Below are 288,358 nucleotides of genomic sequence, written 5' to 3'. Positions count from 1 at the left end.
TGATGCTTTTGAACTTTGGTGTTGGAGAAGACTCTTTAGAGTCCCTGGGATAGCAAGGAGATCCAACCAGTCCATCCTAAAGGAAATCAGTCCTGAATATTCGTTGGAAGGACTGATGCTGAAGCTGAAACTCCAATACTTTGGCGACCTGATGCAAAGAACTGACTCATTTGAAAAGACCCTGATGCTGGGAATGACTGAAGGCAGGAGGAGAAGGGGACAACAGAGGATGATATGGTTGGAAGGCATCACCGACTCAATGGCCATGAGTTTGAGTAGCTCCGGGCGTTGGTGATGGACAGGGAGGCCTGGCGTGCTGCTGTCCATAGGGTTGCAAAGAGTCAGACACAGCTGAGCGACTGAACTGAACTGAACTGACATACAAGATTGATTTAAAAGCATGTGTCTGTGTGTATATGTTTTGAGATAATACCATTTCCCATAATTTCCTAGAGTGAAACATTTCCAGTGCTTTTGTGCACTTATATCATATTGTGACTGTTTGAGCTAAAATATCACCTCTTGTACGTCTACACAGTAGTTATAACAGCATCAAGTAATAGTTTGTATTAAGTCCTGGGTGTTCATCGGAAGGACTGATGTTGAAGCTGGAACTCTAATACTCTGGCCATCTGATGCGAAAAGCGGACTCATTTGAAAAGACCCTGATGCTGGGAACAATTGAGGGCAGGAGGAGAAGGGGACGACAGAGGATAAGATGGTTGGATGGCATCACCAGCTCAATGGACGTGGGTTTGGGTGGACTCTGGGAGTTGGTGATGGACAGGGAGGCCTGGCGTGCTGTGGTTCGTGGCGTCGCAAAGAGTCAGACACAACTGAGCAACTGAACTGAACTGAGCTAAAACATCACCTCTTATACATCTGCACAGTAGTTAGAACAGCATCAAGTAATAGTTTGCATTTAGTAGTACATACTGTCTGAAGGAAACTAATAAATGATTTTGTTTTGTGTCTTTGGTATAGAAATAAACTATCATTATAGTACAATATTTCTATTTTATTATACTTCTATGCCTTAAAATCCATTCTCTTAAAATTTCTTAAATACTCAGGAATGATTCTTGAGAAACAGAGACAGAGAGAACCCCAGACATCTTCAAAGGGCCCTTTGAGGATTTAGCTGTATATTCATCATTGCATGAGTGTGAAGGATCTTCTGAAGCTGGTAAAAGAATGACTAGAAAAGATGTGAGAGACCAATTTCTGGATATCTCACAGGGCTAAGAAGAGTTCCTGTTCCCACCAGCCATAGTGGAAAATATCATGATTTGGGGGTGTTGGGGAGAATACTCAGTAGGGTTTTGCTTCAATAGTGGGAAACATTGAGGCTAATATGAAATATCATTCTCACCCTGCCTATCAAAGTTTAAAAATCAACACCTGAAATTAATAATTAAACACTTCTTGCTAGCTGAATCCCAGAAAAATGCTTACAACTTATTTGTAGGAAATTCCTTTACAGTAAGATAAAATTGATAAGATCACAATGTCTGATCTCTAGTAAAAAATTACCAGACATGCAAAGAAGCCAGAAAATGTGGTGCATGTGAGGAGAAAAATCATACCATCAAAATCAACCCGGAAATGTTGCAGATAGCAGAATTAATGGAAAGGACCAATAAATCAGCTATTGATATCTAATTTTGCTTTATTGGATACACTAAATCCTTTGACTGTGTGGATCACAACAAACTGTGGAAAATTCTGAAAGAGATGGAAATACCAGACCACCTGACCTGCCTCCTGGGAAATCTGTATGCAGATGAAGAAGCAACAGTTAGAACCTGACATGGAACAACAGACTGGTTCCAAACTGGGAAAGGAGTGCATCAAGCCTGTATATTGTCACCCTGCTTATTTAACTTATATGCAGAGTATAACATGCAAAATGCCAGACTGGATGAAGCAAAAGCAGGAATCAAGATTGCCAGGAGAAATACCAATAACCTCAGATATGCAGATGACACCACTCTTTTGGCAGAAAGCAAAAAGGAACTAAAGAGCCTCTTGATGAAGGTGAAAGAGGAGAGTGAAAAAGCTGACTTAAAACTCAACAGTCAGAAAACAAAGATCATGGCATCTGGTCCCATCACTTCATTGCAAATAGATGGGGAAACAATGGAAACAGTGACAGACTATTTTCTTGGGCTCCAAAATCACTTCAGATTGTGACTGCAGCCATGAAATTAAAAGACACTTGCTCCTTGGAAGAAAAGATATGACCAACCTAGACAGCATATTAAAAAGCAGAGACATTATTTTGCCAACAAAGGTCCATCTAGTCAATGCTATGGTTTTTCCAATAGTCATGTATGGATGTGAGAGTAGGACCTTAAAGAAAGCTGGGCACCAAAGAATTGATGCTTTTCAACTGTGGTGTTGGAGAAGACTCTTGGGAGTCCCTTGGACTGCAAGGAGATCCAACCAGTCCATCCTAAAGGAAATCAGTCCTGAATATTCATTGAAAGGCCTGATGCTGAAGCTGAAGCTCGAATACTTTGGCCACTTGATGCGAAGAACTGACTCCTTAGAAAAGAGCCCGAAGCTGGGAAAGATTGAAAGCAGGAGGAGAAGGGGACAACAGAGGATGAGATGGTTGGATGGCATCATCGACTTGATGGACATGAATTTGAGCAAGCTCTGTGGTTGGTGATGGACAGGGAAGCCTGGCATGCTGCAGTCCAGGGGTTGCAAAGAGTCGGACATGACTGAGCGACAGAACTGAACTGATAGTTGGAATACATATATGAACATTTTAAGTGAACAGATTCCAACTGCATCACCAGAAGACCTGTAGTACAAAAATATGAAGTAGAAAATCCCTCAGGCAGAAGGAAAATGGCAACAGCTGCAAACCTCTATCTATACAAATGATGAGCACCAGAAGTGGTAACTACATGGGTAAATGTAAAAAATTTCTTATCATTAGTTACCTCTATTTTAAACATGTAATGTAGGACAAAATAGTATATGTAAATTGAAATTTATAACTTATCAACACAAAATATAGAATGCAAAAAAGTGAGAGTATAATTTTAAGGTTGTTATACTAAAAGGGAGGGGCTTCCCAGTGACGCTAGTGGTAAAGAATCCGCCGGCCAATGCAGAAGACATAAGAATGTGGGTTTGGTCCCTAGGTCGAAAAGATCCCCTAGAGTAGGAAACGGCACCGCCTTCCAGTATTTGTGCCTGGAAAATTCCATGGACAGAGAAGCCTGGAGGGTTATAGTCCCTGGGGCCACAAAGAGTCAGACGTGACTGAGTAACTGAGCACATCCTAAAGGGAAAAAATACAACTTGAGTGTAGGCTGTAATAAGGCAAAGATGTGAACAGTACCACTGAAGCAACCACTGAGAGAGCTAACAATCCAACCAAGGAGATTGAGTTAATGTACAAACTATACTCAATCCAAAATAAGACAAGAAAAAAAAGAAAATGGGAATTAAGAAAATTAAAAATAAATAGAAAGCAAACAGCAATGTATTATAATTAAACTCAATCTTATCACTAATCACATTAAATGTAAATATAAATCTAAACACACCAATTCATAGACTGTCAGAATGGATAAAAAAAATTGAAGACTCTACTCCACACAGCCTTCAAGAGATCTGCTTTAAATATAAAGACACAACTAGGTTGAAAGTAGAGGAATGGGAAAACATGTTAACCCTAATCAATAGAAATCTGGAATACGTATATTAATATTAGATGAAATGTATTTGAATATGATGTGTGAGTCAATTCATTCAGAGGACATGGTTATTCTAAATAATGATGTACCTAATAAAACATATGAAAAACTTATAAAACTATAATGAAAAATAAACATATCTATAAATTCAGTATAAAGTTTCATACTCTACCCACAATAATGAATAGCAAAAGTAGTCACAGAAATTGGTAAAGATATAGGATATTTGAACAACATTTCAACCATTTTAACTCATTTGATATTTACTGAATGTTCCACCTAGGAAAAAGTGGAACAAACATTTGTAAAAAGTGTACCAACTAAGATAATATTCTGTGCCATAAAAGGACTAAGTAAATATAAAAGCCTTCATGTAAAGTTCAAACATGTATCTACCATATGACCCAGCCATTACACTCTACGTATTTACCCAAGAGAAATGGAATGTATTTCTGTACAAAGAATTGTACACAAATGCCCATAGCTATTTGGTTGTTACTAGCCCCAGATGGAAGCAACCTACATGTCAACAACAGGTAAATAGATAAATAAATGGCACTATATCCATATAGTGAAAATTTTTCAGCAATAAAAAGTAATGAATTATTGACACACACAAAAACATAGGTAAATCTCAAAATAATTATGCTGGGGGAAAACAAAGCAGAAGTACACATTGTGTGATTCCTATTATATAAAATTTTAGAAAATATAAGCTAATAGTAACAGAAAACAGACCAGCGATAGCTTAGAGAAAAGAAATAAAATCAGGAGGAAGAAGTTACAAACAGTCCCAAGAAAGCTCTTGGGTGTAATTAATATTTCATTGTCTTGATTGTGGAGTTAGTCTTATGATTATAAACATTAAAAATATTTAAAAAATGATTAAAAATATAAAACTTCAAAATGCCAAACTATATACTCTAATTATGTGTATGTTTGGCATATCAGTTATAACCTCAACTAGCTTTTAATAAATAGTTACCTAAATGAATTCCTGAAAAACATCACTGAAGTATTTGAAATTTACACACAAAATTCTAAAGAATACTATGGTCAAAAGAAATGGCCAACAAAATACAGGATTACTTATTTCCTAAAGTTGTTCCTTCATTAACTTATAAAGAAGAGACAAAAATAATGGCAGGATTTTAATCATAATACTTAAGAAATATTCCCTGAGAATATTTCAGGCTTATAGGAACATGCTTTTATGATTTAAACCTCTAGTCCAGTAAGTGCGCAGCAGAAGTAATTCATTTAATGGTTCCTCAGTGACCTAAAAGAATGAACACATCTGTGAAGGTTGCTAACCAAGTCTTACCCCAGAGGAAGAAACTGGTTGACAAAAAAAGGAAAGCTTTTCCTTTAAAATTTTCATTAACCTGCACAAAATTGCAAAGGCATATCAATCTAGTATAATTCCAGATTTGCATGGGTTACATGCAGATTAACAGTGTTTATTTTTTTTTCCAATGAATTCCAACATCAAATTACTTTTGTTTGGCAGTTGGATATAAATTTTGCATTTCTTGTAATTAAAACATAGGTTTTCTTTTCTTAGATTACTAATGTACTTTGGATCTTTCATTGTTAATAAGCCACTGGTGACTTTTCCTTATTTAGCTCTTCTATGCCAAATGCTGAATTCTCTAATGGAAAGATAATTAAAAGGGAAAAAAATTCTGATAGCATCAAGATTTCAAACAGCTTTAATGATGTCATTCTACCGATATTCAGCATATCTTTTGCTAACAGAAGTAGCCCCTCCAACTCTTACACTTAAGGGCTTAACCCTACAGTTTCTGAGTGATAAACTGGTCTCAGAGTTGTGTATACTTTAGAAAGTATACAGTAAATAGGTCTGCAGTTTAACCCAAATCCTTAGTAAAACAAAATTTACATTTATTTTTATAAAAAGCTATTATTTACTTTTGTCTGGAGAGTGTATTTAAGAGCCAAGTAGATTTAAGGTTCTTAGCACCTAAATGTATAAGACCCGATGTGATGACTACAGTGATACCTCAAGAAAAAGCCAATTGCTCCTAATCTGTAGATAGTTATGGACAATCTGAAAATTGATTAGGCACAGTAATCAAAGCCCAGAGAAGTTTCTCAGGAGAAGCCACATATCTAGATAATTCCCAAGAAACTTGAGTTTCATAAAAAATTACGATGAAGAGTTTTGGAAACTAATGGTATTTATTACATTAAGAGAAAGCATATAAGCTCTATTTGTAGGCCTGAAATTAAGATGGGAAACAGTGAAATCTGCTTCTACTACAGAATCTTACAGTGTACTAATCAAACTATAGAAAATCTCAAGTCTGAGATTTAAATTTCTTATTTGTGTTCTAAAAAATACAAAGTTGTATGCTGCTGGGAGAAAGTGGACAAAATGTGAAGCTTTGAAAAAGAGTATTGCACATATGTGGAGAATAAATTTTATATTGTAAATTATAAATAATGCGGTATAAATTAATTTGATATGATAGTTTTAAGTACATTTATCTTTATTATGGATCATATAAAATGATATACATCATTTTAATATAGGAAAATACTTTTTAATTTAAAGTTTGGTCATCCATCAAGGATTAAAGGCTTTTTAAAAATCTGTTTTTTGGGTACACAGTTATTTCTTTAATATCTATAGGTCAAAAACTATCAGGTATCTATAATTTTATATGCTTTGGCCCCCAAATATTAATCTAATGAATATGATTTCAAACACTATAGACATAATTTAAGAATATATAAAAAGAAATTACCCTCCAAGGAGGACAGACAAAACGAAAGTGTTGAGGCAGCTAAATTGAATAATTACAGAAAGCCAAAGGCCAAAATATGTTACACATGGCATTAAATTTATAACATACTTTTGATGATTGAAATCTTATAGTTAACAATATTCATAAAAACTGAATTGTATAGCTGAACCTATGGGTGGCATTTTTACAAAGGAAGAACCTGTTAAAAATCAAATTTTCTGTATTTCCTCTGCTTAGGGATTTAGTCACAAAACTGTCAATATCATCATTAAATTAGCATCAACATGAAACATTTATATTTTACATATTATGTCTTGAAGGGATTCATAGCAAATTTCTCAGTGATAATGGATTCCAAAGTGTCAGATATATTAAATATGTCAGATATGTTTTTCCTCATATATCATAGAACTTATTTGTAAGACTAAGTAAGAAAATTGTTCCGTGAACTGTATAAAAAATATGGCTAACCCATTTTTTATTGATCAAGTCATTCATAATATGAGAAAAAAGAAACTGAATTACAAATAACAAATATGATATTTGGGGACTTTTCCTTATATACAGTTTAAGAACATCTTTTAACCTTAAATGCACAGTTTGTCTTTATCTTACATGTTTTAATTTAAGCTAGCAGCAAAGGACCTCATCTAAAATGTCCTAGGAAAGATACTCTGTTTTATTTTCACTGTATTAAAGTTTTCCACGGGTTTCATTTTTTTTTACCATGTCTATAAGAAGGAATCTCATTTCGTAGCTACAAGAAGAAAGACGGGATGTGAGAGAGAGAGCAGAGTAGGAAGGAGACCTCCTGAAGTCAGGTCACTTTCATTGTTTCAAGTCAGGTCACTTTTCAAAATGTTCTTTACGTGCAGAGAGTTAGACGGATAGTACTTATCAAGTATCAAATACCAACGCAGCAAGCGACAGACAAGGCGTTGGACTGAGATACAAAACAAACTCATAGGTAGATAAGTAGTTAGGTAAGTGATAGATAAAAGAGATTTCTTCGAGAGCCAGTACTGGGACATAAATTTGGCTTTGCCTATTTCCATGAATTAATTAATTCTGCATGTTTCTATGTACTACATGACTATTTGCAGTCACACAGTTAACTTTTTATATCGTGTTTTAACACTTTTGTGGTGGTTCGTCACTCAGTCGTGTCCAACTCTTTGCGACCCCATGGACTGTAGCCCGTCAGGCTCCACTGTCCCTGGGATTCTCCAGGCAAGAATACTGGAGTGGGGAGCCATTCCCTTCTCACACTTTACACTTACATAAAACTTATCTTCTGCCCCCCAAACTAGATTGCTCTTGGCTTTAATAATTAACTAAAGCTATCTAACACAAACACATAGCATAACCTAGTCTTCATAATTAAACATTGAATACAAAAAGGCTATTTAGAATGGTTTACAAAAGACTTTAAAGTTTTCCATTCATGAAATTTATCACAAATATCTTAGAATATTAAAAAATTGTACGTTAAGAGATAAACTTTAAAAATGAAATTACAACTTTTACCGTAATAGGTTAGAACAAGTAAAATATTATTTCACTCAGGAACATAGTACTGGTTTCCCAAGCTTAAAAAATAATGTAAGACTATTATTTCAATAATTTCCACATTTCATATATTTAATTTTTATTATAATATTTTGGGAGAATTTGATGTTACAAATCTTATTTGAGAACTTGAAAATATACACTAATTTGAAAATTCAAGTTCTCAATATATTTTACCATGATGCCCCACTGATCTTTAGAAAAGATATGTTATTTTCTTTCTAACATCTTATCTGATCTCAAAAAGAACATGAGCAAAAGACAAAAAAGCCTTTGCACTCTGAATCTCAAGGTGACATTTAAGACTGACATCCAGCTACCCGAAGAAGATCTCAAAATTTTTTCTTGCCCCATGGGGATAAGCAAATCGTTAATATAAGGAGGTATCAGGCCATTAAGTGCTTTAAATGTCAACAATAAAACTTTAAAATCAATTCAAACCCTGACAGGAAGCCAATATGAAAACTGGAGGACAAAAGTGATGTACTTTGAACAGGTAAGTAGTGTCACGCTGTGAATGAACTGAACCTCAGAGATTGATTTATCAAGAAATCGAAACCTCAAGGTGTTGAGCTAGTCCAGGCATGGTGATTATCACATTGCAGTAGTTTTAGCACCATTCACTCATCTTTACTCAAATGATGTGCTGTAGAAGATAACTAGTTGTTAATAGAGCATCATTTTATCCTGAAACCAAAAAACAACTTAATACTAACACTAACCGTTATACAAGAGACTATATATAGTCCACAGCATTCTCTATCAAATAGAATTTTACATGATCAAGGAACAAGGAGATTCGCAATTGAAAGAATATATTTACATGCTTACTTTTGTGCTGTTATTGTGATAATGGACTTGAAATTGTTGAATACAAATGTTAAAACATATGAGAGTTATATGGCTCTGAAACTTACTCCTGGAGTGCAAAATCTCTAATTTATGGAGAATAGTTCCAATTCCTTTTCAATATATTTCTGTCCATTTTATACTTTAGGTACACATAATAGAATCAATAGTATTAAGAACACTAATAATAATGGCTAACACTAACTGATCACTTATTGTAAGACATGCATGGACTAACTTAATCACTAACTTAATAATAGACTGTTAACTGTCCACATTTAAAAGATGAGGAAACTGAGGCAGATAGACAACATGAGGTGACTAAGATGTCACAACCTATAAGTGTTAGGATTCTTACCCAGAACTACTATATCACATTGGCCATATACATATATAGGTGCATATATATATGCTATCTTAATATATATGCTGTTATGCATATCTGTTTGTGTTTAATTTGAAAAACCATGCTTTAATATAATTGTCATATTGCAAATAGTAAAAAAGTAAAGTGAGAGGTAAATATAGAAAAAAATCACCCTTTTCTTAGTGAACAAATCTTTTGATGACAGTGTTCATACACAAGTGACTAACACATCATCCTACTTGGCTTCGCTTTATTGCTCTCTCAGATACTGGTTTTGTTTTGTTTTTCGTGTTCTTTTTGTTTTCACAAATTTAAAGTTTGTGGCAATCCTGCTCCGAGTACGTCTATAGGCAGCATTTTTTCCAATAGCATTTTTTCTGACTTTGTGTCTCAATGAGAGAGTCCATTCCTAGGCAGGTTGATAAGAAGTCCGGGGATCCCCAAGGAGAGAGGAGTCTGGAATTCTCAAGGAGGAGGAAAGGACAAACTTTTTTTCCTTCTAAATTCCTTAGGATTATATAACAATAATGTATCCTGCTTGAGGACAGTTTCTGGGAAAAAACCTTCTGACTAATTCTGTAATATTAAAATGTAAATATGGAAGTGGGTCTAATAAGATCTTTACAACATCCAGACATTCTTCTGATTCACTGTAATAACTGATTAAAACGTACATAACTCCATTGCTAACACTAGCGAGGGGCACTCTTTCTGCCCCCTTCTGATGTCTCTGTCAGAAGCTTTCTCTATCTCTTTTATACTTTAATAAAACTCTATTACACAAAAGCTCTGAGCAATCAAGCCTTGTCTCTGGCTCTGGATTGAATTCTTCTCCTCCAGAGGCCAAGAATCCTGGCGTCTTTTGTGGTTCAGTAACAACCTTTCACCTTGGGGGCTCATCTGGGATCTGAATCTGGGACCTCTCATGTCAGAGGGGAGAACTGTAACCTGTAGACCAACCAGAAAATGAAACACCTGATCACGATTGTTTCCAATTTCTAACTTTATACTATACAGCTTGCGAAGATCTAATAGATGCCCCATTAGACAATCCTGACGTGGAAATATTTACAGATGGCAGTTCTTTTGTTCGAGATGGGAGGTGTAAAGCAGGTTACGCCATGGTGACGGCTGAACAGGTTTTAGGAGCAAAATCTCTCCCCCATGGAACCAGTGCCCCGTTAGCGGAGCTTGTGGCTCTGGCCCGAGCTCTAGAGTTAAGCAAAGGGCTGCGAGGAAATATCTACACTGATTCTAAGTATGCTTATTTGACTTTACATGCTCATGCTGCAATATGGAAAGAAAGACAGTTTAAAACGGTAACAGGAAAACCTATTAAGCATTTCAGAGAGATCTAGAGACTTTTAACTGCTATGTATTGTCCTGAAGAAGTAGCTGTTATGCATTGCAAGGGGCATAGCAGGGATGGGAGTAAAGCCAGAAAAGCGGCATTTTACGAAACCCCTTCACTGCAGATGCCCCTGATCTGGACAGGGCCTGTGGAACAGGAAAAACCACAATATACTGAGGAAGAATTAGAAAGATATGAGAAAAGATGAGCAAAGATTTCCAATAAAGGATGGTTACAGTCCGAGGATGGATGATTACTAATTCCTGAAAATGCTCAATGGAAAAGTTTTCCTGAAGCCTTAGAATTAAATAATTATGTAACTCAGCTCTCAGCTTTTCAGCAGTCATTGATGGAACTCTGGGAGGTGACTCCTGACCTAGCTTCTGAATCAAGCATGCCTTTATTTGAGCCAGGAACGGAGGTCCTGATAAAAACATTCGGATCTGGGGGCCAATCCCTCGAGCCCCTCTGGGAAGGCCCTTACCAGACGGGCCTGATAATCTGTGTGAGCCTACTTCTGCTGACTCCAAAAGTTCTGAGTCTGCCATTTGACCCTCAAGACAACGCCTTCCTGTCCTGGCTCATTCCTATGCCGCATTCCACAATCGGTCTAACTGCTCGGCCTGTGGAGCGTTCCCCTCTTCATCAGTGGAAGGCTTCCCATGGTGGACATCTCCACTTCAAGGAAAACACTTTTGCCAAGTCTGAGAATACCTTTGACAATAATCATATGTGATGTCTCTTCTTAAACTGATGACAACTAACAACCCTAAGATGGACGGATGTAACTATGAACATAATGTAACTTTTCATTTTGACTAGGTTTTAACTGGGTTTAATGACTATTTTACCTTACATCTGTAAGTGTGGAACAGCGTTTGTTTCTAACCATCTGAAAGCTTTTAAGTTGCAAATGGTTGTCCAGGCTCCTACAAGGGCCACAGCCTCCTCCAGCTATTACTTGGGGCCCCTGGATCAGAGACCCTCAGTATGAGTGTAAGGAGAATATGTTGCCTCAACAATTTAGGGAACACACCCCTAAACAGCAGGAAGTAGTTATGGAATGAAAACTATGCCCCTTTCCCTTGGCAACATTGTCCTAAAAGAAAAGAGGGAAATGAGAGAGTCAATTCCCAGGCAGGTTGATAAGAAGTCCGGGGATCCCCAAGGAGAGAGGGGTCTGGAATTCTCAAGGAGGAGGAAAGAACAAAATGTTTTTTTCCCTCTACATTCCTTAGGATTATATAACAATAATTTATCCTACCTGAGGACAGTTTCTGGGAAAAACCTTCTGGCTAATTCTGTAATCTTAAAATGTAAATTATGGGAGTGGGTCTAGTAAGGTCTTTACAACCTCCAGACATTCTTTCGATTCATTGTAATAACTAATTTAAAAGTACATAACTCCATTGCTAACACTAGCGAGGGGGCAGTCTTTCTGCCCCCTTCTGATGTCTATGTCAGAAGGTTTCTCTGTCTCCTTTATACTTTAATAAAACTTTACTACACAAAAGCTCTGAGCAATCAAGCTTCGTCTCTGGCTCCAGATTGAATTCTTCTCCTCCAGAGGCCAAGAATCCCGGCGTCTTTTGTGGTTCAGCAACAACCTTTTATCTATCATATTTTGATAATTCTTGCAATATTTCAAACTTTTTCATTACTATTACATTTGCTATGATGATCTGTGATCAATGATCTTCCATGTTTCAATTGGAAAAAGATTAGGACTTGCTGAAGGCCGAGATGATGCTTAGCATTTTTTACTAATAAAGTAGTTTTAAATTAAGGTATGTAGTTTTTTTTTTTTTAAACATAATACTCCTTAGTAGACTACAACATAATGTAAACATAAATTTACACATACTGGGAAACCAAAGAGTTTGCGTGAATTGCTTTGTTGCAGCGGTCTGAAACCAAACCTGCAATACTTCAAGCAGGACTGTATTCAACTGTCAGTGATTGGAAAAGAAGTTCTGTGGACTTTTCTTGAAAGAATCCTACAGAATGTGCTTGCATTGATTACACAGAATCAGATAACTGCAAAACACACAGAGCACTTTCAGGTGTACTTATACAAGCCTCTGTTAAAGTGAAGGATGTGGTACAACAGAAGAAAGTGCAGGCAATCATCCAGGGCTTCTAGCCCCCAGGGTCTTTCTCAGTGACATAGAATGTACTTTGTTTTCAGATTATAAACCGCCAAGTTATGTACCAAGTACCCTGATTTAAGGTAAAAGTTTACTCAGGCTAGGAAGCAGGGTCTTTCATAATTTGCCACTCAGGTAAAATTAGAGCCAGTCTGCATAACTAATTAATGCAGGTACAAAGCGTCAATAGAGATGTTTCTATACAATATAGACAAGCTTGCACCAGGCATCTCCAGGGAAGTTTGAACTTTAAACATCTCATTATGAATCACTAATTAATACATCTTATCCTTATCATGGCCAAGGATCAGTTTCAGATTTCCAGGCATCAACAGATATACGTGTAGACCTTTCTTAGCCCAGTTGTAATATCTCCAGATCTAATACAGTGCTCAGGGAGACAATTTATTGATCAAGTGTTCAGTAAGTACCGGTAGGCATTCTGGACTCTTAACTAAAACAATACTTCTTTCTCCGTCAGTCCATATCCTGTTATTAATACATCAGCCTCCTTTGAAGGAGTGGTGGCAGAATCAAGAAGTTGGCATTTTCTATGCAGCTAAGGGTGGGGGTAACCCCCACAGTTGAAAAAAAAATGAAGGACAAACAGAAATCCTCTTTCTAAGAGCGGGAAAGAGAGAGAGAGGGAGAGAACATTCCTACTCCGGTTGGGAGATGCAACCTCAGTGACACCTTCTTTGCTTCTTTGTTGTGTTGATGTTCCGGCACCCAATCATGTCCAACTAGAAACACAGTGATAGTCCTGTGAGACATTGCTGTTGATCAGCAGAAGTTAATCTTATTTGCTAGCAACTGATAGTATGAACATACTAGGTTCTCATTACAGAAAATCAAGGTTCTGGGTGATGGCCAAGCTAATTACAGCACAATTTCATAGCCATGAGTAAAGACCATTTCCCATATTTAGGAAAAGCACTCTTCACCCAAAGAAAATATTTAGTAGTATGACATGTAAACAACAGCAAAGGCAAAGACAAAAATTGCTTACAGTATATACTAGAAAGAAGGAGATCTCTGGCCTCCCTGGGGTGTAGTTGTGTTGGCTCCAAATCTTGGGATCTTCCTGTGTGAAATGTGAAACTGGCCCCACACACAGAAGGTGAAGTGTGAAAGTGAAAGTGTTAATCACTCAGTCGTGTCCAACTCTGCAACCCCATGGACTGTAGCCCATCAGGCTCCTCTGTCCATGGGATTTCCCAGGCTGGAATACTGGAGTAGGTAGCCATTCTCTTCTCCAGGGGACCTTCCCAACACAGGGATTGAACCTGGGTCTCCTTCATTAGAAGTGAATTCTTTATCATCTGAGCCACCAGGGAAGAGCCACATGGAAGGTAAGGAGACACCAAAATGGGGCAGACTGCTCCAGATTGGTAGGCGGCAGACTTGGTACACGGGGGAATTTACATACAGGGTTTGTCTTGGGCAACCACAGGAGTGTGGTTCTCTGCACCCATTGTCAGAATCTTAAAGGCTGTATGGAGACCTTAAGCGGATTCAATCATGTATACTGTCCAGATGGTCTCATGAGAGACCACATGTCTCTCAAGGCTGTTATTCAGTCACTCGGCTATATCCCACTCTTTGCGCCCCTGTGGACTGCAGCACACCAGGCTTCCCTGTCCTTCATCATCTCCCAGAGTTTGCTCAAACTCATGTCCATGGAGTTGCCCTTGAAAATGATCCCCACCATGGAACACAAGGCAGAATACACTCCAAGGACAGGAGAGGGACAAGGAGCCTCTGAGGGCATGGGTCCAGCTAGAGGGTCAACAAGCAGTCCTCACAACTTCCCAGTGACCTCCTCCAACAAAGTGTCTCAATCAATGGGTTATTTACATTTGCTCCTCACGTGGGGTGGAAGGGCTCTCATAACTTTTATTTGCCACATTTGATTAGAACCAGCTTGAATAACACACTCCTTTCAGGGGTAGAGGCCAGTAACCAGATGCTGGGTTAGCAGCCAGTCTTTGACCATCCAAGTAACACAAAGACCTAGGTAATACAAACTGGATGCTCAAAGGGCTTCCATTCTCAGGTAGAGAAAAGCGAGCCCATATCTGCTAAGCCTGCCTTAGCTCATTTCTGCCTCAGCCCTGCTGTAATATGTTGGTCCTCTGCCATCTCTCCAACGATACTGTTTCCATTGTGGTAAAGTCATACTTTCCTCAGTTTCATTGTAAGGGGTTCTTCTCTGGAGGATACTTCAAAAAATGAACCCTCTCATTTTCCACTCTGTTCAACCCAGACTGACTGCTACACTGGCCCTTAATACTTTATCCTTTCCAGATGCTTTTCAGAAGTATCAGTATAAACAAAACTAGTGGAGGTGATGGAATTCGATTTGAGCTATTTCAAATCCTAAAAGATGATGCTGTGAAAGTGCTGCACTTAATATGCCAGCAAATCTGGAAAATTCAGCAGTGGCCACAGAATTGAAAAAGGTCAGTTTTCATTCCAATCCCAAAGAAAGGCAATGCAAAGAATATTCAAACTATCGCACAATTGCACTCATCTCACACACTAGCAAAGTAATGCTCAAAATTCTCCAGAAATTCCAGATGTTCAAGCTGGATTTAGAAAAGTCAGGGGAACCAGAGGTCAAATTGCCAACATCTGTTGGATCATAGAAAAAGCAAGAGAATTCCAGAAGACCATCTACTTCTGCTTCATTGACTAAACTAAATGCTTTGACTGTGTGGATCACAACAAACTGTGGAAACTTCTTCAAGAGATGGGAATACAAGACCATCTTACCTGCCTTCTGGGGAATCTATATGCAGGTCAAGAAGCAACAGTTAGAACTGGAAATGGAACGAAAGACTGGTTCCAAATTGGGAAAGGAGTACATCAAGGCTGAATATTATCACCCTGCTTATTTAACTTATATGCAGAGTACATCATGCAAAATTCTGGCCTGGATGAAGCACAAGCTGGAATCAAGATTTCTGGGAGAAATATCAATTATACCAGATATGCAGATGACAGTACCCTTATGGCAGAATATGAAGAGGAATGAAAGAGCCTCTTGATGAAAGTGAAAGAGGAGAGTGCAAAAGCTAGCTTAAAACTCAACATTAAAAAAACTAAGACCATGGCATTTGATCCCATCACTTCATGGAAAATAAATGGGGAAACAATGGAAACAGTGACAGACTTCATTTTCTTGGGCTCCAAAATCACTGTAGATGGTAACTGCAGCCATGAAATGAAAAGAAATGGAAGAAAATCTATGACAAACTTAGACGTCACATTAAAAAACAGAGACATTGCTTTGCCAACAAAGGTCCATATAGTCAAAGCTATGGCTTTTCTAGTAGCAATGTATAGGTGTAAGAGTTGGACCATAAAGAAAGCTGAGCACAGAAGAATTGATGCTTTTGAACTATGGTGTTGGAGAAGACTCTTCAGAGTCCCTTGGACTTCAAGGAGATCAAACCAGTTAATCATAAAGGAAATCGGTCCTGAATATTCATTGGAAGGACTGATGCTGAAGCTGAAACTCCAAAACTTGGCCACCTGATGTAAAGAATTGACTCCTTAGAAAAGACCTGGATGCTGGGAAAGATTGAAGGCAGGAGGAGAAAGGGACGACAGAGGATGAGATGGTTGGATGGCATCACCAACTCGATAGACACGAGTTTGAGCAAGTTCTGGGAGTTGGGGAAGGACAGGGAATCCTGGAAAGCTGCAATCCATAGGGTTGGAACAAGTTGGACATGACTGAGTGAGTGAAATGAACTAAACGTCAATACTCACTCTCAATAGTCATTTTTCACTGAAGTTTCACTGCTCAAGAGATTCTCTACCTAGGGGAAGCTGGTTCTCATAAAAACTTCAACCACTTTTCCTCTTACTTTGGGATACCCACCAAGATCTGCTTTCTTTTCAATTTCTAAAACAGAATCCATTTTGCCCCTCTTTCTCCCACTCAGTAAATTATTCATAGGTGATGTTAACCCTTCTAGATAGTAAGGAAGATCTAGGCCTTAAAATATGGACAGTCCAATATTCCTTGGAAGCAAGTGTCCTTCTGAGGAGTGGTCTTTCCTTTCTTCAAATGCCCACCACTTTCCTCAAATACTCAGATAATAAATTAACACAAAATATAACTCTTATACTCTGGTAATGAAAGTATTACAGTCAGTGCTAATACTAAAGACCTGACGTTGGAATAAGGCTGGTGAATTTTTTAACAATGAGAAAGTCAGTGGAGTTGGAGCAACGTGAGCAGAAGGGAAGTTAATAGGAGACAATGTTGGAGAAAAATGCATGAGCAGAGAAAAATCATGGGGTGTCTACCTACTTGCAAACAATTGACTTGATTCTTATCATGGTGCTCTAGACATAAGGGTTAAGGGAAAGAAGAATGAAAACATTTAGCATTTCCTGTAGGATATTTAAGAAGAAATCTATCTTTAATCTAGAATCTGGAATGTGCACATTCAATGTAAAATTAATAAGTATTAAAAACAATAAAAAATGCCAATACTAATAACTTCTTCATGTCTAAATCAAAATACTTAAAAGACAAAACAGAAATTGTAGGACATCTATCCTATTTAACCCACTGTTTCCCACAAATGCTTTCTTAGTAGTGTTCAGTTGAAGACTAAGATGTTAAAGATTTTGTCATGTTCTCCTAGTTTTCACTGGGTAACTGATGGAATAGATGAAACTCTTTATAGCTAGGGTTAAGAGCCCTACAAATGCAAACATCAGTGGAGGTCCAAATGGTAGAAAGTAGAAGAATGGGTAGAAAGTCATCCAGGAAGTGGACATAAGGGTTATATATACTAGTAGGTAGTGGGCCTCCACCCACAAAAACTGGAGTAGGAGGCAGAAGTCATGATCTCTTAAAAAAATTCAAATACTTTGGAGAAAATACTGACCTCCCTTCCCAGGTGAGCAGGAATCAATTCCGTTTTTGTTATCAGGAACAAATTCTGAGCAAGAGAGTAGATGAGGCAGGCTTTTTGTTTTTGCTTTTAAATAGATTGAAGGAAAGATGCAATGAAGACATCATCTTTCCTGAGTCAGAGGGTCAACAGCAGAGATGGACTGATATTGTGTAGGATGAGAACAAAACCTAGATCTCAACTGAGGACTCTACAGTAGAACCAGATAAGTTAGACTAAGGCTTTAGGAAGAAGAGTGGGGGTTTAACGAGGAAAATATAAGTTGGAATCTGGAGAAAGAGGACTTTATTGAGTACCTTGAACTGTAAAGTAGCTGTAAATAGAGCTGAGAGTAGGGAAGACAGATGTGCCAAAGAAAGTGGAAAATTAATGGGGAGTTAATTATGGGAGAGGAGGCAGAGATCTAGTTACTGGAAGTACAAAATAAACTGAGACTTTTTATATTATGCTAAAGATCCATTTTTAAAATATTATGTACAGTAATATTAAGAATATGTAAAGCTAGCCACTTATATTCTATTTAATGACTCTATGAAAAATTATTCCTGCTTTTAAGTAGCTATTTCAAAACAAAAGGAATTCCTTCTAAGACAGAAATTTTACTCATTTCCAAAACTATACAGTCACACATTTTTAATGTAGAAAGAATTTTTTAAAGATGAGATAAATGTCTCAGATATATCAGTCTGTCACTCGGTCACGTCCAACTCTTTGCGACCCCATGGACTGCAACATGCCAGGCCTCACTGTCCATCACCAACTCCCGGGTTTACCCAAACTCATGTCCATTGAGTCGGTGATGCCATCCAACCATCTCATCCTCTGTTGCCCCCTTCTCCTCCCACCTTCTGTCATTCCCAGCATCAAAGTCTTTTCAAATGAGTCAGCTCTTCACATCAAGTGGCCAAAGTATTGGAGTTTCAGCTTCAGCATCAATCCTTCCAAAGAACACCCAGGACTGATTTCCTTTAGGATGGACTGGTTGGATCTCCTAGCAGTCCAAGGGACTTTCAAGAGTCTTCTCCAACACCACAGTTCAAAAGCATCAAATTTTCAGTGCTCAACTTTCTTTATAGTCCAACTCTCCACATCTATACATGAACACTGAAAAAACCATAGCCTTGACTAGATGGACCTTTGTTGACAAAGTAGTCTCTGCTTTTTAATATGCTGTCTAGGTTGGTCATAACTTTCCTGCCAAGGAGCAAGTGTATTTTAAATTCATGGCTGCAGTCACCATCTGCAGTGATTTTGGAGCCCCAAAACATAAAGTCTGCCACTGTTTCCACTGTTTCCCCATCTATTTCCCATGAAGTGATGGGACCAGATACCATGATCTTAGTTTTTTAAATGTTGAGTTTTAAGCCAACTTTTTCACTCTCCTCTTTCACTTTCATGAAGAGGCTCTTCAGTTCTTCACTTTCTGCCATAAGGGTGGTGTCATCTGCATATCTGAGGTTATTGATGTTTCTCCCAGCAATCTTGATTCTAGTTTGTCCTTCATCTAGCTCAGCATTTCTCGTGATGTACTCTGCGAATAAGTTAAATAAGCAGGGTGACAATATACAGCCTTCACGTGCTCCTTTCCCACTTTGGAACCAGTCTGATATTCCATGTCCAGTTCTAACTGTTGCTTCCTGACCTGCATACAGATTTCTCAGGAGGCAGGTCGGGTGGTCTGATATTCCCACCTCTTTCAGAATTTTCCACAGTTTATTGTGATCCACACAGTCAAGGCTTTGGCATAATCAATAAAGCAGAAATATATGTTTTTCTGGAACTCTCTTGCTTTTTCGATGATCCAGCAGATGTTGGCAATTTGATCTCTGGTTCCTCTGACTTTTCTAAAACCAGCTTGAACATCTGGAAGTTCGTGGCTCACGTATTACTGAAGCCTGGCTTGGAGAATTTTGAGCATTACGTTACCAGCATGTGAGATGAGTGCAATTGTGTGGTAGTTTGAACATACTTTGGCACTGCCTTTCTTTGGGAATGGAATGAAAACTGACCTTTTTCAATCCTGTGGCCACTGCTGATTTTTCCAAATTTGCTGGCATATTGAGTGCGCACTTTCACAGCATCATCTTTTAGGATTTGAGATAGCCTAACTGGAATTCCATCACCTCCACTAGCTTTGTTTGTGCTTCCTAAGGCCCACTTGACTTCACATTCCAGCCAGGATGTCTGGCTCTAGGTGAGTGATCACACCATCGTGATTATCTGGGTTGTGAAGATGGTTTTTTGTACAGTTCTTCTGTGTATTCTTGCCACCTCTTCTTGATATCTTCTTCTTCTGTTAGGTCCAAACCATTTATTGTCCTTTATTGAGCCTATTTTTGCATGAAATGTTCCCTTGGTATATCTAATTTCTTGAAGAGATCTCTAGTCTTTCCCATCTATTGTTTTCCTCTATTTCTTTGCATTGATCACTGAGGAAGGCTTTCTTATCTCTCCTTGCTATTCTTTGGAACTCTGCATTCAAATGGGAATATCTTTTCTTTTCTCCTTTGCTTTTTGCTTCTCTTCTTTTCACAGCTATTTGTAAGGCCTTCTCAGACAGCCACTTTGCTTTTTTGCATTTCTTTTTCTTGGGAATGGTCTTGATCCCTGTCTCCTGTACAATGTCATGAACCTCTGTGCATAGTTCATCAGCCACTCTGTCTATCAGATCTAGTCCCTTAAATTTATTTCTCACTTCCACTGTGTAATCATAAGAGATTTGATTTAGGTCATACCTGAATGGTCTAGTGGTTTTCCGTACTTTCTTCAATTTAAGTCTGAATTTGGCAATAAGGAATTCATGATCTCAGATATATATACTTGTGTACTTTCTAAGTAGCACAATCATATTTAGGAAATATGTTTGCCACAAGATTGAACATGAGAATGTCTATAATTATCTACATTAGTATGGAAAAAAAAAATAAGAGATGTACCCAGACTTGAAGAAGAGTTTGTATCCGTTTACGTTGTCTTTTTTACCATGGAGTAAAATTGAATTGGGCTTCCCAGGTAGCTCTAATGATAAAGAATCCACCTGCCAATGCAGGAGATGTAAGAGACTTGGGTTCGATTCCTGGGTTGGGAAGATCCCTGGCAGAGGGCATGGCAACCCACTCCCATATTATCGCCTGGAAAATCCCATGGATAGAGGAGACTGGCATGCCACAGTCCATGGGGTTGCAAAGAGTCAGACACGACTGAGAGACAGTGCATGCAACACTTACAGTGTTGACATGGTAGACGAAGTTTACCACTTTCAAAATTTTTCCTCAACTTAATGCCATTTTAACATAACTCCTTTTCCTTGTAAATATGTGCCAAGCTTTAAATTTCAAAGCCAAACTATCAAAAAGACAAAAAGAAAGAAAGCCATAGGAGCCAAAGTAACAAAAGAGCCATCTTTGCCAACTTGTACTTTTATTATTGAGAATGAGAAGATAGTGTGTAAAGATCTTCTGAGATGGAGCCATTAAAAAGGGATAATTAAGTGAAAGCATCTGAAATACATCTGGCAGTTCACTAAATTTAGTATTCTGTTTTAAATAATGACATATACATGATGCTCCAGAGTGGTGCTTGAGATTTGGCTACTGGAACTGAGGAAATGAATTTTTATTTAATTTGAATTTAAATAGCTATCAGATAGTGTAAGTCTAGAGAAAGTAAAAGTTTATATCTAAAGAAAGGAAACGTGTTGTTTTCCTCATGCAGTACTTCATTTGAGAGCTGAGAGAAAAAAAATTGAAAAACATCTTTAAGCATGCTCAAATCTCTCAAACTGAAATTAGTGGAAACAGTGGTTTGAGTCAAACATGCATGTCAAAAAGTGGGCATTCTGCCATATACTCACATATAGGGGATTATAGGAACATTTTATAAGAGAATTGTCAGTCTAATATCAAAAGAGAGTATGAAAATTTAGAAAACATGAGACATTGATATCAACACAATTGCATTTAGTTTGTAAATAGTTTTTGTGAACCACACATGCTAATCCTAGCTTTGTTATGAACTATTGGTGGCTTAGTTGGTAAAGAATCCACCTGCAATGTGGGAGACCTGAGTTGAGACCTGCAATGTTTAATGAACTCCTGAAAAATGGCATCAATAATGAGAACGTGATATGCAAAGTACTTGGGAGGTTTTGCAAGCTGTAACAGTGGGAGACATAACTGAGTGCTTAAAAAAAGATAAATGGGGGTATAACAACAACAACAAAAAAACCTGAGCCTTTCAAAGCCTCAAATGCACAGACACATATGCTTCAGCATGAGCATAAACATCTATGAAAACAGTCCATCCTCAATCATTTGTCTTTCTTTAATATACCTTTGACATAAACCCAAAATGGTGAAATCTGATTGGAGTTGACAGACATTGAAGTGAAAAATAGGGTGGGTTGTTATTGTTGCTTTATGTCTGTTCTCTGTTTTGTTTTTCTACTTTAAGCACAAGTAGCTGTGGTTATTTGTGACTGAAATGCCTTTCAAGGAGTTCTCTGCCTAACAGTCCCTTTCGCTGAAACTTTGTCTCAGATCCAAATAAAAAAACCCTGGTGACTCAGATAGTAAAGAATCCAACTGCAATGTGGGAGACCTGGGTGGGGTCCTTGGGTTGGGAAGATCCTCTGGAGGAGGGCACGGCAACCCACTCCAGTATTCTTGCCTGGAGAATCCCCATGGACAGAGGAGCCTGGTGGGCTACAGTTCATAGGGTCGCAGAGTTGGACACGACTGAGCAACTAAGAACATCCAACACATGTTATTAGGTTGAACCACTCAAAATTGCCATTACTCAATCATTTATCTACAAAAATGATAGTTTCAAATATTCAAGCTTATAGTACCAGGAAGTACAATTCAAAGAATATTGATTTTAATAATAATCATAAAATCAAAATTAACATATACAGTGTTTCAAACAGAATATTGAAATAAAATCAGTTATTTTATTTTTGTTAAACAATGTAAATCGTTACCATTTGCAAATTTTATTATTAAAAACAGAAAATATTCTAACATGTTCTCAATTTCTTGGCTAAATCTGCTTTAATTTGTTCATCTTATAGTTTAATACTCCCTCCTTCACAAAAGAAAGACTTCAGTTTCCTAAAAAACAAAACTAACCAGCTTTTTTTTTTAATATTTATTTATTTGGCTACGTCAGGTTTTAGTTGTAGCGCTTGGGATCTGCGGGCTTTAGAGCATGTGGACTTAGTTGCTCAGTGGCATAGAGGATATTAATTCCCTGACCAGGGATTAAGCCCAGGTCCTCTGTGTTGCAAGGCAGATCCCTAACCACTGGACCACAGGGAAGTCCCATCCAGTTTCTTTGGAACTTCAACTTTCTTAACTTCAACTTTCTGCAACTTCAACTTTCTTAACTGGATCATCTATTCCTTAATAGTCTTTTTATTATTGCTATAGTATATATGGTGAAATATTATCAAATATCAGCAATTTAATTTGATAACACAGAGAAAACCCTTTAGACTGAAACCAGAGTTAGGAATATCTAAAGAGTGGTAATGCATATGTTGGCTTTCTCCAGTGGCTCAGGTGGTAAAGAAAGCTTCCTGCAACGCGAGAGACCCGGGTTCAGTCCCTGAATTGGGAAGATCCCTTGGAGAAAGGAATAACAACCCGCTCCAGCATTCTTGCCTGGAGAATTCCAAGGACAGAGGATCCTAGCTGGCTACAGTCAATGGGACCTCAAAGAGTTGGAAACTGAGCAACTAACACACACATATAATACATACATCACAAACATGAAAAGATCTTCAGGAAATATTAAATGATAAAATTAAAGCACAGAACAGTGTATAGTTAGCTATATTTTGTGAAATAAAAAAGAGAAAATAAAGCTATACCTATAAAAATGCTAGTAGCATACACAATAAACTAGTAAAAGTGATAAAAAGGATGAAAGCAGGAATGGGAGGATGAACAATAACTGTATATCTTTTTATATTACTTTGATTTTTTTGAACCATGAAATGTACTATCTACTCAAAAAATTAAATTACATGTTAAAATATATAAAATAGGCACTGATTTGCCATTTTATTCATCAAAATAAGAGTGCAACAGTTATGATGCCTGGGTTTAACTACAGCAGTAATTTAGGAAAGAAATTCTCAAAAATGTTAGGTAAAACATAACTAGTATACAGTACTGCAGTTCTTAAATTTTACTGTGCGTGAAATATCCCATATGCTTTGCTAAAAAGTCCATAATCTTGGGGCTTAACCCAGATTATAAATTATTAAGTTTCAACTGGAGTTTAAGAATGTATATTTTAACAAACCCTAGGTAAGCATCATGCAGAGATTGATTGACCCTACTCTGAGTAATCTTGTTTTAATGTTACAGTATCTAATATCTTAAAATGTTATGCTATTTCAACATTAACAAATTCTCAAATATAGTAAAATAGTATGTCTGAAAATAGCAATTTCCTAACATGCATTATTTTCCTTTTTAAATTTTATATAATTTTATTGTGTTCACCAGTTAATTTAAAAAGCTAATATTTACAGATCCAAATTTTTCTTTATATTTAATATTAACTGGTAACTTTATACAATAAACCATAAGAAGATAATAAAGAATGTTGTATCAATATGTTTATCATTTTTACAAAAGCCTCCATATTTCAAACTTTTAGACCACATTTCAAACTTTTTAAAAGTGGAGTAGTGGATATTTTTAACCTTTGTATTTGTTCATCTTCTAAGCTTCATTGCCATTCGGGAAATTCTCCACTTTGTGAGTTTTGTTGACAAGCAGAAACTACCTTTCAATACAGAAGCTCAATGTTCTTTTCAAAACAGTACCTAGCACTGCAACCAAACTTCATGAAAACAAGAAACTGCATTGACTCCATGGCCTATAAGTCTAGTTCTCTGGCCCTACCAGAGACATTGTGAGCTACCCCAAATCCTTTTAATAGATTCTTTTTCTGCTTACAAAATCACAAATGTATTGGTTCTGGTTTTTTTTGTTGTTGTTGTTGTTTTTTTCTAATGTCTAAGAACCTTGACTGATACATGTAAGCTTAGGTCTGAAAAAGCAACTGAAATATCACATAGAAGAAACAAGACTTAATAGCAGTTCAAGCAGGACTTCCCTGGTGGTCCAGTGGTTAAGTCTTTGCACTTCCACTACAGGGGATATAGACTCAATTTCTGGTTGGGGAACTAAGATCCTGCATGCCGTGTGGTACAGCCAAAAAAAAAAAAAAAGAAAAGTAGAATTTCATGGAAAGGAAAATTAAATATAATTGATTTCAACTTAATTCAAGTCTACAATGGGACAACCAAAATACCCATAAAAACTTGGGGAGGGAGGCAGCATTGAAAGGATAGAGACCAGGACAAGAGAAAAAATGGTACTCCGATGTTATAGGTCTGCCTGGGCAAATTACATTTGGTGCAGAGTGAGGCTCTGAGCCTACATCTTAGAGAAACCTGTATAAATGTGTGTTTCCAGTGAAAGTCTTGAAAATGATATCATAACTGTCCATGCAAACAGATATTTAACACTTTAAAGACAAAATTTGATGATGAATATAAAAACATCATCTTTCAACAATTCGAAGATTTTCCAAAGAAATTAGAAATTTAAACTGTTACCAATGGCAGGTATATTCACAGGATATTATCTCATTGAGAGTAGTAACTGACAGTTAAAGTTGCAGAAAGAAAGAGATAATAGCATTCAATTAAAGAACTTAATAGCAATAATAGAGGTCTAATGATAACGTCTCAGCATGTTCAAAAGACATATGTTTTCACGTAATGAAATTTACTTAATAAACCCCAAATCTAATTGTTTATTTACTTTGTCTACTTTACATTGTCTGTTTCATCAGAAGATATAATTTCATACTTTTTACTCAAAGGCTCTTGCCACAACATTGAAAATGAAGAGTAAGTTTATAAGTCTTTTCCATCATACCAGTGCTGAGGCCACAATCAACCATGTCATCACAAAGTGAAAAGTTCGGTTCACATAGACCATCCATCAGTTTTTAGGAAGAGGTAAAGGTATTCTGTTATAGTCATGTTCAATACAGTTCTGGAGCATCAATAAATGGTTGGTACACGAGACTTCACTGGGGGAGGCAGGGTCATTGCATATAAGGTGATGGGCAGGGCTTCAGGCAATAGAGACGGCACTTGAAAGGTCATGGCTGGGTGATTCACAAAACAGAAAACTAAAAGTGGAAAATGTGAAATACAAAGAGAGCTGCAATTCAGCTGCTAACATTGGAAGCCAGAAGCCAGCACTGGGTCATCTACAAAATGGCGGGATCCACTTGTGAATAAAGGAATTCCAAAAATCAGTGTTGAGATCCATGACCTAGGACCTGGGTTCTGTTACCTGGACCCGTGAAAAATCTGAACTCGTGGGAGGATGAGAGATTCAAAACCAGGTTTTTTGTATTTTTAGATTTTTTTTCTTTTTTTAATGTGGATCATCTTTAAAATTTGTGTTAAATTTGTTAAAATGTTGCTTCTGTTTGATGTTTTGGTTTTTGGATTGCAAAGTGTGTGGGATCTTATCTCGCTGACCAGGGATCGAACCAGCACCCTGCACTAGAAGGTGAAGTCTTACCACTGGACCACCAGGGAAGTCCCCCAGATCACATTTAATTCTTATATGCTTAAGCCAAAGAGAGCTGATGAGCTAAGATCTCCAGTCAGGAACACTAATGGATTCAGGAATGAGCCCAAAATTCTTATCATCACTAATACACTCCCTTGATGATCTCATCTAGCTCCACTATTTAAAAACATTCACTGTGTTTATAAATTTATTTGGAGGCCTTACATGTCTTTTTAGTTCCAGGATACTTAACATGTATCTCAAATGCAGCATGTCTAGAACTCCCAATTTTCATCCCTATAGTTCTATATATTAATTCAAATAGGAGCAACTTTTCTTATACAGAGTTGTACGACTTTCCATCAATCACAGTTGCAGAATTTCCATACTGGCTTCCCCTTGTAATAATAATCTAATTGAAAAGGGGAGGTTGGCTAGGGAATTTGGAAAGATATGTTAGAAACATTGGCATTTCAAGATATTGCAAGACATCTTTTACTCAATGTGCCTATTTATATGCATGAAGAGAGATTGGGGTATGATGGTGAGCTGGCCCCCACCTGCAGACACCAGTTGGCATACTTGAATGAATTCCCATTGAACTTAATATGAATGACGTATTACATCTTATAGTTTCCCTGGGCACTACATCTCTGATGTTATCTTGATCCACCATTCATCCCTACCCTCTGCTTCGCCTTTGCCAGCTACATTCTAGCCATAGTACATGTCTTGCTCACATTAAACCTGGAATTTTTCACCTTTTATTTTTTTTTTTGATGTGGACCATTTCTTGAATTTGTTACAACATTGCTTCTATTTTATGTTTTGGATTTTGGCCTCAAGGCATGTGGAATCTAAGCTCCCCAACTAGGGATAGAAACTGCATCCCTTGAATTGGAAGGCAAAATCATAACCACTGGATCATCAGGGAAGTCCCTCAGCTTTTTTAATATTCTAAGCACATTCCTGATTCAGGACCTTTCCACAAGCTATTTTTTTCCTTTCACTTTTTGGATTACTTTTCCTTCCACTTTTTGAATAGTGGAACTATTCAAATAACTCTGCCTTGTTATTTAAGTCCATTTCATAGTCACCCCTTCCTCAGAAAATGTGCCTGTTAAATAAGCAGAGTGATAGTATACAGCCTTAACGTACTCCTTTCCCAATTTTGAACCAGTCCGTTGTTCCATGTCCAGTTCTAACTGTTGCTTCTTGTCCTGTACACAGATATATGCAGAGTACATAGGGCTTCCCTGGTAGCCCAGATGGTAAAGAATCTGCCTGCAATGCAAGAGACCTGGGTTCGATCCCTGGGTCGAATGCAGAGAGCCACAAAATTAAAAGACGCTTGCTCCTTGGAAGAATAGCTATGGCAAACCTAGACAGTGTATTAAAAAGTGGAGATGTTTCTTTGCTGACAAAGGTCCATATAGTCAAAGTTGTGCTTCCCTGACAGGCTCAGATGGTAAGGAGTTTGTCTGCAATGCAGGAGGCCTGGGGTCGATCCCTGGGTCAGGAAGATCCTCTGGAGAAGGGAATGGCAACCCACTCCAGAATTCTTGCCCAGAAAATCCCATGGAGAGAGTAGCCTAGAGAGCTACAGTCCATGGGGTCACAAAGAGTTGGACATGACTAAGCACCTATACTACACTTGATTTTTCCAGTAGTCATGTATGGATGTAAAAGTTGGACCATTTAAAAGGCTGAGCACCAAAGAATTGATGCTTCTGAACTGTGGTGCTGGAGAAGACTCTAAAGAGTCCCTTGGACAGTAAGGAGATCCAACCAGTCAATCCTAAAGGAAATCAACCCTAAATATTCATTGGAAGACTGGTATTGAACTTGAAGCTCTAATACTCTGGCCACTTGAAGTGAAGAGCCAACTCATCGTAAAGGACCCTGCTGGGAAAGACTTAAGGCAAGAGGAGAAGGGGGCAACAGAGGCATCACCAACTCAGTGGACATGAGTTTGAACAAATTCAGGGAGATAGTGAAGGACAGTGAAGCCTGGCGTGCTGTAGTTCGTGGGGTCGCAAAGAGTCAGACACAACTTAGCAAATGAGCAACTGGGAAGTATTTCCTGCAAATGGTTGCAGTTAAATGTTTGTATATTGAGTTATTTTCTCATTCTTATATACTTAAATTGACTTTGAATTTATAATTAATATTCCTTTGACAGTAATTTTTAGTTACTGATATAAAGTTTTATCTCCACACCTTGTCAGGAAATTTCATGAAACTGTTTAAATATGCAATTGGTACTTCTATTTTAGCATACTTTGCTTTAATATTTTTGTTAAGTGAAATAGTAATTTCTCTGTGAAGAGAACTATGCTAGAATATTTCACAAATGCTGTCATAAAAGTGTGTTTTATGTACTAAGCTTTCTCAAAGAACCATTGTTGTTCAGTTGCAAAGTTATGTCTGAGTCTGTGACCCCATGAACTGCAGCATGCCAGGCTTCCCTGTCCTTTACTATCTCCCTGAGTTTGCTCAAACTCATGTCCATTGAGTTGGTGATGTCATCCAACACTGTCCTCCTCTATTGTCCCCTTCTCCTCTTGCCCTAGATCTTTCTTAGCATCAGGGTCTTTTCCAATGAGTTGGCTCTTTGCATTAGGTATCGGAGCTTCAGCTTCAGCATCTGTGCTTCAATGAATATTCAGGGTTGATCTCCTTTAGGATCAACTAGTTTGATATCCTTGCTGAAGGAGTAATCATTACTTTATATTGCATTTTGAAAAACAAATATATCCAGGTGATCCCTGACAGCATGGACTGTAATATAATTACATAAAATATTACTGACTTAAAATTGTCCCAGGATTAGAGAAATAGGAATATTATTCCAGAAGGAATGCAATTCAATTGATTTCCAATGCAGGGCTTTCTTATTGTCTTCACTTGAGCTATTGGAGAATTCTCACTGGGAAATAAATAGACATTAACAGAGCCCAAGTAATGGAAAAATCCATTTAGAACACTTTAAAATGTCATGGTAGATGTGATTAGACATTTATAAAGTGAAACATGTCACTCACTCAGGAGTTCAGATTTATTTATTCTGAATAACAAAAATACAACTTTCCATGAAAATTTGATGTAATATAAGAAATTACTCTGAAAATTCAGTTTTCATAATTTAAAAAATTCCAATTGAACTATACCTTCCAGCAGAAATATTCATAAAGTTGTCAGTTTGTGTCAGTAAGTTGCATGAGAAAGATGATAAAATTTCCAGAGAAGGCAAATTTAACATACCATTTATTACAACTTTTCTTAAAGCCATAGTCTAAATATCCTATTTCTCATATTCACATTTCTTAAAATCTAATCCTGATGAGATATGGGTTCATAAGAGTTATAACTATATATGTTTAATAAGTATCAAATTATTTTGATGAAATCTAGTATATCAAAGCAACTATAGTTATTTTGCTATTGTTATGGCAGTAAATGGTGCCTGACTCTTTGCGAACCTGTGGACTGTAGCCCACCAGGCTGCTCTGTGCATGGGATTTCCCAGGCAAGAAGACTGGAGTGGGTTGCCATTTCCTTCTCCAGGGGATCTTCCCAATCCAGGGATTGAACCTGCGTGGCCTGCATTGTCAGGCAGATTCCTTACTGCTGACGCATCAGGGAAGCACTAGAGCTATTTTTACAAAATTCAAATTCCTTTCAAACTCCCTATCAAATGATAAAAAACAATCACTATACACGGACCATGTCTTAGATCAAAATTGTTTGTGGAAGTATTGAGAAATAATAATCTCCCTATTCTCTGCTGTTATTTAGAGGAAGATGTCAAAATTATCTAGAGAATAAAAGATTTACAAATGTTTTTCTACTGTCTACTCTCTTTAAAGGATCACGACATTCCTGGACTAGAATTAGAAAACCTGAATTCTAGTCCCAAATCCTCTTTTACTAGATCACTCAGAATAAATAACTTTACCTTTCTAACTTTCCTCCTTTTACATATAACATGGTGACAGCCACACGGCCCTTAATGCATAAACTCCTTTAGTGGCAAAATTATTTTTAGGGTCAAATCACAGTGTCTATGACCTATTAAAGGAGACGTGGGCATAACCCATGAAAAATTTGCTGTCTCTTTCAATGATAAAGAGGAGAAAACATTATTTTGGATACTGATTCAATTTTTACCTACTTCTGTTAAAAGAGATGAGAATAAAGGCATATGTGTATTTTCTTGAGTGTGTATATATTTAATGGCATAAAAGTAGATAGGTTTTAGTTCTATGTAATGCAGACTATGTAGTTTGGACCACAACTTCCACATAAGACAATTTTAAAGCTATATAAAATATTGACATATTTCCTTAGAACATCAGAGAGCAAACAACAATGACTCTTATTGTTGACCAGTAGCAACAGACAGCTCTCTCTTCAAGAGCAAAAAGGAAGTGAAAAGACTGGAACCATTTACCACAATGGCAACATCAAACATTTTCTATCTAAAAAAAATTTTTTTTAGAATGTGATCTGAAATACAGGTATTCTCACAAAAAACAAAAAACAAAGAATTCATTCCAGCAGATTAATGCTAAAAGAAATTCTATCAGATGATGTTAGTAACGTAGAAAAAAACAAAGAGCATAGAAACTAGCAAACATGTGAGAAAACATTGGTTTATAAGCTAATTACAGGTACAATAAAAATAATGCTTCAAAGCGTCTAAAAGGGATACAGAAGAGATCAATATGAGAGGATCTAGTAACAGATTCATCAATGTGTAGGCAATTTTTGTATGACAAAGATAGCTTTGCATAGCAGTGCATCAATGAATAGTCCCCAAATAATTGAGTATTCACATGGAAAAATAATATTGGACCCTATTTCATATGGCTGATGTTTATGGAATTAAATGCAGAAGAGGAAATAATAGATAATAAACAGTAGAAAAGACAACAATAGACATAATAAAGGAGAGTATCAACATGATATTAGGTCAGGGAAATATTTCTGAAACAGAACACAAAAATAATTGTAAAGAAAAGATCTACAAATTGGATTACATTAAAGTTAAGAATGTCCATTTGTCAACAGTACCATTAGGGATATAAAAATACAAATCACTAAAGAGAATACAGTTAAAAACATGTAATTGACAAAAGGCTTATATCCAGAACATAAAGAATATCTACAAATTCGTAAGAAAAGGACTACCCAATGGAAAAATGGGGAAACTGAGTGACTGAAATATCACAAGAGAATGTGTAATTGGCCATTATATACATGAAATGGTACAACTTCATTACAAATCAGAGTAACTCAAATCTATAATGAAGTGAAACTGAAAGTAAAGTCACTCAGTCATGTCCGACTCTTTGCAACCCCATGGACTATACAGTCCATGGAATTCTCCAGGCCAGAATACTGGAGTGGGTAGCCTTTCCCTTCTCCAGGGGATCTTCCCAACCCAGGGATCAAACCCAGGTCTCCTGCACTGTGGGCGGATTCTTTACCAGCTGAGCCACAAGGAAAGCTCCTATAATGAAGTATCATCATGCAAACACCATAATGAACACAATGTAAAATGCCTGATGATACAAAGAGCTGGAAAGAATGTGGAGCAACAGGATTTCATGCAACGTTTCTAGGAATGTAAACAACTACTTTGGGAAAAAACCTTAAATTCCTGAAAATTATCTACTAAAGTTGAAAATATGCAAAGCCTAAGGCAAGCAAATCTGTTCCTACGTATTTAGCCTTGGAAATTGTGGGCATATGGTACATTAGGGAATCAGCATACAAAAAAGTCAATGGCAGCATTATAGGCATAAGCTAAAAGTTCATAAACAGCAAAATAAATAAATATATTTAGATTTATTCTTTCAATGGAATCAAGTAAAGTGAAAAAAGTGAACAGGACTATAACATTATTGGTAAATTTATACCAATGCTGAGCAAGAGATGTCAAATATAGAAGAAATACAGACTGTATGATTTAATTTATGCAAAATTTAAAAATAGCAAAAACTAAGTTATAGTGCTTAGGAATGCATTTTGGGGGTGTAGAAATTGTACAGGAAAACAAGGAAGTGTTTACATAAAAGTCAAGAAGGGGAGGTGAAGAGTTGAAAGTAGCAAGTGGGGAACTTCTGGGAACTCATAATGTTTTCCTGACCTGGGTAGTTTAATTGCTGGTCACTTTTTAATAATTTGAAACTGTGTACATTTATGTTTTTTTGTGTGTGTGTAACTACCACATTTTAGAAAGATGAACATTGTAATAGGAACAGCTGCACTCTGGAAATGAAACACAGACAAAAAGCTGAAATTATGTAAAGAATAAGAAAATAAGGGAAATCAAGAAATTATATGACATATATTTCAAAGGAGATGGATAGATCTAAAAAGGTAAATTAATACTTTGTTTGAATAAACATTTAAAACACCCTTAAGATGTCACAGGAAAATTATAAGACATATTTTCAAATCTCAACTTTCTAATTTATGCTTCTTAACTTCCCAGTAATAAATATACACAAAGAAGACCCTGCAGTCTCTGTATGCATCCAAGAAAATTAATTGCCTTCCACAATGAAAAAGGATTACTGGGAAGTAGAATGAGAGAGGGAAATATAAGAAGCTACAACTGGAGATAAAGGGTTTATGACATTAATATTATTTTTAATGGTAAATGCAAATTAGGATAATAAAGAATCATGATTTTGTGATGAAGTAGTGTCTGGAGGAAAAATCTTAGACCATTAATGTGCTATCTAAAGCTGACCAGAGAAGGTAAAATACATTTAATAAAATAGGCAGAGATAATGATGAAAGAGGACAAAGAAAATTTGCATATTATATTTTTAAGAGCTAGTTATATGGAATTAGCACAAAGTACATGTGGAAATTCTATCCATTTCTTCAGGAAGAAAATAATTATAAATATATATAATATTAAATTTCCTTTTACAATAAAAAGTGTAAACATTAATTGAAATTGAAAGAGGAAATAATATAATAAAGTGAGCAGTGAAGTGAACATTGTTCAGTCATGTCTGACTCTTTGCAACCCCATGGACTATACAGTCCATGGAATTCTCCAGGCCAGAATACTGGAGTGGGTAGCCTTTCCTGTCTCCAGGGGATAACCGAGGGATCGAACCCAGGTCTCCAGCATTGCGGGTGGATTCTTTACCAGCTGAGCCACCAGGGAAGACCAGAGTGAGTAGTAAGGGCTCTTAATAAGAAAATGGACTCAAGATGGAGTCAAGTACGCTAAGCTTCACCTCACCAAACTGAGGCTTACTTACAGTTTCTACACTCCCCCAAATAGACTGTTAAACTATCCGGAGCCACCAAATCAGCACAAGTGAGTTAATCTGCCTCACAGTCTCCTAGCCGTGCTTCAAAGGAAGGTAACTTAGCAATAAGCAACCCACTTTTTTTGCATAGTGTAACTTCCTTGTTCCTGCTCCCTTCTGCTTATAAAAGTCTTTCACTTTGCATAGCTCCTCAGAGCTCCTTTCTATTTGCAAGACTGGAATGTGCCCCAATTCATGAATCATCGAATAAAGCCAATAGCATCTCTAAAATTTACTCAGTTGAATTTCTTTAGAAGGGCCAAAGAAGAAAATTTTATCTTCCAAGGAATCAACCTCTATCTTTTCCTACCTTCATTATTTCTAATTAAGGAAAGAATTCCTTATTTAAGGGGTTTCTGCTCCTCCCCTACTCTTTAAATGTACATATTTCCCACACTTCCATCCTCAAGCCTCTTCTGTCTCTGTTTTCTGTGGTAACCTCATCCTTTCTAGTGATTAAAATTAGTTACATATCATTGATTTCCCAAACACGGTCCTTATTTCTGTTGTTCTACTTTTCTACTGGACATTCCCACCCAATGCCTCAATTTTCCATTTCCAAAAAGGAACACAAAACTTTTTTTTTAAGTCAGAATTAATGCCTTCTTTTGGCAAATATCAAGGTTATCCATGCAGTAATCCAATTAGAAATTTTGAAAATTTCCTTAACTCTTTATTTTCCTTTGGCAACATTTTCAGCCTCCTCATGTGCATGCCCAAAGATCATCCTCATCATCACCATCACCGACACCATCGTCATCCATCTCCAAGCTCTTCTGGTCTCTAGAATGCTGCCAAATTTCGCTTATTAAAAGCAGCCCTGAATATATAATGTAGTTGCCCACTTAACAGTCTCTACTACTCCATAATTCTTCCACTTGACTCTAAGGAAATTTTTAATGCAACATATATAAATCTAGCTTTATATCTAATTTTATTCTTTGTTTATATGTCTATCTCCATCAAACTGCAAATTCTTCAAGAGTCAATCATAGGCTTCAATCCTTAGAGCAATCAATATTGAATGCAATAAATATTTATGGAATAAATGCTACTCACTATAAATTCAGCATGCTTAAAAGCAGGAATTATTAACCAAAGGTCCTTGGATCCCCATGGGATACAGGAATATAATTTATGAGTCATCAAACTTGGATCAAAAAATATATACTAATTTTTAAAAAAACATATACTTAATTTTCACTAACCTCTGATGAAAGTGAGCATTGTCTTCAAACCAAGCTACAGTAATATCTACAACTTTAACAGAGATTTACTCATATCAGATATTTATTGTAGATATATTAAAATATCTTTAAGACCATATTGACTTTGGAATTTGGAAATTATTAGATCCAAGTTTTACCATCCTTTGTAATATGTTAACAAACACACGTACATATATTAATGTATACTGATTTTAAATATTTTGGTAAATGTTTTCTATAACATTTTCCTTGATAACCCCATGCATTTAATTTCATTTATTTAAACCTGAGACAGAAGGGCTCCATGGGCTTCAACAGATACCCAAATGGTTAACGACACCAAAAATCTTAGGAAACCTTGTTTTAAAATGAAGTGAATATAACACACCACTAAAGCATTTATTTTAATTCTTCTATTAGATAAGCAGTTCATATACTAGAAATCACTAAAGATGAACCAGCAAACAGTTGAGAAAAAACAAACAATACAGAAAAACAACCGAAAGACTATGCGAAGGCCAACAGCACAAGCAGGAAGGAGCGGAGTCAATGTCAAAGACTGGACAAGGAGACAAATAGGCATGGATAAAAAGTGTGCTAAAATATAGAACTTAAAACATAAGAATGTAAGTAAGGACCGAAAACTCCTGTGTAATGAAAACAATTAGAGATTGAGCTATTTGCTTAGAATAGCAAAGTCTGCTGGAAAATGCAAAAGACAAAGGTATTACCACAGATAATGACTTAGCAAGATGAAAATACAAACAGTTTTGAATCACTTATGAAGAATACAGGTGAAGACCAAGAAAAAAAAGTGAAAAGCAAAATAAGACAAAACAAGTAAACATAGATATCATTGACACTGGTTGCCAAAAACCTAGTTATAATTATATATACAGGAATATCATATTTTACTGTGCTTTGCAAATATTGAGGTTTTGACTATTTTAAGCTTTATGGAAACCTTGAATTAAGCAAGTGTATCAGCACCATTTTTCTAACAGTATTTGCTATTATCTGTGTTGTTACAATTGTTTTGGGAGGTCACAAACTGCCCACACAAGATGGCAAAAATCAGTAAATGTGAGTGCTCTCACTGATCCTTAAACTAGCTGTTCCCTTATCTCTCTTGCTCTCTTCAGGCCTCCCTGTTCCCTGAGACACAGTAACACTGAAATTAGGCCAATTAATAGCCTTACAAAGGCCTCTAAGTGTTCATGTAAAATGAAGACCCTCATGTCTCTCGCATTAAATCTAATGCTAGAAATCATTAAGCTTATTGAGGAAGGCATGTTGAAAGCAGAGACAGGCTGAAAGTTGGACCTCTTGTGCCAAATAGCCAAGTTGTGAATACAAAGGAAAAGTTCTTAAAGGAAATTAAAAATGCCCCCACTGAACATACAAATGATAAGAAAGCAAAATAAACTTATTGCTATATGGAGAAAGTTTAAGTGGTCTGGATAGAAAATTAAACACTTCAAACCATATTCTTAAACCAAAACCTTACTCAGAGCAAGGCCTTAACTCTCTTCAAATCTATGAAGGTTGAGAAAAGTAAAGAAGCTGCAAAAGTATAAAGCTAGCAGAACTTGGTTCATGAGTTTTGAGGAAAGACACCACTTTCATAACATAAAAGTGCAAGGTGAAACAGCAGATAACCATGTAGAAGCTGCAGTAAGTTAGTCAGGATATCTAGCTCAGGTAATTAATGAAAATAGCCACACTAACCAACATAGTTTCAATGCACACAAAACAGACTTACATTGGAAGACAGATGCCATGTAGGATTTTCATAGCAAGAGAGGAGAAGTAAGTGCCTGGCTTTGAAGCTTCAAAGGAGAGATTGACACTTTTGTTAGGGGCTAAAGCGTTTGGCTTCCCTGGTGGCTCAGAGGTTAAAGTGTCTGCCCGCAATGCGGGAGAGCCGGGTTCGATCCCTGGGTCGGGAAGATCCCCTGGAGAAGGAAATGGCAACCCACTCCAGTATTCTTGCCTGGAGAATCCCATGGACAGAGGAGCCTGGTGGGCCACGGGGTCGCAAAGAGTCGGACACGACTAAGTAACTTCACTTTAATGCAGTTGGTGACTTGAAGTTGAAACCAATGCTCACTTAATGTTCTGGAAGTCCTAGGGTCCTTGAGAATTATGTAAACCTACTCTGTACTCTATAAATGGAACAACAAAGCCTGAATAACAGCCCATCTGTTTATGACAGGTTTTGCTGAATATTTTAAGCCCACTGTTGAGACATACTGTTCAGAAAAAAAGGTTTCTAAATATTTCTGCTCACTGACAAGACACCTGGTCATCCAAGAACTCTTATGGAGATGTACAATGAGATAAGCATTGTTTTCATGGCTGTTAGCACAACATCCATTCTGCAGTCCATAGGTCAAGGGATAATTTCAAATTTCAAGTAGTATTATTTAAGAAATACATTTTGTAAGGCTATAACAAACATAGATAGCAATTCTTTTGATATATCTGGGCAAAACTAATTGAAAACCTTTGGGAAAGGATGCAGCATTCTAGACACTATTAAAGACCTTAATGATTCATGAGAAGAGGTCAAAATAAAAACATTAACAGGAATTTGGAAGAAGTTGATTTCAACTCTCATGGATGACTTTGAGCAGCTCAAGGCTTCAGCAGAGGAAGTAACTGCATATGTAATGGAAACAGCTAAAGAACTAGGATTAGAAGTGGAACCTGAAGATGGACTAAATTGTTGCAATTTCGTGATAAAATGAACAGACGAGGAATTGCTTATTATGGATGAACAAGGAAAGTGGTTTCTTAAGATGGAAACGACTCCTGTATGGATGTGAGAGTTGGACTGTGAAGAAAGCTGAGCCACTTGATTTGGCTTGAGTTGACATGATGTAGGAAAAATATGAACCAGAGCAAATTCCACTGAGGACAGAGAAAATGTGTGGATTAAAGAGTAAATATGGAGGTTCACCAAGGGGCAGATGTCAGAGAAGACTTAATTATTTGTGGTTTATAGGACTGAACAAATAGTATTACCATTTGAAGAACTACAGAACCTTGGAAGAGACACAGATTAGAGGCTAACAAGTATAGGAGTAGTTCTGGACATGTGAAGTTGGAAGTGCATTTGTGATATTTACGTGGACATATCAGGTCAATTGTTGAATATATAGGCTTAAAATAAATTGAGAAATCACTGGCATACAGATGATAAATAAAGTTTCAGATGTTAGTAAGTTTACTGAAGAAGAGTACATACTACATAACATGAAAAGATGGGGTAGGGCCAAGCTATGAGCAACTCCAACATCTAATTGTAGAAGAAGATGATCCTACAAGACTGAAAATATCTGGCAACAAAGCTGGAGAAAAAAAACAGGAGAGGGCAATATAATGGAAGCCGGTAGAAGAGAGTTTCAAGGAGAGAGTTTACAGGTGTCACATTCTAGTGAGTTCTCAAATAAAACAACTGAAGGATATCCACTGGAGTTAGAAAATAAAGGTCATCAACATTTGCTTCAGGAAAGGGGAAGTGATAAACAGTACACACACTATCAAGGAATAATTAGAGGGAGTCAACAGGAGTGGGACAAAGAACTTCTGCAAAGATTTGCATTGCAAAAAAGCTTAAGCACTGTGTAGAGAAAAGTAGGATCTAATGAGTATTTTCCTTTGGTTCTTTCAAAAGGTAGAGTTCAAGGCAAGTTTAGATGCTGCTGGGAAAGTTTCTATTAACAAGTGGTTTATTGAATGAGCAACATGTCATGGGAAAAAATACACATTCTTTCATATTTCTCTTTTAAAATACAACATGTCAGATTTAACTCTCCCTGTTAAGGACATCTCAGGAAGATCTCACAACTTAACCACCACTCCCAAGAAGTAAGAAGTCAGATTCTATCTTACATTAAACATCCAACTCAGTCAAGTTATAGTTTGTTCTCTTCCTTCAAGTTAGGCCTGTCTTTTTTCCCTGGGGACCTGGTCTGACAAAGATGTAATTTATCCGGTTTTCCTTCACTTGCTTTTCTGCTGTTTGCACTTCCAGGATCAGAGCAGTGGTGGAAGGAAAGTAGGCAAAAGTTTTACTTGATTAGTGCTGTTTAATCCGGCCCTGTGTGAACTGTTTTCTCATGTGGGCAAATGCAAAGTGGACTTCTTGCTACATTTCTTCAGCTTCCATCTCCTGGAGGCATGTCAAAGAGTTTCTTAAGTGTGATCCCTTTGAGACAACTCAAGCCCAAGTGCATTCCTTGGCATCTGATTGACTTGTGATGACTTGTGAGGAATCTTATGTATCTCTGGTTTACCCAATGGTGGATGGACAGCTTCAGAAATTAGCACTCTTTCTTTCTCTTCCAGAGAGAAAGTTGTCTCAGGTACTTCACCAGCTCCAGTTCCAGAGATTTACAGGCAGGAAGTAAGTATGTGTTTCTTTGTTTCTATGTTTACATTTAATTCCAAATACTTGATAATCCATGGGGCCCAGCCCTCCCAAAAATACTCCCCCAAACTATTACAGTGTACAATCAAAAGGTCAGAAAAGGGAAAACAAGTGTCCTCTACATTTACAAATTTTTCTATTAGCAAACCTCTATTTAAGTTTGTAGTGTTTCCTTTAATCTATGTCACTGTGTCCATTTTGTGATTTTGCAGTGAGTTCTTCAAAGATGTATCCAGTCATTTTTTTCCAGAATTCTTTTACTACTAGAATAATGGATCACATCATGTTAATAAAGCCAGTCAAGAGGAGAGGTTGACTAGATAGCAGAAAGAGAGCACAACAGATATATCGGACTGACAAGAAAGTTCTAAGTCCATGGAATGATTCAGCTCAGAAAGCCAGGATCATTCACCAGGGATTAGACACAAATATTCATTTGTTTTTTTTTAATTGTGGATTGCATTCTACTGGTATCACAAGGCTTTTGAATATAAGACCTCTAAATTGAAAGATTCAAATCTGTTCTTTAAAACAAAAATAAAACAGGGGAGGGGGGTTATGTGGGGGGAGTGAGAGTGAATTAAGGGAATAATTTAAAGGAAGCAGAAAATGGTTATCCTTAATAAGGCACAGACAGTTGGAAAAGAGAAGAGAAGGTAGATTCTGGAGAGATCGTGGAGTTACAAATGCCAGGTCCTAATGACCAGAGGAATAAGAGTAAAGAAATAGCCTTAGCTAAAGGCAGTGGTCGGAATAGGGAAGTTCAGAGTGAGTTCTGTGAATCATCCGAATGTTACACATTATTTAATTGATACTGGAATAGAGTAAGCTTTACAATGTGGTATAAGTTTCTGCTGAATAGCAAAGTGAATCAAGTTATATGCAGACATGCATTGGCTTTTTCTAAGATCCCTTTTCCATCTAGGTCACCGCATAGCACAACAGTTTCCCGTGCTATACACTCGGTTCTCATTAGTTATCTATTTTATGTATACTAGTAGTGTATATATGTCAGTTCTAATCTCCCAGTTCATCCCACCTTGCCTTCCCCCTTTGGTAACCACAAATTTGTTCTCTATATCTGTGACTCTGTTGCTGCTTTGCAAGTAACTTCATCTATACCATTTTTCTAGATTCCACCTATAACAAATATTATCGAATATTTATCTTTCTGACTTACCTCACTCTGCATGACAATGTCTAGGTCCATCTGTGTCACCACAAATGGCATCCTTTCATTCTTGTAAAATTATTTTTTCTTTTATTTTTAGTTGGAGGATAATTACTTTACAGTATTGTGTTAGTTTATGCCACAAAGAGAGCGCTAAGTCTTGTTGGACTATTGCGATTCCATGAACCATAGCCCAGCAGGATCCTCTGTCCATGGGATTCTCCAGGCAAGAATACTGGAGTGGGTTGCCATTTCCTTCTCCAGGGGAACCTCCTGACCCAGGAATTGAACCGAGGTCTCCTGCATTGCAGGCAGATGCTTTACCAACTGAGCTACATGGGAAGCCCATTTATGCCATACATCAACACAAATCAGCCCCAAGTATACATATGTCTTCTCCTTGAACTTTCCTCCTACCTCCCATCTCAACCCTCCAGGTTGTAACAGGGTACCAGGTTTGAACTCCCCACATCATGCAGCAAATTCCCACTGGCTGTTTGTTTTACCTGTGATAATGTATACGTTTCAGTGTTACTCTTTCAGTTCGTCCGTCCCCCTCCTTTCCCCACTGTGAACACAGTCTGTTCGCTATGTCTGCATCTCTACTGCTGCCCTGCAAATAGGTCACTTGTACCATCTTTCTAGATTCCATATATGTGTGTTAGTACATTTCATTCATTTTTATGGCTACCATATGATCCAGAAATCCCACTCCCGGGCATATATCAAGAGAAAACCATAATTCGAAAGGATGCACGTACCCCGATGTTTATTGTAGCACTATTTATCATGGAAAGCGTATGGAAGCAACTGAAATGTCTATGGGCAGAGGAACGGATAAAGAAGATGTGGTATATATAGACAATGGAATATTCCTTAGTCATAAAAAAGAACCAAATGTTATGAATTTAAACTGGTTTTGTCATATGTGAGCTATGAATTTAGCTGCAAATATTACCTTTCTGAGTCACAGAATCTTTAAAATTTAAATCACTTTCATAGTGACTTGAAGGCTCTAAGTTCACACACACACACACACACAAATATATCTAATTCCTACCTCATTTCACTTTTCTCCACGTCAAAAGGCAATTTTCTTCCTGCTTTTAAAGGTCCTATTCAAAAGTTTTTTTTTTTAAAGCAAATAGACAAATGGTATTTGCCTGGCATGATTCTACCTTGCTTTACAAATATTGGCTCTTCCAATTTTCACAATGACCCTATAAAGCAATTGTTATCACCTATATATTGCAGATGAAGAAATCAAGCCCCTGAGATGCTGAAGATCATGCAGCTGATAAGTAAGAGTTTAGATTTGAATCCAGTGTGTCTGTGCTTATAATTAGGACACTGTACTCTGCTACTTTTCTCTCCTATAAGAAGCCATTCTTGATTCTTTCACCCACAAAAAATTGTTCCCCCCACTCTAGTCTGAATTGCTTTCCTGCTTAATCTGGACTCCTGTGCTGGCAGTTTCTTTCTACCTTGAGTTATAGCTATTAATATAAATGTTCTAACTAGATTATCTACTAAATTCTCTGAGATAAGGACCACTTTTCATTCATCTTTGTACCTATGACCTAAAAGAGCACAGTATTATATAGTGTGTGGGGTAACATTACAAACCCTAGAATCAGACAGACTTGAGTAGCGTGGATATTACTGAGTCACTGTGTGACTTCAGCACGGTCCTAAGACTCACACCTTTCAGTTTCCTTACTTGCAAAAGTGAGAAAAAGTCTTTTGTTTATGAGGACTGGATAGATAATGCGTAGAAACATTTTAACATAGTTCTTGATACACAGTGAGCACCCATGAAATATCTATTGTTTCCAATTTTGTTGCACATAAAACCTCAGCAGATTTTTATTGAATTCTGTTTTTGAGATTACATATGGAGCTGGCTGGTAAAAAAAAAAAAAGCACAGAGGATGCCTCCCCTATTTAAAGTCACAGGAGAAGGGTCTTAAAATATAATTGCAATCAAATATTTCTACTTTCAGGTGTGTTGATTAGTCAACATTCAAACTTTAACTTGTCAAGAACAGCTGTCAAGTATTACCCAGTAGTTTATTCTTATGAGAATAAAAATTATGTTCATAAGATTATCAGATAGGAAACACACAGGGCAAGTTTTGCTTGAAAATTTACCCAGAATACTGAAGCCTTTCCCTCTGTAAAAGAAATAATATATCAAAACTCAAGATTAAGGCTAATTATTTTGTAATTTAGAAAATGAAAACAAATATTACGCCTAATTGTTCAAATTAAATCAACCGGGACTGAGAATGAATGGGCTTATGAGCTGTTTGTTGTTCTAAATGGCACCAAGAAAACCAGATGTTTTCTATGAAATAGTAGCTGATAATTATTTTCATCCAGCCCTAAATTACAGACTTTGTACATTGCCCTCTATGGATTCTTATGTGGAAACACTTAATGAAGGATGTTATGACTCAATAAGGCAAATAGTAACTGCGTACTTAAATTTCTTTTCTCGACTATGGAAAGGTAGAGGAACATATGATTTCCCTAATCTCCAAATAACACTCTCCTATTATATTTATTTCTGACTGACTGGGAAAATATTACATGCACTACAAATTGTTGCTATAATGGAATTGCAGACATTCAATGTCTGTATTTTTTTCTTGAAAGGGCTTCCCAAAAGAAAAGCTTTTGTATTACATTTGGTGGGGAAGAAGGGCATTGCTTTAAGTGAACCTGAATACTATTGAAAATGACACACAGGTGGTTTCTCCCTAATGATTTCTAATCCTTCACTTTCATTGGAAGATTTTAACAGCAATAAAAATGATACTGATGCCTTTGCAAAGGATAAAATGCTGAGGGGGGAGTAACACTAGAGATAGGGCATTCATGTCAAAGAGTATGCAGGTATAATCACGCAGGTATAGCTTGATGAAGTCTTGAATTAGGATCAGTTTCTATTATATAAAAATAAACTTTTATCCTTTTAAATTTTTAGTTCAAGTCCAGTAGTAAAGGTTTTTCCTGTTAAATGGACCCACTGTTTAATGAAGCAGTAAGCCATTTAAATCCGAAACTTATAGGAAGAAAGTAGGTGATATACTCAGAGCCACTAGAGTTGAAACATAAACTCATTTGATTTCATGAGTCCTGAAGCCTCCAGGTGATTACTCAGTTCAAATGGGAATCTCTGAGAACCTTAAAGCAATGAACTCTGAGAAAGAAGGAGCTAGCTTGACTGATTGGAAAAGGCAGAAGATAAAGCCCCAGAGCTAGGTAATATGGAAGTGGGATTAACACATCATGTCATGCAGCAGCAGAAATGCCCCTCAGGTGAGGATCAGATGTTCCAGAAAATGCAAGGGAGCCATTTCCTGAGGGTTTACCCTGTTGAATTGGAATCAGCCTAAAATTTCAGGCATGAGGGTGAAAGAGGATAAAGTGTCAAGAGAAAGAATGAAGGTTGCAGATTTTATCAACAAGGCAGTCGGGTAAAAGGAACTTGAGCGCACCTGCTCTCCTGAACCCACCAAAATCACAACCAAATTCTGAAAAACCATCAATAACAAAAGACTGGAGCCTACCAAAAAGATATTCCATACCCGAAGGTATAGGGAGCAAACCCAAGGAGACAGGAGGGGGTGCACTCGTGATATACTCCAATCCCACACCACGCAGGCGGCTGACCCACACATTGGAGAACAATTTTATCGCAGAAGTTCTCCCACAGGAGTGACAGTTCTGAGCCCCAGGTCAGGCTCCCCAGCATGGGGGTCTGACAGTGGGAGCAGGAGCCCCCCACCCCCAGAGCATTTGCTCTGAAGGCCAGCGGGTCCTAAGAGCAGACGCTCCACAGGGCTGAGGGAAGCAGAGATGCCACTCTTGGAGCCTGTACACAGGTCTCAGGGCAAAGGCGGTGACTTCCCAGGAGCCTGGGCCAGACCCACCTGCTGGTCGTGGAGGACCTCCTGGGGAGCAGCAGGCTGCTGTGGCCCACTGTGGGGATGAGGACACGGTGGTGGACATACTCGGGGAACACTCATCAGCTTGAGCTCTCCTGGAGGTCCCTATTTTGGCAACAAGGCCTCATCTCGCCCTGGAGAGGATACGGTTCTGGGATGCCTGAAGGCAAACAACCAGTTAGGAGAGAACTCAGGACCCATCAGCAGACTGGCTGCCTGAAGACTAAAGAGCCCACAGCTGCCTCTGGACATGCCCCTAGACACGACCCTGCCCATCAGAGTATAATGAGACCCAGCTTTAGCCACCAGCCTCTCCCACTAGGAAGCCAGCCCAAGACTCTTAGACCAGCCTCACCCACCAGGGGGCAGACACCAGAAGTGTGAATCCCACCCTCCCTCCTGAAGCCTGTGGAACCAGTCAGCAGACCAGTGAGAACCGACCCTGGGGCCAGGCTTCCCCCGTGGCTCAGATGGTGAAGCATTTGCCTGCAATGCAGGAGACCCAGGTTCTATCCTTGGGTCAGGAATATCCCCGGAGAAAGAAATGGCAACCCACTCCAGTATTCTTGCCTGGCAAATCCCATGGACAGAGGAGCCTGGAGGGCTACATGGGGTCGCAAGACTTGGACACAACTTAGTGATCAATCCACCACCACCACACTGGGTCCAGCTGGTCCCTGCCCCTTCATGACGAGTGGGGAGTGTAGGGTCCCAACATTTGGAGTCCCAAATATCCTGGGACGCGCAGGATAGTTCCCTACAGAGGGCCACTTCTCCAAGGTCAAGAAACATAACTAACCCTCCCCATACATAAAAAATACAAACAGAAATCTAGACTAAAGGAGTATGTTTCAGATGAAGAAATAAGATAAAACCCCAGAACAGCTAAGGAATGTGAAGATAAGCAATCTGCCAAGAAAGAGTTCAGAGTAATGATCGATCATAAAATGACCCAACAACTGGGGAGAAGAATGGGTGCACAAAGCGAATAAGTTATAAGAATTAGAAAATATAAAGAATAACCAAACATACTTGAAAAGTTGCAGAGTAAAAAATACAACAAAAAACAATTTTAAAAAATATAAAACAAACCCAAATCAGTAGTTACCAGGGGCCGGGAATGGAAGAAATGGATGGATGACTTGATTCTGGTGGGAGTTACAGGATTATAAGCATTTTTCAAAACTTGTAAGACTATTTACGTAAAAAGGGTGCATTTTCCTGGAAGTAAATTATACTTCATTAAACTTGAAGAAAAAATGTTAAACAAACAGGATTCACTTAGAAAGATGAGCATGCTTAAAGAAGTTTAAAAAAAAGTGAGTAATTTAATTCAGAACAATTTTAAATTATAGCCTGTGGATTAAGAGAGGAGCAGAGTTTAAAAAGAAGAAAGGGATGAGAAATTACATATTAACTTGACTTTTCAATTGATGGCTTGTTGAGACTGTGTATTGTATATATGAGACTGTGTATTGCTTATATGCAGGAACTTCACACAGTTTTGTGTCTTGAATGTGGATCCTAAAGGCAGAGATAGAAGGAGATTGTGCCCAGTTTGCTCAGCACCATTGGTTAGGTGCTCCAGAAGCAAATACCACCACTGCTTTTAGTGAGTAAGGTGTTTATTAGAGAAGGCGAGAGGGGATAAGCAAAATAAAGTGGCAAGAAATCCAACTGTGATGGACCCAATGAAACCTTGACCAATTTAGCGTGGAGCTTCAGAAAGAACTCTGATGATCCCCAGGGACATTTTTGATTCTTCCTTAACCAATTGTGACAGTAAATAGGTAGGTCCGTCAACCCCTGGTTGCCAAACACATCCAGCGGTGGGCCCAGTTGGCCAGGTCTTTCCACCCCTGCCTTCTCAGTGCCTAGGGGCAGGGGAGGCAGTTCGGTGCAACTGATGCAGACTTTGATTTGAAGGGGCTGACACTGGAAGGCCGTCTGCTGATGGCATCCCATAGCAAGTCCGTCTTTGAAGGGCGTGCGGGTGGCAAACCTTCACAGTTTACCCTTTGTGCCACGGCACCTACTTCTCTGCATGTTCAAGTAGCAGCTCCTAGTAGAGCGGGATTCTGGTGGGTCTCTCCCCCGAGGCGTCTCTTAGAAGTGGGAGGTCAGTGAGACAGATGACAGCCCCTTTCCTGGCAGCTGTGCTTGCAGCCACAGCTGATACTCAGCCACAGTCTTCTCCTCACCTCAAAGACCAAGGATCCCATGTGGGAGATGCTCCACTGTCCACTGTCAAAATCCTGGATCAGAAATGATGACTGAACGGGTCCATGACCTCAGTGAACTCACTGTAAGTTGGATCCTGGCAAAACTCCATTTATTATCTGGAGACCATGTGTCCAAACTCGAGGAAGGGGCATGATGATACTCTGCGTCTCTAAGTCAACGTCCACTCATTCACTCTGTCCTTCAGCCGGCATAGTATCTAGGTTTCCCCCTTCCCCATGAAATAGCTGAAGATTCCTTTGGGGAGAGACCTGGGGAATCAATCAGATATAAGTGTCATATTGTTGCAGAGTTATTTCTCCCAGGAACCAGCCACCTCTGAGTCAGACGGTTGCAGTTGTAAAAACTGGCTCAGTCTGGAAATAGGGTGAAGACTCGTGATATTTTAATGGGGTGTCTTCCCTCTACCTGCCCACCAAGTGATCCAGCTTTGATTTTTCCTGCTGGTTCAGATGAGTAGTGCCTTTGTCAGCGGTCCATCTGTTATGCCTTTTTGTATTTCCTGTCCTGTGAGTCATCTTAATAGCTTTCCGTGGATGAGCCCCCCACTAGGATGCCAGACCCGGCTTAGTAGTCATTCCAGTAGTCTCTGTATCCTGATTTTTGGTAGTTAAGCACTGCTATCTTGAATTACATTGTTTTGAAGTCCTAGCAGCCCCACTGTTACCAGTGAGCCAAGTTGTATAACAGCCTTGCCCGAGCTACAGAAGAGAACTCTCAGAGCAGAGCCACCTCTGAACTGTCTGGTGATGCGGGCGTCCCTTGCGCCAGGCCATTCCTTATAGCCTTGTTAAATACTGTGCTGAATGGGCCTCCCTACAGAATATAATAACTGGTGAGTCTTTTTATTGTGCATAATACCTTCATTCCTGCATAGTCACTTCCCTGAGCTTTTAGTGATTTCCTCCACCATCTGCCACGGAAATTCTTGCATTTCATGGTTGCTCATCGTGATGGTTAATTCTATGTGTCAACCTGGCTGGGCTATGATAGCCGATTGCTTGATCAAACACCAGTCTAGATGTTGCTATGAAACTGTTTTCTAAAGGCCAAACATTTAAATCAATAGATTTCTTAAAATCATATCTATGTCTATAAATCACATACTCCTTCTCTGGAGAACCTAATGCATTCATTTGTGGGTGATTGCTTTTTCCATGTTTTTCTAGGAGCTCTTCTTGTAGAGAACTCCCACCATCTCCTGCGCTTAGTTGCCAGTGTGTTAAATCCTATATCAGAAGTAAAGCACCACCAAGTTAATCAACTCTTTCCTATATAATTTTTAGTTTTGACCCCCTTGATTAAGAATCCTTAGGATCCAATCACACAGAACTCTCCCAGTTCCATGGCCAAGCCTTGTAGCTGCTTTGGGGTGTAGGCCTATAATCCTTAAGATACTATTTATTTCATACATCTAAATAGGCTGAGAACAAAATGGCAACCCACTCCAGTACTCTTGCCTGGAAAATCCCATGGACGGAGGAGCCTGGTAAGCTACAGTCCATGGGGTCGCAAAGAGTCGGACACGACTGAGTGACTTCACTTTCGCTTTTCACTTTCATGCATTGGAGAAGGAAATGCAACTCACTACAGTGTTCTTGCCTGGAGAATCCCAGGGACGGTGGAGTCTGGTGGGCTGTCGTCTATGGGGTCGCACAGAGTCGGACATGACTGAAGCGACTTAGCAGCAGCAGCAAATAGGCTGATACTTTGCTTTCACTAGTACATACCTTCTGTTGGTATTCCTCTCAACACCACTGAAAAGTTTTAATAAATAGACCACCACACTGTTCCAGAAGCTGTCAGTGTTGGGGGTCCTCACTGCCAGCCAGGTGATGAATAATGCAGCTCTAAAAGTTTATAGTTATACCTGTTTTGTTAGACGCTCCTCGGTACCCACTTTCAAAGGCTGGATTACCTACAAGCAGATTCTGAGAAGTTTAGGGTGTAACATATTTACTAGGAACCAACACATAAGAAGGGACAGGGCAATTAGCATGACTGGGCAGAAGAGGAATCAAAATCACTGGGTTTTAATACAGCTGCTACACTCCATCACCAGATGCAGGCCACCCCAAACAGGAGGAGACGTTGGACCATGTGGTTTCCTGCAGCTAAGGCAGAACTTGAAGCTGCTGACATTTGGATGCTTCCTGCTAACCACACTCTCTGCATCTGAGCTGCATCTAAGCCAGGATCTAAGAAACACACCTGTGTCTACCACATGGAATTTAGTTTTCAAAGGCAGGAGGCAGAACAACAACAACAACAAAACCAAGAAACAAACAACAGACTACCTAGTTCTTTCTTTCTATATCAGACTTGATTCTCCTAAGGAAAACTGTAAGTCCATCAATTTTCTGCTTTGTAATTTCCTACTGGATTCTTCCACTTGGAGAAAGTGATAAAGAAAAAGAGCTAAGGAGGAAAGTGTAGGAACTTGCATTTTCCAAAAATGGCTGCAACATCTTCCACCCTACATGCTTTCTAAAAATGTATCTTTGTTATTCCGCCCCTGAAGGTGGAATCTAATTCCTCTTCTCTTTTGTGGTAGGCAAAATGCCTTCCCAGAGATATTTACACTCTACTCTAGAGCCTGTTAATATATGTTGTTCACAGGGCAGAAGGATTTACAGAAGTAAATAAGATGATGGGCCCGAAAATATGGAGATTATCCAGGTTGGCTCAACCTAATCACACACATCCTTAAAAGCAGAACTTTTTCCAGCTGGTGCAGGAGAAGAAATGCAGTAAAGAGGAAGTCAGAGAGATTAAAAAACACAAGAAAGACTCCAGACATGGTTGCCTTTTGAAGATGAAGGAGCAATGTGATGAGGAATAGAGGTGACCTTCAGAAGCTGACAGCCGCCATAGAAATGGGGACCTCAGTCCTGCAACTGCAAGGATCTGAATTTTGCAATCAGCCTGAGTGAGCTTGGAAACAAAGTTTTCCCCCAGATTGTGAGACCCTGAGCAGAGGAACCAGTCAAAGTGACTCAGTCTTCTGAACTTATACAATTGTGAGTTCATAAAGTTGTGTTGTTTTAGGCCACTAAATTTGTGATGATTTGTTACAGCAGCAATAGAAAGCTAATATTGACTTGTGACTTGCTAGTTACCAGCAGGACAGAAGGGAAGAGACACTAAGGAACTTTTGAGTTCAGCTGAAACCCTACCTGGGCCTTGGAAGGCTAGTTCTCACTAGATTGCCTTTAAGAGCACAACCATCATACTGTAAGAATTCCAAACCATAAGGAGAAACCATGTCTTAGTGTTTCAATAAGGAGACCTTGGAGAACACAGTCTTTGAGTCATTCCAACCCAGAAACACACACATGTGATTGAAGATGCCTGTTAATAGATTAGGAGCCTGTGTTCTAGTCTTTCCAGTTGAAGCTACAAACATGGAGTACAGGCAAGCCCTCCCTCTTCTGAAAACAGAATACATGAGCATAATAAAACTGTTGCTTGTTTATAACACAATTTAAAAATTTTGCACAAAAGTAGCAACTGGAGCAGAAAGGAAGGGGGGAAATGCTCTCAAATAAAAAGAGGGATAGTTTTTTTAAATCCCATACCTGAGTGAAAAAAATGTACAAATCTCTCTAAAGTAGTTATGAGATAGAATTTTATTCTCAAGTTATAATCTGGCTCAAAGACAGAGGAAGAGAGTATCTTTTCATGCTCTACTCTACAAGGGGATCTGTATTGATAGCTCCCACCTGATAAATGGCACTTCTTGTGGTCAATCTTGACTAAACAGAAATTTATTTAAAGTAAGATGTCAGTGAAGTGATTAATTTTCTACAGAAAACTATTTCTTGGTTTTGCAACTGCCCAATTTGTTCTTTAAAAATTAAGGAGACAAACTTAAATATCAAATATTTAATTTTTATTGAATGATTCTTTAAATTCTATAGTGCTTTATAATGTTCAAATGTTTAACACACATGATTTCGTGCAATCTCATAATAACATTTCTTCCTCTCTATCCATATATTGACCCTTCCTTCTTCCCTCTCCCCACTGGCAATCACTAGTTTGTTCTCTATATCTGTGATCTACTTATTTTTTATTTATTTTTATTTTTTAGTTTTTTCGTGACTTCAGTGTGACTTTACTGAGCATGAAACAAACACCATTTTATTTTTTATTTTATCCACTAGTTTTTTGTATTTTTTAGATTCTAAATGTAAGTGATATCATACAGTATTTGCCTTTCTTTGACTTATTTCACTTAGCATAATGAAAATATCAACTCTTAAGTAATATTACATTTTCCTTTCCTATTCAAAATTATGTCAAACAGTTTGCTTTACTTAATTATGCAACTTTATTTCTGAAATAATATTTCCTAAATATGTACATATTTTACATATAAAACCACCTTTCATTTCTGTTAAGCTTTAAAATTGAGAAATCATTTTCATTTATTACATCTCCTGTTTGACTCTTCTTAATAATAATCAAATCAAGTTTTTATTACTCATGAAGAATGTAAAATTTAAAGTCTTTGGCAAATGTAGTGTCTTTGCCAAAGTAGTGCATTAGTAATGTGCCTGACTTGACCTATATCGTTATTCAGATGCCTAGTATCTGAACTGTATTCCTTTTTTAACACATTTTTAATTTGGTGACTCAGATGGTAAAGAATCTGCTTGCAATGCAGGAGACCTGGGTTCCATCCCTGGGTTGGGAAAATCCGTGGAGAAGGCAATGGCTACCCACTCCAGTATTCTTGCCTGGAGAATTCCAGACAGAGGAGCCGGGTGGGCTACATACAGTCCATGGGGTTTCAAAGAGACAGACACAACTGAGCAACTAACACTAATTGTTTTTTTAACACATTTTAAATTTTATGTATTAAAAGTCAAACTTTATATAACACGTGTCCACAAAAATATTTGTATTTAAATATTCACAAAAGTAAATAATAATCCAAAAATTAATCCAAATATCTTTAAAGATATGAACCAATAAAAATAATTGTGATATTTCCACTCAATGGAATACTATTCAATAAGGAAAGGAAAAACTACTGATGCTTACACACAACTACATGGATGAATTAAAGAAAAATATGAAGAATAAAAGAAGACAAATAAGAAAGACTATATATAATGTCATTCTGTTTATATGCCATTTTAGAGTATGGAAAAGCAACTGGTCTATGATGATAAAAACCAGATTAGCAATTGCCTGGGCTTCAGAAAGGATTACATAAAAATAGCATGAGGAAAGTTTTTGGGATGATGGAAATGCTTTATCTCTTGATTAGAGTAGGGATTAAATGGGTATATAAATTTGTCAAAATTCACCAAACTGTCCACTTGAAATGCATGTATTTTAATGTAAGTTATAGGTCAATAAATTTTATTTAAAATAAAATAAAGCTGGTATATTGACAAAGATATCCACAATTGTTGCTTGACATCTTTGGCATCATGAAATAAAACTCATTCTCCTTCATAAAGGCTTCTGAGGAAAAAACTCTACATGTCTTTTTTGAAACATGTTTCTGAAGCTCTGGATAACCCTTCAACTCAATAACTAGGATAGTCTGCTCCAGTTCAGACTGAAAAACTTATAAAGACTACCATTCAAAAAAACTAATACCCCAGTATTTACACTCTGATACATGCATACACAATTACGGGGTGGGTGTAATCACAGCATTACGATCATAAGAAGTCTGTCTGCCTGAGAGAACCACTACTTACATCCAAACAGCTTATTACAGTGCCTATCAAGTAATAGTTGTTTAATAAATATGTCCAATGAATAAAACTCATGAAGACTGAATTCCATGACAGAAGATCTGCATTCAGAAATGAAATTCTGATAAACCAAGGAAAAAAAAATACAAAATCAATAAACTCCAGGTGACCACCTATATTGTTAGACTCCAGCACAAACCACAGGCTGAATTTAAACCTACATCATATTTCATATAACAAACCTCACACAGATTATTTCCTGAGAAGAATTTATAAATGATAATTCAAGATCACCATCAATAACTCCCAGGAAAAAAATAAGCCAACACTAAGAAATCACTAGAATTATGTAACAAAACAGCATAAAACAAATAATTTAGTTTGAGTTAATGCCAGGAAGATGGAAATCAGAAAAAGAGCCCCTGAGTGGCAAACATGTATGTGCGTCAAGAAGCAACAGTTAGACTGAACATGGAACAACAGATTGGTTCAAAACTGGGAAAGGAGTGAGTCAACGCTGTATAATGTCACACTGCTTATTTAACTTATATGCAGAGTACATCATGCAAAATGCCGAGCTGGATCAAGATTGCTGGGAAAAATATCAATAACCTCAGATATGCAGATGACACATCTTTATGGCAGAAAGCAAAGAGGAACTAAAGAGCCTCTTGATGAAGTTGAAAGAGGAGAACGAAAAAGCTGGCTTAAAACTCAGCATCAAAGATCATGACATCCAGTCCCATCACTTCATGGCATATAGATGGGGAAACAATGGAAACAGTGACAGATTTGATTTTCTTGGGCTCTAAAATCACTGCAGATGGTGAGTGCACCCATGAAATTAAAAGACACTTGCTCCTTGGAAGAAAAGCTATGACAAACGTAGACAGCATATAAAAAAGCAGAAACATTACTTTGCCAACAAAGGTCCATAGAACCAAAGCTGTAGCTTTTCCAGTGGTCATGTAAGGATGTGAGAGCTGGACCACAAAGAAGGCTGAGCGCTGAAGAGTTTATACTTTTGAACTGTGGTGTTGGAGAAGACTCTTGAGAGTCCCTTGAACTGCAAGGAGATCAAACCAATCAATCCTAAAGGAAATCAGTCCTGAATATTCATTGGAAGGACTGATGCTGAAGCTGAAGCTCTAATACATTGGCCACCTGATGTGAAGAACTGACTCATTTGAAAAGATCCTGATGCTGGGAAAGATAGAAGGCAAGAGGAGAAGGCGAAGACAGAGGATGAGATGGTTGGATGGCATCATTGACTCAATGGACATGAATTTGAGCAAGCTGTGGGAGATGGTGAAGGACAGGAAAGCATTCATGGGGTTGCAAAGAACTGGACTTGACTGTGTGACTGAACATTAGCAAAATGGCAAAAAAAAAAAAAAGAAGAAAACCACACACACACACAAGAAGGCAAAATGGCTCTAACTTTAGGCAAATAAAACAAAGTAAGGGCAGTTGAAAATCTAGTTTTCTGAGAAGCAGGTAGCTGAGAGTATTTTAGCCTGAAGCTCTCTTGTGACCCATGAGGCATTATGTAAATGCAAACAATGACTAACCCTTCAAGGACAGTCCAGGCACAAGGCAAGTTACACAAGTTTCAGCAGGCAACTTTAAGCTTGCATTTTCACGCATCTTGACCAAAACTACTCTCCAAAATATTTAAAGTAAACGGTTAGTTATGTTTAGTTAGGAAAAAAAAAATTCCTCACCATACACAAATATGTTCTTCGTCTTCTAAGAGTATGTATAATCTCTGTGGATCTTTGCACCCTCAAAGTGCTTGAAAGTACCACAGAGTTCTAAAAAGTGCAGCTCAGGTTAAGTCCCCCCCCCACCCCCCGCCAAGACCCCAAGTACAGAAAAAGGCAGAGAAACCTAGCTTCCTTGGTTCCATATTCAGTCAGTCATATTCATTCATTTAATAAAGTTCATTAAATATGAATTGCTTATAAAGCATTATTGACAAAATTTTTGCCAGGAAAGTTTATATTGTAAAAAATTTTAATCCAAGTTTTTAAATTTTATATGCTTTCAGAATAATTAACATATTCATATGAAGACATCTATAATTAGGCTTACAAATAGAATCCACTAAAATTACTTTATGCGTAATATTAAATGAATTGTAAAATTAGAGAAAAAAGGCCAGTGCACAGGACTTTAGATGCAGGATCCATTGAGAGACTTTTGGAACCTCAAGAGTCATTTCTTTTGACAAAAGACCTCTCTGGGCTCCTGTACAGTTATTGAAAGGCACCCCATAGAACCATGTCCAATATTATTGCTTTTCCTTTTTTATTCTTTGTAAACTGAGACTAGGTTTGCATTCTCCACAATTCTACGAAGCTTCCATAGAAGAGATTTCCAAAGTAGCCTATATAGAGGCACTCAAGATATAAATCTACAAGCAGTGGAGTGAGGCCTTTCATATTTTGTACATCGTATGAAACCAGGTCAGAGCAATCCTATTCACAGCTGCTAGCCAGCTACAATCTCAGTCACAGTAGGCCACTGGATGGCGGGTGCACGCTCACTTTCACTTAGGCTGCGGGGAATACTGGGGGGTTCAGTCTTCTGTCTGTAGTTAAAACCACTCTATCGGGTGTAGTTAACACACATACACACACACCTGCTTTGGCGTCACAGAGTCTTGTCAAGAAAAGGCTGTTGTCTATCTAGCTGGGAATCAAGATGAGATTGTGATTATATATATAAATATTATATATATAGAGCGAGCACATCTTGACTTAAGAACACATTAGAGCCTTCTTGTGAGCTCAATGTTTCATTGGGTCATTATGCCTTACAATTTACAATCTTATTAAATAACATCTTCCATTGGTCAGAATAGGCTAGACTCTGTTCTCATGACACATAAGTCCTGAAATCTCAATGGCTGAACACAATAACGGTTTCTTGTTCACACAGAGTCCAGTGCAAGTCAAGCAGCCTTTCTTTATCATTAGTGACTCCATGTTGTAGGGAAACATGTCTGTCTGAAACATGAGGTTGTTTGAGCAGAGAAAGGCAGGGATGAAGGAGAATTACTGGTTCTTAATACTCTTTAGCCAGAAATGATGTAAGTTGTTTTCATTCATACTCTGTTAGAACTAATCACATGACCCCAATATAACTGTAAAAAACCAGGAAATGTAGTAACATGCAGATCATGGATGCTATTAGTGCCAAGAGACTTCAGCACGTGTCTGTTCCAGAAACAGTCACACTATCATCCTTTTCCTCCATTGGGCAAACATTATTGATTAACTTCTATCTGCAGGAATTTTGGGCTGGATGTTAAAAGATTATAGAGAGGAATAAAACATCATCGCTACACTCCAACAGCCTAAAAGACAGGTAGACAGAAAAAACTTACAACATGGCCGAACTGTGAAGCAGGAAAAAAGTGTCCCAAATAGAGGCATATACCATGTTCCATGGGGAAGAGCACAGAGGAAGATGGAAGTTCATTTTTATCAAAAGAATCCTTGAAATGCTACAGAGGTGATGAGTTACATTCTAGGCCTTGAAGGGGAAAAAAAAAAAAAGGACATAGACAATTTGATATAGAAAAGAGGGTGGGGAGTGAGAAAAGACAGAAAAACTGGAGAAGACAACAGCATGACGGAGGAATGCAGGGGCACAGAACCTGGAATATGAGGTTGTGGGTGTGTAATAGAAGTTTGGGCTTTAGGAGTTTGCATGTTGTGTATATGTTTGCTTGTTCTAGATTATTTAGTCTATCGCTATCCCTTGTTTCTCCTATTGTTATTTCACCTACAAATAGAAATCAAGGCAGAAATTTTACCAAAAATATTTCAAGTTCTGTTCATATGATTTGATTTTCCCCTAAATTGTATTTTTTTCTTAATTTCTGAAGAATATTAAGATTGCAAGTCATAGGAGAAATTGACTGGATTTCCACCTAATACTCTTCACAGATTCCTTTCTAAGCCAACCAAATATTTACATAGCAGGCCTAGCCATAGCAACAAGGCAATTTAGAAATGAACACCCACATACTAACACTGGGGCATTAGATAAATTGGATCCAGGGTTTTAATTGTTGGAAAAACAAGACTTAAAAAGAAAATTTGCTACAGTTTTGATACAGTGCTATGAGTAATGATGGTTAAGAGTTTGTAAATGGGTTAAATAGGCCAAGAATATCAGACCGTGAAAAGTACAGGGTGAAAAAGAAATATAGGACAATAAAAGAAAAATCAGAGAGAAGGAAAAGGGTGAATAGGATCTTTCTTTTTCCTTCTTTTCCTTGAAGTAAAATAAAAACGATGAATAAACTAGAAAAATGTCAGTAGTGAACACTCAAGAAAATGACCTTGAAATCTGTATCTTAATGTTTCCTTTTAAAATTTAGCATTCTTTTTCGTGAAAATGAAGTGTACGTTCCATCATTATCAAATGTCTACCATATCTTATCTAAGTGTCAGTGTGCAGATTTTTGTTTGTTTGAAATTAAAGTTCTTTCTGGAATTTCTGCCATAGTTCTTTAGTTTCTAAACTACCCTTCTGTGTGCAATACTCTCTTCCAAACTTTTTGACGCTACTGATAACATTATTAATTCATCTTATATTATCTTCCATCATCTTCACATATATCTCACCCAAATCTTTCAAGAGCAATAAGAAGTTGATTTTGTTACTATCTTGTAATAGTAATAAACTATTAGCAGAAACTAAACTTCCAGCCTACAGACTAGCTATGGTAGAAGTAAGGCAATGTGTTTAGCCAACTACTTAGTTTCCACTTGTAAAATGTGAATAATCTGCCAGCTACAAATTGGCACTTGCCATCTATTGCTACAGGATTAAATCACGAGCTGCTGCAGCTGCTGACCTTCAACACCCCCTGAGAGGAGTTCCGAGTGGAGATCAGGAATGAGGCGCTCTGTGCTCTGGAAAAAACTGGCAGAAAAGGCTTTCAGATAGATATTTTTCAGGAGAAAGTTTTACAAGTCTGACTCTTACATCTTCTCATATCTAGAAAAGCATTAAAACCCTTCATGGTGACCTCTACTCCCCGTGACTAGCAGCAACCTTCTGCAAAAACATGTGCTTGTTTGCATGTAACCCCACCTCCACCAAAGTCACATAAACACCGACCTTCACCCTGGCTCTTTAGGGCTGTTTCCCAGAGCTATCCAAAATGCTGGCTTCCAGGCTATAGACCTCATTTTTCCTCAAATTAAACAACTCACAACTCCTATGTGGTGTACTTTTTTCAGCCAAGAAATCTAATAGTGTTATTGTATTAATTGGGATAATTCATGTAAGTACCTACAACAGTGTCTGACAGTGATAAACATTTAATAAATAAGTAATTATTATAATTATTACCATAAAACCATTTTGAGTCTTTGTCCCTTGGGCTTCAAAATTGCAATTATTTCAATTAAATTATCTTGGTGTTTTAGAAATGATTTAACTTCTAGAACAAACAAAAGCTTCTAATAAGTTACATTTTTACTTAAGATGAATGCAACATTTGTATCTCACTTTTTTTTTTTTTTGGAGCAGGAAAAGGGGAGGGTCAGTTAAATTAACTGAAAAACTGGAAAATTTGGATTGGATTTCTCAAATCTTGGATTTCTCAAATCCAAGACCCTGATTATTCTTCCAGAGTCTTTCTTTTTCTCTAAGTAATACTTCAACTTTAAAAATATTACAGGAAGCCAATGTAAATGTTCATTTCCAGCACTTCCTTTTTCCAACTTCCCCCAAAACATGTCTAGACAGGAGGAGAGAATAAACGTAGAAGAAATCAAACCAAGACTGATTTTACCATTATCCCTAGCAGTGAGAGCGTGAGCGTGACCGTGTGTCTAGCAAATAGCTAAGTCCTATTTTGAAGAATTAAATACTTTGAAGGACTTCCCCATCCGTCCAGTGATTAAGACTTCTGCTTCCACTGCACCGGGGGCGTGGTTCCGCCGGTGAGGGAACTAAGACCCCCACAGGCCATGTGGCCACTAAATAAATATATATAACTTGAGAAACTAAACCGAAATCATTTACAAATGACTTTCTCTCACTTCTTTCCCATTTCCAAGTCCTTTTGTGCTACTCCTCCACCCTCGGGGTAAAATTTATTTTTCCCTTACAGTGAGTGATGCGGGGGATGAACCGAATCTCCCAACACCGCAGTGGGCCCTCTTCTTGCGCCCCCCAAAAGACTTCAGTTGAAGAATGGCCCAACACTTGAACTGCGAGGAGGTTCTTCTGTCTCCGCGCCTTGGGCCAGGTTCCCCTCCTTTTGTTCGGCTTTCCCCGCCTATAGGCTGCCCTACTGCCCAGGGTACCCACACAAAGGTACCGCACACCGGCTCCCAGGTTGTGCGCCAAGTACTTCGAGTAAAGCACGTCCCAACCGATGTGGAACAACAGCTCGACCAATCTGGTGGCTTTCTCTCTGGGTCAAAGCTGAAATCTGCAGTGCAGCGCCCCGAGCACCGCAGTGTCTCTGACAGTCGCCCGGAGCATGCTCAGTCGGCCTGCGGTCAGCGGGCTGTGGCCGGCGCCCCCCGCGGCCCCGGGTTCGCGCCACGCCCCGGGGGATCGCCGCCGCCCTCCCCGGCCCCCTCCCCCCGGGCCCTCCCCCTCCCCGGCCCTCCCCGTCCCTCCCCCGGTGGCGCGGCGCGCGCTCCTCGGCATCCACTAGGGCGCTCAGCCGCCGCGCCTCCCCTCCCCGCCGCCGCCTCCTCCTCCACCTCCGGCGGCGGGCGAGGACTCGTCCAGGGACAGAAATAAATAAATAATTCCAGTCACCCTTTGCTAGCGAGGCGAACTGGCGGCGGACGGACCGCTGCAGCGCCCACCCCAGGGCCGGAGACCGGGTCAAGTAAGTCACACCCCGGGAGGAAACGAGGAGCCGGAGGAGGCGGAGGGGACGCTGGCGGAGAGGCAGGCGAGCGCGCGCCTGTCACCCGAGCTGCCCGGCGAACGGCACGCGCGTGTGAAAATAATGGCCAGTCTGTGACACGCGCGCCAAAGCCAAGTTTGCCGGCGAGCCCTTATATAGACAAAAATCCCCAGAGCGGCCGCCGGAGAGCTGGCGTCACCGAAGCGCGCGGACGGCAACGCGGGACCTGCGGGGGCGCAGGCGGGCGCGGGCTCCGGGCGCGCGCGCGTCGGGGAGGGGCGTCCCGAGGGGTCCCGCGCGGAGAGCGCTCCGCGCCGCGCGCGCCGCCGGCCGCCGGGTGCCCGCACCTGGAGCTCGGGCGCCGAGGCGCCCCCGGCGCCGTGCCCCCCACCCCTTTCTTGGACCTAAGAGTCTCCCTGGCAGGTTCCCACCTGGCGCTTCTCCTCAGCATCTCGGCCCGTGCCCGCCAGCACAGCGGGGTGACCCAGGCCGGAGAAGCTGGGTGTTGGGCGGCGGTGGGCATGGGGGTGAGAGTGTGTAGGGAGCCTCTTCTTTTAGCAGATGGTCGCACTCCGAGAGGCTGGCAAGAGGGGCGAAATACCGGGGTGGGGGGCGGGTAAGAGTCTTTTCTGTTTCGGGTCCCAGGTAGCGTGGCGGGGGCGAGGCAGAAGGAAAGAAAGGTGTGTAAGGGAGAGACACACCCGGGGACAGAAAAGAATCGTGAGTTAACGCGGGCGGAGGAGGGCCTGCGCCTCCGGGCTGTTTTTCCTGGCAGAGCTGCGGCGCCACGCTGGGGGTGCCAGGCCCAGCCAGGTAGCGAGGAGGCTAGGGAGGTGGCTCACGTGTGAACTGCCTCCTCGCTCGGGCGGATGCTGCTTGGGCGGCTGCTGTCTGTCTCCACCCCGTTTTTCTCCCGAACTTCCGCGAAGTTGCAGACTGGTCTTGGCAGGGCGGGGTGGGGGTGCGGGGGATTGTGACCGAGGCCACGTTCCCGGTAGGGCTGAGGAGGGAAATTTGTGATCTGCGTCAGGGATGTTAAAATTACACACGCAACACGCGCGGGAGAGGAAAGCTAGGCTGTCGTATCTTCTTTCTCGGGTCTGTTCGGGGGCACAGCGGGGGAGTAAAACCACGAGCTGTGATGAGGGTGGTGCGGAAAAGCGTGGGCTGGAGGAAGCAGTGAGCACTAGCTGCCCTTTCCTGGCGCCCAGTGCGTCAAATTCAAACTGGGAACTCAGGAGGGTGCAGACTTTCAGCGGACCCTTGGCTTGACTGTGCTGTGTCATTGGAATCCCAAGTACGAAGTGTGCATTTTGGGGGAACTTGGCTGAAAACTTAGAGCTGGGTTCTGGGAGCAGAGACTGATGGGGGTTGAATGAGGTGACCCTTTCATGGCCCTGGTGAGGCAATCTTAGCCCCAGTTTCTGCTTCTGGGCACATTGCGTTTAAAGCAATCTAAGTCAGCCGGCAACGGGATGATCTCAGTAAAAGGGAAAGATTACTTAGGCAACTCAGTGTGTTGTGTAACAGCTCATAAAGTCAGAAATTAGGTGTGTTTTTTTTTTTGCAAAATTCACATCAGCAGTTTGCAATTACGTACTCCCCTCCCCTTTGGGCTGTTTCAGTAAGTGAACGGAAATTTTAGCACTTGTTTCTCGGTGTCCAAATTAGTGCCCTTTCCTATAAACGCTCAGTTTATTTGTAGACGTGCATTTACTCTTTTATAACATCTAGCTGATATTTTTGGCCTTGAGCCCTCCTGAAGGGAAAAAGAGCAAAGAAACTTAAAGAAATATCCTTTATGGAGAGTTATATTCTTGGATCATGGATCAGAAGTAAAAGAAGTCTCCTGCAACTGCTTTTCATTATATATTCATTTATCAAACATTTTTTTTGAGACATTCACGTGGAAAAAGGTAATTAACTTTAGAGTTGGACCTGGATTTCAAGCTCACTTCTTCACTTTTGTAGGATAAGTAATTATTTAACAATCTTATCCTTAGTTTTTCTTATTCATACAATGAAATTAGTGGTATTTACCCCGAAGTGCTATTGTGAGGAATAAAGTGTACTGAAAACACCTGAAAAATAAACTAGCTAAGGTGGTCCAGTGATCCCGAATCCGCCTTCCAATACAGGGGACCGGGATCTTCCTGGTCCAGAAAGATCCCGTATACCTCAGGGCAGCGGAGTCTGTGCACCCCAGCTGTTGAGCCTATGTGCTGCAACTACTGAAGCCCACTTGACCTAGAGGCCCAGCTCCTCAACAAGAGAAGCCACTGCGATGAGAAGCCGGAACACCACGCTGAGGAGTAGCGCCTGCTCCTGGCAACCAGAGAGCAACAAAGACCCAGCGCTGCCAGAAGTAAAATAAATAAAACTATATTTTGATAAAAATAAACTAGCTATTTTTGAAACCCTAAAATCACTCCAGACACTGCAGTATGGTTACAAAGATGAATAAGGTTGGAATTCTGCTCTCAAAAATAAACAAAAAACATCTAGTCATCTGGGCTGATCTGTCCTCTTTGCTGTTTGTTTCCTTCTCAATGGAAGAAGCATGTATCTCAAGGAATTTGAAAGGATGTAGCAATTTTAAAAAATGTAAGATGTGCTCAGAGGCACATTTGAGAAGAGCACCTTGCTTCAGAAACCTGTGTGTTCAGCCCCATCCATTTGCCCTGTTGACCCTGTATAAACAAGTAACAGAGGATTTTCTGTTGTTACGAAGGCAGGACATTCCCTTCCCTGAAGAATGTCTTTGCTAATGGATTTCTTTCTTTTCTTTCTTTTTTATTTTGAGAGAGAGAGCAGGAAGTTTTTTCTGCACTTTGGACAGACTCATCCCCTCACCCTGAGAGGCCCAAGAGTATAGTCCCTATAACATTTTCTCTATAATGCTCACCATGTTCTGGGCACTGTCTGTTAACTCCTTTTTATCGCTTTAACAATCCTGAGAGGAGGATCTACCGATATTCACATTTACGGAAGAGGCGCAGAGAGTTAAGAAGCTGACTCAAAGTGCCCAGCTCGCAAGTGGCTGAGTGGGCTGAGCACCCAGGTGGGCGGTCTGACCCGCCGCTGAGTAGTGTGGCTTCTGCTGCTTGAAGCTGATGGAGGGCAGGCACTGGTCTGCCGTGTTCTTCCTTCCTCGTTCAGTGCCTGGCAGGTGATAGTCCTGAGCAACTGATTATAGAAAAAATGAAGCAAGGAGGGAGGGAGAAACAAAGGAAGCATGAGCATCCTTTCTTGCCCACAACTCTCAGTCTGGCAGGGAATTCCTCGTGGAACTCTGCCCTGGGGGCAGGATAGTTGAGGGTCTTTTTATGATTTCTTTGCCCTGTCCTTCGTTACTTACACTGGGTGAGCACAAGCATAGAAATAACTCAATATGTGGTCTCTGATTCACACTGATGTATAGCAGAGGCCCCCACAATATTGTAAAGCAGTTATCCTCCAATAAAAAATAAACGTAAAAAATCCAAATCTTTCATATTTGCATTAACTCTTATTTTAAAAGGTGCAGAGCCTTCCCTGGTGGTCCCGTAGCTAAGACTCTGTGCTCCCAATGCCGGGGTCCGGGTTCCATCCCTGATCAGGGAACCAGATCCCACATGCCAGCCAAGTAAATAAATGTTTTGTTTTTTTTTAATAATTTTTTTTTAATAAAAAGATCCCCAGGTGACTCATAGGTATAAAGTTTGAGAAGCAATGAATAAATGTCTTTTTTTTAAAAAAAAAAAAAAAAGACAACTAGTGTCAGGTATTAAATATTTGGCCTAAGATGAATAGGTTTTTATTTTTTATTTTTTATTTTTTTAAGATGAATAGGTTTTTATAAGGTTCACTGGTTTATTCTTCTTAACAGATTTTTGGGAACCCTTTGAAAAGCAAAGTTTCTCAGTAGATGGCATGATAGTGCTGAATTGCATAATAAGACATTGAATGAACTCTCACTGAGAGGTCATCCTTGTTGACTTTCTCAAAACTATTTGGATCAAAGTATGTTGGAAATGTGTTGAGAAACAACTGCACACACTAAATCTCCGTGAGTAATAGAACTTCCTTTTAAAAACTTACAGAGAAAGCTTCATTTTCTCAATAGGCCCCTGAAATGGTGAATACAGGGTCCTAATCTACCTACGTGGAAGATTCACTTGTTTTTATTAACCTTCATTGAAATCCCAGATAAGTTCGTGAAAATGTTACAAGGCATTTGGGTGACAATTACAAGATGCTGGTGTAAAGATATTTTTGTTAAAAGTTTTGCGCAGTTAAGATAGTCCCACAAAAAATGACATACTCTCTGGCTTAGTAGGGCTTCCCTGGTGGCTCAGTGGTAAGGAATCTGTCTGCCAATGCAGGAGATGCGGGTTCATTCCCTAGGTCGGCGGGATACCCTGGAGAAAGAAATGGCAACCCTCTCTGGTGTTCTTGCCTGGGAAATCCCATGGACAGAGGAGCCTGGTGGGCTGCAGACCATGGATTTGCAAAAGAGTCAGACATGACTTAGCAACTAAACAACAATAATTTGGTTTAGTTATCTGAACTGCTGATTAATGTTTGGTCATGTTTGGAATTAAACCATGGCATTTAATTTAAAAAATTAAAAATTTCAATTGAAAGTATCTAGTATGTAACTAGAAAATATCTACCATTGTAACACAGAACTATTTCTTTAGATAAGTAAAGGTCTGTACAAAATATTGGTATTTTCAAAAAGTGTTTACATTAAACATTGGCTGTTTCATACCTAATAACACAATGACATGTAGTATTATTAATCATCCACACTCCTAAACAGTTTCTAATTAGAGCTAATGTATAGAAGAGTTATAAATTGTAAGAAGCTGCTCTACTAAGTAATTTATTTGAAGACCTATTTCTTTTGGAACTAGATTAGACATGAATAAACGGTAAAACTGAAAGGCATGCATTCACTTGAAAAGTTTCTAAGGGATGAATTGTATTAACAATGTTTGCCTGTGTTTGAAATTGATTCTCCAAAATGTCAGAAACTGAAGTTCTGTCAGTTTTTCTCAAATATACAAAAGGTACATTCAGTGACGGGCTTCCCTTGTAGCTCAGTCGGTAAAGAATCTGCCTGTAAGGCAGGGGACCCAGTTTGATCCCTGGGTTGGGACGATCCCCTGGAGAAGGAAATGACAACCCACTCCAGTATTCTTGCCTGGAGAATCCCATGGACGGAGGAGCCTGGCAGGCTACAGTCTATGGTGTCGCAAACACCACCGCAACGTTCAGTGATAAACAGTGTTTCTCGACAGGTGACAGCGTTGGCATTTTGGGCAGGGCTCTTTTGCAGGGTGTAGGAATGCCGCTTTTACTGCAGGACACTTGGTGTCTGTGACCCCTGCCCTCCATATGCTGATAGTTTGCCCTTAGTCATAATTACCAAAAGTGTCCCCTGACATTGAAGACACTTTTTGGAAGAAAGGTGCTATATGTGATTGAAAATTATTGGCCAGTGAAATCAAATTGAAAATGTTTAAGGAAATTATCTTTGAAATCGGTCTATCTTCCAGTAAGAAATTCTTTTCTGTTTTCTTCAAAGGATAAAAAGAGTAATATCATGTGAAAGTACTTTGAAGGAGTGAGCTCTCCTTGTAAAATATATTAAGTATTAACATTTTATAATCAGGTTATAACTGACCTCTGAGGCTCTAAATCTTCGCTGACTTCACACTGTCCACAACCTTTGGTAATGTTGGCACCTGCTGCTGCTTAAACTCCTCTTGATTTCTAGGTGCTCTTTGCGCTTCTCCGACTTCTCTGATTGCTCATTAGTGGCTTCCTCTTCGACCTTCCTTTCATGTCATAGCTCAGCTGGTAAAGAATCTGCCTGCAATGCTGCAGACCCCTCCTGGTTCGATTCTTGGGTTGGGAAGACCCCTTGGAGAAGGGATAGGCTACTCACCCCACTATTCTTGGGCTTCCCTTGTGGCTCAGATGATAAAGAATGCTCCTGCAGTGCAGGAGAGTTGGATTCGATCTCTGGGTCAGGAAAATCCCTTGGAGAAGGGAATGGACACCCACTCCAATTTTCTTGCCTGGAGAATTCCATGGACAGAGGAGCCTGGCGGGCTCAAAGGGTCAGACATGACTGAGCGACTTGCCCTTTCACCTACTCACTCAAGTATGTGCTCCTCAATTTCTGTTTCAAATTCTTCTCTTGTCTAAATTTGATCCATTGGCAAAGCTTGTCCTCTCTTGGACTGTGCTTTGACCTCAGTGGGAGTAACACTCAAGCCATTATCTTCAACCCTGACCTTCACATAACTGTGGCCAGAACTCTCCAAATGCCTGCTGGACAGCTCCCTCTTCTGCGCTGCGGACTCCGCCAACATCCTGTGGTCTCTTCTGAACACTCTTCTTTGCTTCTGTTGGCTCCCTTTCTTTTATTGGTATTAGTATTCTGATCTAGAACGAGAACCTCAAGCCTCCCACCCCCTGCCCCAGCCTTGTATTTTACAGTCAGTTGCTAAGACATTCAAACTACTTCTTTCATCAGTGTCCTCATTTCTGATGATGCCGGGGTCCAGGCACTTTTGACATACTACTTAGACTCACATCCTAGTCTCTTAGCTGATGTCTTTGCTAATACTTTGTCAATGTTCTAGTTAATTCTGTGTGTGCCTCCAGATACTCTCACTGAAATACCCCTCCCTTTCCTGTATGTTAATAACGCTGTGACTCCCATTACCTAGGTCTAAGGACCAACATTGCAATCTCTGTATTTCCGACTATCTTTTCCAGGCTCATCTCCCACTGCCACCATCCTCAGGTCAAACTGAACTCCCCTGTGCCTTATTTATTTTCATTATGTCTCCTGCCTCCACATTATTGGCCATGCTGTTCTTTCATCTTAAAATGCTCTAACCTCCTGCTGTTTCCATGCCTAGCTTCAACCTTCAAAGCTGGGTGTAAACACCACATTCAGATTTTCTCTGAAGCCTCTGGATAGGTACAAGAAGCTTTTTTAAGACTTCAGTATGTGTATTGCAAACTCCAGGGGACAGTAGAGGACAGAGGAGCCTGGCATGCTGCAGTCCACGGGGTCACAAAGCGTCAGACACGACTTAGCCACTGACAACAATAGATGTGTACTCAGGCAGCCTGTTCTTTCAAAGGCGGTTCCAGCTGTGACTACATTCTTCTTCCTGCTACCGAGGGTCCTTAGCTTTCTGGCACCACACAAAGTAAATCTTTTTCTGGGTTGATTGACAGCCTGTACATTTGTGGTGACAGCTCACGTGTCTTATGTTTTCTCTATGAATGTAACGTATTCACTTTTCTACCTCTTCTTTATGTGACCTGGTTAAGCTTGTTTTTAGGGCCGCTATGTTTCTGGAAGCGTTCAAGTTTAGGAAAGTCCGTTTATGTACAAAATAGTTGAAGGCTGAAAATGGTTGTTTATGAATATAAATGTTTGATCACCTGCTCATGATCCCACTGGCCATTGGTGTCATCTTTTTTCAGATGAAATTAGAAGGTGGGAAATAAAGGCATACAGAGAGATCTGCCTTTGGAAGGACCCATTGCTACCTCAGAGCTGAACATTTTCTTTCTGTGGCCCATTACGCTGAGCATAATGAATGAATAAATGAATAAACACTGAAAGGGAAGAGAGAAGGAAACTCATTTTAAATTTTGTTTACAATTAGAAATTAGCCCCTCAGTAAAATTACTTGTCTTTGCAGATTAATGCCATAAGAGGTAAAGAACCTAACATGCTGTGTGTGTGTGTGTGTGTGTGTGTGTGTGTGTGTGTGTGTGTGTGTGTGTGTGTGTGTGTGTAATAAGTGAATTTAGAGACCAAAGATGTGACTCTTAGGTAAAGCTATAAAGATTACTTTGAGTAAAAATAGCTTGCCTTTATCCAGGACTTCTACATGCCAGGCATCATTTTACATATTCATCTTACACATTTTTAACTAATTTAATCCTCCAAGCCTTATGAGAAAACATTATTATGACCCTTATTTTACAGGTGAGGGAATTAGGGCCAGAGGTTAAGTATCTTGCCCAGGGTTGTCACATCTTGTCAGTGGAGGGATCTGGTCCTGAATCTATTAACCAGAATGTACCTTCTCAATATAAGTATTTTAAAATATGCAATTCTGCACTGGATTTTAAGAGATTCTAGAGGAAGGAAGTTTGAGAAATGTTAAAAAAAGAAAGACTAGTCGAGGATAACAGGGCTTGATCTGTTAAAACACAGAGTTGGAAGAATGATAGGACTTCCTTACTCTTTAAAGGAAATATCTGGAACCAAACTAAAAGGCTTCGAGAAAATAATGACCTCTTATCACTTGTGGACTCAAGGAGGCTGGGGACCCATTAGGGACTGAATAAACAGTAATTCCAGGATTCCGTCCCTTCAGCACAGGTAGCAAGATGATGGGGTGGGGGTGTGCAGAGGGTGGCAGGACTCCTGTGCATACTCCAGGCTGTGGGCAGCGGTGGGTACATGAACAGTGGGGCTGGAGAATTCTCATGGATCTGTACCTGTCACATCTGCCGTGAAGTGGGATTTGGAGTAAAGCCTCTGACATATTTCAAGCCGGAGAATGTAATCCTTTAATAACAACTATTTATTCATCCACTGTGCTCCAGACACCATTTTAGATGTTAGAGATGGCTGTGAATAAAACAGTAAGCTCCGTTTAGTCTCGAGTCCCACACATCATGGAACCTATTTTCAAAGCAAGTTTAGGCAATTTCTGTCTTTCCATCAGCTATGTGTAGAGCTCCAGGGTCATGTGCCCTCTGGTCTGTCTTATTCTGTGGGTCTCTCTTTTCTCTTTCCCTTTTTCCTCCATCACCTTGTCACATGTTGGGTCAGAGTCTTTGTGGATAGATAGACAGACCTTGGTGGAATTTTGATTTAGCCACATCTCAGCTGTTTAACCCAAATCAAGCTATGTAAACCTTCAGAGCCTCAGTTGCCTCATTTTAAAAAATGGAAACAATAAAGCCTATATCACAGGATTGCTGCTGGAGAGTAAAAAAATAATGCAGGTAACATAAGTGGTAATCACAATTATTTTTCTTTTATCTCTACTAATATTTTTGGTGCATTTTGAGGCAGAGCCTCTTTATGCTTGAAAAATCCTCTTCTGCGCACAGTTATTTATGAATTATAATATTATTTTCACAGCCTGATCCAAGTAAGAAATTCAAAGAACAACAACTCATTGACTTTATAGTAATATGGGTGTTTCCCATATAGACAAAACTCTGTTTTGTTTTTTTTAAAAACTCTGGGTTTTGACACATACAGGAAGATAATTCAGCATTGATATTGATGCTGCAAAAATATTTTTAAGTGCTGAATTTTTCGCATAGACACAAAATTAGTAACATCAACTGGGAATATATCCCAAAGGAGTTTTAAGATGGAAATTCCTGACTTTCCACTTAGAAGTAGTAGCACGTATGAACACATTTAAAGACTGTGGCAAAGGGAAAAACAATAGCGATTATGCTATCACGATTTGGAGGTGTTTTTTCATACTAAGATACAAACCTATGTCAACTATTGTTGTGCTTTTTTTTAAAGCAATGTTTAAGTGCTTCCTCTGTGTCTGATCTTTTAAGAATAGAATTTCTATTCCTCATTATTACCAAGTAAGAAATATGCAGGTAGAATAAAGACTCAGCTAGAGGAGGCTGCCCGTTAGAGAACCCCGAAGGTCAATGTCTCAGTAGATGTTCCAGTGCAGCTAGGCTGCTAATGGCAACTAGATCTTGCTTGCATATGTTAAGTCAATTTAAACCAGTAAATAATTGAGCATTGCTCCATGAAATAATCTGCACAAAGACTAGAAAAGATTATGTCTAAGTCATCTTTCTTGATCTTCTTAAGGAGACTAATTTCAGAGACATTCTCTCTGTGGGGAGTTAAAGGAACAATCAAGTAGGATTGAGTGTCAAAATCATAGAACATTGATTGTCTACAACATGGTTAACCAAGTATAAATAATCCTTGAGCCTCATCTGACCTCCTTCCTGTTTATATAAATACAAAGTTTTCTTCTGGAATATAGCCACACCCATTTGTTTCTGTTTTCTGTGGCAGATTGAGTTCAATAGTTGTGATTAAATCTGCTAATCCTAAAATATTTTTCAGTTTAGAGAAAACTTTCAGTTTAGAGAAAAATATCCTGCAGTTTAGAGAAAAATCTTTCAGTTTAGAGAAGTGTATTTGTTGACCCCTGCTCTAGGATTCCAGAAGGAGACTTTGCTATGTAATGGAGTGATCAAAGAAAGCTTCAGTGAAAGAAGTGGAAACGTCCTAGAGCTGAGAGATGAATAGTCTAAGTAAAATGAGGTCCATAGCTCTTAACTCTGCCTCTTGAGGTTCAGTTATTTGTAATGTCCTCCTTTTTCTGTAGTGCCCCTTCCTAGTACCATATGAATTCCAGGTATTTATTGTCTGGTGTCTTCAATGTAGCAATAAAATGCTTGGATGTGTTTTCCTAAAGCTATGGCCTCTTTCAGAAGAAAAACAGTCAGTGTACCAGTTTCTTTTTCTGAACTTAAAAAGTGGCAGATACTGCAGGAATATTTGCATATCACTAATTGATAGGACAGCGTAATAAGTAGGTAGGAAAAGGTGAACAATTCAGAAGAAACCACGGGGGATATAAGACAATGTAAGCCCGTCCCCCGTGGACCACGTTAGCATCTCTCTGGAGAGTCACCTGGCTGCTCTGCCCTGGGGAGAACATGAATTACACATAGCAATGGCCTACGACTGGAGGATTTAGTAATGTCAGATCTCAAGTTCATCTAGAAATTGTTTCCTTTTTTATTGTTAATTTTCTTAGTAACGTGGTAATTTAAAGATAAAAACACTTCAATGAGGAAGCATGCAAAATTTATTGTTTTAAATTTATTTTTACCAATAACAGTTTTATTACTCTATTAACCTTTGTGGGCCCGTTATCTACATGTGTTTTCAACTATTTCAAAAAAGGCCATATACACTTATATAGCGGTGTTACCAATTTAAAAATCTCATTCTAAATGCTTAGAAACCTAATTATTACTGTTTGTTGGGATACTTCAGTATCAAAATTGTTATGCATATTTGATCTGTAACTTTGATTTAAGAGGAAACATTCCCTCCAACTTTTTAAGGATATAATCAGTTTTAAATTGGGCTTCCCCAGTGGCTCTACAATAAAGAATCTGCCTGCCAATGAAGGAGACAGAGGAGACACAGGTTCGATCCCAGGGCTGGGAAGATCCCCTGGAGAAGAGAATGGCAACCCACTCCAGTATTCTTGCCTGGGAAATCCCGTGGACAGAGGAGCCTGGCGGGCTGCAGCCCATGGGGTCACAACACTATTTTAAATTATTTCACATTTTATTAAACATCTTACTTTACTAGTTTTTGTCTTAAAGCAGTACTACTAACGTCTCCTCAGCTATACAGTGAGATACTGCGTTGTGGTCTATAAAATCTAAATGGAAAGATGTGATTTTTTAGTCTTCTCTTGGCATTCAAAGGATTTACATACTTGGGAATTTGAAAAGAAAGAAGAGAAGACACATATTCAGAGATATAGCTGCAGGGGCTTACATATATCACCTCACATAATCCAGAAAGTCATTATCTGACAACATCAACAGCCCTGTTACATGGGTATCCTGTATTGTTTTCACTAATTTAGGAAGAAAGGGAGCATCTGATGTGTCAGGGGGGTTAGCTGTATTTCCAAAATCCATATTTTCCCCTCTGTTCCATGTAGTCTTCGCAGGTAGGAGTAGACTCCTCCCTCTCTGCACACACATTTTATAGAAAAGGGAAATTGTGGGGAAGATAATAGAGAAACACTTAGAATTCTGTCCTTCTTGAATGTGCTGCTTTTAAAAGAGTCCTGCTTTTAAATATGAAATTCACACCTGTAAGTCTTTCACACAAAACAAACCAAACATTAAGAGGACAAGAGAAATGTTGGCAAAATTGCATCTTGTCTCTCTTTCGTATTGTCTTAGTCCATTTGGGTTGTTGTGACAAAATACCACAGCCTGGGTAGCTTATAAACAGCACATTTATTTCTCAGGGTTCTAGAAGCTGGAAGTCAGAGATCAGGGTGCCAGTGTGGTTGGGCGAGGGTCTGCTCTGGGTTGCAGACTCTTAGCTGTGTCCCGGCACCGTGGAAGGGACTCTGGAGCGCTGTGAGGTCTGCGTCTGCGTGCTAAGAGGCTGCGGTCATGTCCAGCTCTTTGTGACTCCCTGGGCGGTAGCCCCCAGGCTGCTCTGTCCATGAGATTCTCTAGGCAAGAATCCTGGAGTGGGTTGCTGTGCCCTCCTCCAGGGGATCTTCTAGGGATTGAACCTGCTTCCTTATGTCTCCTGCAGGCGGGTTCTTTACCTCTAGTGCCACCTGCGAAGTCCTCTGGGGGTCTGTAGCAGAGTACTAATTCCATTTATGAGGGCTCCATCCTCATGACCTAAACACCTCACAAAGGCCCTACCTCCTGAAATGATTGCCTTGGGCATAAGATTTGATCATGAGTTTGGGGGACCACAAGCATTCAGACCAGAGCATGCATGAATAATCCTTCTTTCAAAAATGTCAGCTCTGTGAACTGTGCATGTTGGGATGGATGCTAGTACCAAGAAATTGAGAAGAAATGGATAACAGTATTTGATGAAGGCTATGTTTAAATAAATTGGGATCTGAATATTGTTCTAACCTTTTTTTTGAGTACTTGATTATGCTTTATAAAATAGGTACATTCAGTTCCAATTATACCTTAATAAGAAAAACTATTCATGTCACATTTAAAAAAAAAATCTTAGTAATAATTGGTTCATTTAAGTACCATAAGTTCATTATACTTGAAATTCATTGCAAGAATTCATCTTATACAGAGTCCATTTCAAAAGGACTTAGGACGTTTCCCACTATAAGCAATTTAGCTCTTTACATAGCCTCGTTATAGGAACAGGAGCATTCGACTGTAGCATGTTGAAGACGGTGCTGTAATGAAATTCCAACATCATTGTTTTAAAATGTATTTCTTTCATAGAAGAACAACTTCAAAATATATAATTGAGGTAATACATGTTTTAAAATGTGAGACAGTTGGATTGAATGCTCTGTCTTGTTTATCCACTAACACACAATGTGAATGGGACTTTTCTTTGCCATTGACAATAGAATGTAATTTGTGCATTGCAATTTAAATGTCCCTTCCTTGACCCACAAAAGATATCCAATCAAGGAAGGTTGGGAAAATTATAAGGTATTCTTACCACCTACTGAGGATTTTCCTGGTGGTTCAGACAGTAAAGAATTCACCTGCAATGCGGGAGCCTTGGATTCGATCCCTGGGTTGGGAGGATCCCCTGGAGGAGGGCTCTGAAACCCACTCCAGTATTCTAGACTGGAGAATCCCTATGGACAGAGGGGCCTGGTGAGCTACAGTCCATGGGATCACAAAGAATCGGACAGAATTGAGCAACTAAGCACATATACATACCACCTACTGAATAGTATTTTCTAGCACAGAGTTGATGGGGAAAAAAGGAAATGCTCCCTTGTTAACGGAACACTTGTATGAATAGTCTAGGGGCTTCCTGGGTGGCACAGTGGTAAAGAATCTGCCTGCCAGTGTAGGAGATGCAGGTTCCATCCCTGGGTCAGGAAGATCCTCTGGAGTAGGAAATGGTTACCCACTCCAGTATTCCTGCCTGGAAAATTCCGTGGGCAGGGGAGCCTGGTGGGCTATCGTCCTTGGAGTCAAAAGAGCTGGCCACAACTGAGAGACTGAGAACACACACAGATTCAAGTTGAAAACATATAGGATTATGATCAATAATCCTATTCAGTTCAGTTCAGTCGCTCAGTCGTGTCCGACTCTTTGCGACCCCATGAATCACAGCACGCCAGGCCTCCCTGTCCATCACCAACTCCCGGAGTTTACTCAAACTCATGTCCATCAAGTCGGTGATGCCATCCAGCCATCTCATCCTCTGTCGTCCCCTTCTCCTCCTGTCCCCAATCCTTCCCAGCATCAGGGTCTTTTCCAATGAATCAACTCTTTGCATGAGGTGGCCAAAGTATTGGAGTTTCAGCTTCAGCATCAGTCCTTCCAATGAACACCCAGGACTGATCTCCTTCAGGATGGACTGGTTGGATCTCCTTGCAGTCCAAGGGACTCTCAAGAGTCTTCTCCAACACCACAGTTCAAAAGCATCAATTCTTCTGTGCTCAGCTTTCTTCACAGTCCAACTCTCACATCCATACATGACTACTGGAAAAACCATAGCCTCGACTAGACAGACCTTTGTTGGCAAAGTAATGTCTTTGCTTCTTAATATGCTGTCTAGGTTGGTCATAACTTTTCTTCCAAGGAGTAAGTGTCTTTTGATTTCATGGCTGCAGTCACCATCTGTAGTGATTTTGGAGCCCAAAAAAATAAAGTCTGACACTATTTCCACTCTTTCCCCATCTATTTGACATGAAGTGATGGGACCGGATGCCATGATCTTAGTTTTCTGAATATTGAGCTTTAAGCCAACTAAGGAGTATCAATTAATTCTGAAAAAAAATATGATATCCCCAAATAATTTATTGGGATGCGAAAACTTTCTACAAGGACTGTTTTGGCTCCTGAAATGGACCATCCATCTTTTGTAATCAAATAATTAATGATATCAGAGAAAGTGTTTCTGATATGCTCTTTATGTTATTAAAAGGCATCAGGATAATGCAAGGTAGTTGAAGTGCCATGACATTTTTAAATTGAAGTATAGTTGACTTACAATATTATGTTAGTTTCAGCTATATAGCAAAGTGATTCAGTTTTATATGTATATACATATATTCTTTTTCAGATTCTTTCTATTATAGGTTATTACAGCATATTAAATATAGTTCCCTGTGCTATACAGTAGGTCCTTGTTGTTTATATATTTTATATATAGGAGTGTATATTTATTAATCCCAAACTCATAATTTATCCCCCCCCTTTATTCTTTGGTAATTATAAATTTATTTTCTATGTATGTAATTCTGTTTTTGTTTGTAAGTTCATTTGTATAATTTGTTAAGGTTCCACATATAAGTGATATCATGTATTTGTCTTTCTCTTCACTTAGTATGATAATCTCTAGGTTCACTTTTTAAATTTATTTTAATAGAGAATCGAAGTTTGCTTTAAAAAAAAATGTGTATTATATGCCAATGCAGACGTCCCCTTCCTACATTCCTGGGAATTCTCTCAAATTCCTAGAAATCTGAAAATAAAAACACATACAACCTCATAATTTTTTAATTTTACAGCTTGATTTTTGTTTCCAGTATATCAGTGATCACTACTAAAATCTTTATTTTCCTTCACTTGACACTGACTCTTACCTTTTTTTTTTTTCTCACATTTTCTTGTAGGAGTAGTTTCCTGATAGGATTGAAAATGGGTGTGTGCAGAGAAGTGTGTGCCAAGATTGGCAGACATTCAGATGCTAGATTTGTTGCCTCTGTGAAACTAGCCCACCATGCAGTCACACAGTTGTGCCAATAATAATAATGCCAGCAGAGTGACCAGGCATTTGTATCTTTGGTGACCGTTCCAGTTATAGTGTCATGGCTGCCGTTGCCATTACTCCAGAAATCCATCTTTGGCATGTTGCTGAACGAGTGTCCTAAGCAACATGAAGACATTTATGCTCCTGGCGTGTATGTTTTCTGAACACATAACATGTGGATTTACCTGTGAGCTTTATAAAGTGCTGGAGAGTCTAAAAAGATGTGCCTGTTGGAACCTGCATGTTGCTTCATCTTGGACCCTGGCCTGGTTCCTGCTCCATGACTTGACTCTGTTGGATCTTGGCATTGACTCTGGCCAGCACCTAGTGACTGCCCTCTGAAATGCCCTTTGGCTTTACTGGAAGGGGAAACTACAGATAACGGTCAGGGGAACCTAAAAGTTGCCAGAAGCCGACTGACAAAGAAAACCATAAAGAACATGCAACAGCATGATGCCTAAAGTAACTGGCTTGTAGATTTACCACCCTGGGCTGTAACCTTTAGCTATCAATACATAGAGTAGGAATTTCATTCTACAGCATTTTACTTGCTATAGAACAGAATTGGAAGCACTTTATTAAAGTATTTACTGAAGGTAGGAAGCACTCTGATAATACCTAAATAACATCTTTTTATGGGAATTCTCTGTTTGCTTCTGACCAAGCTGTTTGGTCATTTACTTCAAACAAAACTGAAAAAATTAGACAGCAGCAACAATCATTTTTCATGTAATACAGATATTCTGGGTGGTCCTCTAAAAGTGTCCAATTTGTGTTTGTCCTCTATAGATAAGCTCTTCATTTTTCCTAAATTTACTTTAAATTTTGATAGATATTTTAGTTTTTAACGAAAAAAATTCCAACATTTTTTCATGAATACAAAAAAGGAAATATTGTGAGTTGATTTTTAAGTTATTAGCCTTTTATTGTGTAAAAATTATCTTCTTATCATCTTAAGACTACTTGTTTCTATTATTAATATTTAGTTATTCAAGTTGTCTCAAGTCAACTCTTAATAAAGGTAAAAAATAATATTCAATAGAATGAGGAAGGGGAATTGGGTCACTTTTATTCTGGAGAAAGTTATAGTCCATAGAAATCAGGGGATTTCAGCATTTACGCAGTAAGCCCATTACATGAGGAGAACTAAGCTATGTGTTACGCGTTTCCACATTTCCTGTAACATTCATTGTATAAAAGGTAACTGGAACTCATTTCTTTTATTATACTTAATAGCATATTTTCTAGCATCATTACTCAGTTAAAAGTCATATTCTGCTTGAGAATTTACCTAAAATCAGTAAGACTTTGCATATTTTGTTATATGTTGTGGCATAAATGGACTTCCCAGGAGGCACTAGGGGTAAAGAACCCGCCTGCCAATACAAGTTATGTAAAACACGTGCGTTCGATCCCTGGGTCGGAAAGATCCCCAGGAGAAGGAAATAAATGGCCACCCGCTCTAGTATTCTTGCCTGGATAATCCCATGGACAGAGGAGCCTGTCGGGCTACAGTTCATGAGATCTCAAAAAGTTAGACATGTCTGAAGAGACTGAACATGCACTTGGCATAAATGTATTGTTTGGTGAGGTGGATGGCTAACTTCATTAAATAATTAATCTAGATGTTTTTCTAATGCATAGTATTTTGAGTTAATATGTGGTGTGGATGAGATCACTTTTTAAAATTTTAGGATAGTGTTCTTCCTAAAGAATGAAATAAAAGATCTAACCTGCATATGTTATTTTCTATTTGACATGTCTTTAGTCATGTGAATATATTTCCTAGATTAATGCATACTCATAAGATTGATAAAGGTAAAATGGTTTATTCTTATTCAATTATATCCTCATCCATCATAATTTTTTTAACGTATATAGGTGGTGGTGGTGGTTTAGTCCCTAAATCGTGTCCGACTCTTGTGACCCCATGGGACTGTAGCCCGCCAGGCTCCTCTGTCCATGGGATTTTCCGGGCAAGAATACTGGAGTGGGTTGTCATTTCCTTCTCCAGAGGATCTTCCCGACCCAGGGATTGAACTCAGATCTCCTGCATCTCAAGCAGAATCTTTACCTACTGAGCTACCAGGGAAGCCCCCACATGTATAGGTATCAGGTATTTATTTATTTTTAATTAATTTATTCAGTTATCTTCTGGCTGTGCTGGGTCTTTGTTGCCACACCTGGGCTTTCTCTGGTCGTGGTGAGCAGGGGCTCCTTTTTGGCTGCAGTGGCTTTTTGCTGTGGAGCACATGTTCTGGGGCGTGTGGGCCTCAGGAGTTGCAGCTTGAAGGCTCTGGAGTGCAGGCTCAGTGGTTGTGGCACGTGGCCTTATTTACTCCTCAGCACGTGGAATCTTCCCAGGCCAGGGATTGAACTCATGTCCCCTGTCTTGGCAGGCAGATTATTACCCACTACTCTACCAGGGAAGTCGTCATTCATCATTATTAATATACCCATAAAACACCACTTGGCTTTGGACAAATTACAGCCCAAATTACACTCTGTTCGGGTAATGCCTAAGTCCAGAATTTTCCAAACTTGATTACAGATGCCATTTTTGAACAGAACTTCGCTTAATGGAGCACCACGGAGGAAATAGTGCCTGGAGGAAAGACCTCTGTGTTTAAACAAAATAGAATTTTGAAAATATTATTTATAAAGTCCTACATGTGCCTGAAGAGTAACTGAATTTGGATTTCATTTCCATAGTTAAACATGTAATATATTCTAAGGTATTTTGCAATGCATATCAAAGTAGGTGGCCACTGTCTTTTTCCATAATAAAACGCAAAGCATCAGGGTCATATGGATTACTAAAATTTTTGTGTTGCTATAATAATAATAAAAGCAAAATGATGTGGGGACTTAATTTTTGAGACCCGTGGTCTGGCCTAATCTACTCAAAATAATGCAAATATAACTTCATTATTAGAGAAGTAAATGAACACATCTCATGTGAGGTCACTATGGTTATTTTGTTTATTATTCATAGACTAACTTTGATTTCCTAAACCTTGAGGTTTTTAATCATTAGGAAAACATTTATTTTACTGACATTTTGCCCTCTTATTTCTATGAATTGCCACATCATACATAGAGGCATTCTAAAATTTTGAACTCCTTTGATAAAATTTATTAATTACTAAAATATAGCTTTATTTTACTATTGTTAACTGACCACATTTTATGTAATTGTGTGGGTTTTATGTGTTTTTCTTTCTTTCTTTTTTTTTTTTGCCTTGTGGGAGGAAAAGACATTTACTGTGTATTGCAAAAATATTAAGAAAAAAAATATTGGAACCATTCCCTGACATGTAACCCAAAATTATCTTTCCTTTTATAGCTGTATAGCATTTATAGCTTGTGGCCATATCACTAAGTTGTATAATTATCAATACAATTTATATGCTTATCTGCTATACTTCATAGATTTCCTTAAACAGGCAACTCAGCATCCCTAGATCATTTTTCTCACCATATTCTAAAGCTTTATTGTTTATACCTCATACTCAAACATTTGTTAAACCACATGGCTGACCAGTATAGATTTCTGTGTTATTATAGATTTAAAAATATAGATGCTTGGTATTTTTTTGCTAGTTGTGTTGCCATATAAGCTCATTCCATACTTTCTAGCATGACTGAGACAAATGAAATTAAAAATATAGTTGTACTCAATAATGGGGCTAATGCACAATGGGATATTACTCAACTATAAAAAGAATGCTTTTGAGTTGGTTCTAATGAGGTGGACGAACCTAGAGCCTATTATACAAAGTGAAGTAAGTCAGAAAGGGAAAGACAGATGTCATGTCTTAACACATGACATCTGCAGTGGAGATGCAGACATAGAGAACAGACTTTTGAACACAGCTGGGGAGAGAGAAGCTGGGATGATTTCAGAGAATAGCATTGAAACATAGGCATTGCCATATGCAAAGTAGATAGCCGGTGGGAATTTACTTTATGATACAGGGAACCCAAAGCCAGTGCTCTGTGACCACCTGGAGAGGTGGAGGGAGATGGGAGGGAGGTTTTAGAGGGAGGGGACATTGTATACCTATGGCTGATTCATCTTGGTGTATGGCAGAAACCATCACAGTATTGTAAAATAATTATCCTCCAATTAAAAATAAAATTAAAAAAAAAATAATGGGGCTAAAAGATGAGTAAAAGTCACCTGCATTCAAGGCCCAGAACAGATTTCCTACATGTTGACTAATGTTTGGAAGTCTATAATCAGCACACTAGACTTTCCTTCCACATTTCCCGTACCCTTCAAGGCAATGAAAATAAAGATCATGCAAAAGCTAATTCTTTTAAAGTATAATGTTCCCCTTCAAGTCCAAAATGCATGGAAGTTAACAGTACTAATTGTTCAGTAATGACACTCTTATTGTGTGTGTGATCTCTGATAACATGTACATATTAAGGTCAAGAACTTCCAAAGAGAAAACGTTATGTCTTTTGACCATTGACACCATCATTCCCCATCTTCCTACCTACAATTCACTTTTTCCTTGGTTTTGTGGGAATCGCCTATCTACCATTAAATTTTGGTGCAAAAAGTGATGTCTTTGACTTAGAAATACTGTTTTACCTGGATATTGGCTGTGTTTTCTATGTAGAATTTTTTTCCAATATAATTTTGTGATTTATATATATTTTTTACCTGTTCCTATATATTACCATTTACAACACCTGATTATAAAGAAAATTTTCTGGGAAATTTTATTTTATAATTTTTTTAAACTTGTCAGCTACCCTAAAATATTTTACATGTTAGGTGTATCTAAATGAACATTTAAAGTCTTTGAGTGACTTCTTCCTTAAACTTGAAGATTCTACCAGATACTTTCTATTAATACTTTCTATTCCATTTCTATTGAAGTGGACATTTAGCCTTTACCTAATCTGATGTGTGAGGTAAACCCTCTTCCTTTTCAGATTAGTAGGATTTTAATGAAGGCAAATTTAAATTATGGGCTTCCCAGGTGGCTCAGTGGTAAAGAATCCCCCTGTCAATGCGGGAGACACAAGAGACATGGGTTCGATCCCTGGGTCGAGAAGATCCTCTGGAGGAGGAAATGGCAACCCCTTCAGTATTCTTGCCTGGACAGGGGAGCCTGGCGGGCTACAGTCCATGAGATTGCAAAGAGTTGGGCATGACTAAGTGGCTGAGCACGCACAAATTTATATTGCACTTTTATTGAAGACTTGCAATTTTACAGTCTGTCTGTGTAAATTGAATCATGCACTCAAAGGAACTTAGAGGTTATTTAAACCCATTATTTCACCCCATGTGTTAATCCTACTGAATCTGTTAAAAGTGATTATGTAGCTTCCGTTGATGGCTGTGCAGGCATACAGAACTAACATCTTACAAGTATCTCATATTTTTCTTAGCCAGTTTCATCTGTTAGTAAGTTTATTTCAATATTGCCTAAGAGGGAAAACACCTGTGAATTTTTTTAATCTATGAATTGGAAACATTCACATCAGAAAGGCAGGTCTTTAACCTCTGCTGACACATCCTAAGGAAATCTGCAGACCCAGTGAGGATAACCATGTGTGCATCATGTGATGTGGGCTGAAGAAAGCGGAAATCATGGGCACTGAAGTTGTAAGAAATTGGTACCTCTGACCTAGTGGCTGTTTGGCCTGGGCAAACAGAGGAAGCTGCCAGGCAGAGAGAGGTGGAGCATGTGCTCAGGACAAGCGATTACAGCCACGTTATCATAATGACGTTCATGTACTGAATGCGTGCTGTCTCAGACGCTGTCCTAAGCACTCTGTCTGTGGCATCTTGTCTAATACTGTAAGAATAGTACTGCTACTGCTTTTCTTTTTTAAATTTTATGTATTTCTGTTTTTTTGGCTGTGCTGGGTCTTTGTGGCTATGCTCAGGCTTTCTCTCCTTGCAGTGTGCAGGATTCTCGTTACGGTGGCACCTCTGATTGCAGAGCACAGCTTCTAGGGCGCTGGGGCTTCAGTAGTTGTGGTACCCAGGCTTAGTTGCCCCAAGACATGTGGGATCTTGCCGGACCAGGGATGAACCCGTGTCCTCTGCATTGGCAGGCAGATTCTTAACCTGGCTCAGTGGTAAAGAATCTACCTGCCAATGCAGGAGATGCAGGAGACAGGGGTTCCATTCCTGGGTCAGGAAGATCCCCTGGAGAAGAGATTGGCAACCCGCTCCAGTATTCTTGCCTGGCAACTCCCATGGACAGAGGAGTCCAGAAGGCTACATTCCATGAGGTTGCAAAGAGTCGGATGTGACTTAGCAACCAGGCACCCACGCAAAGTTCACAAAGGTCATAAATAATGGAGATAATATTTGTGACTAGACACTAACCCGGGAGTCCTCATTTTATCTCTTAGGTTATGGTCAGCATCTGAACCGTTCAGGGCGCTGTACAGTCAGAGAAGGCAGCTGCCCGACAACTCTGCAGTTGAGTTCTGTGTTGATACCGTTTTTGTTTTTCTCCCGCCTTTCCTAAAGCTGTCTGTGTGTTCATGCTAAGTCGCTTCAGTCGTGTCCATCTCTTTGCGAACCCATGGACTGTAGCCCGCCAGGCTCCTCTGTCCATGGGATTCTCCTGGCAAGAATACAGGAGTGGGTTGCCATGCCCTCCTCCAGGGAATCTTCCTGACCCAGAAGTGGAACTCCTGCCTCTTATGTTTCCTGCATTGGCACGCAATTCTTTACCACTAGCGCCACTTGGGAAGCCCTTTCCTTAAACTAAATTGAGTGAATTTTGATTTCTTGCAACCATAGATAACCTGCCCATGAGATCGATTTCATTATTTACTTTATTCTAGGTTTTGCCTACATGAACAACTCTGAGTGTTATTATAGATTCACAGTTGGGGCCCTAGATGCAAAGCACAACACATCAACTTGGAAATTATTTGCTGCTTCATATGAAAACCCTTTCTTCTGAAAAGGTCCAAGTAATTACTGAATTTATAATGAGATGTGTTTATAAAAAATTGCATATGAAGACAGTACAATGTGATCTGCATTGGAATTAATATTAAGGATGCAGGCATCAACCGAGTGCCTTACCTATGGATTTAGAACAGTTTTTGCTATGTGGTGTTCAAGAAGTTATAACATTTTTCTTGGCATTTTTATTAGCTAGGGAAGTTGATGATGAAGGTCCTTCTGATCATTTCCTGTTCTCGGTTTTGCAAAAAGAACAATATCTGTAGTTTTACTACTATAAAAACAGTATTGAATTAGACATGTGTGTCTTCTTTGAAGGGAAAAAAATAATTCACAAGAAAATGAATCAGGGCATGTGTAGCAGTGGAGGAAGCAGGATGCAAACTTTTGTGAGGAAGAAAAATAAAATATATGATAAGAATACATCTCAGAAGGGAATCATATTGGATTATTGATCAGAACATAAAATTATGTACAAAAGTTCACCCCCTCCAAACTGGGAGAAATATTTATAATATTATTATTCATAATATTACTTTAAAAAATTGTGCTTCACACCAGTGTCTGAGTCTACAGCCTTTTGTTGGCTTTCCTTAACTATGCAGTTGGCCCATGGATTATATTTACAAGCTCAACCCAAGTGTAATTTGGTTTTACAGATCAATCTGCATAGAGGCAGAATATGTAATTAAGTAGCCCCTGCCCAGTATCCTTGGAAGCAGTGAGGCTAAGCTGGAATGGGGTGCCCTATTAAGCTAAAGAAGGGATTAGCTTTTAGCAGTATTTTTCAACAACGTTTGAGACTCGGTCCACGTGGTTGACCCATGGGTTTCCACTGTAGCTCCCCCAAGTCTAGACCTGCTCTCTTTCACTGTGACTTATGCCTGCATTCATGACCTTGGGTCTCCCAGCCTCATGTCCTGTCCTCAGGGCTGCTCTGTGCTGGCTTCGCATACTGATTGCAGAAATCTCAAACCCTGGTCCTCTGTGAGTCCTGGAACGCCGCCACGTTCTCTACAGTTTGCTCTGGGTAGAGGAATCCTTGAAACAATCCATGAAATCAAACACTTCATCTGTTTCTCCCCAGGCCACGTGGCCGCTCTCCTGTTCAAATCTGGTTAAAAGCATGGACTCTGCCACACAGTCAAGATCTGTCAGAAAACAAGGACTGCAGCCTGAATTTCAGATACCAGGGACTGAAGTCTACAGCCTTGCCTAAGGAAACACCTTGATCGTCGAACCTTTAGTGTGTTGTTTTGTACAGGGCATTCTCTGTACTAGTTTGTTGTGGTTATAGAGCAACTAGCAAAACAACTTATATTTGCATTTATTTTCTAATAAACAACTTACTGATAAACACATTTATTTTCTAATAAATAAATTTCCTTGACCCAGAAGTTGAAGCCCTGCTACTCTAGACTGGATCATGATGGTGGTGGCTGCAACCTTACCTAGATTTAACATTATCACCCATCATGCATTTCCATCGATGGGGCCATAATCCTGATTCATGGCATGAACCCTTCCTCATTATGACTAGTAATACTCATATGTCCTCTAATATTTAATCTGACTCGAATGTCCCATTTTCTTTGCAGATGTCTAATGCTATTTAGTTGTATCAGATATGCCAAGCTGCTAATTGTTTCTCTCTCGTTCTTAGATTACAAGGACCTTGAGAGGTGAAATCACATCATAGTTTCTTGAAATGTACACACAGACTGTTCTGCATTGTTTCTTTCTTTCTGGCAAACAGAGTCAACTTCTAGAATCATTGGCATGTACTCATACTGCCTTGGCTGCGTATGATCAAACTATCACGTTACTGTTTGACGTACTGTGATGCTAATTATAGCTAGTTTAAACTTTTTTTGAAGTTGTTTAGTATTTTTGTTGTTTTTTAATGTACCACAATTCAGTTCAGTTCAGTTCAGTTGCTCAGTCATGTCTGACTCTTTGCGACCCCATGAATTGCAGCATGCCAGGCCTCCCTGTCCATCACCAACTCTTGGAGTCCACCCAAACCCATGTCCATCGAGTGGGTGATGCCATCCAACCATCTCATCCTCTGTTGTCCCCTTCTCCTCCTCCTCTTTCCCAGCATTAGGGTATTTTCAAATGAGTCAGCTCTTTGCATCAGGTGGCCAAAGTATTGGAGTTTTAGCTTCAACGTTAGTCCTTCCAATGAACACCCAGGACTGATCTCCTTTAGGATGGACTGGTCGGATCTCCTTGCAGTCCAAGGGACTCTCAAGAGTCTTCTCCAACACCACAGTTCAAAAGCATCAATTCTTCGGCGCTCAGCTTTCTTTATAGTCCAACTCTCACATCCATACATGACCACTGGAAAAACCATAGCCTTGACTAGATGGACATTTGTTGGCAAAGTAATGTCTCTGCTCTTTAATATGCTATCTAGGTTGGTCATAACTTTCCTTCCAAGGAGTAAGCGTCTTTTGATTTCATGGCTGCAGTCACCATCTGCAGTGATTTTGGAGCCCAAGAAAATAAAGTCTCTCACTGTTTCCACTGTTTCCCCGTCTATTTGCCATGAAGTGATGGGACCAGATGCCATGATCTTAGTTTTCTGAATGTTGAGCTTTAAGCCAACTTTTTCACTCTCCTCTTTCACTTTAATCAAGAGGCTCTTTAGTTCCTCTTCACTTTCTGCCATAAGGGTGGTGTCATCTGCATATCTGAGGTTATTGATATTTCTCCTTGGCAATCTTGATTCCAGCTTGTGCTTCCTCCAGCCCAGCGTTTCTCATGATGTACTCTGCATGTAAGTTAAATAAGCAGGGTGACAATATACAGCCTTGACGTACTCCTTTTCCTATTTGGAACCAGTCTGTTGTTCCATGTCCAGTTCTAACTGTTACTTCCTGGCCTGCATACAGGTTTCTCAAGAGACAGGTCAGGTGCCAAAATTCCTTAATTGCTTCTCTTACAATTTGGTTAAAACTAAGACTTAGTTCAAATTAGACAACTTGGGTATGTGGTATGAGTATAGTTTTCTTTCAGCGTTTAAGGTACATAAATGTAAGTTTTGTAAATTTGTTTTTTTAAAATATGAAAACTTCTTTTTTCTATACAGAAGGTAGGAAAGTATGATTTTCTTTTCTTTTTTTTTTTTATTCTCTCCATTTGGGCAAAGGTCCAGAAGTGGATGGTGCACAGAGAATTACCTACTCATGTTAATTCAGGGATAGAAATTTGTCTTTGCATTGAGGAAATTGCATCAGTTGTATTTTCAGTATTTCCTCATGTTTGTGACTTTATCTACATTTTCCATTCCACCCTCCAGTCACACACATCTTGTGTTCTCTGACTCTTTGGATTGAAACAAATATGAAATTAATTCCCTCGTGACCACCACATTCTACACTGGCATAAATGTCCTATGTGCCTCCCAAGTGTGTGTGCTCAAGTAAGGTAAAGATAAATTGTTAAGTAAGCCAGAGAACTGTCTTTTAATAGAGGATAAGCTAACATTAGAAATATCTATTTAATTACATGTTCAAACATTATTATCAGCCTACTTATATGTTGCTGTGATGCTGTCCAAACCAGTGTAATCTTCCTTCTAGGCTGAAAAATGTGTTTTCCCCCTGCTACTCTTGCTGATTTAAAACAGAACACAGAAATGTGTCAAACATTTCAGTCTAATCTATTTCATATATTGACAGGATAAATGAGACTGTATTTGTTTTGGTCATCAAACAGAATGGAGTACCCGATATATCTTTTAATCATTTTTCTATATGATTATCTTTTTGTTGGTTAGAAAGAGTCTTTATATACCTCATGTATTCTTTATGTATACATAGAAATAAATTACATATGTATGTAAATATTATATATGCCTTCCTTCAAGTTAAGGCTTTCTATTTTATTTTCTATATAGCATCTTTTGATAAATCGTGCTGACTTTTAATAGCTAAATCCATCAGTTATTTTCACCCTCTTTTTTGTTTAATTTGTTATTCCTTGCTTAATACATCCTTTCCTGGCCCCAAGGTCAAAGATACTATTGTAAATGTCTCTTGGTTCTGTCCAATAGACTTGTATACAATGATGGAAATATTTTATACCTGCCACTGCCTGATAAGGTAGCCACTAACTACATGTTACAACTGAGCAGTTGACATGTGAATGGTGTGACTGAGGAGCTAAATTTGAAAATTCCATTTCAATTAATTTACATTTGACTTTAAACAGCCTCTTGTGGCCATTGACTCTTGTATTGGCTAGCTCAGCTGTGGCATTGTTTTATCCTGAAGGGTGATTATGTCCACCTTATGTTCTTTCTTCACCTTATCTTTCTTCAGGATGTAAGGCGGAAACTTAGTCTCATATTTTCCCACAGGGATGACGAGTTGGCCTAGAGCAACAGTTTTTTTTTTTCCCTACTGATTGATAACACCAGTTTTGAAATTAACATAATCTGTGAGTGTGTGTGTTTCCTGACTTCCTGTTGTGTTCCTTGATGAATTCTTCTATCCTGGCACTGATGCCTCCCACCGGCACTCACCACAGCTTTATAATGAGCCTTGGTATTTAGTCATCCACATACTGGTTCTGTTTCAAATAACTTTGTTATTCTTGACCTTTGATCTTTCAATACATTATAGACTCAGGTTTTCAGGTTTAAAAAAAATGGGATTTTTCATTACAATTGAATCCATGCATCTACTTAGGATATTGAAACTTTTAATTCATGAGAGTGATTTATCTCTATTCATTCATGACTTCTTTCATGGTCTCTATTTGCTTTTACTCTATGAAGGATTTGGTATAATTTGTGATATTTTAAAGGAAGAACTAGTCCTTGAGGATACTATGTACGTTGCTTTTTTAAACTCACACATTCTATCTAACCTCTCAAATTGTTAGCATTAAGTATGATGTTACAGGTTTTTGTTTAGTTTTTTGTTTTTATAGATACCAGATTAAGGCATTTTTCTTCGGTTTTTAATTTGGTAATATTTTGAGGTGATTTTAAAATTTTACTTTATTGTGTTGAATTATTGTAATTGGTTTTAAAATATTTACTGATTTATTGTTTGTCTTTTGGCCTCAAGTATTCAGAATTGAATTAAAGACTAATCATAATCTTTAGGTTGTGACATGCTCTCATCATTCATAGTTATGTTTAATTATGTTAATTAAAACTAACAAACCCACCAACCAATTCAAGTGTTAGAACATTAACAAAAATCTAAACTTACCTATGTACATCTTCCTGGTCTCATTCTTTGATTATTATCTACTCGTTACACCTCCCCTTCCCAGAGCTAACCACTATTGGAAGTTTTATATTTTTTTATCTATTTGCTTTGCTTTGCTTTTGTTCGGTTTTAGTAAGTTATATTTTGGCAAAAAAATTTTTTTAATGTTTAGTTCTTATACAGTTCTTCATGGTCCCTTACTCTTTAGTTATATTTTAATCCTTTCCTATTTAAAGTGTACTCAATTTATACGTTTAATTTAGCTATCTAATGTATTTATGGACCAGTTTATACATCTGTAGTTTCTTCTGGTTTTTGCATAATAATGCCTTGCAAATGGGTGTCACTTGGATCTTCATCATTTGAGAATTATTTGAAACTTTAAGTTGGATTTCTAGTTGAGAGAATTTGTATTTCCTTTTTCCTGGGTCAGGGGCATTACCTAATACTATAAGCTGTTTTTAGATGTTTGAACCACCTTGGTAGTATGAAATTGGAGGGCAAAGTCATGTGAGGGATTACTGCTGGTCACGAATCCTCAGGTGATATCTTTTGTTCCCTATCGCCAGTGCCAAATTTAGAGGCAGACTGGTTCCCTTGCCATTGCCAGCTGTGTTGTGTGTGTGTAGCATTGCAAGCTTGCAGACTTATTTCTGGTACAATGACGATGGTTTTATTGGGTCACAGGAGGGCATATCGCCTTTTAGACTTTCCAGCTCTGGCTGACCTTGGGTTGTGTGATCTATTGCAAACACCCAAAGGCTGTGAAATCTCAAGTCCAAGTCTACCTATTTCATCAAATGTCCCAAGAGGAAACCTGAATAAAGTAGTCTTAACCACTTGGTTTCCCCTTTCAGTTAGTTTCATTTACTGGATATTTCTTACTTTCTTTCTAGTTTTATGTACAAAAAAAAAGCTACTTTTATGTACATAAAACTTATATCTTTTTTTATGTACATTTTTTAGTTGCTTTTAATGGAGGGATTTTTATACTGTCAAGGACAGAGACTCGTACAAATTAAGTAATGAACTCAGTAATTGGAAAACCAGGGGATTTTTCTTGGAGGCTAATTTCAGGAAGTCTGTTAGGTCTGGCTGGAATGGTTATGCAGGCCTGATCTTTCCCATATTCTTCTGATTTTCCTTTCTGTTGCAGTGTGAAATGACCTCACACTTTCAGTGTCCAGCAGTGTCCAACTGATTCAGTCTCTCCATGTATCGCTTCAGATTCTTGAGGCAGAAGATAAGCTTGTCTTTATCTCACCTATAAATGGTAATATGGTAGTATACTATTTGAGGACAATATGCTGCAATGGTTAGATCAATGGTTCTGCATGCAGAAGCAGCTAGGCTGGCTGGATTTGAAGCTCAGCTCCAAATCTTTCTAGCCTTGTAATCCTAGGAAACTTTCTTCATGACTTGTGAGAGTTTCTTCATCGGTAAACGAGAATGATGATAGTAGTCCCTACCTCAGAGTTGTGATGAGGGTTAAATGAGTGACTGCATATGAAGAGTAAAAAGCAAGAGTGGTGCCTTGGATACAATGGCTACTCAATAAGTATCAGTTACTTCTTTCCTGTCCTCACTTGATGTAAGCCCCGATCTGATTAGCTGTGGCCTGGGGTTAGGATCACGTGGTACCTAGGTATGTTCTAACTAGCAGATCTGCCTAGGTGTGTTCCTTCATCATCATTGAGAAGCAGGTTGAAAGAAAGAGAGGCAATAGCAAATTTGCCTAATATAGATGGGTGAAATAGAAACAAAACAATTTGTCAGTTTGGGAAAAACGTTTTTAATATTGTTTCTTTTATATAAAAATATAATTGAATAGTGGAGCTTCTCAGGTGGCATAGTGGTAAAGAACCTGCCTACCAGTGCTGGAGACAAAAAGGACAAGGGTTCGATCCCTGGGTCAGGAGGATCCCCTGGAGGAGGGCATGGCAACCCACTCCAGTATTCTTGCCTGGAGAATCCCGTGGACAGAGGAGCCTGGTGGGCTACAGTCCATGGCGTTGCAAAGAGTCAGACATGCCTGAAGCAACTTAGCATGAATACAAGCATATTTGAATAGTAGAATTGTTACCTAAAAAGGTAGATTAAAAAAAAAAATACATTGAGCTATATTATGTAGCATCTTACACCTGAAAATTTTCCTATAGCAGTTAATCATATCCTTATTTCATTCATTTATTTAGTTTTTGGCTGCACTAGGTCCTTGTTCCTGTGCGTGGGCTTTCTCTAGCTGCCTGCTCTTGGTTTTGGCGCCCAGGCTTCTCACTGCCGTGGCCTCTTGTGGAGCACAGGCTTTAGGCCCAGGGGCTTCAGTGGCTGCAGCATCCAGGCTCGGCAGTTGCAGCACGGGAGCTCATTAGCTGTGACTCGAGTGTCCTAGGGTGAGTGGGCTCCATAGCTGTGGCACATGGGCTTAGTTGCCCCACAGCACGTGGGATCCCCCCAGGCTGGAGACTGAACCTGTGTCCCCTGCACTGGCAGACAGATCTTATCCACTGTACCTCCAGAGAAGTCCAGTCATATACTTGTTGACAACCTGTTATATATGAAACTCTGTATTATATAGGAGGAGCAAAAAGGAGGTAAAACAGGATATGTTAGCAGCTGTGATTACAGATTATAGAAGTAGAATCATAAACATTTTATAGAAGAAAGTTTTATTCTTTGACTAAATAATTCTAGGAAATCCTTAAACATTTCAAGGAGTCATTTTCTCTGTCCTTTTAAATGACTGAGGTTGTTTTCGGTTTTTGACTTTTTTTCTTTCTGGTGGTTTTGTTTGTTTTTTAAGAGATAAACACGTGACATAAAAGTAAAGGTCTGGACTCAGACTAATTCCCTACAAATTAGTACATGCAGTTATGTTCTGGGCTATTTCTAGGCCCTTGGTAACTTAAAAATGAATATGTGATGTGTGAAAGTTGCTCAGTCGTGTCCGACTCTTTGCAACCCCATGGGCTATATAGTCCATGGAATTTTCTGGGCCAGAATACTGGAGTGCGCAGCCTTTCCATTCTCCAGGGGATCTTCCCAACCCAGGAATCGAACCCAGGTCTCCCGCATAGCAGGCAGATTCTTTACCAGCTGGGCCACAAGGGTAAATAAAAACTAACCATGATTTCATTTGTGTAGTCTTTTACAACAGATCCACCCAATTTTTTCACTGATTCATCTCATTAATTCGGTGAGGTGGGTCAGTCGATAATCCTCTTCATTTTACAGATGAATACAACTGAGGGATTTTCAGTGACTCACAGTCACATAACAGATACACAGGAAAGAGAGCTGTTAATCAAATATAGGATTCCTGAATACAAGTTCAGATTCTTCCGACTGCTTGCCAGTAACCAGTGTGGTCACAGAAATGAATATATTGCTCTCAGTGTGTTAACAGAATTCTCCTGAATTCAAGAGTTTTGCCTCTGGATTCAGGCTCACAGCTGATGACAACTTGGTTAGATTGAGAAACCGGGAAAGCAAGTCTGATAAAAGCAAAAGGAATATAAATTGTAACCAGGAGAATTTTAATTCCTTTGCAACTGAGTTAAATATATTTAAACTTTCCATCTGAATATATGCTATGTGGGAGTTCAATGTGTACCAACAAGAGACAACACTTACAAATATTATTTAATATTGATTTTTTTTCTAGTCTGGAGAACATGGAGAGGAGTGCTTGAAAGTTCTTGACCTTTACATGCAGAATGTATAAGTTAATTCATGTTATTACTTCAGTTTCACAGCTGAGTTACCTTGTAAATAAAACTTTCCCCTCATTAGAAAGGAAGCCAATCTTGAACTTCCGCATGGATCTTAGATCACTTACATTTTGCTGTGCTGCATAAATTGACCTGGAACCCAAGAGAGTTTGTGCACAGTTGATGATTTTAGCCAGAGAGAATTTTCCATGGCTTTATGTCACAACTTCAACGAATGAAACATTGATTTTTTTTTTTTAATGTTTCATTAGAAATACATTCCTTTAGAAGTACATAAAATTTGTAGACCACTGTTTAGATTTCAGGGTGGAAGTGAAGTGAAAGTCGCTCAGTCATGTCCAACTCTTTGCAACTCCATGGACTATACAGTCCATGGAATTCTCCAAGCCAGAATACTGGAGTGGGTACCTTATCCCTTTTCCAGGGGATCATCCCAACCCAGGGATCGAACCCAGGTCTCCTGCATTGCAGGCGGATTCTTTACCAACTGAACTATCAGGGAAGCCCTGAGTGAAAATCCATTTCTTCTGTGAACTATGTTATCATGCAGTTAGCTATGTATGTGGAGTGTGTGTACCTCTCTTTTGGTTTTTATTTATTTATGTCTGATGTTTGTCATTAATTTTACTGGAGAGAAACTTTACCTTCCTGAAGAAATTTCTTACCTTAAAGTAAAAAAATATTTTTGCCCACAACCTTCAGAGGAAGTTATGATTAAATATGGGTACTTCCTTTGGATAAATTTGTCATGTTTACCCAGTTCCCACTCTTATTAACACATTTTTTATACCTTTAGACAGCTTCCTCCCTGCCTTGGTTTCTTTCCCAGGCTTCTCTTTTTCTGTCACTTAGCACTGATTGTTTCCAAAACCTCTGCTTTTGTCTTTCCTTGCTCATAATTTCAGTGACAAGCTGGTGGTTTCTGGTCCACAATTCTTGCCCTAACTGACCTCTTACTGCAGTCCTGCGTAGCCATTGCCTGTATGGTGTCCTTCCATTCACACTGTGCGGATATTGCAGACCCATTAACAGCCGCCCAATCTTCCACACTGGGAACACCAAGGTCGTTCGGGACATTTCTTACCATCTAGTACAACCAATTTTTATCAAACCCTTAAGACTGGAGCTATGTCCTTGATTCCAACATTTTCCCCCATTCCTGATGCTGCTACTTTATATGTGTTTACAATTTCCCACTTAAACTATGCTGCAGTTCTTCTCTATGCTGTTTTGTAATTCTCCATGTTGCTGTCAAAGGAATTTTACTGAAAAACAAATCTAATCATACCTTTTCTCATGCTTCCAAACCTATATTGAACTCCCTTTACTGTTGATATCCTCAGCTTTCCTTGCTTCCCTTTTGTTCTCAAGCAGCAGCATCGTATGTTTTTAGTCTCCAATCCTGCCCCTTCTGATCATGTATCCAGTGATCAGGGCTATCATGAGCTAGATCAGGAATCATGCCTCTGAATATTCTACTCTTTGTATCTGAATTGACTTCTTAAACCTTCTCCGGACTGTGTGTCTTTCATGACTCAGTTCAGTTCTCATTTCTCCTATGAAATCACGCCAGTCCCATATGAAGCATGTGTTGCTTTCATAAGAACTTAATCTACCCCTGTTGTAGCTTTTAGCGCAATTGACTATAATTGTCTACTTATATGTCTATCTCCTCCACTAAGTAGTGAGGATAAAACACATCATTTCTATGCATGTGTGTGTGTGTTTTAACCCACATCAGGGATTGAACCTGTGTCTCCTGCATTGGCGGGCTGATTCTTCACTGCTTAGCCTCCAGGAAAGTCCCCCTTCATTTTTTATACACCACTGTTCCTCCAACAGAATGATGGTTTCCTGTGGTGGTCTCTTTCCTTGATGGGATACCTTTCCTCTTAGGGAAGCTCATAGTCCTTGCTTGGCGTTCAACATTAAGTGGCATATGTTGGTTAACTAGTGAAACACTCAAACTGAGCAGATTTTCTGCCTTTCATAGATTAAAATGTAATATTGAACAGTATTTTGACATAGTTGGAAGATCACACTTCAGAAACACTGTTTACTAGTGTTATTGGCACCTAGCAAACCTCTTTGAAACTGTTTCCTTACCTGCAAAAACCCGGTAGTGAAACCTCTCTTAGCAGGGTTGTTGCGTAATGAGTGAAACACACATTGAGATTTCTCGGCTCAGACTGGGGTGCTCCAGATAAGTCAGCTCCTTTCTCCCAATTGATGGCTGTGGACTGAACAGTGAAAAGGATTCTTACTAGCATAGAATCAGCTAGCACCATGAGGAAACCTAACAGACTTTGTGACCTCGAGTTTTGAAAGTTATTGTGTTGATGGAATATACATGTGTTTAATCGTCAATAATTTTTTCACAATAACTGCTTCATAATAAACTTGTAAATTTAGACTTGTACCTTTCCAGGTGCTGAACATTAAGGTAATTCTCTCATAAAAGGATTAAATGATTAAAATCAGTGGTTTCCTGGTATCCATAGGGGAAGGCCTTCAGTTCCCTTTTTGTCAAGTCACATACTTAAAAACGTAAAATATAATACATTTGTTTTGAGGACAAGTAGCTGGAAGACTTGACTGTATGTTTACTCTATTCTTTTTAAACAGGAGATATTTATAACTATGTATTAATTACTTAGGTAGTCAGGTTACTTTTGATTAAAACTCAAACTTAGAAATTTTAAATTTAGACTAGCTTTAAGGTTGAGGGTGAGGTAGAGATTGATGGAAATGTGTTTTCCTGCTGCATCAGTTTGGATTCCTGAAGAGTTTGATATACTACGAGGCTATTTCTTCAACAGTTATTAGGAATTGGATTTATTTTCTTCCTGAGTTTAGGCTCATAGCTCAGGCAAAGACATAAGCTCTTCTGCTGCTAGAATAGGCCTTTGGGAAGAAAATGCATTCCATTCTGAGCTTTTGTTTGTAGCAAAATGTCAAGTCAGTTACCTACTGAACATAAACCTCAAAAATTCTGGGAAATCAAACCTGAAATAGATGGAGACAGAGGCTTCCTTGGTGGCTCAGTGGTAAAGACTCTGCCTGCCAGTGCCGGAGACACTGATCCCTGATCCGGGAGGATCCCTTGTGCTGCGAAACGACTCAGGCCTTGCACCACGACCGTTGAGCCTGTGCTCTGGAGCCCGTAAGCGGCAACTGCTGAGCCCATGTGCTGCAACTTTTGATTGCAGCTATTGATGCCGGCACGCCCTGGAGTCTGTGCTACAGCAGAAACCACCACAAGGAGAAACCTACGCACCAGATCAGAGTGGCCCCGCTGGCCACAACCAAAGAAAAGCCTGTGGAGCAATGAAGACCCAGCACAACCAAAGAAAAACAAACAGACGGTGACATCTGCCAGGAGAAGAAGATTGGTATCGGATTGAACAAGGCCTAGTAACGCAGTTATGTTAAGATTCAGATAATCATCAGGAAATATTACAGTTCACGCTGCATTATTAATATCATTGTATATAAATCCCTCGCTAATTCATTTCAAACATACATTAAGTACTTTACTCAAAGCACTCTACTACAGAGAGGTTTTTGTGGATATATGTATATATAAAAAAAATCTGATTCATGGTCGTAAGGAGGTTAAATGAGTGTGTGTGTGTGTTTCTGCATGTTTGTGTGTGTGTGGGGGGGAGGTTGGGTCAAGGATAGGGAGAATTAAAAAAAAATAAATGATTATAGTGTAATTTAAGTACAAAGAAAGATACACAAAAGAGAGAAACAGATCTGAGAAGGGAGGAGTCTCATGTTGATGGGAAGGTAGCTTTGCATCTGAGCCTTAGAGGAAAATGGGTTGAGTGAAAGGTACAGTAGCAGAGACAAGACTGAGGCCTAAGTACGTAGGCCCGGAAGGAGAAGGTTGAATTAATTTACCTTCATTGTAGTTTATGTGGATTGGAGTAAAATTCGAGCATGCGTGCGTTTCTCAGTCGTGTCTGACTCTTTGCGACCCCATGGACTGTAGCCCACCAGGCTCCCCTGTTCAGAGGATTCTCTGGGCAGGAATACTAGAGTGGGATGCCCTGCCCTCCTCCAGGGGAATCTTCCCAACCCAGGGATGGAGCCCACGTCTCAGGCATCAGCAGGCAGATTCTTTACCACCAGCACCACCTGGGAAGCCCTGGGAATAAAACAGATTGAAGCTAAATGGTAGAATCTGGTATTATTTCACTATTAGAGATGTTAGGTTTAACTGAGTGTGCATTTAAATTTGTAACTTAAAGTGGAAAACAGGGAGGGAATCCTGTTTCCAACCCTGATTTTCTTTAGATTCTTTAAACTGATCTAGGTTTCTTGGTCTCAATATTATTGATATTTTGGGCTGGATAATTCCTTTTTGGGGGATGTTTAGAGGCAGCCCTGGCCTCAACCCAGGGCTAGGATTAGAGGGAGGCAAGGGAGGCAGGTAGGCCATAGTGTTTAAGGAGGCCAGTCACTCTCGGGGGTCATGTGAACTTTAATCTTGAGTGTGGATAACCCTAAGAGTGAGTAAGTGCCTCCTTAAATTTGGAGCGCCGGGCACCTCCCATGCCTGTCACAGCCCTGGCACTGCCTCTGTCCATTGGAAGCCAGCAGCACCCTCCCAGCTGTGACAGCCAGCTAAGTCTCCAAATATTGCCAGACATCCTCGGGGAAACAAAACCGCCCAGGTTCAGAACCACTGCAGTTTTCCTGGAATAGCAGCATATTTCTTTTTCATTTGTCACATGGCAAGAGGAGCAGCCAGCAGTGTGATGGGATTCAACTGAAAGGTAGCAACTAAATACAGATGGAATGCGGGGTGAGGCTGCCGTGATTAACGGGCTGATAGGCATTGGCATTAGGAAGAGACAAGGGTTTGTATGAAAGTTACCTAAAGGTGAAGGATCCATCCTGCTGTTAATAATCTACCTGACTTCTAGGCCTCTGGCTGCACTGAAGAATAATAACTCCACTGTCAGTCTTGGGGTTGATATGATGAGACTTCCAACTATGTTTTCCTGGCCCTTGTACAAATGCTCAAAAAAAAAAAAAAAATCTACAGCATGCTTGCACTTTATTTTCTTTTTATAAAACTAGGCTGTCTTCTTGGTTAGTACATCACTGTGCTTATATTTGCTATTATCAGTTCTACCCTCCCCTGCTCTATTCTGTTTTCCTGGGCTCTGGGGCAGCCGTGCGCTTGGGGATGTGCAGTTTGTGCAGCGTGGTTACTAAGGTTACAGATACTTAGACCCTAGCAGACTACTAGCCTTATCGGTTAGTGTGAGATCACAAAGGCATGTCATATTATGTGTGTTTTCATGGTAAAGGTCAGATACAAGTGATATGGCTAATTAATGTTTAGCAACGGGGTTTGAAGCCTAACATTCCAGGGGCCTCATATTCAACCATATTCAAGCACACAGCTCCGTATACTTTTGTGACACTTAGCACGAAAGTCGCTCTGTGGTGATAATAAATTAAACGAGGGTTAAAGCTCACTCACATCTGCCAGGCAGTGTTCTGTGTGTGGTATTTGCGTTTATTGTTCCAGTAACCTTTGGTGGTGGTTCATATTCTTATCTCCACTTCATGGATGTGGAAACTAAACCTCGCCGGTTTCTTTAACTTGCCCACAGTCACAGGGTTAGGATCACTTGATCCCAGATCTGCCAACTCTTGAGTGCATGTTCTTAACTGTTACTTCAGGGCTGCATGTAAATGACCTTGTAGGTCGTGCAGGGCACAACTCCAGGTATCCCATACACACTGTACACATTACGGGTGCTTCAGGAGTGTCTTGGTAGGAACACACTCAAAGTGAGTTCTGATGCTTTGCAGTATTATTTCCTGTTAAATTTTTATTGAATGGTATACAATGAGGGATGGGAATATGAGGAGTGATTCCCTCCCTTCCTCCCTCCTTCCATCCTTTCCTTCCTTCCTTCTTCCTTGTGAGGACAAGCCTAAATGTAAATTCCTTTGAGGAAAGGATGGGATTCAGCTGAAAGATTGTTCCTTACCTATTGTGATTTCCCAAATTCTAGTGTAGCTGATGCTCTCTGGGAATGAAACTACCTCTTTAGAACTCTCCTTCAGCTAGTGTTAGTGAAAATCGTATAATGCCACCCGAGTTTCCTATCTGAGGCCTGAGGCTAGAATATTCTCTCACTATTATTTATTATTGTCATGGAGCCATTAGCTTTTGCCATTAGAAGCTATACTTATACTAAAGGTGTTAAAGCTGGATGTATGTGCTCCAAATTCTCATTATAGGCTGCTGACCTCTTCCTATAAATCTCATCTTGGAGTTATCAGCTTTCTACTTGTTGGCTCTAATTGGAAAGTTCTCTGCTATATCCAGGTACAAAATGTACTATCAGAGCTCGAAATTCTGCCCCTTATTAACATTGCCTTTGTGACTTATTTCCTCAATTCTCTTTCCACTGGCAATCCAGCTGAAACAAATTCCTTGGTTTTATATACAAAGTGAGCTTGTGGTAGAACAGATTACAAATCATACAGCGCAATAAACGAGAGCACAGTCTAATACTTTTACCATTAGAGAATATGAAAGTGTCCTTTACTTTACTAATTAATTTCTTGCACACCACTTTTTCACTTAATACTCTAGAAATAAATTCATGCATTTTTCATCAGTTTGAAACTCATTTTACAGTTGAAAATCCAAGTGTCAGATATACAATAGAAAATTCCATGAAGAGTTTGCAAGGAGTTGTGTTATAATTTCCTGAAACATACCTACACTTCAGATGGTGTCTAATTTTGTGGATATGGCAACTAAAGACTGTGTAATCCAGAAATGGCAAAGGGAATGTTTGTGACTTGATTCATCTTTCCATCAGAAAAAAATATTTCCCTGAGCAAATCCTTTAGAATTTCCAGATATTTAAGGTGGTGAATTTCTCAGTGGTGTATCACTATATCCTTCTTCTGAGATAGGAAGTATATATACCAAACTGAGAAACTTCTGAACTCTCAAACATTCCTGTTCTAGTTATATACGATAATAATGACATACTTGAAATCAGTGTTACTCAGAAAGATTTACCCTAAGTTCATACTTTATATCTTCAGTTTCAGTTCAGTTTAGTTGCTCATTCAGGTCCGACTCTTTGCGACCCCATGGACTGCAGCATGCTAGGCCTCCCTGTCCTTTACCAACTCCCGGAGTCTACCCAAACTCATGTCCATCTAGTTGGTGATGCCATCCAACATTCTCATCCTCTGTTGTCCCCTTCTCCTCCAGCCCTCAATCTTTCCCAGCATCAGGGTCTTTTCAAATGAGTCAGCTCTTTGCATCAGGTGGCCAAAGTATTGGAGTTTCAGCTTCAACATCAGTATATATTTAAATTTTTAAACAATTACTTCACAAATTTCAATCAAAAAGCCCTTACTTTTTTAACAATGTGTAGGGTGTGCTGAATGTGGGTTTTGTTTTTCTTAATTTATTTTTTTCTATTAAAAATTGCTTAAACAATTTTTAAATAAATGAAGCTCAAGCTTCATGAGGCCATGAGGTAAAATGATCAAAACTGTATAATTTCTAAATTAAGACTATATAGAATTATGTTATTTCCAAGAAATTAAACATGAATACTTCCTTTTTCCTCAAATGAACTTATTTTCCCTAGCATTAATATTGAGAAACAAAGAGGAAAAACTTTAATTTAGAAAATCTTCATTATTGAAATATGAGGTTAATCATTCTCTTTTTGCTAATATATGGAACAAAATTTTTCCAGGCCTCTTATGATTAAGTTACTCTACAGGATATTTAGACTATGTGCATCTCTTATATTTGGTGACAAAATATATGTACAATAAAGGGATTTATTGCAGGATATTGTTACTTTGGGGCTTCCTTGGTGGCTTAGGTGGTAAAGAATCTGCTTGGAATGCATGAAACCCGGGTTCGATCCTTGGGTCAGGAAGATCCCCTGGAGAAGTGAATGGCTACCCACTCCTGTATTCTTGCCTAGAGAATTCCATGGACAGAGGATCCTGACCAGGTCCATGGGGTTTCAAAGAGTTGGACATGATTAAGTGACTAACACTTTCTTTTTTTTTTCATTGTTACTTTCAGAATTATAGGGGTACTCAGGAGATTCAGCTGAAGTTACAACAGAAAAGTTAAAAGATAAACTGAGACATATCAAAATTCTTAGGAATTTGAGCAAACAAACTATTGGAATTAGCACCAAACTGGAAGTGGTTAAGACAGCTCCACCAAAAGGAACCTGGGGAGAAACTTTTATAGAGAAAAAGCAGAAGCAAAGTAAGGAAATTATCGCCTGCTTACAGCTTAAAGCCTAGTTGGCAGTTTCTGATGGGTTGTCTTTGGTGTTTTGATTTTATAACTGTGAGACACAGGCTTAGATTTTGGTGTGTTTACATAGACCTCCATAGCACATAGACCTCTACAGTCTAATGGTGTCTCTGCTTAATAAACTTAACAGGTAGTACCCACTTTGGATATGTATTATATTATGAATTTGATTACATGGATTTAAGAGAGATTTCAGCTTCATGTAGCACCAGACACCCTAGGTTAATCCAAATATTACTCCTTGAGTGCATAGACTTGATACATTATTTTTTCAGAGAATATGTAGATTATGAGAAAATAATTGCTGATTTCAAACAACTTAGAAAATTTTGTTCCTATTTCCAAAATGGGTCTGTACAAGTCAAGTACCCCTGACCTCTTTGCTCATGACTTTATGTAGAAAATGGAGACCATAGTTAGGAATAGTCAGCTTCCACCTTCTGAGTATTAAGAAACTATGACCCAGCCATACCACTCAACTGTAAATCTATTAATAGTCTTTTCTGGCTTAGTCTTAGTAGAAAGGTTATCTTTGTTTCAACCTCAGTTTTCCCTTAGTGACAGAAGCAGTCCCCATCCTGCTGCTTTTGTGTGCGCATTGGAAGACAAAGGAGGAAATGTGTCACAGAAATTGTTTAAAATGCATAAATTTAGGGTCCCATAAAATGTTAATCCGTAATCTGTAGAACCCTGCATAAATATCTCATGCTCAAAGGTCATTAACAGAATGCATTTGGGAACAAGAGGATTTTATTCCACAAATACTTTGGATACAATAATAATCTGATATTTTATAGTGACTAGTCATTTCTTCCTCTTTGCCTTCCTGATCTTTTATCATTCTCTCTCTCCATTTCCTCCTCCTTCCTGTCTTAGCATTCCCCTATAAATAGAAATAGTCACTGCCTTTTTTTAAAGTTGCCATTATTTTCCAATCTTGTGATTCTTTTTTTATAGGAACTACAATTCTGGACAGAGGAAGAATTTTTTTATAAGTAATATGTAAAAAAATTTTTCTTTATCTATTGTCTATCTATCTATCATCATCTATTTATTTATTGGCTGCAGTGGGTCTTTGTTCCTGCATGCGAACTTTCTCTGGTTGTGGTGACCAGGGCTTACACTCTAGTTGTGGTGTGCAAGCTTTTCATTGCGGTGGCTTCTCTGGTGGTGAAGCACAGGCTTCTCTTGTGTGGTAGAAAATAGGAGTGTGGGTTCAGGAGTTGTTGCCCAGAGGCATATGTAATCTCCCCCAACCAGAGATCAAACCTGTCTACCCTGCATTGGCAGGCAGATTCTTAACCACTGGACCACCAGGGAAGTCCCTGGAGGAAAAATGTTTAAAAATATATATGAAGTTTTAAATAATACTCTCCTTTTTGTTGTATTCCAGTGGATTAATAATTTTTTAAAAAATATATTATTCATAATACTATGTGTTATCAAGTGCCAAGCTGTCTGCAAGTAGTATATTATTTTATTATTTCAATGACCTATGAGATATTTCCACTTTGGAACAGAAGAAAATTTGACTTTAAGAAAGTTAACTAAATTTTCCAAATTCACATAGCTTGTTAGTGATTAGCCCAAGAAAAGACAGATCCTGACTCTTAATTCTTAAAACATTCTATAAGTAATTCTTGGATGTCTTAGAATTAAACATTACCTAAATATTTTCTCATTATGTCATATATAAATATTAAAACCTCTTCCATGATAGTCTTTTATAAAAAGAGTTTATAGGTTTCTAAAATGTAGACTAGAATCTCTCTTAGCTGTGTTTGCTTATAATTAACATAGGAAACATAGTATTAAGTACTTGTATGAATATCAGATTATAACAACAGCAAAGATATTTTCATGTGTTCGTATTTCTATATCTTTTCTATTAACATGTGAGTTGCATTATTATACCTTAGTTGTTGACATCATCTGAATGAACATAGTTCTTTTTTCAGCTTGAAATACTGATATTGCATTTCTCAATCCAATGCAGTTTTTATTAATATCTATCATTGGGAAGTATCAATTCAATAAGACACACCTGACCAAATTTTATAATCCTTTTGGCTCATGGACTTTGACTTTGAAGCCTTTAAAAACATGCTGATTTTGTTTTCCAAAGATTCTGTAGCACTTCTAAGACTTAGTCCAGGAGTTGAGAGCTACTTTTTCATAACGCTCTTGCAGTTCTTACCATTTTTCTTTGATCTCATCATCCCCTGTCCTGGAAATTAGTTTTTTAGTTTCTTCTATTAGTTTGTGTTTGCTGCAGTGTATTATTGTGCTTCTGTCCTAATCCTCTTCTTATAATGTTCTTACAGATATTATTGTCTATATGTAATAAAACAAACACAAAGATAACCTAACACTACAACACAAACTCTCTATGAGAGGGAGGATGTGGAAACCATACTGCATAGCCAAAGTGACGTAGGAAAAGATGTAGTTGCTAGCAAAGAATGGCAGTCATTGTCACTGGCTCATTCTCATCAGGGGCTCACAATTCATATCCCTACTTAGAGCATCATCAACAGATGCTAACCCATTTTTCAGCCTCGTGCCAAATTTAAATGCTTATAAGGAAACTCAAGTGGCTCAGGTGGTAAGAATCTGCCTGCCATTGCAGGAGCCCGCAAGAGACACCGGTTTGATCCCTGGGTTGGGAAGATCCTCTAGAGGAGGAAGGGGTAACCCACTTCTGTATTCTTGCCTGGAGAATCCCATGGACAGAGGAGCCTGGTGGGCTACAGTCCATGGGGTTGCAGAGTCAGATATGACTGAGCATGCAAGCACATATATGGAAACTCAGAAATACCATTAGAAAGAAAAGAGGCATTAGACTTATAAAATGTGTAAGCAGACCACAAGGAAATTTGTGATTTACTCTGTTTTTAATATTTGACTTTTGGGGGAGAGTGGATTTCATGATTGTAATTGATAACATTCTATTTAAATTTTGGCGAATGTCCCTTTTTTGTCATTTGAAATAATATCATATTAACTTGAACTTTGCACTCTGCAGAAAAGAAATCTTAGAATTTCATTTTTGGGGGACTTCCCTGGTAGTACAGTCACCAAGACTCCATGCTCCCCGCGCAGGGGATCTGGGTTCAATCCTTGGTCAGGGACCTAGATCCCACATGCCTCAGCTAAGAGTTGGCATGCTGCAATTAAAGATCCCCATGCTGCAACTAAGACCCAGTGCAGCCAAAAAAAAAAAAAAAAGTCTTGAGAATTTCATTTTTCCAAACACTGAGACTGTTCTATTTGCTACAAGAAATTAAATAACTGAAATTCTGAAAATAACATAGTGCTTTCTCTGAAATATTCTTGGGTTCTATCTACCCAAATAACATGAGGATCCATGCCACCATTGGCTACTAAAACTACTTATCATGCCAAATGTTTGCAATTGTGTAGGATTTATTTCAATGATTGTTTTTTCTTTTTTACCATTTAACTGACAGATATAATGAAAGTCATTGGCAGCCTCTATCAAACACAAGTGCTTCCTGTATTTAACAACTGAAAATACTCACCTTTCATCTTGGCAACCTAATAAAGAGCCTGATGTTCTAAATGTCTTCTCAAAAAACATTTTTTTAAAGAATATTTTGGTGCTTAAGCATAGTCTCCTCAGAAATCTTTAAATTAATGTTGTACAGGTTTTCTTGTGAGGAGCTGTGTGTATGAAAAATGACTTACATGGGCAAATTGAGAAGTCTAAAATGATTTCTAGTTGAATAAAACATTCAGGGCAACATTTGTACAGACATTTTTTTAGTAATATCTATACACACATATCTAAATATATGTGTGTGCAGTTGATTCTTGAATAATAGATGTTTGAACTGCTCTAGTCGACTTGTAGAGGGATTTTTTTCAATAAATACATACTAGAGCACTACACAGTCTCTGGTTGGTTGACTCTGTGGATATGGAAAATCTCCAATACAGAGGAACTTGGGATATAGAGGCTGATAGGTTATACTGGGATTTTCAGTCACACGAAGCCTCAGTGTACCTAACCCCTCTGCATTGTTTAAAGGTAGATTGATATACATACATATTACCTGAAACAATCTTGTATAAACTCATTAAGCTTTTTCTCGGCCTTTAAATTGGAACTGTGGTAGTTGCCAGGATATGTTAATACCTTGAAATAGCAAATCCAAAATATTAAGTAAATCTGTATATTGTACCTACCTTTTCCATTGCAGAGGCCTTCCCTCTAATCACATTAGCTAAAGGAACCATTTCTCCCAACCCCTTATTCCTATGATACTTTAAACAAAAATTGCTTCATACAAAGCAATCTTTTAAATTTGTCTGCTTGTATCCCCTACTAGGACAGAAACATTGTGTGTTGATTTGCTGCCAAATTCTCCTGAGTATAGTCTTCTATACAACATGCATTCATGCATTATTCATTCATTCAAAAATATTTCTTAGAACTTACTTGGCTTGAGGTGGGGAAAATGTGACGAACGAAAGTGAAGTCCCTGTCCTAATGGGATGCAAAACTTATATTAAAAAGGAATATTTTTGATAGAATAGATTTATTCTATAGCTGGGCAATAGTTTCTAGGGCTCATATTATACAGATGTGAGAATAGAGACAAAGTTAGTCTTTTTTATCCCCCCCAAATGTTCCTTTTATGACTTTTCTACTTTTATCCCTGTGAGTCATTTTAGCATGGGTGCTTTTGATTTGGGGAGAGTCACTGAACATTATCGGTTATCGCTGGTCCTTACTTTGTCCATTTGTGAGAAGAGGGAGCCAATTCCAGTGCTTTCCTACAACCTAGGGCTTAATAAACTATTATTGATTGTGCCTTCCAATGTGTGTCAGCTTCTCTTTATAGAGAGCCTTTCTGGCCTTTTCCTAGATGGCACTAATAAAGGCAGTTTGGAGTTTTGTTTGGTGGGAAGATCTGCAGTAATGCTAATAGTTCACCATTTTGGAATATCAATAGTCTCTCCAGGTGACCTGAAGTACTGAATAAAATCTGACCAAACAGATATTTCCTATTATTACTTTAAATGGTATAAAGAAAAAAAGTTTGAATTTACAGATGTTTTAAATTGTAACCGTAATTTATTTTAACTTAGACACAATCTACGGAGAAGGCGATGGCAGCCCACTCCAGTGCTCTTGCCTGGAAAATCCCATGGACGGAGCAGCCTGGTGGGCTGCAGTCCATGGGGTCGCGAAGAGTCGGACACGACTGAGCGACTTCACTCTCACTTTTCACTTTCCTGCATTGGAGAAGGCAATGGCACCCCACTCCAGTGTTCTTGCCTGGAGAATCCCAGGGACGGGGGAGCCTGGTGGGCTGCCGTCTATGGGGTCGCACAGAGTCGGACACGACTGAAGTGACTTAGCAGCAGCAGCAGCAGACACAATCTAATAGACAGCCTTTCCTATGCATTTTAGTGCTGGAATCATACTTTATGAATTGATCTTACAAGAGTTGCAAGATAAATTTGCTGTCTTAGTGTTTCCTGTATGACTACACTGTTACTTGTTTCTGTGCTTCATACCAACTCTTGGACATGGAGTGCCTTCCTTTTGCCTTTTTAGTTCACTGATTCCTTCTTATCCTTTAAGAAACGTTGCTTTCTCTAGGATTCTGTCCATGTGCTTACTTACCTGAAACTGTTTAGTTACCATAAAGCCACTCACATGGTTATTTCTGTGTTTTCATGAAGCCAGGAGCACAGTATTTCCCTTATCACAATTTGCATGATTATTTGTTTCTAGTTTTGCATCCCCTGTTTAGTCTGTGAGCTCTTTGATACCAGAGACTCTCTTGCGCTCTCTTTTGTAGCCGTCTAACCCAGCCCAGTGTCTGTCATGTAGAGCCGTGTCTACCATGTGGATTACCGAAGATCTTTTGGGTGGCTGTAACCAGATACTACAGGCTGGGCAGCTTGTAAACAACAGAAATTTGTCTTTTACAGTTCTGGAGGCTGGAAGTCTGAGATCAGGGTGCAACAGGGTCAGGTGAGGGCCCTCTTTCAGACTGCTGATTCCTTGTATCCTCACATGTTGAGGGAATGAGTTAGTTTTCCGAAGTCCCTTTTATAAGGACCTTAATCCCATTCCTGGGGCTTTCCAGGTGGCACCATTGGTAAAGAATATGCCTGCCAACACAGGAGATGGAAGGGATGCAGGTTCGAACCCTGGGTCAGGAAGATCCCCTGGAGTAGAAAATGGCAACCCACTCCAGTACTTTTGTCTGGAAAATTCCATGGACAGAGGAGCCTGGTGGGCTACAGTCCATGGGTCACAAAGAGTCAGACACAACTGGGGCATGCAGGCACATATGCATCCCATCCCTAATCACCTCCCGAAGACCCTGCCTCCTAACACTATCACCTTATATGTTAGCTCTTCAACATAGAGTAGATCATAGATCTATCATAGACGAGAATAGATCATGCTCAGTATATGCTCATAAAGGGATGAATAAAAATTAAAGATTTAGATTGGATCCAATTCTTTGTGCGGAAATTAGAGCCTTGAAGAAAGTATAGTCCAGAAGGGAGAATTCACTTCAGCAATGATTACTTTTTCCACTGTGATAATGGTTGAAGTTATAAAATACAGGGACAATATAGGGACAATAATGAAATGAAAGTTGCTTAGGGAAGAGTATTCAATCTAGGTGAGAGAATTGAACTGATGAATTCAGATTGTTGTTATGAAGACCATCAGAGAAGGATTTGTGAAGGATTTGTAAGGAGTGTACAGAGTAAAGAATGATGAAATTTAATTGAAAAGAACTTGTTTAAAATTGGAAAAATAGACACGAAAGTGTTGGAAAATTCATTTTATTATTGTAAATTATTGATGAGTTATCACTGCTAGCATATGCTCACACTAGATTTATGTTGTCAATTTTTAAAAGCCCTTGGATAATTTAGATTTATATAATTCACTTAAAAGCTACATAAAATATTAATAAGTGATAATACCTACCACATTAAGACTTTGCTCCATGCCATGACTGTGCTGCATGCTTTTGAATGCATTATCTTTAATATTTAATCCACTGCAATTGTTCACATTTTACAGATGAGTAAGCAGAGGGTTAGAGAGGTTATTTCACTTTTCTTTGATCACACAACTTATTAAATGCCAGATCTGACATTAAATTCATTCCATTTAAAAAGTTTTTTTATTTGTTTTATTTTTCTATTCTATTCTTTTTTTTTTTTGACTGCCAGGTCTTAGTTGTGGGGTCTTCATTATGGCACACAAGGTCTAGCTCTCTGACGGGGGACTGAACCTGTTCCTCATGCAGGAGTGTGGGGTCTTAACCACTAGACTACCAGGGAAGTCCCAAATCCATTCCATTTTAGTTGAAAATTTGTGCTTTGTTGCACTACACTGTAATATATCCCAGTGAGTCTCTGAAGTATGTACACATTTTCAGCATGAGTTTAAAGTGTCAAGCATAAATGTATATAATTCAGTTATCTCTTATGTCATCGCTCATTCATTCATTCATCCAACATTCATTGACCCTCTAGACACTGAGCAAAAGTGCTGTGTATACAACATGCTCAGTGCCCTTTTGAAATTTACAGTGGAAGAGAAAGGCATTTAGAAATATAAATAGCTATGTAATAACAATTTTGATAAATGCTATGAAGAAAAATACAGTGCCTTTTGTTAAGTAGATTACAGAGCAGGGTTCACATGTACTTAACTTTCCTGTGGGCAAATGTAATTAGATTTACAATATAGCTTACTGTAACCCAAGAAGATGCTTAAAATAGCTCTAGATAAGTGGTACCACAGCAGTGTAATCAAGCCGAACAGTCTGAAAACACTGGTGTTCCAGCAGCCTTTCCACAGCACGAAGGGAATTTTGGTGAATTGAAGAAAACTGTGATGGTATACCTAACAGGTTTTGAAACTTTACCAAATTTCACATGTGTATTTCAACTTTAGAAGGTGACTTTGGAGCTCTCTCTGCAATGACCTACATCTGTTCACAAAAAATAATAAATATCCATGAAGTTGACTATTGCACTGCCCTTTAGAAAGCAGTATCCATCCTGCTGCAACTCCAAGCATGTGGGAGATTTTGAAATAGAAATATTGAGAAGGTATTTGTTAAGTTTGAATATTTGGCTTCATATATTGCTAACATTTGGCATAAAATCTAAATAGCAGTAAAATAGGAAAATTTATATCTTTTAGCACCTAATAAAGCTGAATGGCCAAAATAAACAACCAAAAACATTTTTAAAAGGCAAGCAAATCAAAGCAAAAAAAAGAAAAATGTGAAACTTAACCAGATGTTAATAACAACTTAGGTCCTCGCTTTATTGTAATTCAAAGCTTATGACAGCCTAAATTTCAGTTTCAGACATTACCTTAGGGTTGTATTATAGTAATGTTATAAGAACCTGGTGCTTAAGGAATTTGAGAAAATTGCAGAAAAATCAAAGTCACTGATTTCTGTTGTTTTTTTTTTTTTAAAGTTTCTCACCAACAAATGTGTGTTTAGTTTGATTTTTCCTTCTGCCCTTTCCTTTCAAAGTCTATTCATAAACCATTGGAAATCTGGTGATTTCCTGACAGTTGAAGATATTTTTGTAATTATCTGTAAATTTGAAAGGCTGAGGACTCTATTTATTAGCTGTCAGAGAGCCATTGAAATGTTTTTCATGAAATAAGTGGAAATATGTGTTAAAGACAGAAGAAAGCAAGAAATCCAATGTCATAATTGAAACTCATTATCATCTATCAACTCTATTGTGAGATACCGTGAGGCTTCTCTATTACCACCTTTCCTGGGAGTTCCTCCTCCTGTCAATGCTTTTCTGTGTTCTCTCTCTTGTCTTTCTTCCCTCCTCTCACAAAAGAGGAATTGTTAAGTTGGGTCTTGAAGAATAAATAGGAACTTTGCTAATAGAAAGGTGAGAAAAGGATTCCTTGATAGGCACTGGCAATTGCTAAGGAAAGGAAGATACGAAACAGCATGGGCTGAGCTGAAAACGGAAGTCAGTGTGGTTAGAATATATAGTGCAAGGGAAGAAGTCACAGGAGAGGACAACGAAGGGGTCCAATCAGGGGGCAGAACCATCCACAGACAGGAAGAACTTACCGTGTATTAGGGGAGGGCCTATTCGATGACCAGGAAGGGACTTACCTCTACTACCAGGGCAGGAGGGAATGAATGAAGGACTCACAGGGGATCCAGAAGTGTGCACAGATAAGAACATATTTATGGCATTTCATGCCTGGTCTGATGGTTTTCATTTTCTTTGCAAATAAGAAACCTGGTCAGCCACAGATTGACAGATGACAGGGTGGTTGGGAAACTTGAGGGGAAAGGAAGATGTTTAGAACCATATCGGAAAGGAGAGGAACGTACCAAGAGATATGAAAAAAGCTTACGGGAAAGCCATTGAGAGCCCTGTTAACAGGTGAAATCTATGAATGTATATTGGCATCAACTTGTGAGGTTAATTCATGTTTTTTAAAACTCTACTTGGTACTGTAATTGCAGTGCCCATTTTGAGTTTAGAAGTCCCAGGCTTCTTGTTGCCAGAAGACAAAGATGTGAATGACCTGAGAACATTGATGATTAAAGGTGATGTTAATATTTATTGAGTACTTGATGTGCTAGGAATTGTGCTTAGTACATTATAGACATTGCCACATTCATCTCCTCCTTTCCTATGAAGTACAAGTTTTATGCTCATTTTTAAAAGACAAACAGAATCCTGTTAAGTAATGTTCCCAAGATATTTTACCAATGAGTAGCAGAACTGGAATTTGAATGAAGCATTCATTGCAGCAGAGTACAAAAGAAATGAAGGTTAGAAAAGGGCTAATTTGGGACTTCTCTGGTGGTCCAGCAGATAAGACTCTGAGCTCCTAATGCAGGGAGGTGGGGTTTGATCCCTTGTTGGGGAACTAGATTCCACATGCCACAACTAAGAGTTCACATTCTGCAAGTAAAGATCAAGATTCTGTGTGCCACAACTAAGACCCTGCACAGCCAAATAAATAAATAAAAATAAATATTAAAAAAAAAGAAGAAGAAAAGGGTCAGTAGTTTGGGAGAAGATGTAAGCCTAAAAACAGGGGAAACTTTCAAGGAAATTCCAGGACAGAATTGACAGAAATAATGTTTTTAGTGTTGTCTGAAGGAGAGGAAAATGATGGGGTATTGGAATGTCGATGTTTAAGACTTCGGTAGTAGAAGCATTAAGAGTGCCCATTATCTTCAAGTTGTAAGTTACTTAAAGGAGAGTAGACATGGAGGTCCCAGTTTCTCTGGCTAGGTTACTGATTGTAGTGCATGGTTATTGATTATGAATATTAATTATGGTGTGACTTTGGAGTGAAGAAAAATGGATTTTGAAGAAACGGTCTGAAGGATATTAGGTCCTAGTTTTCTGGATGGTATAGCTTGGTGAAATGAACTTAAGTGAAGAAAAGTTTCCTTGTGTGAACTGAAAAGTAATGGTAAGAGAGAGAGTAGAACCAGGTTTGTGCTGAGCCTCTGTTCTGGACCTAAAGATATGGAATTAGTAAGTATTCAAGAGGACTCACTCTAAGTCATGTCTTCAAGGAGAAAAGATCATAGAGAGAGTGCAATGTCTAGGTTAGGAATTAGGTAATTTGGAAAAAAAAATGGGAGCTCTAGAGGATTCAGTGAAAAATATTAGGAAGGACATTAAGAGGAGTGTGGTAGGGTGGAGAGTATGAACCAAAAAGAAAAAAATGCATAGCAGTGTAGCTGTGTGAGCAAGAGGCTGAGACAGAGGATTAGGGTCTAGAGGAAACAGTTTATTGAGGGCTTGAGAGGATGGGAGACAGAGGCATTGTAGAATTGGATGGCTTCAAATTTGTAAATAGAGCTTTGGTTTAAAGGTATTTCACTATTTTGATTCCAAAGAGTGCAGTGATCTGACTTCAACCACATTAATATTTGAATAAGTGAGTGTGGCACTGTTCAAAGTTCTGTAGGTGTTGAGTAACAGACATACCTTGTCAGTCAGTCAATTCAGTACAAGTTTTGGATTAAAAATGACTGGATTTATGCTTCTGATTCTGTCACTTGCTTAACAATATTTTACTTAAAAATATAATATTGTCTAATATTTAGTATTTAGATTTGTGCAGCATCATCTTTTGATTATTAGGACAGATGCTTGCTTAATGATGTTAATTTCCATCACTATATTTAAAAGCAACATAGTCTTACCTAAGCACTGCAATAACTGTAATAGAAATCAAGAACTTTAAATGGGATCTGTAGATTTACTTGTTCTACACTGTATGAAAAAGAAAGGTGGCATGTAGAAAATAAAGGAGATACAACATCATCAAGTGGATTTTCTCAAAAAATTCATCATAATTTAGCTTTGGAAGTGGTTTTACACATCACATGGTCCATCCACTCTTTGATGCAAGCATGCAAGGTCTTTTAATGAAAGATATATCTTCTAACTCTATGGTAGTTTGGAAAGTGTGAGCAAAATCGAGGTTGGAATCTTGGCTCCTGCCCCTAACATTGTGTAATCCTGAAAACTTGGCTTCTCCAAGCCTAGTGTTCCCTGTTCTATAAAATGGGAATGCTAGAGTAATCAAGAGGATTGTAGCAGCCCATTTAACTTTTAGACATCTCTATCAGAGGTTATATTTACCTGGGACAAAACTCTCTCTCTCTGTAGTTTTCTAACACATTTGCTGGAATTGCATTAGGAAGCTGAAAAATCATCTTAAAACTAAGTTTCACACTGAGTTTAATTTGTTTTTATGTTTATGCAGCAATCCGGGCTTTGACATCTCAATAACAACGATGGTTTATTTTCCCCCCGAATAACTACTGAACACCCAACATATACGAGGCAATGCTATGTGGGAGCCCACCACCCCCTGCCCCCAGCCGAAACCAGCCGTTAGAGGCGTCCCATACATCCCAGGGACCATCTGCGTTCATGTCAGGCATGCCCAGTGCAGGCTGGGAGAAGCCTGTGGGAAGTGTGGATTCTGTGCAAATCCAATAATGGGTGTTCACACCTCAGCCGCTTGTGCCCTTGTGGTCAATTACACTCCATCTAGTTGGAGGTCTTTGAAGCACATTGTTTAAGGCACCATGCGTATTTGTCCATCCTAATCATACGTAAAAATAATGTTGCTAAAGGCTCTAGTGTACACTTTGTTTCAGAGAATAAAATATAAATACAAGTTTGGCTCTAGGGAAGACAGAGGCTACTAAAAACTGCTGTATGTTTTGCTTTCTTCACAGTTCCCCATGCCAGTCCACCTCATAGCTGCCTCAACTTGCATTATAAAAGTATGGTAAACTAAGTATGATGACCCATAAGACAAGCCGATTAAGATATGCTTTTGCAATGTGTTTTGGCTTCACCCTCAGTCATGGTTAATTTTCAGTACAATATTTGAAGAAATTATATTTGTTTTTAATACTGACGTTTCTCTCATCTTTGGTTTCTCAATTAGAAGGGCAGATAATATACATCTCCGTAACAAAGATGTATGAACAAGAATTGTGCCTTTAGTATTTTTACTGAAGTTCTATAATCACAAATTTCGGTTCTTCTATTTTCTCACTTTTTGTTTATTCTAAGATGGTTTAAGTCATTTCCTTGAATTCCACTTATGTAATTTTGTTGTGCTTGTTTATCGATTTTGGGTTGTACTACTTGTTAAAGAGCACAATAGAATTTCTTGAAGTTGGCCATGAAAGTGACCACAGACGGCAGCTATAAATAGTGTTTCTGTGGTTGTATGTTCCAAGGCTTTGGGGAATCTGCCTCCTGTGACTTTCAGAGATCACCTTTGGTGGTTGTGTAAACTTAAAATAGTGGATTTGTTTTTGAGTATCTAAGAGTGTGACGTGGAGTCTCATGCCTGTCACTTAACAGCAGAAGGACTGTTATTCTTTAGCTTTGTCCTAATGCCCTCGCATTCTTCAACCTTGGGTCAGTCAGCCCCTTATCAGCTGATGTGATTTTACATTTTTGCCTCAATCATTCTCTCTCACTTGAAGTTCTCCTTTTGTAGTATTTGCTATTTGCTTCCAAAACAAACATGCTTTCTGCGCTTGTGAGGAAAGGAAAGGAGAAAGAGATTTAAAAGAAAATAATAGGTGGGTTCTCAGTTATTTTTTGCTTTATTACTAATGCTAACTACTAGCATAAAGTTTGGAATTATTATTGAGGTATTTATGAATAATTCATTCAAGGAACTTTTTCTAAGCCCTAATGAACACTGAATATTTACAAATATAATTGGGTGATGCTGTTAAGTTAAAGGAGAAAACACTCTCCTGGGAAAGTAGGTTTATCTGCTCTTTTCTAAAATAGATTCTCTTGACCATTCTGTCAAATATATCAGTAAAATTACCTATTTTAGTTAATGTAATTTTTTAACTTTTATCACTCAAGAGAGAATAACCAACCATGTGTAAATATGAATAATATATTTTATTCCTCTACATCACAAGTTCTTAGCCTCTTTAATAAGAACTTTTATAAAACTATATTTTATTTGTCTTAATTAAGTTTTGCTCATGAATTAGAATAGATCATGAACCCTGGGTAATGCATTTTAGTTGCAAAAAATGTTTCAAATTTAAGTTAATTATTATTAGATGACCATGCTCTGGACATAGAACTTCATGACACCATGGAATGCTAAAATACTGAAATAGCTGCTGGTTTTTCCTAAAAAGTATGGCCACTTAATTACCTAAATAATGGCCTCTGAAATTACAAAATTAAAAATTATATTTTTCTACCTGATAATTGGAAAAGAGATTAGACATTAACACAACTTTCCAGGGACTTAGAAATTCCTGTTATTTATTTATTTTTTAATATTTATTTGGCTGCACTGGGTCTTTGTTGAGGCACATGAGATCTAGTTCCCCGATCAGGGATTGAACCTGCGCACTCCTGCACTGGGAGTGGAGTCTTAGCCACTGGACCATCATTTCTTATTTGTGTTGATTTTCAGTATAATAAGTCAGAGAACTGTGCTCCCAGCGTAGGCGTACCCAGCTTCAATTCCTGGTTGGGGAACTAGATCTCACATGTCCCGACTAAGTTGCTCAGTTACTGAGGGACTGAACTGAACTGAACTGGCTGCACTGGGTCTTGGTTGGGGCACATGGGTTTTATAGTAAGGGACCTATAATATAGTTTTTTGTTAGTAAGTAAAAACCTTTGTCATACTTCTCTGTGATTTAGACATGCATGTTTCAGAAGGTCATATATACTAACTTTTATACAAGGTGAATGTTACTCAGAAGGTCAAAAAGCATGCCAAAACAAATAGAAAGCATTTTATTTCACTTTAACTACTCTCTTAAAAAAATTCTTTATTTAATGGATATGATCATATGACCGTCAAATTAGTCCTTTTTTTAAACACATATAGGCTCACAAGCACTTACCTTTTAAGGCCTGTGGTTTGCTTCTGTTTAAAAAAAAAAAATAGTAAAAGTGAACATTAAAGCAAATGAGAAAACTTTTGTTGCCCCATTTTTAACAACAAAATCCTATAAATTAAGATTATTCTGATATTCTAGAGTAAAATCAGGGAATTTCTAAACTCAAACCATTAAAAGAATTTTATAGTTAAGATACAAAGGAAAGAAAAAACCTTCCTTATTTCATTATTCTCAAATATTAGTAACATTATTGGGGCAGGGGATAAATAATGTAATTTGTGGACAAAAATGAATTATATCAAATTATACCAATATACATCATGTCTACACATGAAATTAAATCCAAAATGATGGATTTTCAGTGGTAGTCACTGAAGCAAAAAATTAAGTTAATTGTAATAAGATGTTATGTTCCTAAACATGTTAACTTTATTATATAAATTTTGCTTATTGTGGTATAACAACACCAGTAGTTTTGTAAAATATATTTTAATATTGATTCTAAATTCAAATGAACTTAATTGTCACTATAAGGAAGTTCTTCATGTGTAGAATTGACAAATTTTCAAAAGATAGTTACTAAATGAGACAGTTACATGTGCCTAATCTGCTTATTATAGTCTTGGAACTTCCACAGTAAGCAGATTGCCTGCCAGCCTGAAATTCCTTCCATTTTAGACTACAATGTCGAAGTTCTCCGGTCAAACCAGGTGACATTGCAAGTACTATCTCAATGACATTGTATTATCTATGTTCTCTCCTCTTAGTCTTTACTTTTGTGAAATATTCAATAATCTTTGCATTACGCCATGCTCTGTTAAACAATCTGTTTAATTGTTAAACAATCTGATTTTTCTGGATAATATCTCAATGTTCCTTAATTATGTTTGTTAATAATATGACAGACAAGACATATATGTGAATAAATCTCATATCTTTCAAGTCAGGAATAAACAAGGAACTAATATTTATTCATCTATATAAACTAACATTTTTCACTGTCTTAACGGACAACTATTAATAATAATAATAATTGTTCATAGTACATTCTTCTTCTTTTCTTATTTAGTTGCAAATACCATGCTCAGTTCAGTTCAGTCACTCAGTCGTGTCCGACTCTGCGATCCCATGAACCACAGCACGCCAGGCCTGCCTGTCCATCACCAACTCCCAGAGTCCACCCAAACCCATGTCCATTGAGTCGGTGATAGCATCCAACCATCTCATCCTCTGTCGTCCCCTTCTCCTCCTGCCCTCAATCCCTCCCAGCATCAGGGTCTTTTCAAATGAGTCAGTTCTTCGCATCAGGTGGCCAAAGTATTGGAGTTTCAGATTTAACATCAGTCCTTCCAATGAACACCCAGGACTGATCTCCTTCAGGATGGACTGATTGGATCTCCTTGCAGTCCAAGGGACTCTCAAGAGTCTTCTCCAACACCACAGTTCAAAAGCATCAATTCTTTGGCGCTCAGCTGTCTTTATAGTCCAACTCTCACATCCGTACATGACCACTGGAAAAACCATAGCCTTGACTAGACGGACCTTTGTTGGCAAAGTAATGTCTCAGCTTTTTAATATGCTGTCTAGGTTGGTCATAACTTTCCTTCCAAGGAGTAAGCGTCTTTTGATTTCATGGCTGCGATCACCATCTGCAGTGATTTTGGAGCCCAAAAAAATAAAGTCTGACACTGTTTCCACTGTTTTCCCATCTATTTGCCATGAAGTGATGGGACAAGATGCCATAATCTTAGTTTCCTGAATGTTGAGCTTTAAGTCAACTTTTTCACTATCCTCTTTCACTTTCATCAAGAGGCTATTAGTTCTTCTTCCCTTTCTGCCATAAGGGTGGTGTCATCTGCATATCTGAGGTTATTGATATTTCTCCCAGCAATCTTGATTCCTCCTCCAGCCCAGCATTTCTCATGATGTACTCTGCATATAAGTTAAATAAGCAGGGTGACAACATACAGCCTTGATGTACTCCTTTTCCTATTTGGAACCAGTCTGTTGTTCCATGTCCGGTTCTAACTGTTGCTTCCGGACCTGCATACAGGCTTCTCAAGAGGCAGGTCAGGTGGTCTGGTATTTCCATCTCTTGAAGAATTTTCTACAGTTTATTGTGATCCACACAGTCAAAGGCTTTGGCATAGTCAATAAAGCAGAAATAGATGTTTTTCTGGAACTCTCTTGCTTTTTCAATGACCCAGCGGATGTTGGTAATTTGATCTCTGGTTCCTGTGCCTTTTTAAAACCAGCTTGAACATCTGGAAGTTCATGGTTCACGTATTGCTGAAGCCTGGCTTGGAGAGTTTTAAGCATCACTTTATTAGTGTGTGAGATGAGTGCTAGCATTTTACAAATATTAACTAACTTAATTTAGTAGTCATGCAGTAGTAGTAAATATTACTACATCCTCTTTTATTTTTTACAATTAAGGGGATTGGATGGAGAAGTCAAAAACTTGTCTTAAGGACTATATAATCAAAGAACATGCATGAATTGATGGTAAAATTTTGATGATCTTTTAAAAAATTTTCTGATTTGTTGTTAAGCTCAGAAATCTTACTAAAATTCTCCTTCATTTTTTAAATGAATAAATTTAATGTAAATAGAGTCTTAATGTATTTCTGTAAAAATTTCAAGTTTGCTTTAAAAACATACACATATACACACACACTTTTTCATTATCCTACCAAAAGTGGAAGGAAAAGTCTCAAAAAGTTAAAGACAAGCTATTGTTAGTTTTGAAGTCCCAAATACACGGAACTGAGGTGAATCTCTTTGATGTTTTTGCAGGAAAATGTAAAGGCAGGCACATATAAAGGCAGGCATGGTAGTTATGAGTTAGTGGTGATCTGAAGTAATTTAATGAGAAAACCTATCCCTGTCTAAAAAAGGGCTTGAAATAAAGCCTTGGAGATTTAGAAAAGGCAAACAGTAATTTCACCCTGGACAGCAGAAAGCTGTATCCTATCCAGTCTTTCAGAGAGAGAGTTGGATATTTTTTTCATTTTTTATCATGCATCTCAATATTGAAGTGCTTATGCCATTCTCTGATTTTTTTTTTTTTTTTTTTAGGAGTTAGTCTGACGATGTGATGGTCATCTGGGCAACCTTAGACACTGGAATCTTGGAAACCAAAGGACTTTTGGACTCTGTGCCGACAGAGCTGCCTTGTGAGTACTCTCAATGTATAGTAACATTTTTTCTCAGTCCTTCTAAATCATTCTGCCTGTGGAATTGGTGGATCTTAAAGACCCCGCCTGCCAATGCAGGAGATGTAAGAGATATGGGTTCAATCCATGGGTTGGGAAGATCCCCTGGGGGAGGGCACGGCAACCCACTCCAGTATTCTTGCCTGGAGATTCCCAAGGACAGAGGAGCCTAGCAGGCTACAGTCCATGGGGTCGCAAAGAGTTGTACATGACTAAAGCTACTTAGGATGCATACTCAGTGTGAATGGGAATATTGGCCTGGCTGGTATTTACATCCCTTTCAAAAATCGAACAGATTTTAAAGGTGACACTTTAAATCTTTAGTCCTTCTGTGACTCTATATTCTGTGTGATTTTAGTCAAGAGATTAAGCTTCAGTTTCTCTGTACATAAAATAGAGCTAAATATAAACCCTTCCTTCACTAAAAGGATACTATAAAGGTAGTAAATGATAAATTTCAATAATTGTTATTATGTTTGGTTATTATTGGTTATGTTGGTTATTATGTTTGGTTATTGGTTAGAATTATGTTTGGTTATTATTACTAATATAAATGATGGTTTAAATAAATGTAGAGGCTTTAAATATTTTATTTTTTCTTACTGTCTCTGTCATTTACACCCTTTAAAAAATAACTGTATCCTGAACAAAAATGATTATGTCAGGATTTCTCATTCATATTTTATTTGTGTAAGGCTTTACTACTTGCAAAGATTTAATTTAATTTGACCCTTAGTGCAATCCTGGCGTAAAGCAGGTCAGGGATTATTATCCTCGCTGTGCAGATGAGAAAACTAATGCTCAGCACTGTCAGTGTCTTGCTCAAAACTGCATAACTAGAAAGAGAGAGACTTTGAATCGGATGTTCTTCTAACCAGTCCATGTGCTTTTCAGAAACTCTATTTAATTGGTGAAATTTCCTTATTGCATTTGGTTTGCTGCCTACTTTAATTGTAAGAGTATTGGCCTTGATTCATGGACCTAACATTCCAGGTTCCTATGCAATATTGCTCTTTACAGCATCGGACTTCACTTCCATCACCAGTCACATCCACAACTGGGCGTTCTTTTTGCTTTGGCTTCATCTCTTCCTTCTTTCTGGACTTATTTCTCCTCTCTTCTCCGGTAGCATATTGGGCACCTATCGACCTGGTGAGTTCTTCTTTCAGTGTTCTATCTTTTTGCCTTTTCATACTGTTTATGAGGTTCTCATGGAGAAGGAAATGGCAACCCACTCCAGTATTCTTGCCTGGAGAATCCCATGGACAGAAGAGCCTGGTCAGCTGCTGTCCATGGGGTCGCACAGAGTCGGACACGACTGAAGTGACTTAGCAGCAGCAGCAGCATGGTGATCAGTTTGTTTAATTTTCTGTGATTGTGATTTTCATTCCGTAAGAGGCTTGTGGAAGCTTCCTGATGGGAGAGACTGACTGTGGGGGAATCTGGGTCTTGTTCTGATGGGTGAGGCCATGCTCAGTAAATCTTGAATCCAGTTTTCTGTTGATGGGCGGGGCTGTGTTCCCTCCCTGTTGTTTGCCCTGAGGCCAAACTATGGTAGAGGGGTAATGGCAGTAATGGTGACCATTCAGTGCAACAGGGCACTGTTGACCCACTCCTCCACTGGGGACTCCTAGACGCTCATCTAGAGCCAGACATCCTGGAATGTGAAGTCAAGTGGGCCTTAAGAAGCATCACTACGAACAAAGCTAGTGAAGGTGATGGAATTCCTGTTGTGCTATTTCAAATCCTAAAAGATGATGCTGTGAAAGTGCTGCATTCAATATACCAACAAATTTGGAAAACTTAGCAGTGGCCATAAAACTGGAAAATGTCAGTTTTCATTCCAATCCCAAAGAAAGGCAATGCCAAAGAGCGTTCAAACTGCTGCACAGTTGTACTCATCTCACACGCTAGCAAAGTAACGCTCAAAATTCTCCAAATAAGGCTTCAACAGTATGTGAACTGAGAACTTCCAGATGTTCAAGCTGGATTTAGAAAAGGCAGAGGAGCCAGAGATCAAATTGCCAACATCCGTTGGATCATAGAAAAAGCAAGAGAGTTCCAGAAAGGCATCTACTTCTGCTTTATTGACTATGCTAAAGCCTTTGACTGTGTGAATCACAACAAACTATGGAAAATTCTTACAGAGAGGGGAATACCAAACTACCTGAACTGCCTCTTGAGAAATCTGCATGCAGGTCAAGAAATAATAGTTAGAACTGGACATGGAACAACAGACTGGTTCCAAATCAGGAAAGGAGTACATCAAGGCTGTATGTTGTCACCCTCCTTACTTAACTTCTATGCAGAGTATATCATGCGAAATGCCGGACTGGATGAAGCACAAGCTGGAATCAAGATTGCCGTGAGAAATATCAATAACCTCAGATATGCAGATGACACCACCTTTATGGCAGACAGCAAAAAGGAACTAAAGAGCCTCTCGATGAAAGTGAAAGAAGAGAGTGAAAAGTTTGGCTTAAAACTCAACATTCAGAAAACTAAGATCATGGCATCTGGTTCCATCACTTCATGGCAAATAGATGGGGAAACAATGGAAACAGTGACAGACTTTACTTTCTTGTGCTTCCAAATTACTGCAGATGGTGACTGCAGCCGTGAAATTAAAAGACAATTGCCCCTTGGGAGAAAAGCTATGATCAACCTAGACAGCATATTAAAAAGAAGAGACATTACTTTGCTGACAAACATCCGTCTAGTCAAAGCTATGGTTTTTCCAGTAGTCATGCATGGATGTGAGCATTGGACCATAAAAGAAAGCTGAGCACCAAAGAATTAATGCTTTTGAAATGTGGTGTTGGAGAAGACTCTTGAGAGTCCTTTGGACTGCAAGGAGATCCAACCAGTCCATCCTAAAGGAAATCAGTCCTGGGTGTTCATTGGAAGGACTGATGCTGAAGCTGAAACTCCAATACTTTGGCCACCTGATGCGAAGAGTTGACTCATTGGAAAAGACCCTGATGCTGGGAAAGATTGATGGCAGCAGGAGAAGGGGACGACAGAAGATGAGATGGTTGGATGGCATCACTGACTTGATGGCCATGAGTTTGAGTATGCTCTGGGAGTTGGTGATGGACAGTGAAGCCTGGCATGCTGCAGTCCATGGGGTTACAAAGAGTCAGACACGACTGAGTGACTGAACTGAACTGAACTGTGATGAATTTACAAAACTGTTTCACCTGTTTATTAGAAATAGTTCCTAGAACAACTGGATGATTATATTCTGCTTTCAATCTGAATTTCATGAACACATCTTTGTATGTCCTGGTGGTAGGCAGAATAAGAGCAAAATGATGGCTCCCCACATCATAATCCCTTCACCCTAGGAATGTTTTGTTACAAGGCAGGGGAGAAGTAAGGTTGCTCTTCAGATGACCTTATGATTATCCCTGATAATCTACAGGTGCCCATTGTACTCACCAGGGGTTTGATAAATGAAATAGCAGCACAAAAAGGATTCAGCCCAATGTTGTTGGTATGAGGATGTAGGAATGTGGCCACAAGTCAAGAATTCGGGCAAATTTTAGGAACTAGAAAAGGCATGGAAACAGATCCTTCCCTTGGCCTCCCATTGACACCTTGATTTTGGCCCAGGGAGACTTCTGACCACAAGAACCATGACAATAAATTTGGGTTATTGTAAGCCACTAAGTTTCTGATGGCTTATCACAGCAGCTGTAGAAAACTAACACAACCTGACCCTGTGAGATTAGGCAATGAAGCTTGGGAGCAGAGTCGTTTATGCCAGGGTGACATGAGGTCAGTCACGGTGTTGAGGTAGGTTTAACATGTCATGTGATTCCTTCTGGCCGCATGATTTCCTAGGGGAACTGACTTGTCCCTGCCTGTTCCTTTTTAGTTAAGAGCACGGGCTAAGGATCCTGAGTACATAAGTTCAGACCCGCCTCTGACTCTTAGGTCAGGCATACTTTAATTTATTGAGCTTTACTTTATAGAGATTCCCAAATATTGTGTATTTTACCAGCTGAAGGTTTGGGGGCAACAATTCTAGGCACCCTTTTTCCAACAGCATTTGCTCACTGTGTGATTCTGTGTCACATATTTGTAATTCTTGGAATATTTCAAACCCTCCACCAGAGAAAACATTACAGCTCACTAAAGGCTCAGATGATGACTTAGCATTTTTTAGCAATAAAGTATTTTAAATTAACGTGTGTACATTTTTTTGACATAATGCTGCTATTGCACGCTTAAGAGACTGTAGTGTGGTATAAGCTTAACTTTTGTGTGCACTGCTTATGTAACTTGCTTTATTTTGATACTTGCTTTATCATGGTGGTTGGAACTGAACTGCAGTATCTATAGGGAATGCCTGTAATTATAAACTTCCAGAGCATTCAATTTGTCATCTGTGAAACAAAGACAGTAAAGGCATCTTCTTCATAGGGCTGCTGTGAGAACTGTTAATTTACATTTTAAGTGTTTAAAATGGTATTTGGCACATAGTAGGGGCTTTATTGGAGAAGGATATGGCAACCCAATCCAGTAGTCTTGCCTGGGAAATCCCATGGACAGAAGAATCTCGTGGGCTACAGTCCATGGGGTCACAAAGGGTTGGACATGACTGAGCACATACGCAAAGGCAGGGTCTATATATATATTAGCTATTGCTATTATTATTACTTTTTTTATTCCCTAAATACTGTATTCTCTAGACTCATACTCTTTTTTTCATTTATAGATAGAAGAGTGTCAAAACCTCTGGAGGAATGCCTTTGGGGTAGAAGCATTCTTTTGTTTGTTTGTTAGAGTGCTGGGACTGCTTTTGAACAACTTTACTGAGACATAATTCACATTGCATCCGATACACCCGTTTAAAAGTACCCGACCTCTAATGGCGTTTAGTACATTCACAGCTCTGCAGCCAGCACCGTCATCAATTTCAGGACATTTTCATTCTCCATAATGGTTCCCAACCCAATAACTCTCATGTCCTGATTCCCCTACCCCCCCAGCTCTAAGCAACCGCTCATCTACTTCATCTCCGTATATTTTGTTGTCTGGATATTTCGTATAAATGCAATAATATAACATGTGGTCTTCTGTGACTAGATTATTTTGCTTAGTATTATGTTTTCAGGGTTCATTCATGTTGTAGCATGTTACAGTACTGCATTCCTTTCTCCAGATGAATAATATATTCCACTGTGTGGTAGACTGCAATTTGCTTATCTGTTCATCAGTTGATGGATACTTGGATCATTTCCATTCTTTGCCTTTTATGAATCATGCTGCTATAAGTATTTGAGAACAGCTTCTGTGTGGACATGTTTTCATGTCTCTTGAGTGTATCTTGGAGTGGAATCCCTGGGTCATGATAATTCGATGTTTAGCCTTTGAGGAACTGTCAGCTCTTCTCCCCAGCAGCTGCACCATGAGCTGGATGGGAAGGAAGCCCAGAGGGAGGAGATATGTGTATATGTGTGGCAGATTCATTCTGCACTATAGTGGAAACTAATGCAACATCATAAAACAACTGTATCCTGATAAAAAGTCATTTTAAAAAATCACACTGAGATACCACTTCATACTCATTAGGACAGCTGTAATCAAAGTCGATAACAAGTGATGGTGAGATTGTGGAGACAGTGGAGCCCTCGTACACTGCTAGAGACATCTTAATGCAACTAAATTCCCTTGATTTCATAATTTGTTGTTAAACCTAATTTTAAAACTATATTTTCCTTTTTTATTTTTTTTTCTTTTTCCTTTTTTATTTTTTAATTGTGGTATAGTTGATTTACAACATAAGTCTAAGTGTACAAAATAGTGATTCAAAATTTTTAAAGCTTATACTCCATTTATAGTTTTTAAAAAATAGATTAAAATTTTGTTCTTTTATATAACTCTCCTTGTCTGCTCTCATTATCGTGAATATGTCGATGGCAGCAAAGTTTGCATCAGTTCGGTTCAGTTTATTCACTCAGTCGTGTCGGCTCTTTGCTACCCCATGGACTGCAGCATGCCAGGCCTCCCTGTCCATCACCAGCTCCCGGAGTTTACTCAAACTCATGGCCATTGAGTCAGTGATGCCATCCAACCATCTCACCCTCTGTCATCCCCTTCTCCTCCCAACTTCAATCTTTCTCAGCATCAGGATCTTTTCAAATGAGTCAGTTTTTCTCATCAGGTGGCCAAAGTATTGGAGTTTCAGCTTCAACATCAGTCCTTCCAAAGAACATTCAGGATTGATTTTCTTTAGAATGGACTGGTTGGATCTGCTTGCTGTCCAAGGGACTCTCAAGAGTCTTCTCAAACACCACAATTCAAAAGCATCAATTCTTTGATGCTCAGCTTTCTTTAAGTCCAACTCTCACATCCATACATGACTACTGGAAAAACCATAGCTTTGACTAGATGGACGTTGTAATCAAAGTAATGTCTCAGCTTTTTAATATGCTGTCTAGTTTGATCACAGTTTTTCTTCCAAGGAGCAATTGTCTTTTAATTTCATGGCTGCAGTCACCATCTGTAGTTATTTGGGAGCCCGAGGATATACAGTCTGTCACTGTTTCCAGTGTTTCCCTATCTATTTGCCATGAAGTGATGGGACCAGATGCCATGATCTTAGTTTTCTGAATGTTGAGTTTTAAGCCAACCTTTTCACTGTCTTCTTTCACTTTCATCGAGAGGCTCTTTAGTTCCTTTTTGCTGTCTGCCATAAGGGTGGTGTCATCTGCATATCTGAGGTTATTGATACTTCTCCCAGCGATCTTGATTGCAGCTTGGCATTTCTCATGATGTACTTTGCATATAAGTTAAATAAGCAGGGTGACAATATACTGCCTTGACGTACTCCTTTCCCGATTTGGAACCAGTCTGTTTTTCCATGTCCAGTTGTAACTGTTGCTTCCTGACCTGCATACAGATTTCTCAAGAGGCAGGTCAGGTGATCTGGTATTCCCCTCTCTTTAAGAATTTTCCACAGTTTGTGGTAATTCACACAGTCAAAGGCTTTGGCATAGTCAATAAAGCAGCAGTAGATGTTTTCCCGGCCCTCTCTTGCATTTTCTATGATCTAATGATGTTGGCAATTTGATCTCTGGTTCCTCTGCCTTTTCTAAATCCAGATGAACATCTGGAAGTTCATGGTTCACGTATTGTTGAAGAATGGCTTGGAGAATTTTGAGCATTACTTTGCTAGCGTATGAGATGAGTGCAATTGTGCAGTACTTTGAGCATTCTTTGGCATTGCCTTTCTTTGGTATTGGAATGAAAACTGACATTTTCCAGTCTTGTGGCCACTGCTGAGTTTTCCAAATTTTCTGTTATATTGAGTACAGCACTTTCACAGCATCATCTTTTAGGATTTGAAATAGCTTAACAAGAATTCCATCACCTCCACTAGCTTTATTTGTAGTGATGCTTTCTAAGGCCCTCTCGACTTCACATGCCAGGCTGTCTGGGTCTAGGTGTGTGATCATACCATCATGGTTCTGTGCATCGTGAAGATCTTTCTTGTGTGGTACTTCTGTGTATTTTTCCCATTTCTTCTTAATATCTTCTGCTTCTGTTAGGTCCATACCATTTTTGTCCTGTACTGTGCCCATCTTTGTATGAAATGTTCCCTTGGTATCTCTAATTTTCTTAAAGAGATCTCTAGTCTTTCATATTCTATTGTTTTCCTTTATTTCTTTGCATTGATCACTGAGGAAGGCTTTCTTATCTCTCCTTGCTATTCTTTGGAACTCTGCATTCAGATGGGTATATCTTTCCTTTTCTCCTTGGCCTTTCACCTCTCTTCTTTTCATAGCTATTTGTAAGTCCTCCTCAGACAACCATTTTGCATTTCTTTTTCTTGGGGATGGTCTTGATCCCTGTCTCCTGTACAGTGTCATGAACCTCCATCCATAGTTCTGGCACTCTTGTCTATCAGATCTAGTCCCTTGAATCTATTTGTCAGCTCCACTGTATAATCGTAAGGAATTTCATTTAAGTCATACCTGACTGGTCTAGTGGTGTTCCCTGCTTTCTTCAATTTAAGTCTGACTTTGGCAATAATGAGTTCATGATCAGAGCCAGTCAGCTCCCGGTCTGTATAGAGCTTCTCCATCTTTGGCTGCAAAGAATATAATCAGTCTGATTTTGGTGTTGACCATCTGGTAATGTCCATGTGTAGAGGGTTCTCTTGTGTTGTTGGGAGAGGCGATGACCAGTGCGTTCTCTTGGCAAAACTTTATTAGCCTTTGCCCTGCTTCATTCTGTGCTACAAGATACATGTTATTCCAGGTGTTTCTTAACTTCCTACTTTTGCATTCCAGTCCCCTATAATGAAAAGGACATCTTTTTTGAGTGTTCTAGAATGTCTTGTAGATCGTCATAGAACAGTTCAACTTCAGCTTCTTCAGCATTACTGGTGGGGGCATAGACTTGGATTACTGTGATATTGAATGGTTTACCTTGGGAATGAACAGAGATCATTCTGTCATTTTTGAGATTGCATCCAAGTACTGCATTTCAGACTGTTTTTTTGATTATGATGGCTACTCCATTTCTTCTAAGGGATTCTTGCCCACAGTAGTAGATATAATGGTCATCTGAGTTAAATTCACCCATTGCATATCCTATAGCAATTCAATTCCTTCAACTCATTTGTCTTTCTGTTTTAGCTAATATTGTCAGTCTCTTGTTTTGATGTCACTGTTTAAGCATGCATATTTCTTGGTACCATGAAAAGTATGCAACATCCTATAAAAAAAATATCTTAGATTAAAAAAAAAAAACTGCAATTGAGAAAACCTGGTATGAATTTTCAAAGAGATTCTGTGAGGAGGGAAGCCTCTGAACTGGATGGTTAGAAACTGCTCCTCTGTCATTGCCGCATTCACTGTGTCTGGGCGTGATGTGGCGCGTGTTCCAAAGGCCTGGTAGGATTGTATATTTGCTTCACTTTCTAGATTTTTCCCACAATAACTATATTTCAAGGCATAATATATTAATTAATTCAGCCAACATATTTTACTCAACTCCCAATATCAATGGATAATGTAGGTCTCTTCAAGGCTTTCCTGGGCCAGTGGGGAAGAAACAATGATCCCAAAACAGTGAAGCTTCCAGGAGTAGAGTCAGGCAGGGAGGCAGGGTCTGTTTACTCTGCCTAGTGCCCTGCATACAGAGGCCAGGAGCAACATGCCGTAATTCCTTATATAGTTTCTTTTAATATTTTATTTTGTTTTGTTTATTTGGCTGTGCCAAGTCTGTGACATGCTAGATCTCTAATTGCAGCATGCTGGATTAGTCCCCTGACCAGGGATCGAACCCAGGCCCCCTGCTTGGGGGCAAGGAGTCTTAGCCACAGGACCACCAGGAAAGTCCCTCTTCTGTAGGTTTTAATCACACATTGTTAGAACTGTTGGAATAGTTTGTGCTTGTTTTCTGACTCCCTAGGTTTTCTCTAGCAATTGGATACTTACAAACTATATCGTGGCCGTATTGAATATGTGGTTTAGAAACACACCAATGATCATGTTGTATGCTTTTAATTCAATGTTATTTCTATTTTCCTTCACATATACTTGGCATCTTTGTGGTGTCCTTTGGTCATTTTTTCCAACTTCTATTTTATACCATCACTTCTCCAGCACTTCACTAGTTGGCATCTTATTTGCCTGGATGCATTTAAAAAGTCACAGAAAGTTGGGAGGGGCTTTCCTCATGGCACTTAACCACGTGGAAGTATAGAGATCACTGTGTAGGCTCAGAAACTTTTGAACACGGAATGAACAAAAGATACCATTCTCTTCTAACTTTGCTTTAACTTTGAGACTTGACAGAAGTGTACCCGAAAAAAGAAGAGAAGCTGTTTGAATTTTAAAAGTTACTGGAATGAGTTAGTGGAAGGTTTCAAAAAAAATTACATACCAAATACCTTGCCATATCTTCTTTACCTCTGTATGCCTTTTTAGTTTGGAAATCACATCAAGAGATCAGGAGGGAGGAAAGCTGAGCACACTCAACAATGTTTTCCCTATTTAAATTAATCCCACACTTAAACCGTGTTCTCCTTTCTCTTACTTAAAACTGTGAATCCTGGGGGGTTGATGTCAATACTGAGAGCAAATAATTAGGCTTTTTCTTTCAGGCTGAATTGGCTAGATTCATATGCTTTTGGAGGTCTTTCTTTTTTAAAATTGGTCTATGGTTGCTTCACAATATTGTGTTAGTTCCTGCCGTACACACAGTGAGTCAGCTGTGTAGACGTGTGCTCAGTCGCTCAGTCGTGTCCGACTCTTTGCGACCCATTGGACTGTAGTCCAACAGGCTCCTCTGTCCATGGGATTTTTCAGGCAAGAATACATTTCCTTTTCCAGGGGATCTTTTGACCCAGGGATAGAACCCGGATCTCCTGCACTGGCAAGTGGATACTTTGCCTGCTGAGTCTTCAGGAAGCCTGATCAGCTGTGTATGTACATTATATGTATACATATATGCCCTCCCTCTTGTACCATCCTCTCTTCCCACCTCCCCCTCTAGGTCATCACAGGGCGCTGAGCTGAGCTCTCTGTGCTTACAGTGGGTTCCCACTAGCTGTCTATTTTTCACAGTCTCTTTAACCTAAGAAGATTTTTAAAATTAATTATTTTGTCTTCCCCATTCAAGGTATATTCCAGAAATAATGAATTGTGAATTCCTGTTAAGAGGAAATCAGTTACCTTCGCTAATGTGTCCATGAAAAATCTGAATAATAATGAGTACATTGGTTTCAGATATAGGGTACTATTTTTTAGATATCAAATTCTGATCATTGGATCCTAACATTGCTTAAGAGCTTTATGATGCTATGGCAGATGCCCTGAGCAGATAATTTTATGATTATTGTTCTTATCTATAAAATATGTGAATGTATGTAGAAATGAGTTAAATCACACAAGATTCTGTGGTATATGACAACTCATAATACTTTATATTTTAGGTTCAATAGCTAAGCTTTGTTAACTGTATGTGAATCTATTTTCCATCATAAGAGTGACTATTTGAGAAAAGAGAACCTGTCTTACTTATCTTGATCTTCTTACTGTTCATAACATAATGACTTTTATATGCTAGCTACTTGCTAAATGTTCATTAAATTGATTAATTAACACAAGGGCAAAAATAGATTTGGCTAGTCCCTTTGACTCATCTTTTTAATTCCTAAACTTTATGCTAACTAAAGGATGTGGCTTGGATATGTGGTCAAATGGAGTTTCTAACTGAATTTTTCTCCAAAATTTAGACTCGCTTTGTAGGAGCACAACCTGCCCTAGTATATACATAGCATGGACCGGTAACTCAGCAGTAAAGAATTCACCTGCCAATGCTGGAGACTTGGGTTTGATCCCTGGGCTGGGAGATCCCCTGGAGAAGGAAATGGAAGCCCACTCCAGTATTCTTGCCTGGGAAATCTCATAGATAAAGGAGCCTGGCAGGCTGCAGTCCATGGGGTTGCAAAGAGTCAGGCATGACTTAATGATAAAATAACAACAAATGAACCAGGCCACAACCCAGCTCCTCTGTAGGAAGGCACATATCGAAAAGAGAGTTCCAGAAATGTCTGACCTAAGCTTGCTTAGTTTTCTTTTTTCAAATTCAGCAATCAGATGTGCAGTATACTGAAGTATGATTTTACCAGCATTGTCTCTGTGAGGAAGCGTGAAGCCAGGAGGCAGGTGAGAAGCCTGAGACTCAGAGAGGTCAGGTACTTTGTTCAAAGTCAGAAGTAGAACATAGGTCTGAACCGGAGCTTTCTAACACTAAACCAAATACTTTTTTAAAAAAAGAATCCTTTAGAATAGGGTGAAGAAGAGCAGCAAGGAGTTGTTCTACACCATAGTAGAAAATACCATAGTACCATGGTAGGAAACAGCTGGTTCCCCAGCAGAAGGAAGCCTAGTAAGTAGACTGGGGCTCGTCCCAGGGCCAAAGGTGCAGATGGCCTGTGTGCCCTGTCTGCTACTGAGGAGGATGTCAAAAGAGTTGAGTCCACACGGGGAACCCAGAGACAAAATAATTGAAGCCATAGGATTTTTATCAAGTCCTAGGATGTGGTTATAACTCCTATACACCTTGCTTTTGCCGTTATGTCTTTACATTCTTTTTTCAGTGCAGCCAATTTTTACTGGCCGGTGTTAAGAGTAAAAAATCCAGAGGGATGGGAGGGGAGGTGGGGCGTGGCTCTCCTTCCCTACTTGAGGACTCCGTAACCAGGCCAGTAGAGTGGAATCACGTGACTACAACTCCTTTGCACCCAGCACCCTCTAGAGAATCACTCCCAAGCATGAGGGCTCCTCCTGAAATGGGGGAAGGGAGCCGCACTCTGGCAGGGGCGTGGACTGTGTCCCACCTCAGGCTGTGGGTTCCTGCCTGCCACACCCCTCAACAGCCTGGGGTGGGGCATTAGGGGACTGAGCTAAACCTATCCCTTTCCAGATCGAGGTGTCTGCTTCATCCCTCTGCCTCATTATTTTTTTTTCTACCTCTACTGAGATGTACTAGAGGACACATCACGTGCGTTATCTAACTTTAAGGTGTGCATGCGTGCATACTCAGTCACTTCAGTTGTGTCCGACTCTTTGTGACCCCATGGACTGTAGCCTAACCAGGCTCCTCTGTCCATGGAATTTCCCAGGCAAGAGTACTGGAGTGGGTTGCCATTTCCTTCTCCAGGGGATCTTCCCAACTCAGGGATCACACCTGCATCTCTTATGTCTCTTGCATTGGCATGCGGGTTCTTCACCACTAGCAGCACCTGAGTATTTGATACACATATATATATTACAAAGCTATTGTTACAATAAGGTTAGTTAACATCACCTCCCATAATTATCATTTTGTTGTTGTTATGGTGGGAACATTAACGCTGTACTCTTCCTAGCAACTTTCAAATATACAATATGATATTCTTAACTACAGTCACCATGCAGTAGTGGAGATCCTCAGAACTTACTCAGCTTAGAACTGAATCTTTGTACTCTGACCAACATCTCCCCATCCCCCCACTCCTTAGGCCCTGGCAACTGCCACTCTCTTCTGTTTCTGTTAGTTCAGTTCCACATATAAGTGAGATCACGCCATATTTGTATAAGTTATTTAACTTAGCATAATGGCCTCAAGGTCTATCCATGTTGCCCCAAAAGGCAGAATTTTTGTATTTTTTATGGCTAAATAATATTCCAGTATGTATATATACCTTGTGTGTGTGTCTGTGTGCATGCACATTTGCACGTGTGTGGGGCACACTTTCTTTATCCGTTCGTTTGTGGTGGGCACTTAGGTCATTTCTATGTCTCAGTTAGTGTGACTGGCACTGCAGTGACCTCAGCAGTGCAAACATCCCTTCCAGATATTAGTAAATCTTCCTTGGTTATATCCCCAGAAGTAGAACTGCTGGATCATACGGCAGTTCCACTCTTCATTTTTTGAGGAACCTCCGTACAGTTTTCCACGGGCTGCGGCGATTTGCAGCACCACCAACAGTGCGCCAGGGCCCCCTTTTCCCACATCCTCACCAGCATTTGTTATCTCGGGTCTTTTTGATAATAGCCACTATACTTTTAAAATTTATATTTCATGACATCAGCATTTGAAGATTTTATACTTTAAAGTAACTTAAAACATTTCAAGGTTTTTGTTAATTTTTAATAAAGATAGAAATTCCTTTTGAGGTGTAAAAGAATCTCATACCTGGTAAGATGTGACTGGGCCAGTAGATGCATTGTTGCCTTGAGCTCTATTTACTCACATCTCATAGTAATGTCTGGGGAAGGCAATGGCGCCCACTCCAGTACTCTCGCCTGGAAAATCCCATGGATGGAGGAGCCTGGTAGGCTGCAGTCCATGGGGTCACGAAGAGTCAGACATGACTGAGCGACTTCACTTTCACTTTTCACTTTCATGCATTGGAGGAGGAAATGGCAACCCACTCCAGCGTTCTTGCCTGGAGAATCCCAGGGACGGGGGAGCCTGGTGGGCTGCCGTCTATGAGGTCGCACAGAGTCGGACATGACTGAAGCGACTTAGCAGCAGCAGCGGAGGCATATTAATGTCTAATGCCTTTGTAGAATTTCTTTAAAAAACAAGAGAAATGATGGTTTCTATGTTACTAACAGCAGTGAAAAGTCTGTTAAAACTAACATTACCATTAAAGCTCCAATGTTAGTATTATTGATTATAGTAGTAGATGAAAAGTGCAAATGACCATATTATCTTATAACTTGCGCTAAGTTGCTTCAGTCGAGTCCATCTCTTTGCGACCCTGTGGACTGTAGCCTGCTAGGCTCCTATATCCATGGAATTCTCCAGGCAAAAACACTGGAGTGGGTTGCCATGCCCTCCTCCAAGGGATCTTCCAGATGCAGGGATCAAACACGCATCTCTTTAGTTTCCTGCATTGGCAGGTGGGTTCTTTACCACTAATGCCACTTGGGAAAGCCCATCTTGTGACATATACAAAGGTATACTTGTGTGTGTGTGTGTGTGTCTGTGTGTGTGTGTGTCTGTGTGTCTGTGTATGTCCACAGATGGCTGTGGGGCATGAGGCTAGGAAAGCAGCAGTGAGGAGTTATTGATCACTATGCCATGGTCTGAGCTTCTGTTAACTGACCAGTTTAGGCAAAGATACTGAAGTACTGAGGCTTTACTCAGATAGAGAAAGTGGATGCTGGTATAACAACTGGAAAGCTATCAACTTTATTGAAATAAAATTGTGCCTATGGGGAAGAAGGGAAGGAGATGTGTTTGAGTCCTTGTGGGAGGAGAATCTACCAGGACTGGTAATTCGATGTGATTGTAGAGAAGGGGAGACAGGATTGCTGACTCTGACTCTGAGCTGAGTCTCTGGCAGAGGCTGCTGCATTTACTAGAGAGCTGTGAGACCACATGCATGCTGAGGGTGATGGTGGGGAGCTAAGAGGAGTCAGAAGTTCTGAGCTAGAAGTTCTGAGTCAGCAGTTCTCTCTCTGAATGTGTTTCCTGTATTGGCTGAATACAGTAAGATCTATTAACTGGGTAACTGTCAAAGAAGGAAGTACCTTAAATGTTCCCTATACTCAAATCATGTTTCCAGTAGTTCTGCTCTGATATTATTGGGTTGCTGTCATCAGCAAAAGAGGAAATCTGTTGAAATGGCAGAATACCTCTGTATTTTGAATTTAGGACCCCTTTGCTCCCATTATATTTTCCTGTGGTATTTTGAAAGTTTGGAAGAATTAGCTTATGCAAGAAAATTTAACTGAGGACTTTTTTCCTTCTATGCTTATCCAAGTTAAAAAGAGATTTCCTTTTACATTATAACTCTGAGGGATAATTAACTCAGGGAATAAATTTGGGTTGTTATCTTCTAGTATATGCTGATTTCAAACTCCATTACAATTCTAGAATTCTGAAAATAATGAGATCACAATTATGCTTAATGAATGTTAAGAGTATAGTACTCTTTCCAGGAAAAGAATAGGAAAAAAAAACAACAACAACCAAATGGGAAAAGCAACCCATTAGAAGATTTCCATTGTGTTTGTGAGGTATTTGATCAGCCTTTTGACTAGTTCACTGCTTTTCCTCACCCAAATATCTGTTACTGAGCTTTCCGCTTTGCAGAATTTCTTACATTTTTTAATGCAGATGAAAAACTTGCGTCTTCCCTTTTAGCTCAGTTTTTACTCCTTAGTCATAATGTAGAAAACATCAAAATCTCACAAGGGAAATATGCGAATCCTGCATGGAACTTGGGAATAATGTTATAAACAAATTCATAGCCAAGAACCCATTGTCATGTTTCAAACGCGGAATTAATAACCTGTTCCAATTGCACACATGCTATTTATCAAGGTTTTCCCCTGAGGTTATTTTCTCTCTTTCACTGTCTTGTCCCTGAATTATTGAAGAATTTTGGAAACTGGAAAAAAAAAAAAAAAAAAAACCTCGCTCTACCACATTTTTGGAATTACTCTTGAGAATTTATAACCTTGGCAAAGGTTAGTCACCTTCAGCCATTTTCTCCGCCGGGCTTTTGGTGAACAAGTCTGTTTTGCATTTGGCTTTTCTTTTCTCAAAGGTTTATGTAATAAACATGACTGTCTGTATTACTCAGATAATAATTTTTTAAGGATTTAATGTTGTTGTAACAATAAGCAGAGTCATACAAAATAAGTACAAAATATATTGTTCATATTTCTGCCAATTCAAATTTTTATAGCTCTTATGTTATAGAGTTATTCTCTTGATAACATAATATTTATATATTAAACAGATATTTTTGTACTTCTTTTTTTATTTAACTTTAGAACATTTTATAATAATACTAAGTAAAAATATTAATCACACATGAGACCTTTTTAAATTTAGCATTCTTGGTATAATTAATGGTATATTTGCTTAATAAAGTTAATAATTATTTATTTGCATAGAATTGGGTCTTGTCATTTGGTATTATATAAAAGTAATTGATAAAGTTAATGACTATTGAAATTTTATTCTTCTGCATCTGGAAAAAATATTACTTGAAGTATGTCTACAGAGTACATAATGAAGTTATTATTAATTGATTAATAACCTATGTTACAGCAGGTAATTTTACCCTAAATAAATGTATTGAACACTTACTACCTACTAAGCACTTTTCTGTGTTGGGACAAAGGTATTTGAAGAGTTCTCAGTAAAGATGTCATCTGCTTTTGATTTCTGTAAGTACTACATAATTGTGAAATCCATATTGCAATTCATTTAGTGTTTCATTTTTTTAAACTTAAGATTTTAATAGAAGACAGAAAAATACCAACTGTCTTATTTTGTAAAGGCATTTGCATCATGTAGTTAAAAAAATTAGAAGAAATGTCCAGAGATTATTTATGTTACTTTCCGGTTATTGAAACCATTATATAAGTACATTTAGAAACGCAGCCTATTAACATCCTTGGGGATCGTATTTTACAGGTTGTTGCTATTGCCTGTCTAAATAATGGCATCTTTCATAAGGGAAATCAAATTCTCATCTACTAACCATAGAAAGGCTGAAAAATGGAGTGGAGAAAAATTTCAGTGGAGAAAAATGTGGACCTTGGATCCAAATAACAAGAATAACCAGAATTGGAATCTAGGACCCAATATTTACTAGCCATCTGACCTAAGTAACCAAATCTGAACCTCTGCGTCCTCATGCTTTAAACAGTATTTTAATAGTCTGTCTTATAGGGTCCAGAGAATGAGGTCATGGATGCCAATTGTTTGGTAAAATGACCTACCTAGAATATGGGAAAATGATAGCTCTTCATTACTATAAAGTTTATTGTAAGTTCTTAAATACAAAGACTCACCATCAGATACCCCATTGCACTCTTAGGGGAGGACCCTTTGTGACAGAGGGCAGGCGTTTACAGAATGGCTGGCCAAGTAAGCCGTGTAGTGTGTGATTAGGCAACAAAATGAAACTGTGCCTCTCAAGGGGTCTAACGCATGGCCCTGGCCTCTTTATTATTGTTCATAACTGATTGAGTAGTAGTATATCAGGTGAAGATTCACTGACATTTTAATTTATATATTATATTAGTTTTGCCATATGTTCTATTCATGATGTTAAATCACACGATGGTCCATATACTTGAAAATGTGGTTGTAGCAACAGCAGAGAAAGAGAATCAGAAGGTTAAATTTAGCAGTTTAAATTGCCAAACTTGGTTACCTTCTTTGACTCAGGGTATAATTTAAGCCAAGTTAACTTTACACTGTAAAAAGTATGAACTAATGATGCATATCAAAGCAAGTCCTTCAAGAAGAGACAGTGCTGCCTTTTCCCTGATTTGAGAGAAGCAAGAGTGGGAGGGCAGAGTAGAGAGTCTCTTGAGATACGTATGCAAGTTTGCTTCCAGCTAAAAGTTAATGATCAGTTGCCTCGGTTCCCATCTCTGAGCCCTGCGAAGTAGCACACTCGTGTTCTCTGTCTATTCAGGTAACTTTTAAAGTATATAGCTTGTACCCATGTTAAGCTATACTTTAGATAATAGACATTTTTTATTCGTTTAATATCAACTGATTTCATGTTCTAAGTTTAATGAAAGGAGTGAAAAAGTCTGCAATTGTTGGCTAATACAAAAAGATTTTACTTTTGAGTGGTACTGGGTTAAGGGTAATGAAGTATTATTCTATGCTTGTATTATGTAAATAGATTTTTTTTAATGTTTTTATGAAATGAACTGTTGTCATTCTTAAACCTCTTGGTTGAGAGATGTATTAATCATACTTACTTAATACAGTACATTATATAGTCAGCCAAGTTGTCATTAGTTAAGAAATTTTTAAACTTTACTTAACATTGGAATTTTGAAGGCAACTCTGAATCTTTAAATAGTAAAATTTCATTTTTACTTGATATTAGATAACAATATTGGAAGTAATCTTGTTTTTCTTATTCTAAATCATAATGTTTATAAACATCTATGTGTACTTTGCTATAAAACTGTAAAAATGAATTGGGTTTTATTATAGGGCTTAGGTAATTTTTTCCCGTAATGTTTGGAACTATATTATGGAAAGATATAAAGTTATTGTGTGTGATGCTTCTGTATATTTATATGTAATTGAAGACATTGACTATTAATTTTACAGTTTTAAGGCTGGTTTCTAAAAATAAAAATATCTACTCTATACATTTATACTGTAATCATATTCTGTACTGAGTTCTCAACATAAAGAGATACATTACTTAAGCCACCGGAGCCGTAACTCAGATGAATATATTTTCTGTTCTTTATAAAGTGTCTAGCCATTGTTACCTTTATTCAGCAAATACCCAAGGCCAAAAAAACTTGTTTAGGTTCACATGATAAAGACAAGTAAACATCAAAAGCTAAGTGTAATTGTGGTACTACTTATGCAGGTTTCTATTTAGATTTCTCTTGAACTGAAATTAAATGTCAGACAGTGATAAATGATTTTGCTATTGAAATTGGGAACTCATAGAAACCTTGAAGAACCATCACATTTTATATATGAGAAACTGGATCCAGAAAAGGAAAGTAAAACAACTATTGAAAGTTTTGGGACTGGTAACAAAAACTCTATTTGCTGGGTGACACGTAGAGTTAATGATTTCTTAGTCAGTGTTCATGTTGTTTTTGAAAAGGAAATCATTTTTAGTCTTCAATACATTTCCATTTGGAGGAAGAGCTAAATAAATACTGGCATTTAAGTTGTAGTTGTGCAGTGATATTTTCCGGATTCACCGCAAGTGTGGCTGAAAATTTTGTTATCAATTTATTATAACTTATATAATCCGTGTCTGTATATGGATTTGCTTAGGTATGTTTATGTTCTCAAGGTTAGAGAAAAGAGTTTTGTAACTTCTCCTTTTGATACACACTAAAGCCATTCTGACAGGTTCATAATTTGTAAGTTAAATATTCAGATGGCTGAAGTTTCACTAATTAAGGAAATACTCAATATGAGTAAAATCAGCATATGCAGATATATATGAGGCACCTTCATTTAAAGTTTGAAACAATTTGCACACAGTCTAAAGATAAAGCAATTTTTTATTATGATGATCAAAAAACCAAAGTTTGAGTTCTTAGCACATTTTTCAATTCATCTTTTATAATAATAAAATATATTTATATTCAGAACTTGGCTCACACTTATTAATATGTAGACACTAGTCTAATTTACTGTGTCCCTTGGATATTTACCTACTTCTCACTTTTCTACTGAGAGTATGCAAATCAAATTACCATCAAAAAGTTTGTCTCTCTTCCTTTAGCTCATTACCAGATCTACTCAAGGAATTGCTGAAAAGGTCACCAAGGTCCTTTGACAGTTACCCATAAATATTAACACACAAGTATATACAAACACACATGCACACACGCATGCACACATGCATACAGACACATAAGATCTATCTAGGGAGGAAAATAGAGCATCGATGCTTTCAATTCCATAAAGGATGTAGGTGTTGGAAAACTTTGCTTAAAATCCCTACAACACAGTTAACTTGCTTTGCTCATCATGGGCAAATCACATAACTTGTAAGAGCCTCTGTGAAGTAAGCTATAAATGGAGGTTATAGCTCAGGGCTTCCATAAGGAAGCATAGGGCTTCCATCACTTGTTTAGTTTGAGAATCATGTGAACTTATATAAACGTAGATTCTAAATCCTTATTGAGCACTTCCTAAGCCTTCAGTTCAAACTAGGTGGCTTGAAATACAGAAATGTATTCTCCCTCAGTTCTGGGAGTAAGTCTGAAATAAAGCATTGGCAAGGCTTTCTTGGAATCTTGTGGAAAAGGATCCTTCATTTCCTCTCCCACCTTCTGAGAGACGCAGGTGTGACAGCATATCCAGTTCACGCGTCCATGTTCCTATGGCGTTTTTGTCTGTCTTCATGTATCCGTCTTCTTATAAGGACATGTGTCATATTGAATTAGAAGTCCATTATACTTCAGCGTGCAGGAGACGCAAGAGACACGGGTTCAATCCCTGGGTCAGGAACATCCATTAGAGTAGGAAATGGCAACCCATTTCGGTATTCTTGCTTAGAGAATCCCGTGGACAGAGAAGCCTGGTGGTCTATGGTCCATAGGGTCACAAAGAGTCGAACAAAACTGAAGTGACTTAGCGCAGACACACACATGCATGCACACATACTTTAGTATGATCTTATCTTAAAAATAACATCTACACTGGCCCTATTTCCAAATAAGGTCATATTCTGAAGTTTTGAAGATTAGGACTTAAACGTATCTTTTTTGAGGGACACAGTTTAATCCATAACAGTTTGCCTTTTGATACTCCCAAAACCCATGTCCTTCCCATGTTAAAAATAGGTTCACCCAATCCCAATATCCTTAAAGTCAATCATTACAGTATCAACTCTAAGTACCAATTTTATCTAAATCAGTTTTGGGTGAGGCTTGACATATAGTCCAGCCAGGGAAAAATTCCTCTCCATCTGTGGACCTCTGAAGCCTGGAAAACAAGTATTCTTGTTTCCAAAATACAACAGTTAGACAGATATAGAATAGGCATTCCACTTTATAAAGGGAAAAATTGGAAGGAAAAAAGGACTGCTGGTCCAGACTCTAAAGAGGGTTTTCAACTTAGCTGGACAAATTCCATGAGGTTTTAAGACTGGAGAACAGTTCTCTGTGGTCTGATGCTGGGTCCTCTAGACCTGCTGGGGCCTCCCCTAAGCCCTGCCTTCTAGAACAGGGTGGGTGGCCCCACTCTCGGGAACTGAACTGGCCCTTAGCCGAGGCATTGCCATCTGTGGTTCTTCCCGGAGTCATTCTTGCTTGATTTCATCCTATCTCTTTGAACAACATTTCTGCTGTTATAAAAATTTTTAAAAACATGGTCTGCCTCATGCAATTCATGGGGTCCAAGCCATCAGACTAGATGGTTCTCCACAGATCTTTTCTGGATTCCTGTATCTCAGCCCCTGGCTTCTGATGAGTTGCTTGATTGGATCCATGAGTCAAGCACCTAATCCCTTTAGTAACTGGTTGTTCTGGACAGTTTCCAGAGCCCACTATCTGGATAGGCTGAGGATTTTTCCAATCATAAGTTCTAGTTCCTTCTTGCTTAACAATTTCTGCTTCAACTTTTGTCTAATCCCATTTTACTATCCAAGATAGGGAGTGGCCAGGCCTTGCCTCCCAGTTGGTTGGAAGTGACAACTTCAGCTCTGTGTCCAGTTTCATCACTTAAAATTTTTACTTTCCACCCAAAAGAAGAGCACAATTCAGCCAAGTTCTCTGCCACAAGGATCATCTCTCCTTTGGTGACCGTTGGTGACCAATAAAAGATTTTTTATTTCTATCTGAAGCCTCAGCAAAGACATTTTCAACATTCATATTTCCAGTAATATTCTGGTCAAGACAATCTAAACTTTTACAGTCAAGATCCTCAGAATTATTCTAGCCTCTATCCATTACCCAATTCCAAAAGTGAAAAAAGTGAAAGTCACCCTGTCGTGTCTGACTCTTTGTGACCCCATGGGCTATATTCTGCCAGACTCCTCTGCCCATGGGATTCTCCAAGCAAGAATACTGGAGTGGGTTGCCATTCTCTTCTCCAAGGGATCTTCCCAATCCAGGTATCAAACCCAGGTCTCCTGCATTGCAGGCTGAATCGTTACCATCTGAGCCACTGAGGAAGCCCACCCATTCCAAAGCCACTTCCAAATGTTTAGGTATTTTTTATAGTAACATTCCATTTCATGGTACCCCAAAATTTTCAGCGTTCTCCAGAGAGACAGTCCCAAGAGATTCATTTCAAAGACTTGGCTCATATGATCATGGGGGCTGGCAATTCTGAAATCTGTAGGGCAGACTGGCAATCCATGTAAGAGCTGACGTTGTAGTCTTGAGTCCTAAGTTCATAGGGCCAACCAGCAAGCTGGAAGCAGGCAGGGTTTCCATGTTACAATCTTGAGGCAGACTTCTTTCTTCAGGAAACCTCAGTTTTTGCTTGTATGGCCCTCAACAGATCAAATGAGGCCCACCCATATTGTGGGGGATAATTTTCTTCACTGGAAGTCAGTTGATTGTAAATGTTAATTACGTCTACAAAATACCCTCACAACATTATCTCAACTAGTTTTTGACCAAACAGCTGGGCCCCATAGCTTAGCTGAGTTGCTATATCAAATTAACTGTCAGTGGTGGAATGTATAGGAGAAAAGATACGGAGAAGCGTTTGATTTTTTTAATGCAAAGTGCCTCTTTCTTGTCACTTTTTTTCTTTTTTTCAGTTAAGAGAGTTGACTGGAAATTTTCTAGGAAAACTATAATTTCCACTTTTTGTCTTTTGCCTCCTCAGTCTTCCTTCCTTCTTGTATGACTTATTCTCAGTGTGATATAGGCTGCTTAGAAGGTCTTGGAGGCTTGACTGTATGTGTGTGCGCAAAGTCACTTCAGTCGTGTCTGGCTCTTTGCAACCCTATACACCATAGCCCTCCAGGTTCCTCTGTCCATGAGGTTCTCCAGGCAAGAATATTGGAGTGGGTGGCCATGCCCTCCTCCAGGGAATCTTCTCAAACCAGGGATTGAATCCTCATCTCTTGTGTCTCCTGCATTGGCAGGCAGGTTCTTTACCTGAGTGCCACCTGGGAAGCCCCTTGAATCTGTATAGTAGAGACCAAAATCCATGTATAATGCATTTTTCTATCTCCTACCCAACCAGGTAGTTCTGTTAAAATAACTTGAAGATCACAACTGCTCTCTGTAACGTAACTTTTCATTGTCTATATGTGCGTCTACGTGTCTCTCGTTTGAAATTGCGACGCACACTGCAGACTCAGGGCCTTTGCGTGTGTTCTTGTGTCTTCCAGGATCTCGTCCTTCACTCAATTTCATCTTGTATACTGACACTTAATTTTGATTATTTGTTTAAAAGTCACTTTCTCAATGAGGTTGGCCCTGTGGGGTGTTCTGTGACCAACAGATTTAAAGTTGCAACTTCCTACCCCTCGTTTTTCATCACTTCCTTTTGGGTTTCATTTTACTCCATAAAGGTTATCATCATGAGAAATGCCTTTCATTTTACTTATTGTTTCTTATTTTCCTTCACCTGTTTTTCTACTAGAAAGTAGAAAACCATGAGAGCGGCAGTTCCAGTCTGCTTTCTTTATCACTTATTCACCGTGCCTGTAATAGTACCAAGCACATGTACATAATATAGTTCCTCATTAAATAATAAAATCTTATCTGAGCTCAAGTACCAGTGCTTCATAGATGCACTTCATAGATGAGATGGAGACCCATGCTTTTCTCTTTTATTGCTCCCCTTCTCTCCTTCCTGTGCCCTGTAATGAAAGCCTTCCTGGGACTTCCCTGGTGGCCCAATGGTGAAGACTTCGCCTTCCAATGCAGCGGGTATAGGTTCCATCCCTGGTCAGGGAGCTAAGATCCTGCATGCCTTGTGGCCAAAAGACCAAAACATAAAACAGAAGCAGTATGTAACAAATTCAATTAAGACTTTAAAAATAGTCCACATTAAAAAAAAATCTGAAACTTGAGATTAATCATTTTCATTCATGGTTTTATATTATGATTGTATATAAATGTTTCATATATAATATTTTATGAAGTTTTTATTAGTTGTCAGACCTCGTATTATTGGTGTACTGAATTAGTCCTTTCACTACTTGCTTTGTTTATTTGAGATGGTTCAAACATATAAATTGAGCTCATCCAGTTTAAATCTATATATTCCGTTATGTGAATATACATACTTTATCATTCTCCTATTGATAGACATTTAAATTCTTTCTAATTTTTAAACTTTTATTTCTATGCTGCCATAAACATTGGTTTACATGTCCTCTTATGCACAAGCATGCACATCTAAAAGAGAAATTGATGATTGTAAGATAGGTGTAGCTTCAACAAGCAGTTTTTTAAGTGTGGAAGAGTAACCACTGTTCCACATTGTGTGCTTGTTTGGAAGCTATAGGTACCTAGGACGTAAGCCATGGACTAGCTTCATTGGATTTTTGTTGTGAAGTTCTGCCTGTGTCCCATTGGCTCCAATGTTTAAAACAAAAAAGTCTCAAGTGGTGATAGGCAACAGGTTTATTTTTTCTTCCTCCATCAGAAGGGATTAAAGGGGGTACAGAAGCACCTGGCTTGCATCAGTGAGTCAGAGTTTTATTTTAATTGCACTGGGTCTTCCTTGCAGTGTGTGGGTTTCTCTAGTTGTGGTGTGTGGGCTCTAGAGCATGCAGGCTCAGTAGTTGCTACACTTATGAGCTGATCTGCCCTGCAGCATGTGGGGTTTTGGTTCCCCAGAGAGGCCCCAAACCTACACCCCCTGCATTGGAAGGTGCATTCTTAACCATTGGTAAGTCCCCAAGCCAGGCTCTCATGTCTCCCACTTTGCATGGAGCCCTTTGAGGCCCTTCTATCATGCAGATAGAAGTGTTCATTGGAAGGACTGATGTTGAAGCTGAAACTCCAATACTCTGGCCACCTCATGTGAAGAGCTGGCTCATTGGAAAAGACCCTGATGCTGGGAAAGATTGAGGGCAGGAGGAGAAGGGGACAACAGAGGATGAGATGGTTGGATGGCATCACCACTCAATGGACATGGTGGCGTTGGTGATAGACAGGGAGGCCTGGCAAGCTGCGGTTCATGGGGTCGTAAAGAGTCGGACACAACTGAGCGACTGAACTGGACTGAACTGAACTGTCATAAAGAAGTGAACTTCTGCTTCATTGACTGATTCTGGCTCCAGATTCCAGCAGCCCATTGTTTCACCACACTGAGCTTCTGACAATGAAGATGTTTATTGTCGCTGTTGTTACTATTATTACCCTTTTGGTTAGTTATTTAATTTGGTTTTCTCTTTCCAGATTTTACTTTTCATCACCGTTATATCCAACGCAAAGTTACAGAAATAACTTGATCTATGGGCTCACTTTTTACTAAAGTTGTTCAGTTCAATTCAGTTCAGTTGCTCAGTCATGTCTGACTCTTTGCAACCCCATGGACTGCAGCACACCAGCCTTCCCTGTCCATCACCAACTCCTGGAGCTTATTCAAACTCATATCCATTGAATTGATGTTGCCATCCAATCATCTCATCCTCTGCCGTCCCCTTCTCCTCCTGCCTTCAATCTTTACCAGCATCAGGGTCTTTTCAAATGAGTTCTTCGCATCAGGTGGCTGAAGTATTGGAGTTTCAGCTTCAGCATCAGTCTTTCCAGTGATTATTCAGGACTGATTTCCTTTAGGATTAACTGGTTGGATCTCCTTGTAGTCCAAGGGACTCTCAAGAGGCTTCTGCAACACAACAGTCCCAAAGCATCAATTCTTCAGCGCTCAGCTTTCTTTATAGTCCATAATTGAGACTAAAGAGGCTGGCATTTCTATATTGTAACAAAATAGATCTGCTTTGTGTTCTAATTGTGTGGATTGCAAAAATGACATTATTGTATAAAAATCAAAGAGCCTTACTTATGTTCTTACCTAGATGAAAGACTGTAGCATCTCTGTACTAATATGGTTTTGTGAGAGTAGTTTACATTAGTCCTGGGGCTTTAATTCAAAAGCAGTTTTGGATCTAGTCTGGAGAAGGAAATGGCAACTCATTCCAGTACTCTTGCCTGGAAAATCCCATGGATGGAGGAGCCTGGCAGGCCACAGTTCGCAAAGAGGCAGACACGACTGAGTGACTTCACTTTCTTTCTTTCTTTTGGATCTAGTCAGCTACTTGAACCAAAACTTTAATAAAGCTGTGGGATTCTGCACTATAAAGCATAAAGGACTTGGGATATTTTGTAAGCAAGAAGTTTCCATTTCTATTACTGCTTTCATAAAATAACTTAAAAGGGTCTTATAAAATTTAGGAATTTTGAGCAGTGTAATAATCATGTCTGGAGAAGGCAATGGCAAACCACTCCAGTGTTTTTGCCTGGAGAACCCTAGGGACGGGGGAGCCTGGTAGGCTGTTGTTCTGTGGGGTCACACAGAGTCAGACACGACTGAAGTGACTTAGCAGCAGCAGCAATAATCATGTCAGGGTGATATCGGACATAATCCTCCCACATGTAATAAACTTAACCTGTTGGATAGAAATTTTAGCATTTTATATCTGAGTGTAGAAGAGCAACAACCAAAAATAATGAGTTAGTTTTGGCATAATTAATATTGAGCTGTTCATTCTGAGAGCAATTGGTAAATAGATTCACTTATTTCTTGAGATTAATTCTGGAATATACCAGTAGGACCATGTCATTAACTTAGAATAAATGCTGAAAATGAGACTTGTGATGTAGAACAAAATTAAACCTAACTCAATAAGGAGAAAGTTTGTGTTACTTTTAAACTAGACCAGTTGCCAGTGAATATGGGTATTTTTGTTCTGCTAGTGATCCTTATTGGAGAAGGCAATGGCACCCCACTCCATTACTCTTGCCTGGGAAATCCCATGGACGGAGGAGCCTAATAGACTGCCGTCCACGGGGTCGCGAAGAGTCGGACATGACTGAGAGACTTCACTCTTACTTTTCACTTTCCTGCATTGGAGAAGGAAATGGCAACCCACTCCAGTGTTCTTGCCTGGAGAATCCCAGGGACGGGGGAGCCTGGTGGGCTGCCGTCTATGGGGTCGCACAGGGTCGGACACGACTGAAGTGACTTAGCAGCGGCAGCAGCAGCAGAGATCCTTATTAGTTTAATTTTTTAGCAATAAAATTTTTCATATTAATGCTCAATAAATACATTTTTTTTCTTTCAATGCAGGCTAAAATCATAGAAATAGTGAATACTTGTCTCATATAACTTAGGAGGATATTGGTAGCAATGAAGAAAATACCGCTATATCCATTTCTCCCCCACAACACTGAACTTAATATTGGAAACACTTTGTAAAGATCAATGTTTCATTTAGTGTATCAGTTCTTCAAATGGCTTCAGTCTCTGTTAGACTCTGCTATGACATTTTCTGCAGCATTATTGGTTGTCTGACAGACAGAGTCAACTTTTTCCACTAGCTGTCTAAATATACCAGCATCTCTTTTACTAGGAACCTTTGCAAAATATTGTTGTTGGGATCATTTTTCTCATTTCTTTTCACTTGACTAAATCATCTCATTATTCCAGACTCAACCAAAATATATTTATGATCTCCTCAGCCAGTTTAATTGTACTTCCAAGTATAATAATTATCACAGACCAGTTTTTCTCAACTAAAGTTTGATGAAAAAAATTAAACCTTTGATGAGAAAATTAAAGCTAATGCCATAAGTCCTGGAATGGATTGAATTATCTCCCATCCATTGAGATGCAGAATATTTATGTAATATTATTAGAACTCAGAAAATGGTCACTCAAATCACTGTCTGTGTTTCAAATAACTCCAGCTGAGAAAAGTTGCCATAGATTATTATAATTTTCCTTCTTATTGTTTGCTGTCTCCAAATAATTGTATATTCTGTGAAGTTATGGACCACATCTTATTCCATCATGGTAGCCCTAGAGCTAACACTTTGAACTCCTTCCATGTAGTTGCTTGATAAATGTTTGTGAAATGAATGATAGAAAGAAGTTTCTTCTGGAAGAACTTTGATGATATAAGGTAATTTATATCACAATATCCGAGGAGAGATAATATGAACCCAGGTCATGTATGAATTAGTGTTAATATTTGAAAGGTCTAGTCAGGTGGGGAGAGTGGTTATAATTTATGGTTATGGTCCTGAGGTCTCAGGTTATTTGATTCATAAGTTCGCTAGTCTGGGTCAGCAAGAATGAAAATGGGTAAGGCTGCATGTCTCATTATCCAGCAGGCTAGTGAAGGTTCCTTTCGGAGTAGTGATTTCAAGGGTTCCAAGAACAGCAAGAGGAGATCGGAGCTCAAATGGTTTTCAAGGAACTACTTGTTTTATATTTGCAAGCGTTCCTTTAGCCACGGCATTATGGACTGAATGTTTGTGTCCTCCCCAATTCATATGTGGAAGTCTTAACCCTCCAAGTCATGGTTTTAAGAGATGGGACCTTTGGCATGTAATTAGGTTATGAGGTGGGAGATCTAGTCTGATGGGATTATTGCCCTTCTATGCAGAGGCACCAGAGAGCTTGATCTGTCTTTGCCTGTGTCCATGCACCACTGACTCATGGTTGGATAGCATCACCGATTCAGTGGAACAGTGGGGAACAGAGAGGCTGGCGCGCTGCAGTCTATGGGGTCAGAACAGTTAGACCTGACTTAGAGACTGAACAAGAACAGATGCGCCAGGAAAGGCAGTGTAAGCACGCAGTGGAGAGGCAGTTTCCTGCAAATCAAGGAAAAGGCCTTCAATGGAACCCGGCCACACTGGCACCCTGATTGCAGACTTGTAGCCTCTAGAAGCGTGAGAAAATAAATTTCTGTTGTTTAAGCCATCCAATCTGCCACCCAATATATGATACTGTGTTACGGCAGCCCTCATAGACTAATACACACAGCAAGTCACATGGCCAAGCCCTGAGTAAATGTGAAGAACTATTTAAAGAGGTAGCTACATAGAGAGGGGGAATAATTTGTGGCCAGTTTGGCTAATTTTGCAGTCTACCATAATTGCATCATAGTCTTTAAATAAATATGATGCATGCAGGTATCATATATTAGTAAATTATGCTTCTTTGGGTATAATTTTTTTTAAATGCTACTGCTTTAGAATGAATGACTTGGAGCCAAGTATTCTGATGTTATTCAGCGCTTACACATCATGCATGTCCTCTTTAAGGGCACTGCAGGACTGTTATGTGTTTTACTAGTTTTGCAGACTAGTTCATATTTCCGAGTGGTTACATACATGAGTCCAAATGATAATGCAAGTGAAATACTCATTAAATCCGCCTGCACATAATCTGTTCCGAACTTAAAATTTCTATTATTTCATTGCCAATTGACCTTCAGGCAAATTGTCGAGAAATTTATGAGGGTGGCAGCATGAATATGTGTTCCCAGATGTCTCCTGGGTAAAATACGACTCATGGTTTTCTTGCTCCTGAAATGATTAAGCCTGAAACCTGAAGTTGACAGCAGAGTCATTGTACAGATTGATGTTCCCAGTGACTAATATTTGACAGAGTTTGCTTCTGATTTATTATGCTGCTAGGTAAAAACAATCTACCTCATTTTTTAGTATTTTCACTATGCTCTTTCACTAATTGGATGAAAAATTCAATTTCTTTTATATTGAGAGACATATGCATTTTTAATAAGTTAATCATTTTAAATTAAACTTTTATTCTTTAAAAGTATAATTTTAATGTTTTTTTAGTAGGCTGATATAGCCCTGCTCTTCTTTTTTAATGTCATGTAGCTGCTGATTTTTTTCCTAACAGTAAGCCTAATACTTTTGTAAAATCTATTTAGTAATTATTGGATTTTTATTATCGTTTACTTATTCAAGCACAGCAAATGTACTTGAAAAACAATCATTGACAATTAGGTCAGCCTTTACTAATAACTGAGCTTGAAATTCCTAGAAAACAGAAAACTAAGAAATCACTTTTTCCTTATTCAGGATTACTTTGAATAATTATAGTGTTTTAAAGGATTAAAGTATGTTACATTAAAAAAGGAAATGAAAAAAATAAAAAAGGAAACAATGCAATAAATAAAAATAGAGGGAGAGGAGACAATATATAGTTCCTTCCTACAGTATTTTCATCTACTAAGCAGATAAAAGAACATTGGTATTTATTATATAGGTTATATGCCACAGGTATTTTTAATAAACACAGATTTCAAGTAACATTTATAAATTAGAACATTTCTTAAAACTGAAGTGAGTCTCTTATAGGCTGTATATAGCTGAGTCTTTTTTTTTTTTTTAATCTATTTAGCCATTCTATACCAATTTGATCTGCTAACATTTAAAGTGATTATTGATGGGTGAGGATTTACTAACACCATCTTGCTAATTATTTTTTGGCTAACTTGTAGCTCCACTATTCCTTTTTATTCTTGCTGTCTTCTTTTATGAACTGATGATTTTCCTTAGTAGAGTGCCTTAATTTGACTTCCAGGTGGTGCAGTGGTAAAGAATCGGCCTGCCAATGAAAGAGCCGTTAGGAGACTCGGGTTTGATCCCTAGACCAGGAAGATCCCCTGGAGGAGGAAATGCCAGCCCATTCAAGTATTTTTACCTGGAAAATTCCATGGACAGAGGTGCTTGGTGGGCTACAGTCCACGGGGTCACAGAGGCCGACAGGACTGAGTGAGCACACATGCCCTGTGAGTGTTCAGTTGTTTCAGTCCTGTTTGACGCTCTGCGACCCCGTGGACTGTAGCCCACCAGGCTCCTCTGCCCATGGGATTCTCCAGGCGAGAGAACTGGAGTGGGTTTCCATGCCAAGCAACCTTCCCCACCCAGGGATGGAACTGCATCTCTTGTGGCTCCAGCCTTGGCAGCTGGATTCTTTACCCCTGGCGCCACCTCTTGATCTTTCGTGTATTTTCTGTAGGTTCTTGCTTTGTTTTGACCAAGAGACTAACATTAAACATCTTATAGGTATTTTATTATGATAATTTCACCTCTGTTGCATAACAAAATAGCCTCTATTTTCCACCCCATTCCACCACATTTTATGTTTGTGATGTCAAAATTTGCCTCTTTTATGTTGTGTGTCCATTAACAAGTTTTTATAACTATCATTATTTTTAGTAAGTCTGCTCTTCTTATCCCTGTAGCTACTGCTTTGTGATGGCTTTTCTAGATTATTGCAGTAGAATATAACTACTTATTATTGATATATCCTCTGTCTTCCTTCAACCATCTTCTCTCACTTACCTCTAGGATTATTTTCCAAAAATGTATTTAAGATGAGTATTTAAGATTAAATTTTTAAGATGGGTATTTAAGGCTATTTGCTCCTCTACTTCTCCAATCATATCATGGTGTCATGTCTATCATTTCTAGGACATACCAACTGGTATTTTTTTTTCTGTCACCTATTACCACTCCCAATCTCAATCTACCTCAATCCATCCCAGAAGCTCCCATTCATCTTTCAAGATTCAGCTCCGCCAAATCAGTGTTATATCAGCGCTTCTGGAGACTATTTCTTGACTATCACCATATATTCTAGGTGATTTAGCTTCATAGAAATCTGAATTTACCCATCTAATGATGTTTGCCCTACCATAATGTTATCATCTATTTCATAACTTGCTTCCTGGATTGAGTAATTTTTTAGGTCTGGAACAGTACCTTATATCTTAGTCATCTTTATGTTTCTAATGTCTGGCCCTTTCTTTGGCATGAAATGAGATACCCAGTAAATGTAAAGTGAGTGAATGAATGAATGAATGCTGGAAGCAAGATGTGAAAAACAATGTTCTACTTTGATTTCATCATCAGGGCAGAATTAGAATAAAGGAAGAAGCTTGGTAAGGCTTAACTCTAGGAATAAAAGCTCAGGCTATAAGCTCATTCCCACTTTAATTTTCATCTGAGAGAGAGGCAGGATCTGTAATTGAGGACCAGCACAGTTAATACTCTATAAGCAGTGAATCTTATCCATTTTTATAATTTTTCCTCTCCCCCAAAGATGATTCAAAAAAGAAAGGAGTTTTCTGTGTATTTAGAAGCATTGAGAAAAGGCAGGTTTAGGGAGACTATCCCACTTTGTTGTCATAATTGCAAGAGTAGAACTTTTCAAAGGACAGAGAGGCAACACAAAAGAAGATAAGAAAACAGACTGAGTCCCTGGGACCCATAGCCAAGAAAACACGAAGCAGGGGCGAAGTGAATTTGTCCTGAGAGCTTTCAAGAGCCTTGTGTATTACCATATGTAAACTAGATGACCACTGCAAATTCGATGCATGAAGCAGGGCACCCAAAACTGGTTCTCTGGGACAACCCAGAGGGATGGGGTGGGGAGGGAGGTGGGAAGGGGGTTCAGGATGGTGGGACACATGTACATCCATGGCTGATTCATGTCAATATATGGCAAAAACCAACACAATATTGTAAAGTAATTAGCCTCCAATTGAAATAAAAAAAAAAAAAAGAGCCGTGGGGCTCAGCATGGTAGAGCATGCGGGGCATTTTCCAATACAGCATTTTCCAGTTAACCAAATTTGAAAAACACCCTTCAGTTTTATAGGCATTATATTGGAGTGGGTTACCATTTCCTTCTCCAAGGAATCTTCCTGACCCAGGGATCAAACCCCTGTCTCCTGTATTGGAAGGTAGATTCTCAACTGCTGAGTCACCAAGGAAGCCCTACTCTTTAGAAGCAAGTAAAACAAAAATTCCTTCTCATTTTACTTTTATTGACTACATTTTTGTTTACCCCTACCCCTGAATAAGGATTCTTCATCATAATACCCTGTTTATTATTTTTTTATATAGGGTATCAATCTTTAATTATCTTGTTTATATTTGTAACTTTCTTCTTGCCTCTCTCTTCTACTAAAATATACATCCGTAGGTTGGAATTTGTTTTGTTCAGCACCATAGCCACTGTTCTAGGTACATAGTAGGCTTTTAATTGATATTTATTGAATGTTTACTGAATATGGAATCAGATTGCTATTAATAAATTCAGTTTTTCTGACTCTTTACCCTTCACTTGACTTCATAAGGACCTCAAATTCTCCAACAAGTCTCCAACCGAGTATTTCTGGGAATCACATGAGACCAGAGAGAGATCAAATGAGTTTTTCCATGACTGTTTCTCACCATTGCTAATGTCCTCACTGGAAACATTACCTATATAAAGGATCTTATCTCTTGATGCTTCCACAGTAACTATTCTGCAGGATACAAAGCTTAGGTGCAGGCTATAACGGCAAAAATGCCCCTTGTCCACATCTCCACCAAATTTTCTCATCAGAATCTCGAACTTTTGCTGTGTACAAAGCCTCAATCTCTCAGGAAAAGTTACTTTAGCTTCTGTCTTGAAACTCTGTCCACTGGAACCTGCAGGCTGGAAAGTGTGGACACCATGCCATCCATCTTGCTTATTGTTTTACTCTCTCCTGGGTATCTATATGTTCTTCTCTCTGCCTATAGCCACACAGCACAAGAAACAAAAGAAAACAGTTGTCAGTTTGTACAAATAGCTTTCTAGAATCATCTTCAGTAAACTAGCTCTGTAAGAATAGTTTGGAACCTCAGTTTTACCTGTATGAGAACAAACTCTCTGCATAAATAAATATACTGTTCTCCTCTGAATCTAGAAGCCTTCATGGCTCATTGCAAGCAATTAAAAAAAAAATAGAACTGCTTCAAAAATTGTAGAAAAATTGTTGACAGCATTGTTTGCTAACCAGATTATCTACTATAATAATCTCCCTGTTCACCAGGAGGAGCATACAAATTAGACCAAGGCATAATCATGGTGAAGATTGAAAAGGGATGCAGAGTAGTTCTCATTTTGCAAGCTCTTTTTTAAGGTCAAGTGTGACTGAAATAATACTGCAAATAGTGATTCAATCTACAGCACTTCATAATCTCTTAGATTTGAATGTGGATCACTCTGTTACTCAGCTGTGAGAATAACTGGAACCAATGACAGTCAGGTTATTTTCTTCTTAGGTCCTTGAAAAACATGGCTTAGTCAGTCCCAACTCCTCTCAGAATAGGGTTAGAAGGAAAGATCTAATTACTTCCATCACTTAGAAGGGCCTGCTTAGAACCAAATAGTCATGGAACCCCGGGAGTCCATAAACACAGCTTCATTCCTCAAGGTCTGTGGTGATAGATTTTGTCTGTTTAAACCCAACTGAACTGGGTAAAATTAATCCTAGAAATTCCAAAATGTTTGACAAGAACTCAGCTGGCCTTTAGCTTTTTGTGAGACCAAATTTCTTTTATCTGATTTTTTTAGTCCTTTGTGAATCCTGTACTCTGTTTACTGAAATAAATTCAACCTTTTAATCTAAATCTTTTGAATAGATCTAAGCTTTATCATTATCTCTGGATAACGACTCTAGCACCAATGTCTATTTCAGGATTGCATGAGTAACAAACTACATGTTAGAGTTTTATTATGTTCTTTTTAAGGGCTAGTTTATATAATTGAATGTACATGAATTTCTCTATCTTGAAAGCTAGAAGAAGTGAAATAGTATTTTAAAAATAGTGTGAAATTTTGCATATCCTGCAATATTCAGCAGAAGTTCCTGGTATAGGCATTACAGAGAATATAACTTATTCATGGTTCATGGCCTCAGGATACTTATAGTCCCCAGTGGCAGAAAGACGAGTAATTTCAAAATCAAAATATAGTATGCTATAGTCAAATAGCTTTATTTGAAAATTTAGGCTGATTTTTCTTTCTCAGAAACAATTTTGTGATTTTATTTTAAAAGGCACTGCTTATTTGTGTGGAAGGATGAGTGTGATTTCATCATGTGACAATGCTGGAGGGTTGGGTAAAGGTAGAGAAAGTGGATTCTTGGAAAAAAGCTTCCTGTATGAAAGTCTGGGAGTTCTTCATTCCACAATTTAACAAGTTGAAATGCCTGTTAGCACAGTGAATATGTTAATAAACAGACTTCCAGAAATTGTGAAATAAATACATCATTTAGTAAAGAATTTCTCAAGTCTACCTGATCATTTACATGTAATTCCTACTTTTCTGATACAGTATTTTGCAATTTAAAACAAACAGAGTTGTAAAAATGAGCAAGACAAATTTAATGTAGTCAACTTTTGTAATGCCTTGGATTCATGCTGTGGGAAGATTCCACTGAAATTTTTGAGTGATGGAGTAACCCAGTCTGAGAAATATTTTTTTAAATTAACTACTATTTTATTAATTTTCTTTAAATTATTTTTATTGAAGTATTGATATTGTGTATGAAGAGTACTTTGGGGAGATTAATTCTGAAGAGAAGCTGGATGTATGGAGAGGTGGGGGAGGCAAAGATGGGAAATTAAGTTGCAAGACTTCCTTAGGGGACTGTGTGAAGGGAAAAAAGGTGTGAACCAAGGTGGTCAAAAAGAGAAATGGAAAAAAAAAAGACATATTCAAGAGCTATTAAAGAAAAAAGAGGCATAAAGGGGAAGAAAGGACTCAGGATCTTTCAGCCTAGGGACTGGCTCTTATTAACAGTTAAAAAACTTGGGGCAGTTAACAGTTCAGTAGGGCATCTTTTGAAAATGTCTAGGAAGCAGTAGGGCTTCCTAAGTGGTACTAGTGGTAAAGAAAGTGAAAGTCATTCAGTCGTGTTCAACTCTTTGTGACCCCATGGACCCCACAGTCCATGGAATTCTCCAGGTCAGAATACTGGAGTCGGTAGCCTTTCCCTTCACCAGCAGATCTTCCCGACCCTGGAATCAAACCTGGGTTTCCTGCATTGCAGGAGGATTCTTTACCAATTGAGCTATCAGAGATGCTCTGAGCCTTCAGGGAAGCCCAGTGGTGAAGCACTCACCTGCCAATTCAGGAGACTTAAGTGCCGAGGGTTCGATCCCTGGGTCTGGAAGATCTCCTGCAGGCAGGCATGGTGGCCCACTCCAGAAATCTTGCCTGGGGAATCCCGTGGACAGAGGAGCCTGGCGGGCTACAGTCCATGGGGTTGCAAAGATTCAGACACGACGGAAGCAGCCAAGCACACACGCAGTAAGAAATGAAGAACTATAACTTAGGAAAAGGATGGACACAGGGGACTCTGGGAAAAACTGAAGGCACAAGGAGAGAAGGGCAACAGAGGGTGAGACAGTTGGGTGGCATCACAGACTATGGGCATGAACTTGAACAAACTCCGGTAGCCAGTGGAGGGCAGGGAGGCGCGGTGTGCTGCGGTCTACGGCATGCTACAGTCTGTGGTAGGACTGGGCAGGACTTAGTGACTGAACAACGTGGAGAATTGGAGCACATCAAGGATAAAACAGTTAGCTGAATTTGTAAAGGCAGAAAATATTACGAAGCATCTATAAAGAGAGAAGAGAATCAACAAGATCATGTTTATGAGAATGTATGTTGGACCTGAAGAGGAAAAGTAGTCATGGAGGAAAGGGTCTAGGGATATAGTGAGATAGAAGCCGGAGTCTCAAGGACAAGATCCAATGAAATAATTGCTAAATATTTTATACAGTTTTAATGAGATAATGCTCGGTAACTTTGGAGATTAGGAAGTCATTGCTCATCTTGAGGAGAAAACTTATTCAGTGACACTTGCAAGAGAAGGTCAGATTTTAGCAAGGAAATAGGATTAGGTGGTAAGAAAGAGAGGTTACAAAGAAAGGCAGCCCTTGTGTGAAGTTTTGAAGTGAAGATGAAAGAAATATAGGGACAGCACAAGAGAAAAAGAGGCTCTAGAGAAGGTTATATTTTCTTGCTATTTTTAGGCTTGAGGAGATAAATGTTTTGTAGGCTAAAGAAAATGAAAAGCAAAAAAGACAGAAATTAAAAATAAGGTGTGAAAATGATTGGAGCCAAACCCCATAGACAGACCAGAGAGACTCAGTGGGACTTTTCTGGCAGTCCAGTGGTTAGGTCCAGTGCAGGGGGTACCAACGGTACAGTTTCGATCCCTGGTCAGAGAGCTAACATCCCACATGCTTTGTGGCCAAAAAGCCAAAACATAGGAAACAGAAGCAAGACTGTAAGAAATTCAACAAAGACTGTTTAAAAATGGTCCACATCAAAAAAATTTTTTGAGAAAATGAGAGACTTCATTAACAATGATAAGTAAATGAATCACAGGAGAAAACAAGAAGGATGCCTTTTGCACCCAACTGGAAGGCAAGTCTGTTTTCGATGGTTTCCCATGGCAGTCAAAGACAGGCATTCTCTTCCTGTCGTCCCCAGGTTTGGAATGTCGGCATTCTTGTGAACAGGGCAGAAAGCATGGCAGCCTCTGGCTCCTATCTCGCCTGCTTTCCTTGCTTTCCATCAGGCTGGGATGTGTGGGATTGGCCAACAAAAAGTCCGAAAAAGCATCGTGTTCTTGCGGAGCAAGAAGGGTGATAAAGGAGGCCTTAGGGCAAGGAAGTGAGAGCTCTTCATCCAACCTGCAGCAAAGAACGAACCTGGAACAGAATGGTCCCTCATCAGGCAGGATAATCTCTGGTTTGGGAGAGTGGGTTGATGCTATAGGATGTAAAGTGAAAGGGCCAGGTGGAAACAAAATTAAACTAATAAAATAATTTAAAGGTAGAGAAATTAAATTAGGATCAAGATGATGCTTGAGGGCTTCCCTGGTCACTCAATGAAGAATTTGCCTGCCAGTGCAAGAGACACGGGTTCGATCCCTGATCTGGGAAGGTCCCCTGATGCCGCACAGCAGCTGGGCTGGCACGCCACAGCTGTGGAGCCTGTGTTGTAGAGCCCAGGAGCCACAACTACTGAAGCCTCGGCACCCTAGAGTCTGTGTTCTGCAACAGGAGAAGCCTCTGCAATGAAAAGCCTGAACACCGCAACTAGAGAGTAGTCCTCACTCACCTCAACAAAAAAACTCCAGGCAGCAATCAAGACTCAGTAGAGCCAAAAAAAAAAATGATGCTTGTGTTTATTGGTATCTTCCTTGCCCAGTTGGTGGCCAAACCTGAAAGAAGGGAGCCTACAGGTGCTACAGAGAAAGCTAAGGGGGAGGAAGAAGAATCCAGTGTGCAAAGGCGAAATGTTTCCTAGAATTTCACTCTTTCCAATTTGATACAGTACGAGTGTGTCATCACTTCTCAGAGATCTGCTTTGGTTTGTGTATTTTTATGGGATTCACAGTCTTGACTAGTACAGTAAGGAAAGAAGGAAGAGAAAGAGGAGTTTTTCTTTTCTCTGCATTTGGGATGATGCTTCTTTCTGGTGACCTTCTAGAAGTGACAAGCAGGATTGAACCAATTGATTTCTTTTCTGTGGCTTCAGAGGCTTTCATCTAAGTTATATTTAACTTTGGGTTCATTTTTGTTCCAGTCAGCACCACCTTCATTATCAGTGTTCAGGGAATATCAGATAACAATAACATCTGATTCTAAATACAAAGGCTTGAAATCGCGAATTCTGCAGAGCTTTACAGAGAGGCTTCCTTAGACAGGATCTTCATGGCGAATCTTGACAGTGTCATAAAACGTTATGAGAGGGATCGCTTTCAACTCTGCCTCCTATTTCAGCTAGATTTTATTGATCTTTTATAAGAAATGGCTGCACTTAACATCCCCACGATGTCAGTGTCATAAAATTTATATGTAAGTTTGACAAGAGGAATACCTTTTGGCATGTTTGTAAATAGTCAACTCATACATTATTAATGATATCTTTAGTGACAATTTAAATACTATTGAACATGATATTTTATCGACCAATATATGATTGACATGATTCCCAATTGGTAGTTGTACAGTATAACTTTTTTTTTTTAATTTAAGGGCCTAAAATTTGGCAAATATGGGAACCAAAATATATAGTGTGTGAATTGAAATATCACATCATTCTTTAAAACATCATTCTTTAAAACATTCTTTAAAACATTTTAAAATTTGGCAAATATGGGAACCAAAATATATAGTGTGTGAATTGAAATATCACATCATTCTTTAAAACATTTTAAATATATAACATGCAAGGTGCTGTTTTCATGATTTGCTGTTTTCGGCAAATCAAGTGATTTGCTGGCATCAGTTCAGTTCAGTTCAGTTCAGTTCAGTTGCTCAGTCATGTCCGACTCTTTGTGACCCCATGAATCGCAGCACGCCAGGCCTCCCTGTCCATCACCAACTCCCAGAGTTTACTCAAACCCATGTCCATCGAGTCGGTGATGCCATCCAGCCATCTCATCCTCTGTCATCCCCTTCTCCTCCTGCCCCCAATCCCTCCCAGCATCAGGGTCTTTTCCAGTGAGTCAACTCTTCACATCAGGTGGCCAAAGTATTGGAGTTTCAGCCTCAGCATCAGTCCTTCCAATTTTGAAGCAAATTGTCCCACTTTTCTGGGAGTGTATTAAAGAATGTGCAAATATGCTTCAGTATTTTATCTTGATACATGAAAAAGTATTTGAACATCTACCAGTTCCTCTGAGGATCTTGTACAATAACTTTTATAGGAACTCAAGTGTGATTTGGGAATTGAATAAAATCCTCAGCACACTTAAGGAACTAGTACATGGTCTCTAGTAGTCCCTGTGTTTAATTAGACATACAACTGTGTCTGTGTATGTAATGGAATTTCTTCAAATGACTCTTCCAAAGGAACTTTTCTCATTCAACCCATAGTTTTTTAGAATCTTGGAAAACTTGCTCAAATAATGTCTATCTGTTCATTACTTATGTTTTAACAGCAGTAGATTTTTTTTCCCCCCAGAGAAAGAAATGTGTGTAGTTTATGTGTTAAGAAAGTCTATAAAATAGAACTGTGTGTTCTAGTATCATAGAATCAAAAAATGAGCTGAGAGGGACCTCAGAGAGCACTTAAATCTTCTGGCTTTTTACAAATAAGCAAACTAAGAAACAGCATGAATGTCACTTGCTCATAGGGTTGCAACACTTTCGTGACATTTATTATATGTATTTGTATTTTCCATAGTATTATATCCTGTACGTGACAAAAGTAAGTTATATATACTGGAGTTATTTTAATCACTTGGCCATTTGACATTTCCGACAGTCACTGTTATTTTCTATCCAAGCTGGTAGCACATTTTATAGTATAATCCTTTGAGGAATATTTTTTAAATTAGTTGATTTCAGTTAGTGCAAGTAGTAATATTTTTAGTTCTTTATGAGGCTCTAAATTTACTGCATTATAGGAAAAAAAATCGAGATTATTAGAGCTTGAGGGATCACACCATTGATCTCTTCTCTACCCCCATTCTCAAATATGTTACAAACGGAAAGAATTTACTGCTGTTTAGCTTAAGCCTGTAAGAGGTTCTAAGAAAAGGTACTAAGACCAGACTGTTGGTTCAGTCTTTTCCTTGCTTTAGTAACCTTTTGATTTAGTCTTTGTCCTGAGTGAGTGTCTTCACTTGAAAATATTTTACCAAGCTAAAGTTGGGGAGAAATGTGTCTTTCAATCCTGCAAGTCCTATAATACATGGCTTGGCCCTTTTCCCTTTTTATCTGTTGCGAACAGATGAAGTCTATCATGACTTCATTGCCTCTCCTCAGTTCAGCTCAGTTCAGTATCTCAGTCGTGTCCGAGTCTTTGTGACCCCATGAACCACAGCACGCCAGGCCTCCCTGTCCATCACCAACTCCCGGAGTTCACCCAAACCCATGTCCATTGAGTCAGTGATGCCATCCAACCATCTCATCCTCTGTCGTCCCCTTCTCCTCCTGCCCTCAATCTTTCTCAGCATCAGGGTCTCTTCCTACGAGTCAGCTCTTCGCATCAGGTGGCCAAAGTATTGGAGTTTCAGCTTCAGCATCAGTCCTTCCAATGAACACCCAGGACTGATCTCCTTTAGGATGGACTGGTTGGATCTCCTTGCAGTCCAAGGGACTCTCAGGAGTCTTCTCCAACACCATGGTTCAAAAGCATCAATTCTTTGGTGCTCAGCTTTCTTTATAGTCCAACTCTCACATCCATACATGACCACTGGAAAAACCACAGCCTTGACTAGACGGACCTTTGTTTACAAAGTAATGTCTCTGCTTTTTAACATGCTGTCTAGGTTGGTCATAACTTTCCTTCCAAGGAGTAAGCGTCTTTTAATTTCATGGCTGCAGTCACCATCTGCAGTGATTTTGGAGCCCCAAAAAATAAGGTCAGCCACTGTTTCCATTGTTTCCCCATCTACTTGCCATGAAGTGATGGGACTGGATGCCATGATCTTAGTTTTCTGAATGTTGAGCTTTAAGCCAACTTTTTCACTCTCCTCTTGCACTTTCATCAAGAGGCTCTATAGTTCTTCTTCCCTTTCTGCCATAAGGGTGGTGTCATCTGCATATCTGAGGTTACTGATATTTCTTCTGGCAATCTTGATTCCAGCTTGTGCTTCCTCCAGCCCAGCTTTTCTCATGATGTTCTCTGCATACAAGTTAAATAAGCAGGGTGACAATATACAGCCTTGACGTACTCATTTTCCTATTGGGAACTGGTCTGTTGTTCCATGTCCATTTCTAACTGTTACTTCCTGACCTGCATACAGGTTTCTCAAGAGGCAGGTCAGGTGGTCTGGTATTCCCATCTCTTTCAGAATTTTCCACAGTTTATTGCGATCCACACAGTCGAAGGCTTTGGCATAGTCAATAAAGCAGAAATAGATGTTTTTCTGGAACTCTTCCTTTTTCGATGATCCAGTGGATATTGGCAATTTGATCTCTGGTTCCTCTGCCTTTTCTAAAACGAACTTGAACATCTGGAAGTTCACGGTTCACGTATTGCTGAAGCCTGGCTTAGAGAATTTTGAGCATTACTTTACTAGTGTGTGAGATGAATGCATTTGTATGGTAGTTTGAGGATTCTTTGGGATTGCCTTTCTTTGGGATCAGAATGAAAACTGACCTTTTCCAGTCCTGTGGCCACTGCTGAGTTTTCCAAATTTGCTGGCATATTGAGTGCAGCACTTTCACAGCATCATCTTTTAGGATTTGAAATAGCTCAACTGGAATTCCATCACCTCCATTAAAGGTGATGCTTCCTAAAGCCCACTTGACTTCACATTCCAGGATTTCTGGCTCTAGATGAGTGATCACACCATCGTGATTAATTGATTCACTTAGGATATTAACATCGTGATTAACTTAGGACAATGGGGGAAAGGAAATCTTCCTTATAAAGATGCAAAGCACTCACTTGAATCATGTTCATCTTGGAGTTCTAGAGTGGAACTGTGAGTAATGAAATTGGATATTTAGCTGAAGATGTTTCTAGTCAACGTGTTGAAGGAGTGTCCTTGGTTCCTCATAAAGCTTTAGAGTAAAATGAGAGATGTGAGAAATGACAAAGAGACAGAATTGCTAATCAGAACTTAAAGATGTGAAGAGCCCGCAGCCCATTCATATAGAAAAGAATGAGCATATAGGGTCGGAGGAGAGCCCTGAGTGTATGGATGAAAAACCTTTTGATAAGATTAGTCATCCATCTCGGTGGAAGCAGGAGCCATTGTGGAAGACAATGGAAGAACAACCCTGAAGTTATTTGGAAGTCAACAGGGCTGCCCCTCCCATTACAGGCCCAGAGTCCAGGGCCCCCCGGGCAGAGGAAATTCAGAGGAGGGGCTGCCTTCGTCTCTGAGACCTTGGGCTGTGCTGCCAGATGCTGCCTCACACCTTGGGCCCTGCTTTCTGCAGCAAACTTTGGCAGTGTCCACACTTCCCCGCTCTCCACCCCACCATCTCTGTCAGTGGACAGAGTGTAAGAGCTCTGGGGGCATGGCTGTGTCCACCTAGATTCCAAAGGATGCTCTCCCTCAGTGAGATCTGTGGGCCCAGGACCCCACCCTGCAGGAGCTTCGCCCAGGCAACGAGCTCCTGCAAGGGTGGGGCTACTAGAGAAAGCCCCAGCCAGGCTGATGCTCTGTGGTACCCAGGGGACCGAGCTATTCTTCAGAACCACCAGAATACAATTTCAAACCCAGGAGTATCTTAGCCAAGGAACTTAGCCAACCCATGAGAGCTCATGAGTGAGACCACAGCCAGTGGGTCCAGAAGGCCGAGTATCCAGTCAAAGATCATTCTTGATCCTTAAGGTCTAATGTTGAGACCTGTAACCCCTTTCTACTTTCTCATCTTTCCCTTTTGGAATAGGAATGTCTATCCCACGTCTGTCTCACTATTATAGTTTGGAAGATTTCACAGGTTCCCAGATGGAGAGGAATTTGTCTCAGAATGAATCATACCTTAAGTCTCACCTATGTCTGTTTTGGATGATATGAGACTTCGGACTTCAGGATTTGAGTTGAATCTAGAATGAGTTAAGATATTTGAGACTATTGGGATGGAATGGATGTATTTTTTGTGAGCAAAGGACGTGAATTTTAGAAGGTCAGAAATGGAACGCTACAGACCAAAAACTATTCCCCCATACCCAGATTCATAAGCTGTTACATAATCCCCAATGTGATCAATTTTGAGGTGGGGCCTTTGGAAAGCAATTAGATCATGAGGGTGAAACTCTCATGAATGGGATTATTGCCCTTATGAATGAGGTCCAAGAGAGCTTCCTTTCCTCTTCTACCAAGTGAGGACATGTGAAGATGGCCACCCATGAACCAGGAAGCTGGTTCTCAGCAGACACTGCATTTGCTAGCACCTTAACCTTGGATTTTCAAGCCTCCAGAAAGCCACCCAGTCTATGGCAAAAGAGGTGAATAAAGTAAGAATCTTGAGAGAGAAGTTTATCCTGAATTATCCCGGTGGTCCCCAAATGCAAAATTCTTATGAGAGACAAAGGGAGTTTAGAGACAGACTCACAGAAGGGAAAGCACAGAAAAAGGCAGTGATATGAAAGTGAGGCAGAGCAGAAAGTGATGTAGCCACAAGCCAGAGACTGCTGAATGTCCCCAGCAACTAGAAAAAGCATGGAGCAAATTCTCTCCTAGAGCCTCTTTAAGGAGTGCAGTCCTGCTGACACCTTGTGAAGTGTGAGAATAAATAGCCATTGCCTTAAGTCACAAAGTTGGTCGTGATTTGTTACCCTTGCCCTAGGAAACTAAGCAGTAGAGATGACATCATTTATGAAAAGTCATGAACCCAGCAGTTCCAAAGATGTCTCTCTTATAAGCACTTGTATAGCTTTGCAAGGACAAGGGTACAGCATGTCCAAGGCAGAATCATTTATGACTGTGGCAACCTGAAAGTTACTAGGAAAATGGGTTAATTGCTGCACATTCATAATAAAGTACTACACAACTGTAAAATCAGTGAGGTCGATTCATATGCACTGATATAAAATACTGTTAAAAGTATAAAAACGCAGTAACAATAAGCTGTAAGGCAAAACATATGATTACATTTATTTTAAAGTGTATACACATAACAACTTAGGTTTATATATCTGTATTTTCATACAAATACAAATAAAGAAGCATACCTGAAAAACTATTAATAGCAGGTGACTTTGGAAAGTGGCTGTATATTTTTGAAGTGCTTAAATATTATTTAGTGAGTATATCCTATTTTTTCTTTTAAAAACTTTACAGAAATGCTAAAACAGCTTTATTAAACAAGCGTAAATATATCCCCCTATTTGTTAACTTGGTTGTGAGTTGTCACAGGTACTTCTATTTCTATTTTATATAGGCTTTTCATATCTTTCTTTCCTAATGGTATTTTTTTTCCTGCTAGTTAAATTTTAATCAACTAAGATAGAAAAAGTTGGCTCCTGCTTATAGATCTTGCCTAGTAGTTCTCATAGTGTGGCCCCCGGTTGAGCAGCCTAATCATAACCTTTATCTTGTTGAAAATGCAGATTCTGGGTACCACCTCAGATTTACTGAATGAAGCTCTGGAAGTGAGACCCAGCACACTATGGTTTAATAAGTCCTCTAAGTAATTCTGATGCCCACTAATGTTTGAAAATTACTGGTCTAGGCTCTTCCTCTAACAAACCTGCAAGTGTTGCTGCAATAAATGTGATTATCTGTAGTTCTTGAGCATCATGATGCTTTACTATTCCACATCCCACATGCTGTTTCCTTCAGCTGAAGTGTCCTTCACGAGTACCTTCCTCCATCTGACTAATTCTTGTCCAGAATATGAGATGTGTGTGTGTGTGTATGCTTAGTCACTTAGTCATGTCTGACTCTTTGCAACCTCATGGACTGTAGCCCACCAGGCTCTTCTATCCATGGGATTCTCCAGGCAAGAATTCTGGAGTGGGGAGCTATTCCCTTCTCCAGGGGATCTTCCTGACCCAGGGATCGAACCCAGGTCTCAGCATTGCAGGCAGGCTCTTTACAGCCTGAGCCACCAGGGAAGCCCAGAATGTAAGATACATAGAAACATCAGCTCCCCTATCCTTGAGGTCTGACGTTGCTCCAATTCTAAATCCCTCTGCATACCTTCACCATAATAAGCGTATCATATAACACCATATATATTAAGTTTACTTGGTATGCCTCCTGTTCTTGAGGACAGAAGCTATATCTTATTTGACTTAATTCTCAGAATACAGTAAGGTATTCAAGAAATATTCTTGAATGTACAAAAGTGAAAGAGAAATGAATGTCTTGGAAATAAGTATTTTTACCACTTTTGAATTAGCATACAGCTGTGTAGTACAGAGAAAAAAAATTAAATACTCTGTTTCTGCAACCAAAACTCCCTGAATTCAAGCCCTTATTCCACTATTTTCTAGATGTACCATTTAATTTCTTATATTCATCCACTGTAAAATGAGAATTTTAACAGTGACTATCTTTCAAACTTGGTGATTAAGCATTCAATAAGGATCTATAGTAATTATTAGCAGATCATTATCCAATAGCATTACCAGTATGTAATTCATTCTGTCTGAATAAGAATAGTCAGCCTAAGCTTTTCAATGTTTTTATGTTTCGAGAAAAATCTATCTGGCCTTTCTTTAACCCTTTAGTGTGCTTGTAGCTTGTCTTCTCTCCCTGAGCCGTAACTTAGGAAAAATAAATAATGTATGGTTCCACAATCAAGGAGGATGAAAATAAATGTGTGGTTCTATTCTGTTCCTCCATGTCCTCACAGTTTTTAAAGCCACAGAAAACTTTCTAGAAACAAGATCTTACTCAGATTTCTAGTATCCAAGAGTCATAGAGATCCTGACCTCTACCTAGTACCATTCCCTGACTTCTTCCCTGAAATGACCCCTGAGATTCCTCCTAAAATGCTTAGAATTTCTTGGAGCATAGTTGGAAAGCCATTCATATTATCTTTCTCACCTCTTGTATTTAGTGACATTCTCTAGTTGAGATAAATGGAATTATATCTAAGAGATTTTGAGTATCACATATTGCATTTAGTCTTCAAAGATTTTCTGATATTTTCTTTCTTCCCTCAATTTGAAAAGAAGCTTATTAACTGGCATTAGGGAATGGAAATTGGAAAAAAAAAAAAAAGATCCTGAGTATTTCTAAGAAGACTACAGGGCCAGAGAATACCTTTCACATTTTTCTATTAAAAAGCTCATTTTAAAAAATTGAGTAAGAAAAAAAAAATCAAGTAAGGAAAAAAAAGAGTCCATAAGATCACCTGATACCAGTGATAAGATGCAGAAGTCCACTGGAATCCCCTAGAAGTTTCTATGAACCAAAATACTGTTGGATCAGGATTAGGAAATAGCACCACAGCAAGGCGACTCAACCCGGCAGAGGCATCCGGTAACATGGGCTTCCGTCGCACTACGGTAAGCTTCCCTGGTCCACTGACTCCTCTGCCTACTGAGTGGCTGAAGCTACCGGGGAATCATTGCTCCTTTTCAGAATCGTAAACATATTCAGTTCCATCTATGACATATCACTCTGTCAATTGCAGTCTCATGATTTTATGAGCCCTGCCCCTTATGTCCCTTGAGTCATCACGTTTATGGGAACACTGAAGACAACCTAAGGCCCAGATCTGGCAAGTGGGTGGATATATTACGGCCATGCACTTGATAGACAGAGAAGCCTGGAGGGCTACAGTCCGTGGGGTCACAAAGAGTCTCCCCTGCTGCTGCTGCGGCTGCTAAGTCGCTTCGGTCGTGTCCGACTCTGTGCGACCCCATAGACGGCAGCCCACCAGGCTCCCCCGTCCCTGGGATTCTCCAGGCAAGAACACTGGAGTGGGGTGCCATTGCCTTCTCCAGAGTCGCACATGGCTTAGTGACAAAAGGAGCACCATGTACTCGATAAACTATTATGCATACGTTAAGTAATAATTATGAAAATTATAACAATAAAATGGGAACTATTATATAATCTTTAATGAAAAGCTCATGTTTCTGCAAAATTCAAAATATGTGACAAAAATGATACACAAACAAAAAATACACAGGCCACAGTAGAAGGGTGAGGATTGTAGAAAAAATTATATTTATTTAATTATTCAAATTTTGGATAATGCTATTATAATATCTTGATACATGAAATACTTTAAGTTGATAGTGTACATTTAATTATTTGTCCTGTTTGGGGTTTTGTACCTACTTTGAAAAATATTTTAATTTTAACTAGTCTACAACTGATTCAAATATGTAAGATTGTATAGTGAAATTGGAAGCTATATTTTATTGAAAGATCTTAACTCCATTTCTAAAGTTTCTTTTTTGCTTGTTTTATGACTTTTTTTAGTTATGCATAAATGAGATTATGAGGTTCTCGTGTTAAGTTGCAAAGAGATACAAAGAGACAATCCCACACATTTTGTTTAGATATAAATTACATTAGCTGATTACTAACTACCTATAACATTTACTGTACCTGGTTTTGTCACAAGTAAGCATCACTAAGATAATTGAAACTTTAAGCTAAAATTTCTCAGAATTTAGTTTAGTAGCTATTACATCCATTTTGCAGAAAATGAAACTGTAATTCAACCATGTCCACTATCTCTGAAGTCCACCAGCAGCATTTGTTTTGAACGAGGCTCTTACAGAGTTCAGAGCTAGACACTCACCATGGTCATGTTCATCTTCAGTCATTGAAGTGTTCATACCAACACCCTCTCCCCACTCCTGCGCTTTATCTGTTCTAATACTTGCTTTGTTTGCGTCACTTGCCTGAGTTTTCTGCCTTCCATTCATTCCAGCTGTGTGCTTCCCCAAAGACTTAAGGAGAAAGTTGTTAATTTGGTAGTTTTGCCAAAATAGGAAGAGGAAACAGAAGCTGGAGCCCACAGAAAAGTTCCCATCCAGTGGCTTGAAGACAACGGTAGCCAGGATTTACACTTCAAAAGGAAGGGCTATGAAACTCTTAGGAACCTCATCATGAGTTGCTTCTTCAACTATACACTTATGAGTGAATCGAATGGGTAATTTTACTTTTTGATTATAGTTATTATTTCCCTACACATCCTTGTCATGTTTCTCTGCAAGGCAAGTATACTTTGTCCTCCCTGACGCTAGACTTGTTTTCTCAATGAAATAGAAACCAGTGATGTCCAAGAGTAAGCAAACACATGTCCAAAATGTCTTTGCATGTTTTGACTTCATAGTCTTTAATTTCCAATCTGAGAACCTGTCCCTGTAGTTTGGAGCCCTACAAATAGGAAGTGTGTTTGAAAGTCAGCTAGGGCCTCCCGTGTGGCTCAGTGATAAAAGATCTGCCTGCCAATGCAGGAGATGCAAGAGATGCGGGTTCAATCCATGGGTCGAGAAGATCCCTTCAAGTAGGAAATGACAACCCACTCCAGTATTCTTGTCTGGACAATTTCATGAACAGAGGAGCCCAGCAGGCTACAGTCCATGGGGTCGCAAGGAGTCAGTCATGACTTGGTGACTGAGCACATGGGTTGAAGGTCAGTCAAAGCCACCAGAGACCAGCAGAGTGATAGTTAATCCACACCTTCAAGTAGCAAAAACAAGAAATAAATAAATAAATATCTGTTTTTTTCAGCCCTAAGATACTGGACTTGTCTGACAAAACCACAAAATCTGAGGTCAAGTGTTTAATAAAACAAAATCTTAAAATATGTGACATTGGCTTTAGGGAAAGGCAGCAGGTGGTGACGGAGAAGGCAATGGCAACCCACTCCAGTCCTCTTGCCTGGAAAATCCCATGGATGGAGGAGCCTGGTAGGCTGCATGCAGTCCATGGGGTTGCTAAGAGTCAGACACGACTGAGCGACTTCCCTTTCACTTTTCACGTTCATGCATTGGAAAAGGAAATGGCAACCCACTCCAGTGTTCTTGCCTGGAGAATCCCAGGGACGGGGGAGCCTGGTGGGCTGCCGTCTACGGGGTCTCACAGAGTCGGACACGACTGAAGCGACTTAGCAGCAGCAGCAGGTGGTGAGGACCCTTTTAGAAGAGGCTAGAAAAATGACAGCTTCAGTTAAGCAGTGGCAAAATATTTCGTAAAATTTCTATCTATGCTACCTTGAAAGAAAATACACACAATGCAGTTTAGGTTCTGGGACAAGAGATATGAAGAAAAAATGCTGGTAGCATTAGTTGGTTGTTATTACTCTGCTTAATAAGTACTGGATGTTCAAGCTGGTTTTAGAAAAGTCAGAGGAACCAGAAATCAAATTGCCAACATCTGCTGGATCATCGAAAAAGAAAGAGAGTTCCAGAAAAACATCTATTTCTGCTTTATTGACTATGCCAGAACCTTCGACTGTGTGGATCACAATAAACTGTGGAAAATTCTGAAAGAGATGGGAATACCAGACCACCTGACCCGCCTCTTGAAAAACCTGTATGCAGGTCAGGAAGCAGCAGTTAGAAATGGACATGGAACAACAGACTGGTTCCAAATAGGAAAAGGAGTACGTCAAGGCTGTATATTGTCACCCTGCTTATATAACTTATACGCAGAGTACATCATGAGAAACGCTAGGCTGGAGGAAACAGGAGCTGGAATCAAGATTGCCGGGAGAAATATCAATAACCTCAGATATGCAGATGACATCACCGTTATGCAGAAAGTGAAGAAGAACTAAAGAGCCTCTTGATGAAAGTGAAAGAGGAGAGTGAAAAAGTTGGCTTAAAGCTCAACATTCAGAAAACTAAGATCATGGCATCCGGTCCCATCATTTCATGGCAGATAGATGGGGAAACAGTGGAAACAGTGGCTGACTATTTTTCTGGGCTCCAAAATCACTGCAGATGGTGACTGCAGCCGTGAAATTAAAAGACGCTTACTCCTTGGAAGGAAAGTTATGACCAACCTAGACAACATATTAAAAAACAGAGACATTACTTTGCCGACAAAGGTCCATCTAGTCAAGGCTGTGGTTTTTCCAGTGGTCATGTATGGATGTGAGGGTTAGACTGTAAAGAAAGCTGAGCGCCAAAGAATTGATGATTTTGAACTGTGGTGTTGGAGAAGACTCTTGAGAATCCCCTTGGACTGCAAGGAGATCCAACCAGTCCATGCTAAAGGATATCAGTCCTGGATGTTCATTGGAAGGACTGATGTTGAAGTTGAAACTCCAATACTTTGGCCACCTGATGCGAAGAACTGACTCATTTGAAAAGACCCTGATGCTGGGAAAGATTGAGGGCAGGAGGAGAAGGGGACGACAGAGGATGAGATAGATGAGATAGTTGGATGGCATCACCGACTCAATGGACATGGGTTTGGGTGGACTCCGGGAGTTGGTGTTGGACAGGGAGGCCTGGCGTGCTGTGGTTCATGGGGTCACAAAGAGTCAGACATGACTGAGCGACTGAACTGATTGTCCTAAGGGGCTTCCCTGGTGGCTCAGCTGGTAAAGAATCCGCCTGCAATGTGGCAGACCTGGGTTCAATCCATGGGTTGGGAAGATCCCCTGGAGAAGGGAAAGGCTACCCACTCCACTATTCTGGCCTGGAGAATGCCATGGCCTGTATGGTCCATGGGGTCGCAGAGTCAGACACGATTGAGCGACTTTTTCTTTCACATTGTCCTAAAACATTTTCCTCATTTCTGTCTGAGACCTCACCAGAATAGCCTTTACCCTCTATTTCTACCAACATTCTGTTCAGGATTACTTAAGTATTCTCTAGGAAAGTTGAGCTTTTCTCTACAGTTCTCATCTTTTCTTTCTGGGCTCTCATCAGAATAACCATTAATAGTCCACTTACGGCAGTACCCTTTTTGTAGCATGCACCTCAAAACTCACCCAGCTTCCACCCATCACTCAGTTCCAAAGCCATTTTCGATTCTTATATATTTGCTATAACAGCACCCCATTCCCAAGGACCAATTTTTATCTTAGTCTGTTAGGGCTACTGTAACAGAAAATTGTAGAGTTAGGTGACTTACAAATAACAAAATGTAGTTCTCACAGTTTTGAATACTGGGAAGTCCAAGATCAAGATGCCAGCAGATTCAGTGACTGATTGTGGTCCTCTTCCTGACTCATAGACAACCATCTTTCCGTGTGTCCTCAGATGGTGGAAGGGACAAGGGAACTTTTTGGGGTCTTAAATATAAGGGCACTAATCCCATTCATAAGGGCCTAATTGTCTCTCAAAGGACCCACCTCCAATTATTAGGTATCAACATATGAATTTGGGGGAAATATAAACATTCAGTCTATAGGATCATATAAAGTATATTGCAGATCCTGGAAATTAGGACATGGACACATCTTTAGGGGGACCACTATGCATCTCACGATAACTGCTTTTACACAGTTCTAAAAGTATAGTATTATAAATCAGAGGAATTATTTGACATGGGATATTCATTTCCAATTCATCATAAGTAACTATGTGCTGGTTCATATTATTTTTTCTGATTTTCCCATTATAAAAACATCTGTAGTTAGTTTGACCCTTGTTATCAACTGTTAGCATTCTCAGAGTCCTTTTAACTATAGTACTAGTTTGCATCTACAATAAGTTTTGTGTTACTGACATTCTGTGGCCCATGCTCTATTGATATCTCTGCTGTCTAGTTGTTAAAGTAAATCTGTCAGTAGGATGTAAAAGGTGGCCCACTTTGAAGAATAAAATAACCTCCCAGGATTAGACTCCAATTTTAATTCTATTACATGTTGGAAAAGAAAAGATTTGATTCCATTAAATTCCTGTTACATAATTGGGTGAGTTGTCACCAAAACATAAACATTGTACATTAATTTGACATTGCTGTCTCCTCTGTATAAGACACAGGGAACTAAGAGCAAAAAGTCCAGTCCATTATTCTCTAAGGAACATATTAATTCCTGTAGGTGAAAACATAGTTCACCATATAGGTAGGATGTGGAGAACAACTCATACTTTATTTATAGGCTATCAAAAAGAATTTATAGTGAAGGCAATAGTCTCTGAGCATCTACTGCTTTAATTTGTGACTCAGTTTCCTAAATATATTATTTCTGGACTATTTTGAAACATTACAGGATTGTATAGACTGTTCATAAGGGTTCATGAAATTGACACAGCATGGTTTAGATTGAGGAAGTTAAAGAATTATTATTTATAAAGTATATAAAGGAACATTCCGATATTCTATACAACTGAATGAAAAAGGTCTTGAATATAACACTAGCATCTAAGCATTGACCATCACTTTATCACATCACTTTGTTCTACACGCTCTTCTCCATAGATTAATCAACCCATATTGATTTCTAGAAGGGGAGGTGCAATTTTTGGGCTTCAGACATCCTACCACATAAATTTTTTGAAAAACACTTGAAGTAGCCAAATGTTTTCATAAAGTCCCCTTTTGTTAACGACAATGTCATACTGTAGCCTATATACTAAAAAACATTATAGAAAGGACATGTAAATTAGCTGGAATAATAGTGAATTTTCTAAAGACTTTGAATATTAGTTGGCAGTTAGTATTCCAGAGAACAAATATTTGAATTCTGATGGAGAAGACAGACAAGAATATGTGCAAGGACTGAAATCTGTAAGTTCACTAGAAATAAATAAATAAACAAAAATAGAAATAAATAAATAAAAATATAAATAAAACTGAAAGAGTGTATTTGGAAGCAGAAAGAGCAGCCTCCAAGTTGGTATGTTAAGATGGAATCGGTAACAGTGAGCCTAACAGAAGGCTGCTAGTCATGGTATCAATGTGATCACTGACTGGACACTACACTTTGGAAAAACCACTTTGCACCTCTGATTCCTTATGCTCTTATCTGTTCAGTTCAGTTCAGTTCAGTTGCTTAGTCGTGTCCGACTCTTTGCGACCCCATGAACTGCAGCATGTCAGGCCTCCCTGTCCATCACCAACTCCCAGAGTTTCCTCAGACTCATGTCCATCGATGTCATCCAACCATCTCATCCTCTGTCGTCCCCTTCTCCTCCTGCCCCCAATCCCTCCCAGCATCAGGGTCTTTTCCATTGAATCAACTCTTCGCATGAGGTGGCCAAAGTATTGGAGTTTCAGCTTCGGCATCAGTCCTTCCAATGAACACCCAGGACTGATCTCCTTCAGGATGGACTGGTTGGATCTCCTTGCAGTCCAAGGGACTCTCAAGAGTCTTCTCCAACACCGCAGTTCAAAAGCATCAATTCTTTGGTGCTCAGCCCAGAAAAATAAAGCCAGCCACTGTTTCCACTGTTTCCTCATCTATTTGCCATGAAGTGATGGGACCATATGCCGTGATCTTAGTTTTCTGAATGTTGAGCTTTAAGCCAACTTTTTACTCTCCTCTTGCACTTTCATCAAGAGGCTCTTTAGTTCTTCTTCACTTTCTGCCATAAGGGTGGTGTCATCTGCATATCTGAGGTTATTGATATTTCTCCCAGCAACCTTGATTCCAGCCAGTGCTTCCTGCAGCCCAGCGTTTCTCATGATGTACTCTGCATGTAAGTTAAATAAGCAGGGTGACAATATACAGCCTTGATGTACTCCTTTTCCTATTTGGAACCAGTCTGTTGTTCCATGTCCAGTTCTAACTGTTGCTTCCTGTCCTGCATACAGGTTTTTCAAGAGGCAGGTCAGGTGGTCTGGTATTCCCATCTCTTTCAGAATTTTCCACAGTTTATTGTGATCCACACAGTCGAAGGCTTTGGCATAGTCAATAAAGCAGAAATGGATGTTTTTTGGAACTCTCTTTCTTTTTCGATGATCCAGCAGATGTTGGCAATTTGATCTCTGGTTCCTTTGCCCTTTCTAAAACCAGCTTGAACATCTGTAAATGTGATTAAAAATACCACTTCCTCTTAGTTCATGGGATGATGGTAACTAATTGAATTTTTAGAAAAAAATTGAAAGTTCTAATGCATTTCTTAAGCTCCTTGTTTTTTTTTGTTTTTTGTTTTTTTTTCTTTTGGAGGCTAATTACTTCACAACATTTCAGTGGGTTTTGTCATACATTGATATGAGTCAGCCATAGATTTACACGTATTCCCCATCCCGATCCCCCCTCCCACCTCCCTCTCCACCCGACTCCTCTGGGTCTTCCCAGTGCACCAGGCCCGAGCACTTGTCTCATGCATCCCACCTGGGCTGGTGACCTGTTTCACCATAGATAATATACATGCTGTTCTTTCGAAACATCCCACCCTCACCTTCTCCCACAGAGTTCAAAAGTCTGTTCTGTACTTCTGTGTCTCTTTTTCTGTTTTGCATATAGGGTTATCGTTACCATCTTTCTAAATTCCATATATATGTGTTAGTATGCTGTAATGTTCTTTATCTTTCTGGCTTACTTCACTCTGTATAATGGGCTCCAGTTTCATCCATCTCATTAGGACTGGTTCAAATGAATTCTTTTTAACAGCTGAGTAATATTCCATGGTGTATATGTACCACAGCTTCCTTATCCATTCATCTGCTGATGGGCATCTAGGTTGCTTCCATGTCCTGGCTATTATAAACAGTGCTGCGATGAACATTGGGGTGCACGTGTCTCTTTCAGATCTGGTTTCCTCAGTGTGTATGCCCAGAAGTGGGATTGCTGGGTCATATGGCAGGTCTATTTCCAGTTTTTTAAGGAATCTCCACACTGTTCTCCATAGCGGCTGTACTAGTTTGCATTCCCACCAACAGTGTAAGAGGGTTCCCTTTTCTCCACACCCTCTCCAGCATTTATTGTTAAGCTCCTTGTTTTATAATGGGCTTTGTTTTATAATGGGCTTTACTTAAGCTCCTTGTTTTAAGTAAAGCCCATTATAAACATGTGACATATATGTGAATTGCTAAGAAATCAAATCAGCCAATACTACAGCATGGCTTCAGTATATATACTATAGTATATATAGCCTAGTTACAGTAATCAACACTATTTAAAAAAAAATTATTGGCTTTATAGTTGCCTTACAATGTTATGTGAGTTGCTACTGTACAGGTAACTGAATTAGCTCTATGTGTACATGTATCCCTTTCCCATTTAGGTCACCATAGAGCACCGAGTACAGTCTCCTGTGCTATTCAGTAGGTTTGGTTACTTATCTACTGATGACATGGCAACCAACTCCAGTATTCTTGCCTGGAAAATCCCATGGACCGAGGGGCCTGGTGGGCTACATTTTAAATTCTTAAAGAGCTGTACACGACTTAAGCAACTTAGCCTGCACACAGTGTTTATAAGTCAATCCCAATCTCCTAATGCATCACCCCTTTGCCCCGCTTAGTGTCCATACATTTTTTTCTACGTCTGTGTCTATTTCTGCTTGGCAAATAGGTTCATCTGTACTGTTTTTCTAGATTCAGCATATATGTATTATAATGCAGTGTGTGTTTTTCTCTTTCTGACTTTACTTTTGACAGTCTCTAGGTCCATCTGCTGCTGCTGCTAAGTCACTTCAGTCGTGTCCGACTCTGTGCGACCCCGTAGACGGCAGCCCACCAGGCTCCCCCGTCCCTGGGATTCTCCAGGCAAGGACCCTGGAGTGGGTTGCCATTTCCTTCTCCAATGCATGAAAGGAAAAGGGAAAGTGAAGTCGCTCAGTCGTGTCCGACTCTTAGTGACCCCATGGACTGCAGCCCACCAGGCTCCTCTGTCCATGGGATTTTCCAGGCGAGAGTACTGGGGTGGGCTGCCATTGCCTTCTCCACTAGGTCCATCTACATCTCTACAAATGACAGTTTCATTCCTTTTCATGGCTGAGTAATAACACTGCTTTTATAGAGGAGAATCAGCTTTAAGCTTCATGCCTACCTGAACGCAGCCTCCAGAATAGTTTCTTTCCTTCCTCTATTAAGGATTGTTTTTTCTTCTATTGGTTTTTTTCATCAGACACACAAATTTTAAACCACTGACTTCCATTTTTAAAACTAAAGATCTGTATGTGCACTGCATGATTTTATTTGCATAAATGTGTGTAAAATATGATAGTTTAACAGGTGTTGAGAAAGAGATATAAAATAGATGTATATAGTTATAGCTATCACAGAAATTTCCTGGGTTATTGACTAATGTGTTGAAAAAACCCTGGATAAGGGTTGGTCTTTCTGGAGGAAAATAAGAACAGCCAGGTTAAAGCTCTGTGACAGTTTTGTAGAAACATTGGTAAACATTTAAAATGTGGCCTTGTCGTGTGCGCTTTGCTGGCCCCTGTGTTGACCTTCATGAATCATGATGATAATTAAGCACAGATGGAGGGTCAGTGCCCATTTGTCAGAAATGCCTGAGGCTTTCCTCTGAGGCTTTGCACTGAACTCCAGGCAACTCTCTCTGCCAGAGGAAACTGACTAAAAATGTATTTCCTCCAAATGTAAGAAGGGTTTTCTGCATTTAATGGGATGGTTACTTGTGGTAGGGTGGAGCGGCCACCCTTGAATTACTCAGCTTAAAACAAGTCACAGAGGCTCCTGAGGCTCCTGGTAGGTCCAGAGCAGACGTACCTGCTTCTCCCTGCTGTTATTCCAGACACAGAAGATCCACTGTCTGGAACTCTCCATTCCTAGCCTAAGTTAAAACTAATTCCAACCTTATCTGTTTCTCAGATTTTATTTGTGGCTCATCTTAATTCTAATCCCCACCCTTTTCTCACTGACTCAGCAACTCAGACTTTCCTCATGCTCTCAGACAAACCTCATGTGGCCTGATATTGATTCACTTTCATTCAGCACTTTTGGATAGGTGGCCCTGGATGCAAGGCAGGCAACTGATTATTTAATTGACAAAGTTGACTTTTTCTTAACTTTCATCTAGGCAAAGGAATGTGTGACCCAAATAACGTAAACCCTAAGTACTAGTTTCTATATACTCAGTAGCAGATTTAAGTTGAAATAAAGACATTTGCTGTTAGGGCAATTTATTAGCATATTCATCAATCACCCAGATCTGATTAGGGCATTTGAGTTTTAAACCACAAGATTTCTAAATACTTTTGGTTTCATTTTTCATGACTCAGTGTGTCTCATTGTAAGACATGTATTATTGATTTGTTATTGTTTAGTCACTAAATCGTTTCTGACTCTTTGTGACCCCTTGACTGTAGCCCACCAGGTTCCTCTGTCCATGGGATTTCCCAGGCAAGAATACTGGAGTGGATTGTCATATTTTTCTCCAGTATTATTGATAGTATTTCTAATAATTATCTTTTAAATTTTCTATTTATATTCATTGTCAATGGATATTTTATTAAATTGAATTTTAGAGCAAATTATTTAAAGGAGTATAGGAAGTTATTGGACAGCTAATGAATACCAATAGAGTTCCTTCTCAAATGGTAGATGTGTAATTTACCATTAGTTAAAAAAACAACTGATCTTCATTTCATTCTTTTAATTTTTTTCTCTTGCACCATTTCATCAGTTTTTTCATATCTAAGTTAACTGGCATTGAACTGACAAATATATACACACAAATATATTTATGTATATATATTCAGTTTTGTTAATTATTAAAACATGGTCACAATTTACTGGATGAATTAAAGGTAGTGACTCTAATGAGACTTGTGAAACTCAATTACACATGTAACCTGTGTTTTTCCATTTCTTTAGAAAATCCAGTCTGCACTATCCTCTCTTCCTTTGTATTGCCTTCAAATACTACACTTCAAGCAATAGTAATGAGGTTTAGCAATATCATGCATAATCCAAAGAAGTCTATTCAAGTCAGAATCTGTGAACTGTGTTTTTTTCTACTCTGTTTTTTCTTGATTATGCCCACAAATAAGAGGAACAAGACACAGTTGCCATAAGTTGTATAAAATATGGAATTGTGCCCAGAAAAATAACCTGAGCCTAAAGAGTGTGTATGAATTTGGTCTGAACTATTGGTCAACTCAAGACTTGTTAATAATAAATAGATGATAATCTTGAAAGTGGAATTTTTTTAAACCTTCATTGATTTTGGTCTAATTTGCAGTGATTCAGCTCAGAGACCCTAAGATGTCAATTTAAGCAGGAGAAACAAAACAGCTTGGAGATAAGGAAGTGAAGAGGTATCTGAGTAGTGACTTGTAACCAGGTAGATGTGATTATAATTAAAGTCAAGTAAAATATGCTGGAGAAAGAGTAGAAAAGATAATATCCTGAGATAAACTGGTGAGCTATGAAAAAATAACAATACAAAAATCAAAGTACTGAGGAAAAAAATAACTCCACCATATAATGCTTCTTAAAAAGGCCTTTTCACTTTTCTGTGAGCATAGATTTCTGTCTATAAAATGGAAATCCCAACATCAACCTTGCTCACTAGTAAATTTCAATATTAATAATAATAACACTATTTGAATATTAGTATATTTAAATATTTAGATTGATATAATTATTTTAAAATAATGGACTTAAGATAATTAAGAAGTGTTATTTATGATTTGTTAAATGACTGAAAAATAAATCATCCTGTTGCATTTCTGTGTTTACTCTAGCTTATAGATATGATAAATGCTACAATAGTTGAAAATCATGAATTGATAATGAAGGATGTTTTAGATTCCTTTATGCAAGCAGGAAAATTGCAGAGTGAGGACTTTAAACCTCATGATAGTTTATACACTCTGATAATATAACAAAAAGTAGTTTACCACATACAAATGCCCTTTGATAGTTCTTTAGTATTCTTCTAGAATTATTTGCTTTCTAAGCATTAAGAAATTTGATTACTTAAATAATAGAATGACAAAATTCAATAATATATAAATTCAGATTATTTAGACAATTTTCAAAGACTGAGTGCTATTTTCAGCTGATTTAACCACCACTTACAATCTGTCTCTTTCCTTTTCTGTTTTACTTAATATTATACTTTTTATAAGATGCTATTTCCAGTGCTCATATGCCATCAGACCATCACGTGGGATTAACTGATGACCAAAGAGAAATGAAATTAAATAGCTAGATAGACAAATTTTTATTGTTTCCAAGAAACCAAAGATGATTACAAAAGCAGACTATAAGCATCCTGAAGATATACAAATCTTTTCAAAACCATTATTTGACAAGATATAATATTTTGTATCAATTTGAACAATTAGCATCTGTGGAATATTAATAAGCTTACAGAAGTGTCCCTGCTCTGATGTGTCCATTTTTCAGTAGAATCTACATTCTGTGCATTATTTGTGGTGAAAGTTTTTCATTCGACCTTAATGCTATAGTTTTCCTGACGTTTCAGATAGGTTTCTAATATACAAATGTATCCATGGAGAGAACCTTTCCAGTTATTTTCTTAAAGTCTTGGAACAGTAGATGTCTTTGACTATTTTGATCCATGAGAATATTTTAGATATGCACAGATGACATAATAAAAAAATACTTAGGTTTCTTTTATGCTTGTTTCCTCTTCTAAATACATTAAGCAAGAGTCTTATTTATAATTTTATTTATGTAATTTTAAGAGTTAGCAGTGATTAGTGAAATCCAGTTCCTGACATTATTGTTTCCCTTGGACTTAGTTTCTAATATTTCCTGAGCTTTAGTCTTGTTTAAAAGATAGGGACAATATCTTAGAGGGCTTTTGTGGAAATTTAGCTGAGTAAATAAATACTTGATAAGCACTTAGCATAAGTACTCAGTATTTGAGTCAGAGATCCCTTTATTCATTTTTGTATATTTATGACTTAAGTTATAGATTAATTAAGTTATAATACATTTAAATCAGTAAATTCATCAGAAATATGAATAAAAATAGATGCAAAATTATTAATAATATTGTGTTAGGATAGTGTAATTATGTAGTTTCTTTATTTTCTTGGTTTTTAAATAGTACTCTATTACAGGGATCAGCAAACTATAGGCTTAGTCTAATTTGTAAACAAAAGTTTATTGGAATATCCACACTCATTTTTTTTTAGTATTGTCTGTGGCTGACTTTGCACTAAAACTATTAAGATATGAGTAGTTATGAGAGAGACCATACAGCCTGCAGAACCTAAAATATTTATTATCTAGCCCATTACAGGAAATGTTTGCTGATTCCCGCTTTATAACTATCAATGTTATAAAGTAAATAAAATAAAATGTAATTGTTTATCTAACTGAAAAATAGAATAGACTCTTCACCACAATTATCCAAAAGGAGAAATATCAGAAGGTGATAGAAAATGCCAGTAGATATGTCAAAAGCTCATACAAGAATCATTCCATTCCTTGGTTCAGCATCAAACTGGAAGGGAAATCCAGAACTATTAAGTATCAGTTAATGATCAGGATGAACATATGGTGATTAAGTACTTAAAATCCTAGTCAAAGCAATTTGGTAAGAAAAAAAAAATCAAAAACATCAAATTTGAATGGAAGCAGTAAAAAATCATCTGTTTGCAGATGACTTGACCTTATAGAAACCCTAGACTCCATCAAAAAAAAAAGAAAAACTGTTAGAACTATCAACAAATTTGTAAGGTTGCAGGATACAAAAATCAGTACACAAAAATCAATTGTTTCTACATACTAATAATGAATTATTGGAGAGAGAAATAATAAATTATTGTAAGAAAAAAAATTAATTTACAATAGCACCAGAAAGAATAAAATTCCTAAAAACACATGTAACCAAGGAGGTAAAAGATGTATACATTGAAAATTATAACATTGATGAGAGAAATTGAAGAAGACACAAATAAATGGGAAGGTATTCTGTGTTCATTGATTGGAAGTATTAATATTGTTAAAATGTTCATACAACCCAAAGCAATCTACAGATTCAATGCAGTCCTTATCAAAATTCCAATGCCATTTTTGTTAAATAGAACAATCAATCCTAAATTTTGTATGGAACCAGAAGAGAGCCTGAGCAATCTTGAAAAAGAACAGCGAAGCTGGAGGTATCACACTTCCTGATTTCTATTACCTGATTTCTGATTCTATAGAAATAGATTTCTACTTATAATTCTATTACCTGATTTCTAATTCTGTTATTTCTAATTCTTAGTAATAGAATTCTTAGTAATAGAATTAGAAATAGAATTAGAGAGTACCACACTGTGGTATTGTCTAAAAACAGACACATGGCTCAGGAAAACAGAGTAGAGAGCCCATAAATAAATGCATGTATTCTGTCAACTAGTTTTCGATAAAGGTGCCAAGAATATACAATAGGGAAAAGAGTGTGTCTTAAATGGATGCTGGGAAAACTGAATATCCACATGCAAAAGAGTGAAACTGACCCCCCATTTTACACCATACATAAAAATCAGCTCAATATGGATGAAAGGCTTGAACATGACCTGAAACCATAAAATTCCTAGAAGAAATATAGGGGTAAGCTCCTTGACATTGGTCTTTGTGATGATTTTTTTTTTTTTGATTTGACATCAAAAAGGCAACAAAAGCAAAAGTAAACAATTGAGGCTATTAAACTAATACTAAACTAAAAAGTTTCTTCACAAAAAAGAAAACTGTCAGCAAAGTGAAATGGCAGCCTGTGAAACGGGTGAAAATGCTTGTAAGTCACATATCCAATAAGAGGGTAATATCCAAAACATACAAGGAGCTCATGCAACTCAATAGCAAAGAACACAAATAATCCAATTCAAAAATGGGCAGAGGACCTCAATAGGTATTTTTCTAAGGGAGACATAACAGGCCAACAGGTACATGAAAAGGTGCTTAACATCATTAATTATTAAGGAAATGAAAATCAAACCACAGTGAGATTTTGCCTCATACTTTTTAGAATGGCTGTTATCAAAAAAAGACAAGCAATACTGGCAAGTATTTGGAACAAATATTGGCAAGAATGTGGAGAAAATGGAAGACTTTTATGCTGTTGGTTGGAGTGTAAACTGTTTTCAGCCTCTAAGGAAAAAAGTATGGAGGTTCTTCAAAAAATTAAATGTAGAACTACTACCATATAATTGGGCATTTTTCTTCTGGATATATACGCAAAGGAAGTTCAATACAGTTCAGTCACTCAGTCGTGTCCAACTCTTTGCAAGCCCATGGACTGCAGCACGCCAGGCTCCTCTGTCCGTGGGATTCTCCAGACAAGAATACTGGAGTGGGTTGCCGTTCCCTTCTTTAAGTGTTCCTAGGCATATCCAAAAAGAAACTCCCTTCCTTTGAATAAAAATAACATACAATTCTGTTTGGGAACATTTCACTGCTATGAAGAATTCATAAAATGATAGGTAGTACCAGTTTTGGAAATGCATTAAAATTAATTTATTAGAATCATACAATTTCTAATCTTATAATTTTAGGATCTCTGCTGAAATATTTTAAAATATTCTCAATTACTAAAAGTGGAAAAATTCTAAAATATGCCTACTATTTAATTCTCTAAAATTCATCAAATGTAGTAAAAGATCCTTTTAACCTTGGTATAGAAAATCTTAAATGTTTGGATTAAGAAATCATTCCATTTATCTTAGAAATCAGAGTGAGATAGCATTTGTTTCTTTGTTGGTATTTTACTACAGATCTGAACTTAACTCTCTCTTTGAGGGATTTTTGTTTCCATGAACAAAATGCTTTCAGTTTTTAGCTCATAACAAAGTTACATACCTCACTCCAATTTTTTGGTAAATTTGCTGATAACTTTCTGAATAGCAGAGTATTAAAAAATATTTATGAAAATTATACACTTGTAGTTAATGTAATAAAAATATAATATTATTTTGGTAACTCAAGAATGACATGAAAATGCAAGTATGGCCTAAACTATTGTTTCATTTTTTTTAAATACAGGTTACTTGAATTTCAAATAGAGCAGCAGAAATGCCGCCACCAGGAGGCACCCCACCACTACATCCACCTCCCGATGGAGGGTGGGGCTGGGTGGTGGTTGGAGCAGCTTTTATCTCCATTGGATTTTCATATGCATTTCCCAAAGCTGTCACAGTGTTCTTCAAAGAAATCCAGCTCATATTCAACACGACCTACAGTGAAATAGCATGGATATCATCCACTATGCTGGCTGTTATGTATGCAGGAGGTAAGGTTCTTTGGACTAAATTGATTTCTGGTTTAAGAAAACAGTTGCTTCATGCCACAGTATTTTACATATAGTATCTTGGTACATTAAAATCCTGTTTTCATATTACCCTCACTTAAAACCAACCAGAAGGATAATTAGGACGAAATTTTTAGTGATTTTTAGTGATTCAGCATCTTGAACTATTCACTTCATTCTGAGTATTACTGGAGTATTTATTTGAATAAGGATGTCTTTGCACAAACTAAGGTTTACTAAATTATGGAATTTTTAAGGGTAGCAAATTTCCATTTAATTTGAAATAGAGGCTATACTCTAATGTTAGTATCATTTCATTACATTGCTGCATTTGGTAGACATGCTTTTTTATGAATGGAAAAGAAACTCAAGTTGCTGACAACCTATTTTCTAAGCCTAGGAAGTGATTCACTTCAAGTTGCACAAATGGAGTGTAAATCATGTACATTCTGGATCCATTCAAGTTTGTGTGAATAAAATCATTCCTTATCTCTGTAGCTTATTAAATTTGTATTTATTTAATATAAATTAAATATTAAATATCTCTGTAGCTTACTTAAATATTCTAACATTTAAATGGTTGCTTGACGGTTTTCTTGTTACGTTCCATGTTCAAATGAGGGTGTGATTCATGAGGGATAGTGAATAAATTGGTCCCATATTATTGAGTTGGCCAAAAAGTTCATTTGATTTTTTTTTCTGTAAGATGGCTCCAGTAGTGCTTGGTTGTTTTTAAATTCACTTGAAACAATTTTGTTGAATTGATTATGACAGATGTCATAGTGTGCATTAAAAAAATAGCTTATCAAAGTTGGTGCATTTTTGTGTAGCCATTTTAATATTGAAGACGGAAGAAAACATTTTCGCCATGTTATGCTTTATTATTTCAAGAAAGGTAAAAATGCAACTGAAAGACAAAAAGATTTGTACAATGTACAGAGAAGGTGGTGTGACTGATCAAAAGTGGTTTGCAAAGTTTCATTCTGGAGTTTTCTCTCTGGACAATGTTGTACCATTGGGTAGATCAGTTGAAGTTGATAGCGATAAAATCAGGACATTTACTGAGAACAATCAATGTAATACCATGTGGGAGGAAGCTGACATACTCAGAGTATGCAAATCAATTCAACTTTGGTTGAATCACACCAAAGTCCAGTCTTCATCCAAAGGAAGTGATGTGTATATGGTGGGATTAGATGGGAATCCTCTATTATGAGCTCCTTCCTGAAAACCAAACAATTCATTCCAACAAGTACTGCTCCCAGTTAGAGCAGCTGAAAGCAGCACATGAGGAAAAGCCTCCAGACGAGTGAATAGAAAGCATGTAACTTCCCATCAGGATGATGCAAGACCACACGTTTCTTTGATGACCAGGCAAAGACCATTACAGTGTGGCTTCAAAGTTCTGACTCATCCATCATATTCACCAGGCATTGCACCTTCAGATATCCATTTATTTTGATCTTTTTAAAACTCTCTTAATGGAAAAATTTCCAATTCCTTGGAAGACTATAAAAGGCACCTAGAGCAGTTCTCTGCTCAAAAAAAGACAAACAAGATTGGGAAGGTCAAATTATGAAGTTGCCTGGAAAATGGCATAAGGCAGTGAAACAAAATGGTCACTGCATTGTTCAGTAAAATTCTTGGTGAAAATGAAAAATGTGTCTTCTATTTTTATTTAAAAACTGAAGGAACTTTTTGGCCAACCCAATACTACTGACTATTAAAAAATACTGGATTATTAGTGCATTTTTATGTCACCTATCAGCTTTAAATCAATCCCAACATCAGGCAAGATGGTCTACAGATTGTTTTAGTCATTACTTAAAATATTTAGATTTTAGGATTTTCATTTTTCTACTGGATATTTGACTTTAAGGTACAGATATAGACTCAGAATATAAGCACTTAAAAGTGTATGTTAGTTGCTTAGCTATGTATGACTTTTTGAGACCCCATGGACTGTAGCCCTCCAGAGTCCTCCACCCATGGAATTTTCCAGTCTAGAATGCTGGAATGGGTAGGCATTCCCTTCTCCAGAGAATCTTCCTGACCCAGGGGTTGAACACGGGTCTCCAGTATTGCAGGTAGATTCTTTACCATCTGAGCCACCAGGGAAGCCCAAACACTTAAAGAAGTTATACAAATCATCTTTCAATGTCTTACTTTATAGGTGAGGATAATATGGTTCATAGTGATTGTGATATGTGATATAACATTAGGAATAATATCCAAACATGTTCACATTTACTTTTAGCTCAGGCGTCTCTTAAATGCTTGGTGTGTGTCATATGACTTAATCCCCTTAACATTCTGTAAAATGAGAATTACTTCTCTCCATTCTATAGCCAAGGAAATAAATAAAATACTTTTCCTAGTTCAAGCAACTCATTAGGGACATAGAAATTGAGACCCCACATATGTAATCACTATGCTCTTCTGCCTTTCTCTTCCCTCCGTAAAATGGCAGAGCTACATCTGTTCAAGGCCTTCCACAAACCTGATTCAGGTGCTGCCCCCCCAAGGTTTTTGCTTTAGTGACATAATGATTATTCTTTTTGCTGTTTTTGTTCAGTCACTCAGTTGTGTCCAATTCTTTGCAACCCCATGGACTGCAGCATTCCTGGCTTCCCTGTCCTTCACCATCTCCTGGAGCTTGCTCAAACCCATGTCCATTGAGTCAGTGATGCCATCCAACCATCTCATCCTCTGTCGTCCCCTTCTCCTCCTGCTTTCAATCTTTCTCAGCATCAGGGGCTTTTCCAGTGAGTTGGCTCTTTACATCAGATGACCCAAGTATTGGAGTACTGAATTATTCTTTTTTTCTGTACTACCAAGGTAAAAATTTGATCCCCCAATAATCCTTTGTGTGTATGTGTGTGTGTGTGTGTGTGTGTGTGTGTGCGTGTGTGCGTGCATTGGTGGGTATTTTCTACTTTCCGTAAGTCAGTGATTTTGCATTAATCCAATGTATGTCTCCATTACCCTTTTGATTAGGTTAAATTGATGCATTTCTGTTCCAGTACCAAAAGATATCTTTAAAATGCTGTTTGGGTATGTCAATGGACAATTCTGCTTTTAAAACACTTTGAGATTCTCTGTTAGTTGCTTTAAGGGTTGTCTTGTGTTGTCTCTGATGACTGTAGAAACAGTAGATACTGTTCACTCGGTCTATTTCATCTATCCCATGGGTCAGGTGTTCCTTAATGATGTTTTGCTATAGCAACACTGATAACTGTTTTGTTCTGAGTTCCAAAACATGCTAATGTTAAGATATGTAGTTTCCCCCTTCTTAAATACAACTGAAATGGATTCCTCTAGTGAGTTTGTGTAAGTAAGTCTACTTCAGTTTGGACTTTGGGTTCCATACATCCATAATTTTCAGTTGAGTTGATCATTGACTAACTTATAAGCAACACAAAAATGTATGTAACCTTTTTGAAAATGAAAGTGAAAGTCGCTCAGTTGTGTCTGACTCTTTGTGACCCCATGGACTATACAGTCCATGGAATTCTCCAGGCCAGAACACTGGAGTGGGTAGCTGTCCCCTTTTCCAGGGTATCTTCCCAACCCAGGGATCGAACCAGGGTCTCATGCATTGCAGGTGGATTCTTTACCAACTGAGCTGCCAGGGAAGCTCAAAGCCTTTGTAGTCTCCCCTTAATAAACTCCATCCAGAAAGAGAATTAACAAAGAGAGCATGGAAGATCATATGGAATATTTTAAGGGCCAGGCCTAGAAGGCTTAAAAGACATTTCTGCACACCTTCCCTTGGTCAGAACTTTCATATTGCCCTACGTAAAGGCTTCCCAGGTGGGACTGGTGGTAAAGAACCCGCTTGTCATTGCAAGAGACATAAGAGATGTGGGTTTGATCCCTGCATTGGGAAGATCCCCTGGAGAAGCACATGGCAACCCAGTTCAGTATTCTTGCCTGGAGAATCCCATGGACAGAGGAGCCTGAAGGACTACAGTGCATAGGATCGCAGAGTTGGACACCACTGAAGGGACTTGGCATGCGTGCAGACCTAGAGGCAGGGGAAGGGTTTCTGGAAATTCAGGGTTTCTAGAGGAAGAAACAAAATAGGATAACACAGAGCAAGTCTCAGACAGAGCTTGATATCCCAATAATCATTCTCTATCCCATGAAAGCAGGATGTATTTATAGATTTAACCATGATCATATGACAGCCAGGAGTCATATGGCTGGCTCTGAAAGAAAACTTAGAATGAAGAACAGTCCAGTTACTTTTCTCAAACCAGTAAATCTCAGCATCAAATTGTAAATAAGTAAATAGTATAAATGGGGCTTCCCAGGTAGTGCTGGTGGTAAATTTGAAGACCATAAGGCAAAAGGCATATAGTTTACTCTTAAGACCAATGAGCCTCTATACCAAGTAACTGAAATATTGTGTTCAACATAATGCTAATTGCTTTAGCCTAGAGAACATCTAAGATCTGACACTCATTAGAGCTTAGCACTCAGCCTATTAATCACCATGGTGGGGTCACGGGGTAAGACGGAGTGTGTTCAGAAGCTTGGCCTATGATGTCCGGGCTGGAGTCTCTTGTAGCAATTAGTTGCATCTGGGCCTTGGTAGCAAGGTATTATCTTCCCTTCTGATGTCTGAATTAAAAATGAAACTAATAAAAGGAGTGCAGGAAGGATGGAGAAGAATGCAAATTATGTTTATCCCTTACTTCATCCTTAGAATAATAGCATTAAATTACAGCAACCCATCTGGCCATCCATATGGTCTCCTGGCGTTCTAACGAATTTTAGCAAATAGGTCAAGCAGAGTGGTCACCCCATTAATAAAGCACTAATTAGAAGTAGAAAACATATTACGATTTAAACTTTCCACATTGTTTAGACAGATATAAGGATTTATTTTGTAAACAGTAATTATGTAGGATTATCTTTTAGTGCAATGTGTGTCTTTGTTACTATATCAAAAGATAATGTGAACACAGTTAGCTACACAATTGTAGAACACAGATTTGGGGCTGCCAGTCTCTGTGAGAGCCTCATGTTATTTTTCTGGTATATCTGTTATGACTTGGAATAATCAGCCATTCTAAAGAGGAGAGTTGGCTTTGTCTCCATGGCAACTTACTCTTCTGTTTTATGTGAGCAGTGACTGCCAATTGTGCTAAAGTAAGGGCGATGGTTTTATGATGGATTACTTTACACAAGGGACCAGGCATCAGACCACTGAGCTTATCTTACTGGAGGCAAACAAGCAAATGGTTTTAGGCATAGGAGGTTGGTGACCATGGTATATAATGTGTATTTATCTAATCTTTAAAGTCAAAATAAGTTCACTGTAGTATTTTATTTTGTGTTTTGATATGTTTGCAGACTGGAGACTATTAAAATAAGTCATATAGTGCTGTATCTTAGCAGCAGTTAAAAAAGGAAAGTTCATTCTAACCCTGTGATTGCAATACCTAGGGCTTTCAGCTTCAGCTTAACTTTACAAAACCCAGGAAATACCAGGTACATGTGGACCGCCCTGCACAAGTCTGTGTCCTCCTTCCACCTAATGCCGTAAGCAGCTGTGCTCAGTCATGTCTGACTCTTTGTGGCCCCATGGTCTGTAGCCTGCCAGGCTCCTCTATCCATGGGATTTTCCAAGCAAGAATACTGGAGCAGGTTGCCATTTCCTTCTCCAGGGAATCTTCCCAACCCAGGGGTTGAACCTGCCTCTCTTACATTTCCTGCATTGGCCACCTGGGAAGCCCCATACCTATGCCATAGTGGGTAATTTTTTTTCATCTATGAGTGTATGTATTGCTGAGATTGTCCTAGGAAATTTAGTACAATGTGGCAGAAGTCATTTTGCTCACCAGACTTCCATGTGTCCTTAAATATTTCCCAGCTTCTCTACACTCAGGTTGAGGTCAAGTGACTAGTTCAGACCAATGAATTGTGAGTGGAAGGATGTTTCTCGTCCCTGGACACCTGGGCAAGGCAGTTCTAGCTGATGCAATGTCTCCCTTTTGTCCACAACCTTCTTGCATATGATGTTGCTACAAGGGGAATATCCTTGGCCCACTTTATATTAATACTTTGGATGAGTAAGAAAGGACTTTCTATTAAGCTTCTGCAGTTTTGTGATGTGGAATGAAACCTAGATTATACTAATCAATACAGACATGAAGGCTTATATTGTCATGTAACTATGAATTATGTAAATTTTAAGCCTAGAACAGACTATAGGACGCCCTTAGTCATTGAGCTTATAGTATGCCATAAGGTTTGTATGTGTGCTAGTTTTTCAGCTCTCTGTTAGAGAAGAGTAAGCCTTCAGCATCACGAATGAAAAAGGAGTCTTATGTGAAAATCAGCATTGTCAACTTTCAAAGGAATAAAAGTGAGAGGTGGGCACTTCAAGACACAGAAATAGGGATCAAGTAACGCCCATGGAGCTTTCTTTGTCCCTCTCACGACAAGGATGGAGGAGGCAGGAGTCAAGGGCAGATCCCAAGTATGCTTAGGCCTTTGAAACTATTCAGGGAGATACTTTCTTATAGAAGGCTGCTAATCCAGTCCACATAGTATTGGATTATTACTAAGATTTATTTTTAAAAGAGAGAATTTAAGAAACTTTACTCAAATCCCTTTTCATATGTGTGCTTTAGACAATGAACATTTTACTTACTGACTTATGGAAAGAACCTACTTATTAATTTACTCCTTGACAAGAAGAAGAATATCTTCCCTGATTTGGGGCTTAAAATTTCTCTAAAATATGCTGTTTTCTCATTACATAGTTTATGCAGATGTGTTTTGGCCGCAAATGACAGAAATCTGATTCCAATCTCCTAAGGCTTAAAGAGAAAACATCCTGCATGAAGATCAGAGAAGGGGCTCAGCTAACAGAGTCTTCCAGGTCGGCTAAGGCAGACGGCTTCTATCTGTCCATCATACTGCTGTCTCCCCTCCACTCTCCGGTGGAATATCTTTGTCTGTTTACTTTAGTAGCCTCCCGCTGACACAAGGAAGGTGATTAACAGCTTCTACGTCTTACGTTTCAGTCTCAAATTTGACATAGGGGAGACTGCTTCTCTTCCCTAAGTTGTATGTAGACAAATTCTGGGGAAGACTGCTAGAATCTGGCCAACTTTGCATCTGCCCCTGCAGGCAGTGGATGGATGAGAAGCTAACATTGGCAGCCTCAGTGGAACTGTGTATTTGGTGTAGGACATGGGCTGTTCCCTAAGGGAATGGCAACACGCGTCCCTGAGGAAGGAAGGCTCTTGAAGAGAAAGCAATGTGTTCATGACTCTTTTTAAAGGAGCTTCCTCAGTGGCCCAGCGGTAAAGAATCTGCCTGCCAAGGCAGGAGATGCAGGAGACATGGATTCAATCCCTGGGTCAGGAAGATCCCCTGGAGAGGAAATAGCAACCTGCTCTAGTACCCTTGCCTGGAGAATCCCATGGAGAGAGGATCCTGGCAGGCTGTGGTCCATGGGGTCCCAAAGAGTTGGACCCGACCAAGGTACTGAACATGGCACTCTTTTAAAATTAGATTAATATATGATTTCCCAGGAATAAAACCATATGCCGCTTTTTTACTAATCACTCATGAGAACTTTGTATTTCTATAGCTAAATAGCTATCTAGGTGTATGTCAAAATGCCCGTACTGTATGTAGACTCTGGGTTGCCTAATGGAATATAATACATAATAGCCAACCAGAGGACTCAACTGTATCTGACAAGAGTTGGCCCCTTGAGTGGAGCTTCAATCTACAAAGTCCTAGCATCTCAGGATTGTTTGTTAATGGCTTAATATTCCTATGAGATGCAGAAGTGTATTGCCACTAAAATAATGAGATCCAAGATAACAAATATGCAATGTGGACTTGGCCACTATGTTGTTTGTGCCACACTTTTGACCTTGGATCCTCATTTTCCCTGTCTGTAAAATCACAAAACAAAATGATGTTTGTACATGTACCATATGGTGTCCACTGGTCAGGGTTGCTGCCCAGGAATAAATAATTATAATGTAGAGAAAGCACTGTGTCTCATGCTTAGGAATTTTTAGCGTTTGACTTGTGGTTGGTGCTTCCTGTTGCTGGTGTTGGTTTGATATTAGCCACTAAGAATGAAACTTCTGATTAGGTTTAAGCAAGATAGTAAATCTGACTAGAGCAACCTGTGCCGATAAAGTGTGGAAACAGAGGATGGAGCAAGAAATTAATAGGTCAGTAATCAGTTCGAAAGCAGTATAGCCTTTACTGATGTTTGCTGTGGCATTTCCCCTATGCCTCCTACTTTTCAGCTGGTGAAGTGGACATAGCTCATTCTTTTGGGCCATCTTATATGTGTTCATGTGACCTTAGTCATGTCTGACTCTTTGTGACCCCATGGACTGTAGCCCGCCAAGCTCCTCTGTCCATGGTATCTCCAGGCAAGAATACGGGAGTGGGTTGCCATTTCCTTCTCCAGGGGATCTTCCCGACTCAGGGAATTGGGCCATTCATGTATATCTGAAAATCCTTCCTAAGTTTAGAGGAATCTCAACTTCATAATTTCCTGCCTCCCCATGAGGGTAAAAAGTCAGAACTTACTTTCATAAAATTCCCTGCCCCTAGGGCCTCCAGGCCCCATTAACCCAGTACTGTAGGAAGGCCAGGTTTATTTCAGAAACCACTGATGTGAAGAAACAGCGCGCTGAGCTTCATGCTTAGGAAATTTTAGTGTTTCATTTGTGGTGGTTGCTCCTTTTGCTGGTGCAGGTCTTGATATTAGCCGTAATTAAGAATGAAACTTTAGATCAGGTTCAAGCAAGATGGTAAATCTGACTAGAGCAACCTGAAGAACTTCTCGTCAGAAGATGAGATGGTTACAGAGACTCCATGACCCAAAGCAACACAAAAGTGGTGTCATGTTCAGAGCCGGTGGGATTTGTGTTACAGGCTGAGGGTGTGTGGCCGCTGGTGGCAGCCATAATATGCCCCCTGGAGCAGTCCGTTTTGCGGTATGGTTTAGGCTGTGCTATAGACTGAACTGGGCTTCCTTAGTGGCTCAGACAGTAAAGAATCTGCCTGCAATGTGGAGAGCCTGGGTGTGATCCCTAGCTTGAGTCGATCCCCTGGAGAAGGGAATGGCAACCCACACCAGTATTCTTGCCTGGAGAATTCCACTGACAGAGGAGCCTGGCAAGCTACAGTCCATGGAGTCACAGAGAGTTGGACACCACTGAGTGACCAACACACACACACACAGACTGGTTAGAATTGCATAGACGGATGTGTATTTCATGGATCTGACTCAACGATGAGGTCCCCAACTGTGGCAGAAGTGCTGGTTCTGCCCAATTATGCACAGTATTTGGGATCATCAGAGATGGGGATGCGTGGGTAATCCAGTGTCGTAATTAGGAACTAGGCGTCCTTGCTCAGTCATGTCTGATCCTTTGTGATCCCATGGAGTGTAACCTGCCAGGCCCTGCTGTCCATGGAATTTTCTAGGCAAGTATACTGGAGTAGGTTGCCATTAACTACTCCAGAACTAGGGACTAAACCTTATATAATTTCATTGATTCATTTATTCTACATGTGTACATTGAACATCTACAATGTACAAATTAGTGGCTTGGCACAAAGCTATCAGACACAGGAGTTGCTTACAGAATATGAAATAGATACTTTCACTTTTCTTTATTTAATATAAGCTATGATATATATGAGTAAAGAAACATAATAGTTGGTATGAAACTGCATAAGAAGGAAACATATCTCAAAAGCATGATCAGGGAATGTTTCTTGAGCTGAACTTGAAGGTTGAGGATATATCCATCAAAGGAAGGGAAGTATCTAAAGCTGAAGAAATAGTGTAAATGAAAGCCCTAAAGGGGAAGAGTTATAGAGAGTTCTAGTAGCAAAGAAGAGGGATGTGGTTAATACATGAGGGCAAGATGGAGAGAGGTATAGTTGATGGCATAAAATCCACTGAAATGGATGGCATAAAATCCGGAATGTGTTAAAATACAATTAATTCTCATTATGTGAATCAGTTAGTTATGTTCTATGATGTAAATATTGAAGTATTGCCTACTGAGCTCTCCTGCTTCTAAGCAAAATACAAGGTTAAGTTCCTGCAAGCTTCTGGTCACGTTTTCACCAACTGATCAATAGATAACTTTGTTTTATGTGTATTTCTATTTAAAGACACCTTGTTTAATATATGTCATCAGTTCATGAACATGAAACTCATGTCAAATGGCACTGTCACGCGTGCCTGAAAGAAACATGCGTAACATGTATGTTTTTCCTTTGAGGCACATCACAGTCTTCTCGTGCTTAGTCACCCTAGGCAGCGACCAGAGCGCTAGGTTTGAAAGCCATTTCAGACAGCAAAATCACCAACAGAAAGCAATTTGGGAAATGTGGGAACTAGATAGGAAGACCCTTGTTTATCGATGGAGAGCTGAAACAAGAAGGCAGAGTGTCACCTCGTTTGACACCTCAGTTGGGAACATGCATGATGACTGATTCCAGTTTGTTTCCACTTTGCACATCTCCATGATGACAGTGAAATTACTGCAAATATTGATTTGATGATTACAAGTGTATTTTAGGGAGCAGACAGGTTCAAAAATTCAGAATCCTAGGATAATGAAGATCAACCTTACCTATAGACTTTATGTGAGAGAATTACTGTTTCCTATGCTGTACAAAAAGGGTTTGGAGTAACCCAGTTTTTATTATAGTTGTTTTATCTATTGTTTTTAAGAATGAGATAAGCCTGCACCATCAAAAATTTAATTCACATTAGCATTTATGATTGCACTAATGCAATTGATTATCACCCTCGATTTTACTGAAGTTCATATTAGTGGAATACAAATTTCTCAAGCTATTAAAGAAATAATAATGATACTTAGAATCTTTCTAGTCACTAGAAGGGCATTAACTGGAAAGCTTTGGGAAGCTTCTATGGGAGCTATGATAAATTTTTGAAGCGGTACTCAGTAGGCTTACATTGTTCTCATTAGAATGTGCTCTGCACTCCCTAGGAATGTTTTATGGTTATAGTGTGTTGTTGGTTCATGCCATGCTTCTTTGGCCTCACCTCCCATGCAATCAATGATTGGATTAAATATAAATCCAAGGGACCAAATGGAAGCAACCTATATATTTTCTCAGCATCCCAGTAATGAGTGTGTATTCCTGGAAGGCTGAAAAGGAATAAACCCAATAGAACTTTGATCTACTTTGGATTCATATGTTCTTTTCAGATGATGAGTGAAAAAAATTTGTCAATAAAAACATGCGTGAAATCCAGATAATGAATAAAGAAGAAGAAAAGAATAAGCACTGTGTGTGTATTAGTGATTTGGAGTTTCTTTTAATTTTTCCAAACTCTCAGTGTTCAGGTCCACAACTTACATTGATGAAGAAAAATCATCTAGAGACCAAAAGCATTTACAGTATCCTCTTAGTCCTATTAATTAGGAGAAAAAAAAATTGGAGTAAGATCAAAGTATTTGAGATTTTATCTCAATTGTTGTAAGCTGTTGAGATGTTAGTGGAAAGATGAAATGTTATGTGCTGTGGAAATGATGGTTGTGAAATCCACGTGGCAGAAATAGCAGGCAGCTGCTTATTTGACTTTTGGGCTACAGAAACTATTTTTGAAACAGAGATCTTGCTCAATGTTTCAGATTTCTGTCATCTTCCACAGAGCAGACGTGGATATAGAGATGGAGAAACTTTTCAAAGCCGCCCTGTTTTCTTTATCTTATTGTCTGGGATAAACTCCCCCCTCCCATATCAGAAACATGCAAAGGATTGAATTTTAATAACCTCATTTAGAATGTCCTTGAACACTTTAGAGGTTGTCATCAACCTTCCAAATACTTCTTGGTTATGAAGAGTATTTCACAATTAGTTTAAAGTATATATAAAATATCTAAGAGTTAATTTTGCCTTTTCAGATAAAGAAAAGCAAGTTTAGTGAGATGACTAAGATGAAATGAACTATAAGCCTTTCTCATGAGCACTGAAGCTATTAAGAAATATTAAGTACCTTTATGTTGTGACAAAGATATTACTTAGAGGTGTTCCTTAAATCAAACATGGTATGTTTTAGTAGCTGGATAAAACTTTACAAGGGCAGGATAACCTCTGCTCCTTAAAGTTGGTGCTCATGTTAGGTCATATGCAACTGAAGTGGAAGTTTAAGGCAATTTATGAGTTTTCCTGACGAAGTAGCGTGGCCCCCGTGTACTGCAAACATCCCAAAATATGCACGTGAAAGAAAACAAGGAAAGCATTTTTATCCACCTTGTATTTAAGTTCATATTTGTGACCTCTTATTCTTTATAACTAGTATTAATCTCATAGGTTTAATGAATGATATAGCAGTTAACATTGAATAATCAGCAGATACAGATATTTTTTCTATCTACTGGTACAGAAAGAAAATTGAAAATAGAAATGGTTTATTTCTGTATTTTCTGTAGCTATTCCATCTCCCTTGGAGAGCCAGTAGTAGTGGCAGAAAAACATATCTCACCAGGAAACCTGAATTTCTGTTTGGTTTTAGACATTTTGTTGCTTTAACTAAGTCACAAATATTTACCATAGAATGAATTTAATAAGTCCCAAATTAGCTAAACATTTGAATATTAGTTTTACCTTCAATGATACTTATATAATATTCATGACCTTTCAACTGTCACTGTTTTTTGGTTATATTTTTTTTCTAAGGCGTGATCCTTTGTTTCCACTGACAGACTGTTTCAATTTCTTGGTAGTGTTTAATTGTTGATTTTTAATTCATACATGCAAATATATAAAAACTTTCAAAGATTAATAACTGATTCTTAACTAAATTCCCAAACAAAAGAGGTCTTTTTTGCCACCTCCCCTACCTTGTTTTTTTAAAGAGACAGTATGCATGCATGCTAAGTCGCTTTAGTCATGTCTGACTCTGTGATCGATCATGTCACTGTAGCCCACCAGACTCCCCTGTCCACGGGGATTTTTCGAGGCAAGAATACTGGAGTGGGTTGCCATGCCCTCCTCCAGGGGATCTTCCTAAACCAGGGATCAAGCCCACATCTCTTGTGTTTCCTGCGTTGGTAGCTGGGTTGTCTACCACTAGTGCTACCTATAACATAGTGCAGATGGTGGTTTAGGGTACAGACTTGGATTTGCCTGCCCAGACTCCGGCCTGCCACTAACCAGTGGAGTAGTTCTAACAAGTTACTAGATACTTCTCTACTTCAGTTTCTTATAAATAAAATGTCTTTGCTTCTTTTCATGAATATACATTTCTGAACTTTCATTCAATTAGTTTGATCCCCCTAATTAAACATGATGCAAAAGAACAAGGTGGTTATCGGGGCAAACATACTTGCCATGTAAACCTGCGTATGTGATGTTAATGTAATGCTCTAATCACTTAATTGCAAATACATGGGGAAAAAGTAAAAGCAGTGACATATCTCCTTTCTTGGACTCGAAAACACTGCAGATGGTGACTGCAGCCATGAAATTAAAAGACACTTGCTCTTTGGGAGAAAAGCTATGACAAACCTAAACAGCGTATTAAAGAGCAGACGCCACTTTGCCAACGAAGGTGCATATAGTCAAAGCTATGGTTTTTCCAGTAGTCATATACGGAGGTGAATGTTCAACCATATAAAAGGCTGAGTGCTGAAGAACTGATGCTTTCAGATTGTGGTGTTGGAGAAGACTTTTGAGAGCTCCTTGGACTGCAAGGAGATCAAACCAGTCAATCCTAAAGGAAATCAACTCTGAATGTTCATTGAAGGACTGATGCTGAAACTGAAGCTCCAATGCTTTGGTCACCTGATGTGAAGAGCCAACTCATTGGAAAAGACCCTGATGATGAGGAAGATTGACTGCAGAAGGAGAAGAGGGCAGCAGAGGATGAGGTGTTTGGATGGCATCATCGACTCAGTGGACATGAATTTGAATAAACTCCTGGAGATAGTGAAGGACACGGGAGCCTGGCATGCTGCAGTCTGTGGGGTTGCAAAGAATCAGATACGACTGAGCAACTGAACAACAATAACAACAACTAACATTGAGCTTATTTAAATTGTTTCAAAAAATCAAAATTATCCAAAGGCCTGCACAGTATCTACAGTATAGAAACTGGAGAAAATGGATCAAGGAGAGAAAATATCAAATGATAATACTAAATTTGCCTTTGATTTCAAATTAAAAGAAATATATAAATAAGAGAAAAAGCTCATCTTTCTATTACTATGATCTTGTTTTGCCTATCTTTCTTCTATACAAATGTCAAATTAACTGTTTTAAATTTTAGTCCCAGCTTAATGTTCTGTATTCTAGGTTTCTTTCCTTTCATTTCTAGTCTTTTTTTATGCAGTAATCTGAGAAAAGCTATCTGATGTGGGATACATGAGGTGCCAAATCCATCATAATTGCAGAGAAGCCATTGAGTCATCATCTTTTGCTGTGAATGGCTGCATATTGTGTGAACAGATTTTAACGCAATATGTATACAAAGTGAGCACCATACTCGGTAACATAATGCAGCCGGAGAAAATTCAAAACAAAGAAGCTAAAAGGATCAGAAACACATACTTGGTTTGTGTTTATTTTTGAAATAGAGGATAGCTCCTGTATCAAGACAGACAAATCAGATTTTGTCTTTATAGGGTAGAAATATCAAGTCTAAGAAGAGAGATAATGAAAGAATATAAAGTTCTGAAGGGTATGGATTATGTGAATAGATGTAACTAAATTCCACAATATTGGAATTTCAGTGAGAGAGAAGGAAATGTAGGACCCAAGAAAGCCTGTAAAAGACAAATTTTATAAGAGAATCATAATCCAATAGAATGTATGATCCCAATAAAAAATGAATTAGACCAAAATTTTAAAAGAATCAAAGTTTAGATAAACTCACGAATGGTAGATCTAGATATAAATGGCAACAAAGGTGTTTAATTATATTCCTCATCAGTTCATCCTTATTGAGGTTGTTGAATTGTGAATTTACTAAGAATAGGATAGCATGATAATCTTTCAAGGAAATATTGGAAAAGCAGCTCATACTTTGGTCTGTCTGACTTTAAAGTTCATATTTCTGTTTACTTTCTGTTTTAGTGATAAAGGAACCTTATCCTTCAATTAAAAAATAAATTTAAAAAAATCTTAAAAAGAACATTATCCTTTTCTTTCTTAATTTCCAGGTCAGGATAATATGCATCAGCCATATATTTCATCCATTATGGCATCACTATCAAAAGAATATAAAATTGGAAGGAGAGTATATTTGTCCTAGTTTGGAATTTTCTTATATTACTGTTAAATTTGTATACTTATAGTTGACTAAAGTTTCTTGATATCACTTTTTTTCCTTGTGAATTTGATCTGTTTTCTTGAATAAAATATAATTTTCTGAAGGCATAACTAGTTCTCATGCCAATAGAAATGTATCTTTCTGTTATTGAAAAGGACCAGTCATAGTAGTATGAACTTCCTGTCTCACTAAAATAACACAGAGAAAAAGTACAACTTTGAAGTCAGATAGGCCTAGGAATGCCAAGTTTCTAATGTCTCCTAAAATATGCTATCTAAAGAAAATATCTTATATCTCCTAAAAGCGTGTTATCTAAAGAAAGCTTTAGTGTTTCCTCTACAAAATGAAAGAGGATTATGGATTCCAACATAGACAGTTTGTTGTAAGAGGTTACCATCAACATTATCACCATCATCATTCGATCTCTTTCAAGTGAGAACCTGACTCCATATTCACATCCTTAAACTTGCCATTACCAATGACTGTTAAACCTTTCACAGTCTCGATTTTCTAGTATTTTCCTCTCCACTACTGGAGTCTATCTTGGCACATTTCCTCCAGTACCCAACCCTAGGAACCCTTCAGTTGACTGGTACTCTCCCTATGTGTATTGATACAGACCCATGTGTCAGTGTACGAGCTTTACCCGCCTTACCTAGCTAAAGATCAGATTCAGTGATGACCACTTCTTTGCATACATTCTCAACTTGCCTGCCTCACTCCCCACGCACTTCCCTGCATCCCTCGATGAAACCGGAATTGCCTCAAGTTGGCTCTTCACCAGCTCTGTACCTGCATTGCACAGCTCAATGAAACTCTAGAAAAATAGGCTGCAGAATGTCAGTTCAGTTCAGTTCAGTTCAGTCGCTCAGTCGTGTCCGACTCTTTGCGACCCCATGGACTGCAGCACGCCAGGCCTCCCTGTCCATCACCAACTCCTGGAGTTTACCCAAACTCATGTCCATTGAGTCGGTGATGCCATCCAACCATCTCATCCTCTGTCGTCCCCTTCTCCTCCTGCCTTCAATCTTTCCCAGCATCAGGGTCTTTTCCAATGAGTCAGCTCTTTGCATCAGGTGGCCAAAGTATTGCAGTTTCAGCTTCAGCATCAATCCTTCCATTGATCACTCAGGACTGATCTCCTTTAGGATGGACTGGTTGGATCTCCTTCCAGTCCAAGGGACTCTCAAGAGTCTTCTCCAACACCACAGGTCAAAAGCATCAGTTCTTTGGTGCTCAGCTTTCTTTATAGTCCAACTCTCACATCCATATATGACCACTGCAGGATGTACTGGTCTCTTAATTATGATCATAATCTCAAATAGGCCTTTAGCTGCCTGGTAGCCATAGTCTGTATTCTGTTACTCTAATCCAGTCTCTCTCCCATTCCATGAGATGATCATTTCTCACTGAATTCTCATTCTTAAAGTCCACTGTCATCTTCTCCTTCATTCTTTTTTTTTAAAGCAGTTTTTATCGGCGTATAGTTGATTTACAAAGTTGTGTTAGTTTCAAGTGTATAGCAAAGTGATTCAGTTATACATACATACATATCTATTTTTTCAGATCCTTTTCCCTTATAGGTTATTATAAAATATTGAGTATAGTTCCTTGTGCTATACAGTAGGTCCTTGTTGGTTATGTATTTTATATATAGTTGAGTGTATATGTTAATCCCAAATTCCTAATTTACCCCTCCCCGCTCCTCCTTCATTCTTTTTTTAAAAAAATATTTAGTTATTTGACTGTGTCAGGTGTAGCTGTAGCGTGCAGAATCTTTGATCTTTGTTGCGGCGTGCAGGATCTTTAGTTGTGGCCTGTGAACACTTAGTTGACGCTTGTGGGATCTAATTCCCTGGGACTGAACCCAGGCCCCCTGCATTGGGAGTGTGGAGTCTTAGCCACTGGACAACCAATTAAGTCCTGTCTCCCTCCTTCTTCATTCTTTATCCCAGGTGATAATTTTGTTCTTACTTCATTAAGAAAGTTTATGTAATCAGAAGAATTGTCACATGTTTTACTACCACATTTTCCCAACTGTGTACATCTGAACCTATGTAGTCTACCTTCTTACCTGTCCTGTCTGCATCCCACTAATGCCAAGCCCTTCACTTACGCCCTTCCTCTTCTGTCTCTCACTTGTTGAAGGTCACTGCGGATGAACTTCCTCTGCGTCCTTCATTGGCAGTAGCGTCTCTTACAACAGGACCATTCCCATAGCACAGAAACATGATCTTTCATCTTCCAACTTGGGGGAATAAAATGAAACAAATGTATAACATTCTCTAGACTCCTATTTTCTGTCAACCACACTCTATTTATTTCCTTCCCTTTAAGTAAAACTTCTTAAAAATGTTGCTGTGTTCGGTATCTCTAATTTCTCTCTTCCTAAACTCTTTGCCCTCACTCTCGTCAGTTCTCATTCCCACCACTCATCTGAAGTTGCTACTTTGGAGATCAATCATGACTCCGATGTTATCAGTTTAGTGGTTGTATTTCAGTTCTCATCACACTGGACTTTTCAGCAGTATTTGATATAGTAGTGATTGGTCTTTTATTAAAATTTCTTAATTTTACTTGTAAAAGACCATGCTTGTGTTTTTTCTGTTGCTGCCACAAATGGCAGCTCAGTATTTATTCCCTTAAACTCCCAACATTGGAAAGGTCACCTCTTGAATCTTAGTTTCTACATATACTTGCTATGTAGGTGACTCACACTTTCTCATGACTAGAGCTATTAATTTATAAGTTAATGCCTCCTAACTTTATATTTCTAGTCCCAATCTCTCCTGAACTTTAGACCTGTGTAGAAGGATTCAACATTTCCACGCAAAAGCCTCATAGGCATTCTCACTTAACCTATCTACATTTGATCTGAAATTCTCCCCCAAAGATATTGATCATGCCAAAATGTTTAGAACCACCCTTGACTTCTCTGTTTATTTTTTTCTTGATCCCAGTGGGCACATCTTTTGTTCCACCTTCTAAACAAATCCTACATTTGATCACCTCTCACCCCCACTGTTGCCATTACTTGGTCCAAGGCATGACTGTTTGCGGTTCAGATTATTATTGTAGCCTGTGATTTGGTGTCCCTGTTTGTGAACATAGTTGCTGGTGACATCCTGTTGTAACCTAAGCCCAATCTTGTCTCTCCTCTCTGCAGACTTACTAAGCTTCCACGGTTTCTCATCTCCCTCTGAATATCCCCTCTCCTCTGTTGCTCCCCGGACGTCCTCATTCTCCCTTTTGCTCACTCTGCTCTGGTACACTGGCCCACCCGCTGTTCCTAGGAATGTCAGCCTCATAGGAACCTGCTTTCACCGCATGTATTCACTCACTCAGCCATGTCTGACTCTTTGCGACCCCATGGACTGTAGCCCACCAGGCTCCTCTGTCCATGGAACTTTCCAGTCAAGAATACTGGAGTGGGTTGCTATTCCTCCTCCAGGGGTCTTCCCGCCCCCAAGGATCAAACCTGCATTTCCTACATTAGCAGATGTCGGTTTCTTTACCATTGTGCCTGCTGGAAGCCCGCATATACACTTGATCTTAGCCATAAGGCTGAGAAGTGACTCACACCTCTTCTGTAATAAACACATATTCACCTCAGGGATTTGCATCTATTCTGCCCTTTACCTGGAATTGCATTTTCTTGATGAATATCATTTAAGTATTGCTACACCCATGCCTCTGCTTCATTCAGGTCTTTACTCAAAATTCACCTTCCCAGAGAGGCCATCATCTAGAGCTATCCTAGCTAAAATTTGAACATCACATCCACACAATTTTGTCCTCCGTTCTTGCATAATTTTTTTGTTTCTGTAGCACTTGTCACTGTCACTTAGTTTTTTTTTTATCAGAAAGCTTTCTGTGATTATAGAAATGTCCTTTAAATCCGGTTATCCAATATATGTTACCTATTAACCACATGTGGCCATTGAACACTCGATATGAAGTTAGTTTGAGAAATGAACTGCATTTTTATTGTTTTTTATTTTAACTAAAATTTTAAAAAGCCTTAGTTGACTAATGGCTACTGTTTTGGAACACCCGCCCCCCAACTAGAACATGAACCTCATAAGAGCAGGGGTTTTTCTGCGTTTTGTTCACTGTTATAGCCCCCCTGGGTAGCTATGTCCTGGAACATAGTAGGTGCTTCATATTTTGAAAGAATGAACAAATGGATCATTGTCGAAATTATTTAAAATCATAAGCTTAGCCATGAGAAAGTGAATTATCTTCCTGGCTATGCTACTCAATAATGGTGTGATTTTACATTCTCAAAACCCAAATGTCTTTGTTCGTGTTTTTTTTTTTTTTCTTCATTTAATTAATATGTATTGAACTATTCTGTGTGCCAGAAATTATTGCTGTCCCCAAATAAAAAAGACATAGTCTTTTAAGCAGTTTGTTATATAGTAGAAAGTGTAATACACTTTCCATAATTAATCTAATTTACTGTTATGTCATAAAGTAAAAAGTTCATCCAGTTAAGACAAGGAGTTTCATCCAGTTAAGACAAAAAAGAAGTAAAAGTTATTAGATCTGTGTGAGACCCCCTAATGACAGAAATATGAACTACCGTGAGTTCAGAGAAGAGACATAAAAGGCAGTCTTAACGGTCAAAGAATAGTTGGTGTAAAGGGAAAAGCAAGACTTCCTGGAGGATAAAATGGATTTGAAATGTTTAGAAAGAATTGGCATTTTAGTATAATGGCAACAGACACTGTATGCAAAACTGACCCCTTCCCATAACATAAAGTGTGGAATGTGAGACATCTGAGTGCGCGGCATTGCATGCTATGGCTTTCTGTGCTGTTGTGAATTCATGGTATAAACGCGCAGAAAACACTCATAAGCTCTGCAAACCCTCTGGGACTTTCTATTACAAAATTCTAAAATAATGGTTTTTTCCAACTGTTGTTCCCTGTTTGCATTGATTTAAAAAAATATATCTTTTTTTTTTTTTCTTTTTATGTGTATGGGAAGTGTTTTCCTACTTATAGTTAGTGAATATTTTACAAATCCTTCTTTTTTTCATTCCTAAACTGGCATACAGGTTATAAAAACTAACAATGGAAGTTTTAATTGTGGGGATAAAGAATATATGTATAAATAATGTCTATGTCATGGGATATCCATCTGTATGATTTTAATGCACAGAGGACTCCTCTGTTTTGTGAGCAGTTGTGTACACTTTCCAAGAAAATTTTAAAGCAGAAAAACCTGGAAGACCATAGAAGTGCAAAGCAGCTTCTCTTACATCCTCAGTACTGCTTTTGTGTCCATCTTATGCTAGTGTGAGGATTAGGTGACAGTGGAAGAAAAAGTACAATTAACGTGTCAAAGCGGGATGCCGTTTCCCTTTCACACCAGCCAGAGGACATATCAGGTGCCTCCCTGAAGGCTAAGTTTATTGTCATAGTTCAATATCAGTTTTCAGGCATGTACATATAGAAGGAAAGAAGAAAATGCAATTATTAAATAATGTTAATATTGACAATATGTTTAAAAACCGCATTTCAAATCTTTCTTGAGGTTAGTCTCTAGGCTTTAATAACAATGAAAAAGAATTTAAAGAGAATTATAATCTAACTGGCTAATCTGATGTATTATTTCATACTTCCCAGGGAAATATATGTTGTTTTATATGATATAATTTATAGTAGACTTGCTGAAACTAGGTGGGTGCTTATATCTGAGAGATTTTCAACTGGCAAATAAGTAAATAAAAATAAATAAATGGGACTGGAATTTAAGACATAAATGGACTCTAATTTAATTATATGGATCATTATAAGCAGTTAATGATGTCATTAGAATATTTTTACTAAAAGTCTATTTAAAGAGATGGTGGGGGGTGGTTTTGTCTTTTAGGGATAATTTCTTTAAAATTGAGTTTTAGGGGAATTTTCTGCATGTGAGCAAAACAATGACAGAAAGTTCTACATCAGGTTTTTGGTTGTAAAATAAAGATGATAATAGAACATTTTTAGTTTATGATAATATCAGTAAATTAGATAAATTATGGAAAGTGTAGTATACTTCCTACTATGTCACAAATTGCTTTAAAATGGTGTCTATTGAAATTCCATGGCCAAAGGATAATAATATATCCCCCAAAATACTGTTGGATAGATGCTTTCCCTCAAGAACACCTCTGTATTTAATCCCAGAGATATAGGGAATAAGTCTTTGCTCATATTTATAACTAAATAAGCCTCTTCCCTGGTGGCGCCAGTGGTAAAGAATCTGCCTGCAGTGCAGGAGACCCGGGTTCGATCCCTGGGTTGGGATGATCCCCTGGAGAAGGGAGTGGCAACCCACTCCAGTATTCTTGCCTGGAAAATCCCATGCACAGAGGAGCCTGGTGAGCTACAGTCCATGGGGTCGCAAAGAGTCAGACACGACTGAATGACCGACACTACTATTACTATAACTAAACTAGTAGAATGTGGCTGTTGAGTTCTTAATGTCATATTATAAGCACAGTTTATCATTAAACTGGTAAACATTAAACACCTAAAATCCACTTCCAACTCCATGTAATTTAATGTTATTTCAAGAAACATTTCATGCTTTTAATTATAATTACATGAGTTCGTAGACCTTTACAAAGTGAAAGAAGGTGTTCTTCATTCTAATGCTGATTTACCTTACAAATAAAAAGCAGATGAAGAAATTGATGCGTTTTCTAAAAGTTACCCAGAGAGTAACAGTGGTAGGCTTAGGACACCTGCTACAGACTTCCAGGCTTTTGTGGATCCATCTTTCATTCTTTAAGGATTACTTCTCTTTGTTAGGTCAGACTCTATCTTTCCTATGAAAAATGGTAATAACGTTCTTCCATTAGAAATGACTTCTCTTGGTCAAATTATTTTCATCACCAAAAAACGTCTTACGGATTTAAAATAATTTCTGTACTGCTTAATTATACTCAGTGATATGTCAGATGTATTTTGAAAATTATCCTGAAGAAGTGTCAGCTATATAGTGATTATTATTATCCTACTTGGTGAATAATAAATGCCTTTACTTTTCGATATGTTTAAGTCTTTCAAAAAGAATATGAGCTGTTACTCCATCACCTTCCTTAGTATTATTTGATCAAGCTACTCATTTTTTGTTCTCTTAATCATCTCTCATAAATCAGTGCCTTAGCCTTTTAGACATTTCACTTGTTTCTCCCTGAACTGCCTCCTACATGTTCTTATTATTGTAATTTATTTCTTGAGTGTTGACAGTTTATTTGGCACTGTTCAGAACAAAACATCTTTCTTTTTAGAGAGGTGACTCAAATTGCCACATTTTGTCTAGTGTGGTCTCAGCAGACCACAGAAAGAATGGACTGAACCATCCCAATAAAGTTCCAGTTATGAGAAAAGGATCAAAGCCACTAGTTAATGGGTAGAGTTCAGAAGCATTTTTCATCTCAGTCTAATCTTTCCCCCGACTGTGTTTAAAGTTATCTCAGTTATGGTGAGAAATGAGTACGTGTGGCTGATTTGGGTTGCCTTGGACCTGCAGATTACCAGAATCTGATTTCAGTAGCGTTCGTGTAGCAAATACAAGCAACTTGAAACTTCTGGGAAGGCCTTCGGAATATAAAGAGTAGCAATTTTTATTGGCCAAAGTGTGGGTTTTAATCAGTATTTTAAACTGTCTTGAAAGGAGAATATTTAAAGTTTTTAGGTATAGATTGAGAGACATATTAAATATATGTTTTTTATTAATAAGTATATGTTCCAGTTCAAAAGAAAGGAGAGAAAAGGTACGGAAAAAAGGAAGGGAGGGAAATATACTGATTTCAGAAATTATGTTTGTTCTCACAAATCTCTGCTTTTCAGTTTGATATTGAATTACATGGTCTAAATCTTATTAGCCAATTTCTGATCCACCAGATTTTAACAACCCTCTTAATAGTGAGCAGGTTAGTAAACCATATTGAAAATTAAAAGCATGCTGAATTGGGCACTGGGAAACCTGACTTCTAGTCTAGTACCTTCCATCTTCAGACTCTCAGGGTGGCTTGCTCTGACTCTGTCTCATTTATCCTAAGACCTAGTACCCTCAGTTCAACTCCTCCCCAAACTCACCACTCAATAAGCATTACTTACATGTCTTAAAAAAAAAAAAATGGGGAACTTAATGCAATACAGTATTTAAAAATAAGATTATCCAGAGATTCATATTTTATGGCCAATGCATAAATGGATCAAAACAGAGATGTGAAGAGTCACCTCAAATAATAAGAAAGACCCTCTAGGCTGCAATAGTAATCACAGTAAATTCTTTTGTTCATCTAGATAAGAATGATACTCCAAAGGAGTGGTCATGAGGCAGAACTTGCTAATACCCATCCAAACACTGTCCAATGGTAAGGGAACTTTAGCCAGGTGATTCTGAGTATTACACTTTTGTTAGCAAGATCATTGAAAATGTGAGGTGGATATACATGTTGTGTTGAGAAGGGATATGAGTGCATATCTGAGTAGAGTTGGACATGGAAAGATGACTTAATCCCTGTGATGACTTCTCTGGTCTCCATTGGCTGAGTGTGGAGAGGTGGGTACCGACAGAGAAAGTGCTATGTGAAATCCTGCATGCTCAGTTGCTCAGTCATGTCTGACTCTTTGTGACCCCACGGACTATAGTCCACCAGGCTCCTCTGTCCATGGGATCTTCCTGGCAAGAATACTGGAGTGGGTTGCCATTTCCTCCTCCAAAGTATCTTCCCAACCCAGGGATTGAACCCTTGTCTCCTGTGGTTCCACCGTCTTGACCGGCATTGGCAGGGGGATTCTTTACCACTGAGCCACCTGGTAAACCCAAAGCTGAATTATTAGAAAAGTATAGAGCAGCACTGGGACACTATTGAGATTACATTTGCAGTTTGAGATCACAAAATGTAAAGGCACCAGTCAGTATAGTTTTATGATTTTTCTACACCAGTTTTCAGGTCTTTAGTAAAATAAGTATGGGAAAGGGAATCTTCCTGAGTTCATCCTGAGTTAGGTATTTTCCAGATAAACATTATGGAGGAAGGAGTAAATGAGCCAAGGATGTCTTGAAGGAGTTTTTCTAAGAATTAACCATCCAATTTAAATTCCACGAGGGAAAGAAGTGTAGGAGAACTGGATAAATGTTGGAGATTGGAGAGGGAAGCAATAGCATCTATGGACTAGAACCTTGATGAGACTGGAAATTGTTGATAGTGAGGATAAGAGCAAGTAAAATGAAAGGTCCAAGTTGGTGAAAGTGATGTTTATAACTGGAACTAGAGGGAAGGTAGTGTCTTGGTTGATGATAAATTCCAGTTTATGACCATTCATTGATTGCATCATTGAGGTAGAATTCAACCCAAAAAGAGAAACAAAGCCAAAAGGTCAGGGGAAATAAATAAAAAGGTCAAGAAACTACATAGCTACATGTATATTGATGTCCCTAAGAAAGGTGATGGCAGTGAAGTAAAGTTTGACTCTTAGCCAGGAGCCAGCCATGAATGTGAGTGGGAGAGACCCAGGTGCCAATAGACAATAGCAAGAAAGAGTTGGGAGAGCATGCTATAACTTGATGGAAATAGCTTCAAAGAAGCACAGAGATTTATAAAAGAAAGAGCAAAGGTGGATAGGGAGTTTAAAAGATGATAGAAAACTGGGAGAACACGTATGCCACCTCCTGGCCCTAAGTGCTTGGGTGGGAGATAAAATGCTTTCCGATTGAAAGGGCATCTAAGGAAGCAGTTTCTTAATGGAGCAGCCATGGCACTGAAAAAAGACAAAACAAGAAAAATCAAATAAACCATAGAATGTGAGTTCCATAGTGCACAGCAGAAAGGTAGAGAAAAGAGTATTGTGTGATAGATTTGATGGAGCAGCAGGGCTGTGAAAGGTCACTTCTAGGGTGATCAGAATGGACAAGGATTTGATGCAAATGGGACTAGGGCCAGCCAGAAGAGTGATGGCATTACTCAATTCTAGTTCTCTGTTCCTAAATATTTCCTTCTGTGACAGGAAGGCATCCACTGTATATTCTCCCCTTAGCAACACACACAAAATGCCCCTGATGGCTGTTACCTTATATTTATGCAGCATTCAATAGTCTATCAAAATAAGTGATAATAGCTTGAACTAGCATGGCAAACAGTCAGTATGAGTTTGTCCGCAGGCGATGAGTATGCTCTTAAATTACTGATGAAAATAGTATTTGAATTTATAAGACACAACATATCCTCAAACAATGTTCTAGATTATGAATGCCACACTGTGAAACCTATGGGATGATATTCAGTCATGTTCCCCTTGAAGGGACCCACACTTCTTTATATTGTGTTGTACTTTGTACAGGAAAGTAAAACCCTGGAAATTCTGAAAATGTAGCAACTTCTGAAATAAGGAAATATTAAATAAGTAAGAGTTCTGCTTAGATATTTGTCTGAGATTGTTTTTCCAGTTTGTCTAAACTTTTTCTTTATAGTTCATTTTTGTAACTTAAAACCTGTGAAGTACTTTTCCACTTCGGATTGTTAGTGGTGTCATTAAGTTGGGTGAAAGTCATGCCCCATATATGTCATCACTCGCTACTTAACTCATTCTCATTAATCATGCCTGTGTGTGGCTTGGATAATTAAGTTCATAATTATCCAGTTTTCCCCTTGAAGTCATTTTTCTTCCCCTAGTGTTGAGCTTCCTGTTAAAATCTATACAATTTCAGTATACCCTTAGGAGATGAGGTCACCTATTGGTATTATAACTCACATGTTGATTACTAGACAGGTCAAGTGGGTTCTTCCTTCCCTTTTTCCGTCATCTCTTTCTGACTTCTTACTTCATGTGAGTCTTCTGTGACAATAAATAAATAATTGTCTGGAAAAATGGTGTCTTCATTTTCTTTCTGTCTCTCTCACATGTCTTTCTCCTAAATGTCATTTTCTGATTCCCATATTATTATTCACTCAACATTTTCCTTCCTCTCTTTTGGCTATAATTTTATAGCCTTAATTCTTTAATTATCTGTGAAAACTAAAATTTTATGACTCATCTCTCTCTACAAAAAGCCCAGATTTTTCTTTTTTCTTCCTCTTTACGTGAAAGAGTTTTATAGTTGAAGGTTTTACTAATCACATGCCTTTATGGTTTTTAAAATGATCAGGCAGAAAAGTGATGAGTCCTCACTTTGTTAACCAATTTGTCTCATTCATTTTTCACGTAAACCAAGTTGTTATTTCTCATTTAAACTTGGCTGGATCAAAGTAGGCATCTGAAGACAGAAAGACAGTTCAGGAGAAGCTAAACACAGCTTTCAAATAGCAGATAAGATAGCTGACTTTGATATCTGGGTAGTGCTATCCAGTTGTCTACTTCTGTGAAGTAAAGTGAAGTGAAGTGAAAGTCGCTCAGTCGTGTCCGACTCTTTGCAACCCCATGGACTAAGTCCATGGAATTCTCTAGGCCAGAATACTGGAGCAGGTAGCCTTTCCCTTTTACAGGGGATCTTCCCAACCCAGGGATTGAACCTAGGTCTCCCACATTGTGGGCAGATTCTTCACCAGCTGAGCCACAAGGGAAGCCCTACTTCTGTGGATACAGTTAAAAGTAGGTCTGGGAATTGATTCTTTCTTTAAAGTTATTGATAATCATTGAGGTGTTGTAGTAGGTGAACTGCAAGTTTTCACATTTGCAAGTAAACTCTGCAATGTCTACACAGAGGTCAGTTGTGACCCACTACTTATGGGAATCTAGACTGATTTTTTAGAACAGAGATTCTCAATGATTAGTTCCACATTTACCAGGAATGATCGAAGCCTTACCCTGCAGGATCCACATAACTTATTCCTACCACAGTTCAGTTCAGTCGCTCAGTCATGTACAACTCTTCGCGACCCCGTGGACTGCAGCACTCCAAGGCCTCCCTGTCCATCACCAACTCCTGGAGTTTACCCAACTCATGTCCATTAAGTCAGTGATGCCATCCAACTGTCTCATCCTCTGTCATCCCCTTCTCCTCCTGCCCTCAATCTTTCCCAGCATCAGGGTCTTTTCAAATAAGTGAGCTCTTCATATCAGGTGGCCAAAGTATTGGAGTTTCAGCTTCAGCATCAGTCCTTCCAATGAACACCCAGGACTGATCTCCTTTAGGATGGACTGGTTGGATTTCCTTGCAGTCCAAGGGACTCTCAAGAGTCTTCTCCAACACCACAGTTCAAAAGCATCAATTCTTCAGTGCTCAGCTTTCTTCACAGTCCAACTCTCACATCCATACACGACTACTGGAAAAACCATAGCCTTGACTAGACGGACCTTTGTTGGCAAAGTAATGTCTCTGCTTTTTAATATGCTGTCTAGGTTGGTCATAACTTTCCTACCAAGGAGTAAGCATCTTTTAATTTCATAACTGCAATCACCATCTGCAGTGATTTTGGAGCTCAGAAAAATAAAGTCAGCCACTGTTTCCACTGTTTCCCCATCTATTTGCCATGAAGTGATGGGACTGGATGCCATGATCTTAGTTTTCTGAATGTTGAGCTTTCAGCTCAACTGGGCTAAAACACTGGGCTCTCTAAAATTAGAAATAGCTGAGAAACACAGGTCCAAAAATTATAATTTTTTTCTCTATTTTCTGTGCTAATATATAAATATAGTTAAATGTGAGAATTGAGTGTGTTAGCTTTTATATCACTGTTATATAGTTGCAACTGAATAAAATATTGGTAGGGCTTCCTAGGTGGCTCAGTGGTAAAGAATCTGCCTGCCAATGCAGGAGTTGCGGGTTCAGTCCCTGCATTGGGAAGATAGTCTGGAGAAGGAAATGAAAACACACTCCAGTATTCTTGCCTGGAGAATCCCATGGATAGAGGACTCTGGCAGGTTACAATCCATGGGGTCTCTAATGAGGCAGACAAATTTAGCAACTAAACAACCACAAAATATTGGTAAAGCAAAAAGCACTATTATTTAATAAACCAAGTAAATCACAAGAAAGCCAAAGAATGACTTTACTAAGGAGCACTTGGTTGATAGCCATATTTTAGACAACATTTTTCCTGCGTATCTGGACCAAGTCCATATATTTTATGCTTTCTTTTATTTATTAAGGGATGTATTCAGATTCCAGGCAGCATTTTTGAGCTCAGCAACTCGCTCTTGAATTACATGCTTCTCAGAGTGGAATGGTTTAGTAGTCTTCTATTTCACTGTTATATGATTCTGTTAATAGAGCCAAGGAGTTTTCAAGCTCTGACATCTCTTTACCACTTATGCTTGTCTACAGCAGTGTTTATCCACCCATCCTTCCTATGCAGAGTCCAAGACCCATAGAGAGCTTTTTAATAGATTATAAACAAAATGGGAGGAAAACCTATCACTGCACAAAATAAAAAGCAGAGACTTTTTTTTTTTTTTTTTTTTTGCTGACAAAGGCCCATATAATCAAAGCTATGGTCTTGCCAGTAGTCATGTATGAATGTGAGAGTTGAACCATAAAGAAGGCTGAGGGCTGAAGAATTGATGCTATTGAACTGTGGTGTTGGAGAAGACTCTTGAGAGTCACTTGGACTGCAAGGGGATCAAAGCAGTCCATCCTAAAGGAAATCAACTCAGAATATTTATTGGAATGACTGATGCAGAAACTGAAGCTCCAATACTTTGGCCACTTGATGGGAAAAGCCAACTCACTTGAAAAGACCCTAATGCTGGGAAAGATTGAGGGCAGGAGGAGGAGGGGAGGACAGGGGACGAGATGGTTGAATGGTATAATTGACACAGTGAGCATGAGTTGAGCAAGCTCTGGGAGATGCTAAAGGACAGAAAAGCTTGGCATGCTGCAGTCCAAGGGGATTGCAAAGAGTTGGACATGACTAAGCAACTGAACACCACCACCACAAGATAAAAAAACATCAAAGTGTAATCTAAAGGAAATAAGTTGATTAAATTTCTGCTAGGCAGGTCCTTTATATCTTTATGCCTTATGTCTTTGAGGGGGAAGGGGAACTAATCTAATTCCTTTAATATAATAGTTAATAACACATGCATGCCTGCTGCATGCTAAGTTGCTCAGTCATGTCCGACTCTTTGGAACCCTGTGGACTGTAGACAGCCAGACTCCTCCATCTAATGGGATTCTCCAGGCAAGAATACTGGAGTGGTTTGCCATGCAAACCAGGGAATCTTCCTGACCCAGGGATCGAACCTACATCTCTTGAGTCTCCTGCATTGGCTGGTAAGTTCTTGACCACTAGTGTCACCTGGGAAGCCCTAATAATGCATATTGTGAGTTAAATGCAAAATTATTCAAGCTCAAACATGTTTAGATATTTTATTCTTATGTATGTCCAAGACTTATGAGGCAAATGAGAATCTACCCTTAAGTCTTTTTCAGAAACCTTCAAATTAACTGACAAAAACTATAATATTTTATATTTGTGTGACATTTTAAAATTTCTAACATTCTTTAATATGCATTACCTCATTTGAATTTTGAACAACTTTTGAGTTTGGGGAAGGATATGATCACCATTTTCTAGGTTACTGAACTGAAGTTTAAAAGGTTAAATGACTGGCCAAAGATCAGAAGACTAGTCATAGGAACGCAAGCCTCGTAGCCCCAAGCTTCGTGCTTTGAAGTCTTTCGCATCAGGATAAGAATCCCAGATATGTCTCATTAACTTTTATCTCAACTTTTCCAATCCATGAGTTCATTGGCTATCTAAGCACTTTAGATTTTTTAAAAACTACATTTTTGTCTTTACTCCACTGTTGGTTAGCCATGTGACCCTCATGTCAGGCACCTGAACTCTCTAAGCCTGACTTCTTATTCTGTCCGTTGTCCACATGCATACTCAGTCAAGTCCAACTCTTTGCACCCCTATGGACTGTAGCCTGCAAGTCTCCTCTGTCTATAGGATTTCCCTTTTTCCATCCAATATCCAGTGATATTTACGCATGACAGATTGTTGTGAGAAGTCAAATGGAACAAACAAAGACTCAAGATCTTCACACACTGAAAAGGTGCTGCTATGCAAATATACATATATTAGAGAAAGGCCTTAGCAGCATGTAGTATACTTTAAAATGTTACTTATTTGTGTTCCTATGTAGCAATGTAGTGGTTCTTGAATTTTTATGGATTCCTAGGGAAATAAGCCAAAGCAGGTATATGAAAGGGTGCAGTGCACAAGAGGAGGACCATCTATTACTAAAGTCTGTTGCTTGGTTTTTAACTGGCTTGTCTTCTTACTCTTGCCTTTCTCAAGGAGTTTCAACCTCTTCCTTTCTTTATTAATTTTCTCAAATACTCAACGGTCTTTATTTTTCCACTGCTTTGTAAGGGATTTACTAGAAGTTGGACTGACATCCCATCCTGGTTCCCCCCTCTGTCATCGGCCCACTCACTCCACTGAAGTGACTGCGTGCTTGAGGAAGAACCAGTGAGACTGCTAGCCTGGTCAGCGCTGCTGCGGCTGAGTCACCTCAGTCCTGTCCGACTCTGTGCGACCCTTCCCTGGGATTCTCCAGGCAAGGACACTGGGGTGGGTTGCCATTTCCTTCTCCAATGCATACAAGTGAAAAGTGAAAGTGAAGTCGCTCAGCCTTAACCCCTCCTGCCAATATACATTTTGCAAAAGAGAGGGTGTTAGATGAAGAGTTGATTTCTGGAAGAGTTGAGTTTTGTTTTTTTTTTTTTTAACAGCTTTGTTGAAGAAGCGTGCAGTGTGTTTATTTATTCACCGGCCGTCCCAGGCCGCTGCCTGCGGGCTTTCTTTGTTGCGTTGCGCAGAGGCCACTGTCTGTCGTGGTGTGCCGGTCCTCACTGCCGCGGCTTCTGTCCTCACACAGCTCGGGCTCTAGGAACGCGGTCTCAGGAGCTGCGGGACTCCGGCTTCGTTGCTCCGCGGCACACAGGATCTCTCTGGACCAGGAATCAAACCTGTGTCCCCTGCGCCGGCAGGCAGATTCTTAACCACTAGACCACTAGGAAAGTCCCAAAGTACGCAGTTCATTCTCACTAGAATGTGAAAGATATCTCTGAGATTGGCCACGCAAGGGAAACACAAGAAGGGAACTGGGAGATGAGCAAACATATTTAAGTGATAGTCTTACACCCTTAATGTGCAAATGCTGTGGGTCCTCTCAATTGTAACCTGACTTTCTGGCTAGAGAGGGAATTCACAATAACCTCTAACCTGAGAGATTCAGGTAAGAATCACAGATATTCCTAAAATTTCCTTAAGTTGATGATGTGGAGGTGGAGACTTTGACAGTGCAGATTGTTGTAGCTATTTTATTTCTGTGATTAGATAATTATTCAAAAGTTATATTTGGAAGAAAAATTAACAGATTAAGAAAAATTGTTTCCTGAGATTTATAGCCATATATTTTTTAAATCCTCACATATTGCTATAAATTCATACATTCCCTTCTAGTTTCTTAAAATTCAGCTAGAAGTTTCCTTTTCTAGGATACCAATAATAAAACCCAGTACATTTCCTGTATAATTAAATCATCTTGAAAAGAATTTAAAGCATGATATAAAAGTGAAAGCAGAATTGTCTTTTATAGCTCATGAATATATTTTGAATGGTCTCTGTGTGGTTTGTGATTTAGGTGCCAAACAGCTAAGGTATAAATAGTATACCACTACAAGGTTCCTGAAAAGTCATTTTGACTTGAAACATATTTAATTTCTACCTCAGAAATGTAGTTTTTATAATGGAAGAAATGTTTTTGCTACTGAGAAACCTAAATAATATTCTCATCACAAGCCTAACATGCTATATCCTTCTTGAAGTTGGTGTCTTTCATTGGATCATTTTAATGTGTTCTGGCTGAAGAATATCAATATCATTCTTCAGCTGAAAGGTGGTTCCAGTAATGCCTGACGTCTAAGCATCATTTGTAATACAAATGATGGGGAGCCTGTGTGTTAATGGCCACTAATTTATTTTGAATTTATGATGCATAGCGGCCATTAGACGTAAGTTGCTTTACGTCAGTTCATGGGGATTAAGAGTTCTCTTTGTGGTGGGTTTTATTTCTTGATGTCACATAGGAAAATATGCCCATTTTAAAATGAAAAAAAAAAAAAGGAACCCATTTGCAATAAAGTGGGATTAAGTGAGAAGTATACCAGTTCCATATAATGGTTCTCATATATCATGCACATCACTGTGCATTATCATAGGTAACCATGAGGGTATTTTTAGAGGAGATACTGGTTTTCCATTATATTCAAACATAAATTTAACATGAAATTTCCACTGGGTTTTTTTAAGTGCCATTTCTTCATATTTATTTATCACAGAATATTTCAAACTAAGTAAAATGTTAATTTCATGTAATGGAAGTTACCATATATTTAAATACATACCAACATTAGAATAAAATTAAACTCTCAAGTAACACTTATCAAGTATAAATACTACCCTAAGCTTGGTACTATAGGAAAACAGAAGCAAATGCGTACATTTGACCTTCAAAGAGATTATCATCTATAGGAAATAACAAGATTTGGGTAGGAAAACATATTTTAAGTCATGATTTTAATTAAGAACTCATGAAAAAAGGTGGTGAGATTTATTCCTACATTTGACAATAGATAGTGTCAGTGGTTAGAAACGTGAGACCAAGGCCCCAAGGACAGACTATCATAGACATGGTGGGTTTTGAGTTGAGTCTTTAAAGGAAGAGCAAAACATGAGTAAAAATTAGTGGTGAGAGAAGAATAAGAAGCAGATAATGAATCATGAAAGAATGTAAAAAGCAAAGTGGGAAATTGTGAAGTTGAAGACAGGCAACATGATGGATGAGCCATATCTCATTTTTAGGTATTTAGCCTTTGTTCTGAAGCTGATAGGCAGTCAGTTAACAGTTTCAAGAAGAAAGCCCATGATCAATAATAAGCTTTTTGAAAGATGACTTCTGGCAAATGATTAATATACTTCCCATTCTGAATCTAAGCTCATATTTCTGTATGTTTACAGTTACTCCTTTGTTTTTTTTATATTATTTTCTACTTTATGTCTAGGATTTTTTAAAAAATCTTTAAAAATTAAAATATACTGCAAATACCTTCTCTTTTCTTGGAGCATTGTGATGTTTGCTTCTGAAAACCAATGTTCGCATCTCACGTATCCACTCAGTTCTCTTTTTTGGGGATCTTCACTGCAGGTGCTGTTGCTACAAGTTGTGTACAATAGTTTCTGGAACTTGTTGACTTCTCGTTTAGAACATGTACCATTTATTTGTTAAAGAAAGGATTTTATTCATTCATTCATTTACATTTGCTTTGTGAACACTAATATGGCTGGATCCATTCATAGGGGTTCTGTGTATGTGTGTGTTAGACGCTCAGTTGTGTCTGACTCTTTGCGATCCCATGGACTGTGGGTTGGCAGGCTCCTCCGTCCATGGGATTCTTCAGGCAAGAATACTGGGGTAGGTTGCCATTCTCTTCTCCAGGGGATCTTCCCGACGCAGGGATTGAACCCGAGTCTCCTGCATCGCAGGCAGATTCTTTACTGTCTGAGCCATCAGGGAAGTCCCATAGAGGTTCTGCCGCTGCTGCTGCTAAGTCGCTTCAGTCGTGTCCAACCCTGTGCGACCCCATAGACGGCAGCCCACCAGGCTCCCCCGTCCCTGGGATTCCCCAGGCAAGAACACTAGAGTGGGTTGTCATTTCCTTCTCCAATGCATGAAAGTGAAAAGTGAAAGTGAAGTCGCTCAGTCGTGTCCAACTCTTAGCGACCCCATGGACTGCAGCCTACCAGGCTCCTCCGCCCACGGGATTTTTGAGGCATAGAGGTTCTAGATAGCACCAAAACATAAAATGTCTCAACATAGGTTTTTTTGGATAGTATTGTCTCTTAGATTAGCAGCAATGTTACACAGATTTAGAAAGTATATGCCCTATAATTAATTATAAATAATGAGATTTAAAACTATTCTTACACTTAAAAATTGTATTGTGAATTAATAAGTGTGTGTGAGAGTCTGTGCGTGTGTGTGTGTGTAAATGATAGTTTGTATAAAGAGGTTAAATATAAGCCAAATACAAAGACATGTCTAGACAATGTCATATATTATCTAAATTTCCATGAAGCTTGGAACAGCAATAAACCTTTGCCAACTTAAAGTTCTCATTTAATTTATGAATGTGTGTAATGCAATAAATTTGCATGCCACTTATTTCAGGAAACCTGTAAAACAAGCTATTAAACAAAATACCCGATTCTTCAAAATAAAATTGAATAACAGCTTCTCAGTCAGACAAGTGATTGAATCAAATATTTTTGTTATAATTACTTTTGGCATTTCCAAAACTGTCCTGTATTATACCATAATATTTAAGAAAAGAATAATCTATTTGCCTACAGGTTTATCTGCTGGAATGCTTTCAGCATAAACACTCAGTAGGCTTCCACACTACCTAAATGGGTTTTCCCCAGTGGCACAGTGGTAAAGAACCTGCTTGCAATGCACTCCTGTGGGTTCCAAGCCTGGGTCGGGAAGATCCCCTGGAGGCAGGCATGGCAACCCACTCCAGTATTCTTGCCTGAAGAATTCCATGGGCAGAGAGCTTGGCAGGCTACGCACGCACACACTGCCTAAACATATCACTTCATTCATAAGAATTTTGAAATATAGAATGAATAGAGAATAGCATCATTAGGGTTCCAAGTTCACTGTGACGCCCTTGAAACTGCTAGCTTCTGTGTTTCGGCCTCAGGCCAGCTCACTTTCTGTTCACGAGAAGACTGGTGTAGCTCAAGGACACGTATGCAAATGAGACACCATTTAGGGATTTCTTGGTAACTGTTTATAAGCAGAGGAAAACCGTGCCCAGAAATTCCTAATAGGTTTCCACTCTTTGGCCAGAATTGTGTCATAGCACATTCAATGGAGAAGGGAATGAGATTACCATGACTGGCTCTTTTAGTAAATCTCACCACAGTGTAGAGTTTATTTCTCTGAGCATGTGGCTGCACAGCGAAAAACAGATTCTTCCAAGGAATCCATGTTCTCTCAAGACAGGAAGTAGGAGAAAATAGAAGTACAACCAGTAACCAGTAGTGTTAACCAAAGGAGGACTCAATTAAATATTAGTTATGATTTCTCTGATGATGCCTGTATACTCTGGAATCAGTCAGTCAGTCAGTCAGTTCAGTTGCTCAGTCGTGTCTGACTCTTTGCGACCCCAAGAATCGCAGCATTTCAGGCCTCCCTGTCCATCACCAACTCCCGGAGTTTACTCAAACTCATGCCCATCGAGTTGGTGATGCCATCCAGCCATCTCATCCTCTGTCGTCCCTTCTCCACCTGCCCTAAATCCCTCCCAGCATCAGGGTCTTTTCCAATGAGTCGACTCTTCGCATGAGGTGGCCAAAGTATTGAAGTTTCAGCTTCAGCATCAGTCCTTCCAATGAACACCCAGGACTGATCTCCTTTAGGATGGACTGGTTGGATCTCCTTGCAGTCCAAGGGACTCTCAAGAGTCTTCTCCAACACCACAGTTCAAAAACATCAATTTTTTGGCGCTCAACTTTCTTCACCGTCCAACTCTCACATCTATGCATGACCACTGGAAAAACCATACCCTTGACCAGATGGACCTTTGTTGGCAAAGTAATGTCTGCTTTTTAATATGCTATCTAGGTTGGTCATAATTTTCCTTCCAAGGAGCAAGCGTCTTTTAATTTCATGGCTGCAGTCACCATCTGCAGTGATTTTGGAACCCAAAAAAATAAAGTCTGACACTGTTTCCACGGTCTCCCCATCTATTTCCCATGAGGCGATGGACCAGATGCCATGATCTTAGTTTTCTGAATGTTAAGCTTTAAGCCAACTTTTTCACTCTCCTCTTTCACTTTCATCAAGAGGCCTTTTAGTTCCTCTTCACTTTCTGTCATAAGGGTGGTGTCATCTGCATATCTGAGGTTATTGTTATTTCTCCCGGCAATCTTGATTCCAGCTTGTGCTTCTTCCAGCCCAGCGTTTCTCATGATGTACTCTGCATATAAGTTATATGAGCAGGGTGACAATATACAGCCTTGACAGACTCCTTTTCCTATTCGGAACCAGTCTGTTGTTCCATGTCCAGTTCTAACTGTTGCTTCCTGACCTGCATACAGGTTTCTCAAGAGGCAGGTCAGGTGGTCTGGTATTCCCAACTCCTTCAAAATTTTCCACAGTTTATTGTGATCCACACAGTCGAAGGCTTTGGCATAGTCAATAAAGCAGAAATAGATGTTTTTCTGGAACTCTCTGGCTTTTTCGATGATCCAGCGGATGTTGTAGACGATACTAATTATTATTACTTGGTGTTACTTTATAGTATGCTAGAACTTACGTAAAAATATGCACAAAGAATACCAGGGGCACATCCTCTTGGTACTATGTACCTTGGATTGATGATACAAATACATCTGTATTTGTAGTCAACAGTGATAGGGCCATTGGAGCAGGTGGTTCTCATACCTTTAGTTAGGACTTTTTTGATCACTTAAAACTAATTGTTACTCATAAAATCACTTTTAAAGAGAAGAGTTAGATGAATGGTGATGATACACACATCTCTAAAATGACCTTTAATCTGGCGTATGTGTTGTATTTGTTTCCTATATGATTTAGGTAAGAAAGAAACCCAGTAGGTTAAATATCCTCTTTAAAATCTTGTCTGCTATGATAAATCCTGAAATCATACAAATGTAGTGATGGTGGCATCATATGAAGATCCTAGGTACTTCCCTCTTGGTCCAGTGGTTAAGACTCTATGCTTCTAATGTGGTGACACAGGTTCAATCCCTGGTCAGAGAAGATCCCACAAGCTGCACAGTGAGGCCAAAAAGGAAGAAAGAAAGAAAGAAAATCCTAGATGAACTTAGAAAACAATTTCTAATTAAATTAAAAAATTACTATCTCCTATATGAAATATATTTATCCTATGCCTAAATAAATTATAAATATAATATTACACCACTGGCCTCCAAGAGCTGAAATTCTAGTGATTAAAACAAAGATGCAAATAAATATGTCACAAAATAGAATATTAATACTATCTTTTAAGAGGGATAGGAACCAAGTAGTGTAGTAATTAAAACTTTAGGGCTTACATTATACAGAGGTATTCATGAAATGCATTCTGGCAGTGTTATTTAAAAGTAATTTTTAAGACTAGAGGGAGGGAAAGAAGGACTTCACATACTATCCTATGCACAATTAGAATTATGAGGGAAAAATATCCAAGAGCAGAAATGTACTTTGGTATCCTTTGGAAATGACCATACTGTTTATCAGTTGCCTGAAACAGACAGAAATCTTCACTATACAAACTGAATATTCCTGACAGGCTAGTGGAAATATATACATGTATACTTTTTAAGATACATTCTGAATTGCATATTCACATTTAAAAATCCTATTGAGTTAGACTATTCCAACTTTAGTTAAATTTAAAAAATTGAAATATGTCAGAATCACTTTAAATATTTTATAGTTAGATCACACTGAGATAATTCTTCAAATGAAGTAAACTTTCAATTTAGAGGAAAGGAAGGTATTTAGTAGATGTTAAATACTTTTTATGAGATGATATTCATGGATTTTATAAAAATTTTAATAGGAATTGAATTTTCTATCATTGAATTAGTTGGTGTATCTTCAGTTCACTTCAGTTCAGTAGCTCAGTCGTGTCCGACTCTTTGTGACCCCCATGAACCGCAGCACACCAGGTCTCCCTGTCCATCACCAACTCCCGGAGTTTACTTAAACTCATGCCCATTGAGTCGGTGATGCCATCCAACCATCTCATCCTCAGTCGTCCCCTTCTCCTCCTGCCTTCAATCTTTCCCAGCATCAAAGTCTTTTCAAGTGAGCTCTTCACATCAGGTGGTGGGATATCTTAGACTGCAAATATGTAAAAGGTCAATGTCAGTTTATGTAGAAAGTGGCTTAGAGTTGAAATTCTCTAATGAGTCAGCTCTTCACAACAGGTGACCAAAGTATTGGAACTTCAGCTTCAGCATCAGTCCTTCCAATAAATATTCAAGATTGATTTCCTTTAGGGTTGACTGGTTTGATGGCTTTGCAGTCCAAGGGACTCTCAAGAGTCTTCTCCAACACCAGAAAATAGGTACAGTGTAATGAACTTCGTCCATAGTTCTTCAGGCACTCTGTCTACCAGTTCTAATCCCTTGAATTTGTTACCTCCACTGTATAATCATAAGGGATTTGATTTAAGTCATACTTGAGTGGCTTAGAGGTTTTCTCTACTTTCTTCAATTTAAGCCTGAAGTTTGCAATAACAAGCTCATAATCTGAGCCACAGTCAGCTCCAGGTTTTGTTTTTACTGCCTATTTAGAGCTTCTCCATCTTTGGCTACAAAGTCAGGATGGAGGGGCAAAAAAAATAGGAGCGTGCCCTTCCCTTTAAGGAGACCAGATAAATTCTTGTATCACTTCTTCTCTTGACCAGAACTCAGTCATGTGGCCATAGCTACCAGAAAGACAGCGATAATCTTTTATGATGGAGGGCACAATCAACTGTGCTACCTTATAAAATTTGAAAGAAAAAAAAAAAAAAGATGAAGGGCAGAGTAGCCGGCCAACAAATCAGGGCTCTTAGGGATAAGAGGAAACTAGATATTGGAAGAAATCATAATACATGGGCCTTGTTCATTCTTCTTAGTGCTGAGGCAGTAGGTTTGGGTTGAAACTGGGCCTTCTGTTATTTACTGATATGATTTATTTAGCTGCACGGGGTCTTAGTTGTAGCATGCAGAGTCTTCCATTTTCCCAGGAACATATAGGTTCTTTAGTTGCAGCCTGTGGGATCTAGTTCCCTGAACAGGTATCGAACCCCAGCCCCCTCCATTAGGATCATGGAGTCTTAGCCACTGGACTACCAGAGAGATCCCCGAAACTGGGCCTTCTGATTAAAAACCAAACCAACCCTATGGCTGCTCCAAGTATACTCTTCATGATGGAGAATCTCAACTCTAAGCCCCCAACCCCTTTTTTGGTTTCTATGAGTACTCAACCATTCTTTTAAAACTTTTATGTACCATCTTATGGGTTTTCTTGATGATTGGGCAGTAAAGAGTCTGCCTGCAATGCAGGAGAACGGGGTTTGATCGCTATGTTGGGGAGATCCCCTAGAGAAAGGAGTGGCTTCCCACTCCTGTATTCTTGTCTGGAGAATTCCATGGACAGAAGAGCCTGGTGGGCTAAAAATCCTAGTTGAGTGTTGTGTGAATACATAATGAATCTCTTCAGCTAATGGACGATTCATCTTGTGTAGAACTAGCTGAGCTCTATCTAGTCAAACTGGGACAGTTATCATTGAGCAGGGTACTCCTTGAAGATGATTTACCTGTGTGACATTTTTATCTTCATCCTTCATAAAAGCAAATGCAATAGCTGCTTCCTAATTATCAGGAACTCTTTCCTCATGTTTGTTCACTGACCCCAAATGAAAGGAGATCACATGGAGAGAGAAATCAGGTGGACTTTTATTCCCAATTTCGTGCAGGAATAAACCTCAGGCATATTGATAAGTAGTGAATGAAGAAGATCTTACCCTCTGCTCAAATGAAAAAGGCAACAATTTTATATTTCAAAAAATTCCTTTGAAAAATCTTTCAAATTTAGAAAGCCTCCGTAAGTAAGAAAAATACTGTCATAGTAAACACAGATAAATTTCTGTAATTGCAAACAACTTTCTCCTAGTCCTGCACTAGTGCTTTTTGTCATTTGACTTGACAGGATACCACATATACAAATTTGAAATAAAGCAAATGAAAAATAAATTATAGCAGTTTATCATTTCTTCTGTTAGTGTTTATGCTATGCATAAAAATTTTATAGAACTCAAATTGATAGTCAATCCCAATTCATGGTTTTAGATTGATCAAATATATTTTATGAAATGTTCAACACATAACATACTCTCCGAATTGTCTCACATTTATCATGTACTCATGCAATATTCAAAAGAAATATAAATAAGCACTATGTTTACAGAACAGAATAACAATATACCAAAGAATAGACCAGTTCACATATTCATGTTTGTATGTCACATACTTTAAAAATATATAACAAAAATCTGTGTTTAAAACAATATACAAAATTTGAAGTTAACAGTAGGAGAGATATAGTAGTTTTATTGAGTTTGTAAGAACACTTTTGATGATTAGCTAGAAAGATTTGAAAGACTTAAAAATGCCATTTTAATAAAAAAAAAAAAACTTTTTATATTGTATTGAGGTATAGCTGGTTAACAATGTTGTGATAATTTCAGATGGACAGCAAAGGGACTCAGCCATGCATATACACGTATCCATTCTCCCCCAGTAAACTCCCTTCTCATCCAGGCCGCCACATAACACTGAGGAGAGTTCCATGTGCTATACAGTAGGTCCTTGTTGGTTATCCACTTTAAATATAGCAGCGTGCACATGTCCATCCCAAACTCTCTGTCTCTTTCCCGCATCCTTCCCCCATGCCCTGCAACCATAAATTTGTTCTGAGTCTATGAGTGTGTTGCTGTTTCGTAAGTCCATTTGTATCATTTTTTAGATTCCATATATAAGGGATGATATTTCTCCTTCTCTGCCTGGCTTACTTCACTCAGTATGACCTTCCCTAGGTACATCCAGGTTGCTGCAAATGGCAGCATTTCATTCTTTTTAATGGTTGAGTAATATTCCGTTGTATATATGTATCACATCTTCTTTATCCATTCCTCTGTTGATAGGCATTTTGGTTGCTTCCATGTTCCGACTATTGTAAATAGTGGTGCCATGAGTATTAGGGTGCATGTATCCTCTTGAACCGTGTTCTTCTCTGGATATATGCCCAGGAGTGGCATTGCAGGGCCAGGTGGTAGCTCCTTTTTTAGCTTTTTAGTTTTCCCATACTGTTCTTTATAGTGCCTATAGCAATAAACATTCCCATCAACAGTGTAGGAGTGGTCCCTTCTCTATACCCTCTGCAGCATTTATTGTTTGTGGATTTTTTTTGATGATAACCATTTTGACTGGTGTGAGGCAATATCTCATTGTAGTTTTGGTTTGCATTTCTGTAACTGGGCTTCCCTGGTGGTTCAATGGTAAAAGGTCCACCTGTAGTGCAGGAGTTGCAGGTTTGATCCCTGGGTTGGAAAGATTCCCTGGAGAAGGAAATGGCCACCCACTTCAGTATTCTTGCCTGGAAAGTCCCATGAACAGAGGAGCCTGGTGGCCTGCAGTCCATGGTGTCACAAGAGTTGTACACAACTTAGCGACTAAACAACAACAATAATTAGTGATTCAACATTGTCTTTTTCATGACTGTTATTTACTAAAATGAAAAGAAGCAAAATGAGAAAATCACCAGAGAAAAGTATGTTGTACCAAGTATGGAGGAAATGAGGTCCACACTTCCAAGAGTCCTCTCCCAATAAAATCACAAAGGATGGGCTTAATTCCTTCAGCAATGAGTTGTGACAACACGTGTGAAGTGAGGTCTACAGAAAGTTCATTAGAGACTCAATGCTTAAGATTCCTATTGGGTTGTTCAACTGACATTCCCCATCTGGCATGTACCAAAATTCCAGACTCCCAGAAGGAAAGCAGGCGTACCGCATAAATGGCATTGTTTGTAAACACAGTGCGGGTATAGTAAGCCACTCTTATCTGTTAGGGAGTGGTGGGAACATTTCTGAAATCTAAGTTCCCAGATGCCAGCCAGGAGCCAATCTTGAAAGCAGGCTTTCTTAAGGCTGGCAGACTTAGCTCTACTATGTTAACTCCTTTCTGCACAATAGTTAAAAGCACACGTTTTATAATCAGATGATCCTGGGCTCATATCCACATCCTACCATGAATATTGATGTTGACCTTGAAAAAGTAATCTGAACACTGCACATCTCAGTTTTATCAACTGTTAATAGCTTTAATTAGGCAATTAGTTATTTAGGCCATGATTATCATATGCAATAATGCATGTAGAATTCTCAGCATGTTTCCTACAAAGAGTAATAATTTGATAAATGTTGATGAATAATAATAGTATCCTGGGTCAGGAAGATCCCCTGGAGAAGGGAATGGCTACCCATTCTGGTATTCTTGCCTGGAGAATTCCATGGACAGAGGAGCCTGGTGGACTGCAGCCCGTGGGGTCTCAGAGTCAGACACGAAGGAGCGAGTAACGCTGCTGTTACCACATGGCGGTCACCTTAGGACAGGTTGTATGAAGACTCAAAGCAATCGAATGGACAGCAAGTATTTTGTTCACGTGTGTGTTACCAACTCTAAGTGCAGCAGGAATTCTAAGAATAGGCAAATGCTGTAATTTATAAGAACCCACAAAAACTTCCTCGCTAGAATTAATATTCTTTTGCTGAGCGTTATGGAGCCTCAACCATAAAAGACAAGAAGTAGCTTTTAGAAGACAGAGAAATAGCTGAACAATGGGGATAATATTTTGATCCTTACTTTGCTCTCTGATGAGGTCCTCCTTTGCACCTTCATAGCTAGCATGAAAGTGGCCATTGTATGTGACGCTAGAAATTCTGAGATAGATTGGAAAGCTGGATCAGAAGATAAGTGGCTAGATGAGTCTGATTTAGTATAATCTCATATTTTTGTGTATGTTTTTGGAAAACTATTATTATTCTTGCATGCTATTTCTTTTAACTGCTTGACAAATAGAATAAAGCATTCTGATGAACAATACCTTTGCTCTACCAAGATATAGACTCAGATATAACTCTCTCAGCAGGTGGATTTTATTTTTTTGACATAACTAGTGATTAAGAACTATGATTACTTAAAAAACACATGCTGAGTAAAAACTTTCAGCATGATTGAATTAATAAATAAATGAATGAATGTACTCAGAATATAATTAGGCCTAACATTCCTCAACAAGGGACACCTGTGAGGCTAGTTCATGTTTAACAAAAATTATGTACAATCAGAATTTATTTTCTTGAAACTTTTTTCTTGTTATTGTAATAAACCAAGTTGCTTATAAGGTTGGAAAGAGATGTTGGATGGTATTGTGTTTTTACATCTAATGTTAGAAGTCTCCTTAGGCTAATGTTAAGCATGTAGAGATACCTTATAAAATAAGCATATTTTATTCCATATCATAATTTTAATTTTCTGTCCATAAACATTACAAAATAAAATAATTGATGACATATTATAAGCATTTACTATTGAGGGATATGGAATGTTGATTATTTCTAAGTAAATCACTTATGAAGTATATCTTTTTGTGCTAGAAAAAAATATAATTGTGTGAGCATATTCTTTACAGGATATCATTTAACTGAGGTATATAATTTAAAGTTATTTGTTAAAATTAGAACTTCATTGCATCTTGATGAATGCCACTATAGAATTTATCAAAGCCTGCCCCCCAAAAAAGTGCTGACACTTCTAAATATTTTCTTTTGTGATTACCTTTAATCAGTCACAGTAATAGGAAATAGTCTTCGTATGGTTATCCCCCTCTATAGATATAATTATTTCCCATATGTTGCAAATGAGGTTTTGATTCATAGATTGTTTTCAAATTTAAATTTATACTATTTAGGCAAACATATTTATAAAACATAGAAATCAATTAGCCCATTTGTTAGTTATCCAGGCATCACATATAAAACAGAATATGTAATATCAGTGAAACTGGGAAGAGATCATTGTTATTAGTCCAAGTATTGATAAGTGCCTCTGATAATCTAGTATCTATCAAAGCATCCATCACAGTTCTTAAAAGAACTTGTTGACTATTTCTTCCTCTGGAACATAATGCATTGAAGATTATAGTTGTGTTTTGCTACTTTATCTTTGGTGTCTGTCAAGTGACTTTATACTAGGAGCTCAAGAAATGCTGCACTGAACTGATCTGAGTTGAACTGAACTGAATTGATTATTTAAAAAAAGGAATCCACACCTAAAATCAGTAATTAATCAAGTTAATCAATTGATTCTGACTCACACCTTCTCATAAAGTCTATTTGAATTTAACTGTATGCTTTTACTTAAAGCATTCATTTCCTAACCATTATGTATGTTATAATAAATAATTATATTTTATATATTATATATAAAATTTCTTCAGATGAGTTTTTCCATATTAGGGACAGAATTCTATTCTTTTCACATTATCTTGTACAATTTTCATTGATTTTTTTCCCCCTCCAACCCTGTTAATCTTACTGTTGTTGTTTAGTCGCTAAGTCATGTCCAACTCTTTTGCAACCCCATGGACTGTAGCCCACCAGGCTTCTCTGTCCATGAGGTTTCCTAGGCAAGAATTCTGGGGTGGGTAACCATTTCCTTCTGCAGGAAATCTTCCAACCCAGGGACTGAATCCAATGCAGGAGTCTGCATTGCAGGCAGATTCTTTACCGCTGAGTCAGCAAGGGAGCCCATTGATCTTATAGAGCTATCTTATATATGGCCTTTTTTAGTTTTAGTTTGTTTGGTATTAAACACAAAATGTGGTATTCTGTTTTTGAGTTCTTTTTATAAAGTTTTGTGTTATTACCAATATCCTTTCAAAAGATATTGTGGAGTAATATTTAATACTATTTGGCCATGAGTATGTATATTTAGGCATAAGAATAAAAATACTAAGTGTAGCTATGTGATAGAGTGACTAAGATAGGGGGGGTGTGTGTGTGTGTGTGTTGCTTAGTCATATCCGACTCCTTGCAACCCCATAGACTGTAGCCCACCAGGCCCCTCTGCCCATGAGATTCTCCAGGCACGAACACTGGAGTGGGTTGCCATTTCCCTCTCCGAAAGGAACTATAGAAAGAAAGAAAGTGGAGTCGCTCAGTCGTGTCCGACTCGTTGCGACCCCATGGAGTGTAGCCTCCCAGGCTCCTCCATCCATCAGATTTTCAGCTAAGGCTCTATTGATAATTGAATCGCAGTATGTTTTAAATACCATCCGTGTAGAAGTTCTCAAATGTCATGTAACTTTTCAAAGTTTTAGTGTTAACTAAAAATCATTTAGTTTTTTCTACGCTAAATATTGGGCTGAGAATTCTGATCTAATATAATGTTTTCCTCATAATAGAACAATTAGTTTCAGATGAAATATAACTTTAAGCTAAAAAGAAATGTCAAAGCAAATGATTTACATTTGGACAGGTCTTATAAAGAGGTATAGACTGTCACTGAATCTAAGATTCAGTTAAGTTGCAACACTATTTTATAAAGCACCACTAAAGAAAGAAATTCTGCACATTAAAATAAGACCCAACTCTTCTAATATTTAGAATATTTATTTCCAAAATAGTTTTTTAAATGTAAACATAAATTATTTTAATCATTTTGGTCACTGCTGAATATTTTATATGCACACACACATACACATACATTAGAAAATGTACATAAAATACATTGCATGAGGCATTCCTAAAACATCATCCTATTCAGTACTGAGCTCTTCAAAACTGATTTTTGAGTCAGAGTGTACGATTGTTCCTCGTTGGTGAGGAGCCTGTCTTAATAGAGAGAGCCTCCATTTTCTCTGGCTGTTCCATCTACACTGCTGCACCCATTCTAAAAGTTTTGATGGTGGTACTTCCTTGACATTACCAGAAAGTTTCAGCAGAAGCTTTTTCAGACAACAATAGGATTCATATTACTTTTTCAAATGGTCTTATTGAAATGTGTGGGAATCATCATTGTCTAACCAAGCCATAGAAATAATAACCTAATAATTCCAATTGAGCTATTTCAAATCCTGAAAAAAAGATGCTGTTAAAGTGCTGCAATCTATAAGCCAACAAATTTGGAAAATGCAGCAATGGCCACAAGACTGGAAAAGGTCAGTTTTCATTCCAATCCCAAAGAAAGGCAATGCCAAAGAATGTACAAACTACCGCACAATTGCACTCATCTCACATGCTAGCAAAGTAATGCTCAAAATTCTCCAAGCTAGGCTTCAACAGTATATGAACCATGAACTTCCAGATGTTCAATCTGGATTTAGAAAAGGCAGAGGAACCAGAGATCAGATTGCCAACATCCGTTGGATCATCAAAACAGAAAGAGAATTCCAGAAAAACATCTACTTCTGCGTTATTGACTATGCCAAAGCCTTTGACTGTGTAGATCACAACAAACTGTGGAAAATTCAAGAGATGGGGATACCAGACCACATTACCTGCCTCCTGAGAAATCTGTATGCAGGTCAAGAAGCAACAGTTAGAACTGGACATGGAACAACAGACTGGTTCCATATTGGGAAAGGAGTATGTCAAGGCTGTATGTTGTCATCCTCCTTATTTAACTTATATGCAGAGTACATCATGGAAATGCGGGACTGGATGAAGCACAAGCCGGAATCAAGATTGCCGGGAGAAATATCAATAACCTCAGATATGCAGATGACACCACCCTTATGGCAGACAGTAAAGAGGAACTAAAGAGCCTCTCCATGAAAGTGGAAGAAGAGAGTGAAAAAGTTGTCTTAAAACTCAACATTCAAAAAACTAAGATCATGGCATCTTGTCCCATCACTTCATGGCAAATAGATGGGGAAACAATGGAAACAGTGACAGACTTTATTTTCTTGGGCTCCAAAATCACTGCAGATGGTGACTGCAACCATGAAATTAAAAGACACTTACTCCTCAGAAGAAAAGCTATGACAAACCTAGATAGTATATTAAAAAGCAGAGACATTACTTTGTTAACAAAGGTCCATATAGTCAAAGATATATTTTTCCAGTAGTCATGTATGGATGTAAGAGTTGGACCATAAAGAAAGCTGAGTGCTGAAGAATTGATGCTTTTGAACTGTGGTGTTGGAGAAGACTCTTGAGAGTCCCTTGGACTGCAAGGAGACCAAATCAGTTGATCGTAAAGGAGATCAGTCCTGAATATTCATTGGAAGGACTGATGCTGAAGCTAAAACTCCAATACTTTGGCTACCTGATGCGAATAATTGACTCATTTGAAAAGACCCTGATGCTGGGAAAGATTGAAGGTGAGAGAAGGGAATGACAGAGGATGAGATGGTTGGATGGCATCACTGACTTGATGGCCATGAGTTTGAGTAAGCTCCAGGAGTTGGTGATGGACAGGGAAGCCTGGCATGTTGCAGTTCATGGGGTCGCAAAGAGTCAGACATGACTGAGTGACCAAACTGAAATGAATTCAAACATACCTAAGGCATGGCAGCAACATTACTACCCTTGGTGGCCCCCTGATGAACAGGGATTGTTAAGAGACTGTCAGTATAAGAATCCTTATTTCTAATATAATAAGATATGTAAACAGTTGGGGTCTTAAAATAAAAAAATATGGTATTAAAAAGTCACAGTGGGGTATAATAAAAAGAAAAAAAAGTCAGCTTCAATTAAGGCCATATATATGTGTGCCCAAACATACATTATTCCAGAAAATAAAATTCTAACAGATAGATCATTTACATAATCCTTAAATTTTTATTAAATAAATTTATCTGCATTTATTAAGGTATTTAGGGCTTCCCCAGTAGCTCAGCATTAAAGAATCTGCCTGCCAATACAGGAGACCTGGGTTTGACCCCTGGGTCAGGAAAATCCCCTGGAGAAGGAAATGGCACTTCTCGCCAACATTCTTGCTTGGGAAATCGCATGGACGGTGGAGCCTGGTGTGCTGCAGTCTATGGGGGATGCGAAAGAGTCAGATACAACTTAGAGGTTAACAACAACAAGCTTAGCTATGTCTAATTAAAAAGCTTTTCTGTCAGAAGTTGAATTATTATGGTCCTACTAAACAATATTAAACAATTCTAATTTATTATTTTATGTGCTTGTAGATATATGGGTAAGATAACCAGTCAAATGGATTAGAAAGTATTGAAAAGTTTTCATGTTGTTCTACATGAACTAATACTTTCCTTTGATCATTCAAATGTGCTTTCTCAACTTTCAAAATTAACAAATGTTATAAATAAGTAAAGAACCCAGCCACTGAATATTTCTTAACTTCTTCTCTACCTCAGGTCCCATAAGTAGCGTTTTGGTGAATAAATACGGTAGCCGGCCAGTGGTGATGGTAGGAGGTTTGCTATGCTGTTTGGGAATGGTCTCGGCCTCCTATAGTACCAACGTAGTAGAGCTTTACCTCACAATGGGATTCATTTGCGGTAAGTGAAGATCTGTTTTCAGCTTATTTTCTGCTTAACAATTCTACTGTTTGCAAAGTTCTGTCAGAAGCATGAGCAACAGAACATTCTTATTTTCTTTGATTTTCTTTTTTTATATCAGATGCTATATACTTTAAAGGATTATCATCTGGCATATTAAACTCCTGGCTATAGGCTGACCAATCAAACTAATTTCAAGAATTGGAAAAAGCAAGTTATCAGACATGATTATGTGCTATGATATAAATGTCAAAAAGAAAACTTCTTTGGTTTGTTTTTACTGTTTCAACATTTAATCTTCAGGTCATGAAGGTGATATTGTGGACATAGACTCTCTGGCATATAAATAGCTTCATTAAAAAAAAATTGCTTTCATTACTTATTACTATTAGTGTCTGACTGATCACTCATAATAGGTTAAAAATGGTGTCAAAAAGATGTTTCCTGGATTCACTGATTAGCTTTAACAATAGAATTGTTGCCTGTGTTCTGATTAGTGGTAGAGCTCTGCATGAGCCTCCCTACCTTTTCTTACTAAAGGATTCTATTTAAAAGCTTTGAAAGACACATTTGCCACTAAACACAAATATTTTAAAATGAGTTCCTGTCATTAGGTTATAGTTGTTTCTTAAGCATTTCTGTAGATTCTAGTTTACCTGAATATGCACATTTGGAAAATATGATCTTTATTAACTTCAACAGCAAATTGCATGACACAAATTTACACTCAAAGTTTTAGAAAAATTAGACTTCAGTATATAAAGAAATTTAATTATTTCCTTTTGCTCACAAATAAAAAGGTAAATATATATTTTTTTGACTTTAGGTCAGTCTGACCTTGCATTAATGCATCATCTGATTGAAAAATGAGATGTATTAAAGCCTACAGTGATAGTGATGTTAAAATTTACTCTTTACAACCTATGGACAACTCTTCTTTTTTGACTTTGTAAGACATCTTTGACATTTTAAATGAGAATCTTCTTATGTCTAAGGATTGTCATGGTGGAGAGAATACCGTTTCCTTTGTGAAGAAATACTAGGTACAGCTGACCTTGAACAATATGGATTTGTACTGCGGGGGTTTACTCTGCTACCCAGTCCATGGTTGGTTGAATCCGAAGGCGAGCTGGCTGTAAATGATACATAGATTTTCAGCTGTGTAGAGGGTGAGACTTAAACCCCACATTGTTCAAGGGTCAGCCATATTTCATTTGGCCATAGAATTCAGGCTGGGCCCACAAAGTCATGTATTAGGAAAAAGATGGTTTTGATGTTACTGTATCATAAATATCAATTGTATTTTATGTTATTCTAACTTCAGTTCCATTTATTTGAGTCTTAAAGGCCCTGGTGCTTCTAGTCAACCATTAAAAATAACTATAAGAGATTTATCTTAAGTCATTATCAGCCAGTACTTCTTTGTATTTGAAATCATTCAGGTATAGCTTTTAAACCTAACTCAGCACATATTAGCTGTGTGATCGTGGATAAATACCCCTCCTTATGCCTCCATCTCTTTGTCTTTAAAATGGAAAAATGATAGCTCTTTCCTTTTGGAGGAAAAGGAAATATGTAGGATGAACCATATATTCATTTGTAAAAATGAACCATATGTTCATTTGAACCATATATTCAGTGAACTATATATTCATTCATTTGTAAAAAAAAAATGAATATATGATACTTTACAGAGTATCCAGCATTTTGTCACTTTTAAATAAATACTAGCATGTAATAATCATCATCACAGCATCATTATATATCATCTTGGAGCTGTAGACCTCACTTGATTTTAGCAAAACCCTTTTTTGTTCTTGTTGAGGGAACTGGAATTTAAGAAGTCTAAGTATTTTGCCCAGTAGTACACATAGGTAAGTAGTTGAGGCAGACTTAGATCTTTCATTTCCAATGCCATGCTCCTTTTACCATGCCAGGTAGGAAATAGATGAGCACGAACTCCTAAGGAGAACTTGCATTAACACGTGAAAGCAAAATTCCAGATGACAAAATGGGGGCAAGGGAGGAAGATGGGATAATGTAAAGAAATTTGAACCTCAAAACACAATTCCTGGGAATTTGAGTTCTTCCTCTTACAAGCTGCTGACAATAGTTTCATTACTTAGACATTGGATCTATTGATAATTACACTCATTCTGCATATCTCACAAGTATGGCTGAGGTAGAATCAGAGAGCATACTACCCTGTCATTCTCCAAAGCTGATTACTGGTTCCTTCATATCAGTTTTTTGGAATTCAATTCAGTTCAGTGCAGTTCAGTCACTCAGTCGTGTCTGACTCTTTGCGACCCCATGAGCTGCAGGCCTCCCTGTCCAGCACCAACTCCCAGAGTCTACCGAAATTCATGTGCATTGAGTCGGTGATGCCTGTCGTCCCCTTCTCCTCCTGCCCCCAATCCCTCCCAGCATCAGGGTCTTTTCCAATGAGTCAGCTCTTTGCATCAGGTGGCCAAAGTACTGGAGTTTCAGCTTCAGCATCAGTCCTTCCAATGAACACCCAGGACTGATCTCCTTCAGGATGGACTGGTTGGATCTCCTTGCAGTCCAAGGGACTCTCAAGAGTCTTCTCCAACACCACAGTTCAAAAGCATCAATTCTTCGGCGCTCAACTTTCTTCACCGTCCAACTCTCACATCTATGCATGACCACTGGAAAAACCATAGCCTTGACTAGACAGACCTTTGTTGACAAAGTAATGTCTCTGCTTTTTAATATGCTGTCTAGGTTGGTCATCACTTTCTTTCCAAGGAGTAAGCATCTTTTAATTTTCATGGCTGCAATCACCATTTGCAGTGATTTTGGAGCCCAAAAAAATAAAATCAGCCACTATTTCCACTGTTTCCCCATCTATTTGCCATGAAGAGATGGGACCGGATGCCATGATCTTAGTTTTCTGAATGTTGAACTTTAAGCCAACTTTTTCACTCTCCTCTTTCACTTTTATCAAGAGGCTCTTTAGTTCTTCTTCAGTTTCTGCCATAAGGGTGGTGTCATCTGCATATCTGAGGTTATTGGTATTTCTCCCGGCAATCTTGATTCCAGCTTGTGCTTCTTTCAGCCCAGCGTTTCTCATGATGTACTCTGCGTATAAGTTAAATAAGCAGGGTGACAATATACAGCCTTGACATACTCCTTTTCCTATTTGGAACCAGTCTGTTGGTCCATGTCCAGTTCTAACTGTTGCTTCCTGACCTGAATACAGGTTTCTAGGGAGCAGATAGGTGGCCTGGTATTCCCATCTCTTTCAGAATTTTCCACAGTTTATTGTGATCCACACAGTCAAAGGCTTTGGTGTAGTCAATAAAGCAGAAATAGATGTTTTTCTGGAGTTCTCTTGCTTTTTCTATGATCCAATGGATGTTGGAAATTTGATCTTTGGTTCCTCTGTCTTTTCTAAAACCAGCTTGAACATCTGGAAGTTCACAGTTCACGTATTGCTGAAGCCTGGCTTGGAGGATTTTGAGCATTACTTTACTAGCGTGTGAGATGAGTGCAATGGTGTGGTATTTTGAGCATTCTTTGGCATTGCCTTTCTTTGGGATTGGAATGAAAACTGACCTTTTCCAGTCCTGTGGCCACTGCCGAGTTTTCCAAATTTGCTGACATATTGAGTGCAGCACTTTCACAGCATCATTTTTCAGGGTTTAAAATAGCTCAACTGGAATTCCATCACCTCCACTAGCTTTGTTTGTAGTGATGCTTCCTAAGGCTCACTTGACTTCCCATTCCAGGATGTCTGGCTCTAGGTGAGTGATCATACCATCGTGATTATCTAGGTCGTGAAGATCTTTTTTGTACAGTTCTTCTGTGTATTCTTGCCACTTCTTCTTAATATCTTCTGCTTCTGTTAGGTCCATGCCATTTCTGTCCTTTATTGAGCCCATTTTTGCATGAAATGTTTCCTTGGTGTCTCTAACTGTCTTGAAGAGATCTCTAGTCTTTCCTTTTCTATTGTTTTCCTCTATTTCTTTGCATTGATCGCTGAGGAAGGCTTTCTTATGTCTCCTTGCTATTCTTTGGAACTCTGCATTCACATGGGTATATCTTTCCTTTTCTCCTTTGCTTTTTGCTTTTCTTCTTTGCACAGCGATTTGTAAGGCATCCTCAGCCAGCCATTTTTTTTCTTTTTTGCATTTCTTTTTCTTGGGGATGGTCTTGATCCCTGCCTCCTGTTCAATGTCATGAACCTTCATCAGGTACTCTGTCTATCAGCTCTAGTCCCTTAAATCTATTTGTCGCTTCCACTGTATAATCATAAGGGATTTGATTTAGGTCATACCTGAATGGTCTAGTGGTTTTTCTTTCTTCAATTTTAAGTCTGAATTTGGCAATAAGCAGTTCATGATCTGAGCCACAGTCAGCTGCTGGTCTTGTTTTTCCTGACTGTATAGAGCTTCTCCATCTTTGGCTGCAAAGAGTATAATCAATCTGAATACTATTACAAATATTAAATACAAATATTTGTATTAGAGGTTTGCATTAAGTATTTACACTCAGAACCCAGTGTCCTGGAATCTAAATACTTAACCAATTTGCAATACTGTCTCAAATTTGCATAAATCGGTAAATGCCAAAGAATTCCTACTTCTATAGATCCTAAATAATACAGAATCATGTATAGGCTAAAGGGGAAAGAGAGGTAGTTTGTATAAATCACTTGTATTTACTTTTTAAACAAACATTCATTTCTGTTGCCAAATAGTACCTTGATGAGCTCTAAGAAGTAATTCATTTCTCAAAAGCAAAACTCAGCACTGTCAGGGTGTCCCTAGACAGCAGAAACACTTGATCCATATAAACAATCAGCTTAAAGTTATTTTTTAGTTAATACACATTCACCTCTATAGTCATGAAATGTGGAATGTGAGGGATGAAGAACATGAAATTAATGGCATGAATTGATTACTCTTTTTTATTATTTGCATAGCTTTGAAAGAAATAACTACAGGAGATCTAGGATTATTTATAAACCACAACCTTTTTAGTCTGTTCAGTCTATTCTGTACTGGACATAAAGTATTCATGTTTTAAACACACTCTTGCCCTCAAGGAAGATATCTATTCTCTGCATGTGTATATAATGAGAGAGATTAGAGAGATTAATTTATTTGTGGAATTAAGTGATTATAACTAAGAACCAATGAACTGTGTTCCAATTTCAACCTATTTTCTGATTGTTGCAACATTAGAAGTTCTTGGTTTTATTTTTGTGTCTTAAAAGGAAAGGATTATGAAACAGTCATGCATCTCAGATGTCTAGTTATGAGAACCTCTTTGTTTTTTGTGCCATCTTATTGATAATATGTAATTTTTTTAATTTTTAAATTTTTTATTTACTGTGGGCTGTTGCCTTTTCATTCTGCCATCTCCACTTGAATGTACATTTTGACAAGTGATTTCTTTTGTGAGTGACATAATGCGTTTGTTTCTTCCTTTTGTTTTGTTCTTTTTAGGTTTAGGTCTAGCCTTCAATCTGCAACCTGCCTTAACAATCGTGGGCAAATACTTCTATAAGAAACGGCCTGTAGCGAATGGGCTTGCAATGGCAGGAAGTCCTGTTTTCCTAAGCACCTTGGCCCCTTTCAATCAGTTCCTCTTCAATACTTACGGCTGGAAGGGAAGCTTCATGATTTTGGGAGGTTTGCTGTTGAACTGCTGTGTGGCTGGGGCCCTTATGAGACCTGTTGAACCCAAAGCAAGTACTGAGTCTAAAAATAAGGTTGGTGTAAGAGAAACTGATTCCAGTATGGAAAAAAGACAAAAAAAGTTATCAGTTTGGGAAAAAATTAATAAGTATTTAGATTTCTCCCTTTTTAAGCATAGGGGATTTCTGATATACTTATCTGGAAATGTCATCATGTTTCTGGGATTCTTCGCCCCCGTTATATTCTTGGCTCCATATGCTAAAGACAAAGGAATCGATGAGTATTCTGCAGCTTTCTTGCTCTCTGTTATGGCTTTTGTTGATATGTTTGCCAGACCTTCTGTAGGACTTATTGCCAATTCCAAATTAATCCGACCCCGAATCCAGTACTTCTTCAGTTTTGCAGTGATGTTCACTGGAATCTGTCATCTCTTATGCCCGTTGGCTGAGGACTACACAAGCCTGGTGGTGTATGCTGTATTTTTTGGCCTTGGATTTGGGAGTGTTAGCAGTGTCCTCTTTGAAACTCTCATGGACCTTGTTGGTGCTCAAAGATTTTCCAGTGCTGTGGGACTCGTCACAGTTGTGGAGTGCTGTCCTGTCCTCCTTGGGCCTCCTCTTGCTGGTAAGAATATTTATCAACAAAGAAAGCAAATAGCATAAAATTAATATCCATTAGCTGAAACTTTCTTTGTAGTGTAAAATGTGGTTTGTAATAATAGATACTAATACCCTAAAAGACTGTAGATGTGTTCATTTTAGCCTTGTTATGTATTTTTAATTTCCTAGTTAGTCTATTTTAGACAAAAATTTCATTTATAGCCAGGTATTATGAACTTGAGAATTTAAATTAGACTGATACTTAGCATGATTTGCAGATTTTTACCTATATTGACTTGTAATGCTAAAAATATATCATAAAAATAAAATACCACTTTATCATTGGTAAACAGATTTCTCTTGTTTTTTTAAAATAAGTCAAAAATTTAAAGTAATGCTCTCAAAAGGTTAAAATCTGTTTTCCTATTGGAATATACTTGTTATATTAATATAGAACTTGTTACATGCTTAAGGAAGGAATACATTTATAATATCACTGATTGGAATGTATCAATAGGAATGAAAGAATGAAGAGAAGTTCATTCAAAGTCATTTTCTTGATCAGATACTTATATCCCATATTTGTAACCTTTATCTTTAGATTTTAAGATCTAAAGTACTGTCAGAGATGACTATAAAAGTATCTGTGCTAAAAAAAAAAGTATCTGTGCTAAATTATCTAGTAAAGAGGCTGAGTAAAGACACATGTGTACATTTATTTTTGAAGTGGAGACTTTGTTTAGTCTTAGACTTACATGTAATAAATATTAAATACTTTTTGTTGGCCTATCCTTTCTAGTAATCACTGTGTAGCATTGCTTTAATTAATGCTAAATGTAGGTATTTACCTAGACCTCTTGGCCTGCCCCTAATTGTCACAATAACTGCCAGGCCAAGCATGAATTTTTTTCTTGTATATAAAGTCAGTGTTTAAACTCTTCCTACATGACATAAAGGAATCATTTTGAAAGTGGGAAAATTCATGTTTAATTTATTACCCTTAAGGCGCCACTGACATTTACCTTTTGCTTTCTCACTTGGTCAGGAATGAGTGGTATAGTTGTTGACTTTTTCCTGTCCACCAGGGCTGTCATCTGGAGATGCCTAGGGTGGTATATCTCTCGATATAGACATGCCACGTCACACCAAAACAGTTTTCAAAGTGAATGAAGCCAGTAGATCTTACTCATTTTGGTCAATATATGTTATTATAAAACAAGTACAGTTGGCGTATCTTTTCATACAGAATTAATTTTACCAAATGGGTTTTAGAAGTCTATTCATTAGCAATAAAATCTTAGTATTGACAGAGAAAATTATATCTCACCAGCCATAGTGGGATGAAAAAGTATCAAGTGAGGTCAGTTGACACAGTGGATGGGTGCCATGGAAATGGATGAATCTGATTTGCCACTCCTATCTGTGACTGAGACCTGTTTTAATACTTACATCAATTTCAGTATCCCTGAGCGCTGATTGTGTTAATGTTGCCAAACTGCTGCCCCCGTGGTGTCAGTGGCAGTAATTGATTTGGGGCTCACTTTTAAAGGTATCAGATTATACAGCCATAAAATAGTGTCCATTTTTTTCATCCTGTTTCTGCCTCCTGATACTCCTTGATATTTAAACTGTCTTCTCTGGAGCATACCGTCACTACGAGCATAGTGTCTGCAACATAGTAGGTGCTCAATAAATACTTTGAATGAGTGGGTATTGCTGCAGTTACTTCCTATCAGTTGCTGCTGCTGCTGCTAGTCTTGATAGTACAACAGTGATAGTAGAACAATAGTAAAACAGGGGGAGCCTGATTTTTATTATTTTCAACTTGAGCTTCCACTGCTACATCCAGAAAGAGCAGAGACTTTAATTCTGGAAATTATATCTGGTTTCTTGATGATGCTAAAAATTACCAAAACATTTAGAAAGTATGTTTATTTGGCAGTCCAGAGTGATACCAATTCTAATGGGACAAAAGACCTAATTTTCTGTATTTAGGAGTGTACTGATCATTGCATGAATAGAAATATTTGACTAAAGTTCAAATGGAAAATTAAATTACAGAATTTGGTTTTGTTTATGTATATATCATACTTACTCAAATAAGTCCATCCTATCATTTATCTAAATAATACAGGGAACTTTGTTGAAATAGATACATTTCACAAATAACTAAATTTAATACTGAGCCACTAACTAGATTCTAACTAGATTGAGCCACTAACTAGATTCTAGCACAAGCTGGAATCAAGATTGCCGGGAGAAATATCAATAACCTCAGATATGCAGATGACACCACCCTTATGGCAGAAAGTGAAGAGGAATTGAATAGCCTGTTGATGAAAGTGAAAGAGGAGAATGAAAAGACTGGCTTAAAATTCAACTTTCAAAAAATGAAAATCATGGCATCCAGTTCCATCACTTCATTGCAAATAGATGGTGAAACAGTGGAAACAGTGACAGATTTTTTGGGGGGGCTCCAAAATCACTGCAGATAGTGAGTGCAGCCATGAAATGAAAAGATGCTTGCTCCTTGGAAGAAAAGCTATGACCAACCTAGACAGTATATTATATAGCAGAGACATTACTTTGCCAGTAACTGTCTGTATGGTCAAAGCTAAGGTTTTTACAGTAGTCATATATGGGATGTGAGAGTTGGACCATAAATAAAGCTGAGCACCGAAGAATTGATGCTTTTGAACTGTGGTATTGGAGAAGACTCTTGAGAGTCGCTTGAACTGCAAGGAGATGCAACCAGTCCATCATAAAGGAAATCAGTCCTGAATATTCATTGGAAGGACTGATGCTGAAGCTAAAGCTCCAATACTTTGATCACCTGATGAGAACTGACTCATTGGAAAAGACACTGATGCTGGGACAGATTGAAGGCAGGAAGAGAAGGGGATGACAGAGAATGAGATGGTTGGATGGCATCACTGACTGGATGGACATGAGTTTGAGCAAGCTCTGGGAGTTGGTGATGGACAGGGAAGGCCGGCGTGCTGCAGTCCATGGAGTCACAGAGTTGGACACAACTGAACTGAACTGAACTGAACTAAATTCTAGTCAGAATGTTGGAAACTCTGACTAAACAAATAGGTCTGTTTCAGAATCACCTTGAATATGCATATTTTCATATGCGTAATTTGGATTTGCGCCTACAAAATTTTGCCAATAATAACTATTGTTAAGAATTAGATGCTTGCATAAGCATGAGGCAAAACTAAATATAAACAATAAGAACTGAAGCTTGTTTAAAAGTCAATAAACCTTCCAATTATTTGGTACCAGGCTAGTTTTTCAATGTTCTCAATAATCAAATGGAGCAAAAACTTTCTCCCTGACTAGTTTGGCCTTAATAATTTAGATTTAGATAAAGTGAAAAACTATGATTAGTCCAAAAAGTGACAGGACACTTAACCAGGAGGTTTGGTGAAGCCATTTTACGGAGTAGTTAAGAATATGAGATGCAGACAGACTTTGGTAAGAGCCTAGTTTCTGCCACAGTTGCTATGTAATTATGGTCAAAATATGTCATAGTGATTTTTTTAAGGATTAAATGCAAAATTACAAATAAAGTGTTTAGCCTAGTGCTAGGTATAGAAAAGTCATTTAGTAAATATTATGACCCATTAGGAATCTCATCAAAGCCTTTGAATTTTCCCCAAAGAATGTAATGTGTACTCTTTATGGAAAAGATAGGAAATGTGGAAAGGATGAAGCAATCTCAATATATATGCCATAAATATATCCATATATATGTTTACATTTGTAAATATGTATATATGTTTCTACATATGTAGGTTTAAAATGTATCTTACATGTATGTATCTATAAAAATATAGACAAATACATATATACCTATTTGTCTTGGTTGCACACTTTTATTGAAGGCAACAACTTTCAATGCATTTCATATACTGGTAGAATAATGTAGTATGTGCCTCTAACATGCCTTTACTATGTATATGTGAAAGTCATCATCTAGGATTTTTTTTCTTTAACTCTTATTTAGTATTAAATAAGAAATAGGTACACAGTGTGGAATGAATTTATTTGCAGCTGTTATCATTTTATGGCTGATTTATTATGCTGTCTTAAAAAACATTCTTTGTCTCTTAGGTAAATTGGTGGATGAAACTGGACAATATAAATACATGTATTTGGCCTGTGGAGCTATTGTGGTCCTAGCCAGCGTGTGGCTGCTCATCGGTAATGCTATCAACTACAGATTGCTTGCAAGGGAAAAGAAGAAGAATATACATACCAAGGAATCTCAAGAAACTGAACCCTTGAAGACATCTCAGAGTCCCAATGTTAATATCAAAAGTGGCGAAACTGAAACGTGGAAAGGAACAGAGGTTAATCCCTCAGAAAGAGAAACGAATATTTAACAAGAATCATATCTCTAATTTCAGTATTCATGACTTTCTTAGGAGTATTTTTTTTTTCAACATATTGGAAGATTTTTAGTTGAAATGAAGAGTCATAGTTAAGGATGGAGATGAGATTTTCCTTAACAAATTTTAAATGTTTGTCTTTAAAAACTTATTTGGGTAGTTAAAATTTGAGATTATGCATATAAAGAATTCATGCCTTGGGTTTGTGTCCATACATGAGTCTGGTTGTGGTGGTTAAATGATTTTAAAGTCTTCTGGTGACTTCTAGTCTTGGTTATAGAGATCTGAATTCCAAAATGCTGGTTTAAGTAGTTAGAAAGAGTATGTTTAATCCTGTAAGAATACCCTATCCACATTTCATTTTTTATTCAATATTAAAGTGTGAAATGGAATTGAAGGAAATTATTTTTTTTTCCTAAATATCCTCACACACACAACTTTCATACACTTAAGAATGAACAGACAAGGTATCTGGAGAAAAAAGACAAGTTTAAAAAGAATATTATCACTGTATATATATTTTTAAATCCATGGAGGAAAAAAATGCATTATATCTGCATAGTACCTTATAGTGTGGATGTTAGAGATAAGAACATGGGTAAAAATGAGGGTGGTCTTAATTTGAAAATGTAATTAACTGCTGTAAAACAAAAGCAATTGCATATATGAAATAAATTTGAAAAAAGTAAAAGCTCTATTTTTTAAATAATTATTTCTGAGCCCTGTCCGATTTGATCCATGCATGCACATGATTTCTTTGAGGGGGGCCATCAGTACCTGGTGCTAGTGAATAGAACCCTCAAATAATCAGAATTTACTAATAAGTAAATCAAATTAAAAACCTAAATGACTCCTAGCAATGAGCCATATCTTTTGATTTGGAAAATCCAGAAAGTAATAAATAGAAACTTCTTTTAACCAAACTTAGTCCAGACTAGCTGTCTTACTAAGACACCAAAGTGGAACTCAACTGAAATCCTGGTTGACAGGCTGACAAACAGGCAGAGATTTCATTTTTCCCAACACATAGTGGTGATAAGAGGGTTACGATTATGATTATTCCATCTGAATAAAGCTAAGAGTGGAAGGTACTCACAATGAGTCCTCCAAGCTCTCTCATTTCCCTCCATTCACCAACATGCAAAAAGCAAAAAACAAATCCAAACAGGCTTTTCTCTCAGCCACTGAAAATGTCTCATATTATAGGAAAGGAAGCACTAGAAATCCCACCCTCTACTAACTAGACTCTCTACTGACTGTAAACATAACTAAACCAGGACACTTATAAAAGGCTTCTAGACCTGGAGGTTGTGTATGACTTTATATACACTTTTGAAGTGGAGATTTAGTTTATAACTTGATAGAAAGAAGCTTGAAATATGGGAACCCAGGTTAATTTAGCAGTTTCTCATTTTCATAACTATGTGAAAACATCTGGGACTGAATTGCTCTTGAATATAGAGGCATATGATAGATCTGTGAGTTCAGATCTAATAAATACCATTTTGAGTGGTAAAGTACTTTTAAACAAGAAACAATGCATGCATTAGGTATAAAGGTATAAACATTCACCTTTATAAATCTGAAGTTTAAATTAAGATCATAATTAATAAAAAACATTGAACCTTTGATTATTGAATGTCATTCTTAAGAAGTCGAAAGGATTTTGGCATTCTTTCTTCTTACCATTGCAGTAGAGGCAGATGAATAAGCAAATAAGTATTCTTATTTCCTTTAAGATTGTGCTTAGATACCAAGCTTCTGTGATAATTAACACTAGGGATTTGATTTGTAAACTTTAGGCACTGTTTGAGCATGTAGCTTGTGTTTATCAAGCTGTATACAATTCCATATTTCATTTCACATGCACTTTTCCTCATGGAAAGGGTATTTGTATTTTTAAAATATTAACTGAAACAATATGTGCCAATACCATAGGTAAATAAATCAGGGAAATTGTGACAGTATATAGTTGTTTTTAATTTAGTTTCATCCAATCTTGAATCCTGAATGAGCTGTTTCATATTATTAGTATGTTTGTATTCAACTCTGACTAGTCATAAGAAATGTGACATCATAAATTGTGCAGTAGCTTTCCAATCTTAAACGTTTCCAAAAAATGCCTTGAATTCTCTGAAGATACATATTTAAATTAATACAGATAATAGATCCTTGGGTCAAGTAATGATCATGGGGTCTTAAAGGGCTAATTTATCACCTGCCAGTGGGTGCATTCCAGTGGTTTTCTCCATGGAAGGAGGTTTATTTACTTGCTGATGAGGTTCTTGTCAAGAAAAAAAAATTTTTATTTGTTCTATTGCATTTTGATCATCTTTTTAAACTTCATTTCTGACATTGATTGATTACATTAAATTGTTAAAAAAAATAAACCAAAAGAAAGGAAATTGAAATTGCACATTCAAAGCACATAATGTGAGGTATACAGTCATGCCTGCCATCATACTGCACAAAGTTACAAGCATGCATCAGCTTAATTCTCATCCATAAATGTTGAAAATTAGAACACACTTGAACAGTGATATAGACACACTCAGGATTCAGAATTGTTCCAAGGTAAAATAAATGTTTCCAGTTGTTTACTCTCTCAAATCAGTTAAACTTGTTAGAATTTTTGCTGCTTGAACAGAATCTTTCAGAGATAGAGAAGAGAATACCAACCTAGAACATTTATTATTATAAAGCTACCTAAACGGAGTGGGAAATATAGTTGACTTCTGTGTCTGCAACAATGAGTGATTAGTGCAGAACACACTTCTTCCCCGAGGGAGTGACAGGTTTTAGATGTTCAAGCTATCACGAAACAAAGTCAGAAACCATTACAATCCCTTTTAGTCCATTTTCCTATTATGGAATTGTGCAGAAAGAAGGTTATCATAAACCTGGTTACCAAAATAATTCATGATCACTGGCTAGATTAAGACACCAAGTATTACTCACTGTTTAATCTTAAATATGTCTTCATTAATTTGTGAATGGAATACAGGGTATGGACATCTCTTGACACATGCCCATCCTCTTTTCTGACTCTTTTTGGAGCCAATAAACACATATTTAAGAGACAGTGGGTCAGGCTCTACTGCGCTTCACATTGGAAGACATGATATTTTCTCAGTGTGAATTGATTTGGCTCATAAATTTCTCTTCGTTAGTATTAATATGTTAGTTGCTCAGTCAAGTCGGACCCTGCCACGCCATGGACTGTAACCCGTTAGGCTCCTCTGTCCCTGGAATTCTCCAGGCAAGAATAGTGGAGTGGGTAGCCAGTTCCCTTCTCCAGGGGATCTTCCCCACCCAGGGATTGAACCCAGGTGTCCTGCATTGCAGGCAGATTCCTTACCACTGAGGAAGTGGTAACAGGGAAGTGTTAATACCAAATTGTAATCACCTTCTTTCATGGAGTCTCCCCTGCTGCTGCTGCTGAGTCGCTTCAGTCGTGTCCGACTCTGTGCAACCCCACAGATGGCAGCCCACCAGGCTCCCCCGTCCCTGGGATTCTCCAGGCAAGAACACTGGAGTGGGTTGCCATTTCCTGCTCCAATGCATGAAAGTGAAAAGTGAAAGTGAAGTCGCTCAGTCGTGTCCGACTCTTAGCGACCCCATGGACTGCAGCCTACCAGGCTCCTCCGTCCATGGGATTTCCCAGGCAAGAGTACTGGAGTGGGGTGCCATTGCCTTCTCCAGAGTCTCCCCTAGACACTAGAAAATACATAAAGTAATTTGGTTTGATATATTTGAATGTGCACTTTAAAAATTTAGGTATTTTTACTCATCCATCTCTGGCTGCACATGATAGTTTAGGATATAGGGGAAAAAAAGAGTGTAAGACCTATGATGTAAATGTAAGTTTTTACATTGATGTTATAAAATGTAGAGAGTTACTTAAAAGTTAATTGAAACATATTTTCTATCCAAAAATACCTTTTAAAAACACCCTTACATGTACAGTGTTGCAAGCTCTTGCTATAAATAATCGTAATAATTTAGGTTCAAATTAATAGGGGAAAAGAATGTAAAGTGGAAAGGGAACAGATATTCATTTATATTTCCTGCATTATTCCTATTAAAACCTTTTAGTATTCAAATCAAATCATAGGTATTGTCCTGATATAATAGATGAGTGAAACAAAACAAAAAGAGACATACCAAGAAGCTCAACAAATTACCTAAAGTTAAAAAGGAGTATGTGACTGAACCAGAACTAAAACTCAGGTTTACATAAAAGCAGAAAGAGTCCCTAGGGTGTTCCCTGCCATACTGCCTGCCCATAGTAGCTATAGATACAAAAGTAGATAAATGTAGATAGAAAAAGATTAAACACTATATGGTAAACCAATGAGACTATGATTTAATTAGTGTTTATTAAAGACTGCATTTGCCATGACCTGAATATATGGTTTCAAGTTGCCTACTTTTCTACCCAATGCAAATTATCCCAAACAATGGTAATGATTATATAATAGCCATAATTGCTTCAATGTGACTTTTTTTGGAAAAAAATAATGAAACATTTATAGTACTCAGGTATAATGTATTTTCCCTGAGGTTGGGTTTAGAAGAAAAATGCTATTTTCTTTATGGATAAGTAATTCCCATATTAGTTGCTATTTATTATGACTGAAAAATAAAAGTACTTACTATGAAACACACTACGTTCAGAATTATAAGTGATTCTTATACGTGATTCTCACTTATAAGATTATCTTAGTGGTGAAAGTCTCTCAGTCGTGTCCGACTCTTTGCAACCCCATGGACTGCGGCCCATCAGGCTCCTCCGTCCATGGAGTTCTCTAGGCCAGAATACTGGAGTGGGTAACCGTTCCCTTCTCCAGGGGATCTTCCCAACCCAGGAACCCAGGTCTCCAGCATTGCAGGCAGATTCTTTACCATCTGAGACACCAGGAAAGTCCAAGATTGTCCTAAGCTAACAACAATTTGTAAAAAGCTTATGAGATCCATAGATTTGGTTCATCTACACAGAATTATATTTATTTACACCACTTAATGCAACTGCCCCTAACCGTAACTGATTCGTGAAGTTTTCCTGAACATCTGTATTGTTGTTCTCCTTTCTGTCCCTTTCTTCTAAAGAGAGAACAAATGCCATTACTTTTGTCTTCTTCTTCTAAACCTTTGGCATCCTTAGAATATTCTCTTTAGCTCTGTTACAGATGGTCGTCATTTAGTCGCTAAATTGTGTCTGACTCTTAGTGCACATGTTGCATTTCTAATGTCTTACATCTTTCACAGTCCCTCATGCTATATCTGGTCTTACTTGGTTTGCAGGAATGACTGTATTCCTGAAGTCAACAGTGATACTTGTGGCTAAAACCCGTCATCTTCACTAATAAGGGAACTCATGTGAGTGTAGTCTTCAGGTTTCCTGGATGAGGAAGGTATTTTGTTGCTATGAAACTTCCTTATACATGATAAATATATCATTAAACATGACTTTTAAGAATCTAGAAAAATAGATCATCCTGTCCCTGACATTTACCATTCTGGATGCTTCTAACTTTCTTGAAGTGCCTGAAATTTTGAGAAACAAAGCTTACCATCACAACATAGCATCGATATATGTCACCCTGTAGGCTCATGGGTACCTCATAACAACTAGATTCTCGCCATGACAATTCACAATGCCAAAGAGCATCAAAATCATTGAGATAAAAATTGAAATGATAATACATTCATTTTGCTTGATTTTAGGTTTTGATTTCCACATATTTCTCAAGTGCATGATCTCATGTTTGAGAAATGCACTTAAAACCTGAAAAGCTCAATTATTAGTAATTAATTATAATGCATATGTAATCAAAATCATAAACTATTTTTATTGACGATTTTTTAAAAATGAATAATTTTCTGTGTTCACATCCTTCTTCCTAGTTCTGATTTTCTGTTCATTGTTATCAAATTTTAGAGTTTGGGTCTGAATGCTTCATGAGGTCCTATGATCTTGTCTGTCTTAGTCTTAATCTTTGCCTTCATTCTATCTCACATATGTGCAGTTCATGAAGGAATTCTTATAGCCATTGGAATCACAATTTTAGGTCTCTACCTTAAGAGGAAAAGGAGTATTGCAAAAATAATTCTTTAGTGGAGCACATGAAAAAAATTTTAGACCAAATAAATATTTCTCCCAATCCCGTGCTGTGTACCTTCCCCCTTTTTTTCCTATGATGATTTTTAAAAATGATTTTTAAAAATTATTGTTCTTTCATTAATTTTCATAATTTCTAAGCCAAATTCTCTAGCATTTTTATTTGATTATGGGCATTTTTAATATAGCATTTTTGTTTCTTTGGTGAGTTTAGTTATACTTACCCTACTTGTATGATCTTCCCGTTTTTCAGTCTTTATGTGTACTTGTTAATAAGATGAGTAAAATTTAGGAGTATTTCAGTAGGCAGTGTAGTCTGTGATCCCAAATTCATTACCATATCAGCAAATACTTTTCTTCATATGGTAAAAAAAAAAAAAGAAAAATTTTGTTTCATTGTTTTAAATTCAAATATGGCAAAATAAGCTAGTCAGCTCTGTGTGAAAACATTGGTATTCAACATTATACTAAGACATATATATGTATATCTATCATATATATGATAGATATACATATATGTGTATATATATATCAGTAAAAGGTTCTGTTCAGATGAACAAAAGAGTGGGATTCTTATCCCATATGAATTTCAGGGTGAAATTTTGAAACATGTTCTCATAACTAAGAGTCTTATTTTGAGTTTTTAGTTGTTATTTTATATGATCTAAAAAATGTTTTAAAATTAGACTCAGTTTATATAATTTGTTCATTTAAGTACAAGTTTCTGGTGTATTATTTAATGGACTTTATTTTTCTGCCACATGCTTTCTATTTCTAACTAGAGCATGAAATTTCTGGATTTGGTGAGAAAGAGCATGTAAACTATAGTGTTTATTTTCTAAGCATTAGATGCAATTATGTTTTTATTTTTGCTGTATTTTGATTTTGATATATTGAAGTTAGGTTTGTTAGGTATCTGCATTTTGACAGAATAAGACTAGAACAGATAAGGTCTTTGCCTAAACGTATATTTGTCCTCTGAGTAAATGCAGATTTGGAAATAAAAGCAGGTCTTTAACTTCTAATTCACTTTTTTTCTCCATTAGTCACCCTATTTGTAGTGGTGAATTTTGTAGGCTGAACATATGTTTTCCTGGAAACACATATTCTAACCTTGCTTGATAAGTTCTTTATTTCCAAAATGAATACATTTCTCCTAATTGAACCGTACTTTGCAAAATGATGTTTATAAATTTAATTTGAAAAATATTTGCTGATTCCCACAGCAGATAAGTCTAAGTGAATTGGACATAATAAATACTAGGATGATTGATTTTGCACAATATCTATTGTTATAGAAATATGTGTCATTAAAATAATACTCTCCATAACTTGTTTATAGAATCCATGTGTCAATATTCCATTAATTCTTTTTATTTTGCTTATATTCATGGTTTGTTTTAGAAGCATCATTCGCTTACTTGTTTTCTCAAAGTATAATGCCAGAACAGAGTGTACAACATAAATTTGTTAAATTACTAATTTGTGAGAAATTTTTGCTATTGTATACAACTTTGAGGAGAAGGAGCACCCCAGCAGTATTTTTTGATCTAAGAATCTAAAGATGAGCTAATGAAATTAATAGAATAACATCTATCTAAAAAATTCTTGCTTTTTAAATGCTCATTTCACCTATTTAAACAATACTAAAATATACAACAGGTGTCTGGCAACAATAAGACTAGGGTTTATTTTATTTTTAGAGGTACCATCTACTTGCAGCCTCTTCTTATCTAGATATTTCTAGACTTTTCCCTTTTGATTTCATTCCAGAAAAAAAACAAAAAAGGACTTCTAAATACAAAATCCCTGGTGAAGGGAAAGAGTGGTTGCTATTAGGAATTCACTCAAAGTGTAAAAACAGTACTCTCAGTATTTGTTTGCTTATTTCATTAAGAATATTTACTCTAAGAACATACTTCAATAGAAGTTTTGATAAACTGATGTGTCACAATAAAATTTTTCATAAACAAAGCCTTAAATACATTTGCTGTATCTGTGACATGTTTGGATGTGCGTGGTTGGATTCAACTAAACTGACATCATAGTCAGTGACACGTTGGGATCTGTTTGGTTAGATTCAGCTAACCTGATATCCAGATACTGGTGTTCGTTGTCATTGTGTTGGGTGAGGGGGTGGTGTCTGCAGCTACAGTGAGTACATCAGTGTAATATAAGATCCTTTCTTTGTAATGATAAAAATGATGCCACACATTACTGATGTATTAGGCATAGAAATTCCTTTGTTGAAGATGGAAGAGCAGGATCTTTTCAGATATTTGCTAAACTTTACATTTGATTTCAAGCTTTTTATTTAAAAGCACATTCCTCCAAATATTTTAAACTAGCATGTTGATTATATTTCTGAGAATGAATAATTCCCCATTTTAAAAGAATTTTTGAAAACATTCTATTTGCTACTTATATTTATTCAACCCATGTTTTTTCTTATCCCATTATTACCTTTGGGCAAATATTAAAAGTAAGATTACTGGGATGAAAGTTATACCTAATGACGTTTCTAGTAAGACAGACAAAGGCATTTCTTGGCAATAGCTTCATCTAGCTAAATTTTGCAAGAATTCTTCAGGGATTGGATTTAGGGGTTAATCTATAGAATTATTTTTTAAAATATAAATTATACTTTAGGCTGTATTTTTATGATTTTTAGTGATAAAATTTAAATGTAGTTGGTTCTGTAGGCATCCTCCAGACCACTATCATACTGTCCCATGGTCTATCAGAACTATAATTACTGTTTTAGTGAATTAAGGAGAAAGATAGCTTTGCTTGACACCAAAGGTGATCCGGCCAGTTGTTTCTACATGACTGAAATCATGACTGTACATTTGATTTTCTTTAAAAAATCAATAAAATATAATTAATGTAAATGCCTGTCAATGTTTAAAGGTAGAACCCTCTTCTTTCTGCCTTCTTACAGATGAATGTACTTACAGTGACTGATTTGACCTTGGAATATATATTTTATGTCTGTAATTTTTGTATATGTAGTACTGAACTGTGCAAATAAAACATGTGGGGAAAAAATTAACCAAAAATGGAAGAGCTTGGAATTTTCATACAACTATGTATTTTGTTTTTAATCTACACAGTGTTATAGTTGCTGTTGTTTAGTTGCTGAGTCATGTCTAATTCTTTGCAATGATTTATTTAAATCAGGAATATATTATATTGTTGATCATTTAAAAAGTATACTTAGTTCAATATGTTCCAGCTTCATTTTTAAGCAAGCTTGTTTGACTACTGAATCATCTACTGCCTTTCATTTATGCTATGATATCATATGGACAGATATTTTAGAGAAATCCCATTTGTGGTTTCTAAGTTTCACTGTATAACTAACTTAGAACTAGGTATTGAATTACTCTGTGGGAGCACATATTTTGCTGACAGTTTTGGATATATTTTCAAGTTTATCTCTTTCCTACTAGACTGTGAGCTCCTTGTGGACAAGGGTATTATCTTAGTTATAATAACGAATTTAATGCCTAGCAAGGTACCAGGCACAAAATAATTCTTTAATTGAAATGAGTTGATGGACCCAGATTATTGAATGAATAGTACAGTATTCTATGATGCCAGCTGAATATATATTAGAAAAGTTTCTGGCTAATTTTAAAAAACTCAATATATACCAAAGGAATTTTTTGGCTAGTTTTTAAAGATTGGGAAAACAAACACGCAGCATTTTCCGTATCTTAAAATTGAAACTCTGTTGTGAAGATTTATCTTTATTTTATGAGTAAACATTCTATGCAAATATTGAAATATGCAACAGCTAAACTTCATGGTACATAGTAGCTAGTTTTATTTTCTTTACAAAATCAGAAATGCTCAAGGCAGACTTCCTGGAAATAGACATTGACAATCATTAATAAAAGGTGCTACTTATTTTCCAATATTTACCTTGATTATAAATGCCCCTGTCTGCTTGAGCTTTATTTCTTCCTTTTTGGGGGGAGTTGCAGGAGGAGGAGTGCAAAAAAAATTGCATCTTTTTTGTCTGAATTATGCAATGTTGCACTGAATATGTTCCTGTGTACTCTATTATTATTGTATTTTAATTATTTATTTCTTACTGCTCACTAATTTTTATTTCAGCCTATGCTATTTCTTAGAAGGTATATGCATATATATTTATATAATATGTAAGAAAAAGCCTGCATTGCATTGCTTATTAAATTAAAATGATGAATAAATGTTTATGTTAAACTTTGAAATGAAATCTGCACTGCTTTTTTTTAAAGGACTATTAAATGCTAAGCTAAACTATGCTATTCAAAACACAATTTCCCGCATCATCTTCTCATTTGTTAGGGCACTTCTTTTCTCTCAATGTACGTGACTGATTAATGTCAGTGGAAACAGGCACAGCCAAAATGTAAGCCATTCATAAGGGCTGAAATGAATGTCTGTTGTTTTTATGTGTAGACAGTTTACTAGATTTACACAGAGGAGACACATTTGTTCAAGAAGAGAACATTACCTATATGGTGGAAGTTTCATCCCAGCCTACTCTTCCTCCTTTAACTTTTTCTTTAATAGGCTATTTTTTTACAGCAGTTTTAAGTTCACAGCAAAATGGAATAGAAGGCACAGAGATTTCTCAATATATGCCCTGTCCCACCAGTGTGCAGATTTCTCATGATCAATACCCACCTCTCAGAGTGGTACATTTGTTACAGCTAATGAGCTTCATTGATGTGTCATCGATACCCAAAACCCATAGTTTGCATCAGGGTTCAGACTAGGTGTTGTACATTCTATAGGTTTGGGCACATTTATAATGACATATATCCACTTTCATAAAATCATATAGAGTAGTTTCGCTGCCGTAAAAATACTCTCTGCTCTGCCTCCCTTCCAGGAAAATGTAGATAAGGTGGTATTTGCATGAAAACCAGAGGAGGTGACGGAAGGAGACATGCAGATTTCTGAATAAGGAACATCCCACGGGAAGGCAACAATGAGCGCGAAAGGCCTGAGCCAGGACCCCGTGTGACAAATTCAAGAAAGGGCAAAATGTTCAGCCTCGCTGGAGTCAAGAGAATGAAGGGGAGATGCAGTAGATGAGATCAGAGAAGGGACGAGGGACTGATTTTAGAGACTTATTCGTCAGATGATTTTGACTTGTACAATGTGGGAAAATAACATTTTTAAAAATAGTCATTTTTCATCAAGATAGAAGACAGAAATAAGAAAAATAATGCAACTGTAGAAGAAACCTGCAACCAAATCAGTAGCGTTCTATCAATTCCATCTCCCTGACCTGTGGTCTCTTCCATTTATGGAGTCTTGCATGGCTGCGTGCTCAGTCCCGTCAGTCTATAGACTGTAGCTCACCAGGCTCCTCTGTCCACGGGATTCTCTAGGCAAGAACACTGGAGTGGGTTGCCATGCCCTCCTCCAGGGGATCTTCCCAACCCAAAGATCGAACCTGCATCTCCTGAGTCTCCTGCATTGCAGGTGAATTCTTTATCCACACCTGGAAAGCCCACATAGGTGTTTACCAGTCTTATTTTTAGTATCTCATTTCCTAATCCATTTTTGCCAATGTCTCTAGCCCTCCAATCCGTTTCCCCTCATATTTATTCACATTCTAGCTAGATTTCTATCAAATTATGGTCATTCTCACGAATATTCAAAGAACTCTCCATTTTGTGAAGGAAAAAGATTAAAGTCCTGCGCATGGTATTAAAATCCTCATTATTCTACCACGACTTACCTTTCCAGACTTATTTCTTGGTAAATTCTTTTACAGTTACTAAAATACAGTCAAATGGGTCTCTTTTATTTTCATAAATCTGCCAATTTTTCTGCCTTATGCTATTTCATAAGTCTGTATTTTTTTTCTCCTTCCTTCACCTGGTGAATTACTACTTATAAGGTCTAGTAAATGTTTTTCAGTTACTGACATTTACTATAAAACTTAATTATTTATTAGACTTCAACTCAGAGGTAGGCTTGAATATACTCACCTAATTCCATCCATTCTATTCTCAATAAAATTGTCAATACACTAAGAAAAATAATCTTGCATTTGAAATAGGAAAAAAGTAAGTAAACATGCCAGAAGCTTAAATTTCTTCTAGATAATGTATAGAATGGCTATAAGAAGCCATAGGAACATCTGTGATGTTTGCTCCCATCAAATGTCCCTTACTCTTCTTAACTCCTACTCACTCACTCCTTAGCACAGATACTGAGCTCAAATTTTTCACAAACCTTTGTTGCTTGGATAAAACCCTCTCTGGTTTTTGTCCTTTGTTAAATCACTATTTCTAGACTCTGACTTTTTTTTTTCTCAGCCTTGATATATACTTGATTTTAAAAAAAAAAAGTATATACTTAAGGCCTACCATATAATGTTTTGGTATACATTATGAAATGATTGGGCTTCCCTGGTAGCTCAGCTGGTAAACAACCTGCCTGAAATGCACAAGATCCTTGTTTGATTTCTGGGTCAGGACGATCCCCTAGAGAAGGGATAGGCTACCCATTGCAGTTTTCTTGGGCTTCCCTGGTGGCTGAGATGGTAAAGAATCCACCCGCCACGTGGGAGACCTGGGTTCTATCCCTGGTTGGGAAGATCCCCTGGAGGAGGGTATGGCGACCCACTCCAGTATTCTTGCCTGGAGAATTTCCGTGGACAGAGGAGCTACAATCAAGCTAATAAATACATGCAATGGCTCACGTAGTTATATTTTATGGTGAGAACACTTCAGATCAACTCAGAAAAGTTAAAGTATACAACATGGTATTTTTACCAATATTCACCATGCTACACAGTAGACATCCAGAACTTATTCAACCCTCAAAACTGAAACTGTGCACTCTTTTACTAAGATCCCCCATTTTTTCCCATTCCCCAGGCCCTGTCAAACAGCATTCTAGTCTCCATTTCTGTGAGTTTTTTATATTTCACATATAACTTAGTTCAAGCAGTATTTGTCTTTCTGTTTCTCCCGTATTTCATTCAGGATAATGTCTTCCAGTTTCACTTATGCTGCCACAATTGGCAGGATTTCCTTCTTTCTCACTGCTGAATAATGTTCCATAATATGTATACCACTTTTCTCTATCCATTTATCTGTCCAAACGTATTTGGGTTGTTTCCATGTTTTGGTTTTGTGAATATGCTGAAATGAACATGATTATACAGGTATCTCTTTGAGATACTGATTTCACTTCCTCTGGATGTATACATAAAAGTGGGATTGGTGTATCAGATGGCAGTTTTCTTTGTAATTTTTTGAAAAATCTGCATGCTGTTTTTCATAATGGTTATATCAACTGACATGTCCACCAACAGAATTCAAAGTATCTTTTTTCCCCACATCCTTATCAGCACTTATTTTCTTTTGTCTTTTGGATAATAGCCCTCCTAACAGATATGAGGTGAAACATTGTGATTTTGATTTGCATTTCCACGATGATTAACGAGTCCTTTTTTATATACCTATTGATCACTGGTTTGTCTTCTTTTAAGAAATATCTATTCAGATTCTTAGCCTGTTTTTTAATTGGGTTAAATCTTTGTTGTTCCTCTTGGGTTGCTGTTCAGCTAATCTGATATTAGCTCTGTATCAGGTATATGGTTTGCAAATATTTCCTCCCACTCAGCATCCTTTGCTATGCAGAAGGTTTTTAGTTTAGTGCAATCCACTTGTCTATTTTTGCTTTTGTTGCCTTTGCTTTTGGTGTCATATCCAAAGAAACCATTGTTCACATCAAAGTCAAAAGGATTTTTCCATATGTTTTCTTCTAGGAGTTTTATGGATTCAGGTCTCACATATAAGTCTAACCTATTTTGCATTGATTTTTATGTGCGGTGTAAGATGTGTGTCCAGTGTCATTCTTCTGCATGTGGATATCCAGTTTTCCCAACACCATTTATGGTAGAAACTATTTTTCCACATTGTATGTTCTTTGCAATCTTGTCAAAGATCAGTTGAACATAAATACATAGATTAATTTCAGCCAGTTTTTAAAATATGGAGCATCTCTTTCTAGTGGCTCCTTTCTAAGCTCTGGGCTTCCCTTGAATTGCATAAATCTGGGTCATATGCTCATCTTTCAACCATTCTCTGTGTATAAGGCTATTTAAGGCTTTGTTTGACCAGGTTAAATCTCAAATGCAGTCTTCTCAACTTTTTTGCCTGAGTGTGATGGAGTATATTTTCCAGAGGAAATTTGAGATACTGTACTGAAAAGAAGATGCTGGGTAGACAAAACCAATAATGGCTACTATGTACTCAAAAAAGTTGGTGACTTCTAGTAACTATGTTTGTATTGATTATATTTTTTTCATTTCTAATTTGTTTTAATTGCAGTATATGATGGCTCATGAAGTTCAAATTAAAAACATCATCATCATCATTATTGTATCAACTTTCTTGACTTATATATGAAAGGCACTCTAAGATGAAATATGCTCATTACCTGAAGTTGAAACTCATAATCATTTCCTGTTTTAAGGAATAATTGACTGTAAAGCAAAACTATATTCCCTATTACAAAGTTAAAGTTTCATACTGTATTTATGCTCTATAAGATTGGTTATCAAGAATATCTACTTAGAGAAAGTTTCCCCATTTTCTTCTTCATAGGATTTTCTTTATAGTGTATACAACTTTCATTTCAAAATTAAGAAGTCAATTTAAAGCTTGGATTTGTTAAGTTTTGTATAATATTAAAACCTGACGTCCTAGTAAGTGAAAATTAAATTGAAAACCTAATGACATAATACAAATCAATGTTTAGTTAATTAACTAAACTTATTTATTTCGGTGTGCTGGGTCCCTGTTGCTGTGTGGGCTTTTCTCTCGTTATGCTGAGTGGGGGCTGTTCCTTAGTTGCAGTGCATGGGCGTCACTGCAGTGGCATCCCTTGCTGTGGAGCACAGGCTCTGGGGTCCCTGGGCTTCAGGAGTTGAGGCTTGTGGGCTCCAGAGCTGCGCCCGATGGTCCTAGAGAACAGGCTCAAGAGCTGTGCACGCAGGCTCCCTTGTTTGGCAGCAGGTGGGCTCTTCCCAAATCGGGGATCAAACCCATGTCTTCTGCATTGGTAGGTGAATTCTTTACCACTGAGCCACCAAGCAAGCCTGATACAAATCATGTGTATACTCTTTTCAAATATATATATATATAACCACATTTTATATTTATGTTTGGAAAATAGTGGAATCGTATGTATTTCTCTAAAGTGCTAATTACTCAGTCACTGAAGTTTTCATACAACACATTAGGTGACAGGTACTTTAACAAAAGTAGTATGAGGAGAAAGAGGTTGTTTAGTGATGTCACAAACTTAGTAAGTAGAAAGATGGGGTAGAAAGATGCAGATATCCTCATGTTTATATATATTAAAAAATAGCCTGTGGAAAATAAAAGTAAAGTCACACAGAAATGGAGAGGAGAAAAGTGGTTGCCAGAGGCAAAGGTTGGGGGAAATAAGGAGAGATTGCCACAAGGAGATACATTCTCAGCTGTAAGATGAATAAGGTCTCAGGATCTAATGTAAAACATGGTGACTATAGTTGTTAACATTGTATTGTACAATTGAAATTTGGTAAGAAAGTAAAACTTGCATCACACACACAAAAAAGTCAAATATGTGAGGTGATAGATATTAGCTAGATAGGGGCAGTCCTCTCACGATATGTACATATATCAAATGGCTATGGTGTATATCTTAAAAGTATTATAATTTCATATGAAAATTATACCCATACTCAATAAAGCTGAAATTAAAAAAAAACAAAAACATAAAATATGATGTAAGCTTTCATCCCCAGGAAAACTTTCCCAGGCACTTTTAGACACTTTTATAGAGACCAACGCATTTTTGCAGACAGTAGAAGAGTCACCTCTGGGGCAGAGGGAAGTTCTAGAAGATACTACAAGATCAGGATGCTCTCTACCTGCTTCAATGCATGCAGCTACTTCTTGTTGGAGGGGGACCAAATACAAATATCATTGTATTTGAGAAAGATTCCGCTGCTTTAAATAAAAGCTTGAAGACTCCAAACAATAACAGTAACCTGAAATATTTAGTAATTGTATTATCCATTTCAATTGCAAGTGATTGAGACCCAATTTGATCCTGTTTAGTTAAAACTAGGGTGTACTGACATGAGAGCATACAGAATTGAAGGAAGACCTGTAGATGTGATATGACAGTATCACTGACATATTCAAACTTGACGCTCTCAGGATGGTCCCTGCTGTCTCTCACCTCTGCTTTTCTCTGTGTGCGTTTTCATTCTGTCTCTGTGATGTAGAAGTGTGCTCAGGTGCTATATGTGTACAACTCTGACCACAGGCCAAAGAAATATCCTCCATCCCCTACACACACATGTCTGCACAATGCCCCCAAATCCAGCACCCAGGTATGATAATTCCAGTTAAAAATCCAGAGGAGTGATTCCAAATTGTCCTTTCCTGGATTATTATGCCCATTTCTAGACCAATCTCTCGAATCCAGTTTACAAATGACAAATATTCCAACTTGGGTCACATGGCTGTCCCTGGGATTGGGGACCAGGTTCTTAAGAGTAGGCGGGAAAAGGTCTCTTTGGCAGACAAAGACAATAGGCACTACAATAGCCAAAAAAAAAAAAAGATTGATTAGAATAATTTGAAAAACTGCTCTAATTCCCTTTTTATTTTTGCTTCCCTCTGGGCCAGAAGTATTTAAAATTATTTAAGTATATAACAAGCTTTGGAGTTAATGAGGGCAAGACCTGAGGGAGGCATGTTGGAGTCTTTGAGAGCCAATTTAATGTCAAAACCTATTTTCAAAGTCATCAGTACCTTAATGTTTATTCAAATATTTTTCATTGTGTAATTTCAAATTACATTAAATGAGAGATTCATATTTTTATGTTTATCAAAAGAGTCCATAAGTTGATAAAAATTTAGAAAATTGATTGAACTTATTCTGTTCACAAAACATAAACTCTCAAATTGATGCCAGTGTAATGTTTGGAAACAAATTTGCTAGAAATCAGTAAATGAATGAGGGTTGACTTTCTACTCATTTTCCATCCTATATCTAAGGAATATTTAGCAAATCCTTTGGATATTGCTCAGTGACTCTAATTTCTAATCGAACTTGAGGTAACAACTCCAATCTCTGTCTTTTGTCCTTACTGCATCATGACTAAGAAAGATAGGAAGCACAACTTTAGCAGCATTCCCGACAGGATTCTCAAGTATTTTTTCATTCCTTGCCCTTCTTTGTGAAATTTTAAATTATAGCAATTTAACTTAGGTTTTATTTATTGAAAATATGTCCTGAGAGAAGGATTTTAATGAGTCAATCCAACTCATGAAATATTGAACACAACTTTGTGCACAAGTTTGTGGTTGTGAATATGTATATGTGGAGAGAGTATTCAGATTTTATCAAAATTACGGAAGCATTTATGACTAAAAAAACCCTTAAGTACCAGTAAGAACATGGGAAACAGAGTTACTGTTTGTATCAACAATTTTAGGATTTTGGTCCTAATTCTCTCCCCTGGGGACCTTTTTAAAAATGTTGAATATTAGTTCTGGTAATACTCACAGGAATATGTCATGTGCTTGCTGTGGACTGGCCTTTGGTACATTCTGTACATTGTCTACCTTAATACTTGGCACCAACTGGAAAACAGGTCTGATCAACTCACGTTGCAGTTGAGGACACAACTCAGAAAAGTGATGCACTTGTCAATGTCACATGATAATGAGATACCAACTCTGGCATCTGTCTCTATTAGTATTGGTATCGGTCTCTACTCTCAATCCCTTTCTCTTGCCAGGAACAAGTACAGTAAAAACTCAATGGGCTTCACTGCTGGCTCAGTGGTAAAGAATCCGTCTGCCAAGCAAAGAGATGGTTCAGTCGCTAGGTCAGGAAGATCCACTGGAGCTGGAAATGGCAGCCCACTCCAGCATTCTTGCCTGGGAAATCCCACGGACAGAAGAGCCTGGTGGGCTACAGTCCATGGGGTCACACAGAGTCAGACATGACTTAGCAATTAACAACAAACATTCAATAAACATGAATTGAGTTAAACAAAAATTTTGACATGAGGAATGTGTAATAGGGTAAGAGTGATCATATTCACTGCTCATTAAACTGTCCTTCAAGTAAATAACCTATACTATTCCCTATATTCTATCCCCATCCATAGATCATATTTTTGTTTTAAAATATATGATAAAAATTTTAAGTCAGCTCATCCTTTTGATCATTTAGAAAAAAGTGAGTCTCGAGTGAAGCAGAATTCTCTAAAAGTGCAGAGATCAGTTACACTATTACACTAATAGTTAAACTATTACAGCCTTTTCTCTGAGCACTCAGATTCTCTTAATATAGAAAAAAGTGACATTAAGTCTCAGTCATATATGTCATATTGTTAATTAAAGTCTAGGAAGACTACATTTTTATATAGGAGTCTATAAAACTACATCTTCTTCATCTATATACTTGTAGTAGGTTTTTGGATACAACTATAGTATTTTACATTGATTTCTATGAAAATTCAACAATTAGATTCAGTTCAACTCAATTCTAACTTAATTAAAATTTTGAGATGCTGATTGCTACATCCATATTAGCATTCCATTTGTAGAGCAAAATGACTGGATTTATAGATTAATCCAAATCAAATTAGAGTTGCAACTATGAAAAGAAGAAATGATGATTATTATCATTTCCAGCTTCTTAATATTAATAATTACATCTAATTACTACTAACAAACAATTTTTTTGTTTTTCACATTTCTAAGAGCCCTTCAACTTTTACTTACTGGCCCTTTTAAAATTTAGTACTACTCATTACTACTAATGATGAAATTAGTAAGTAGTAATTTAGATAATACCTTCTCCTTGTTCTCATTGGTCCTTAAAGGAGAGAGAATGATGGAATCCATCCACCTTGCTAGCCATAGAACAGCAAGTTTCATTTCTTCTTGCTGAAGGCCAAAAAAAAAAAAAAAAAGGTGCATAAAAGGAGAAAGACTAGGAGAAGGAGAATATAAAGTCAGGAGAAGAGGAAGAGGAAGAGGAAGAAGAAAATGAGGAGGAGAAGGGGAAGGAGAAGAGGGGAGAGGGAACACACTGTTGGAGAAAGTGTTTAGTCATCTAAACCAGCAGGGTATATGCCTGAGGTGGCTGAAGTGAAAGATATGATTGTAGATGATGACATCACCTATGACTTTTTTCTATCAATCCCTGCTGTACCCTTGAGGTGGCTCAGACAGTTGAGGCTGATTAGATTTTGGCTTATATTAAAGCTATGTGAGAGATTAATTAAACTCTTAGTCATTGCTGGAAAACAGCTGAAGCAAAATGAGAGATCATTTTCTGAAAGTCCTAGAAATAGTCACATCACTAGAAACCTAAAGAAGATTTTTATGAAATTCTTTCTGTGCCTTGCAATAACACGGTTGGGCACCAAAGCATGTCTTATGAAAATCATTGCTCTGGCTTGCTATAAGTGCGAGTTTATAAAAATCTGACTACAAATATCCTGTCCCAAGTTGAATCACCAAAATCTCCTGCAGGCTATCCTGGGAATAGAGATGAGATCTATACAGCCATCTTCCCAGGGACTGCTCCAGTCCCAGATGCAAGAAACACAAAAGTAGGAGAAAAAGAAAAAAATCCATGAAACTGAAGAGAAAATTGCATTTTACCTGATAAATAGTTGTCAGTTCTCAAGGAACAAGAGTCAGTTCTCAAGGGTGAAAGGGAAAAGCCGGGTGCTGTCTCAACCTTTTAAGTGCCTGCTTTTGAGCTTGACTAGGGAATATATATATATAATGCACTCTGCAAAGATAAGATAGAATTTGGAGAGACTTAACTTTGGGACACAGAGTGAAGTACTGTTTGTATTAAAATGAGAGATTTAAAATCCACAAAGTTAAGGACACATTTTACTAAACATCCCCTTAATCTCCTTAATATCCTGTCAATCCTTATCAGAAACACTGTGCTTTGGAACTGGGAAACGAAGATGCAGATGCTTGAGCCTTATTTTAATTTAAAGATAAAAATAGATCTCCTGGTCTAAAATTAAATCAGAAAGAACAGGAACCATAGAGGTGTCCCCCTAATATGATTTTTCCAGTTAATATTGATATTTTAGAGGCTTCCCCAATGGTTCAGTTGGTACAGAATCTACCTGTGATGCAGAAGACACAGGAGACACAGGTTTGATCCCTTGGTTGGGAAGATCCCCTGGAGGAAGAAATGGCAACTACTCCAATATTCTTACCTGGAGAATCTCATGGACAGAGGAGCCTGACAGGATACAATCCATGAGGTTGCAAAGAGTCAGACACAACTGAGTGATAATATTGGATTTTGGATTGATATTTTAAATATCATTTACTTTTCACTTTAACTGAATTTAGAAAGGGACAATGCAATGCATTATGGGATTGCACATAAGAAAAATATGTAGCAAGTCCACATTGATGAGCTATTTGGGTCATTTAGAAATGGTCAACAGTCTATTTATAGAATCACTGCCTTTAGCCCTGTGCCTTTGTTAGATGCTAAAAAGATATGATCTCATATGCCCTTCATCTTATTTTCAGCTGAGATAAAAAAAATAATTCACTCATAGATGAAATAAATAGAGCAGAGAGAAGTTACATAGCAGACCCAAACTTGCAAATCATGAAAAAGAAAGAATTTGATTTAATTGTGTACTTCCTCCAAGTACACAAAATTGCCTCAATTTTTCCATTTAGTTGCAGACTGGAAAAGGATGATAAAGACACAGTTTAACTACCAATCCTAATTAATACCCCATACTTGATAGAAATACAATATTTGCTTTGCTGACCAAATGAAAATGTTTATGTTCTTTAGTAATGAAAGAAAGTAGCAGAAGGAAGACAGAATGATCAAGAGAGAACATTGGGAAATCATGGGGCAGAATACATTAAAGGAAAATTTCCATATCAATTAACTATCTTTTTAGGTCTATGTGCATAGCTCCAGCAAGAGTTATTTGGATAGCAAGGTCAGAAGGAATTTATTTGCAAGTCTTACCTTTTAACCTCTTACCGTGAAGCCAAGCATCAATAAGTTAATACTAAATATTAATTTCCTGTGGTGCTCTCTAGGTAATAGTCTTTAGAATTAACATCTATTTCATTAGATAATAAAACATCCTTATAACTGTTTTTCTCTTTCACTTTTTAAATCCTCACTCTATAATGTAAAACTGGTGATTAAGAATTTTTTTTTATCCTTCATATTTCCCACATATACAAGCACAATTTGGAAATATTGAGGGTTTGCTTGTAGACTACTGCAATAAAGTGAAGATCGCAATACCACAATAGAGCTATTCACATAGATTTTTTTTGTTTGTTTTTTCTTTCCTCATGCATATAAAAGCTACATTTAACTGTACTGTAGTCTATTATGTGTACAATAGCACTATGTCTAAAAAAAAAGTACCTAGCTTAATTAAAAAATACTTGACTGCTAAAACATGCAAACTATCACCTGAGACTTCAGCAAATGGTAGTATTAACACCAAAGACCACTGACCACAGATCACCATGAAATAATGATAATGAAAAAGCTTGAATAATTGTTTCAATTATCAAAGTATGACACAGAGACCCCAAGTCAGCAAACAATGTTGGGAAAAAACAATGGCACTGGTAATCAGACTTGCTCAATACTATGTATCTTGGCTCCTCCTTTAATTAAGCCAGTTGGTCATGGTAAAAACAATAAAAATATGACAAGACTTTGTAACATGTTTTTTTTTTTAATGTATTTCTTTAATTGGAGGCTAATTACTTTGCAATATCGTAATGGTTTTTGCCATACATTGACATGAATCTGCCATGGGTGTACATGTGTTCCCCATCCTGAATCCCCCTCCCACCTCCCTCCCCATCCCATCCCTCTGGCTCATCCCAGTGCACCAGCCCCAAGCACCCTGTATCATGCATTGAACCTGGACTGGTGATTCATTTCACATATGATAATTTACGTGTTTCAATGCCATTTTCCCATATCATCCCACCCTCGCTCTCTCCCACAGAGTCCAAAAGACTGTTCTACACATCTGTATCTCTTTTGCTGTCTCACATACAGGGTTATCATTACCATTTTTCTAAATTCCATATATATGCATTAGTATACCGTATTGGTGTTTTTCTTTCTGGTTTACTTCACTCTGTATAATAGGCTCCAGTTTCATCCACCTCATTAGAACTGATTCAAATGCATTCTTTTTAATGGCTGAGTAATATTCCATTGTATATATGTACCACAGCTTTCTCATTCATTCATCTGCCGATGGACATCTAGGTTGCTTCCATGTCCTGGCTATTGTAAACAGTGCTGCGATGAACATTGGGGTGCACGTGTCTCTTTCAGTTCTGGTTTCCTTGGTGTGTATACCCAGCCAGTGGGATTGTTGGGTCGTATGGCAGTTCTATTTCCAGTTTTTTAAGGAATCTCCACACTGTTCTCCATAGTGGCTGTACTAGTTTGCATTCCCACCAACAGTGTAAGAGGGTTCCCTTTTCTCCACACCCTCTCCAGCATATATTGTTTGTAGACTTTGGATAGCAGCCATTCTGACTGGCATGAAATGGTACCTCATTGTGGTTTTGATTTGCATTTCTCTGATAATGAGTGATGTTGAGCATCTTTTGATGTGTTTGTTAGCCATCTGTATGTCTTCTTTGGAGAAATGTCTGTTTAGTTCTTTGGCCCATTTTTTGATTGGGTCATTTATTTTTTTGGAATTTAGCTGCAGGATATGCTTGTATATTTTGGATATTAATTCTTTGTCTGTTGCTTCTTTTGCTATTATTTTCTCCCATTCTGAAGGCTGTCTTTTCACCTTGCTTATAGTTTCCTTCATTTTGCAAAAACTTTTAAGTTTAATTAAGTCCTGTTTATTTTGATTTTATTTCCATTGTTCTGGAAAGTGGGTCATAGAGGATCTTGCTGTGATTTATGTCAGAGAGTGTTTTGCCAATGTTTTCCTCTAGGAGTTTTATAGTTTCTGGTCTTACATTTAGATCTTTAATCCATTTTGAGTTTATTTTTGTATATGGTGTTAGAAAGTGTTCTAGTTTCATTCTTTTACAAGTGGTTGACCAGTTTTCCCAGCACCAGTTGTTAAAGAGATTGTCTTTTCTCCATTGTATATTCTTGGCTCCTTTGTCAAAGATAAGGTGTCCATAGGTACGTGGATTTATCTCTGGGCTTTCTATTCTGTTCCATTGATCTATATTTCTGTCTTTGTGCCAGTACCATACTGTCTTGATGACTGTGGCTTCATAGTAGAGCCTGAAGTCAGGCAGATTGATTCTTCCTGTTCCATTCTTCTTTCTCAAAATTGCTTTGGCTACTCGAGGCTTTTTGTATTTCCATACAAATTGTGTAATTATTTGTTCTAGTTCTCTGAAAAATACCATTGGTTGCTTGATAGGGATTGCATTGAATCTATAGACTGCTTTGGTTAATACACTCATTTTCACTGTATTGGTTCTTCCAATGCATGAACACAGCATATTTCTCCATCTATTTGTGTCGTCTTTGATTGCTTTCACCAGTGTTTCATAGTTTTCTATATTTAGGTATTTTTTTTTCCTTTAGGTAGATTTATTCCTAAGTACTTTATTCTTTTCATTGCAATGGTGAATAGAATTGTTTCCTTAATTTCTCTTTCTGTTTTCCTATTGTTAGTGTATAGCAATGCAAGGGATTTCTGTGTGTTAATTTTATATCCTGAAACTTTATTATTTTCATTGATTAGCTCTAGTAATTTTCTGGTGGTGTCTTTAGGATTTTCTATGTAGAGGACCATGTCATCTGTAAACAGAGTTTTACTTCTTCTTTTCCAATCTGGATTCCTTTTATTTCTTTTTCTTTTCTGATTTCTGTGGCTAAAACTTCCAAAACTATGTTGAATAGTAGTGGTGAGAGCGGGCACCCTTTTCTTGTTCCTGACTTTAGAGGAAATGCTTTAATTTTTCACCATTAAGGATAATGTTTGCTGTGGGTTTATCATACATGGCTTTTATTATGTTGAAGTATGTTCCTTCTATGCCTGATCTGGAGGGTTTTTTCATAAGTGGATGGTGAATTTTGTCAAAGGCTTTCTCTGCATCTATTGAGATAATCACGTGGTTTTTATCTTTCAATTTTTTAATGTGGTGTATCACATTGATTGATTTCTGAATATTGAAGAATCTTTGCATCCCTGGGATAAAGCCCACTTGGTCATAATGTATGATCTTTTTAATATGTTGTTGGATTCTGTTTGCTAGAATTTTTTTAAGGATTTCTGCATCTATGTTCATCAGTGGTATTGGCCTGTAGATTTCTTTTTTTGTGGCATTTTTGGTTTTGGTATTACGGTGCTGGTGGACTCATAGAATGAGTTTGGAAGTTTGCCTTCCTCTGCAATTTTCTGGAAGAGTTTGAGTAGGATAGGTGTTAGCTCTTGTCTAAACTTTTGATAGAATTCACCTGTGGAACCATCTGGTCCTGGGCTTTTGTTTGTTGTTAGATTTCTGATTACAGTTTTGATTTCCATGCTTGTGATAGGTCTGTTAAGATTTTCTATTTCTTCCTGGTTCAGTTTTGGAAAGTTACACTTTTCTAAGAATTTGTCCATTTCTTCCAAGTTGTCCATTTTATTGGCGTATAGTTGCTGAGGGTAGTCTCTTATGACCCTTTGTATTTCTGTGTTGTCTGTTGTGATTTCTCCATTTTCATTTCTAATTTTGTTGATTTGATTCTTCTCCCTTTTTTTCTTGATGAGTCTGGATAATGGTTTGTCTATTTTATTTATCTTCTCTAGAACCAGCTTTTAGGTTTGTTGATTTTTGCTATAGTTTCCTTTACTTTAGTCTCCTTTTCCTATTGTTTCTTTTTCACTTATTTCTGCCCTAATTTCTATGATTTATTTCCTTCAGCTAACCCTGGGGTTCTTCATTTCTTCCTTTTCTAGTTGCTTTAGGTGTAGAGTTAGGTTATTTGTTTATTTTTCTCTTGTTTCTTGAGGTAAGCTTGTATTGCTATGAACCTTCCCCTTAGCACTGCTTTTACTGAATTCCATAGGCTTTGGGTTGTTGTGTTTTCATTTTCATTTGTTCCTATGCATATGTTTATTTCTTATTTGATTTCTCCTATGATTTGTTGGTTATTCAGAAGCATGTTGTTTAGCCTCCATATGTTTGTATTTTTAATAGTTTTTTTCCTGTAGTTGACATCTAATCTTACCGCATTGTGATCAGAAAAGATGCTTGAAATGATTTCAATTTTTTTGAATTTACCAAAGCTAGATTTATGGCCCAGGATGTGACCTATCCTGGAGAAGGTTCCGTGTGCCCTTAAGAAAAAGGTGAAATTCATTGTTTTGGGGTGAAATGTCCCATAGATATCAATTAGGTCTAACTGGTCCATTGTATCACTTAAAGTTTGTGTTTCCTTGCTAATTTTCTGTTTAGTTGATCTATCCATAGCTGTGAGTTGGGTATTAAAGTCTCCCACTATTATTGTGCTACTGTTAATTTCCCCTTTCATACTTGTTAGCATTTGCCTTACATCTTGTGGTGCTCCTATGTTGGGTGCATATATATTTATAATTTTTATATCTTCTTCTTGGATTGGTCCTTTGATCACTATGTAGCGTCCTTCTTTGTCTCTTTTCATGGCCTTTATTTCAAAGTCTATTTTATCTAATAGGAGTATTGCTACTCCTGCATTCTTTTGGTCTCCATTTGTGTGAAATATCTTTTTCCAGTCCTTCACTTCCAGTCTGTATGTGTCCCTTGTTTTGAGGTGGGTCCCGTGTAGACAGTGTATATAGGGTCTTATTTTCATATCCATTCAGCCAGTCTTTGTCTTTTGGTTGGGGCATTCAACCCATTTACAGTTAAGGTAATTATTGATAAGTGTGGTCCCGTTGCCATTTACTTTGTTGTTCTGGGTTCGAGTTTATAAACCTTTCCTGTGTTTCCTGTCTAGAGAAGATCCGTTAGCATTTGTTGAAGAGCTGGTTTGGTGGTGCTGAATTCTCTCAGCTTTTGCTTGTCTATAAAGCTTTTGAATTCTCCTTCATATTTGAATGAAAATCCTTGCTGGGTACAGTAATCTGGGTTGTATGTTTTTCTCTTTCATCACTAAGTATGTCCTGCCATTCCTTTCTGGCTTGAAGAGTTTCTATTGAAAGATCAGCTGTTATCCTTTTGGGAATCCCTTGTGTGTTATTTGTTATTTTTCCCTTGCTGCCTTTAATATTTGTTCTTTGTGTTTGATCTTTGTTAATTTGATTACTGTGTGTCTTGAGGTGTTTTACCTTGGGTTTATCCTGTTTGGAACTCTCTGGGTTTCTTGGACTTGGGTGGCTATTTCCTTCCCCATTTTAGGAAAGTTTTCAACTTTTTTTTTTTCAACTCCTCAAGTATTTTCTCATGGCCTTTCTTTTTGTCTTCTTCTTCTGGGACTCCTATGATTCAAATGTTGGGGTGTTTAACATTGTCCCAGAGGTCTCTGAGGTTGTCCTCATTTCTTTTAATTCTTTTTTCTTTTATCCTCTCTGCTTCATTTATTTCCACCATTCTATATTCCACCTCACTTATCCTATCTTCTGCCTCAGTTATTCTATTGTTGTTTCCCTCCATAGTGCTTTTGATCTCAGTTATTGCATTATTCACTATTGATTGACTCTTTTTATTTCTTCCAGGTCCTTGTTAAACATTCCTTTCATTTTCTCAATCCTTGTCTCCAGTCTATTTATCTGTGATTCCATCTTTTTTTCAAGATTTTGGATCATCTTTACTATCATTATTCTGAATTCTTTTTCAGGTAGACTCCCTATCTCCTCTTCTCTTGTTTGGTTTGGTGGGCATTTATCATGTTCCTTTATCTGCTGAATATTTCTCTGCCTTTTCATTTTGTTTAGATTGCTGTGTTTGGGGTGGCCTGTCTGTATGCTGGAAGTTTGTGGTTCCTCTTTATTGTTGAGGTTCCTCCCTCTGGGTGGAGTTGGACGAGTGACTTGTCAAAGTTTCCTGGTTAGGGAAGCTTGGGTCGGAGTTCTGGTGGGTGGAGCTGGATCTCTTCTCTCTGGAGTGCAATGAAGTGTCCAGTAGTGAATTTTGAGGTGTCTATGTGTTTAGTGTGACTTTTGGCTGCCTGTATTCTTGTACTCAGGGTTATGTTCCTGCAATGCTGAAAAATTAGCTTGGTATGTCTTGCTCTGGAACTTGTTGGCTCTTGGGTGGAGCTTGGTTTCAGTGTAGGTAAGGAGGCTTTTGGATGAGCTTTTGTTGATTAATGTTTCCTGGAGTCAGGAGTTTTCTGGTGTTCTCAAGTTTTGGATTTAAGCCTCCTGCCTCTGGCTTCCAGTCTTATTCTTACAGTAGCCTCAAGATTTCTCCATCCATACAAGACAGTTGATAAAATATCTGGGTTAATGGTGAAAAGATTCTCCACAGTCTGGAACACTCAGAGAGGTTCACGGGGTTACATAGAGAAGAGAATAGGGAGGAAGGAGATAGAGGTGACCAGGAGGAGAAGAGGTGGAGTCAAAAGGAGAGAGACCAATCTAGCCAGTAAGCAGTTCCCTAAGTGTTCTCCACAGCCCAGAAGACCCAAAGAGATTCACAGAGTTAAGTAGAGAATAGAAGGGAGAGGGAGGAGGTAAAGGGGACCTGGGGGAGAAAAGGCGAGTCAAAAGGGGAAGAGGGCAATCAAGCCAGTAATCACACTCCTAAGTAAAAACAGGTATTGAAGATTAGATTATTAAAGGTACAAAATTGATAACAAATATCAAAAAGCAAATATTAAAAGTCTAGAGTAGAGGTTAGACTCTCAAAAGTACAATATTAAAAATACAAAACAAAATCACAAAAATTATATATATATATATATATATATATATATGAAATTTGCTTTAAAAATAGGGTCTTTTTTTTTAACCAGGTAATAGTAGGTTGTGAAAATGAAAGTTAAAGGAGTAATAAAGAACTTAAAAATAAAACAATTTAAAAAACTAAAAAATGATAATAATAAAATGTATCTAGGAATTTCTCTGGTGCTCTTGAGGGCAGTGTGGGGTCAGTTCAGTTTCAGATAGTTCCTTGTTCCAGCTTATACTTCTTCTCAAGGTCTATAGGTCCCTTCGAAGGTAGTCAATGCTAACTACAGGGTTTTAATCTGTTGCACCTGTCACTTCCAAAGTGGTTCCCTCTTCTTTGTTTATTTTGGTTTCCTCTATTTGTAAGTCTCTTCAGTGTCCAATTTCCACCCTGACACAAGCGGGGGAAGGTGGTCACTTTTTTAAGCTCACTTGTTCAGTTGTGCTCTGGGGAGGGAGGGATACTGCAAACAAACATCACTGGAGTGTGTGGGGAGTGGTCACAGTGTATGGACCACAGTGGGTTTGCCCCCACTCATGGCACATGTGCCTTACCAGTCTACACTGCTCAGGTTCCAGTTGCTCTGCAGGGGAACTGTGCAAAGCGGGCCCTGGGTTTCATGAACTTCCCAGGTCTAAGCTGCTCAGGTCCAGGTTCTCGGGTACTCCACAAGACACAGACTTGGTTGGGCCTGCGTTTTGTGCCCTTCCCAGGTCCAGGGAGCTCAGACGACCAGGTGCTTGGTGAGCACACTGTCCCAGATGGTATATACGTCTTAATCACCTCCCTGGTCACAGCGGCTTGGTTCCCTGGGTGTACTGCAAGAGCGCCGTCTCAGGTGTGCCGTGTTTCTCCTCTGGGGAGCTGATCTCTGGCTGTGACCCTCCTGGCAGATGTCAACCATCCAGGATCTCAGGAAGACTTAATTAGCAACTGGGAGCCTGCTCACAATTTGGTGGAGGATGCTGTCTCTGGGGCTGAGATTGCCCCCTTGCTTTCCAGCTCTGGCTGTCGCCCGCCTGCCTCTCTGCCTCTGGCAGGGGGATGGGCCAGTCCGCAGCCAGCTAGCTCTCCTCTGGTATTTGCTCAATTCTTTGTGAGCAGGCCAGGCTGTGACTTAGGTTAGAGCTTTTCGTGGGAATGTTCTCTCTCTCTCTCTCTTTCCCTCTCTCTCTCTCTCTCTAGCTATCCTACAGCTTGGGTTGCTGCCTCACATTAGCTCCCTCAGATTGTCCTCAGGGTATTCAGGCCAGGAACTTACCCTAAGCATGCAAGCCGCGCCTCCTTGTTCAGCCCCCCATTGCTGGCGGTAGACATGAGCATCTGTGCTACTTCTCCACTGGGAGTTGCAGTTAAGCGCATATTCTGTGAGTTGTTTGTTTTTTTGTTTTTTTTTTTTAACCTCCCAGGTATGTTGCCCTCTGAGATTCCAAAACTCCCTACAGACTTGCCAGTGAGAGGGTTTCCTGGGGTTTGGAAACTTCTCCTCCTTCACAACTCCCTCCCCGGGATGGATCTCCATCCCTAACTCTTTTGTCTCTCTTTTTGTCTTTTATATTTTGTCCTACCTCCTTTCAAAGAGGATGGGCTGCTTTTCAGGGTGCCTGGTGTCCTACGCCAGCATTCAGAAGTTTTGTGAAAGTTGCTCAGCATTCAAATGATCTTTTGCTGAATTTGTGGGGGAGAAAGTGGTCTCCCCTTCCTATTCCTCTGCCATCTTAGGACCACCCCAACACGTGCTTTAAATTTTTTATCCCCTGAACACCAGTGTGAGATAAATAGTGTTTGCATAATTTCTTCACTCAGTTATCTATGGAGTCCCTAAAATGTGTCAGACACTGTGCAGAGGGTAACTCTGATGTCTGTGTGATGTTGTCCCTGTCCTCAAGGTGTTTATGCTCTAGTAGAGAGACACAGAACATGTTGTCATGGTAGGACAGCACTTAAACATTTGGCCTTTGCCTTTCCACAAAGTACATTCACCTGAGGGAGGCATCTGCTCTTCTCTGGGTGTTTAAAACACAAAATCAGGAACAAAAGAGGAGGCATAAGAGGAAAGCTTCTTTAAATGCAACAAAACTCAAAAATGAAGTGTGGGGCCAAAGTTTTAATTGGACTACATAAATAACAGTAACAGGTGGTGGTATTGCAGAGTTATAGGTAAGGAGTAATGGATTTTCAGAGAAGAACACTGCAACTTTGAGATGTGGGGAGATCTGTGGGAGAATCCAGAAGACTGACTGGGACAGAGGGTTTAGCAAAGGTTTGGTAGGTGACATAGTATTTCCCCAGTCCTTGTAAGACATATTTCGTCTCACCACATGGAAATAAAAGAAAAGGCACCCCAAATAGAGGAAACAGTGTGAGCAATCTATAAAGATTGGAATGTACACCTGCAACAGAATGTATTATGATTCAGCTGGAAAAATTAGCAGTGGATAAATCAGAGTACTGGGAGTTCAGTTTGGAAAGGTACTTTGGAAGAGATCATGGAAGTTGTTCATGCAGTATCCAGAGGGTCTGAGTAACTTATGCTGGATTTGCACATGTGTGACTCCATTCCCCTTTAAGGAAGAACTTGGTGCCCTGCTTTTGGGAATGCTATCAACAGATGACCCATTTTGTGGCAAAGGTTGTGCAACCATGGATGCATGCCAGTGGGACCACTAGTTCTGCTATACAGTGAATCACCTGATGGCAGCCTATCCCATAGAATGTTGAAGAGATTCTTACAAAGTTTATCAAAGGTGCCACCTTGGGGGTGTAGAATGGTTATTCTGCTCTTTGGGGTGTGTGTTGAAACACTGACATGAGACTGTTGGGTCCAAAACAATTACAATACATGGGTCTAGGATCAAGGAGTCTGCACAGAATTAGTCCTCTTGCCATTGCTCCTAGAGACCCACTTGGAAATGCCTCTTTCCTATCCCCATAAACATGAGTCTCTACTGAATTAGAAGTCCTTATGCCCAGGGAGAGGAACACTTCCACCACTGGGCACATTAATGTTTTCACTGAAACTGAAGTTATTGTAGCTGTGTGGTCATTAGGGGCATCATTTGTCAGTAGACTAGCAGACAAAGAAAATAGCTACCATACTGATGAAAACTAACTCTGATAATCAAGAGGAGCTAGACTCTGAACTGCATAATCAGAATGGAGAGGAGATCTTGGAGAGCTACTGAAGCATTCCTTGGAGCTTCTATGCCTGATAAGAGTGCATCCTCCACAGACTGACAAAAGCAAAACAACCATGCTTGTAACCCTCAGGAATAAAGATCTGAGTCAAGTCACCTAGAATACAGAGATTTAATAGGTCATTTGTCAGCCACCAAACATTGATATGAAAATAGCAACCAAAGTCTCAGACTCCTTAGGGAGGAGGCTCTCCATCATCTGGCTGGACAATTACCTAGACCAACTACAGCCCTGGACAAAGGTAAGAACAATCTAGAAAAATCCATTTACAGCGTGGAGATAATAATCAATATTTACGGTCTTGGGGAAAGCTGCAGCAGTGGGTACTATAGCTCATGCCATTAATTCTAATTGCTTAATCTTATTAAAAGAATGTAATTGGATGCCACCTTGAAGAGTAGTTGACAGTGTAATGAATGTGGGTTACAAGTAGATCTTCATGGCATAAGGGTGGGTTGGAGCAGATGCTTTTGCTAGTCTACAACATATCCTCTTCCCCACTCCTACTTCCAGGGGTGCAGACACTTCTGTGTGTGCTAACAGCACCCCTCCTCCAACATAAACCACTCATCTTGTTGCATTTCTGTCCTGTAATTTTCACTGAAGGTGCAGAAGCCAACTCAATTCACATGCAGGAAATCCCTGGCAGTGCAGGAGTGTTCATTCTGGACAAGTTGGGATCTGATGAGTAAGTACCCTAGCCATCCTCTCCATGGACAGTTTTTGGAGGAATTCTATTTATTTATCAGAGGGCCAGGCTGAGTTGAGTCTCTGTCACCTACAACTGCAACCTCGAGAATGTGTCTTTCATTGGCTTTTTGTACTTCTTGTCACATTTCCCAGTAGTAGCTTTCTAGAATGTATTCCCAAATAAAATGTGTGTGTGCTCAGTCGTTAAGTCATGTCCAACTCTTTGCAACCCCATGGACTGTAGCCTGCCACACTCCTCTGTCCATGGGATTTCCCAGGCAAAAATACTGGAATGGGTTGCCATTTCCTTCTCAAGGGAATCTTCCCCATCTGGGGATCAAACTCACGTCTCCTGAATTAGCAGGTAGTTTCTTTACTAGGGAAGCCTCCCTAAAATATACCTGTACCAAAATTTCTGTCTCAAGTCCTATTTATAGGAGAACTCAAACTAAGGCAATTTTGATGTAACTTTGGAAAACAAGGATATGCATACATAGTAGATTACATATAACAATGAACTGAGATGTCTGGGGAGTCAAATAGGACAAAGAATAGCAAAGTACCGTTATTTTGCAGCAATAAATAGTTTTACATGAAATGAGTTGGACAGTCAGGAAGAATTTTAGTGTTGGGGAAAAAGTCCATCTGTCATTTGTTTTAAGATGTTTATTTTTAGGTGTCCTACATTGCTGTACTTTGTATACCAAACTAATACAGATTGAGCAGAACAACTGCATAAGTTGTTTATCTCCTCAATTTTTTTTAATATAGCATGTATTGCTTGTTTTCCTATTTATAAAGTGAGATATATTTATCATAGAAAATTTGGATATTGCAAAAATACATAGAAACGTTACTTGTAAGCCTACCATCCAAGATTTTCCATAGGTAGTGTGAAACAAGTTTAAAGTTGTATGCTACCTATATTTCAATTCTGTATACAAATCTAGGACAGGATTATGCCATGTAAATATAAAGTGAAAGGTCTATGTTTCAGTCTGTGAATATGAAGCTCAGATCCTGGCTCCCTGCACCTTTATTCTTGTCTAGCATCAAAACTCCTGTCATAAACCTGAAAATAATATTTTAGCCTACAAATATGCCATGGTTTGTTGACCCACTCATAGATTAATTGAGGGGTTTTTTTGTAGTTTAATTAACTAATCACTATTATGTGGCCAAATCTACAATGAGACTAATAGGGTGAAAGGTCAGAAACACGTTGTTTTTAAAAACATTGCCAAATTGCTTTTCTGAAAGATTAACTCAGTCACCTTTCTATCAGATAGCAATGAGTAAACCGTCTCACTCTCACCAACTCCACGTTTGGTTTTCTTTTGATTAAACAGTGATAGGCCTGGATCATCAGGGGAGCCGTATTAAGAGGATATTCCACACAAATGATTTTAATAAGTGCGCTACGGGGCTTATCCCCTGGAGAAGGGAATGGCTACCGATCCCAGTATTCTTGCCTGGAGAATTCCATAGACAGAAGAACCTGGTGAGCTACAGTCCATAGGATCACAAAGATTGGACACAACTGAGCAACTAACGCTTTCACTGGGCCTTCCCAGTTCCCGGTGAGAATGAATCTGAACACTTGATAAGACCTTCATGTGGTACCATCTTGACCTGAAATAATTAATGAGGTCTACATCTAATTCATAATCATTTACTAATTTATATATATATATATATATTTGGTTTTATGACAGAGAAATCTATTTAAAAATATGACCCTTAGAAGTATGACATTTTCATAACTGAAACTTTTTAAAAAACTTAAAAAAAAAAAAAAAAAAAGAAAAACCAGATCATCCTCAATGCTGTTTAGCCCTCTGAGTCAAGCTCAAGTCCTCCCTCATGAGTAATGCTGTCTTCATTAATTTTCTTTTCTGCCAGATGGTTTGCTAATTTAAAATCCCTCAAGTGATAGGTGTTTTATTATAGACAACCCGCTTGGCAGGGGAAAGTATGACTGCAGCCTTTCACACCTTCACTGATGAAGTTAATGAGTTCATATCAAGTTTATGAAATTCTTTTCACTTATTCAGACTTGCAGAATTGGATTCAGGGAGGAAGAATATGGATCTCAAGTTCCAGGAATGCTTTGATAAAGACCATCCAGAAAATGTTATGGAATCAAGAGAAAAAAATATGTATAATGTTCTTTTCCATTAAGATTACCAGTATTTTTTAAGTGAAGTCCTTTATCAACTCACAGCCAATCTATTATCAAAGTTTCTTAGTTAGTCTTCTGGGGATTTTAATTTCTTGCTTTTCTAAACCACTCTTCAAATGGCCATCACAATAATGTCCCCCCAAATGCCTCTAATACCATGCAACCGACAGTTATTTAAGGTCCAAGTCCTTGGCTTGTAATTCAAATCATCCATTCCTAAGTTACCTTTCTTGTGCTTCTCTGCACACACCTGTCACTTTTGCCAAGATGAGCCCACTCACAGTAAAGTCATGTTAATGTTGGTCAGTTCAACTCTTTTGTTTATATTTCTAATCTTGGTTTTTCTATTTCTATTTTACTTATCATCTGAAGCCCAGCTCAAAGGCCACTTCTCTTATTAAGCCTCCTTCATTTCCTCTTCTAGGAGTTATGTCACTTCTGATCTCTTATAGGACTTATTTTCTGCATTACTCTGGTTAACAATTGACGTTTTGTCTTTTATTGCAGTTAATTGAATTTATATGTGGTCACTTCAGATTATAAGTTACAATAGTGCAAGAAACATAGTTTATGGATTGTTTATATTCCTTATTGTACTTGCAGAGAACTTGTGAAAAGTAGGTGACAGATCAATATTTATTTATTGGAAGTCCAAATGCATTTTCCAGGCAGTGACGAAAAATATTTAATGACTCGTAATAAAACAGGACACTGAATTGCTTATCATGAAACAGTCCAAGAAGAACTAAATAATATACTTTCTTGATGGCACTGCTAACTAAGGTGCACAAACTAGAGTTTTCTAATAACAGATCTAATTCAGGCAAGTGGATAATTTTAAAGTAAGAATTTAAGTATACACTTAAAATAGTTCAGACCAACATATGACATTTAAATGAATAAAATGCTACAAAATTAAAGCATCATTTTGTAACTCAGTTACTGGTATGGAGAAGATCATTCTTAAGAAAATTATGGGCTTCCCAGGTGGCACTGGTGGTAAAGAATCCACCTGCAATGCAGGAAACACAGGAGACGTGGGTTCGATCCCTGGGTGGGGAAGATCCCCTGGAGGAGGGCATGGCACTCCAGTATTCTTGCCTGCAGAGTCCCCATGGACAGAGGAGCCTGGTGGGCCACAGTCCATAACATTGCAAAGAGTTGGACAAGACTAAAGCAAATTATTACAGAGAGGTTCAGAATTTTTTCAGGAAGTTTTTAGAGGGTCTATATCTCTTTCAACACATTTTAGGAGAAATCTGGCCTAATTTATATACTAATAATAAATTTAAATAGAAAGAGTTCATTTACACCCTTATCAAAAATTGTGTTCCATTCTAAGCATGTACTATTGCTGAAATATCAGCATGTAAATATAGAAAACCATCTTCTCTTGAACTTTGAAATATACTCTTTGCTTATCAAGAACTTGGAAAATTAGAGTGATCAAATATTCACTTATCAACAAATGCTTCTTGGGCATCCATATGTACTAGGTGGTATTTCAAAAGGCAAAATATTTCAGTTGTAAACAAACAGACAAAATTTCTAACCATATGAAGTATATATTATAACTGGGTAAGATTGACCGGTGGCTCAGTGGTAAAGAATCTGATCGACTGCCAAAGCAGGAGATGTAGGTTCAGTCCCTGTATCGGGAAGATACCCTGGAGAAGGAAACAGCAACTGACTCCAGTATTCTTACCTGGGAAATTCCATGGACAGAGGAGCCTGGCAGGCTACAGTCCATGGGATCGTAAAAGAGTAGGACGTGATTTAGCAACTAAACAAAAACAACAAGATACACAAAAAACCCAAAACATTATACATAAATTAATTTATATTACAACACATGAGCTTAAGATAAAAGAAATAGAAATAAAATGATTAGGAGTTGGGGGGAAGTACAGCTTACAAATTTTCTGATTTTGATTCTTAGTTCATGTTTTCATGTATCAACCCAGTACAATGTAAAATTTTAAAAGTATTAATTATGTTACATAATATTATGATATATAGCCCTGAAAACAGTAGTGAGTTAGCAAGCTAAAACAAATTATGAATAGATCTTATTCATTTAATGGATTATTCATGAAGGGAAAAAGTATGTCGCTCAGTCATATCCGACTCTTTGTGACCCAATGGATGGTAGCCTGCCAGGCTCCTCTGTCTATGGGATTCTCCAAGCAAGAATACTGGAGTGGGTTGCCATGCCCTTCTTCAGGAGATTTTCCCAACCTAGGGACTGAACCTGCAATTCCTAGTCTCCTGCATTGACCGGGGATTTCTTTACCACTAGCGCCACGTGGAAAGCAAAGGTATGCCATAATTAGATTTTTATTTTAAAATACTGTTTTGATCACCATGCAAAGAGCAGCCTGTTGAGAATACAGATAGATGACTGTCACATTTATAAGGCAAGAGATGATGGTGTCTTGACTGAGGTAAAAGTTGAAGGGAAGAGAAGTAACCAGATATGTTTTAGAGACAGAATCAAATAGGACCTGCTCATAGTGATAAAAAAAATAAGTGATAAAAATTAAAAGATAAGAAATTAATTAAGACTCCTTGGTGACTGACTTAAGCAGAAGAATGATGCCATTTGCTACCCAATGGGAAAGATGAAATGAACTACAGGATTGAAAATAGTTGATACAGAACAAATTAAGAATTTCATTTTATAGAGAATAAAATGGTGGTTACCAGGGGATGGAGGGGTGAGAGAATAAGATTGATTTATTTAAGGAGACAAACTTGGAATGAATAGTAAATAAGTCATATAGATCTAATGCCTAGTATAATGATTACAGACAGTGAGATTGTATTTTAATTATGCGATATGGTAAATGGGCTTCCCAGGCAACTCTTTTTTTTTGTTTTTTATTAGTTGGAGGCTAATTACTTAACAACATTTCAGTGGGTTTTGTCATACATTGATATGAATCAGCCATAGAGTTACACGTATTCCCCATCCCGATCCCCGCTCCCACCTCCCTCTCCACCCGATTCCTTTGGGTCTTCCCAGTGCACCAGGCCCGAGCACTTGTCTCATGCATCCCACCTGGGCTGGTGATCTGTTTCACCATAGATAATATACACGCTGTTCTTTCGAAACATCCCACCCTCACCTTCTCCCACAGAGTTCAAAAGTCTGTTCTATATTTCTGTGTCTCTTTTTCTGTTTTGCATATAGGGTTATTGTTACCATCTTTCTAAATTCCATATATATGTGTTAGTATGCTGTAATGTTCTTTATCTTTCTGGCTTACTTCACTCTGTATGATGGGCTCCAGTTTCATCCATCTCATTAGAACTGATTCAAATGAATTCTTTTTAATGGCTGAGTAATATTCCATGGTGTATATGTACCACAGCTTCCTTAGACATTCATCTGCTGATGGGCATCTAGGTTGCTTCCATGTCCTGGCTATTATAAACAGTGCTGCGATGAACACTGGGGTGCACATGTCTCTTTCAGATCTGGTTTCCTCAGTGTGTATGCCCAGAAGTGGGATTGCTGGGTCATATGGCAGTTCTATTTCCAGTTTTTTAAGAAATCTCCACACTGTTTTCCATAGCGGCTGTACTAGTTTGCATTCCCACCAACAGTGTAAGAGGGCAGGAATAGAAGGAACATACCTCAACATAATAAAAGCTATATATGACAAACCCACAGCAAGCATCACCCTCAATGGTGAAAAATTGAAAGCATTTCCCCTGAAATCAGGAACAAGACAAGGGTGCCCACTCTCACCACTACTATTCAACATAGTGTTGGAAGTTTTGGCCACAGCAATCAGAGCAGAAAAAGAAGTAAAAGGAATCCAGATAGGAAAAGAAGAAGTGAAACTCTTGCTGTTTGCAGATGACATGATCCTCTACATAGAAAACCCTAAAGACTCTTCCAGAAAATTACTAGAGCTAATCAATGAATATAGTAAAGTTGCAGGATATAAAATTAACACACAGAAATCCCTTGCATTCCTATCTACTAACAATGAAAAAACAGAAAGAGAAATTAAGGAAACAATACCATTCACCATTGCCCCAAAAAGAATAAAATACTTAGGAGTATATCTACCTAAAGAAACAAAAGACCTATACATAGAAAACTATAAAACACTGATGAAAGAAATCAAAGAGGACACAAACAGATGGAGAAACATACCGTGTTCATGGATTGGAAGAATTAATATTGTCAAAATGGCTATTCTACCCAAAGCAATCTATAGATTCAATGCAATCCCTATCAAGCTACCAATGGTATTTTTCACAGAACTAGAACAAATAATTTCACAATTTGTATGGAAATACAAAAAACCTCGAATAGCCAAAGTAATCTTGAGAAAGAAGAATGGAACTGGAGGAATCAACCTGCCTGACTTCAGACTCTACGAGGCAACTCTTGTAGTAAAGAATCTGCTTGTGATTGGAGACATGGGTTCTATTCCTGAGTTGGGAATATCCCCTGGAGGAGAATATAGTAACCCACTGTAGTACTCTTGGCTGGAGAATTCCACGGACAGAGGTGCCTGGAGGGCTGTAGTCCATGGGACGGCAAAGAGTTGGCATGCCTGAAGAAACTCAGCACGCACACACATACGCAATGTGATAAATATCACTACAATGGCAAACAGCCTCGCAGTATATAAACATACCAAAGTAACACGTTGTACAACTTTAATATACACTATGTTTTATGACAAACTTTTTTCAGGAAAAAAATTCTATCTTAGCTGAGTCCCTTTAATCAGGTTACTAGATGCCCATATCAACAAGTCAAGTAGTGAGTGACCCATGAATCTGGGATTCTGGGGAAAAGTCAGGGCTTGAACTCCATACCAAAATCAGTTTTCTAAACTAAATAAGTATCTTGACTTCAAATTTAAGAGATTTCTTTCAGAAATGATATCTATATCACTCTCATTATATGCTCAGTTTGTGGAAAATCTTGGGCAGGAGGCACTTCCAGGGAGATGATAACCAAAGGCTATCTTTTAAATTTAAATCACATAGTGGGACTGAAGAATGGGGTCTTACAATCTGTAATTGTCCTTACTTATTGCTTCAGAATACAAATGAGCTATCCATACTAATTCAAACGTATTTTTTATAGTGTCTTTAACAGGTGAAAATTTTTAATTTTAACAACTTTTAAGTCCCCCCCCCCCCGGAGGAAAATATAAGATCTTAACTGAGGAAATGTAATCAGTATTATCAAGACCAAAGGAGAAGAAATGAAATATTAATATCTTGTTTTTTAATGAGCTAAGGCCTCATTGACCAGAACTATCAATGGTTAAATCTACTTGCTTTTCTTTTCTTTCTCTTTGAAAGAAAATACTCTAAGCTCATCAAGTGGAAATTGTGCTCATGGTATTCGTTCTTTATTCAGGATATAAGGATTATTAATACTGCCAGGATTATTTTTCCTAATTAATCATATTAAATTTCATATTCCTCAGATCTCTCACTATTTTTTTTTTTAAACACACCCTCTAACCACAGACCAAATGGGTCGTGGATCAAGTCCTCATTATAGTATTTCTTTCATTTTGCTTCTGTTTGACTCTAACAAAAATCTCACTGCTGCCAATTTCCAAAGAATTAATAGCTGTATACTGTATCAATGTCACAAAAAAAATGAGCCTTGGAATATATTTAGAACAGAGTCATACTAATTTTGCTAGTTGAAATCTTTAGCTCAAAAATTTGAAAAATGCATATTTTCAATGTGTTATCACTTACAAAACTCTTCTTTTAAGGTTCAAACATTCTGTAAACTTGGGATATAAAATAGTTTAGGAAGAAACACTGTGTTTAATGTATATGATTCCTTTCAACTTACTGTCATCAAAGGCTCATTAATTAATAAGAAAAAAAATCTGATTGATGGTAAAGTACTAACAACACTTGCAATACTCACCTCTAGGACAGAGATTATGGAGCATCTTAGATTCCGTTTAATCCCTGTAGCAAACACTTGCTCTAGAGTTGTCTATTGGTATATAGTTGGACTATTCACTTCCATCTCTTTTTTTTCCCTATTCTATGACTTTTTCTGTTTCAACATTACAAATTGTACATTCCACTACTTTTGACCCATTGTGATGGCCTTTGAAGAATCAAAACAATGCAAAATTCAATATGAATACGAACGAGTCTTGTCTTGAGTAGAGAATAGTCATTTTGCTGTGAAAAAAAATTATTTTTTTTTTACTTCTTAGTCTATCTTTTTTATTTCCTCCTTCTTCCCAGAAGATACCAACTAAAGCGAGTCAGTAGTATAGGGAGAAGAAATTTCAGGTTTTGCTCTTTGTTTTTAGATTTCCCACTTGATTTTTATTTAACCCAATCCAAGTAGGCCTAAAAGACTTCTCATAGATTTCCTGTATGAGATGCTAGTGAGAAATATTATCTGGTATGTGCAGGAGAAGTTTATTTTCCCCTTATTTAAAATGAAAAATGACTTTTATAGTCTAATTTTCCTAAGAAGAAATCAAATATTTTGACCTTGTTATTTGTGAAATAATCCTCTTTTTCCAGAAGTAAAACATAATATATGCCAGTGAAATAACTGTCTTCAATCAACATGAAATTTTGTATTTCTAAAGATATATTTAATTAAAGATAAAGGTATATTTTAATTTGTGGGATTTACAACAGGAAAATTACAGGCAACAATTAATAGTTTATCTACTAAGACCTTTTTTTCAAAGCAATATTAACAAAAGCATAATGTTAGGCCAAATTTCTTATAAGACATTGGAGAATTTTTTTTTTCCCTTTGAGTGACATACCAGGCTCAAATATAGGCCCAGCAGTTATGCATTTAATGTGTATTTAAGTATCTTTTGTAGAAACATAGTCAAATACAAATATATGAAGCATTATTTCAAACCAAAAATAATTAATTTACCTCTTTGCTAAGAATCCTTGTTTTTTTATTGTTTCCTTTTGTTTTTTGCTACAGAGTCAAACTTGGGATTACACAAAGATCTCATTTTCAACTGACAGGAATATATGTCTATCCTAATGTTTGGTTATTGTTAAGAATAAACTTGGGGGAGGAGCCAAGATGGCGGAGGAGTAGGACGGGGAGACCACTTTCTCTCCTACAAACTCATCAAAAGAATAACTGAACGCAGAGCAAACTTCGCAAAACAACTTCGGATCGCTAGCTGAGGTCATCAGGCGCCCAGAAAAGCAGCACATTGTCTTCGAAAGGAGGTAGGACAAAATATAAAAGATAAAAAGTGAGACAAAAGAGCTAAGGACGGAGATCCGTCCAGGGAGCTCTTAGGCGGCATTGCTTGGGGTAGGGTCCCCGCCGAGTGCCCTGAGGACAATCGGAGGGAACTTCTGTGAGTTTCCAACTTGAACTGTGGGAGACCAAAAGAGAGAGAGTAAATTAACCGGCCCGAACACACTGCCGGCTGTTCGCAGAACAAAGAGACCGAGAGGGTCCAGAGAGGAGCTCGCAGGCTGCGGACCGGCCCAGCCCTGCCGGAGGCAGGAGGCAGGGGGGAGGGGAAGGTCGCGGCGAGACACAGGGCGCAGGCAGCCGACCGGCGCGGGCGGGGACTGGGGCTGGGGACGCGGAGGGCGGAAGGCGCGCGCGCCCGACTGGCGCCAGCGGAAACTGAGACTGGGTCCGCGGAAGGGAGGGGGCGCGCCACACCTGGGTAGAGTGCGCCCACCAAGCCCCTGGCTGCCTGGACCGCTCTGACGGGGAAGGCACAGAGAGGGGGCGCAGCTTTTCCTTCCGCGCTTTTGTGGAACACCCGAGGGCTGGAACCTCGCGCAGCGCGGGGCGCGCTCCATATAGACCGGCCGGGAGCCTGAGCAGCACAGACGGAGAAAGCAGCGTCAGCCCCTACCGGCAGCCCCAGCCCATCCCCGCGGCGCAAGCCTGTCCCCACAGCGCAAGGCCCTCCCTGCCCGGCAGAGCGACGGAACTAGCTACCTGAGTAAGAGTCCACCTCCGCCCGCCTGTGTCAGGGCGGAAATGAGGCTCTGAAGAGACCGGCAAACAGAAGCCAAATAAACAAAGGGAACCGCTTCAGAAGGGACTGGTGCAACAGATTAAAATCCCTCTAGGAAACGCTGACTACACCGGAGGGGCCTGTAGATATCGAGAAGCGTAAGCTGGAACGAGGAGCTATCTGAAACTGAGCCGAACCCACACTGACCGCAACAGCTCCAGAGAAACTCCTAGATATAATTTTACTTTTTTCTCTTTTTTTTTTTTTTTTAATTTTTTTTTATTTTTTTAATTTTTTTCTTTTTTTTTCTTTTTTCTTTCTTCTCTTTTATTTTCCTTTAAAATCCCCTATTACTCCCCCATTACTCCTTAACTTTCATTTCCACAGACTTTTACGATTTTTTAATTAGGGGGGAAAAAAAAATTTTTGTTTTCTTTTTTCTTTTTTTTTTTTCTTTCTTTTTTCTTTCTTTTTTTTCTTTCCTTTTTCTCTTCTATTTTCTATTTTTCTTTTTCTCTTATTTCTTTTAAAGTCCTCTAGTACTCCTCTACTACTCCTTAATTTTCATTTTCAATACACTATAACCTTACAAAAAAAAAAAAAAGAAGAGAAGCCCTATTTTTAAACCGAAGATTATTCTCTCCCAATCTTGACTCTCTGTTTTCTACCTCAGAACACCTCTATTTCCTCCTTTCCCCTTCTCTTCCCAATCCAATTCTGTGAATCCTTGTAGGTGACTGGGCTACGGAGAACACTCTGGGAACAGACAGCTTCGTAGATCTGTCTCTCTCCTCTTGAGTCCCCCTTTTTCTCCTCCTGTTCATCTCTATCTCCCTCCTCCCTCTCCTCTTCTTCATGTAACTCTGTGAACCTCTCTGGGTGTCCCTAACGGGGGAGAATCTTTTAGCCATTAACCTAGAAGTTTTCTTATCAGGGCTGTATAGTTGGAGAAGTCCTGAGACTACAGGAAGAATAAAACTGAAATCCAGAGGCAGGAGACTTAAGCCCAAAACCTGAGAACACCAGAAAACTCCTGACTACATGGAACTTTAAGTAATAAGTGACCGTCCAAAAGCCTCCATATCTACACTGAAACCAACCACCACCCAAGAGCCAATAAGTTTTAGAGCAAGACATACCACGCAAATTCTCCAGCAACGCAGGAACATAGCCCTGAACATCAACATACAGGCTGCCCAAGGACACACATAACACATAGACCCATCTCAAAACTCATTACTGGGCACTCCATTGCTCTCCAAAGAGAAGAAATCAAGTTCCACGCACCAGAACACTGACACAAGCTCCCCTAACCAGGAAATCTTGACAAGCCAATCGTCTAACCCCACCCACTGGGTTAATCCTCCACAATAAAAAGGAACCACAGACCTCCAGAATACAGAAAGCCCACTCCAGATATAGCAATCTAAACAAGATGAAAAGGCAAAGAAATACCCAACAGGTAAAGGAACATGAAAAATGCCCACCAAGTCAAACAAAAGAGGAGGAGATAGGGAATCTACCTGAAAAAGAATTTAGAATAATGATAATAAAAATGATCCAAAATCTTGAAAACAAAATGGAGTTACAGATAAATAGCCTGGAAACAAAGATTGAAAAGATTCAAGAACTGTTTAATACAGACCTAGAAGAAATAAAAAAGAGTCAATTAAAAATGAATAATGCAATGAATGAGATCAAAAACACTTTGGAGGGAACCAAGAGTAGAATAACGGAGGCAGAAGATAGGATAAGTGAGGTAGAAGATAAAATGGTGGAAATAAATGAAGCAGAGAGGAAAAAAGAAAAAAGGATCAAAAGAAATGAGGACAACCTCAGGGACCTCTGGGACACTGTGAAACGCCCCAACATTCGAATCATAGGAGTTCCAGAAGAAGAAGACAAAAAGAAAGGCCATGAGAAAATACTCGAGGAGATAATAGCTGAAAACTTCCCTAAAATGGGGAAGGAAATAGCCACCCAGGTCCAAGAAACCCAGAGAGTCCCAAACAGGATAAACCCAAGGCGAAACACCCCAAGACACATATTAATCAAATTAACAAAGATCAAACACAAAGAACAAATATTAAAAGCAGCAAGGGAAAAACAACAAATAACACACAAAGGGATTCCCATAAGGATAACAGCTGATCTATCAATAGAAACCCTCCAGGCCAGAAGGGAATGGCAGGACGTACTGAAAGTAATGAAAGAGAATAACCTACAACCTAGATTACTGTATCCAGCAAGGATCTCATTCAGATATGAAGGAGAATTCAAAAGCTTTACAGATAAGCAAAAGCTGAGAGAATTCAGCACCACCAAACCAGCTCTTCAACAAATGCTAAAGGATCTTCTCTAGACAGGAAATACAGAAAGGTTGTATAAACGTGAACCCAAAACAACAAAGTAAATGGCAACGGGACCACACCTATCAATAATTACCCTAAATGTAAATGGGTTGAATGCCCCAACCAAAAGACAAAGATTGGCTGAATGGATACAAAAACAAGACCCCTATATATGCTGTCTACAAGAGACCCACCTCAAAACAAGAGACACATACAGACTAAAACTGAAGGGCTGGAAAAAAATATTTCATGCAAACGGAGACCAAAAGAAAGCAGGAGTCGCAATACTCATATCAGATAAAATAGACTTTCAAATAAAGGATGTGAAAAGAGACAAAGAAGGACACTACATAATGATCAAAGGATCAATCCAAGAAGAAGATATAACAATTATAAATATATATGCACCCAACATAGGAGCACCGCAATATGTACGGCAAACGCTAACGAGTATGAAAGAGGAAATTAATAGTAACACAATAATAGTGGGAGACTTTAATACCCCACTCACAACTATGGATAGATCAACTAAACAGAAAATTAACAAGGAAACACAAACCTTAAATGACACAATGGACCAGCTAGACCTAATTGATATCTATAGGACATTTCACCCCAAAACAATCAACTTCACCTTTTTCTCAAGTGCACACGGAACCTTCTCCAGAATAGATCACATCCTGGGCCATAAATCTGGTCTTGGAAAATTCAAAAAAATTGAAATCATTCCAGTCATCTTTTCTGACCACAGTGCAGTAAGATTAGATCTCAATTACAGGAAAAAAATTGTTAAAACTTCAAACATATGGAGGCTAAATAACACGCTTCTGAATAACCAACAAATCATAGAAGAAATCAAAAAAGAAATCAAAATATGTATAGAAATGAATGAAAATGAAAACACAACAACCCAAAACCTATGGGACACTGTAAAAGCAGTGCTAAGGGGAAGGTTCATAGCATTACAGGCTTACATCAAGAAACAAGAAAAAAACCAAATAAATAACCTAACTCTACACCTAAAGCAATTAGAGAAGGAAGAAATGAAGAACCCCAGAGTTAGCAGAAGGAAAGAAATATTAAAAATCAGGGCAGAAATAAATGCAAAAGAAACTAAAGAGACCATAGCAAAAATCAACAAAGCTAAAAGCTGGTATTTTGAAAAAATAAACAAAATTGACAAACCATTAGCAAGACTCATTAAGAAACAAAGAGAGAAAAACCAAATTAACAAAATTAGAAATGAAAATGGAGAGATCACAACAGACAACACTGAAATACAAAGGATCATAAGAGACTACTACCAGCAGCTCTATGCCAATAAAATGGACAACTTGGATGAAATGGACAAATTCTTAGAAAAGTATAACTTTCCAAAACTGAACCAGGAAGAAATAGAAGATCTTAACAGACCCATCACAAGCAAGGAAATTGAAACTGTCATCAAAAATCTTCCAGCAAACAAAAGCCCAGGACCAGATGGCTTCACAGCTGAATTCTACCAAAAATTTAGAGAGGAGCTAACACCTATCTTACTCAAACTCTTCCAGAAAATTGCAGATGAAGATGACATGATCCTCTATATAGAAAACCCTAAAGACTCTACCAGAAAATTACTAGAGCTAATCAACGAATATAGTAAAGTTGCAGGATATAAAATTAACACACAGAAATCCCTTGCATTCCTATATACTAACAATGAAAAAACAGAAAGAGAAATTAAGGAAACAATACCATTCACCATTGCAACAAAAAGAATAAAATACTTAGGAGTATATCTACCTAAAGAAACAAAGGACCTATACATAGAAAACTATAAAACACTGATGAAAGAAATCAAAGAGGACACAAACAGATGGAGAAACATACCGTGTTCATGGATTGGAAGAATCAATATTGTCAAAATGGCTATTCTACCCAAAGCAGTCTATAGATTCAATGCAATCCCTATCAAGCTACCAACGGTATTTTTCACAGAACTAGACCAAAGAATTTCACAATTTGTATGGAAATACAAAAAACCTCGAATAGCCAAAATAATCTTGAGAAAGAAGAATGGAACTGGAGGAATCAACCTGCCTGACTTCAGACTCTGCTACAAAGCCACAGTCATCAAGACAGTATGGTACTGGCACAAAGACAGAAATATAGATCAATGGAACAGAATAGAAAGCCCAGAGATAAATCCACGAACCTATGGACACCTTATCTTTGACAAAGGAGGCAAGGATATACAATGGAAAAAAGACAACCTCTTTAACAAGTGGTGCTGGGAAAACTGGTCAACCACTTGCAAAAGAATGAAACTAGAACACTTTCTAACACCATACACAAAAATAAACTCAAAATGGATTAAAGATCTAAATGTAAGACCAGAAACTATAAAACTCCTAGAGGAGAACATAGGCAAAACACTCTCCGACATAAATCACAGCAAGATCCTCTATGACCCACCTCCCCAAATATTGGAAATAAAAGCAAAACTAAACAAATGGGACCTAATGAAACTTAAAAGTTTTTGCACTACAAAGGAAACTATAAGCAAGGTGAAAAGACAGCCCTCAGATTGGGAGAAAATAATAGCAAATGAAGCAACAGACAAAGGATTAATCTCAAAAATATACAAGCAACTCCTGCAGCTCAATTCCAGAAAAATAAATGACCCAATCAAAAAATGGGCCAAAGAACTAAACAGACATTTCTCCAAAGAAGACATACAGATGGCTAACAAACACATGAAAAGATGCTCAACATCACTCATTATTAGAGAAATGCAAATCAAAACCACAATGAGGTACCATTACACGCCAGTCAGGATGGCTGCTATCCAAAAGTCTACAAGCAATAAATGCTGGAGAGGGTGTGGAGAAAAGGGAACCCTCTTACACTGTTGGTGGGAATGCAAACTAGTACAGCCGCTATGGAGAACAGTGTGGAGATTTCTTAAAAAACTGGAAATAGAACTGCCATATGACCCAGCAATCCCACTTCTGGGCATACACACTGAGGAAACCAGATCTGAAAGAGACACGTGCACCCCAATGTTCATCGCAGCACTGTTTATAATAGCCAGGACATGGAAGCAACCTAGATGCCCATCAGCAGATGAATGGATAAGGAAGCTGTGGTACATATACACCATGGAATATTACTCAGCCATTAAAAAGAATTCATTTGAACCAGTCCTAATGAGATGGATGAAGCTGGAGCCCATCATACAGAGTGAAGTAAGCCAGAAAGATAAAGAACATTACAGCATACTAACACATATATATGGAATTTAGAAAGGTGATAACGATAACCCTATATGCAAAACAGAAAAAGAGACACAGAAATACAGAACAGAGTTTTGAACTTTGTGGGAGAATGTGAGGGTGGGATGTTTCAAAAGAACAGCATGTATACTATCTATGGTGAAACAGATCACCAGCCCAGGTGGGATGCATGAGACAAGTGCTCCGGCCTGGTGCACTGGGAAGACCCAGAGGAATCGGGTGGAGAGGGAGGTGGGAGGGAGGATCGGGATTGGGAATACATGTAAATCCATGGCTGATTCATATCAATGTATGACAAAACCCACTGGAAAAAAAAGAAAAAGAAACACACACACACAAAAAAAAAAAAAGAATGAGAAAGGGTATCTATATAATCATATTAAAAAATAAATAAATAAAGGGCAGTGCAATAGTCAAAAAAAAAAAAAAAGAATAAACTTGATCACCCATGAAAGGGTTGAAAACTAACGTAAGTTTTTCAACACTTTCCTATAAATGACAATTTATTCTCCTTTCACAGAAAGTGAGATCTTGTCTTGGGACAGACTGGGAAATCTCATCTTAAATGTATGAACTGCGGTTCAACAATATTCTTCCTCTTTTCTTCAAGTCAGGTTCCCAGGCTGAAAAAGGGTCATCACCATGTTAACCAGGGTCGTCACCATGTTAAACACTTGGAGGGAAAGTGAATTCTGGGGGTAATGCTGTTATTTTACACTGCGGCTCCTCAAGAGGGTTTTCAAAAAGACAAGATCTACCAGCATCTTTCCTCACTCTCGGGACCAAGAGGCAGTGGAAACATTTCAAGATTTCCTTTTGCAGCACGATTTTTCAAAAGATTTCGTTTCCTTTTAAATCTGAGACTCTCATCACTGGAAGTCAAAACATTTTCTGAAGAGTTTTATAGGGGCTTGTTCAACTGGTTCATGTGATAAAAAATGTGTGCTGAGCAGACAGGTTTTTGCAGTCATTCTTCATCTTCAAAACACTCAGCAACATCTGCAATTTACCTTTCAACTCAAACACCCTGGGAAGAATACCTCTGCTAAACCACCAGATAGCTATCTATAGCAGGAGAGTTCTAAGCTCTTTTCTAGATTTTTGCAGAGTTTTCAAAGCGTTTCCAAGTGAACATCCATTGTTTGTTTAATAAAGTTAACCATTCTTGTACCATCATTCATACATTTTTAAACATTTGCATTACCAAGAATCTCAGCACCTCTCTGTGAAGAAAGCAGTGCATTGTGGCATTATTTTATAAAAGGTGAAATAAATATATTGTAAGGTCAGTCACTGGAAGGACACTAGCAATACAGATGCGAAGCCAGTTCCTGCAGGACAAATCCTTTGTTTACAAAACTTTAAATGTATCTTGCCTTTGCCTTTTTTCATGCAGTTCTTTGCAGCAGGAAAAGTTTTCTTGAATTTCAACATCATTTACAAATCTTACAAATACTATAGTGTGACATTTATTGG

At 38.3% G+C, this 288,358-nt stretch overlaps 2 protein-coding genes across 7 annotated transcripts; both read left to right on the top strand.

Moving 5' to 3' along the window:
• Positions 1-58,606: 58,606 nt before the first annotated feature.
• Positions 58,607-63,660, top strand: LOC122678984 (translation initiation factor IF-2-like). Its single transcript, XM_043879172.1, has 3 exons — positions 58,607-59,135; positions 59,196-59,895; positions 61,418-63,660. Exons 1-3 carry the CDS (start codon positions 58,607-58,609, stop codon positions 61,512-61,514), a joined length of 1,326 nt encoding a protein of 441 aa, XP_043735107.1. The 3' UTR covers positions 61,515-63,660.
• SLC16A7 (solute carrier family 16 member 7) lies at positions 59,056-239,839 on the top strand. Of its 6 annotated transcripts, none has more exons than XM_043888498.1 (7): positions 59,056-59,258; positions 116,634-116,731; positions 127,123-127,214; positions 179,763-180,009; positions 228,343-228,486; positions 233,961-234,776; positions 238,871-239,839. In XM_043888498.1, exons 4-7 carry the CDS (start codon positions 179,793-179,795, stop codon positions 239,140-239,142), a joined length of 1,449 nt encoding a protein of 482 aa, XP_043744433.1. In that variant the 5' UTR covers positions 59,056-59,258; positions 116,634-116,731; positions 127,123-127,214; positions 179,763-179,792; the 3' UTR covers positions 239,143-239,839. The 6 variants fall into 6 exon arrangements, with proteins under 6 accessions (XP_043744433.1, XP_043744411.1, XP_043744441.1 ...); XM_043888506.1 differs by lacking the exon at positions 59,056-59,258 and adding an exon at positions 95,390-95,539; XM_043888476.1 differs by lacking the exon at positions 127,123-127,214 and having other exon boundaries at positions 59,057-59,258.
• Positions 239,840-288,358: the final 48,519 nt, after the last annotated feature.

Source organism: Cervus elaphus, chromosome 3, assembly GCF_910594005.1.
Source record: "Cervus elaphus chromosome 3, mCerEla1.1, whole genome shotgun sequence".
Taxonomy (NCBI): domain Eukaryota; kingdom Metazoa; phylum Chordata; class Mammalia; order Artiodactyla; family Cervidae; genus Cervus; species Cervus elaphus.
The sequence above is the reverse complement of the archived record's forward strand: the minus strand, read 5'-3'. Positions and strand labels throughout refer to the sequence as shown.

Coding starts and splice junctions, on each gene's coding strand:
- LOC122678984 (XM_043879172.1), top strand. CDS start 58,607: ATGGCCCAACACTTGAACTGCGAGGAGGTTCTTCTGTCTCCGCGCCTT. Junction 59,136..59,195: donor CTCCTCCTCCACCTCCGGCG/GCGGGCGAGGAC, acceptor ACCCTTTGCTAG/CGAGGCGAACTGGCGGCGGA. Junction 59,896..61,417: donor AATACCGGGGTGGGGGGCGG/GTAAGAGTCTTT, acceptor CTTCCAATACAG/GGGACCGGGATCTTCCTGGT.
- SLC16A7 (XM_043888498.1), top strand. CDS start 179,793: ATGCCGCCACCAGGAGGCACCCCACCACTACATCCACCTCCCGATGGA. Junction 180,010..228,342: donor GGCTGTTATGTATGCAGGAG/GTAAGGTTCTTT, acceptor TCTCTACCTCAG/GTCCCATAAGTAGCGTTTTG. Junction 234,777..238,870: donor CCTTGGGCCTCCTCTTGCTG/GTAAGAATATTT, acceptor TTTGTCTCTTAG/GTAAATTGGTGGATGAAACT.